Consider the following 288,358-nt stretch of genomic DNA (forward strand, 5'->3'; position numbering starts at 1 on the left):
CGTTATCAATGGACACCTCCAGGACTTATGTCACTCTTGGCTATTATTTGTTTCTAAACATATCATTGATGTAAAAAATTATATTAAAATATAGCATAGGGGCCCCTGGGTGGCTCAGTTGGCTGAGCGTCCAACTTCAGCTCAGGTCGTGATTTCACGGTTGGGTTTGTGAGTTCAAGCCCCGTGTGGGGCTCTGTGCTGACGGCTCAGAGCCCAGAGCTTGCTTCGGATTCTGTGTCTCCCTCTCTTTCTCTGCCCCTCCCCCACTCATGCTCTGTCTCTCTCACTCTCTCTCTCTCTCTCTCTCTCTCAAAAATAAACGTTAAAAAAAATTTTTTTTAAGTATTTCTAAAACATATAGCATAGGGATGCCTGGGTGGCTCAGTAGGTTAAGCGTCCAACTCAGTTTCAGCTTAGGTCATGAGCTTGCTGTTCATGAGTTCAGGCCTTGCATTGGGCTCTGCACTGAAAAAAATACCTGCTTGGGATTCTTTCTCCCCCACTTTCTCTCTCTCTGCCCCTCCACCGTTTGTGTTCTCTCTCTCTCTCAAAACAAATAAACTTAAAAAAAAGATATATATGTAAGTATACATACTATAATAAATAAGTAGGATAACTTTTTTTTTTTAATTTTTTTTTCAACGTTTATTTATTTTTGGGACAGAGAGAGACAGAGCATGAACGGGCGAGGGGCAGAGAGAGAGGGAGACACAGAATCGGAAACAGGCTCCAGGCTCTGAGCCATCAGCCCAGAGCCCGACGCGGGGCTCGAACTCACGGACCGCGAGATCGTGACCTGGCTGAAGTCGGAAGCTTAACCGACTGCGCCACCCAGGCGCCCCGGATAACTTTTTTTAATTTACCATTTTTACCATGTTATTTTATTTATTTTTTATTTAATTTTTTTAATGTTTATTTTTGAGAGAGAGAGAGAGAGAGAGAGAGAGAGGTAGAGCATGAGCACAGAGCCTGACATGGGGCTCGAACTCATGAACTGCAAGATCATGACCTGAGCCGAAGTCGGATGCTTAACCAACTGAGCCACCCAGGTACCGCTAGTTTTTATTTTATTTTTAAAAATGTTTATTTATTGGGGCACCTGGTTGGCTCAGTCAGTTAGGTGTCTGACTTTTGGTTTTGGCTCAGGTCATGATCTCACAGTTCTTGAGATCAAGCCCCACCATGCTGGGCTCTGCTGTGACAGTGCAGAGCCTGCTTGGGATTCCCTCTCTCTCCCTCTCTCTCTCTCTCTGCCTCTCCCCTGCTCATGCTCTCTCTCTCTCTCTCTCAAAATAAATAAATAAACATTAAAAAGAATTTAAGTAAATTAAAATGTTTATTTATTTATCTTGAGAGAGAAAGAGAGGGAGAGAGTGTTTTTCCATGAGTGGGGCAGACAGCGAGATAGAGAAAATCCCAAGCAGGCTCTGTGCTGTGAGTGCCGAGCCCAACGTGGAGCTTGAACTCATGAACGATGAGATCATGGCCTGAGCCAAAACCAAGAGTGGGATGTTTAACTGACTGAGCCACCCAGGCACCGCTGGATAATATGTTATATATTTCTGCAATGTGCTTTTTTTTCACCTTTTGCCCATTATGAATATATTTTCATTTATATACATACAGAATTACCTTATTTTTTAAAAATGTCTCCAAAAGATCTCATTATGTATGGGAATCATTTTTGGGGTAATAAAAATACTCTTTTTTTTTTAACTATAATTATTCTCATTTTATTTTATTATTTATTTAGAGAGAGAGGGTGTGAATGGGGAAGGGGCAGAGAGAGAGAGAGAGAGAGAGAGAATCTTAAGCAGGCTCCACACTCAGTCCTACACAGGGCTCGATCCCACAATCCTGGGAACATGACCTGAGCCAAAATCAAGAGTCCGATGCTTAACCTATTGATCCACCCAGGTGCCCCAAAAACGTTCTAAAGTTAGATTGTGGTGATAGTTGCACAGCTTTGTGGTTATACTAAAAACCCCCAAACTGTGCACTTTAAATTTTATGGTGTGTGTATCTCAGCAAAACTGTTTAAAAGAACAGGATGTCAAAAAACATACCATTGTAAGGAATGCCTATCATTTAAATAACTAGTTCCCAATCGATGGGCGCTTAAGTGTCTGCAGTTTTTCATGATTACAAGCAAAACTGCAGGGATGCCCTGTGCCTACCTTGGCACACTTGTAGATCGAGAGGGAAATTTCTAGGTCTATACGACACAGCTCTGGATGCAGGATTCTGATGCTAGCTGGTGTGGTAGAAGCCCCTTCAACTTTCTTCCAGGAAGATAAATGTTTTGACATTTGCTGGAGTAAGTTTTCTGTTGAGGATGGGCCTGTGTTCCCCAGTGATCGTACGTAGGGGAGGAGGGAGATGTGGTTTAGTCTTCTTACTACAATCTACCATAGCTAGGTATGGCCAGGCACCTTGGTTAGTACCCCAGATCTCCCTCTACCAGCTGCAGACTTAGATCCGTCTGTTCCCGAATGGTTTTTCCCTTTTCGAAACAGAACAACTCACAGTGTTACGTGGATGCAGGGAGCGGGTCCATCTGATGGACCGACCCCTGGCTAGCAAGAGCTCAGTACATGCTAGATCCTCCCCATGGGTTCTCGAGAGACTCTAGATGAGTGTGCAGCAAATTCAGAGGCAGGGCAGACCCTGGTGAATTCAGTCACATGATGCAGTTCCTGAGTGGTGACCCCCACAACTGGGAGGTCACCAGCTCAGTCGAGGCATGGACACCAAAGTCGCTTATTCCCAGCTGTGGACAGATGGAGGAAAGTCCAAGAAGAATCAGGAGAAGGAGGGCAAGGCCTGCATCTGGCCTTGTGAACTCCTCCTACCCACCCCAGAATCTTCAGCAGCACCTTCCGTGGGAGGGGTTAGGGGGTCAGTTGAAATCATTCTGGGACCCAGGGATGGGGCTGCCTTCTCAGCAGCAGCCCAGGCCATCCTGGATGCAGGAAAACTGGAAAACAGACACAATTACCAGAGCCCCTGCCAGACCCTGCCGCTGTGAAGAATCACAAAGCCTCCTTCTTGTAAGGACACCAGTACGACTGCATTTTGACTAACTACATCTGCAAAGACCTCACTTCTGAGGAAGCCCATATTCTAAGGTTCTGGACGGATATGAAGTCTGGGGAGCACTAGTCAATCGAATACAGAACCCTTGGGAACAAATAAGATACGAAACAAATAATGAATTGCAGCCCAGAACATCTGCTATAGGGCCCAGCCCAGAGTATCTTTTTACACTGTGCAAGAAAAGTACAAAATAAACAGTTTCTGCTCGTGCAATGAAAAACAGTTGGACTATCGTAACAAAAAACATGAATAGCCTTCAGAGGTTGTGAATAAATGGGGTTCAGCAGCTGTAATGTGAAAAGTTGAAAATACTAAATATATTTAATCGGAATGGTAATCATATGCTGGCAAAGCTCATTGCTCTAATAAATTCTACAATGTCAGTGAGCAAAATAATGAAAAGAATACCTTAAATCTGACAGGTGTGAGGTGGTATCTCATTGTGGGAATGCAAACTGGTGTAGCCGCTCTGGAAAACAGTATGGAGGTTCCTCAAAAAATTAAAACTAAGACTACCCTACAACCCAGCAATTGCACTATTAGGTATTTATCCAAAGGATACAAAAATGCTGATTTGAAGGGGCTCATGCACCTCCATGTTTAGAGCAGCACTATCAACAATAGTCAAATTATGGAAAGAGCCCAAATGTCCATCGACTGACAAATGGATAAAGAAGATACGGTACATATACACAATGGAATACTACTCAGAGATGAAAAAGAATGAAATCTTGCCATTTGCAACAACATGAATGGAACTAGAGGGTATTATGCTAAGTGAAATAAGTCATTCGGAGAAAGACATCATGTGATTTCACTCATATGTGGAATTTGAGAAACACAACAGATGAACATAGGGGAAGGGAAGGAAAAATATGATAAAAACAGAGAGGGAGGAGGCAAATCATAAGAGACTGTTAAATGCAGAGAACAAACTGAGGGTTCCTGGAGGGGTTTTGGGTGGGGGATGGGTTAAATGGGTGATGGGCATTAAGGAAGGAACTTTTTGGGATGAGCTCTGGGTGTCATATACAAGAGATGAATCACTGGGTTCTACTCCTGAAGCCAAGACTACACTGTATGCCAACTAACTTGAATTTGAATTAAAAAAAAAAAAAAAAGAATACCTTAAATCTACTTCACACAGATAAAAATTCTGGAAATTTTCAAATCTGAATTGTGTCTATACAGCAAGTGAGGATATTCCCAAAATGCTGTCAGAATTAACACAATTTAATATGTAGTTTTATCATTTTTTTTTTGCATTTTTTAAATGCTTTCATTTACATACAGTATATAGATAGCATGTTTGTTTGTTTTTTTTAAGACTTGTTTTATTTAGTCCAGAGTTAAATTTACAGAATAACTGAGCAGGTAGTACATAGAGTTCAATATACGCACCCTGCCTCCAACTCCATAGTCTCCCTTATTATTAACATCTTGCATTAGTGTAGTGCATTTGTTACAATTGATGAACCAATACCCATATATTATCATCAACTATAGTCCTTTATTTATGTTAAAGGTCACTCTTGGTGTTGGGCACTTCTGTGGGTTTTGACAAATGCTGTATGACATGTATCCAACATTACAGTTTCTTAGAGAATAGTTACACCAACCTAACAATCCCCTCAGAAATTAGATTCCATGAGGCCTTTTTCTCTCCATGGCACTTCATCTCCACCCGACAATATTCTAGAGTTGAGTTGTTATTATCATTATTATCATTATTATCATTAAAATCCAAGTTGGTTAACATATAGTGTAATAATGGTTTCAGGAGTAGAATTTAGTGATTCATCACTTACATATAACACCCAGTGCTCATCCCAATTAAGTGCTCCTTAATTCCCATCACCCATTTAACCCACCCCCCACCCAAAACCCCTCCAGAAACCCTCAGTTTGTTCTCTGCATTTAACAGTCTCTTATGATTTGCCTCCTCCCTCTCTGTTTTTATCGTATTTTTCCTTCCCTTCCCTTATGTTCATCTGTTGTGTTTCTCAAATTCCACATGAGTGAAATCATATGATATCTGTCTTTCTCTGACAGACTTATTTCACTTAGTATAATACCCTCTAATTCCATCCATGTTGTTACAAATGGCAAGATTTCATTCTTTTTCATCTCTGAGTAGTATTCCATTGTGTATATGTACCGTATCTTCTTTATCCATTTGTCAGTCGATGGACATTTGGGCTCTTTCCATAATTTGACTATTGTTGATAGTGCTGCTCTAAATATGGAGGTGCATGTGCCCCTTCAAATCAGCATTTTTGTACCCTTTGGATAAATACCTAATAGTGCAATTGCTGGGTCGTAGGGTAGTCCTAGTTTTAATTTTTAAAATTTTGTTTAATATTTACTTATTTTTGAGAGAGACAGAGAGAGACAGAGCACAAGTGGGGGAGGGGAAGAGTGAGATGGAGACACAGAATCCAAAGCAGGCTTCCAGCTCTGAGCTGACAGCATGGAGCTTGATGCAGGGCTCGAACTCTTGTGAGATCATGACCTGAGCCAAAGTTAGATGCTTAACAAACTAAGCCACCCAGGAGCCCTTATTTTTGATTTTTTGAGGAACCTCCACACTGTTTTCCAAAGTGGCTGAACCGGTTTGCATTCCCACCAGCAGTGCAAAAGTGTTCCCCTTTCGCTACATCCTCACCAACATCTGCTGTTTCCTGAGTTGTTCATATTAGCCATTCTGACAGGTGTGAGGTGGTATCTCATTGTGGTTTTGATTCGTATTTCCCTGAGAATGAATGATGTTGAACATCCTTTCATGTGTCTATTAGCCATCTGATGTCTTCTTTGGAAAAGTGTCTGTTCATGTCTTTTGCCCATTTCTTCTCTGTTTCTTTCTTTCTCTCTCTCAAAAATAAATAAACATTTAAAATAAATAAATAAATAAATAAATAAAAAGTTGTAATTATTATTGGTCATCAGGGGTTGAAGATTTAACATCATGAGTAATATCCTTGATGGGAAGAGGGATTCTCTATTGAGACTACACATTACTCCATGGCTACCTATTTAAAAGAATTCATTGGAAAAGTTCAAGGCACTTCCCCATATCAGATCATCCCCGACAGTGAGCCCTGTATCAAAAGACTGCACCAACCATTTCTAAACATCAACCAAATTTTGGACAATATGAGAATGATTTGATTAACAATTTACAGAAATATGTATATCACTTCTTAAGTAGCTTTGTATCATCACATGGCTTAGTTTAACTCAGAAATAAAGCAGGGGCGGTGGTGGAATGTGTTTTAAAATTTTTGATCTGTGCATTGAGTTAATAATTATTTACATTACTCCGTAGGTTAAATCTTTTGGAGGGGGGGTTGTGGGTTTCTTTTCTTTTTTTTTTTTTTTTTGGTTGTTAAATATTTGTAATACCTCCGCACACCTCACAGAGATTTTGTAAGGATTGAATGAGATTATCAGTGTAAAGTTCTCAGGTAAGAGGAATAGACTAACTTTACTGTTAGTAAGCATGACAAGTCCACGGATGGATTTTTCTCTTTCCATTTGAGACTTCCCTCTTGATATATCTGTGTAACCTTTGACAAATTACTTTCCTCTTACGGGGCCTCGCTAACGCACCCCTACCAATCAGTACTTACCAACAGCTGTTAGTAGCACTTCCTCTGCTCTCTAAGCGTCCAAGCTGCGGTCTGCAAGTTTCCTGACCCAGCTGAGTTTCATACAGGGAAAATGTTCTAGACACGTCAGCTCTTCTGAATGTACCCCTGCCCCTGCCCCCCAGTCCTCCTGGGCATGAAAGTCCTCAGGGACTGGCTCCGTCCACCACCCAGGCAAGGATGCACGAGATACTGGTGGGGAAAGTGTCAAACCGGCCATGCCTGCAAAACCTCCAATTTCCTTTGGCAACAGTTCTGACATGGAGAAGGATCATCCCACCAGAGATTAAACTTGTGAGGTTCCTTCCCTCCCTCTCTTCAGCAAGAGAAATTACCACCACTATCCCAGCATGAAAATCACCACTGGGGCGCCTGGGTGGTGCATCCGACTTCGGCTCAGGTCATGATCTCACAGTTTGGGAGTTGGAGCCCCGTGTTGGGCTCTGTGCTGACAGCTCGGAGCCTGGAGCCTGCTTCGGGTTCTGTGTCTCCCTCTCTCTCTGGCTCTCCCCTTCTCACGCTCTGTCTCTCCCTCTCTGTCTCTCTCTCAAAAAATAAATTAACATTAAAAAAAAAAAAAAGAAAATCACCATCAATCACTGTCGTGTTTTTTATAAGAGGTGCCCAAAAAGCAACTGAAATACAATTTTTTTTAATGGTTATTTACTTTTAAGAAAGAAAATGTGCCAGCAAGGGAGGGGCAGAGAGAAGGGGACAGAGGACCCAAAGCAGGCTCTGTGCTGGCAGCAGAGAGTCTGATGCGGGGCTCAAACTCACCAACTGCAAGATCATGACCTGAGCCAAAGTTGGACGCTTAACTGACTGATCCACCCAGGTGTCCCAAAAGCAACTTTTTAAAAAAGTTTACTTATTTTGAGAGAGACGGGGAGGGAAGGGGCAGAGAGAGAGAGAGGGAGAGAGAATCCTAAGCAAGCTCTGCACTGTCAGTGCAGAGCCCAACGTCAGACTCGAACTCGCGAACCATGAGATCATGACCTGAGCTGAAATCAAGAGTCGGGTGCTTAACCGGCTGAGCCACCCAAGTGCCCCCCAAAAGCAACTTTTACTATCAGAAGGGAACAAGGGCCTTCTATGCACTGAGAGTTAACTAATGATTTGCTTCCAGACAGTGGCCAGGTGGCAGACCCTGGCTTTGCTCAGTCCCCCAGGGGCGGCTAGGTGTGAGACCCAGAATGACTCACCACCACAGGATGGGACGTGGGGAGGCCAAGCAAAGAGCACCTGGACTGAATGCACACAGTAGGTTGGACGATGTCCCAGAAGGACATGTACCTGGGCAGGAAACTGACTTCCCCCAGAGAGAGCCCCTGTCCACAGAAAAGTGGGAGACCTATAGGGCAGGCCTTAGAGTGGCAAAAGAAATCACCACCAAAGGGGCCTGGCCAGATCACAGCTCCCTCCACTTGGGAAGCCCCTCACACGTGCTACTCCCCACTTCAGACTGGTGACACTGGAATATGTGGCTTTACTTCTTTTGTTTAAGTTTTTATTTATTTATTTTGAGAGAGCGAGCTTGAGCAGGGGAGGGGCAGAGAGAGAGGGAGAGAGAGAATCTCCAGCAGGCTCTATGTTCAGTGCGGAACCTGCCCTGGGCTGGATCCCATGACCCCGAGGTCACCACCTGAGCTGCTATCAAGAGTCAGATGCTTAATCGGGTGAACCGCCCAGGCGCCGCTATGTGACTCTACTTCTGCATACATTTCACAGAGCCAGGAGAATTCTAGATGGAGTAGAAGTGAATCACAAGCCTCTCTGGGTTGTAACATAGAGACTCAGAGACTGCTGGGGGCCCTTGTTACAATTCAGAGTCCCAGGTTTTATTCCTAGTAAGTCTGGAGTGGGGCCTAAGAACCAGCATTTAATATGATATTTAATACAAGACATTTCTTTTTTTTTTTAATTTTTTTTAATGTTTATTTTTGAGAGAGAGACAGAGTGTGAGTGGAGGATGGACAGAGAGAAGGGGAGACACAGAATTTGAAGCAGGCTCCCAGCTCTGAGCTGTCAGCACAGAGTCTGACATGGGGCTTGAACCCATGAACCACCAGTCTCTTCGTGCAAGAACTCATTGGGGGAACACAGGTCGGTCAAACCAACCAATCATATTTTGTTTCAAACTTGTCTAGGCACCTCCAATTTCTTTTACGTTGTCAAAAAAGAGGAAGTTCCCTAAATGACTCACCAGTATGGGGTCATCATGCCTCCTGTGTCCTCCTCCCTAATTTCTTCTGGAGCTGTTTCAAGAAACTGTTCTTTTAGGGCATTTTTTTCTTCTCTCGCATGTATGGCTCATTTGCCATTTTGAAGCTTGTGTCTCCAAACCAAAACGTGATGTGGAAAAAGAGTTTTCTCATGTTCCTTTTCTCTCTCTCAGTTCAAAGAGCTGCCCTGGATTGTGAATGGAGGAACAGTAAGTTTCATTTACTTCCTTCTCTCTTTTACCAAAACTCTTTTCACCGACATGTGGAGATGGTCAGCTTTCAGCACGACCATTCACGAATAAGTCTTTCTTTGCTTTTAGACGAACAACCAAAGTCAAGTCTTTTCTGTTACCTACAGTTTAAACGGAAATGATGGGAGGGAGGGAGTTGAAGGCTCTTTGCTGAGGTTCAGAGATTAAATGTTGAGATTGCTTTTACGCTGAAATGTTTCTTTCTTTCTCTGTTGTTATTGTTTTTTTTTTAATTTAGAAAATCAACACATAATCATTGTAAAATAATTCAAGCAACAAAGTAAAAATATATATTGGGAGGTGGTTTATCATCATGGAACTAGACCAGCCAGGCTTGTGGTCCTAACCCCGGTTTCTACCGTTTTCCAGCAGGCACGCTGGGTGTCTAATGTAACCACCTGACACTTAATCTCTTTCCTCTGTGATGTGAGGATAATAAAATCACCTACCTGGGAGGGTTCTTACGAGGACTCGGTGAGACAAGCCATGTCCCTTAGCACAGAACTTGGTATATGGTAAGCTGTCAGTAAATGCCAGCCCATGCTGCTGTGACTAGATGAAATATGAAAGTGCTGCTGTGCTCTCCAATTCTCCATTTCCAGAAGCAACCACTTATCAACAGTCATTCTCTATTCGGTACCATAGGAAACAAACTCTTCTGTGACGTGTCCTTTTTAATTTATTTTAAAGTTTATTTATTTACTTGAGAGAGAGAGAGAGAGAGAGAGAGCAGGGGAGAGGCAGAGAGAGAGGGAGAGAGAGAATCACAAAGCAGGCTCTCCACTGTCAGCGCGGAACCCCATGTGGGACTCAAACTCACGACCCTCAAGATCATGACCCGAGCTGAAATCGAGAGTCTTGATGCTTAACTGAACCACCCAGGGGCCCAGTCCTATTTTTAGATGACAATACATCACAGAAATCCTTGTAAGCAGTAGATGTAGACTCACCTCTCTTTTTTCAACGGCTGCTTGGCATTTCATAATGTGACTCAGCCATAGTTCATGTAACCACCCCCCTTACTGATTTATCCGTTTTTTTCTTTGTAATGTAAACAATGCTGCAAAGAAAATCCTCATACAAAACATCCTTTGTGGACACAGGAGAGGGGGAGAGCATCTCTGGAGGATAAAATCCTGGAGGTGAAATCGCGGGGTCAAAGGGCATGTACATTTGAATTGTTAAGTTGCCCTCTCAACACGCAGACCGGGTACCCAGTCACAGGGTGAGCGTGTCCCAGCCTTCTCCAACAGTGGACACAATCTGTTTTTAAATTTGTGCCAATCCGATGAGTAAAAAACAATATCTCAGTGCTGTTTTGACCTCATCACTTGTGAGCCAGAGCATCTTCTTCATGTTTATTGGTCATGAAAGCTCCAGAAGTTCTATGGAAAGGAAATTTAGGGACAGCCGTCTGGTTGGAAGGAGAGGAGAGGCTTTATCTTGAAGCTGAGCTTACAGAAGCTGAGAAAATGTCAGTTGTCCAGATCAAAAAGGGCAAGGGAGCTTGATGACATTTTTGAGGGGCCTAAACTCCTCCTTCACCCAAACTGTCCCGTGGCCCTAGCATTATTTAATGGCCTTTTGCCTTCATTCTTCTGGAAATTACCTATTCATATTATTTGTCCATTTATTTGTCTTTTTCTTATTCAGTTGCCATTGACATATCTATATATCTATCTCTATCTATCTATCTATATATATACATATATGAAAATATATAGACATGAAAAATCTTTGCTTTCATTTATATGTTAAGTATTTCCTTTTAGATTGTCACTTGTCTTAATTTTGCCATAGAAAAGCTTTAAGTTTTAGGGGAGTCAATTTTTCAGTCTTTTCTTTGTGGCTCCAATTTTTGTATCTTATTTGGAAGAGATTTTCTTCTCAGGTGATATAAAAACATTTTCTAATATTTCTTTAATTCTTTAATAATTTTATTCTTTTACATTAGATTTTCTGATGAGGGTTACTTTTTTCCTTGGCATTTTAAAATAATAAAATACAAATATACAAGCTATCAAAGACTACTAGCTAGTGTCAAAGGACTCATGAGGGGTTCCTGGCTGGTAGAGCATGTGACTCTTGATCTTGGGGTCATGAGTTTGAGCCCCGTGTTGAGCCCCATGTTGTGCCCCATATTGAATATAGAGCTTACTTAAAAACAAACAAACAAACAAACAAAAAACAAAACAAAAAAGGACTCAGGAGCTGGTATAGAGACGCTTCTCATGGCCAAAAAATGGGACAATAAAAATAATAATTGCAATGGATTGAAATACATCAAATATGTAAACTATGAATTCATAATGATTCTTTTTTTGAAAAAATTTTTAACATTTATTTATTATTGAGACACAGAGAGAGACAGAGCATGAGCATGGGAGGGACAGAGAGAGAGGGAGACACAGAATCCGAAGCAGGCTCCAGGCTCTGAGCTGTCAGCACAGAGCCCGACGCGGGGCTTGAACTCACAAACCATGAGATCATGGCCTGAGCCGAAGTTGGACGCTTAACTGACTGAGCCACCCAGGTGCCCCAAGTTCATAATGATTCTTAAACAAAAAAATAACAACAGTGAAAGAATAATATCCTGTTACAAGATGCTAGGAAACCAACTCATTATTTTCAGAACCAGTCAATAAAGGAAGAGAATCAAGCATTTATCCTGCTTTTTCAATGCAAACCGTATCTCCATATAACCATAGTTGATGGGGGCAAGTTTCTCTTTATAGAATTATTTCAGATAATAAATGGAAAAGGAATGATTTAGTATATCACCATTTTGCAACCTCTAATGAAATAATGCTTCCAAGTGATTATTGTCAAAGCCGACTAAGAAACAAAAAGAGAGATGACCAGACATTATGTGCCTCGTAATGGAAGTGCACACTACCCTCATGCATTCTTGCTAAATAAAAGCTAATCTGGGGGCACCTGGCTGGCTTAATAGGAAAAGCATGAGCCTCATGATCTTGAGGTCATGAGTTCAAGCCCACATTGGGTGTAAAGATTACTTAAATAAATAAAACTTAAAAGAAAAAAAAGCTAATCTGAATTTCATTAAATTCAGGGGACAAGGGACAGAGGACCAAGGTAAAGGATACCATGGGAATGTGATCAACAAAATCCAGACCATGGAAAACACTATCGAACAAAGAGCTTGCCATCTTCCACAAATAAGTTGCAGGGGAAAGAAAAAGATGGAAACATCTACAGATTTAAAAAGACATAAGAAATAGGGGCGCCTGGGTAGCTCAGTCGGTTAAGTGTCCAACTTCAGCTCAGGTCATGATCTCACAGTTTGTGGGTTTGAGCCCCGTGTCGGGCTCTGTGCTGACAGCTCAGAGCCTGGAACCTGTGTCAGAGTCTGTGTCTCCCCCTCACTCTCACTCTCACTCTCTCTCTCTCTCTCTCTCTCTCTCAAAAATAAATAGACATTAAAAAAAATTTTTTTTAATTAAAAAAAGGTGGGGAGGGACCTGGGTGGCTCAGTCTGTTAAGCGTCCAACTTCAGCTCAGGTCATGATCTCACAGTTTGTGAGTTTGAGCCCCTTGTCGGATTCTGTGCTGACGGCTCAGAGCCTGTGTCTCCCTCTCTCTCTCTGCCCCTCCCCTGCTCACTCTCCGTTTCTCTCTCTCGAAAATAAATAAACATTAAAAATTTTAAAATAAATAAATAAAAATAAGATGTAAGAAACATATCAACTAATTACAATGCACTGTTTTGGATCCTAAAAAAACAAAACACAAACACAAAAACAAAAACAAAAAAAAACCCACCAGGAGACAGGAAAATTTGAATACTAACTAGATGTTTGATACAACATTTCAAAAACAATGTTAATTTTTGGGTGTGATAATGGTATTTTTACAAAAAAGAATCTTTACCTTTTAGAGCTACAAACTATCACTGTCCTCCAGGCAAAGATCACCAAGGACACATGTGTAGTTGAACAAAGCTGGGTGTATTGACTCTTGGAAGTGACAGCAAGTGTGTCCCGTGGGAGCCACGGGATGTCTCAGCAAGAAGGTGTTAGAATCTTATGATAAGATTTGGACTTATGTTAGGTGATTTTGGAGGGAGATTCAAAGCAGCAGGCTTTCCTCTGGATTGGATGCTTTCAGGGAGTGAGGATAGTGATATGGTTGGCCATCTCAATAATTACGATCTAAAAGACAGGAAGAACGGAGCAAGGCAGAGTCAGGGCTGATGAAGATTCAGTAGTCACTCATATCAGCCAGTTCAGGGGGATGTTTGGCCATTTTTATGGTTTGGACGATGCTCACGTCTTTATCTGCGTTCGGAGATGATTGTGAAATTATCTTGTGTTTGTCTCAATCCAACATGGTCACAGGGTCTTTGTCTGGTATTGGCGTTCTTAGCGGTGGGTCACTTCCTAGCCAGGCCGGTTCTCACTTGTCAAGGGCTGTTTTTATTATTCTCAGTACTGAAATTTATGGAGGAAATAATATGTGGTCTTGGACTTGTTTTAAAATAATGGAAGGGGAGGTGCCTGGGTGGCTTGGTCGGTTAAGTGTCTGACTCTTGATTTCGGCTCAAGTCATGATCCTACGGTTGTGAGATCGAGCCCGGAGTTGGGCTCTGTGCTGGGCGTGGAGCCTGCTTATGATTCTCTCTCTGCCCTTCCCCCACTCACATGCCACTCCCCCCCCCGTCAAAAAACAAAACAATAAAAATAAAAATAAAAATAATAGAATGGGATGGGAGGCGGATGAAGCAGTTGTGACTACAAGTTGATACTTGTTGAAAATGGGTGGTAGGCCCCTGGGGGATCATTACATACTCTTCTCTACTGTTGTATTAAAATTTTTCTGAAATAATAATTCTTTTTTCCCGGGGCGCCTGGGTGGCTTACTTGGTTAAGCACCCGACTTTGGCTGAGGCCATGATCTCACAGTTCACGGGTTTGAGCCCCGCCTCGGGCTGTGTGCTGACAGCTCAGAGCCTGGAGCCTGCTTCAGTTTCTGTGTCTCCCTCTCTCTCTCTGCCCCTCCCCTGCTTTCCCTCTGTCTGTCTGTCTCTCTCTCTGTCTCACTCTCTCTGTGTCTCTCTCCCTCTCTCAAAAATGAATAAATATTTAAAAAAAATTTAAATAATTTTTTTTTTCAAAATAAGAAATTTAAAAGAAATAATGGTCCAAAAAGGTCACCAGACATAATGTTTGGTCAGAGAACCTAGAATTTTAATATTTATTTCAAAAAAAATTTTTTAATGTTTATTTATTTTTGAGAGAGAGAGAGTGAGAGTGAGAGAGAGAGAGAGAGAGAGAGAGACAGAGGGAGAGTGGAGGAGGGGCAGAGAGAGAGAGGGAGTCACAGAACCCCAAGCAGGGTCTGTGCTGTCAGCACAGGGGCTAGGTCTTACGAACCGTTAGATCATGACTTGAGCTGAAATCAAGAGTACAGACTCTTAACCGACTGAACCACCCAGGCGCCCCGGAATTTTAATATCTCTGAGTCAGCACAGCCAGTCTTAAGGGAGTGTCTTTTATCACACTGTATACCTGCAACTAATATCACACTGTGCATTAAGTAACTGGAATGAAATTTTTTTTAATTTATTTATTTCGAGAGAGGCAGAGATAGCGCGAGTGGGGGAGGGGCAGAGACAGAGAGGGAGACAGAGAACCCCAAGCAGGCTCCTCACTGTCAGCCTGGAGCCCAATGTGAGGCTCGAACTCACGAAACCGCGGGATCGTGACCTGAGCCGAAAACCAAGAGTCGGATGCTTAACCGACTGAGCCACCCAGGCGCCCCCTCACTAGGATTTAAATTTAAAAAAAGAAAGAAGGAAAAATTAGAGTGTCCACTTCAAGCTCTCACCAGCAGAAGAGCTAGCAAGCACGGAAGAGCTGGTCAAGGCCACCCATCCGTCACTGGAAGGAGCCTCTGTAGGTGCTGAGGTTTTCCTCACACACTGATCAGCCTGGCTGTGCCGACAAGAAAGTTCTCCAGGAACGAGCGTCTCTACCCCTTGACCCACAAAGTGTGGCCAGATTACCACTTAGTTATTAAGCGACATTAACAAAGACTTTTTTCTTGTGTTACTCTGTTTTCCAGAACTCCTTTCTCCAAGTTTGAACTCAAAAACAAATGCAGTCACGCGGGGTCAAAATGTGTCTTTAATTTGTTCCAGCCAGAACCCATCACTACAGATCACCTATCTTTTGTTTCGGCATGAGAAGCACCTGAGAACCCAGGAAGGCAAAGGTGAACCCATGATTTTTAACCTCAGCGTCTCAGAAGCCCATGATTTGGGTCCCTACAAATGCAAAGTCCAAGTTTCTAACTGTTCAGTTATCAAATACAGTCATGAGTTCAACTTCACCTTTGTTGGTAAGTAGAGACTCATCCCTGGGGGGGGCCCTGTGATTTGTGGGATTCTTTCCTGTCCTAGAATGGGCTCTCTGCTCTCCTGCGAATACTCACTCAAGGGCTTGGAAAGTATGTCACTGAGATCTTTATTCTTATTAATTCCATTTTGCTTGCTCTTCCGAAGACTTTTTTTTAATGATTAATAGACTTCTTTAAGCTATTATAATACATAGGGTCATCGTTGCCAGACTTAATATGAAATGTTAAATGGTCGATCCAATTTTCCTTCCTAGATAAGTTTTTTTTTCCTATTTCTGTCAGTTTTGAAAACATAATACCAGAATAAGGGGGACCCAATTCCTAACAGAGCTCCTAAGAGTGAGGTCTTGGGATTGGGATAGATATTTGCTGGTCTTGCATAGGGCCCAATGAATTAAGGCAGGATCTTTGGTGAGCCCTTTGTGGCTGAGATCATTGTACTGAAGCAAGTACTCCCATTTAGGTTGGGATTTTTTTTTTTTTTTTTTAACGTTTACTTATTTATTTTAAGAAGAGAAAGAGCGTGCATGCAAGGGTGCGAGTTGGGGAGGGACAAGGTGAGAGGGAGAGAATCCCAAGCAGGCTCCGCAATGTCAGCGCTGAGCCCAACGCAGGGCTCAATCTCCCAAACAGTGAGATCATGACCTGAGGTGAGATCAAGAGTCGGGAGCTTAGTGACTGAGCCACCCAGGCGCCCCAGGTTGGTGTCTTATGACCAACCGCTCAGTTTGCGCCTTCTGGGCTTCACAGATGTGCCTGTCGTATTCGGCTGGGTGGAAGATAGCAGGCAGGGTGGCCAACCGCCACGGCTGGTATTTGGGGAATGACATCGTGGCAATCCGGCATACCTCTTCCAAAAACTCATTGCTATTTCAAATAATGATAGCCTGATTGCCTTAGACAAAAAGCCTTATGTGAACAATTTGGGAAATTGTTGAGATCTTTTCTAGATGCTTTATTCTAGGATTCCCATCACGTAGGCAAAAACTACTTTTTCTCTGAAGGTGCAAGAAGACTTAGAATCAGTATTGGACCCTGCGGCAAAGGTCTTCAAAGCCCCAGGTCTTTTCCAATTTCTTCCCTTTGCAGTGACCACCCAGCAGGCATCCCACCAGCCAGCACTCTTCCTGCCCAACCACATCTTATTACTGCTATATTTTTCTCTCCCATATTCCCACCCAAGCCTCTCACAACCTAGCATTAATGGTCTCATTTATAAAGGTGACCTTGATAAAGGACTTCTGAGAGAGGGAGAGAGGGTTTCCAGGTAATATGTGGGCATGGAACCTGGAGGCTTCTAAACATAAGAGCTCTGACTCACTGATCGAATCTTTGAGTGATTCTCTAGGTCTGTGCTCTCTAGCATAGTAGCCACTAGCCACGTGTGGTTATTTACATTTACATCCAAATTAATTAAAACTAAATGAAGCAAAAAGCTCAATTCCTTAGTGTATTCAATAGCCACAGCCGGCCGGTGGCTGCCTTGTTAGTGCAGACAGAACGTTTCCATCATTACAGAAAGTTCTACTGAGCGCCATTGCTCTAGTGCAAGGGTTCTTAGCATTTTAGGTTATAGCTGTCTTAACGATCGAATGATAGTGATGGGTACTTTTCCTGAGACATATTCATGAGATTACAGATGCAAATCTCTGCATAAGGCTTTTAGGAGATCCAGGTTAAAACCAACCATTTTAGGAGTTTTGAACCCAAAATGAACAGAAGCCATACTGTAGAAGAAGAGTGAAGAAGGGGCAAATCCTTACAAACTTGGTCTTAGGATGTGGTACATGACGTGAGGGCAGGCCCTCCGCTGATAATAGTCCATCTAGGCCACCAGGCTGGACTGGGCCGCCTTGTACTGCAGAAAGAGCAACGGGGTGAGCGTCGGGGAACCTGTGCACCCCTGGCTTCCCGTGCAACTTTGCATATTCCCTTTAGATGCGCCTTTGCTATATCTCCAGCCCTCAATCATTAAAATGGGTTAAATGGTAAAATACCATTTAACATGGGTTTTAACTCTGGGTGGGAATCTCAGTCTTTTGTGGGCAGCATGGGGTGAGGAGAGTAGGCACTTACTTGGCAGAGAAAACATACGATTGTCCTTCAAATCACTGAGATTCAGTGTGAGAAAAGATGTCAAGACCCACTATTAGTGTGGGTTTCCTCCATTTGAATAATGGGGACCTACACTCCTGTAAGGAATAAGCCCAGTTTTAGATGGTTTATGAACTTGATGGCTGAAGCCTTAAATCAGCTGATTAAAAAAACCCCAAGTCTTCATTTCCTGAGCTTCTGTCCCACAGATATGTATAATTTCAGTTCCATTGGAAGAATGTCCTACCAGTGCTCTTCCCAAAGTTGCTCTCTGAGGCCACCATCACCAACCAGGTGCTGCCTTGTCAAGGATGTTGCTTCAGGGATTCTGCTCAAGGGAGGGGTGGAGCAAGGAGACTAAATCATTTTCCTTGATTTTACTTATACTTGGGTCCTTGTATTTCATTGTTTCTGTGCCAAACTGATATTGTTTAAAAAAAAAAAATCTGAGAGTTGGCCCTGGATCTGCTGGTTTACTAGCTGTGTGAGTTTCTTACCTCTCTGAATCACAGTTGGTTCATCTGCGGAATGGGCATGATATTATCCTCCTTGTAGTACTGTTGTTACAAAGTGAAATGAGGTAATGTGAATAGCAAGCCTGGTACATGATGGGTACTCAACAATTATCCTTCCTTTCCTATAATACTGCTTTATTACTGAATTATTAAATAAATAATATAGCTGGATTCTCCCACAAAATACCCACACCACAGGGTTTTCCCTGACAGTTAAGCAGACCCACACACTTCCTGTTGAAAAGTTCTCTTGAATCTATCAGAGTTACTTCCTGCTTGTGGGAGGAAGTAGAAGATAATCATTCAGCTGAATTCTATAAATAAAAATACAGTTAGAAAAGATTATATTTTTAGATTTCTTTGATAAAAAAAAAAAACAAGGTAGCCTCATAAAGACTGGGACTAAGAGCGCCTCTCAACTTCATACTTGGAACTAGATCTTTGACAGAATTACACTCGTTGTCAACAATAAACAGATGGAGAATTCTGCTGAAAGGCAAGTTTGTGCTTTGATTCCTCAAAGTAAGAGACACCCTCCACCCTCTGGTGTTCTCAGCACCCAGCTTGTGCCACATTGAGTGGAGCTAACCATATACCATCGGTCTTTCCCACTGGGCTGCAAGCTCCTTGGCTTCTCAAGAAGGGTGTCATTATCTTTGCGTCCACAGTCAGGAATAGAGGTTCAATCCATGCTGGTGGACTGAGTGGGTGAATCCATTCTGCTCATCCCTTTAACACATACTTTCATTTGCCTAGACCCAGTGATTACACCAGTGCTGAACGTTAACGTCATTAACATAGAAACAGACCGACATATAATACTGCATTGCATCTCACTCAACGGCTCTCTGCCCATCAATTATACTTTCTTTGAAAAAGATACTGCCATATCACCAGCCATTTCCAAGTACGTAAGGGAGCCCGCTGAATTCAACTTAACCAAGAAAAGCACTGGCGGAAGGGAAGAGTATAGGTGCAAAGCTGAAAACAAATTGCCTGACCATGCAAAATACAGTCAACCAGTCTTCATCAATCCCTCGACAGGTAAGGGCTACCTGAACTCTTTCGACAGGCTCTGGATTTGCTTCCACAAACTGCAGCCAGCCTCTCCCCTGCCCACGCACTTCCCACTTTGGCTGTATGCATCCAAAGGCCTTTCCTTTGGAAGGTTCCACACAAATTCTGGTGGGGTTTCTTTCTGCCATTCAAAAGAAGACGAAAAGCCTAGAAGCTAGGTCAGGAAGAAACCTTGCAGTGAGATTTCCTGACTTGACCCTGCTTCCTGCCTTGATCTCCCACTGCCCAGGTTCTAAGCTAGCACATTAGAATTTGCATCTTTCTTGGGCTTGGAGCCCAGCCCGGTCTTGATTTTCTTCTGCTTTTTCATTGACTTCTAATGCCTGTGCCCTCCCGTTTGGCTGTTTCTTGCCCACTACTAATGCTTGGTGAGTCTAGACTTCTGGGGGACCACCCTTGTGGTGAGAAGGGCCCCTGTCCCAGTCCTGTGTTTTGGAAGGCACTGCTTTGGTGCTTCTTGGCCATGTATCTTCCCACAGGCCGAGGGGCCCAGGGAAACATGAGAATGTGCCCACCTGGACCCTGTATCTCCACTTTCCTAAACCATATTCTGGGTACCTGCACCTGAATTCCCTACCCAGTCACATCAGAACCCTCCTTCCAGGGCCTACACAAGTCTTGTTCCCAGCTCATCCTCCCAAGATTGTACCAGGGTAAGGATGGGAGCATCCCTAGACTCAAGTGTAGGGGGCTTCTTGTGGGGGGTGTGGACAGCATTTGGACATGCAGGCTAGAGGATCCATGTGCAGGCGAGGCCCCTTGGGGTGCACATCAGAGCCCGAGTGGAAAGCTGGGCTGGGCCTGGGGCTAGGGCTGACTCTCTTCATGCCGCCATATTCTGGCACAGAAGTCTGAGGAGTCTGAGAATTCTAGATTCAAACCTGGCTTTCCAGGTCCTTATGAAGTGACACTTGTCAAGGTAGGAGGAGGGTAGAACAAAAATGAGGTTAGCTAAGGCAGTAGGCACACTTGGGCATTGAACACTTCACCTAGCCTCATCCGCAGAAGAACAGAGCCCACACCCTGCTCTTTGGTAAGTTCTAACAGATGAGGCAGCCTGTTGGACTCAGGCTCCAGAGTCCTGCTTTTGCCTACAAACCACAGCCCTTCCATTTACTAGCTGTGTGACTGTAGGAAAGTCCTCTATCCTCTCTGAGCCTTACTCATTTGTAAAATGGGAGTGATATCAATGAGATAAATAAGGCAATGTACGCAAAGTGCTTTAACACAGCATCTGGCGTGTAGTTAATAACGAATGGTAGCTGTTTAGGTGACATAAATCATGCCAACATGACTAAGGGCTTTGCCCAATAAGTGGCCAGGCTGTTCTGAGCCTTATGACTAACAGTGTTGCCAGGAATCTGGTTCAAGGCTGTGCTGTTTTTCTCTTCCTTTGTGCGACCCCTTGTGGAAGATGTATTTGGTTGTGACTTTAAGAACTTCACTGACTAACAAGTTACCTCTCGAGAGTTGCAGGTGTCCATAGTGGTCTGAGGCAATTAAATTAGTTAATTTAGGAGACGGTTGTAAACTGCCCTTTCCAGAACACTCTACAGTTCAATGTCATTGGAAAAGAAAGCTGTGCGGTAACCAATGAACCGCTATCGTCTTCCAGGTGGAGGCAGCTGTCCTTTCTGTCTGCAGCTACTGCTTCTGGGATTATTGCTGGTGCTAATGGTAATAATCCCAATTCTGACATTTTGGATACTACCAAAGTACAGAGCAGGTAAGTTCTTTGGCAGCTTTTCACGGTTTTCCGTGGGCGTTGGATACAGAGAACAGGAGAGAAGGTGAAGAGGAAGGGAAAGGAAAATTAAAAATGGGATACGACGAAGGGGGCGCCTGCGTGGCTCAGTGGGTTGAGCATCCAACTTCGGCTCAGGTCAGGATCTCGCAGCTGGTGAGTTCAAGCCCCGCACTGGGCTCGCTGCTGTCAGCTGAGAGCCCGTCTCTGATCCTCTGTCCCCCTCTCTCTGCCCCTCCCTCCCTCCCTCCCTCCCTCCCTCCCTCTCTCTCTCTCTCTCTCTCAAAAATGAATAAGCATTAGGGGCGCCTGGGTGGCGCAGTCGGTTAAGCGTCCGACTTCAGCCAGGTCACGATCTCGCGGTCCGGGAGTTCGAGCCCCGCGTCGGGCTCTGGGCTGACGGCTCAGAGCCTGGAGCCCGTTTCCGATTCTGTGTCTCCCTCTCTCTCTGCCCCTCCCCCGTTCATGCTCTGTCTCTCTCTGTCCCAAAAATAAATAAACGTTGAAAAAAAAAATTTAAAAAAAAAAATGAATAAGCATTAAAAAAAATAAAAGCAAATTGTAAAATACACATAAAAAACCAATAAACATTACCATCTTAACCACTGTTCAGTATACAGTTCAGTATAAGGACACTGCCACTGCTCCACAACCATCACCACCATCCGTGCACGAAACTTTTCTCATCTTGCAACACTGAAATCCTGTCCCCATTAAACCCTCCCCATTCAGCTCCCCCGACCCCAGCCCCTGACAACCAGCATTCTCCTTTCTTCCTCCATGAATTGACTACTCTGGGGACCTCATCTAAGGGAATCCTAGGGTATCTCTCCTTTGGTAACAGGCTTATTTCACTCAGCGTAATGTCCTCAAGATTCATCCATGTTGGGCATGTCAGAAATTTCCTTCATTTCTAAAGCTGAAGAATATTCCATCACAGATACATACGTAGATACAAATACATATATCCGCTAAATTTATCCATTCGTCTGTCAGTGGGGCCTTGGGTTGCTTCCGCCTTTGGGCTATTGTGAGTAATGCTGCTGTAAACATGGGCACACAAATCTTAATAATTTTTTAACAAAAGGCCCCGCATGTTCGCATTGCACTGGGCCCTGCAAATGAGGTGGTGGGTCCCGACCGCCAGCTCCGCAAAGGCAAGAGCTTTGCCTTGTAATTGTCCACCTCCTTGCTGGCCCTGCCCCTCGGAGGAAGCTCCGTAATTGAAGATGAACTCGAGCAACATGCCTCTGCCTCACCTCAGGTGCTGCATCAAGCCCCAGGCACTGCTTTTCGCCAGTCACCTCTCGGGACCACCTCTACTTAAGATTTTGAAATTTGGCCTTTTCACTTGGCCCACAAGTATGGAGGAATATCAAGATTTGCACAAAAAACCAGGATGTCTCTGTACCAGTGAGCCAAGGGGCGTTGGGCAGGCTCCTTCACTTGCTGGAGCCTCAGTGTTCTGACCTGTAGAGTGGGGAGATACTGTCACAGCTAGGGAGAGACCTAAGTGATGCATGTCAGCCACCTATGCCTCCCCCTGTGCCTCCTCTAGAGAGTTTTAAGTCAGAGAAGTCAGGGACTCAGTTGACACAAAACTTGAAACTAGATGTCAAAATGTATACATCTTATACCTTTTTACAACCTGTCTTCCCTTCTTACAAAAAGCCCAGGGTCTTGCAAAAGTGGAATTAGCATTCTTGATTACTGGCCAGGATTCAATAGAACTCGGCTGGGTTATTTACTGTCTCTTGCAGATATTACAAAGCTTTTTACAGACTGTTCTTTTTCAGCAAAGGAAAGAAAATGTGTCTCTGGCCAACCCAAATGCAATCTGCGTAATCTGATGGGCAAAGGATGTTCCTTGCAGACCCAGGGAAATAAATCAGAAGGGCTTCTGGCTTGGAGAAGCGGGTGATATGGATTCCTCGCTGAGCCCATGGTTTTCCTTCAATGGATGACAGTGTAGGCCATTGGAGCAGGGTCATTCTTTGTTTCGGAACTTTGGGGGATTCGGCTCCTTGGCAGAGGAAATGAGAAAAATGTGGCTGAATTGGTTTAATGTGTCTGTACCAATTTATGTAGGAAAAGCTATGAGAGATCAGGCACCCAGAGACTATGGAAATACACCCATGGAAATTGGAATATACGCAAATGTCTGTGAAACTCAAGCAGGTAAGAGAACTTTGTTGGGTATTTTGATTGGTTTGGTTGGTTGGTTTCAGGTTTCGTCTTTTAAAAATTTTTTTAAGGTTGTACAGACACACGGGTACAAAAAAAAAAAAAATGAAGAAAAGTTATAGAATACAAGGGCTCCCTCCGACCCATGACGTCCAGTTCCACCCTGCCGGTTTAACCATCGGTTTTTAAAATCCTTCCACAGATACTCTATGCATCTGGTAGCAGGTCATAGCCATGCCATCCTACGCCTTGATTTTTTTCACTTCACAACGTATCGTGGAGATATTTTAATGTCAATTCGGAATGATTCGCAGGGTGTTCCAGAGCCTCTTATGACCCCCTCTTAATGCAGGCATCATATGCTGCTTTACGGTAAATAGACCCAGGGCAGGGCCTTGGTAACGATGAGAATAAACCCGGCCAACTGACTGAGGGCCGGCCTTGTCCCCAGGCATGGCGCTAAGCAAATTACCTGCTCTGTACTATGCAAACACCACTGACTCCCAATTTATCTCGTTCCCATAGACTCTGTGCCAGGCTTGGAACCAAGGCAGTGTGTTCGCACAGCCCAAGATGGTGAGTGCTCTCTGGGAAAAGTCCAGAGGCTGCACACCATTTCGAGGGCAGCTGGCTAAACCCTGCCCTCGAAATGGTGATCAGAGATTCGGATGACAGGCCTAGTAACTCTGTTCCCTGTCTTTTGCCCAGGAACTGGACACTCCCAGGAGATACATTATGCTACCCCCATGTTCCAGGAGGTGGCACCCGGAGGTCGTGGTGAGCCACAGTTTGGGATAAGAGATGCTAACAAAATGAGACCGCGGTCCCTGTGAGGCCACCATACTCTGGGGCTTTAGAAGCCCAAGGACGGGGTAGATGGGGGCAACGTGCACACCCAGGGTACCAGTAGCAACCAATACCACAGGTCCTAACAAATGACATCGGGAGACGGGTGGGTAGGGAAGAGGGAAGGATGTGACATAGTGACGTATAAAAAACTCAGAGAGGAGGATACCGGGGTACTCCTAAACCATTTTAAAGAATAAATTGTTTGTATACAGTCCAAGAAAAAAACCCAGTTAATTCTTGGTTCTGTCAATCCACCCAGCTACTAAAATGAGATTTTTTTTTTTTTGAGGGGTGGTGGTGGTTGGTTTTGAGAGACTCTATGGATATATACATTAGTTTTACTGAATTATTTTCTCTTTTATATTTCAGAAGCCTGTAATGATTGTAAAACTGGGTCTATCTATTCTGAGCTCATCAGAAGATGACATTTAAAGCTCCAAGCTACGTCTCAGAGTAAGATGCTTTTTATGAAGCTGATTTACATGAAGAAAAAGCAAATTTGACTGATACTTAAAAATATCTCACTGGTTACCTAAAATAAATTACTATTTTTCATGATCAAACACTATTCCTTTGGCCTATTTGGGTACATCCAATCCTGTCATCAGATAATAGTTTTGTCAGGTGGGATCCTGACTGGTGACAGGTTTTAAATGCTTTTGCTATTTTTAGGCATGGACCATTCTCTCCCCATTGCCACATCGTTAAAAAAAGAGTACTTGCAGGGCGCCTTGGGTGGCTCAGTTGGTTAAGCATCGGACTCTTGATTTCAGCTCATGATCTCACGGTCGTGAGATCCGAGTCTCCCCCGGGGCTCCACTCGGCATGGAGCCTGATTAAGATTCTCTCTGTGTCCCTCCCATGCTTTCTCTCTCTCTAAAAAAAAAAAAAAAGAGTAATTGTCAGACCACTGCTTTTCGTGTCTAAATTCTAAAACAAAAATTGGTGCCTTTGAAAATGTGTCTGAAGAGAACAGTCCCTATAGTTACACACCAAGTACACATTTATTACCCATTGCTGTTTTAGTTTGCTCTCAGATTTTGGAAGGCTGCAAAAACATTTATATTGATTTTCAGGGACTTCCTCAGTCCTCAAGACTTAGCTAATATCAAAGGCGTGCCTTTATGTGCTGCATTTCCCAGCAGCATTCTGTAGAGAGAACAGTGTTGTGTGGGAGAAAGGAGAATGGATTACTTTGACTGTTTTAACAAATTACCACAAACTGGTGGCTTAAAACAACAGAAATTTATTTTCATAGTTCTGGAGACCAGAAATCCAAAATCAAGATGTCGGCAGGGCTGGGCTCCCTCTGAAGACCCTAAGGGAGAACCCTGCTCGTCTGCTTCACTTTCCCGTGGTTCCTGGTGTTCCCTGGCTTGTGGCAACATCTCTCTAGTCTCTGCCTCTGTCTTCACATGGCCTTCTCGTCCTTTGCCTTTCTTTTATAAGGACACTGGCCATTGGATCTCGGAACCCCCTGGATAATCTGGGATGGCCTCATCTCAAGATCCTCAATTATAGCTGCATAGACCCTTTTTTTCAAATTAGGTGACATTCACAGGTTTCAGGAGTTAGGACACGGACTTAATCTTTTTGGGGAGCCACCCATTCAGACCCCTACAGGGGACAAAATGGTTTCTAGTTTAAGCCTCTCATCCTAGGAGGTATTAGTAACATCCGATAAAAGCCAAAAGACATTTGTAGACAACCAAAACAACATGGCCAAAATTTTTCTGCTCTGCTCTTCTTCTGGGTGTTGCCTGAACCTCTGTCTTAATCGCTCCCAACAGTGGACCTCTGACTAGAAAAAGCACAGCTACCAGTTATTAGACACTAACTGTATAACATTCTGTAAGGCCGATATTATGAACTTGCTTTTACAGGTAAGGAAACTTAGACTCAGATGCGGTAAGTAATTTTACAAGGTCACCCACAGCTTAGTGGTGGTTGAATTGGGAGTTCAGTCCTAGCAAAGATCAGCAGAAGCACTGGCCATGGAAATGCCTCTTAGGGTGGGAAGGGATACTGTGCACACAGGTCCAGACTAGAGGATTGTGTTGTCATAAGGCAGCATTCATGAGCATAATTTCTGCCCTTTCTCTGTTGATATTTGTATTTGGGGGAAATCAGTATGTCACAGAGGCTAAGAGAGTAAGGAGTCAAACAGACTGAGCTGAATTCAGGCTCAGTCATGTTTTAACTGTGTGACTCTGGATAAGTTATGGGCTTCAGTTTTTTTTTCATCTGGGGGGTAAGAGCAAAGTGGGGAGCGGGGGAGACAAATAAATACCTGCATCGTGGAGCCAATGTGAGAATTAGCTCAGGTAATGAATGTAAAGGGCTTGGAACAGGGTCAGGCATATAATAAGAATTTTTAAAAGGCTACCTCTTTGTGGTATGATGCTTACTCTTGAGTCATACCAGTTGGCTGCTCCCCTTAGAAATCTTGAAGTCTTTGTGGTCATAAACTTGGCAACTCAGTCACCATTGGCCTCTTCTGTCTTGGGCTCCCTCCTAAAGCAGAGCCTGAGACAAGGACTTGGGTGCAGGTAGCCTATATGTCAGGTGACCCCAGGCGCTGGGAGTGAGAGAGCAGGTACAGTGAAACATTTCAGAGGAGGGAAAGTCAACTCAGGGCGGGGAGGGGCCAGCAAGCTGGAAACCTTACTGGGAATTGGATTTGATCCAATTAAGACCTTCTGAAGTTTTGAAGTCCAGAATGCCTCTGGGTTTCACAGCATGCCCTGAATCGACAGCCTCTCATTTTCTCCTTGCAAAGCTTTTAAAGCACTTAGTAGAAGCCAACCAAGTCCACAATCCATATAATTACGATTGCCCTGTGCCTTTCAAGTGCTAAAACCATGGAAGAGCCTAGTGCTTCACTTTCTACCTCCGTCCCCTTTCCCACTGCAGGGAAGGTCTTAGTAATTGTAAAGTAATTGGGAGGCTATGGCGTGCAAGTGTTATCACCACCCCCTTCCAACATCACATGTTGCCATCGATCCAAGGAGTAATTCCGCTTCCCAGCACTGCTTTCTAGGGCCTTCTGATACCCTGTCTTTTCCTGGGCTAGCCCTGAAAGCAGAGCCTGAGATAAAGCCTTCTGTGCAAATAATTTATCTGGGAGGTGACGCAAGCATCAGGTACTGGAGGAAAAGCCAGTACCAGGGTGTACTGTTGAGTTGGGCAACTGGGGCTTGATCTCACTGGAACCTTCTGAGCAATGAGAAGATGTTTCTTAGAACTGTCTGCCTAAGGACTGATAGTAAGAAGCGGTTACCCATTGACTTCCATCCCTGATTGGCTGAGGGTTGTCCCCGGAGGGGATGCCTCCCCGACTTCTAGGCTGTGCATGTGGACATTCCAAGTGGGTTTCCATGGGCGTCTCACGCAGGGCACTGCAAAGCACCAGGGCAGAAAATGAGTGATATGTGTTGCATGCTTGAAGTGAGAAGCTGTCAACACAAAGTGAACGAAGTCCCAGATGCAGCTGGAATCAGAGGTGAGGCCCCGAGGATGTGACACAAGATACAGAGGTGGTGGCTACGCCATCTCGCCAAAGTTCCTTTGTGAAAACAATAACTGCCATGTGTTGAGCATACCAGTGTCCAGCTGCTATTAAGTGCTTTGTGTGCTTATATGCTTCCATAGTCCTCCCGATTCCCTCCCCATCCAGCTGCGACTTCCTGTGGCTTCCCACTCCACCCCCCCCCCCCCCCCCCCCCCCGCTGCTCCCCACACACGTTCTGGCTTTCGGATTGAATTGTTCAGGAAGGGAAGAAGAGGAAAAGGAAAAGGAAAAGACCTACTGAGCTTTCATTTCAATAGCTACTTTGTTTTCAGGTCTATTCCAGCTTCACTTTGGTTCTTTTTCCATACTGTCTTTAGTTCTGCCTGTTTTTGCATTGAATACAAATGGAATCATGGAGCAGTTATTCTTGTGTCTGGTTTTTTTCTGCCCAACATCGTATTTGTGAGATTTGTGAGGTGCAGCATGCAGCTTTATTTTTTTTTAATTTTTTTTATTTTTTTTAAATTTTTTTTTAACGTTTATTTATTTTTGAGACAGAGAGAGACAGAGCATGAACGGGGGAGGGTCAGAGAGAGGGAGACACAGAATCTGAAACAGGCTCCAGGCCCTGAGCTGTCAGCACAGAGCCCGACGCGGGGCTCGAACTCGCAGACCGCGAGATCATGACCTGAGCTGAAGTCGGCTGCTCAACCGACTGAGCCACCCAGGCGCCCCCAGCATGCAGCTTTAATTGTGTATTTCACTACTAAATAGTATTCCATTATTTGAATATACTGTAACTTACCTATTCTGCAGCTGACAAACATTTGGGCTGTTGTCAACCTGGGGCTATTACAAATAATGAAGCTGTGACTGCTCTTAGGCAACAACATGTCTGCTGCTTCCATGTGCGTGCAACTATGTTGAATATGTATAGGAATACAATGACTGGGTCATGGGATTCATCCCCATGTTTATCCCCAATGTAAGGAGATGATGCCATTATATTTTCCAAAGTGGTTCCATCACCTTTCTATCACCTTTCCATTCCCTTGAATGGTAGACGATGTCATTTTATTTATTTATTTATTTAGAGAGCATGAGCAGGGGAGAGGGGCTGAGGGAGAGAGAGAACCTCTAGCAGGCATCATGCTCAGCACGAGTCCGATGTGGGTCGTTATTTATTTATTTATTTATTTTTTTTTTTTTTTTTAAATTTTTTTTTTTTCAACGTTTATTTATTTTTGGGACAGAGAGAGACAGAGCATGAACGGGCGAGGGGCAGAGAGAGAGGGGGACACAGAATCGGAAACAGGCTCCAGGCTCTGAGCCATCAGCCCAGAGCCCGACGCGGGGCTCGAACTCACGGACCGCGAGATCGTGACCTGGCTGAAGTCGGACGCTTAACCGACTGCGCCACCCAGGCGCCCCAGTTATTTATTTTTTTAATTAATGTACTTACTTATTTAGAGAGCATGAGTGGGAGAGAGGGGCAGAGGGAGAGGGAGAACCTCAAAGAGGCATCATGCTCAGCATGAGCCTGATGTGGGTCGATCCCATGACCCTGGGGTCATGACCTACACAGAAACCAAGAGTCAGATGCTCAGTTGACTGAGCCACCCAGGTGCCCCGCACGGTCATTTTAATTGAACCATTCTTGTGGCCATCTAGTAATATCTTTTTGTGATTTTAACTTGCGTTTCCCTGAGACTAATAAGGTTGAACGCACTTTCCCATATTTATAGGTCATTTGGATTTCTTTTTTTAATGAAATCCCTGTTTGAGGCCCTTACTTAGCCTGTTTTTCTGAAGGGTTTTGACTTTCATATTTTGGTCTACATCCACCCAGATGTGTGTGGTGTGGACATCATAGTTCATCCCTCCCGTGCACGAACATAGCCAACTCTAGCACCATCCACTGAAAAGCTGTCCTTTGCCCACCAAACTGCTGTATCATCTCTGTCACACAATCAAATGTCCATGTACAATGTGTTTCCTTCTGCGTTTCAGATCGTTTCATTGTTCTACTTATCTCTCCTGCGTTAGTACCATATACTCTTTTTTTAAGTTTATTTATTGTGAGAGAGAGAGATACTGAGTGATTGTGGGAGGGGCAGAGAGAGAGAGAATCCCAAGCAGGCTCTGCACTGACAGGGCAGAGCCCGATGCAGGGCTCGAAATCACGAACCATGAGATCGTGACCTGAGCTGAAACCGAGAGTCAGACGCTTAACCGACTGAGCCGCTCAGGTGCCCTGCCACCATACTCTTCTAAATAAGTTTTGATAACTGGAAAAGCAAATTTTCCCATCTTGTTCTTTTTAAGAATGTCTTAGCTATTCTTGACCTTTTGCATTTCCCATTAAATCTTAGAGTCAGCTTGTTATTTTCTTAAAGAAAACAAAAACAAAAACAAAAACAAACCCTGAACATTAGAGGGATTTTGATTGATACTGGATTGAATTTATAGATCCATTTGGGGAGCATTAACATTGTTATAATAATGAGTCTCGCACATTACAAGCATCTCACTGCTTTTGTCTTCTTGGATTCTCTTAACATTTTATCATTTCCTGCATACCCATCTTACACATCTTTTGTTCCAGATCTTATTTATTCCTAGGTACTTGATATGTTGATGCTATAAGTTGTATTTTATTTCATGCTGTTGATATACAGAACACAGTTTTTTTTTTTGTTTGATTTTGTATCCTTTAGCAACCCTGCTAAACTCTCTTCAACTTAAATAACTTAACTGTAGATGTTCTTACAATCTGGAGACCGGAGAGCTACTGCTGCCGTTACCCTGGTTGCCTCCTGCTACAACAGCCTCAGGCCCAGAAACTGGAGGCTCGACATGGGATGTGGAGTTCTGCCACCGCAGACATTTGCTTCTCAGCGACAACCACCACCTTCCCTTCTACTTTCCAGACCCCACGCACGCGTGTCTAAATGGAAGACATTCACAACCACACACACCCTGGCAGTAAGGGAATTGTAATTTTTTAGGTTTCTGATGCCACCAAATAGGAGGGTCATGATGACACTTAAGAGAGCCAAAGAATCTACCACATTAGCCAAAATATCAATCAAGACTGAGGGTACAATGAAGGCATTTTAAGACAAAGACTGAGAAGGAGGTTTTCCAATCATGTTCTCAGTGAAAGAAGTACGCCGTATACTTGAAGAAGAAACCTGAACACAGATAAAGGGTGTAAGATTCAAGAAGATTCATAGAGTAAACATAAATGACAGAGGGCAGGGGGGCAGAAAGAGAGGTGTGCATAAGGTTTGCAAACATTATAAGGCTACTAGATGGGGGGCTTAAAGTCACCAACCATGAGATCATGACCTGAGCCAAAATCAAGAGTTGGACGCTCAACTGACTAAGCCACCCAAGTGTCCCTAAGTGATGTGGGTCTTGACCACCTCTCTGACCTCTTCTACCCATCTCCCCTATGCTCATCTATTCCGGCTCCCCTGGCCTGTTTTCTGCTCCTTGATCATTCCACACCTTTTCCCTCCTAAGGGCCTTGGCTCTTGCTAGTCCCACCGCCCCAGATCTTCACACACCCGGCCCCTTTGTATCATTCAGCCTCAATTTGAAGGTCAGGTTCTCAGAGCTTCCCTGACAACCTATGCAAAACACACTACCCAGCCACGATTTGGCACATCATCCTGTTCTATTACCTACAACACTATCACTATCTGAAATTACCTGAAATTGTCCATGTGCCTCCTGCTTAGCATCTGTCCCCACCTGCCCACCCCTGGAAGGGACTTGTCTGTGTTGTTCACCACTACATCCTTAACACTTACAGTCCCTGGGACTCAGGTGCTCAGAAAGCCTTTTTGAATGAACAAGATGAATAAATAGAGAACACATACAATAACAGGCCGGTCTTCAGGAGAAGCACAATTATCTGAGAGAAATTTCTCCCATGCTTCCTTACAGGACGATGTGGTATAACAGCAAACAAATGCCTTCAAAAACACTCTTATGGCTAAATCAACAATGAGTTCACAGGACTATTTCTTAGTAACATCTTTCAATAGATATTGGTGTGATGTAATACGTGAGAAGGGTATTTGGTAAAAACAAATGTATTAAAAATAATTGGATTGGAGGGAAAATACATCAAAACAATACCATGCAGGTGTGCAGCTCTCGGACGGATTTAATGGGAACTGCTGCTGGAGTGAGCATCAGAAATCACCTGTAGGTTTTAAAAATATACTTGCGTGGGCCCAATGGTCAGAGATTGTTATCAGAAAGAATAGGGCTCAAATATATTCAGATTTTTAAAAGCTCCACAGGGGATTCTGATGTAGAACTCCAGCTGGACATCTGTGATCTGGAAAAACCTCCATAAATATTACTTACCTCACCTGCAGTGTAAACATTCTATGTTGCCAATTAGTGCAGATGCCTTAGCAGTCAAATCAGGAATACAATCGCCTGTGAAGGCTGAGGCCCCTAAAAGGAAAAGGTACCTAAATAAAGGGACCTGTCAGTACAATGGAGAGCTTTAGAAAAATGTTTTAAAACTTAAAAAATTCTTAGTTATATTAAAACTAAGTATTGAACCCCAAAATGCAAAAATGAAATTTAAACTTTTAAGTAGACGTACAGGGGTCATATTGGTATTGCAATTCTGAGACTGATGTAATTAAGGTAAAATAAAACAAATGAGCAGTTGTGAGATGTGGCTTTCTAATTTTATCATTACCCTCAATAGTCCTGAGAACTGGGATTTTGGAATGGGAATACAAATGTCTGATAAAAGAGATTAAGTAAAACCCCTGCAGTCCTAAAGGGCATGAGGGGACTTTTTTGGGGTGATGGAAATGTTCTATATTGTCACTCTGGTAGTAGTTACCCATTTATCTAAAACGCATAATTTGTACATTTAAAATAGGTAAATTTATTGAAGATAAATTATATCTCAATAAAGCTGATTAAAACATATACATACACACACACACGCTCGTTGTGAACACTGAAAAGGCCTAGACACAAAGTCCACTTTCTAACTATCAGTACCCCTAGTACCCGGAGTACAGCATCCAAATACTGTTTTCCATTAAAAGGAACCAGGGTTTCTTGGAGAAACTCTGAAATATACAATCTCTAGATCAGACATTAGATACCAAGGAAGCTATCAAACACTACTAAAGTTATGTCAAAAGGACTCCAGGCCAACTTGAAGAAGCTCCCACTGGCTAAAGATAGGACTTTGAACATCAAAAGGAACAACTTTAAAGGGGATGAATCAGCATTTATCCTACCTCTCTCATACCTCTAAGCAAGTAAGAGATGTTTTTCTTTACAGAAGTATTCTAACTAATGAATGAAGATGTAAGAAAATCAGAATATCACCATTTTGCCACCTCTAATGAACTGACTGACCTAAGCATTGATCAACGATTGATTGCTAGCATCCCCAAAAGAGAAACCACCAGACATTACTGCCTCCTGATGGGAGAACACAACATAGGAAAAATCGTGTCTCCCCGCCCCAGCCCCCAAATTAAACTTGAAACTGATCAAGCCTCTGGATTCAACTTCCACTCTACAGGAATTATACATAGAGAAGAACAGGTTAAACCCTCATGGGGATGCAATAAGCACGGTCCAAACAGTGACAAAGCCTGTAAGATAAGCAGCCCAATTTCTTAAAAAAGGAAAAACAGAGAGAGAGCTCAAATTTATGGGATAAGAGAGACTAAAAGACCTAACAAGCAACTTCAATTTTATGAAATTATGAGACAATTGAAAATCAAGTGGATATTTGATATTAAAGAATTGGTTTTGGGGTGCCTGGGTGGCTCAGGCAGTTAAGTATCCAACTTGGGCTCAGGTCATGGTCTCACAGTTCCTGAGTTCAAGCCCCGCATCGTATTCTGCACTGATAGCCCAGAGCCTGCTTTGGCTTCTCTGTCTCCCTCTCTCTCTGCTCCTCTCCTGCTCTCTCTCAAAGATAAATAAACATTAAAAAAAAAAAAAAAGAATTTGTTTTTAAAAACTTTTTATTATGAAAATTCTCAAACATATGCAAAAATAGAAAAGCATTACAATGAACCTCCATGTACCCATCACCCACCTCCAACAACTCAGAGATATTTTTTTTTATCTATATTCCACCACTTTTTTTTTAACTGGAGAATTTTAAGGCATGTTTCAGATATCGTATAATTTCACTCAAAAATATTTAAGTATGTGTCTCTTTCAGATAAGGATGTTTAAAAAAAAAAAAGCCATAATACCATCATCAGACTCCCAAGGAAATTGTCAATAATTCTTTCATATCATCTAGTATTAATGTTTTTAGGTGGGATAACGGTTAACAAAAGATACTTAACTGAAATCCTTACAGACGAAATGATACCCGTAATCTGCTTCAAACTGGAATGGAAAGGTGGTGTTAGGGGGAGGAAGAAAGATGTTCACAGGCTGATGGTTGCTGGTGCTGGGCCATAGTATTTGGAGTCAATTACACTATTGTCCATATATTTGGAATTTTTGCCAAGTGAGTAATGACAGCATAATGAACACAAACATAATCAGCACACAAAAGTCTAAAGATTTCTTTTATCTAGGAGAAGCAGACACAAAATACACTGTAACACTAGATTATGCCATCTAACATTTTATTTTGCGTTTTAAAAATAAATGTGCTAATTTTTTAAAGTTTAGTTTTATGTTAATCTTCAGTATTTGACAATATACATGTGGCAGATTCTAGAAAGACTCCTTCTTTCCTGATAGTAGAACCCATTTCAGAGAGAAGACGCTACTAAAGCCCCAAAGAATAAACTGTGTTTGACCCAAATTAATCATGATATTCTCATCCCCTCAGATAGTGATTGGCCTACGAGTGACCAGATGACCCAGTTCTGACCAATGAAATGTAAATAAGTCTTCTAATTGGGATGCCTGGAAAAGCTTTTACTTTCCCAATTAAAAAGGAAAGAGTTGGGGCACCTGGGTGGCTGTCGGTTGAGCGTCCGACCTTGGCTCAGGTCATGATCTCACGGTCTGTGAGTTCGAGCCCCGCATCGGGCTCTGTGCCGACAGCCTGGAGCCTGAAGCCTGCTTCCGATTCTGTGTCTCCCTCTCTGACCCTCCCCCGTTCATGCTGTCTCAAAAATAAATAAACATTAAAAAAATTTTTTGAAAAAAAAAGGAAAGAGTTTTGGCTGATTAGCTCTTGCTTCCTTGACTTTCTTCCTAACTAGAATGTGGACAAGAAGCCTAGACAGGAGTCACCTTATGAGCATGTAGCAGCAAGTACAAAAATAAAAACCCAAATACTAAAGATGGTAGAATAGAAAGATATCAAGAGCCTGGGTCCCTAACTACAGTTGAAATAATTATCCCAGCTCTGGACAGTCCACCCCCTGGACTTCTTGTTATGAGAAAAACAAACTACAATTTGCTTAATCCAATATGTTGGATTTTTTTTTTTAAGATTTTATTTTCAAGGAATCTCTACACCCATTGTAGGTCTTGAACTCACAATCCTGAGATTCGAGAGTCACATGCTCTTCCAGCTGAGCCAACTAGGGGCACCCCATATAGTGGGATTTTTGTTTCTTGTAGCTGCACATATTTCTGATAGAATGGAATACATCAAGATATATAAGGAATAAAAATGGAATTTTAAAAAAGCACAGAAAATGTCTACTTCATAAGTGTAAAGGTGCTAAAAACAAATCTAAGTTAACAGAAGACAATCAAATTAGGAAGGAAGAATATTTATTATATAAACATTAAAATCTATACATTCTTAGCTGATGATATATACTTGATTAAAAAGTCTTTTACTTTGGATATATGCATCATTTCCTTCATCGTGGTGTCTCTACTTCTCAGATGTATTAACCCATTCTCCAAAGTAGCTTCAGTAATCAAAACTGTGAAGAGAATACTCATTTCATCATATCTGAGGGAAAAAGTAGTCAAACAAAACACATGAGCACAAATTAAATTGTAAATTCACCATACTACCAGCTTTAATTACATTAGAATCCAGTCACTTTCCAGAGTCACAAAACTCAAAGGCAGGGCTTGAAAGGTAGACCAAAAAACTTTTTCAAAGTTTCCAAATTGTATTCAAAGTAAACTTTTCATAAAGTTTCTCTGAATTATTGTAATAGATGGAAAGTCATAAAAAACTAAAATTTGAGAAATAAACACTGGTACCTCAACGCATCATTTGGGGTGAAATTATGGCTGAACCTCAGAATAACTGTAGCCTTTTGGTACTTGGATACAATTCAAGAAAAATTACTTTAGACTAAATTCTCTTATAATACTACTATAACAAAGATCTTGGGTACAATACATTATACCCAAACCATGCTTGCTTAATACAGAACTTAGTATGCTAACTTATAGTTTCTAGTTCAGCAATAACTGAATATATTCGCACTGGCCTTCTTTCTGCTTACCCAGTTACACTACCTCATTGTTTTCTTTCTAGAATTCCATCAGCAATTATCCTATTTATCTATTTACTTGTTTACTCTCTACTTTGTCCCACTAGAATATAGGCTTCATAAGAACAGGAATCTTTTCTGTCTTGTTTATTGCTGTTATCAAAGTGCACAAAATATAGTAAGTGTGCTTAATAAATATTCCATTAAAAAGCTCTTGGGCTTTACCATTCAAAAACAACTGTAACTTGATAATATTCAATTATCCTTCAATGACACAAAGGATAAGATTTTAGAACTCACAGGACTGGCAGGTTCAAGCAGCACCTTTCAGTTTTACATACAATGAAACCATTACTTGCTTTATCTATAGAAACCTGTTTTTCCTCTGACATCATCTGAAAGGCGTATTTTAACAAGTTGCTAGAGAACTGAAGAGAAAAACATAAAGCTTCCCAACTTTTCACCCAAAAGATAGTCAACACAAAAAGTTATTAAGATAACAAAATAAACCCAAAGGAGGGAAGAATGGATTATTTGAAAAACAGAAGGTAATGAAATAGCAGGGGATAAGACTAGAGACAGAAGATCAATCAGGAGGGGCACCTGAGTTAAGGGTCCGACTTCAGCTCAGGTCATGATCTTGTGGTTTGTGAGTTCAAGCCCTGTGTCAGGCTCTGTGCCAATAGCTCAGAGCCTAGAGCCTGCTTTGGATTCTGTGTCTCCCTCTTTCTCTGCCCCTCCCCAACTCACGCTCTCTCTCTCTCAAAAAATAAACATAAAAAAATAAAAAAAAAAAAAAAAAAAAAAAAGATCAGGAGATTACTGCAAGAACCAGCCAGAAGAAAGACACTGTTGACTTTAACTTGGGCAGTGTACTAAGGATCGAGAGATGGGTCCAAGATACTATTCAGGAGGCAGGCTGGCATGTAGTGATGAACTGGAGGTGAAGAGTAAGGAAGAGGAAAGAGTTAAGGACGATACATCCAGGAATGTGTCTGGATCAATTGGGTGAACAGAGGTGCTGATCACTGAAACCAGTCCTCTGTCCTTTGTCTGGGATGGAATTATCTTCCACTCAGCCTCAGAATGAACCACAACACAAGCAAGGAAAAGGCACTCCACTCATGTTCCCTCAGTCCTAATTCAATAAATGTGTCTAATACACATAAATGCATCCTTGATAAAATGATAAACTCGGGTACACATAGTCCATGACATTAAGTCTTAAAGCTGCACATAGTATGTGCTCAGATATACCTGATGAATACTGTTCCTGCTATAGCAATTAACTAGGGGCACATGGTTCTGTAAATGGGAGAGTTAGGAATAATTTTGTGTAGATATAAATAGTTATTTAGAAGGATATTTAGAAGAGATTTCTGTTACTCATAAAGAAACATCACAGGATCAAAACCTCTGAACACAAACAATTCTTGGGGTGCATGGGTGGCTCAGTTGGTTAAGCGTGCAACTTTGGCTCTGGTCATGATCTAGCAGTTTATGAGTCTGAGCCCCATGTTGGCCTCTGTGCTGACAGCTCAGAGCCTGAAGCCTGCTTCAGATTCTGTGTTTCCCTCTCTCTCTGCCCCTCCCCTGCTCAAGCTCTGTTTCTCTCTCTCTTTCTCTCACTCTCTCAAAAATAAATAAATGTTGGAAAAAAAAAAAAAAGACAATTCTTACTTTGAATAAAGTTGTTCCAGTGAGGAGTGCACAGTTTCCAAATAACCAGGCCACACAGAAATTCCATTTTCTAGTAATTCACTAAATAGTCCTTGACAAACCTGAGAAAAAATACATAAAATTCAAATATGAAGGAAGTAAAAGTAGCTAGGATGATTACCCTGTTTTCATGAAACCACTCATCACCTTTTCCAGTGTTTAAAATGGGCATAAATTCTTTTAGTTATGTGATAATAGTGTTCACAATTCATATACTATATACTTATAAGCTGCATACTTCCTCTGGAAATGAAGAAATTAAGCACTGCAAAGCTGAATACTAAATGCAAATATTCTCTGAGAGAAAATTTTATACCAAATACAGGAATTTTTGTCATCATCGTTATCATTCAAAACACTAACAAAACCAAAGCAGATTCTGTTGGAGAAAAAACAGTCCAAAGCGCTGTGCTAACTGTGAACTCATCTGAGAGCAGGGCACTGAGCCCCAGGGTTGTACAACCATGTCAGGCAGAGAGGAAACAAGGGAGAAGTAGTCAGATGAGCATGATGAAAACGGGGACAACAGTGTTCCTGAAGCCAACTAAAGAAAACGTTTCCAGGACAGAATGACTGATTTTGGTGGACGCTGTGCACAAAAGCCTGACTGGAAATACAGAAGTAGTAAGCAGTAATATTACATAATTTACATATTAAACAGTTTTCTTAACAAGCAATGGTGAAGCAAAACAGAGCAAACACTTTAAACATCCTTAACAATCTGGAGAAGGGTTTCTCCCCCTCTGAATGCTGACGCAGGATACTTAGCAGCATCCCTGGCCTCCACGAGATACCTCTAGCACTCCTCTCCCCACAACTGACAACCAAAGCTGTCTCTAGACAACACCAAATGTCCCTGGTGGGGAGGCTGACCATCGCGGACTGGGGAGTGTGGAGGGAGTGCCTGAGCGACAGTACTGTTTCTCAAACTTCAGCTAACATTAGAATCCCCTGGAGGGTTTGTCAAACACATGTTGCATCACCAGAGTTTCTGATTCAGCGGCTCTGCGGCGAGGACCAAGAATCTGCCTTTCTCTTTTTAAAAATTTTTTTTTTTTCAACATTTATTTATTTTTGGGACAGAGAGAGACAGAGCATGAACGGGGGAGGGGCAGAGAGAGAGGGAGACACAGAATCGGAAACAGGCTCCAGGCTCTGAGCCATCAGCCCAGAGCCCGACGCGGGGCTCGAACTCACGGACCGCGAGATCGTGACCTGGCTGAAGTCGGACGCTTAACCGACTGCGCCACCCAGGCGCCCCAAGAATCTGCCTTTCTAACAAGTTCCGAGGGAAAGACCGTAACTAAGTAGGTGGGTGTTAAGGTACTTGATATTTTGGGGATAGGTGAGAATATAAATATTAATAAATCTAAGTAAGAAGTTAACAGAGAAAGGTAAACATAATTGTGGATTTTAACAGGTTAGTGGTTGACAGCAAACAATTTGCTCTTTTGGGGCACCTGGCTGGCTCATTAGGTTGGATGTTTGACTCTTGATTTCGGCTCGGGTCATGATCTCGTGGTTCGTGGCATCAGTCCCCACATCAGGCTCTGTGCTGACAGTGCAGAGCCTGCTTGGGATTCTCTCTCTGCCCCCCACCCCCCGCTATATATAAACTTAAAAAATTTTTGCTCTTTTGGAAGGTAGAAGAGAAATGGCTCTAAGCATGATTAGGTGCTGAAGACATGGGATAAGGACAATCCCCACACCATGAGTGAGAATACAAATACACCATGCAGCCAATATGGAGACAATCTCACTGGCATAGTGAAATTAAGGATTCATCTCCATTTTATCCAGTAATCCCATCTTCATGTATATAACCAGCAAAAAACCCTTGCATAGCCCAGAAACTTCTGTCATACTGCTGAGGGAAAAAAGTTAGAAACAGAGTAAGATATACAACATGCTCCCTTTTGGTAAATTAAAAACACCCACGGGACACAATACTATTATATTCTTACACGTAAACAAAACCAAAACAAAACAAGGCCTGCAATTACAATGACAAATATTTAAGGAGCAGAGTTCTTTTTTGTCCTTCAAGCAAAAAACCCCAAGGAACTTCTACCTACAAGGGTGCTGGAGAGTCCGCCATGACCCCAGGGGGAAAAGTGCAAGTTAAACCATTACCTTCCCTTCCTCTGTGTGCACTACCTGCCCCTCCCCACAAGACCTCTCCACAGGACCCTGAAGAAAAAAGCTGGGTGAATCTTGCTAGGGTCCTTACTCAGTTGCTAGATGGGTCTGAGTCACCCAGGACCCAGCATCACTGTGAAGGGGGGTCTCAAAAGAAACTAAAACCACCCTCCTGGCTTTTCTCAAGAGTATTTCATTAGGCTAGATAGATTAGAAAAACCAAAACAAGATTACAGATCTACAACTTGTGTTTATATCAACAGGTATCAAAAGTGTTACCTTAAAATTGTAAGTAGGCAAGAAATAACTCACTAGACGTCTGTATAAATATTCGGATTACCAAAACTATGCACACTCATTTAAAAAATGCAACTCTCACTAAGCATGACTTAACAGTAAAATCCGCTGAACTGTATGCAGCTTCTTTTATATACTATAGTTCCAATTATCTATAATTAACCATAGAATTTATCCATAGCCATTTAATTAAATTTTTTAAGAAGCTAATGAGGGGTGCCTGGGTGGCTCAGTCAGCTGAGTGTCCAATTCTGGATTTCAGTTTAGATCACGATCCCAGGGTCATGGTATCTATCCCCAGGGCTTGGAATTCTCTGTCTCCCACTGCCCCTCTACCCCACTTCCTCTCTCTCTCTCAAATAAAAAAATATTAATTTAAAAAATCAAACAAATCAAAAATTTTAAATGGCAAGCTATCCATTTGTTTGAAATAATGGTAATAATTAAAATCATGACATTAAAACTCATTTAACCCACCTGTCTTAATTCCACTGTTGGGCCTCTTCCCACATCCAAAGCAACCTTAACAGGGGCTAAACAAGGGTGAAGTTTAAGTACCTAAAGCAATTTAAAGAGGGGGGGGGGGGGAAAGGACAGCACACTTTGTTTAAACATAACACAAGCACTAACAAACATAGAGCTTCTTAAACAGTAAAATCTTGTATGAAAACGGAAGCTAGCTGAGGTCAGAAAAAAATCATGTAATGATGTACTTAGCTGGCTATATCCAGCTGCTCATTGACTTCTCCACTTAAATGTTCTGCAGAAATAAGCTCACTTGCTACTCTCCCATTTTCTGACAACTCCATTTTCCCTCAATCAAAATGCCCCTTCCTGGCATCACTGCCTTCCCTACCCAGCCAGAGCCATGTGGCTTATCATTTGGACTCTTCTTTTGCCAAAACTTACCACTTTTCTTATTCATCCATCCACTCAACAAATATTGAACAGCCACTTAGTGCCAGAAACAGTTCTACATGCTGGGAACAAAACTCCCTGCCCTTCATGGAGGGGATAAACGGATAATAAACAAGTAAATCATATAGTTGAAGGTGGTATGGGAGGAGACAGGAAGTGCTGGTGAGTGGTGGATTGGAGAGGCTGTTTGCAATTTTTTTTAGTTTAACTTTATTTTTTTTTTGTTTGAGAGGGTGCACGCACATGAGCGGAGAAGGGGCAGAGAGAGAGGGAGACAGAATCCCAAGCCGGCTCCACGTCATGAGCACAGAGCCCAACATGGGGCTCAAACTCACGAACTGTGTGACATGGGAGATCACGACCTGAGCCAAAATCAAAGGTCGGGTGCTTAACTGACTGAGCCACCCAGGCACCACTGCAATTTTAAATAAGGTGGTAAGAGAAGTTCTTCTCTCTGAGGTGACACTGGAGCAGACTTGAGAGGTGCAAGTGGGTCCTGGAGGAGGCGCATCCCAGCCAAATGGAAGCATGACCTGCATGTCCTAGGAACAGCAAGGAGGTCTGTGCTGCTGGAGCAGGAGTGTGAGGTCAAAAGGGAAGGGTTTTGTGAAACACTTGGGAGGCTTTGCCTTTTCATCTGAGTGAGCGGAGGAGTTTAGTGGAATATTCTGAACAGCCGGGCAAAGTAACACGTACCTTTTAAAAGGGACATTCAGTGCCAGAGGGAGGGGATGGTGGTGGCTTAGATCAGGGTGGAAGCAGTTGGTGGTAAGAAATGGTCAGACATTGGGGCGCCTGAGTGGCGCAGTCGGTTAAGCGTCCGACTTCAGCCAGGTCACGATCTCGCGGTCCGTGAGTTCGAGCCCCGCGTCAGGCTCTGGGCTGATGGCTCAGAGCCTGGAGCCTGTTTCCAATTCTGTGTCTCCCTCTCTCTCTGCCCCTCCCCCATTCATGCTCTGTCTCTCTCTGTCCCAAAAATAAATAAACGTTGAAAAAAAAAAAAAAAAAAAAGAAATGGTCAGACACAGGATATATTTTGAAGACAGAGTCCGATGGTTTTTGCTGACGGTTTGGATGTGGGATATGAGAGAAAGAACGGATCCCCCTTGTTTGCTATACATCCTATAAATCCCAGCCCCTGAACAATTCTATAATCCAACTTTAGGGGCCTATCAGGCTAAATGAACACTGCATAATAAATCACTTAGCTCTGCTGCATGGTAGGACAAATTCAGTTTCCAGTCCCAGTTGAGTACCCAACATGTCGAAATTGATTTGGGGCAGCTCCCTTTTGCATTCAAGGGGGATATGAATACTCTAAATTCTTCCCAATTAAACCGTACTCCTCCCCAGTTTAAGTTAATAATCCTGCCTTCTAATTCCCTAAGAAAATAGAGGGTATGAGGAAAACTTCCTTCAAAGGCTAACCAGCCCTGGTAGCCTATCTATACAATCATTTCTCTCCTCCCTGCTTTTTCAAATAACTCCTTTTCAAGACCAATCCCTCCCACTTGTGTTCTTGATCCTGCCTTGACTCCTCATGTTTCTTCCAAAATCTTGCTCCATTAGTCATTTATCTTCTTTCCTCCTCTCTCTTGATTTTGAGCCCTTAAAAATGTCCTTTATCCAGGTCCATAGCTAGCTCTTATGATCTACTCAATAGCCACTTGGGGTCCGACTAGAAGCAGTAAGGTTAATACCACAAGTCTTACTAGTGTGACATAATCCTACTTAACACTCTGATACAAATGGAAGCCACCGAGGGAAAGGCTCAGGAGCTAAGAATCAGAGATTTCTGTCTACCTGTCTGCCAGGATCAAATAGAAATGCCTCTGGGATTACCCAATAGGAATGCCTTGTTCTATTCTGTGAGAACCTGCTTACTATTCCTGTGGCCAGATTCTAAAAATCTGAAAAACAGTAAAATAACTTGCACTAAAAGAAATTTATTATTCACAGTTTGTGTTAGAAACCAAGTATACTAATAACATGAGTGAAAAAAACATATACTTCTAGTTTCCCAAGTTTATCTCTGAAATATTAAAAGCACCTTTCTATGAAGATTCTTCTTTCTTGTAAAGGAGCTCTCTGTTAGCTGGAAAGAATCGTAGAGATAAGCCAGCATGCCTCGGTCTAGATTTCCACTAACAGATAAAACATAAGGAACCACATTTTTTCGTCCATCTCGGCCCTTCATAGAAAAGTAGAACAAACATAAAGTATCATTTAGCAGAGCTATCTCTTAAAACTATAGACTTAGAGAATCAGAACACAAACTTACAAATTCATTTAAGAAAGTATCTACTCTGGGCCAGGCCTATACTAGTCACTGGACCCACAAAGATGGTTATGACACATTTCCTGCTTTCAGGGAGATTAGGATTTAGATTAGATCATTAAATCTCAATTGACTATGTATTAGAACTGTCTTGAATTAAAAAAAAATTTTTTTAATGTTTATTTATTTATTAAATTTTTTTTTTAACGTTTTATTTATTTTTGAGACAGGGAGAGACAGAGCATGAACAGGGGAGGGTCAGAGAGAGAGGGAGACACAGAATCTGAAACAGGATCCAGGTTCTGAGCAGTCAGCACAGGGCCCGATGCGGGGCTCGAACTCATGGACAGTGAGATCGTGACCTGAGCCCAAGTCAGACGCTTAACCGACTGAGCCACCCAGGCGCCCCTAATGTTTATTTATTTTTGAGAAACAGAGCACGAGCAGGACAGGGGCAGCAGGCAGGGGGGGACACACAGAATCTGAAGCAGGCTCCAGGCTCTAAGCTGTCAGCACAGAGCCCAATGTGGGGCTCGAAACTGAGCCATCCAGGGGCCCCATAAAACTGCCCTGAATTATAAAATGTAAAGGTTTGGGGGCACCTGGGTGACTCAGTTGGTTGAACATCTGACTTTGGCTGAGGTCATGATCTCACAGTTTGTGCGTTCTAGTCCCAAAGGGGCTTGCTGCTGGCAGCACAGAGCCTGCTTCAGCTCCTCTGTTCTGTTTTTCTCTCAAAAAAACAAAAACAAAAACAAAAAACAAACAAACAAAACCTGTTAAAAATAAATAAATGAATAAAATGTAAAGGTTTTGTGTTGGGCCCCACTCCCAGAGGTTCTCAACTACCTGGACAAGAGTGGGACCCCAACATCACTACTTTTCCAGTGCTCCCTACATGAGCGTTATAATACAGATTATAATATTACAATAAAGTTCAGAAAGGCCCTTAGAGAAAAAAACAATTGGTACACTTAGGGATAGGGGTTTGGAGTATAATCTATGTAAAGTTCTTATAAGAAGCAAACATCTTTTAAAAACCTGCATTGGAGTTATTACTTTTTTTTTTTTTTTTAATTTTTTTTTTTCAACGTTTATTTATTTTTGGGACAGAGAGAGACAGAGCATGAATGGGGGAGGGGCAGAGAGAGAGGGAGACACAGAATCGGAAACAGGCTCCAGGCTCTGAGCCATCAGCCCAGAGCCTGACGCAGGGCTCGAACTCCCGGACCGCGAGATCGTGACCTGGCTGAAGTCGGACGCTTAACCGACTGAGCCACCCAGGCGTCCCTGGAGTTATTACTTTAAGGCTACAATTAAGAATGTAAAATATACCATAATGTATGATATAAATCAGATACTGATAAGAGATCGATTATTTCCTTCCTTTTATTTAAAAAAACTTTTTTTTAATGTTTATTTGTTTTTGAGAGACAGAGAGACAGAGCATGAGCAGCGGAGGGGCAGAAAGAGAGGGAGACACAGAATCCAAAGCAGGCTCCAGGCTCTGAGCTGTCAGCACAGAGCCCAATGTGGACCTTGAACCAACGAACTGTGAGATCATGACCTGAGCTGAAGTCAGACGGTTAACCAACTGAGCCACCCAGGCACCCTTCTTTCCTTCCTTTTAAGCTGATAAACAACCATCTCAAAATTTTTAAAATGTCAATTCTAAAAATTAAAAAGGTTCTGCATATAAACAGTTCTACCTTCATTCTTTTTTTTACTGTTATCACTGTCATCTGAACATTCATGTAATTCTGATACTTAAAAAATTTGTCAATCCTCAACTTCTACTATCCATGATCAAGCATAGTTTTTACTAATACATATATGTACTGACATTTTAAACCCATCTTTATGGCATATGGTACCGTAAAGATTAATGTAAATTTGTTCTCAAAAGGCAGTAAACTTCCTGAAATCTGGGATTCTATTATAACTCTATTAATTGACATCTTGTACACATTTATAGATATGATACTTAATATAACTCTTGAGGCACTGCAAGCTTCTGTGGTGCCATTTGAATTAAAAAAAGACTAAATTGTGTTTAAGTATTAGGAAGGCTTTAATGTTTTCATTTTTTAACGAAGACTTTATTTTTATTGTTACTTTTTAAAGTTTATTTTTGAGAGAGGGTGAAAGACAGAGAGCAAGCCGGGGAGGAGCAGAGAAAGAGGGAAACACAGAATCCGAAGCAGGGTCCCGGCTCTGAGCTGTCAGCACAGAGCTCGACAGGGGGCTTGAACTCACAAACTGCCAGATCATGACCTGAGCTGAAGTCAGACGCTCAACCAACTGAGCCACCCAGATGCCCCAAAGATTTTAAGTAATCTCTATACCCAACGTGGGACTTAAACTCACAACCCCGAGATCAAGAGTCACATGCTCTACTGACTGAGCCAACCAGATGCAGCTAATGTTTTCTAATTCTTTGATAACTGGATATCCAAGGATGCCAAGGTATCCAATGGTAACTCTTCTTAGCTAGAATATCTGATTTCTTATACCATCCAGAATAAACTTCTTTCTATACTCACTTTGTTCTTCAGATGTTGCTGATCTACTTCACCATTCTCAAAAAAAATCCCTCCAAGAATGTATTTAGATGTTAACTGTAAAATTTACTAAAAACAAACACCAAATAGCCCAAGAAGCCTTTCAAAAAAACATACTAAATAGCAGAAATTCTACTTATTATTTTATAACATGTTCAACTAATGATGAGCAATTTTGAGAACCACGGAAATGGAAGAGCAACAATTTAACGGTGAGTATGGAGAATTTTTCATGGAGATAGTGAAAAAATGAACAAAAATTAAGAGACTAATAGCCATAACAAAGAGATTATCTTCAAATTTCTAGTGATAAGACAGGGGCCCTGGCTGGCTCAGTCAGAAGAGCATGCCACCCTTGATCTGAGTTCAAGCCCTGTACTAGGTGTAGCGATTACGTTAAAAAAAAAAAAAAAAAAAAAAAATTAAATTCCTAGTCACAAGACTGATTGGTTTTTAACTATGATAATGATTATTTAACTATGACTATGCTAACCAGGTTTCATAAGAGTGCTGAATATCCCCAAATGAAATGTGATGGTGTTGGTGCTATGGGAAAATATTCAACAACGAGAAGACTCTATTAGTCACCAAATAGCACATAAAAACTCCACCTGTCGCCAATCAGAAAATCTAAACATTCAAATCTGCAACAGTTCAAAAATGGGTCAGCATAGAGGCATTTGGGTGCCTCAGTCGGTTAAGCATCTGCCTCTTGGTTTCAGCTCAGGTCACGATCTCATGGTTTGTGGGTTCAAGCCCCACGTCAGGTTCTGTGCTGACAGTGCAGAGCCTGCTTGGGATTCTTTCTCGCTCCCTCTTTCTCTGCCCCTTCTCCACCCCCACCCCCCTCTCTTTCTCAAAATAAATAAACTTAAAGAAAGGATCAGCATGGGGTTGCCTGGCTGGCTCAGTCTGTTGAGCATCCCAGTCTTGATTTCTGCTCAGGTCATGATCTCATAGATCAAGCCCCATATCAGGCTCTGTGCTGACAATGCAGAGTCTGCTTGGGATTCTCTTTCTCTCTGCCCCTCCCCTCCTCAAAATAAATAAACTTTAAAAAAATTAAATGAAAGACTGGGTCAGCATATAAGAGGGCTCAGCCACAATTCTATCCATCCATGTGGCTTCTAAAACTTTGTATCCATGGGTACCTTGAAAAATATTATAGACATTTATAAAGAACCCTGTGTGATGGAAAGGCAAGGTTCCTTCTCTAAGAAAACTGTATCACCTGTTTAAATTTTGAAAACTTTGTTCCTTTTAGGATGTAAATAAAGCACCTTTCTTCTGTGGCCAGGGCTCAGTTTTGGTCAGCAGGCTAGTGTATCCAACTGGGAGAGATCCAGGGACCAACTTCTAGCCAGTGTGACTGGTAAAGAAGGGGACACTGAGGCCCAAAGCCAGGCTTTCTAACTAATCCTCCTTCTCTATATTCTCACCAGAGCACCTAGTGATGGGGGTTGTAAAGGGAGCGGGCAACAGCATATCTACAGTCAAGTTCTTTAGTCTTTCTTCCTTGTTCCTTCCCCTGCTTCAAACACTCACCTAGAGTGTCTGATGGGGTGGGAAGAGGGATGTATCAGGGCTGATCTTTGTATAACAATGGTAGGGACTTTGGTTACATACAAGAAATGAAAAATCAATAACTGAAGATACTGGGAGCCAGGTTTCTCACTGTCAGAGAAGAGAATTATAAAATTGGAAAGAGGTGAAGCTAGAATAAACCCTGTGACACTAGACTAGAACTTGAAGAACTGGTGTGCACTCCTAGTTTTTAACAGGTAAATACAGACACAAATATAGAGTTGAGTGTGTAAACATGTATGTACAGAATTGCCTACAAATATTTCTTAGCTGGGTCCACAGAAAGGGCCCAGAAACAATGATACCCACTTGCAAGGAGTACACCTTGTAGCAAAATCTCAGTTTTTAAATTTTTTTTTTTTCAACGTTTATTTATTTTTGGGACAGAGAGAGACAGAGCATGAACGGGGGAGGGGCAGAGAGAGAGGGAGACACAGAATCGGAAACAGGCTCCAGGCTCTGAGCCATCAGCCCAGAGCCTGACACGGGGCTCGAACTCACGGACCGCGAGATCGTGACCTGGCTGAAGTCGGACGCTTAACCGACTGCGCCACCCAGGCGCCCCAAAATCTCAGTTTTTAAATACATTTTCCTCTAATAAGAATTAAGGTTCCTTGGCCTGTTTCAGATTCTGTGTCTCCCTCTCTCTCTGCTCCTCCCCTGTTCATGCTCTGTCTCTCTCTGTCTCAAAAATAAATAAACGTTAAAGAATTAAGGTTCCTTGGAGAAATGGCTGACTCCACAGCTAGGCCAAGAAACAAGATGATCCTGGAACAACTTGTTGCTACAAAAAGTAAGGAAATGCTCAGAGAATGATAGAGGTATATCAAAAGGACCCTGGCCAAGTCTAGGACGATTTCAGCATCAAAATAAATAATGCTAGTAACAGATTATAACCCTCTGAGAGAAACTGGAATGGGTAAGTCCATATTTACAGAAAGGGGGAGAAAACTCTACCCCACAGTATACTGTTGAAAAACAAATCTAATAGAGCAATAATACAATTAATAATTATAATAAATGACACCATTTAGCAACCCTCATAGTAACCACTGATTTACACAAGAAACATCAACGCATGCTCCAACTGGTAGGTCAAAATGTGGTGAGAAACAGGTTATTGACATAGTCTTAAACTGTCTGCCCACAAAAGACATATTAATTGCTCATTAATTACAAAGTACAAAGTATTTGTCAACTTCATATTGGAGAAACCTGGTAGCACGATCGCAACCAAGAGATAAAAGTTAACATCCACAGTAAAAAATCTGATTATCATTTGCCTTGTGATATGATACACTGAGAGGGCAGCACCATTTCTGTGGTATTCCTAGCAAAAACACATAAATCATAAGGAAACATGAGAGAAATTCAAATTGAGGGACATTCTACAAAGTAACTACAAAGACATATACTCCTCAAAAATGTCAAAGTCATGGGGTGTCTGACTGGCTCGGTCAGTAGAGCATGCGACTCTTAATCTCTTGGCTGTAATTTCAAGCCCACATTGGGTGTAGCAATTATTTAAAAATAAAATCTTTAAAAATAATGTCAAGGTCATCAAAGATAAAAGGAACTGTTCATCTGAAGGAAACTAAAGAGACATGACAACTACATGAAATCCTAGATTGGATATTGGACCTATGAAGGACATCATTGGGACAACATTTGAAGGATTAAGTGGATTGGATGGTAATAATTAGATTATCATTACCTTCCAGATTTCGACAGCTGTGTTGTGGTTAAGTAGGTGAGTGTCCTTGCATTTCAGACATATATACTGTAGTATTAAGAGGTCATGGGGCCCCATGTCTACAATTTATTCTCAAATGGTTTCAGAAGCGATCAGTTAGGGGTGCCTAGGTGGCTCGTTGGTTAAGTTGGCTGACTCTTGATTTTGGCTCAGGTCATGATCTCATGGTTTGTTAGTTCCAGCCCCACATCGGGCTCTGTGCTGACAGCAGTGCGGAGCCTGCTTGGGATTCTCTCTCTTTCCCTCCCTCTCTGCCCCTTCCCTGCTTGCATTCTGTCTCTGTCTCAAAATAAATCAATAAACTTAAAAAAAAAAAAAAAGATCAGTTAGAGAACCTGGGTAAAAAATATATAGGAGCTTAATATAAAACATACGTGTAATTGAGACTCATTTCCAGGACAGATGTTTAAAAGTTCATGGTCTCCTAGATTCCACAGGGTCTCTATTGGCTCCTTTCCCCATGGAAAATTGTAGTAAAGTTTATTTCCTTTTCGTCCCTCTTCGTCCTGACAATCACTGCTGCTGAAGTTAGATGGACTCTTGGCAAACTAGAAAAGAAACTTGTTTTATTAACTTGTTAAAATAAATGTTAAAAAGTAAAGTTGAGGGGCGCCTGGGCGGCTCAATCAGTTAAGCGTCCAACTTCGGCTCAGGTCATCATCCCGCAGTTCATGAGTTCTAACCCTGTGTCCAGCTCTGTGCTGACAGCTCAGAGCCTGCAGCCTGCTTCATATTGTGTCCCTGCCCCTCTCCCACTCATGCTCTGTCTCTCAAAAAAAAAAAAAAATTAAAATAAGAAAAGTTGTGGGGCACCTGGGTGGCTCAGTCAGGTAAGTGTCAACTTTTGATTTCAGCTCCGGTCATGATCTCATGGTTCGTGTGGTTTTGAGCCCTGCACTGGGCTCTGCATTGAGAGAGCAGAGCCTGCTTGGGATTCTCTCACCCCCCTCTCTGCCCCTCCCCTGTGCTCTCACTCTCTCAAAATAAGTTAAAATAAACATTAAAAAAAAAAAAAAGGAAAGCTGCCTGAGACTTTCTATGCAGGAACTGAATGCAATTGGTCAGATTCCAAATAAAAATTATGAAGTTTAGTTAAATGAGTGAATATATTGCTAAAAATATTGTTTTTAGTTTGAAAGAACTACAGAGAAAAACTGTTGGAGCTATCTAACCTTTCTGAGGTCAGTTAGTAAGAGGGGAAGGTGACCATAAACTAAGTGGGGTAAAGAAGAAAGTGTATACTCACCATTCTTATCCTTTGTGGAGAGTTTGATTATTTGTAATTATTCCACTCAGTTTAGTGGGTGTTTGGGGATTTTAAGAATTGGAGAGAGATAAGACAATGGTGAGCCACACATGCTTACTTCAACTGTTTTCCCTTCAGCAGGTACTAAAACTTAATTATAAATTACAGAACCATTTTGACAAATACAGAGTTCATGGAGGCAGGGTACAAAAGTTGAAGCTGTAGGGTGTGCAAGGGTCAAACTCTACAGCAGCCAGGAATGCCAAGTGAGGGACTTGAACTCTATCTCGAATGCAAATGCTTACTCAACAAAAGCTTCTGAGCAAGAGAGACATCAACAGGTATCTTTACCAAAGAAACTTTTTATATGCAACAATGAAAATCATTACAAAGAGGTTTTTACTTGCATTTATCTATTCGTTATAGCTCTTACAAGCATAACGTAGCTACACCAAATAAAATTTTTTATTGTAGAGAAATATTATCTCTGACATACTAAGACACTCGACCTATTAACTATTAAATTAACGGTACCTTTCTCCACCACAGGAGTCGATGACGTAACCAGAAATCAAGCCACTGGCCTGCAGTTCTTGCTGAAGTAAACCAAACCAGTGAAGCCTCAGTCTTCTCACCGATTCTTTGGATATCAGAAATATCAGAGTTACTTACTTGGAAATTATATAATCTATCTGGATCAAAGGGAGAGTGACTGGTTCTTGACTACTTAAATACAAGGCCATGTTATTTGTTATTTTTCTGTACCTTTTAACACCATCAGGTGTCTGCTTAGTATCAGAAACAGGATGAAAACACACTCCAATCTGAGCAAGGCCATAAGGTAGCCTCCTGTTTACCAGATCCAGGCAATTAACATAGTGCTCCAAAGCACCTGTCAAAAGATAAATTCATCATCATATAAATCTATTCCATATACCCAAGTCATAAGGGTCAGTTTATAAACAAGTTAACAATATAATAATGCCAGCAAAGCGGTACAAGTAGCATGGAACTATTAAGGCAGATCTTAATTGATTACCACTTAGTTTTAGGTGGTTTCCCCACAACTTGATTTTCAAATCAATAAGAAAGTTGAAAGTATAGTACAATAAATATCTGTAAACTCTTCAGCTAGATACACCAACTGTCAACATTCTGCCACATGTTTTCTTGTTCACCCCAAAACATTTCAGCATGTGGCTCCTGAAATTATTCTTTATCATTACTGCACCATAAAATTAATTGTGATACCACAATTTCATCTAACACATGGTCAATATTTTATTTTCTCCAATTGTCACCCAAAATGTCATTTATTGCTGTGGTTCCTGCTCTGCATTTTTACCAGGTCTCTTTAATCTATTTTAATCTAGAACATGTCCCCTTGCTCCTCCCTCCTTCTCTAACTTTGCTTTTAATGACATTGACTTGACTGGAGTCCAGGACAGTCATACTCAAGATCTGGCTAATTGTTTCATTAATTGGGGTAAATCATTTTTAACAGAACTAAATACTACATAGTTGATATGTAGGTCTTCTTGCATTTTAACAGGAGGAACATAATTTCAAATTATCCCATATTAATGAAACCAAATTTGATTACCTGATCAGGTAGTAATATCCATTCCCCAACAACAGCCTGCTCAACAAACTTCCACCCAACATTTTAGAATCCATTCATGATCCTGCTTGAATCATTATACTGGGGATTGCAAAATCATTAGAAGGTGACTTTTCTGTCTTTCCTTCTACACGTATTTCATAGCTTCTGTAAAAACAATGTTTTTCCATCCCTTTCCCCTACTGGCAGTCTCAACTATTTATTTTTTGATTAACACTATAAATTTCTGGGGCGCCTGGGTGGCTCAGTCGGTTAAGCCTCCGACTTCAGCTCAGGTCACGATCTCACGGTCCGTGAGTTCGAGCCCCGCGTCGGGCTCTGGGCTGATGGCTCAGAGCCTGGAGCCTGCTTCCGATTCTGTGTCTCCCTCTCTCTCTCTGCCCCTCCCCCGTTCATGCTCTGTCTCTGTCTCAAAAATAAGTAAACGTTAAAAAAAAATTAAAAAAAAACTATAAATTTCTATTTTTAATGTGTTATAATCTATTACTATTACTAATTAATATTCAGCTGGATTCTCCTTCAAGCCATTATCTGTGTCCCTGTGATATAACTCTACTAGTCTTCAAGTAATTCTTTGCTTTCTAGCACCATAAAATGTCTCAAACTCACTTTGTACTTTCCCTGCCCCAGATCTGGGATTAGCCATTTCTCCAAGCACTGGTTCATTTTAAAAATCAAAGTCTGGGTACTAGTTGTGTTTATTGCTATTGTCATTACTTCTAGGTCCTTTCAAAATGAAGAAAGTTAAGAAATGTTTTTCAAAATTATGAGGTCATACTAATATTAATATAATATTGCTGATTCAAATTTAACATTACAAAGTTTATCCTTGCCTTCTTTTATATTTGTATCTTTTATATTATATTTGTATCTCTTTTTTCTTACAGCGAAAATCTTGGTTCCTAATAACCTTAACCTATCCATCTACTTGCTTTATCATCTAACATATATGAAACAGCTTCAGAATTATATTTCCAACATTTCTATTTGGAATAAATCTAAATTCAAGAGTTCTTTGTGGTTCTTTATGCACTGAGATGACATCCCACTAAATGACAGCATTGTGTTCAAATTACTTGAGATTTCCACTTCTGATAATAGCACACTAGCCTGCTGATAAGAAAAGCTGGTAAAGAAATTAAAAAAAAAAAAATCTGTTTAAAGACTATCAAGGCAGTAAGGACTTGTGGGTCCAAAACATGGAGACAAGGGTAGAGCAGAGAGGTGAACCCAACAGTTATTGTTGCTTTTCTAACGCTCAAGTAGCAGAGCTGAGAAGCTGAAATGCTGAGAACTTCCTGACAAGTTATGGGACTGGAAAGTACAAAAATTGTAGTTCCGGGCTCCTGAAGGAGGAGGTGCCAAGGTAAACACTCCAGCCTTTCATGAGGGACGTTCAAAGAGCTATAGTGTAGGAGTAAAGATGAAAACACTTAAGACCAGCCTCCAATAAACTCAATCTTGAATTGCATTAAGAAGATATGCTTCCACGATAGCTGCCTGCCAAAAGCAAAAGTAAATCCTCCCAGGAAGAAGAAAACACCACCAATATCTCAATTTATCTCTCCAACTTATACACAAATTACAGAGAATATCAGGAGAAAAGTCCAATGACCAAAAGCCGGAGATACAGACACTAGAAACAGATACATCTCGGTCATTAGACACAGACTTTAAAATGTGATTGTGTTCAAGAAAGCTGATGACAAGATGGGGGAAGAGGTTTAACACGTGTAATTTGTCACAGAAGGACAGAAGAAAGAGACAATTAACAATAACAATATCTGGAAACAAAAACATAAAAGACAATAACAATATCCAGAAACATAATGGCTGAGAATTTAAAAAAGCTATTCATAAGTAGAGGCTACCAAAGTTGTCCAGACCTGAAATAAAGCAAGGACCTTGGGAATAGAAAGTAGCAAACTGGGTAAGTCTGAGCTAAAAACACCAGTCAATTAAAGGATTCTGCAAATAAGTGGTTTTAAATTTGCTAAAGAAAAGGTCTGATACTGGGGCGCCTGGGTGGCGCAGTCGGTTAAGCGTCCGACTTCAGCCAGGTCACGATCTCGCGGTCTGGGAGTTCGAGCCCCGCGTCGGGCTCTGGGCTGATGGCTCAGAGCCTGGAGCCTGTTTCCGATTCTGTGTCTCCCTCTCTCTCTGCCCCTCCCCCGTTCATGCTCTGTCTCTCTCTGTCCCAAAAATAAATAAACGTTGAAAAAAAAATTAAAAAAAAAAAGAAAAGGTCTGATATATCAAAAGATGTTTTGATGAATGGGCATCTAAGCGAGCTAAGTTTCATTTTCTAATAGGGAAGAAAACATTGATTTGTTTTGGACATAGTAACAAGTGGTGATTTAACTCCCCCAGAAAAAAGACATGGAATAATTAAAGTAGCACAAATCAGAACTGTCACAAATACTCACCAGTTTGTTTTATTAGGGAAATCTTTAAAATATGGGTACTAATTTTCAGACAACCATGGACATTGGGTTATTTTAAGTTACTTTATAGTGCCACCGGTACTATATTTTAATTTAATTAATTAAAATAGCAAGGATAGCATTTTGCAAAGATTAGAAGCTGTGGCTGCAAGTCTGTCCTGTAAAGAACCGTTATTTTTTATTTTATTTTATTTTTACTTTTTTCAGAATCTCTGCTACCATGTTCTATTTGACTCCAAGGGCAAATTGTGACCTACAAATTTCTGTGTATTCACTCAAGAATTATTTATAAAGCTTGATTAGTACTATTATTTTTTTAACTGACTAAAAAATCACTTAAGGGGCACTTCAAACAACTGTAGACCAGTTTTCTGTAAGAAAAAATTGGGGGAGGGGGGATTTTCATTTTGCTCTAGAAAAATAAGCTTTTGATTAGTCTATTGCGTGTAAAATTAAAGATAACTAAGTATTTACAAACGTTTTGGTAACGTCGAACAAATGACTCACATCATTTAATTTAGGCCCGAATTCTGGAGCTGCTCAATTGAACTCTAGTGTTGTCCAGTCAAATGGACCAGTTTTCTCCATGGTAGGAAGTGAATATACCCAACTACATCAAAAAGATGAGAACCAGACAGATAATTTCCTTCCCACGTGAATACAGGGCCTGTTGCAATTCGCGAAATCTACCAAGACTGCCTTTCCACCCCATCTATTTTGAAGCATGAAATCGTGAAGCATACCGTGAAGAAGGTTCTCCCGTAGTTTCCCAGAAGTTTTTAGTAAGTTGTCAAGAAATGCTACTAGCTGTTCCTTACTCAGCTCTTTGTCTTGCAAGAGTTCGCGTAGAGTTGCTGCTGAAACTAACCTGAAGGTACTGTCCCCGGGCAGCAAAGGGCCTGGCTCATGGTGCAGGGCGTCTACCGGGAAGACCTGCTCCCTTAACACCACCACGGAGGACCACCATTCTGCCGCCAGGTTCTTCCGCAACTCTATGCCCAAGGGGCCAAAGCCGGGGTGGCACCCGCTCAGAAGAGAATGTCGGCTAAGCTGCCGCCTGCTGCCGCTGAAGAAATGCCTTCTCTGACAGATCTCTAGCAGCTCCTCGCTCCCCTCACCGGACTCGGGGACTTCGGTCGGCTCGCTCCCCCGGGGCAGCTCCGCTTGCGGCCGCAGGGGCACTCCGAAGGAGCTACTCCCTTCCGTCAAAGGCTCAGGCTGCCCCCCATCCACTCGACCTCCAAACCCAGACAATAGGCACCTGCAGACTTTCTGGCAGGCCCTGACTGCAGCACCAGAACGCATCGCCCACGAGAGTTAAACAGCAGTATCCTATTAGCTGGCTGGTCCCAGGAAACGGCCACAAACGTGAGCCCAGGAGCCAACTGCGCAGGCGCGACGGAAGTGCGCGGACGCCGGCTGGCCACGCCCACGGAAGCGCGTCCGTTTCGGTTGTAGCGGCTGCAGGCCTAGGCCAGTAGCTATGGCCGGCGCAGACCTGGTACCGTTTCTCGCCTCAACCAAGTTCGGCCCCTACTTTTTAGCCATCATTAGCACCGATAAAGATCATCCTCGTCTACTTTTCACTAGCGTGCTGTACCAAGTCCGCTTTGCTTCTCAAGTGTTTTGCAAATCACATCAACATACTTGTGTTCGCCAAATCGCCATTTAAATACACCTTTTCAATCTCAGGTGTTTGCGTAAATAACGGTTACCTCTTTTAAAGTCTTAGCCCTTTATAGATTAGACACAATCTTTAGTTGCAACTCCTTGTAAATGTTACCGCTACCCCCAAAGAGGTTCTCTGCTCTCTGGGGTTGGGGTTGTGTGACAGGGAAGGGTATGGACCTTTCACATTTTGGGAGTGGTTCTCAAAAGGGAGTCCTCGGCCAGCAGTGCCTGCACCCCCTGGGAACACTTTTGGAAAAGGAGCCCTGTGACCTTTTAAACAAATCCTCCAGGTGAATGTGGAGGCACACTGATAATCAGTGGTAGAGGCAAGTTTTCCCACTAGAGGATCCTTCCACAGGTCCATCAAAGCGTAATGCGTGAGAACCCGTCTCAAAACCAAACCAGGATTACCTAGCAGGCACTTAAGACTTCACTATTTTCATTTCCACACTTAGAGCCTTTAGAATTGCCCAAATGGTGGAAAGGTGCCTCAGCCCGAGGAAAATTGTTGCTTCCCAAAGCCCACAACTCCAATTTCTAAGCCTCCCTTACAGCAGTTAGGGTAACCTTGTAAGACTAATTTGGGTTAAGAGACACAAGCAACTGGATTTCACTATACTACACCAAACGGCAGTTTGTGAAAGGAGGGTACAATGGCTGAGGCAGTTGAATTAACCTAACAATAGTTAAAATTTATCAGGCTCAGAAACTCATTCCATACAAGCACACGTGCATTAGTTTGTAAAAAGCTTTAAGACCGTATTGCATATTGCTTGTAATTCTATTACAAGAACTGCAAAGCTGGGCTCTATCAGCGTGTTTTCCAATCAGGAAACACCAGGGAAGAGGCCTATACGCAAATAAATAAAAGCGAGAACGGGGAGAAAAATCACATTTATTAGTTCAGACAACCACAGGCTGGACACAACACACATGCTAAAAAGTGGACTGTCTTAAAACTTACTTCAAAGGTAAATAGGTAAATGTTTTCCACAGCCCCACAATCATTTCAATAAATGTTTACAAATTAAAAGGCCGTTAGACATTAAACAGTAAAATATGTAATAAATACTCCAACCTACCCCAAAAGCTTCTTAAGTTAAAAGTCATAATGAATTTGACTAACCATGCTATTGAAAACTGTTCAGTTACTAGACAGGCTGAATCAGTTTTCAATGTATTAGTCCTAAAAATACCAATCCCCATCCCCCACCCCAAGCAAATTCTAGTTAAGTTTTACATTTTAGAGATAAGGCATTGACACCAATTAAAGCCTCAGTTTAATAATCAAAATTTAAATGAAGTCTCATTAAGACCTCTCCTCTCCTGACAAAAAGGAACATAAATACCAGACTGTCTGGGAAGACATTCAGACCTATTTCTAGTCATAACTGAAATGTAGTATTAGAAAGGTTGGTGAGCCAAAATTATATCGAAAACCACCACCCCTCCCTTGACCTTTCTAGAAATAAAAACCCATGTTGACCCTAAGACGACTTGTACAATGGTCACTGTGCTTTTGGTTATGTTGCCTCCTCTTGGTTAACTATTAACTTCAACAAGATTTTTGTTTATGAATAGACCCTCCAGTCTGAAGTCTTTAGAATTCCCTGAATTATTGGAAAGATATTCATGATTTCCCATATAACTAGTTAAGAGCCCCAGCAAGCCTGAAGACTACAATCTACATAAACTGAAACTTAGCTCTTAGCCAAATGTCTTACAAGGTGTAAAGTTTTTAGCTTTAATCACCATTTCAGTTAATTCACAGCAGAGCCAAGAGCAAAAATATAATCTATTCTGAAACAGCAAGCTATTTGGAGCTTTTCAAATGATGACATTTTACAAAGGAATAAAGTCCTCCATGTCGCTCTCACATGAAGCACTTTGAGGGTGGGGCTACACAGTTGGTTATTTCCTACCTTAATCTCACTTTACCATTCTGCTACCAGGCTATTAAATGACTCACCTGATGAGGTACTTACAAAAAGCCTTGATGCAATTTTGCCTAAAATTATAAATTTAAACTCATTTTACTTCTTGCAATATAAATAGACCGTTTTAAGGAGGGCCTTCTGATCTCCCCACTTCCCAAACTTAAATTATAGAAAGGAGCAGTCTTTTTCGTTTTTATGGTTAAAAAAACAGACCATCTAAGCAAAGTTTTACATGACATTATATATGTAAAATAAAGTACAATTTCCACTTAATTCAGTCTTCAAATATTTTTTATTGGAAGGCCATGCGTTGCCTTCATTTATTGTATTTCAAATCACTGTACATTTACTTGTGAAAACACTGCCTGCATTTTCTAGTACAAAAAAAACCTAAAAATTGTTTCAGGAATGTAGAGAAATATCCAACTTAAATAGCGAAAAAGTGCACCATAATTACTGCTGCACTGCAGTCATTTCTGCATTTCCCATGTTTCTTAAATAACTATCTTGTCTGATAACACACAATATAAAGAGCAATTATGAAAAACAGACATTTACATATACTTCTAAAGTCTTATTGAGAATATCCTGTTGGCATTGGATAACCAATCATAGGTGCAGCTGCAGTAGCAGGATATGCATATGCCTGTTGGTTCATACCATTGTGCATATTTGGAACGTTACTTCCATATTGCTGAGTGCTATCATAACCGTTCTGGTAAGTCCCTGTTGGATTACCAGTCCTAAAACTGGTCTGTATACCAGCAGACACAAAATTACTTCCAAAGCTCCCATTGGTGTAATTTGCAGCACTGTAAACACCATTCTGAGTTTTTGCCCCAAAATCTCTCTTAAGCAGACTAGAATAACCTCGGTCATAATTTTCCCTGTCTCTAAAGGTATTAAATCCACCCCTTTTGCCCGCAGAGTATCTGTCCCGACGGTCATCCTTCATGCCTCCTCTACCCCTGGAACGACCTGTCAAGAAAAAAAAGATAATTGCGTGCTGATTATTTCCATGCCACAAATCACTACTGACACAAAAAGGAATTAGGTAGCAAGTAGCTCTATTCACTCTGTAAAGTGTTTCTCAGTTTCATGTTAAAGATTTTTACTCACCCGCCAATCCCATTTAAATGGATTTGCAGACCATCATGTGACCCCAAATCACCAACATTTCTTAGTGAAGGTTGGTCTTACCTGAACCTCTGTCTTCGACCAACTGAAGCAACTTGGGATTAATTGCTTGATTAGCTTCACGAAGCACAGAGATAAGGTCGCTCACTTGCTTTATGTTATTAGGTGTAAAGAAAGTGTATGCTGTGCCTGTTTTGGTACTGCGAGCAGTTCTTCCAATTCGATGAATATAATCCTCTGAGGAGTTAGGGTAGTCATAATTGATGACAAATTTCACATCTTCCACATCTGTAAGGTGTTGCAGTGTGGCAAAATAGCAATGTACGGAGTTTTGCACACCACAACAGCCAGACCAAAAATAAAAAGTTAGACAATTGTATTCCCAAGAAGGTACGGGCTGCAAAAAATACAGTTAAAATGGTTATCCATTCCCTGTAGGAATACCATTGAAATTGGAGAGGGGGAAAAAAAAAAAAAAGCACACACCATCTACCTGGATGTCTCATTACCCACCCAATGATAGACAGCCTGTCAGTAAGACGTGTATTCTCTAACATATTCCCAAACCAGCAAGTCCCCTTACAGATCGTCAAGTGACATCTGAATGCTTCTGCGCAGTAGGGCCACTTAAAGGTTCACAGCAACCTCTTCATGTGCTCATTTTGAGGACCTTTAAACAAAAATGTACATGGTCCTTTGCATTACACACTCATCAGAAGTTCAAAATTCTGGCCACACTGCTTGTCTTGCCAAGACCTTACAACCGCAGCTGCAAGAAAAACATACCTGTCCCCCAAAAGTTGTTTTTATGCACTGTGTCTCGTCTAGGCAAGCGCTTCCAAGAAGCCAGGATTCACTTGAGAATGTGTCTCTCTCTGGCAGGTCTCGACATGACGACTACTGTGTAGGTGAGGGAGGAACTTTCAAAGCACTGCTTTCTTTTCCCACTGACTAAGTGTGAGAAGTTGCTCCTGCTCTAGATCTCATGTGCCAGTACTCACCAATTTGTAAAAGGCTTAGTACCTTTTAAAGCTGCTCTCTCCTTTTCAAACTTGAACAAAAATTTCATTGAACATTGAAGTTTGGAAATAGTTCTTCAACATTTCAGCCAACTCACTGAAACTCAAAGACCCACAGATCACAGTAAACAGTTTGAAACAGTGCTGTACCATGGCAGTCATGCAAAGCATGGGACAGAAGAAATACCACGGCAGTGAACTGTGAGGATAACTTGCACTTTTTTCCCCCGGAGAGAACAGTTTACGGGGCAGAGGTGGTATGTTCTGCCTTTTGAAGATTACTGGCACACTTTCAGCTTTTCACCTCTCTAATCGACTGGAAGCAGCCAGCCGACCACTAGTCCTCCATCCCCCTCGAGTCCTCCGATTGTCATGCCTAGGCCTTGCCAAAGGCTGCACCTTTATATGAAAAAAACTTGGAAAAAATGCAGAGGTTAAAGAAAGCAATAAACTTTCTTTAAAAAAGTATATGGAGATCTTCTGGGAAACCGAGCCATGAATTCGAGTTTTTACTAACCTAGCCCTCTGGAGGCCACATCTGTAGCAATCAGAATAGGAGCTTTTCCATGTTTGAATTCTGTGAAAGAAAAACTATCATCAATAATGTAAGAATGACAGGTTTTAAGAAAAAAATTTTCGTTTTCATTTGACTTACCATTTAGAACCCAGTCACGTTCCTGTTGACTCTTGTCACCATGGATACCCATGGCGGGCCACCTACATTAAAGAAAAACTATCAGTAAGTTCACCTTTAAAACCTGATAGATTTTAGTCTGCTTAAAAAACTACTCACAATTTCCTTTAGTTTTACCTGATGTACAGTTTTTACACCAGATATAACTGCCATCCATGAAACTCAAATCTGTTACTTTCGATCTGTTTGCCTCTCCCTCTAAACTCAGCTCTCATACACCTGCTTCAATGGAAGAAGCCCACATACCCGTCTCTCCTCATTTTTCTAGTAAGCTCATCACATCTTCTTTTGGTTTCGACAAAAACAATGGTTTTATTCTCCTTCTCACTCATGATCTCTTCCATTAGACGAATAAGTCTTGGAAAAACAAATTGTGAATTTTAATAAAAGAAGTCCACAGTTACAGACACATATTTATGGTCAGTGAAATCACTAACTTCGATTTACACAACTCAAGTAAAAACACCTGCTTGAACACTTGTATCAAGCAATTCTATCCTTGGTCCTTAAATCATAAAAGAGTTCCTTTTCCTTCTTTGCTATATAGTGATAACCAATTGCGTGAGTGAAGGAAAGTATTTTAATAAGGATCGACAGACTAATTTTAAACAAACACACCCAACATTGCACCCAACTGAAAATCACTTTTAAGATAACCTATCAAACGGTTAACTCCTGAATTTGTACAGTGATGTTTTTAGAACAATACTTCTACAGAAAACTTACTTTTCATCCTTTTCTACATCATGACATACATCCACAATCTGAAGAATATTGTGGTTTGCACTCAGTTCTAGTGCACCAATGTTTATGTGAATGTAGTCTTTCAGGAAATCTTCAGCAAGCTGTCTTACTTCTTTTGGCCAAGTTGCACTCCACATTAGGGTTTGCCTATCAGGCTGAAGAATTTTGGGTTAAAAAAAGCATTGTATTCTGAGAATAAATCTTTGAGATAAGTTTGAAAAAGCAACATTTTTAAAGGCTAACTTACTCTTATCTGATCCACAATCTTCCTTATTTGGGGTTCAAAGCCCATATCAAGCATTCTGTCTGCTTCATCAAGGACAAGGTAGGTGGTTCTTCTCAGATTGGTTTTCCCACACTCCAAAAAGTCAATCAGTCTTCCAGGTGTTGCAATACAGATTTCCACACCTTCAATGAAACACATGATGTAACTACAACACGTAGTGTAGAAGTTCTAGAATCAACACTGACAAAATTATTGTTACGTGCCTCTCTCCAAATCACGAATTTGTGGTCCCTTTGGAGCACCACCATAGATGCAAGTGGACTTCAAGCGACATGCTCTACAGTATTCAGCAGCTACTTGCTGTACTTGTTGGGCCAGTTCCCGAGTTGGTGCCAGCACCAAGCACTAAAAGAAACACAAAGCAGAGCAGATTTTAACAGAGTCCCGGATCCTACTTTTAAACTTACTGGCATTATGCTGGCAGGTAATTGATGTTTGCTATAAAGACAGCTTTGTCTCCAACTAAGTTGAATAAGACAACTAACATCTCCATGTAAAAGCATGAGTTTTTTTTGCCACATACAAACATTTGCTACAAATCTCTCCATCATACTCCTAAACAAAAGCTAATAAAAATATGTCTACTTACAATAGGCCCATCACCTCTCTCTAGGAATGGCTGATGATTGATGTGGACGATAGCAGGCAGCAAATACTATGGGGGGGAGGCAAACAACAGGAATTAAGTTAAAATGTTTCCGGTTTCTTTATATTCTCAATTTGTTTTCTCTAGCACATCACCACCGAATAAAACTCAAGAGTTATCCCAAACTTACAGACAACGTTTTCCCGGATCCAGTCTGTGCTACTCCAACCATATCCAATCCACTCAGAGCAACGGGCCATCCCTGAGCTTGAATAGCAGTGGGCTCAGTAAAATTCTGTCTTGCAATGACATCCATTACGTTAGCTAAAATTAGCAACAATTCAATAAAAAATTAGCAAAACCAGAAGAAAAAGAATAAATGAAGTGGGGGGGGGGAGACCTCAAAACTAGGCACTTACCAGGGAAGTTTGCTTCATAAAAATTCAGAACTGGCTTTGGGCAGTTGTGACCTCTAACCGTAATTTCCTTACTCCTTCTGTATGTCTCCACCTCTTGCTAGAAAACAAATTTTAATGATCTACTAAGTACCATGACAACCTTCACTAATATGTAAGTCAGCAGGTCCCTAACTTTTTAAATGATTAACAAACCTTAAAGGGATTTTAAACCTGTATCCACATAACACCACACAGCACAAGATTCACCTATTATGGTTACAGTCAACTCTGAAGTAGAAAAATCCCAAGCCACCTGTTTTTATAAGTACCACCTCTTTCTTAGCTACCATAAAAGTGTGAATTTCCCTTAATTTGGTCATTTCCAAGACCTCTCTATTCAGACTTTGATTTAAGTCATTATTGAATTACAGCCTGATAAAACCATGTGAAATTACTCACTGCTGTGCGCCTAGCCAAATCAGGGTGCTCTTGATAAAAATTCTTCTCAAATTTGGGCAGCTCATCAAGATTCCACTTCTTTTTGACTAGTTTTTCCCCAGGGTTTCCAAACTTCTTTCCAGATAGGGGCCCTGCCCTACTTCCCCCAAATCGAGGTGCACCAAACCTGGAAAAACAAAAACAAAAACAAAAACCTCACATTTTCAAATGTCTACATAGTAATTTACATACAGACTTTTCATCCTTTGGCACACACTAAAGGTAAATGACTTTCACAGTTTGAAGACTTAGCACTGCCCTTGGTGATGGTCATGCTATCAAAAGCCACCATTAGCACCATCTCTCTCCCTTCCCGTTGTCCCAAGTACACACTACTAAAGCCAAGTCAACAGCCCGGGATATAGCAGGTCGGAAACTGGCTGCCCAAACGCCCGAAGTTCCGATTACAAGGATAGACAACAGCTTATGGTTACTAGCCTTTCCCGTGAGCTTAGGAATTAAATGTCTGGGAAAGAGACAATACAAGGGAGGAGCTTAACAGCGATATTATTTACCGACTGTTTTCAAGCAAAGAAGCTTTGATTTTAAGGAATAACGGGACGACACAAGCAATGAGAACAGAACAAGGACGGTGGTCTCAGGGACACTTACGCAAGCCAATCGAATTGGGGGTATCCCGCGGAAGGGCTCCTGATTCTGATAGCAAAATTATATAACGCAAAGAAAAAGAGGAGGAGGAGCTGGCAACTACCGGGGGAGGAGTCCCGGACCGGGCGGCGTTCCCGCTGGGGCGGCGCTTCCCCCTTTGTCTCGCATTTCTCTCTGCGCCACATTTTCTCGACGCTGCCATTTTGAGCTCCTCCGCCGGGCGGGGTAACAAAGGCGCCGCCGCCATGTCCGACGCCGGCATTTTGTACCCGCGACCCAACCACATGGCCGATTCCCGCGGCGCTGGCCACCCTGCTGCCCCTGTCACATCAACGGGTTCGGAGGCGAGCCCGGCGGCTCTCACAGAATTCCCGGGGCACCTAAACCACATCTCGAAGGGTTGCACCTAATAGCGACTTCACCCTCTTGGAAACGTCGCGCTTTCCTCCCCTCGAAATACCCTCCCCCGAATTCTCCCAACAGCTACTCAATCGCCGGGGAAACTTCGATGTCCTCCCCGCCAGCCCGCCAACAAAAGCCAACCTTAAAAACCGTTAACAGAAAAACAGCTTTCAATCAGTTTTTGACAAATACCAAAATGGCGCAAGCCTTCGGTCACAAAAGCCTAAGGATAGGCTGAGAAACCCAAGTTCCTGTCGCCCCCGCCCGCCACCTTCATCGGCCTCCCATCCCCCACTGCCAGGCCTGACAAGTCCGTTCCCACACTCACCCTCGATCCCGGCCGCGGTCTCGGTCACTCGAATAACCCGACATGGCGTCAATGGTTGCGGTTGGCGGGGAACGAAATGGAGAGAATCGGATGCGACGAGTCGCTGCGGGTGGCTTTGGCGACAGCAAAGCCTTGCGGGGGCGGCAGCGGCGGAGGAGCGGCGATGACTGAAGCCGGAGCTGCTCAACGAGAGACCGGTGGAAATGAATGAGGTGCCGGCCGCGTCCCGGCAGCCGGTTTTATAGTCTGGACCGCCTCCTCCGCCGCAAAGAATGCTGGGAGCCGCTCTATGACCTAATCACTCCGCCCCTGCGCAGAGGCCGCAACGCCCGCCGGCGTTCCGGGATCCGCCATGTTCTCGCCCCACCCCCCACCGCCCCTCCCTCGGAATCGCCGGTTTAGGGCCCCTCTCATGGCTGGACCCACCCACACTGAGATGTCTCAGCCTACACCCTATTCTTTACCTTTTTCTCGTTTTTCCACACCTCAGGGAGGCCACCCTGCCCTTTTCCAGGTTCAGCCTACCCAACAAAATGGCCAGCACAGGCCAACCCACTCAGCCCACTTGGAGATGTTTACGTCTCCAAAGAGCCCTCACGCCTCTAACCAAATGAGACGGGAAGGCGGAGCCAGACGTTGTCACGTGGCTGCTCCCGCCCATCGGGTAAGCGGACCGCACTACTTCTCCAGTTGGCGTCGGCGGAGGAATACGAAACTAAATAGCTCGCCGGAAGTTCCGTACTAATACCCCCGGGAGACCGACCTGGGCTGCTGGGTGTGACCCGATATGTCAAACCCACCCACCTGAGAATCCCTTAGCGGGATATTGCCCGCGGCGAAGGGTATCTAGAGCCCACAAACCGCCGCCTTGGCCCGTGCTGAGAAAGGAAGTCCTCCTGTGATGACCAATCAGCAGCGAGAAGCCGTTCTAAAGTCCCACCCTCTTTCTCCCCCAGCCCTTTCGTTTCGTTCCCCCACGTCGGCGGTGCGTCTGCGCTGTTCGGCCCTTCCAGGACGCCGTCCATCGCGCGCCCAGTTGGGAGTCTAGCGGCAACCTGCCTCCCGTGACATGGCCGGCTCAGAGGCTGGTGAGTCTCGGCCCGGAGCCCCGGTGTGTGTGGACTGAAACCGTTTAAGAACCCGAACGCCCCTATTCCTTTTATCTCGAGTCCTCCGGCTGGACTCACTGGTCTGGCCTGCCGACGGGGCTCGTCACTGACACCCCGTCGTGGTCGGCGGGTTTGGGTCTCTTAGCCCCGCTCTCGGTTCGCTTAGTGGCCATCGAGCGCGATTTTGGGGTGTGAAGAGGAGGGCCCGCAGCACGCCTGCAGCCTGGCTGCAAAGAGGGCAGTCAGAAAGCAGAAAGTGTCCTCCTGGCACCTGTATTCTCGGGAATCCAGCCCACTGTCAGCGCGCTCTCTGCTTCTTGAATTGTGGAGACTGAGGCCGTACCTACCTGTGCATTGAACTTTTGAGCAACGGCACTCTTACGGTGTTGTTGATGCCCTTGCCAAAGTAGAACGGTGGTGGATTTTTCTCTTCGGTGCTCTGTGTCGTTACCTGGCTTTTTCTAGCAACCGCTTTCGAGAAGCGAGTTGATTGGGTTGCCTGGGACGCCTTCATCCTTTTCTTCCAGACAGCGTTCAAACTTCAAACCCTTTGGTTTGGTCAGTTTGAGACCAAAGTGGTCCAACGGTGTCTGGGGGTGGGTTGCGGTGGCACAGGAAACTTCAGTGTTGATAATGTGCTAGCTCTGAATTTAGAGACATTTTTAGGTATTTTCTATGTTTTATTTCTTATACATTAAATATAATTAAAAACTAACAAATGTTGTAGTGTTAGTGTCATTACTTCACTTCTTAACAGCCTGCGTTAATCAGCCTATTGGGCACCAGAGAAATTCTGACTTGCACAAGATAATTGGGTAAAAACATGACTAACGCTATTGGGAATTTGAAACAGCATTCATTAATTAGTTTCTGGTAGCCTTAGACTATCATTAACAAAGTGTCTTGCTTATGACATAATATTTGCTTACTTATACCTATGTTTTAAATAAAAACAGTTTTGTGTGGCTTGTAAAATAAGAAAAGGGTACATAACTTAGGACTTTAGCTTATAATGGTAGAAATTAGATTTGCATCATAGTTTTTACTACATTGAAATTCTAGCACTCTAGCACTTCCAGAGTGCTAGAAATTAAATAATGTATTTTCAAAATTCATGCCTTGGAGGGCCTTTGAACGTATATAGTAACCAAATTTCTTATCTTGTGCTTCATTCAATGTCTGTCTTCGTGGGGTCGACTTTTGCTATTTAAGGCTTATCTTTTTCCTTTCCTAACAGAGTGGATAACCGTTGCCAATAACCTTCTTTTGAAATGTCACATACACCTGAGGATACGAGAACTGGAAGACTGTGATGCTAATGTTTTTATTGCGCTTTATCAATCCATTTTGGGAGAAAAGGTACCAGGTAAGGGTACTAAAAAGTGGGAGTAATAGTGACTATATGTTAGGCCAGGTGTTTTGAGTGCCTTAAGTTAGATCCTGTGGTGTTTATAAAATCCTGTATTTTCCCTTTGTTTACATTTTCTTTGTATGTAGCTGTTGCATTCGTTACTATAATAAAGACCCACATATAGTAACAGCCTTGTTCAAATCAGTTTGAGTGGTCTTGGTCATTGTGTCAATCATGGCTAATACCTTGTGAAAGTCACACCTTTTCTGTACATATATTTTCAAAAATTCTAAAATTGAGTAGAACTTGGAAACTTGTTGGGTCCTGTTGCTTAACCAGTATTATGGATATGAATTGATGATTGTACTGCATCCCTGGTTGAGTAGCTCAGAGTCTTTATCCATAGATCTCTACTGTCTCTGCTATAACCATTAGTATTAAAGCTCTGTGTAGTCTCTTTTCCTTTCCCACTGTTACCATGAGTTAGTGCCCTCATCACTTGGAATAATGGAGATGGCCTCTAGCTGGTATCTTTGATGCTAGTCTTAACCTTCATTTGAGCACAGAGGCCTATAGTTATTAGACCAGTCTTTTAAAATACTTTTTTCAGGGCACCTGGGTTGCTTAGTCGGTTGAGCATCTGACTCTTGGTTTTGGGTCCAGTCATGATCTCAAGGTTCGTGAGTTTGAGCCCCACATCGGGCTCTGTGCTGACAGCATGGAGCCAACTTGGGATTCTCTCTCTGCCCCTCTCTGTCTGTCCCCTCCCTGCTCACTTGCTCTCTGTCTCAAAATAAATAAAAGAAAAACTTAAAAAATAAAGTACTTTTTTCTTCCTTCCCCCGTTCATCTCCCTCAGTGCCAGAGGAGAAACTCCAAATATAAGTTCAGTGTTAAAATCTTTCCTCACTGTGGTCTTTACTGACCTTTTGGTTTTTTTTAAGTTTATTTTGATTTATTTTTAATTTTTTAAAGTTTATTTGCATTTCAAAGTAAGTTTTACTTTGTTTTATATTTTTATTTTTTAACTTACATCCAAGTTAGCATATAGTGCAACAATGATTTCGGGAGATTTCTTAATGCCCCTTCCCTATTTAGCCCATCCCCCCTCCCACAATCCCTCCAGCAACCTTCTGTTTGTTCTCTATATTTGTCTCTTATGTTTTGTTCCCCTCCCTGTTTTTATATTTTTGTTTCCCTTCCCTATATGCATCTGTTTTGTATCTTAAATTCCTCATATGAGTGAAGTCATACGATATTTGTGTTTCTCTAATTCTGCTTAGCATAATATTCTCGAGTTTCATCTACATAGGAGCAAATGGCAAGATTTCATTCTTTTTGATTGCTGAGTAATACCTGTTTGTATGTATACATAGATATATATATATGTACACATACACCATATGTATATATACACCACATTTTCTTTTTTTTTTTATAAATTTTTTTTTTTTTTTCAACGTTTATTTATTTTTGGGACAGAGAGAGACAGAGCATGAACGGGGGAGGGGCAGAGAGAGAGGGAGACACAGAATCGGAAACAGGCTCCAGGCTCTGAGCCATCAGCCCAGAGCCTGACGCGGGGCTCGAACTCACGGACCGCGAGATCGTGACCTGGCTGAAGTCGGACGCTCAACCGACTGCGCCACCCAGGCGCCCCACACCACATTTTCTTTATCCATCTGTTGATAGACATTTGGGCTGTTTCCACACTTTGGCCATTGTTGATAGTGGTGCTATAAACATTGGGGTACATGTGCCCCTTTGAAACACCACACCTGTATCCCTTGGATAAATACCTAGTAGCGCAATTGCTCGGTCATAAGGTAGTTCTATTTTTAATTTTTTGAGGCACCTCCATACTGTTTTCCGGAGTGGGCTCACCAGTTTGCATTCCCACCAGCAGTGCAGAAGAGATCCTCTTTGTCCACATCCTTGCCAACATCTGTTGTTGGTTGAGTTGTTAACATTAGCCATTCTGACAGGTGTGGGGTGGTATCTCATTGTGGCTTTGATTTGTATTTCCCTGATGATGAATGATGTTGAGCATTTTTTCATGTGTCAGTTGGCCATCTGGATGTCTTCTTTGGAGAAGTGTCTATTCATGTCTTTTGCCCATTTCTTCCCTGGATTATTTGTGTTTTGGGTGTTGAGTTTGATAAGTTCTTTATAGATTTTGGATACTAACCCTTTATCTGATGTGTCATTTGCAAATATCTTCTCCCATTCCGTTGGTTGCGTTTTAGTCTTGCAGATTGTTTCCTTCGCTGTGCAGAAGGCTTTTATTTTGATGAGGTCCCAATAGTTCATTTTTGCTTTTGTTTCCCTTGCCTCTGGAGACGTGTTGAGTAAGAAGTTGCTGTGGCCAAGATCAAGGAGGTTTTTGCCTGCTTTCTCCTCGAGGATTTTGATGGCTTCCTGCCTTACATTGAGGTCTTTCATCCATTTTGAGTTTATTTTTGTGTCTGGTGTAAGAAAGTGGTCCAGGTTCATTCTTCTGCATGTCGCTGTCCTGTTTTCCCAGCACCATTTGTTGAAGAGACTGTCCTTATGCCATTGGATATTCTTTTCCTGCTTTGTTGAAGATGAGTTGGCCATACGTTTGTGGGTCCATTCCTGGATTCTCTGTTCTGTTGAATTGATCTGAGTGTCTGTTTTTGTGCCAGTACCATACTGTCTTGATGATTTCAGCTTTGTAGTACAGCTTGAAGTCCGGGATTGTGATGCCTGTAGCTTTGGTTTTCTTTTTCAAGATTGCTTTGGCTCTCTGGGGTCTTTTCTGTTTCCATACAGATTGTAGGATTGTTTGTTCTAGCTCTGTGAAGAATGCTGGTGTTACTTTGATAGGGATTGCATTGAATATGTAAATTGCCTTGGGTAGTGTTGACATTTAACAATATTTGTTCTTCCTATCCGGAGTATGGAATAATTTTTCATTTTTTTGTGTCTTCTTCAATTTCTTTCATAAGCTTTCTGTAGTTTTCAGTGTATAGATTTTTCATGTCTTTGGTTAGATTTATTACTAGGTATTTTATGGTTTTTGGTGCAAGTTTATTTATTTGAGAGCATGCACGGGGAGGGGCAGAGAGAGGTAAAGAGAGAATCCCAAGCAGGCTCCATGCTGTCAGCATGGAGCCTGATTCAGGGCTCAATCCCAGAAACTGTGAGATCATGACCTGAGCCAGAATCAAGAGTTGGACACTTAACCATCTGAGCCACCCAGGGGTCTCTATTTTTATTTAGAGAGTGTGTGTATGAGTGGGGGGGGGACAGAGAGAGAACAAGGGAGAGAGAATCCTAAGCAGGCTCCATGCCATCTCAGAAGCCCTGAGATCATGACCTGAACCAAAATTAAGAGTCAGACGTTTAACCAACTAAGCCACCCAGACACCCTTATATACTGACCTTTTAAATCATTATGCCATTAATTCCTACTAGGTTACCTTCAGAAGGTTGTGGGGTTTTTTTCCTCTCATGGAAAGCAGCCCATGATTATGGGTTAAAGTCTCACTCCATTATTGTTTCCCTTACTAGAGTATTAGCACCTCCTTGAATTTAGGGACCTCTTTATCTTTCTGTAGCATGGTGCTTATTGTAGAGCATGTTCATATATATGTTGATTGACTAAATATTCAACCACTAAAGGTGCTGTGTGGAATTCAGGCTCTGTTAGCTTTATCTGAATTTTATAGCCTGTTGTGTTTGGGTAGAGCTTACTTTTGTAGCACTTAACCTGACTCAGAAGCCTGGTCAGAGACAGATGAAAACTTGGACCCTCAGATGAAAAATGTGTAGCTTTTTTTCCACAGACCTCATAGCTATTCCCAGGAGTCAAGAGGATGAAGCTCACAATGTACAAGCAGTAATTGATTCGCTGGCCTTGGATTACCTGCAAGTCAGCTTGTCTCACATAACAGGTCGGTGTATACTTAACCATCAGATAATTTTGCATTTGACTAAAATAATTTGTTGGATAGAATCCTAGACATTGTTTAGCTAACCAAATGAGTAAGCTTATGATATAAACCAAGTGGCAAGACTGAGCCAAGACAAATTGACTGGTAGAGTTAAGGCAGCCATTCTTGAGAGCTTTTTTAGGAGAGTCAAACATTGAATTTATGATGGACCTGAGTCTGAGATGTAAGAATTCTGGCTGGTAGTTAAAGGTATGTTTTTTGTTATTTTGTTATTTTAAAGCTAACGTGCTGCTTGTTTGTAGTAGCTAAGAATTAGCTACATCTAAATATCCATTAAATAGGGACAGGTTAAATAAGTTATGATAGCTCCATGCAGGGAATTACTCTGCTACTGTAAAAGATGATTGATGATGCTCATTATGTACAATGTTCCATATTAGTGGAACAGTCTCCAATATGTGTAATGTCAGAAAGATGTGCACTTAACAATGATAATGTGCAGAGTAGGGTGCTGCTTATAAAAACAAAGGTAAGGAGAGGAAATATGCAGTTGATTGCTTGCAGAAGGACTCTTTGAAAGCATGTGCAAGAAACCTGTAATGCCAATTGCTTCCAGTAAGAGGAACTTCAGGGCCGCAGGACGAGGGTGGGATGAGACTTCATTATATAACTTTTATATTTCTTGAATTTTATTTTGTTTTTTTAAAGCTTATTTATTTATTTTGAGAGAAAGAGTGCATGAATGGGGGACAGGCAGAGAGAGAGAGAGAGAGAGAGAATCCCAAAGAGACCACACTGTCAGCGCAGAGCCCGGCATGGTGCTCCATCCCACAAACTGTGAGATCATGACCTGAGCTGAAATCAAGAGTCGGATGCTCAACCAACTGAGCCACCCAGGCAGGCGCCCCTGAATTTTAAGCCTCATGAATATTTTCTCTATTCAAAATAAATAAAACTGTAAATTGTTTTTGAAACTTTTTCCAAAATAGAGTATATCATGCTTGTATTCTAAAGCCAAACATACCAAATATAAATATATTTGTAAATCCCTGTATTCTAGATAGAAAATGAGGATTATTCCAGTAAATTATTTCAAGCTAAGGAAAAGAGGGAATCTGTGCATATGAACCTACATTTGAATCACTTAGAGAAGGCTTACACCATTGGTTTGTTCTTGGGCAGTTAAATGTTAATCAGGATTGGTCACTCACGTCTCTCAATGTGATGTTGACGACAAGTTTTGCAAAAATACTGTCTTAAGTTTTGAGTGCAGTTCTAGGAGTAAAAATGGTAAATTAGTTTGAAGATAATTCATTTTGAGGGATAATCCCAGGGTTTTCCTGTTCTTTTGCAATTCGGAATTGCTTTATCACTTGAATAGGGTAATTTCTGGTATTTGTGCTTTTTAAACCTATAGCATAGTTGTATCTGCTTATGTAACTTTTTAATGCAGAGCTGCTCCTAACAACTCTCACCCACCCCATGAAAAGTTGCAGAACTGCTTATCTCCTCCAGTGTACTGCAGAGCAGCTTTTTACTCGTTGTGTTCTTGTTCAGTTTAAAATACTTTCTTCTGTACCATGAAGCACTGCATTTTGGTGGGCGGTCTTAGTTGCTGGGTTGGCAGAGGATGCTCCCCATCCTGGCAACTGAGAAGTTCTGAGTATGCCCTTGGGGTATACTTGTGTATCTCGTTAAGCCAGAAAAACAAGGCTTAAGAAGATTTGTTTGCTTTAAACCAAAAAAAAAAAAAAAAAAAAGTCAAATACTGTCTATCTGTACTGGTAATTTTGTAAAACATCATATTTCTGGTTTAGGTTTGTTTTGCATCAGGAGTGAAATTTTGAATGGCTGGGTTCTCTCAAATATCAAGTTTCCATTGTGTCTTCCCCTTACTGGTTTGAACTTAAGAGAATGCAGGCGTGACCTCCCAAAGGACAACCCAGCTGTCTCAAGAGTTACATTCCATCCATACCTGATGTTGATTAGAGTCCATTTTAGGTGATACTAAGCATGCTAAGTTTCCATGCTTTTACCAACCCATTTCTTGTCAACATATCAATTTAGCATGTATTAAAAATTTATTATGAGACAAGTGTTGTGCCAGGAATTGTTTAAAGAATAAGTCCTGGGTGTAAAGTGGATGTGGTGGGAGGTGAGGCTGGAGAAGTTGGGACTGAGGTGAGATTAAAAAGTTTTACGTGCATGGCCAGTGTTTTTAAGAAAATTTATTATTGAAGTTTAGTTGACATACAAAATTATATTAGTTTCAGATGTACAACATAGTGATTGGACAGTTCTATATATTACACAGTGCTCACTGTAATAAGTATAGTAACCAACCACTACCTTACAACGCTATTACAATGTTATTGATGTTATTCCCTATGCCTTATTTTTCATCTCTGATTTATTTTATAACTGGAAGTTATACAAACTGTATACAAAGCTGTATAAATTGGAAATTTGTATGAATGGACAAGTTTTTTAAATTAGTATTTTATTTATTTATTTTTTGAGAGAGAGCGAGAGAGAGAGAGAGAGAGAGAGTGAGAGCACCTGGGTCTGAGCAGGGGAGGGGCGTAAGGAGAGGGAGAGAGAATCTCAAGCAGGTTCCACTCCTGACATGGCCTGGTGGGGGGGGGGGAGGTGCTCGATCCCACGACCCTGGGATCATGACCTGAGCTGAAGTCAAGAGTCAGACACTTAACTAACTGAGCCACCCAGGCATCCCACATGGGCAGTTTTTAAATTAAGAAAAATGACATGACCTATATAAAATGAATAGGAGTTAACAAATAGAAAAAATGAGGAATTCCTGATGAAAGTATCCCAACAAGTTTTTTGTTTTTATGTTACTCTACTGCTGTTATCTTCAGAACAAACCACCATCTAGAAGTAGGATCCCACGATCTGAAACTGTGTTGCCTCCTGCCATTTTTTTTCACCAGCCTAAAAAAGTTCTGCTTAGATACTTTATATCTTGGTATAAATCTTACCAGAGGATGTTTTATTAAGTCTACTTATTTTGTTTCTTGGTAAAGGAAGGAATATGCTAGTTAATTACCAAACATTATATTCAAGACTGCTTCCTTTGTTTCTTCAAATATAATTAGGTATCAAGACATTCATGTTTTTAATATTTATAATATTATTCGTTTTCCTGAATTAGTTTGTAATTCTTTTATCTGAACAGTATTTACACAGTGGTATATTTGTTTTGAAACTTTGAGACTTTTAGTTTCTTCGTTAATATTTTTAATAGCTTTTTATCCTGTGTTTAGGAGAAAATATAGTGAAGGGAGATAAAGAATCTATTAAGAATCTGCTAGAAATCTTTGATGGGTTGCTGGAGTATCTTACAGAACACATCAGTGAGACATCTCACGAAAAAAGTAAGTTTTAAAATTGTAATTTGAATAACTAATGCATATACCTGGTAAATTAAATCTCACTTCTTAACTCTTCTAAGTGGTTGGAAAAAACTATCTTAGACTATCATCATGTCCTTTGTCAGTTTGGATGTGCTAATCTATAAAAAGTTCTGATTAAAGTTGCTTACTGTCCTATTATTGCATGAAATGACTTATTCCAAAATTTCCTGTCAGAACTGCCATTTTTGTTATAAATTTGGATATTGCTAAAGCATTAACAGGAGGAATTGGAGTGTTTTTGTCTTTAACCTATGTTTAGGTTTGTGACAGCCTGAAAGTTTTATTTTAGCCTTTGAGTAATCCAGTTCTCCAAAAAGTTATCCAACAAGTTTTCAGCAGCAATAACAAACAACATAAATTCTGATATGAATGAAGACAAAAAAATGTGGGTAGGCTCATCGTTCCTACTTCTCACGTGGTTGTGATAACATCTGAGCTTAAACTCTTTAGTGATAGTTCTCTACCTTTTATCATTGTTGCTGAAAAGGTTTAAAGGCATATATAGGTCTGGCCTGGAGGGAAAAACTGCCACAGGGGATATTTCTTATTTCAAACACTTGAGTGTTCTGAGTGTGGAGTGTTTTGAGTGTTTAATATCTGTTAAATATGTACCAGCCTCTGTACGCTGGGAGGATTCATAATTGCATGCCATGTTCTATTGCTCTCAAAGAAACCTAAGTTTCTGACTTAAGTCAGGAAGACAGCCATAACTGCATACAGTAGTCCCCCTAGATGCAGTTTTGCTTTCCACTCGCGGTCCCCCTTGGTCCAGAAGCAGATGATCCTCCTGAGGTATTGTCAGAAGGTCGGTCATTAATAGCCTAATGCTACATCACAATGCCTGTGTCATTCAGCTCACTTTGTCTCATCACGTAGGCATCTTATCATCCCACATCATCACAAGAAGCAGGTGAGTACAGTACAATAAGATATTTTGACAGACCACATTTCTATAACTTTTGTTATAGTATGTTATAATTGTTCTATTTTATTATCAGCTATTGCTTATCTTAATGTGCCTAATCTAGAAGTTAAACTTTATCATACGTATGTATAGGAAAAAACATAGTATATATAGGTTCAATCTTATCTGTGGTTTCAGGCATCCTCTGGGGGTCTTGGAACGTATCCCTCGGGGGTGGGGGGGGGGGACTGTTAATAAAAACCATTATAGGAGAATTGGGGGAGAGTGAAAGACATGTGAAATTTACCTAATTCAAGGCTACTTAGTAGGTATTTTGAGGCTTGGTGGCTTTAACCATTTTAGCAACAAGATTAAGAGATAGAAAACTACCTTTGGTGGAAATTGATTAATTTGAAGTTTTACACTAACAGCAGCAGTTTTTACAATGTACTGCTTGACTGCAGGTAGAAGAGGAATGGTAGTGGCTTTACCATGAGTAGGGCAGTGGGGATGGCGAGAGGAGGGCAGAACTGAGAGATACTTAAATGTGAGTCTGGTAATAGTGAGACGTGGAGGCAGGGCATGCGGGAGGGAGATTTCCAGGGGAGGTCAGTAGAATGTGGTGAGCTTAGTGCTGCTAGGAGGGGGTTGCAGAGGTGGGACCTCCCAGTGCAGTAGTACTGTGGTTGGATGGTGTTTTCTGAAGTGTGATTCTCACCTTTGCAGGTCCGAGTTGATATGGCAGTATTACCTAGAGCTAATCAGATTCTTCAAAATGCCAGTTAATAATGGGAAGTCAATCTTTATTATCATGAGTCACATCATGTACAGAGCAGCTTTTTCCTGGTACCTGAGCTAGCATTATCATTAACTTACCACTGAAGAACAGGGATTTGAAAGCAGACTTTGCGTCAATGCTAAGTTCTGCCTCTCATTGTTTGAAGCTCTCTAAGCCTCAGTGTTTTCATTTGAAATTCTTCCATGGCTGTAGTGATGGTTGAGTAAGTAGATTTATAAATAGTTTAGTTCCAAGCCTAGCTCCGAGTCACTGCGCAGTGAATGTTAACTAATGTTATTACAGTGTTGGTTATTTTGAATACAGAAATAGAAAAAAATGAAGGTAGATGCTCAAATAGAGAAATCTCTAGAAATGGGGATGGGAATATTCAGAGGCGTCAATCTGAATCATAGGAAGTTTCACCCACGTACCTCCTGAAATCAGTTCCCTAGTGTGTTGCTGTGGCGAAAGTGTATTCCTCAGAAATGTTGAGTTGAAAAAGGAGTGATAGTCTGAAAGAGAACTTCAGCCAAGCTTTGATGTACTCTGACTCTTAGCCTGGGAGGGATAGTCTTGGAGCTTGAGGCTCACAGTTGTGTTCTGAAGCCACAGCCTAGTCCTCTTGCTTCAGACATCCCTTACTGAACAGGGAGGTTATAAACAATAAAAAATAAACCTACCACCTATCTTAAAAAATAAAACATTGCTAGTACAACTGTAGACCTTGCTTTTAAAGCAGCATTTATCTTGCTTCTGTTACCCAAGTAATACATGGTCTTCACAGGTGATAATTTGGTTCTTTCTAATTTCATGTTCACAAAAGCCCAGTTTACCAGGAGAAGATGAGGGTGCTTAACTGTTCTCACCTCTACCCACCCCCATATAAAAATAGCATTATTAATTGAGAGGTTTTTTGGTGTTGTTTTTATCTATTCTAAACAGGTGAAACTGGACAGAGTTTTAAAGAATTCCATCAAGGAGAACCTTTAGAAGAGCCAGAAAGTACTAAGGAATCCAAATCATCATGGAAAAAGGTTTCTTTTGGGAGGTAGCACTCAATGTCTATGAATTTAATCAAAACAAGTTATGCTTTTTCCTTCTAAGAATTGGCACACAATATACCACAATGGCAGCAAAAAACAAAACAAACTGATGGGAAAATCTCAGTACCTTCTCATATTTTAAATCTCCCTGACGGAATTTTAAGAACCTTGAGCTATATGTAATGCTTAAGTCTCAGTATTAAACACCTGTGTATTTTCTTCTTCCTAGTTAGTTCTTTTATTCCAAAATACATCTTTTTAAAAAAAAAAATTTTTTTTTTAAACATTTATTTATTGTTGAGAGAAAAGGGAGCGTGAGTGGGAGAGGGCCAGAGAAAGGAAGATGCAGAATTGGAAGCAGGCTCCAGGCTCTGAGCTGTCAGCACAGAGCCCAACGCAGGGCTCAAACTCATGAGCAGTGAGGTCATGACCTTAGCTGGAGTCAGATGCTTAACTGACTGAGCCACCCAGGTGCCCCTTTCCAAAATACGTCTTTAGTGGGGCACCTGGGTGGCTTAGTTGGTTAAGTGCACCTGCATATTTTTTTTTATTTTTCCCTTGGTCATCAAAATAGTTTATGTTCCCTGTAGAAATCCTGGAAAGTACGAAGAAATAAAAAACAAGTGAAAAAAAAAAAAAAAGATGAGCTCTACCATTCAGAACTAAACAAAGGCTTGTTAATGTTTTGTTATACTTGAGTCTTTTTTATAATGTTTTGGTTTTTTTTTTTATTTAGTCATATTGTTTACATAGTTTTGTTTGCCGCATTTAAAAATTTTACATATCAAGTCTTTTTCCGAGTTGTTAAATTCTTTGTAGTAATTTTTAATCCCTGTATAACAGACCATATAGGTGCTTCACAATGGGCTAAACCACTCCTCTAAAGTGGAGGTGGATGTTTCTGGGTTTTTTTATAGTTTTTGAAAATGTGATACATGCTTTTGTTTGCTCTTTAAGCTACATCCAAAGAGTATGAATGTTATAAGCCTATTAAAAGTTGCCAGACTGCTTCCAAAAAGGCCATGACAGTTTATACACTCACCGGCAGTATAAAATTGCTCGTTACTGTATCCTCATGAATCAGTAACATTAACTCATTAACAAATATCAGAGTTTTAAATACCAGATTCCACCCCCACACCCGTAGAGTATCCAATGTTTATTGTTCTCTGTGTGTATTCTCCTATGCATTTAATCCTTGACACTTTCTACACGGCTATTTCTACCATACGTGTATGAGTTAAAACAGATAAACACCAAAAAGTGATAAGCAACAGAAGGGAGTGTCTTGCCCTTTTTCTGCACGTAGCAATGAGCAGTCTGAATACTCAGGCAGGCTGTTTAAAGCAGCTTTCGTCAGGAGGGGCCCTCTGGTTAGGCTGGGCCCAAGTAAGGGAATTCTTTCAGGTGCTCCTTGTCATCTGAGGCTTTGGGCCCCTCTTGGGATGGAGATGAAACAGAATCCACTGGTGAAGTAATTAGACTCGGAGACACAGCACACACCTTTTCTCTAAGAAGTAATGGTAAGTAAACTTCAGATACCTGTTATTCAGCATACAACTATGAAAATAAAAATAGTTATTCTTAGGAATGTTTACAGTTGAGAAGAATAGAGAGAGTTGTAACTCGACCTTAGAATTGAATTTCCAGAGTATACCATGATTAACCTAAATATGAACAGTTACCTGAAATCAAACAAGTAGGAGTTATAGGCACATGAGCAAGTTTGTCATATAATATGTGGGACCTGATACCCTGAGAAGAGAATTCTGAATGCAACTTAATAGTCTACTCACATTCAGATTACCCCCTAAGTATAGTTTTCCTAAACTGGATGACTCACTCTTTTCATGGTTTCAAACACAAGTCAGTATATCCAGTGGCAGTTCTTCTTCCAGGGATCAGGCTACATTTCCAAGAGTCTGCTGCTCATACACAGTAAGCCTGAATATCTTTGAGGCCCATTTTGAGCCTCGTACCTTGCTGTCCTTCATCCCACTTCCTGTCCTGCCTACCTCAGTTGTCATGCTCTTTTCTGCCTTCATGTTGTTTCTTCTGCTGGGGTGCTCTTTCTTCATCTCTATTCCTGGCAAATTCACCCTACAAAGCCCAGCCTCCCCCACATGCCTAGATTCTGAGGCTCTATTTCTACACTGTGGCCTTCTCATCTTATTTTGGTAATACTATTCTCACATTGTGTAGTGATTTTGAGTATGTTTGTTTTATAAACTGTGAGTTCCAGGGACAGTAGCCACACCAGACTCATTCAGCAAATATTTAGTGCTTTCCCTGTGCCAAGCAGTGGTGTTATAGTGGTTAACAAAATAGACACCAATCCCTTCCCTCATGGAGCTTGTATTCTGCTTGGGGAGGCAGCCAATAAGTAAGACAAGTAAGTGAAATACATAGTAAAATTATTCATATTCATCTTAATATTTTAGAGCTTCTCAGAACACCAAGCCCAAAATAAGTTGTGGTTTGTATTTTTTTAATGGAAGAACAGGAATGCTGGATAGGCATTAAGTATATTAAATTGGGAATCCAGTGGCCAAATTCTCATCCAGACTCTGCTACTGGCTATGTGACTTTGGACAAGGCCCTTATCTTTCCTGAGCCCGTTTCTTAACATGTGAAATTGGAGAATTCAGCAAAACCATCTGAGAAATCCCTTTGAGCATTAGTACTTTGGTTCCAAAGAATAGACATTGAAATCCAAGGAATTAATGTCCAAAGAACCTCAATATGGAAGGTTAGACAGTAGACTAAAGGCATGTACTTGCCACTGGGATGAGCGAAGTAACAGAATGACCAGAGTCAATTGAAAGTAACAAAAGAATGCTTCTTGGGGCGCCTGGGTGGCGCAGTCGGTTAAGCCTCCGACTTCAGCCAGGTCACGATCTCGCGGTCCGTGAGTTCGAGCCCCGCGTCAGGCTCTGGGCTGATGGCTCGGAGCCTGGAGCCTGTTTCCGATTCTGTGTCTCCCTCTCTCTCTGCCCCTCGCCCGTTCATGCTCTGTCTCTCTCTGTCCCAAAAATAAATAAACGTTGAAAAAAAAAATTTAAAAAAAATAAAAGAATGCTTCTTGAAGGAAGAGAGTCAGGTGGATTGACAGAAGATGGAAGGGACTATGATTTTAGAAATGGTGTTCTGTGATAGCAACTACCGTGTAGAAAGGTTGCATCTGTAAGAAGTGAGTTGTTTTCAGATTTTAACTATTTGGGTTATAATGCAATTAAGGCAAAAGAGAAAAGGTTGAGAGAAAAGCCAGACTGAGGTGTTTTGGTTTGGTGTCATTAAGGGCTATGGTAACTTCCTTTTATATTTGGATTTAAGTCATCAGATAACTGTCACCGTATACATTCATAGGCATCTAACTTAGGCTTCAATTTCTGGGCTATGAATCTTATTTTTTTAATTGAGATATAATGAACATGTAACATTATGTTAGTTTCAGATATACAATCTATGGATTTTATGTTTACATGTGTTGTGAAATGACTGTCCCAATAAAAGTCTAGTTAATATTTGTCACCATAGATAGTGATGACAACTGTTAAGATCTATTCTCTTAGCAACTTATAGTATTAACTATAGTCATGCTGTGTATTTTATTCCCATTACTTAACTGGAAATTTGTACCTTTTGACCATCTTCACCCATTTTTTCCTACCCAGGGTTCCCCCTTATTTATGAAATGTCATATATGTTTATTATACTTATTAATGCTTGCAGTAGACAAGTCCAGAGACTTTTCAGTAATAAAACAGTATATCCTAAAACAGTCTAAAAATTATAAGGAAATTTGAGTGTGTCACTTTCAGTCTGACAAATTAAAAGTGCCAAATGTTAACTAAGCATGAAATTTTGGAGAAATTTTATCAAAAAGAAACAGCATATGAGTTTCTTTGTCATCCAAGAAACTGAAGAAAAAAATGGACTCAGGTAAAAATGAATTAGCCTGGAGTCAAGTTGATGACAAATTTAGTTTAGGTAGTAGAGAAATTGTGGACCACGTTATGAATTTTGAGTATTAGATCTTAGATGCTCTTCGTGTAAAATATGAAGTTATGGAGTGAGATTCACATATTTTAAACATGTTGATGTGAAAATGGCCCTGTTGCTCTGGGTTGTGGAAAAGGAGAGCATAAAAAGATGTGTTTGCTGGATTTTAAGAGACATCAAATGAACATCAGACATTTTAAAATATGCAGTGTCAGGGGCGCCTGGGTGGCGCAGTCGGTTAAGCGTCCGACTTCAGCCAGGTCACGATCTCGCGGTCCGTGAGTTCGAGCCCCGCGTCAGGCTCTGGGCTGATGGCTGAGCCTGGAGCCTGTTTCCGATTCTGTGTCTCCCTCTCTCTCTGCCCCTCCCCTGTTCATGCTCTGTCTCTCTCTGTCCCAAAAATAAATAAATGTTGAAAAAAAAATTAAAAAAAAATAAAATATGCAGTGTCTTGAAATACGTTGCATGGAGTTTGTGCAAGGTGAATTTTCCATTTTTAGTGTGATTATGTCAGTTAACCACTTTAGTAACTGAGTTTTCAGGATACATTCTCATACCTTCAAAGTGAGGAGTAAGTTTATGGTGAAGTCTTTCATTAAATTGAAGAAGGGATAAATAGTCATTTGTAGAGGAGGAGTCATAAGTCTGTTTTGTTTGTGGGAAGTTTATGTATTGTAGATTTCTAAGGGAGCAAAGTGGATATTCCCTCAATTTCAGAACTATTTTAGTACAGCTCTCTAATAACATTATAAAGCTGATGAAATATTAAGCATTCAAAAGTTAGACAAAACAATTTGACCTATAAATTTTTTATTATGGTATCAACCAGGATTCGTAGCTCAGAGATATACCCACAGAACAGCATTTCTACAATTCTCGCACCTATTTGTATGAGTATATTCCAGTAAAACACAAGCTAGGCACACCTGGCTAGCTTAGTCGGTACAGCATGCAACTCTTGATCTCAGAGTCGTGAGTTTGAGCCCCATGATGAATGTAGAGATTGCTTAAAAATAAAATCTTAAAACACACACACACACACACACACACACACACACATTTTATTTACAAAAACAGTTGGTGAGTCAGATTTGGACCTTGGGCCATAGTTTGCCAACCTCTGACCTAGAGAAAATCACCATTAACATTTTGATTTCTTTACTTACGGATATGCAAATGTGCATCGCATATGTTCTTTATTTGTTTTTAAAGTTTATTTATTTTTGAGAGAAAGTGACCGTGTGTGAGCGGGAGAGGGGCAGGCAGAGACAGAGGGAGACACAGAATCAGAGAAAGGCTCCAGGCTCTGAGCTGTCAGCACAGAGCCCGACATAAGGCTCGAACCCACGAGCAGTGAGATCGTGACCTGAGCTGAAGTCAGATGCCCAACTGACTGAGCCACCCAGGCGCCCCTCACATATGTTCTTTTAAAATACAGTCATACAGTGGGGCACCTGGGTGGCTCAGTCGGTTAAGTGTCTGACTTCCATTTGGGTCATGATCTCACCATTTGTGGGTTCGAGCCCCCCATCGGTCTCTGTGCTGACAGCACAGAGCCTGGAGCCTGATTCAGATTCTGTGTGTGTCTCTCTCTCTCTCTCTCCCTCTCCCCCAGTCACGGTCTCTGTCTCTCTCTCTCTCTCAAAAATAAATAAACATTAAGAAAAAAAATTTTTAATGTTTATTCATTTTTGAAAGAGACAGCACAAGCAGGGGTGGGGTGGAGGGGCGGGGCACAGAATCTGAAGCAGGCAAGGCATATGAGTAATTTTATTTTCTTTTTTTTTTTTTTTTTTTTTTGCAGGGCGATCTATGTGGTTTTCTTTTTTTTAATTTAAAAAAAATTTTTAAATTTACATCCAAATTATTTAGCATATAGTGCAACAGTTATTTCAGGAGTAGATTCCTTAATGCCCCTTACCCATTTAGCCTATCATCCTCCCACAGCCCCTCTAGTAACCCTCTGTTTGTTCTCTATATTTAAGAGTCTCTTATGTTTTGGCCCCCTCCCTGTTTCTATATTATTTTTGCTTCCCTTCCCTTATGTTCATCTGTTCTGTGTCTTAAAGCCCTCATATGAGTGAAGTCATATGAGATTTGTCTCTGACTAATTTTGCTTAGCATAATACCCTCTAGTTCTGTCCACATAGTTGCAAACAGCAAGATTTCATTCTTTTTGACTGCCAAGTAATACTCCATTGTATATATATACACCACATCTTCTGTATCCATTTATCCATCAGTGGACATGTGGGCTCTTTCCATACTTTGGCTATTGTCAATAGCGCTGCTATAAACATTGGGGTGCATGTGCCCCTTTGAAACAGCATCCCTGTATCCCCTTGGATAAATACCTAGTAGTGCAATTGCTGGGTCTAGGGTAGTTCCATTTTCAATTTTTGAGGAACCTCCATACTGTTTTCCAGAGTGGGCTCACCAGTTTGCATTCCCACCAGCAGTGCAGAAGAGATCCTCTTTGTCCACATCCTTGCCAACATCTGTTGTTGCCTGAGTTGTTAATGTTAGCCATTCTGACAGGTGTGGGGTGGTATCTCATTGTGATTTTGATTTGTATTTCCCTGATAATGAGTGATGTTGAGCATTTTTTCATGTGTCAGTTGGCCATCTGGATGTCTTCTTTGGAGAAGTGTCTATTCATGTCTTTTGCCCATTTCTTCCCTGGATTATTTGTGTTTTGGGTGTTGAGTTTGATAAGTTCTTTATAGATTTTGGATACTAACCCTTTATCTGATGTGTCATTTGCAAATATCTTCTCCCATTGCGTCGGTTGCCTTTTAGTCTTGCAGATTGTTTCCTTCACTGTGCAGAAGGCTTTTATTTTGATGAGGTCCCAATAGTTCATTTTTGCTTTTGTTTCCCTTGCCTCTGGAGACGTGTTGAGTAAGAAGTTGCTGTGGCCAAGATCAAGGAGGTTTTTGCCTGCTTTCTCCTCGAGGATTTTGATGGCTTCCTGCCTTACATTGAGGTCTTTCATCCATTTTGAGTTTATTTTTGTGTCTGGTGTAAGAAAGTGGTCCAGGTTCATTCTTCTGCATGTCGCTGTCCTGTTTTCCCAGCACCATTTGTTGAAGAGACTGTCCTTATGCCATTGGATATTCTTTTCCTGCTTTGTCGAAGATGAGTTGGCCATACGTTTGTGGGTCCATTCCTGGATTCTCTGTTCTGTTGAATTGATCTGAGTGTCTGTTTTTGTGCCAGTACCATACTGTCTTGATGATTTCAGCTTTGTAGTACAGCTTGAAGTCCGGGATTGTGATGCCTGTAGCTTTGGTTTTCTTTTTCAAGATTGCTTTGGCTCTCTGGGGTCTTTTCTGTTTCCATACAGATTGTAGGATTGTTTGTTCTAGCTCTGTGAAGAATGCTGGTGTTACTTTGATAGGGATTGCATTGAATATGTAAATTGCCTTGGGTAGTATTGACATTTTAACAATATTTGTTTTTCCTATCCAGGAGCATGGAATATTTTTCCATTTTTTTTTTTGTTATTTTGATTTTTTTTTAATTGAAGTATAGTTGACACAATATTACATTAGTTTCAGGTGTACAACGTAGTGATTTGACAACTATATATGTTACGCTATGCTCACCCCAAGTATAGTTACCATTTGTCACCATACATTATTATTAATTCTGTTGACTATATTCCCTATGAGGTTCCTTTCATCCCTGGGACTTTTCAGTCCATAACTGGAAGCCTGTGTGCCTCCCACTCCTCTTTACCCATTTTGCCCATCCCCCTACTACTTCCTGTATAGAAACCATCAGTTCTCTGTATTTATGCATCTTTTTCTTCTTTTTCTGTTTGTTCTTTTGCTTTGTTTTTTGGATTCCATATGTAAGTGAAATCGTATGGTATTTGTCTTTCTCTGACTTATTTCACTTAGTGTGATACTCTCTAAGTCTACCCATGTTGTAAATAGCAAGCTCTCCTTTTTTTTTATTTTATTTTTTTAATTTACATCCAAATTAGTTAGCGTATAGTGCAACAATGATTTCAGGAGTATATTCCTTAATGCCCCTTACCCATTTAGCCCATCCCTCCTTCTACACCCCCTCCAGTAATCCTCTGTTTGTTCTCCACATTTATGAGTCTCTTATGCTTTGTCCCCCTCCCTGTTTTTATATTATTTTTGCTTCCCTTCCCTTATGTTTATCTGTTCGTCTCTTAAAGTCCTCATATGAGTGAAGTCATATGATATTTGTCTTTCTCTGATTAATTTTGCTTAGCATAATATCCTCTAGTTCCATCCACGTAGTTGCAAATGGCAAGATTTCATTCTTTTTGATTGCCGAGTAATACTCCATTGTGTATGTACACCTCATCTTCTTTATTCATCCATCGATGGACATTTGGGCTCTTTCTATACTTTGGCTATTGTTAACAGTGCTGCTATAAACCTGGGGGTGCATGTGTCCCTTTGAAAAAGTACACCTGTATCCCGTGGATCAATGCTTAGTAGTGCAATTGCTGGGTCGTAGGGTAGTTCTATTTTTAGTTTTTTGAGGAACCTCCATACTGTTTTCCGGAGTGGCTGCACCAGCTTGCATTCCCAGGCAAGATCTCATTTTTTATGACTAATACTCCTCTGTGTGTGTGTGTGTGTGTGTGTGTGTGTGTGTATGTGTGTGTGTGCGCGTGCGCGTGTGTACGCGCGCCACATCTTTATTCCTTCATTTATCAATGGACAGTGGGTTTATTTCCATATTTGGCTATTGTAAATACTGCAGTAAATATGGGTGCATATATCTTTTCAAGTTAGTGTTATTGTTTTCTTGGGGGTAAATATGCAGTAGTGGAATTACTGGAACATAAGGGATTTCTGTTTTTATTTATTTATTTTTTGAGGAACGCTCATACTATTTTCCATAGTGGCTGTACCAATTTACATTTCCACCAACAGTGCACAAGAGGTCCTTTTTCTCCACATCTTTGCCAACACTTATTTTTTGTCTTTTTGATTCAAGCCTCTCTAACAGGTATAAAGTGATAGCTCATTGTAATTTTGATATGTATTTCCCTTGATGATTAGTGATGTTGAGCACCTTTTCTTGTGTCTGTTGGCCATCTGTATGTTTTCTTTGGAAAAGCATCTATTCAGGTCCTATGCCTATTTTTTAATTGGATTTTTTTTGGATTTTGATGTTGAGTTATAAAGTTCTTTGTATATTGTGGATATTAATCTTTTATAAGATATATCATTTGCAGATATCTTCTCCTGTTCAGTAGTTTGTCTTTTTATTTTGTTGATGGTTTCCTTTGCTGTGCAGAAAGTTTTTATTTTAGTGTAATCCCAATAGTTTATTTTTTGCTTTTGTTTCCCTTGCCTGGGGAGACCTATCAGAAGACTGTTGCTAAGGCTGATGTCAAAGAGATTACTGCATATGTTTTCTTCTGGGAATTTTGTGGTTTCATGTCTCACACTTAGTTGTTTAATCCATTTTGAGGTAATTTTTGTGTATGGTGTTTCATTCTTTTGCATATAGCTGTCCAGTTTTCCTACCATCGTTTATTGAAGAGACTATCCTTTCCCCATTGTATATTCTTACCTCCTTTGTTGTAGATTAATTGACCATATAAGCATGGGGTTTATTTCTGGGCTCTCTTTTCTGTTCTTTTGATCTTTGTGTCTGTTTTTGTGGCACCTATTTTTCTAAAGCAAAGCAATGTGATGTGAAGCTTTGTTTTTAATTTGTATAAATGGTTCTGGGCTATAGAACTAGATCTTACTCTCTGGTGGTTATTAAAAGTAATGGGCAGTTTGAACAATCAGACCAACATAGTTCTAGGATTACGTCATTCCTGAGATTTATATCCTCTGGATACAAAATTCTTGGTTTTTAGTGTATCATTCGGCAGTAAAAAAATTCTTTTTAATATTTTCTTTTCTAGGTGCCGAAGGCCCTAACCAAATGCAGTCCGAAGAAGCCCCAACTCTATTACATGAAGAAGTGCTACACCCTCCCTCATCTAGTTTTTTGTCCAAGAGTAGGACATCCTTTGTTGAAGACAGTGAGTAGTAACGTGTTATTAGTGAGACTACTGCTATGAGTTAGAGCCAAAAGTTATTTCCTGGGATACTTTCGGATGCTATTAGTCTTTTCACTTTTGTTGCTTTACGCTTTATGTGATTCTTTTTGGTTTTACATGATTATATTTGTAAACATTTCCTATTATGAGTTCTGATTTCTTAAGATGGTTTTTGGTCACATGTTGTGCATCTACTATTTTCTAACTCTTCTCTCAAAGACTTTAGGACAATACAAGTTTCTCATATGTTAGCACATCAGTTTACGGTCTTCCAGTTATTAAGGAATGACAAAACATAGCAGTTTGAAAAATATTCTCATTTCTTACTGTTATGTCTGGGATTTTTATTAGTTAGTATTACATAAAGTCATTGTTAATGGCGAACTAGCTGTATAACCTGTGGATGAACCATAATTTCTGTAGCTGTTATTCCAGCCATTTAGGTTTTTAGTACCTATAGGCATGTATATATATCAAATGATGTGTTTCTTACAGTTTCATCTTAATGTCCACTTTATTTTTGCTACTTAGTGGAAATTCCTTCTGTGGATGTGATTCCAACTGCTAGGAAACTAGGGGAGCCTATTCAATCAGCTATTCCTTTACATCCACCCTACCACCCTTCAGAGCCTCGAGCACCCTGTCCCATAGGAAAAGAATACTTGCGCTCAAGTCACATCTCCCCTGCTGTGAATTCTACTGGAGAGGGCACTGCATTTTCTGTGGTAAGTGGAAAAGCTTACTTTCAATGAGATGGATGTCTATCAATTTAAAGACGTCTCTGCTAGAATGGTAATTATAGATACTGCACTAACCCAAGCACTGTACTTCTTAAATTTTGCCTCTGGGTATACTTACATGTTCTTACTCTAGAACAGTGGGGATGAATGTATAGAAAGGAAAATAGTAAGAGCTAATGACACATTGTTTATTTTGTGTCATGCACAGTTCTAGGTACTTTACTGGTATTGAGTAATTTACTCCTCAACAGCTGTGGAGTAGGTATTTTTTTTTTTTTTTTTTTAATTTCCCAAGGGGAAGCTGATATAAAGAGATTAAGTATCTAGTCTGAGGTCACACAACAACTGTAGAGTCGGGATTTGAACTCCGTATTCTAGGGGCACCTGGGTGGCTCAGTTGGTTGAGCGTCCGGCTTTGGCTCAGGTCATGATCTCACGGCTCATGAATTCGAGCCCCTTGTTGGGTTCTGTGCTGACAGCTCAGAGCCTGGAGCCTGCTTCCGATTCTGTCTCTGTCTCTCTCTGCCCCTCTCTTGCTCAGGCATGCTCACGCACACGCTCTCTCTTTCTCACTTTCTCTCTTTCTCAAATATAAATAAACATTAAAAAAAAAAAAAAACACCTTTTTTTTTTTAATTCAATATTCTAGTTTCAGAACCCGTATTCTATGTCCCTAGTTAAATCACTGAAAATTTAATAAAGTATGAAAAACAACCTTTCATCCGTATTCCTATTATCCAGTGTGAACTGCTAGTAATATCTTGGTCTTTTTGCTTCTACTGTACTTTAGGAAGAAAAAAATCCATTTTTATAATTATCCTGTCCCTATCCTCCTAGAAACGAACATGTAGGGATATGCAGGTGGTGAATTTATAAACAATGATACATTTTCATTATTAAAAAATTCAGAGTACATAGAAGTACGAAGATGAAATGAGCATCATTAGCATTAGGTGGCCATCATTCTAAACATTCTGTGCATCTATGCAGGTAGGAAAGTGGATAAGTTAGAAAAAAGGGATCCTAGGATTATGATTACATTTGGGGGACTTTTAGAGAGGGGTGGTAGAAGGGCTTCTGAGTTGCTGGTAATACTCTATTTCCTGACCTGAGTGGCATTTAAATGGGAATACTCCTTTTGAAATAATTCTTGAGCAGGACACTTAAACTTCAATAATAAGTTTTTTAAAATGTGATTGTTTTTATAGTTGTTATTTACTAAAAAGTGTTAAATTTAATTTCACTTACACAAGAAACACATAAGTGAAGTTGAAGAGATTCTTTTTTTTTTTTTTTAAACTTTTTAAAATGTTTTATTTATTTTTGAGAGAGAGAGACAGAGCACAAGTAGGGGAGGGGCAGAGAGAGAGGGAGACACAGAATCCAATGCAGGCTCCAGGCTCTGAGCTCTTAGTTAGCACAGAGCCCGACGTGGGGCTCAAACCCACAAACCATGAGATCATGACCCGAGCTGAAGTCGGACACTTAAACGACTGAGCTACCCAGGCACCCTAAATTGAAGAGATTCTTAAACATCAAATGTCTCTTCATAAGATTTCCTCTGAAGTTAAGAAATAAATTGTTAAAAATGTTAAGCATTTATATTCATAACGTTTGATTTTTAACTGTTTCAATTTTAGACAGTTTCTGTTGACTTCTTGATACCAAAGAGAATTATTTTAGTACTTACCACTTGTGATTTGATCACTTTTTCATTGTCCGGGTTTAGCCATAACCCTTGAATTTTCTTGTTGGAGAACACCTCACCTGCCTTTATATTTGAATGGCATCCTGACCCACACTTTTTATCTGAGTACATGTTTATAGACATTTGTTCCTTTGGTATTGAGGATCAAGAGAGTATTTTGACAAATATGTTTAAAAAAGTAAAACGTGGAGAATAAAGGTACCTAGTTGTGTGCCATAGGACTTCCCTTTTCCTCCCCCACCGAAAATGTTTTTATGTGCCATCTTTGTATCCTTTTCAAATCAACTCTTTGTTTTTAACAGGAATCAGATAATAGAGTTCTCTTAACTTCTAAGTTGCCTAAAGATAGCAAACAGGAAATGGTTTCAGCTCAGATCCAAAGCCCTAGGACAAGGAAACTTCCCACAGGAAAAAGGTAATATTACTGCACTCTGTTTTTAGTCTGTTTGCAAGGGGATTTGAAGAAAGGTGTGTACTCTCTGACCTTAGCTGTGAAGACCAGTATGAATCTGTTAAAGCATGCATTACAGTTATTTTGTCTAAGTAATGTTACTTGGCTACTTAAATGTCACATGGTCATTTTATTACAGATATGAAGGTAGACCTACAGTCTCATCCTGGGATTCACCCTTCTCCCAGAGGGCAAGGAAGAGGTTAACAGAACAAGAAATACACGCAGTTTCCGAGAAACTCTCTCAACGGCTCTCTGAACTAGATTGGGCAAGTCTTGTTTTTTATCTATATTGCAATTGCCATAGTTGGTGAGTATTTAAGTGGTATTCCAGTCGAAGATGGAAGCTAATTAGTTGTGTCTTAATTACTGTAAAAATGTTCCATTAATCAGGCAGATAGGACATAGGATGAGAAGTCATCTCCACCTAGCCTTTCATGATATAACCAAATTTGGTATGGATTTAACCAGATTTTTGTTGAATTCTGATGAAAGTTATTCATTTAATTATTTACTTTTTTTAAAGATTTTATTTGTAAGTAATCTCTGTACCCACCATGGGGCTCAAGTTTACCAACCCCAAGGTCAGGCGTCGCATGCTCTACCAACTGAGCCAGCCACGCACCCCGAAAACTACATTAAAGCCTTTATTTTAGACACATCTAAGATTTGGTATAAAATTAGATCTCTGCTTCTCACAAAATCCAGTATTACAGTTTAGGGGTATCATTGAATAAATGGATTAAATCCTTGTGTGACTTACTCTAAAGTTGATTGAAACTGAATAGTCCATAGCACTGGTTAATATACACACTTGATAAACTAAATATGCATAAGTATCTAAAAGTTATTAATACCTAATTATGAGAAGCTTTTTTTATTTTTATAAATTTTTTTTTAACGTTTTTATTTATTTTTGAGACAGAGACAGAGCATGAATGGGGGAGGGGCAGAGAGAGAGGGAGACACAGAATCGGAAGCAGGCTCCAGGCTCTGAGCCATCAGCCCAGAGCCCGATGCAGGGCTCGAACTCATGGACCGTGAGATCGTTACCTGAGCTGAAGTCAGATGCTTAACCGACTGGGCCACCCAGGCGCCCCGAGAAGAAGCTTTTTAAAGATTCTGTCTACTCTTTCTTACTTGCATTCTGCTGAAATCAATGAAAGATGTTAAAAAGTATTTTCTCAATAGATGTTAAAAAGTGCCCTGGGTGATCGAATTAAAGAAAAGACTGGCTACGAAGAAGATGATATTGGAAATGAAGAGATGGAGACTGGAAATGATGAGACACTGTCTCAACACAGTGACAGCATCATGGAGTATGGGCCGAAGAAGCGAAGGCCAGGTACTTCTTCTCCCAGAGAAGCCAGGATGAGGTCCTAGGGAACCATGCAGGCACATCCATTGGTCTATAATGACTGGCTTTTTCATTTTAAATATTTTAGAAATACGTAAAAGGATAAAAAATAATAGCTCTATCTTCACCATCTAAAAGTAGCAGATGCTAACAATTATATATGTGCTTTACACCTTTTGTGTTTAAAAATAAGAGTTAAAATCCCCTCTGTCCTCCCTGCAGTCCATTTTTTTCCTCCTTCAAAGAAACAATTCTCTCAAAGTTGATATCTTCTTATCCCAGTTTTTATTGTTTATTGATTTTTTTGTTTGAGATAAAATCGACATATAACATTTTATTTTTTTAAGGTGTATAGGTGCTTGCTTCAGCACACGTAATAAAATCATTTAAGGTGTACAGTGTAATGATTTGACATGTTTATATATGTGTGTGTGGGTGTGTGTATACACACCCACACACACATATATATGCATGTATTTTTTTTTACGTTTATTTTTTTTGAGAGAGAGTGACCAAGAGTGGGAGAGGGGCAGAGAGAGAATCCCAAGCAGGCTCTGTACTGTCAGTGCAGAGCCTGATGCAGGGCTGGAACTCATGAACCATGGCATCATGACCTGAACCAAAATCCAGAGTCAGACACCTAACCAAATGATCCACCTAGGCGCCCCTTGATATATTTATATATTGCAAAATGATAACCACAGTAAGTTTAGTTAATATCACTTGACATAGTTGCAAATTTTTTGTTAATAACTTTTAAGGTTGATTTTTTTTGCAACTTTCAAATATGCAATATAGTATTGTTAACTATAGTTTCCATGCCGTACATTATATCCCCAGAACTTATTTATCTTATAATTGGAAGTTTGTACCTTTTGAGCACCTTCACGCCCACCTTTGGCAACCACTATTCTATTCTCTGTGTCTGTGAGTCTGGTGTTTTAGATTCCACATATAAGTGAGATCATACATTATTTGTCTTTCTTTGACTTACTTCACTTAGCACAATGCCCTCAAAGCCATCCATGCTGTTATAGATGGCAGGATTTCCTTTTTTTTCTATGGATGAATAATATCTGTTTATATATGTTTTTTTCTTTATCCATTTATCTGTGGATGGGCACTTAGGTTGTTTCTGTATCTTGGCTATTTTAAATAATGCTGCAGTGAACATGAGGGTGCATGTATCTTTTTGAGGTAGTGATTTCTTTTCACTTCTGGGTCATTTGGTGTTCTTAAGTTTTTAAGGAACCTCCATACTGTTTTATTTATTTTGAATACTGTTTTACTTAGTGGCTACACCAATTTACATTCCCCCTAACAATGCACAAGGGTTCCCTTTTCTCTCCATCCTCTCCAACACTTGGTATCTCTTGTCTTTTTGATAATAGCCATTATTCTGGGGCGCATGGGTGACCCAGTGGGTTAAGTGTCCAACTCTTGATTCCGGCTCAGGTCATGATCTCACGGTTCATAAGATCAAGCCCCACTTCAAGCCTGCTTGGGATTCTCTCTCCCTCTCTTTGCCCCTCCCCCACTCGCACGCATGCTCACTTGCTCTCTCAAAATAAACTTAAAAAAAAAAAAGGTAATAGTCATTATTCTAATCAGCGTAAGATGACATCTCATGGTGATTTGGATTTGCATTTCTCTGATAGTGATGTTGAACACCTTTTCGCATACCTCTTGGCTCTTTGTGTGTTGTCTTTAGCAAAATATCTATTCAGTTCCTCTGTCCATTTTTTTAATTGGATAGTTTTTTTTTACTATTAAGTTGTATGAGTTCCTTATATATTTTGGATATTAATCCTGTATCGGATATCTGATTTGCAGATATTTTCTCCTGTTTGGTAGATTGCCTTTTCATTTTGTTGATAGTTTCCTTGGCAGTGCAGAAGCTTGGTATGGTACCTCTTGGCTGATTTTTGCTTTTGTTGCTTTTGCTTTTGGTGTCAAATCCAAAAAAATGATTGCTGAGACCAATGGCAAGGAGCTTACCCCCTGTTTTCTTCTAGGAGTTTATGATTTCGGGTCTTACACCCAAATCTTTAGTTCATTTTGAGTTGATATTTGCATATGGCGTAAGATAGGTTACAGTTTCATCCTTGTGAAATGTGGCTGTCCAGTTTTTCTAGCACCATTTATTGAAGAAACTCTCCTTTCCCTATTGAATATTCTTGGGTCACTTGTTGTAAATTAATTGACAATATATATAGGGGTTTATTTCTTGGCTCTCTGTTCTGTTCCATTGATCTGTGTGTCTTTTACATCAGTACCATATTGTTTTGATACTATAGCTTTGTAATACAGTTTGAAATCAGGAAGTGTGATGTCTCCAGCTTTGTTCTCCTTTTTAAGGATCACTTTGGTTATTTGGGGTGTTTTGTGGTTCCATACAAATTTTGTGACTATTCTGTTTGTGTGAAAATACCATTGGGATTTTGATAGGGATTACATTGAGTCTGTAGATCACTTGGGTGGTAATGGTATTAATGCTTTCAATCCTTGAGCATGGAATATCTTCCCATTTATTTGTGTCTTTCTTTCATCCGTGTCCTGTAGCTTTCAGTGTACAGGTTTTTCACTTTCTTGGTTAAGTTTATTGCTAGGTATTTTATTCTTTTCTGAATTATCATTCAAGTATAATTAATATACAATGTTACTTTCAGGTGTATAGCGATTCAATAATTCTATAAATTTCTCAGTACTTATCAAGATCAGTATATTCTTAATCTGCTTTATCTATTTCACCCATCTCCCTCCTATTCCCCTCTGGCAACCACCAGTTCTCTGTATTTAAGAGTCTGTTTTTTGTTGTTGTTGTCTTTTTTTTTTTTTTTTTTTAATTCACATACAGGTGAAATCATATGGTATTTGTCTTTCTCTGATTTAACTTAACATTCTGTTCTCTAGATCACCCATGTTGCAAATTGCAAGATTTCATTCTTTTATGGCTGCCTTTTTGAAGCATTGTAAATGGGATTGTTGTCTTAATTTCTCTTTCTTACAGTTATTAGCATATAAAAGGTAACTGATTTTTGTATACTGATTTTGTATCTTGCAGCTTTTTTAATTTATTTTTTTAATGTTTATTTTTGAGAGAAAGAGTGTGAGCTGGAGAGGGGCAGAGAGAGGGAGACAGAGGATCTGAAGCAGGCTCCAAGCTATCAGTGCAAAGCCCATTGTGGGGCTCTAGCTCATGAACCATGAGATCGTGACCTGCGCTGAAGTCTGACGCTTAACCAACTGAACCACCCAGGTGCCCCTAAAGATTTTAAAGTAATCTCTGCACGCAACCTAAACTCACAACCCTGAGGTCAAGAGTCACATACTCCACTGACTGAGCCAGCCAAGTGCCCCTGAATGCTTTCTTTCTTACCTAATTGGTCTGGCTAGGACTTCCACTACTATATTGTATACGTGTATATATACAACATATGTATATGTATAAAGGTAGTGAGAGTAGGTATTGTCTTGTTACTGAAATGAGAAGAAACACTTTAGCTTTTCACCCTTAACTATAATGTTAGCTGTGGGCTTATCAAATATGGCCTTTATTATATTGAGTACATTCCCTTTATACACAGTTTGTTGAGAGTTTTTATCATGAATGGGTGTTGAATTTTATTAAATGCTTTCTTTGCGTCTGTTGAGATGATCGTATTTTTATCCTACATTTTGTTAATGTGAATCACATTGATTGGTGGATGTTGAACCATCTTTGCACTCCTGGAATAAATCCCACTTCATTATGGTGTGTGATCCTTTTAATATAGTGTTGAACTCATTTGCTAATTATTTTGTTAAGGATTTTCGTTCACATCAGTGTTCATCCGTATTCATTTTGCATTGATGTTCATCATTATGCTGGCCTTCTAGAATGAGTTTGGAAGTGTTCTTCCTCTTCTGTTTTTTGGAAGAGTTTGAGAAGGACTGCTATTCTTCTTTAAATGTTTGGTAGAATTTACCAGTGAAGCTGTCTGGTACTGGACTTTTTGTTGGATGGTTTTTGAGTACTGATGTAATCTTACTTGTAATTAGTTTTTCCGGTTTTCTATTTCTTCATGACTAAATCCTGGTACATTTGATGTTTTTAGGAATTTATCCGTTTCTTGTAGGTTCAATTTGTTGGCATAAAATTGTTCATAGTAGTTTCTTAGGATCCTTTGTATTTCTGTGGTATTTATTAGTTGTAATGTCTCCTTTTTCATTTCCAATTTTATTTGAGTCTTTCCTCTTTTTCCCTTGGGTAAGTCTGGCTAAAGGTTTATCTCTATTTTATGTGGCACCTGGGTGGCTCAGTTGGTTTAGCATCCAACTCATGGTTTCCGCTCAAGTTATGGTCTCATGGTTCATGAGTTCGAGCCCCACATCAGGCTCTGTGCTGACAGTGTGGAGCCTGCTTGGGATTCTGTCTCCCTCTTTCTGCTGCTCCCCTGCTTGCTCGCTCTCTCTCCCAAAATAAATACATAAATTTAAAAAAATTTAAATAAATGTTTATCCTTATTTTTTCAAAGAAACACAGCTCTTAGTTTCATTGACCTTTCTTTTGTTGTTGTTGTCTGTTTCACTTATTTCTGTTCCGATCATTGTTATTCCCTTCCTTCCAACTTTGGGCTTTGTTCTTTTTTCCCTGGGTCCTTACAGTGTAAATTTAGGTTGTTTGAGATGTTGTTTCTTTTTTTCTCCCAATTTTTTTGAGATCTAGTTGATAAATAGCACTGTGTATGTATATGGTGCAATGACTGGATTTACCTATCATATGAAATGATTACAATAAGTTAATATCCATTGTCTCCTATAGATATAAGAAAAAAAAGTTTTCCCTTGTGTTGAGAACTCTTAGGATCTACCATAACTTTCAAATATACCTATGGCAGAATTAACTATAGTCATGTTTTACATTATATTCCCAGTACTAATTTATCTTATAACTAAAAGCTTGTACCTTTTGACCACTTTCATCAAATTCCTCCACCCACCCCCTGCGTCTGATAACCAGAAATCTGGTCTCTTTTTGTATGAGTTTAGCTTTTTTTTTTTTTTTTTGTAGATTCCACATCTAAGTGTTTGGTTTCTTTTTCTTTTAGATCCTACAAGTGCGATCATACAATAATCCTCCGAGGGTCCACCCATGTTGTCACAAATGATAGGATTTTCTTTTTTATGACTGAATAATTCATCCATCATTGTACACTTATGTTTCCGTGTCTTGGCTATTATAAATAATGCTGCTGTGAACATGGGGTAGCAGATAATCTTTTCAACAGTGTTTTTGTTTTCCTTGGATGTATTTCAAAAGATGAAATTGCTGCATCATATGGTAATGCATCTATTTTTAATTTTTTGAGGAACTGCCATCTGGCTGTACCAGTTTACATTCCCACCAACAGTGCACAAGGGTTCCCTTTATTCCATATCCTTGCCAACACTTTTTATGTCTTGTCTTTTGTTGGTAGCCATTCTAATAGGCATGAAGTGATACTTCATTGTAGTTTTAATTTGCATTTCTGTAATGATTAGTGCTGCTGAGCACTTGATGTACCTGTTGGCCGTCTGTAGATCTTCTTTGGAAAATGTCTATTCTGTTCCTTTGCCCATTTTTAAATTTGGTTTTTGCTATTGAGTTGTATGCATTTGTTTTTTGGTTTCAGTTTGTGAGAGAGAGCACACACGTGAGCAGGGGAGGGGCAGAGAGAGAGGCAGAGAATCCCAAGCAGGCTCCCCAGATGTAGGGCTCAATCTCACAGTGAGATCATGACCTGAGCCAAAATCAAGAGCTGGAGGTTTAACCAACTGAGCCACACAGGCATCCCAAGTTGTATGAGTTCTTTATGTTATTTTGGATATTAACCCCTCATCAGATCTCTAATTTGCAAATTTTTTTCCCATTCCAGAAGACTTTTAGTTTGATGTAGTTCCACTTGTTTTTTATTTTGCTGCTTATACTACTTTAGGTGTCCTATCTTTCCTGTTTTCTAACGTATGCATTTATTGCTATGAACTTCCGTCTTAGAACTTCTTTTTGCTACATCCTATAATTTTGATATGTTGTATTTCCTTTTCCATCTGAAGATTTTTAAACAGTTCTCCTTTGATTTCTTCTTTGACCTTTTAGTTGTTCAGTGGCATGTTGTTTAATCTCCAGATGTTTGTGAACTGATGGTCCGTTTTCTTCTTGTAATTGCTTTCTAAATTTCATACCATTGTGGTCAGAAAAGATGCCTGATAGGATTCAGTTTTCTAACTTAAGACTTGTTTGGTGCCCTAACATGTGATTGGTCCTGGAGTATGTTCTTGTATGCTTAAGAAGATATATTCTGTTGCTTTGGGATAGAATATTCTGTAAATGTCTGTTATCTAGTCAAAAGTGTGGAATTTAAGCATCTTTATATGCTCCTATGGTGGATACATAAATACTTAGAAGTGTTCATAAACAGTATATAACATTTCCATCATTATATAACAGTCGCCTTTGTCTCGTTACTGTCTTTGTCTTAAAAGTTTGTTTTGTTTGATAAAAGTATAGCTACCACAGCTTTCTTTTGGTTTCCATTTGTGTGAAATGCCTTTTTCTATCCCTTCACTTTTATTCTGCGTGGACAGTGTCCTTAAACCTAAAGTGAGTCTCTATTTAGAGTCAGTGTGTAGTTGTGTTTTCTTTTTAATCCATTCAGCCACTCTGTGTCTTTTGATTGGAAAATTTACTCCATTTATATTTAAAGTAATTATTAATAGGTGTCAACTTAGTGTTGCCATTTGGTTAGTTTTCTGGCTGTTTTGTAATACCTCTGTTCCTTCTCTTGCTTTCTTTGTGATTTGATGATTTTCTTTAAGGGTGTGCTTACACTTCTTTATTTTTTGTGTATTGTAGGTTTCTCTTCCTGATCCTATACTTTGTTTTTGATACCATAATTTACATCTTTTCATCTTGTGTATCCAGTGACAAATTATTGTAGTTGTTTTTGCTACTTCTTTTAACCTTTATGCCAGATTTACACGTGCTTTACCCACCACTGTCACAATGTTGGACTTTCCTGAATTATATATTTACTCTTACCAGTGAGATTTTACTTTTATATGCTTTCCTGTTACTAAATAGCACCCTTTTATTTCTTTTTGAAGAAGTGCTTTTAAAGTTTCTTTTAAGGCTGTTCTGGTGTTGGTGAACTGCTTCAGCTTTTGCTTATTTGAAAACTATTTCTCCAGTTCCAAAGGACAGTTTTGCCGAGTAAAATAGTTTTCCTTGGCCATTTTTTTCTTTCAGCATTTTGAATATATTGTGCCATTCCCTTCTGGCCTGCAAACCTTCTCCTGAAAAATCTAAGGATAGTCATATGGGGGTTCCCTGGTAAATAACAAGTTGTTTTTCTCTTGCTGATTTTAAGATTCTCTCAAATTAAATTTGACAGTTTAGTTATAATGTGTCTTAGAGTGGGATCTTTGGATTCATCTTATTTGAAAGTTTCTGGGCTCCCTGAATCTGGGTGTCTGTTTCCTTTACCCAGGTTAGGGGAGTTTTCAGCCATTATTTCTTCGAATTAGCTTTCTGCCTTTTTCTCTCTCTCCTCCTTCTGGGACCTCTATAGTGTGAATATTGCTCCACTTGATGGTGTCCCACAAATCCCTTAAGCTGTCTTCACTCTTTTTCATTCTTTTTCTTTTTGCTCATCTGTTTGGATAAGTTCCACTGTCCTGTCTTTGAGTTTGGTAATTATTTTTTCTGCTTCCTCTAGTTTGCTGTTGAACCCCTGTATGGAATTTTTCAGTTTAGTTACTGTATTTTTCAATAATGTGACTTTGGTTTATCTATCTCTGTTGAAATTCTCACTTCCACTTGTGAAATTATTCTCCTGACCTTGTGGAGGCTCTTTATGCCCATTATTTTTAAGTTTCATCAGGTAAATCCCTATTTTTGTTTCATTAAGGTCTGAGTTTTGTCTTATTCTTTTGTTTACAACATACTCTTTTTGTTCATTTTCCTGTGTCGGTCTCTGTGCACTAGGTAACACCCACCTCTCCCAGGCTTTAAGGAGTCATCTTGTGTAGGAGAGCACTCATCATTCAGCCCGTCCCTAGTTCTTGATTGTGCCAAACTTTTGTGATTGTCAGACTGCCGTCTTCGTTCTTAATGGCTCCCAGAAGATGAGGTTGGGTTTTTTTTTCTCATTCACTTGAGGTGGAGAAGTCATTCAGCTAGTTTCTGGATTCCTTTCAGAGGGAATTGTTCCATCTGTGTAGCTGTAAATTCAGTGCATCCTGGGGAGGTGGTGAATTTAGGAGCCTCTAAATTGCCATCTTAAACTGGAACCTTCTCATCCCTTTTTTTATACTTGTAACGGCTCATATTTTTAAATGCTATTGTTTTTAAATTTATATAGATACCGTATTATTCTGTAACTTTTTTCTCTTGTTTTGGAAATCTGTGTTGATACAGATACATAGTTAAAATGAATGAACTGTAAGTTCATATGATATACTCCGTTTGTATGAATATATATAGATCACCCTTTTCCTCTATTTCAGCACATGTAGATTGTTTCTACTTTTCCTAACTACAGTTTTGCAATGAACAACCTATAATGTGCAAAGTTTCTCTAGGATCTCCAGGCCAGGTTGTAAAGCATGGAACTCTTGATCTCAGTGTCATGAGTTCGAGCCCTATGTAGAGGGTAGAGTTTACTTTTTTAAAGAAAGTTTCTCTGGGATCTACATCTAGTAGAATTTCTTTTTACCCCAAAATTACTTTCTTCCCTTGGTTATTTCATGTCCCCCCCCCCCAAACTTTCTCAAGTAATCTTTAGATAAGCCTCACCTAGTAAGCTACATGTTTCGCTTGCTATACACATACACATCTATCCTATTTTGAAAACTCATAGTAAGTTACAATGCTATTTTAATTGGATCTTCAGTTTCTAAAGAATACATTGTGGACATAGTAAGATGTCATGAAAGCATCATTTAAAGTAAATTGTGGGGGTGTCTGGGTGGCTCAGTTGGTTGAGCATCTGACTTCAGCTCAGGTCATGATCTCATGGCTCAGCTCATGAGTTTGAGCCTTGCATCAGGCTCTGTGGTGACGGCTCAGAGCCTGTAGCCTGATTCAAATTCTTTCTTTGTCTCTGTCTCTCTCTGCACCTCCCCTGCTCACTCACTCTCTCAAAATATAAACAAACATTAAAAAAAAATTAAAAAGTAAATTGTGCAAGTCAGTTTTTCTTAATATCTTTTTTTTTTTTTAAATTACGAATATCAGTGCCTGACATGGGGCTTGAACTCACGACCCTGAGATCAAGAGTCATGTGCCCCACTGACTGAGGCAGCCAGGCACGCCCTTAATACCTTACATTCAAAGTGAATTTAAAAGATTTGAATTAAAAGACTGAAAAAAATAAAAGCTTAGGGAAATTTTAGTTCTCTTGGAAGGTTTATTTAGCAAGATACCACACTAGTTTCCTTGATCTTAGAATTACTCACTTTTCTGAAAAGGCATGGAGTCCCCCCCCTACACAACTACCAGATGCCCTAGCACAACTATACACAGCGGAGCATTAAAAACATTTGTGAAGAAAAGTGATTTGTTAGATGTCTTAGGCAGTGTGCAATTGTTAGGAGGGCTAAATTACTTAGTAGGGAAAAATTGGGACTTACTTACAAAATGCTGACCTACATTAACTTTGTCTTCTAAGCATGCTGCTTCGTCGGAATGAGATGTATATATACTTACGTCCTGCCTCCTCAGGACCGAGATAGGTATAAAGGGATAGCAGACATGCAGCTTGGATGGTGTAACATTTTCTTCCTCCACCACCACTTCCTTCCACTTCTTTTAGGCTGTATACATTTATGTGCCTTTATCTGTTTACTTGGTATGACTAAACATATAAATAAATACGAATTCGTTACAGGAGAGAGTATGTTTAGCACATTCACAGTCATTCTTTTTTGGATTTGGTAAAAGTCAACTTAGGTTTCCACCTTAATATTTCTGGCTATCAGGAACTAATGGTGCATGTCTCTTCCGTGTTATAGGAGTTCCTATGCATAGAAGGCCACCCTACAGATCTCATTCGCTCTCTCCATCTCCAGTTAACAAAAACACACAGTTCCATATGGAGAGAAAACGGCAGCGAAAGCCTAAAGAGGCAGATATCCACCAATTCCAAGCAAAGGTACATCCCATCTCTTGATTCCTATTGAGTAGCAGGCAATACCATTTACCCTCAACCAAGGGCTACAGTGAACATGCTTCAATTGCATTTAATATTCTTGAACTAAGTGAATGATAGGAAATGATGTGGCAAAACTTTTATGTCTCCCATTAGGCACCATAAAACTTGTGATACTCTAAGAAAACTAACCTTGTCACATATAATCCAGCACTCCAGTGGATTCAGAAAGAGTAGATCAATGTGGGTTGATATTTGCAGAGTGCTTCAGAGAGGATGAGAATTTGAGGTGGGTTAAAAGTGATAGGCCTGCTGAGTTACAGATAGGATTTAAGTGCTCAAGACAGGAATGAGAGGAGGTGGTTAGAATTCAATATGGAGAATGCATGAGTACCAAGGAAGACTTCTGCTGTGGAACAGAGAGTTTGAAATGCAGCATAAATTTAGAACACTTATTGTTTGCTATAGTATATTTTATAATTAGTGAAAAACTAAAATGCATTCATATGTCTTATAATGACATGTAACTTCAACTCAGCATGTAACTTCCACTCAAGGGACTATCAAAATAATTACAAAACCTGAGAACAAAAAAGTGTATTGTGTAAAACTTTATGTCCCAATTACATGTCTGTTAAATAATGTACATTTAGGATAGTGGAGTCTGCAAGGAACTTAGGCGAATTTTGTTCCTAATATTTTCATTTGTATATGTTTTTAATAATTATAATATATGGTTTTTTCTCCTCTAGGCAATAACGGAAGCATTTGAAAGGGAGCTAAGAAGAAATAAAGTTCAAGAGAATATTGGATCTCTAGGAATAAATAATGATGAGGAAACAGTGGGTAAAAGTCTCTGCTGTAATAAATGCAATTTGATCAGATCAGTGCCAAGTACAGAGATGATCTTTTTAATTTTTTTTTTTTTTCAACGTTTATTTATTTTTGGGACAGAGAGAGACAGAGCATGAACTGGGGAGGGGCAGAGAGAGAGGGAGACACAGAATCGGAAACAGGCTCCAGGCTCCGAGCCATCAGCCCAGAGCCCGACGCGGGGCTCGAACTCACAGACCGCGAGATCGTGACCTGGCTGAAGTCGGACGCTTAACCGACTGCACCACCCAGGCGCCCCCAGAGATGATCTTTTTAAAAGGAAAAAAGAACAGGGCCTTACTCATTAGCTCCTTGGAAAAAGGATTTCATGAAGCAGGATTTTCTCTTATTTATAGGGTAGCCAACTTGCTAAAATGTGGCGAGACATGGTATCAGAGAATACTAGCATTTTTCCTTCCTGCCCCAAACTGCCATCAGTTCTTATGTGGTTCTGTTGTTTAGCAGTTGACCAGTAGTTTAAAAGCTAGTTGAGGCTGACAGGTTAAAGGGGAGTTAGATAATCTCAGTTGTTCTATGCCTGATGAGAAGAAACCCAAAGCATAAATTTTCATTGCCTTTCAAAAGGATGGTTACAGAAACTAAGTGAAAACAGGAAAAATGCTTATGCTGAAATGTTCGTGAACAAAACAGGATATAAAATACATTATGATTGCAACTAAATGTTATTTAAGCACTTTTTTAATCTACATGGAAAAAGTTGTCAAGCAAGTACATCGAAGTATTACTGGTGGTTGTATTTAGGGTGTGGGACTCTGGTGACTATGAAACTCAAAAAAGATTCAGCGCTTTTTCAAATTCCAAGAGGTGCCAGAAACCAAAAGATGCTTTTAACTTAGAGTAGACAAACACTAACCAGATTTTAGAAATGTAGAGTACGACAGTTTGGTTGGGGATTGGTTAGCTATTTTTATCAATGTAATACTTAAGATAATATATGAAAGTTATTAGACTTCTATCTTATTTCTATCCTGTTTTATGTCTGCTTCCAAGGAAAAAATATACAGAGAAGCTGTTCATAAAGGAACTCCAACAAAACGTAGTCAGCCCTGGAAGACTTACTCTAGAAAGACCACAACTCCAAGTCCAAGAGGTGGCTTGCCAAAGCCAAATAAAGCAGTTCCAAGTAAGAACCACAAAATTGTGCTTCACGGAAAACTGGCATCCTTTGAAAGTGTGTGCTACATTCCAAGGGACACAGCACTGAAAACTTCACATCTGCCAGTTAGCTGGAGAAAGTGCCCTCTTTTATCACTGCCATATGCTTGATTTCTGTAGAGAGAGATAAAACTCTTAAGGCATTTATTTAAAACTCTTAATACCTTAGGGAGGCCTATATATTGGTGCCAGAGACAGGGTAGGCCTACTACCTGTTGCTGCAGCTTCAGCCTCACTCTGCTCACTCACACTTTAATTGCCTTATCTTTGTTTCTGGCAAGTCGGTAGAACCAAAGAGAAGGTCCAAAGCAAGCAGATGGCCCATCCAGCTCCTGTTACATCGACAGTTGGTGCCAGTGAGCATTAGAGTCCTGTTAAAAGGAAAACAAAGTCATGTGAAATGCCAGGGTTCAGTTTCAAACACTGCTGGCCTTCTGACTACATCCCATCAGACACAGACTTTGCCGCCCAGTAGGGCCGGGAAGCATGTGCGTGACCACACACACAGCGTCCGCCCCAGTCGCTGAGTCAGCCGAGCAGTCAGGACGGACTTCATGAGAACCGTGTGTCATCAGTCAGATCTCTTGGGCTTATTTTCATCCTTTCTGGTAGTTGGTGTGCTGGGATCAGAGAAGGAGGGCAAAAGTTAATGACGTACTTCTGGAAGTATTCTTTTCGGGATCTGAACTGCATCACTTAGATAAGCTTTGCTCTACCAGGAAGGTAGAATGAGAGTTATTGTTAAAAGCTGTCAGCAAATCTCTCAGGTGAAGGGGGGTTTGGGTTTTTTTTTGTTTTGTTTTTTACCTTGCAGTGAAAGTGAATGAACACAGCCTCTTGCCCCTCATGCTGGAGCAGTTTCCATTTCTCTATGTTTCTGGTGAAACACTAAGCAAAATGTGGAAACAGCAAATTACACAGGTTGAACAGCTCAGAAAAGATGCATATAGAGAAAATCGATCAAAGAAGAAACTCCAGGATGAAGTAAGTTACCTGTCAATTTCAGGCATAGGACTAGAAAGGAGAAAGGGGAAGAGCTAATCTTTTAGAATCTAGTGAATAGCATTATAACCTCCTTCCTTCCTTTCCCCCTAAAGATAGAAGAAGCCTTAAAAAAGCATGACCTCCTTACTGTACTTGTCAAGAAAGAATATGAACATAACAAGAGACTGGTATGTTAAGAGCAAGTTGAATATTATAATTTTGACTTTATAAGTTATATTAATTACTTGGATTTGTACAGCTGGGTGATAGTCCCACAGACTTACCTTTAACACTTGCCTGTGGAAACATCTAGGGCTGTAACCAAAACTGATGAGGGGGGAAGGTGCTAGTATAGACAGTTTCATTTGGTCTTTATAGTAACATAATGCAGATGTTTTCTTCGAGATGCTTACACTTGGTCCCACTGTGATCCACGGCGCACCATCCTCTGTTGAGTATAATGGAGTGGACAGAGGTCAAAGACAGTATGCCAGAGGAGGAGATTTTAAAACTCTTTGTTGAGATAAGCAGTGACAACTGTAATCCTAAACAGTTCCAGGGAAAGAAAGGGAAGCCATCTGAAAACAAGTATGAGTCTGAACACTGAGTTGAGGGCTTTATGTAGATGACCTTATTTCATCCTCTCTGCTTTGCAAGATATAGTCTAATTTCCTTAGTTTCGATGTAAATAATCTTGGTAACAAGTTTTGCTCGAAAGTCAGAATGCCTCTTTTCTACTGTTTTTAACCTGGCATCTGAGTGGGGCTTAGGTGACCCCCTGGTGGACATGGGGAGATGCGATCCTCAGTTCCACCTGGATCACCTGCGGCAGTGGGGGCTCGTTGGGGTGGCCCTTCAGACTGGTGATGAACCTACCAAAGGCTGGAAGGCTTCTGGGGGCCAATAGTTTTTCAGAACCTATGCCCAGGTGATAGGCCCCTGGCTCCGCAGGCCTGGCTTACAAGGACCTCCTGGTGCAGAACAGGGCAGTTAAGAATGCCAGAGTCTGTCTTCCTCTTGTCCTTAAACCTCTTTTTCCCTTTCCCTTTCCTAGCAAGACTTTAAGGACCGCATTCATAGGCAGAGGTTGACACAGTCGAAGATAAAGGAAAATCGGCAGCAGATTGTCCGTGCCCGAAAATACTACGATGAGTACAGAGTTCAGTTGCGTGCAAAAATGATGAGAATGAGGACCCGGGAAGAAATGGTAAATATGGCTTTTTATCCAACCCCTGTCAAAAGGATGAATTTTACCTGTTACCTTTCAGGATGACCTTCTTTGTGACTCCTGTCCCAATTTGAATCCATAACCCAAATGCAAATCCTCAAGTGCTGGCTACGAAAGTTTCTTATTACCTGTGTGGTGCCTCCCAGTCTGTTCTGTCTCCACTGCCCTCGTCTGAATGTGAGCCCTTCATTCCCTCTGTTCTGCACTTATCCTCCAGGACAATTGCTGTAAGGGGTTTGTGAACGTGTTAGAAGGAACAGGAATCAAAGGTGTGACTAGATGAGCTGGATTCCACATAAAATCAGAAAAGGAGTGTAGGTTGTTGTCTTAAGCTGAAATGCTTAATATGTTGAGAGTACAAACTGGTAGTAAATTTCATCTCTAGAGTAAAACATTGAGGTAATTATAGTTGACTGGGCTGCTACTATTAGCATTACTAAATGATGCTGCTAAGGCTTTGAGAGGTTAAGTACGTTGACTGACACCGCTGACTGATGAATGCATGGCCATAACGAAAGTGGGCATATCCAAATCCTTTGAATAATGTTTTCCTCTGGCTCAGATAACCACCTCACCCTCAGTTGTGCGCATCTGTAAATGCGCCATTTGTTCCTTCTCTGGCTGGGGTTCTTCCCCTATATACATGACTCCTTGAGAATTGTTTTCTGAGAGCAGTAAAGAATTCTGGGGATACAGGAAAGGATGCTGAACACCGCTGGTTATTAAGGAAGTACAAATCAAAACCACCATGGGAAACCTCTCACTAAAATGGCTAAAATAAAAAAGGTGTTGGCAAGGTTAAGGAGAAGTTACAGCCCTCACGCAGGGCTGGCAGAATGGTGCGACCACCTTAGATAACAGTCTGGCAGTTCCTCAGGAGGTTGAACACAGAGCTACTGTAGGACTCCGCAGTTTCACTCCTAGATACATATTCACGCAAATAACCTATAGCACCTTATTTATAATACCTGAAAAGAAGAAAGAAACTCCAGAGGCCCGTCGGCTGACGAATGGATAAACAAAATGTGATATACCATAGAATAGGATGTTACGTGGCAATAAAAAGGAATGAGTTATTGATACCTGCTACAATATAGATGAACCTTGAAAACATGCTAATAAGCGAAAGAAGCCACATACAAAAGGCCACATATTTTAGGATTCCACTTATATGAAATCTCCAGGGTATATAGACCTGGAAAGTACGTTAGTGGTTGCAGGGAGTCGGGGGGTGATGGAGGAGTGGCTGCTAATCGGTGTACGGTTTCTTTTTGGAATGATAAAAATGTCCTGAAGTTAGTGACGATGGTCGCACAAGTCTGAATATACAAAAACTTTCTGAATTGTACCTCTTCAAAGGGTGAATTTTATGGTATGTGGATTGTATCTCAACAAAGCTGTTACTTAAAAAGACTTTGTGAAATACAATCAGTGTAGCTGGACCAGCTGGACAAAATGTTTCTATTCCTCCATGAAAAGTTCAGCATTAACTTTATTTTTCTAACAGATATTTAAGAAGTTGTTTGAAGAAGGTTTACAAATTCAGAAGCAAAGATTACGAGACCTAAGAAACTATGCGAAAGAAAAGCGAGCTGAACAAAAGAGACAGCACCAGAATGAACTGGACTCCATGGAGAACTACTATAAAGACCAGGTGGGCTCGCTGTCGCTTATTCACATCCTAATGTGCTTAATCCTGACCACGTTGTGTCAAAGATCAGCTTTGTATGTTTAATAAAAAGCCTCCATGTATCCATTCAGAACCTGTCCATACAGGTTGCACTGGTGATTCACAGTAAGCTAGTCCTTGACCACGGTACAGAATCTGCATTGCCCTGGTTCTGTTAAAGATTTTAAGGGGCACCTGGGTGGCTCAGTCGGTTAAGCATCTGACTTTGGCTCGGGTCTTGATCTCCCAGTTCGTGAGTTCAAACCTGCATTAGGCTCTCTGTACTGACAGCTCAGAGCCCACTTTGGATCCTCTGTCTCCCTCTCTGCTCTCCCCAGCTTGCACTCTCACTCCCTGTCTCTTCAGAAATAAACTTAAAATCTTTTTTTTCTTTTTTTTTTTTTTTTTTAAGTCTATGAACTTTCAATGTAAGGATTGTTATATTTGGGCTATAGGTAAAACATTTGGTTTTTGTCCTCTCTATGAACAGTTTTCATTGCTGGCAGAAGCCATATCACAAGAACGCCAGGAACTCAAAGCCAGAGAGAGATCCCAGGCACAGGTAATAATTAATAGAAATCATTGATTTATAGTTTTCAGAACTAGAAAACAACTATAGTACACGTTTTAAGGGAAATGGAGAAGATCCATCTACGATCCAAAACATTTATCCTATGGTTAATCCGATAAATAGGATTTATCACGTGTTCCTTTTCCCTGTGAAGTCTCTGTAAGAGCTGCTGCTAAATTCCTGCAGTTGCAGGGGCTGGAGGAGCTAGAAAGTGGCGAGGCTGTAACAAGAGTGGGGCCCGGACAAACGTGAACAGCAGGTGACGTGAGTTCTCTTGCAGACACTATATAAGGCGAAGAGGGAGCTGAGGTCGAAGATGGAGAAGGAGATTCAACAACTTCAGTGCATGATCACCCAGGATGACGACGATGCTTTCTTCCGGGAACTGGAAGCTGAGCGCTTCAGATCGCGCCTTCATCTGGCTTCTTTTCAGTACAGTAAAAGTCCCTTCCCGTGAGACCAGATTTTGTAAGTGAAGTTTCTGGAGGACGTTACCAGGACAGAGCTAGAACTGAGCCAGTAGACACTCGAAACCAGGAGACTCCTTTTCAAATGCTTTACTTATACATTCATTCCAGTACTTTTTATGACATGATTTTTTTAAATAAAAATTTTCTTGAAGTACACTGCTGTGAATTTGTAAGTTAAAAGGCGGGGGGAGGGCAGGGAACAAAGGCACACACTCTTCATTAGTCGACTGTATTTGCACCAAAGCAGTTAGTTAATAGGCCTTGATTGAGCAGCAAGCTCCTGAAACCTATTGCTGTAGTTCGGTAAAAACAATACAAATCTCTAATTCAGAAAAGTGCTGTGAGCGTGGGCTCGTCATCAGCAGTGGGAGCTGGGGTTAAACCTTTAAAAGAGCATGTGTGTGTAGGTTTTTCACCTGGTGGCTGGAAGGTGAGAATTTGTGGCTGTGGCTTCTGTTCGTTGTCAGGGGACGGCGTGAGAAGAGGCGGAGCGTGGAAAGCCAGAAGGCGTGTGCCTCGAAGGAGCCCTCGTGCCTGCAGGTAGGGAGGAGGCGCAGTGGACTGGAAGTAGGCAAGTGCACACCAAGCCTATTTCTGGTGTGGAGGAGGAGAAAACCCCACACCCAGCAGGAAGGCACCACACCTTCCGTGGGGAGGAAGGCTCCAGAGCAGTTGAAGACAGGGGGACTTTGCTGATCAGAGCCAGAGAATGGCACGGGACCCCAGGAAAGGACCGAAGGGGAGAAGAGAGGCTCCGGTTAGGGAACGTAGAGAGTAGCAATGGCGATGAACCACAACAGAGGCCCCGGGAGCATGATCCGTGGGATCCCTAAAAATGGTTATGAAGAGAAAAAATGAAAGTAGATCTGTTATCCACGATATATTTGAGTAAAATGAGCAAATGAAACTATACACCGTGATACTATTTTACCTTAAAAGCTGTGGTATGGGTGGATCTCCCGTATAATGGAGTATGTAGTTGACCTTTGGACAACGTGGAGATCACAGGTGCCAAGGCCCCGTGCAGTCAAAAATCCATGTATAACTTCTGACTCCCCAGAAACTTTACTACTAATAGCCTGCTGACCAGAAGCGTTACTGACAAAAATTAAGACATTTTGTATATGTATTATATACTGTATTCTTATAATAAACCTAGAGAAAAAAATATTAAAATACTATAGTATTTTATAGTACTATACAAAAAAATTCATGTATAAATGGACCCAGGTAGTTCAAGGGTCAACAACTATAACCAATAGAGACATCTGGAAGAATAGGCCCCAAACATTAATAGGTGTCACTCTGAGTGATTATACAAACTTTCATTCTGTGCTTAATGTACTTTAATACTATTTGAATTTGCTAAAACAAGTATAATGATACTTTTATTTTTAAATATTACATGTTTTAGGAGTACTCTTAAGTTGCTAGTTCTGCCAGCTCTTTACCAAGCTAAGAAATAACTAGGAATAACCAAAAAGAATGGGTGAGGGAATTTAGCAGGAAAAGGATAGGACTGCTAAGCAAAGGTCAAAGAATAGGAGAGGAGGACACATTCAAAGATGCCAACTTCTTTTCAAAAAACAGAAAGCAAATGAAGTGGTAACTCAGCAAGTAGAAGATGTTTCCATCCAAGTGCCTGTGGAGAGGGAAGAACGCAGGAAACGCTCCTGATCATGCAGGCATTTGAAAATGTACTTAGAACCGCGATATGACGTAGGAGTGGGGAGGGAAAGAGGCGGATTGGTGGAAGTTTATAAATCCTTAACTACCATAAAAGGAAACTAACCAGACGGTTTAAAATTAATGAGTAATATTAACATGTCACTTAGAAACATGGAAGAAACATCAGAGCTGACCGAATATTTGGGATTAATGCCATCTGGAAAGCAAGACTGGGGCCAGGGGGAGGGGCGATGAAGGTTGTTTTTCTTTTTTCTTTAAGGTTCTTAAGTGTATATGACAAACTTTGTATGTTTAGCTGTGTATATGCATTACTGTATGGTGGGGCGCTGGAGAATTAGCTGCCTCCTCTGAAAAACATGGGAAGGAAAAGGAAGAACCCGCGTTGAGGTCAGCCAAGAGAACGGAGCGTTAGTGAGGGGGCTGAGGATACAGGGAAAACTTATTTGCAATGGCAAGAAGCACCACAATAAAAAAATGAATAGAGAATGAGAAGGGCACAGCAGATAGAAGAGTGTCATTAAGAGAAATGACATAAACTACCGGAAGAATCCAAAATTGGGGCTAGAGCTGCAACTTAAAAGATCTGTTAAAATCACAAATCTAGACATGCTGAAAACCTGTTTTATCTGGCATTCTCAGCCATTCAAACCTTACCCAGCTAATTGGATTGATAGGACCAATTTCTTCTTGTCTTAAAAAAACATGAAACTCATCTGCCTTTAAAACTTTGCCCTCTGAACAAACCTGGAAGCATCATGCTCCCTGATTTCAAACTATATTACAAAGCTGTTAAAACAGTATGGTGTTGGCATAAAAACAGACACACAGATCAGTGGAACAGAATGAAGAGCCCAGAAATAAACCCACACATACGTGGTCAGTTCATTTACAACAAGTGAGCCAAGAATATATAGTGGGGAAAGGACCGTCGCTTCGACAAATGGTGTTGGGAAAACTGGACAGCTCCGTGCAAAACAATACATACGCAAAAATTAACTCCAAATGGAGTAAAGACCTGAACGTAAGACCTGGAACCATAAAGCTCCTAGAGGAAACATGGGTAGTAAGCCCCTCGACATTGGTCTTGATTTTTTTTTTTGGCTTTGACACCAAAAGCAGAAATCAATTAAGCGGGACTACATCAAACTAAAAAGCTTCTTCTGCACAACAAAGGAAACCAACAAAAAGGCAACCTACTGAATGGGGGGAAGTATTTGCAAATGAGATAAATCTGATAAGGGGTTAATATCCAAAATAGAGAAATTCATACAACTCAGTAGCAAAAAAACTATCCAAATAAAAAAAGGACAGAGGGACTGAAAAGACATTTTGCCAAAGATGACAAAGGGCCAACAGGTACACGAAAAGGTGTTCAACTCTAATCAGGGAAATGCAAGTCAAAACCACCTCACACCTGTTAGGATGACTGTTACCAAAAAGAAGTGTGGGTGAGGATGTGGATTGAGAGGAAACCGTTGTGCACCGTTGGTGGCAATGTAAAATGGCGCCGTCACTACAGAAAATAAGGAAGTTCCCCCCAAAATTAAAAATAGAATTACTGCATGGCCCAGCAATTCCCCTTCCAGGTATTCATCTGAAGAAATGAAAACACTACCTGGAAAAGATACACGCACCGCCTTGTTCCTTGCAGCTTTAACGATAGCCAAAATATGGAAACTTAAGTGTCAGTAAGAGAAAACAGTGTTTATTTAAACAGAATGCAATATTATTCAGCCATTAAAAAAAAAGGAAATCTTACTATCTGCAACATGATGGGCCTCAAGGGTGTTCTGCTAAGTGAAATAGGTCAGAAATACAAATACCTAAAAACCAACGAAACGGAGCTCATAGAACCAGAAAAAAGGTTGGTGGTTGCCAGAGGTGGGGGGCAAAATGGGTGAAAGGAATCAAAAAGTACAAACTTCCAGTTATAAAATGAATTAAGCCGGGCGCCTGAGTGGCTCAGTCGGTTAAGTGTCCGACTTCAGCTCAGGTCACGATCTCGCGGTTCACAGGTTCCAGCCCTGCATCGGGCTCTGCTGACGGCTCGGAGCCTGGAGCCTGCTTCGAATTCTGTGTCCCCCTCTCTCTGCCCCTCCCCCACTCGTGCTCTGTCCCTCGCTTTCAAAAATAAAACATTTAGAAATTTTTTAAAAATGAATAAGCCACAGGGATTAATGTACAGCATGGCGACTATAGTTAATATTGTATTGCATATTTGAAAGTTGCTACTGGGTCTTAAAAGTTCTCACCACAAAAAAATTTGTATGTGGTGACGGATGTTATACTAGACGTTACCGTGGTGATCATTCCGTATCTATACACGCACCAAATCAGAAAGCTGTACAGCTGAACCTAACATTACGGGTCAGTTATACCTCAATTAAAGATAAAAAATACTTTGCCCGTCTCGTCTCGCTCCTGCACCTGGCCGCACCGGCATCGTCTCTGGGAGAAGTGAGCGTCTGAAAGGTGGAGTCTGATGTGCGTCTTCACTCCCAGTTCCTGTGTTGAAAGTCAGAACACTTCGAGAACACCTGGCGGGGGGGTGGGGGTGGGGTGCGGGCAGGAGAAACACCCTGGAAGGGTCCCTCACCCACCCGGTGGGGTTTACAGCTCATATTATAGACTAATGTGAATCTAGATAAACCGTAGCCCAAATACCCACAAAAGTATGCGATGGGCAACCGTTGAGCACATTACCCTGGAAACGTAGCCAACTGTATAATGAGCACAAACACAAGGAAGAAGCCATATCCCCCGCAGCTGGCACAGAGCCTGACGCGTAGTAGGAGCACAGTAGGTATCTGCTGAATGAACAGAAATAAGTCCGTGCAAATACCTAATAAAATGTAATTGTAAAATCTGGCTTGTCCGGTTTGCTAGGAGTGTTAACATAGGAATGTAACCTTTTTCGGTATAATTACCTCGATCCTGTTAGGAGGCTCTTGTTCTGTTTTACATATCCTAACTAAGCGTTTGGGATATAAAATACAAACAAATGCAGTGGGTACCAAGGTTACACTTCGTTATAACGAAGAGACAAAGCTTCTAGGTCGCCCCACAGCAGAAGAACGGAACACACACCAAATCAAACTTCTGGGTAATTTACAGATTATAAAAATACTAAAATGCTGGGGCACCTGGGTGGCTCAGTCAGTTGAGCGTCTGACTTCAGCTCATGATCTCATGGTTCATGAGTTCGAGCCCCATGTTGGGCTCTGTGCTGACAGCTCGGAGCCTGGAACCTGCTTCTGATTCTGTGTCTCCTCTCTCTCAAAAATAAATATTAAAAAAAATACTAAAATCCTTACTATACTAACACTACAAATTGTAGATAATAACCAGTAAACATGGCAATGTGAGACAAAGCAAAAAAAAAATTTTCAAAATGATGCAAAAAACGGACACTATGCCATCCTGTGAACTGTAATAAACCACTAGCACTCACACTGCATCTCCCGACCTTCCTCTCTGTGTGGCCTGTGCTACGGAGAGACCCACACAGGCTACACGCTGCATGGAAAACATCGCACCCGTTCCTTTTTCCACCCATATATTTAGTGGACTTTCATCCACTATCATAGAGTTGTGGATCACGATCCCTAAGGTCTTGGTTTCTCGGAAAAATGTAATTGGTTTCTCCTTTTCATTTCGAGGATTTGACCGCTCAATGCCACGGGAGCAAGTGAGGCCCCCCAGGGGCCCGGACAGGCACGGTCACGGGATGGCCCGCTCCCCAGCGAGCCCAGGGCAGCCCCAGACACCCAGCTTCCACACGGCCTCCCAACGGCTCCTGCCAGCCCACCGACGTGCCGCGGCAGGAGCACACCAGCCCCTTCCCCGCTCTACCTGGAGACACGGGGGTCCCGGGCGCTCCGGAGCGCTGCAGCGCGACATGGGCCACAACTAAGGCAGGCACGTGAGTCCCCTTAAACTCCTCACTTGATGCCTCATACGCTGTCACTCTTTGCAAAGCCAGTCGTGAAGCTTTTTTGTCCAAAGCAATTCATTATATAAACTCCGTATTCTTTAAAAACTTCGATGCTGTGACAGTGCAAACAGCATTCATTTTATTGCTCAACTTCGGCATGGGCACATACATAGTTAATTTTTAGAAACCATTTATACAGATGTTATTGATAAAGCTCATGTAACAACGGAGTGAAAATACAAAGAATATCAAAGCTAAAACACTCTGTAATAAATACAAGTACAATGAAAACGATAAAACTTTGTTTTTAAAGTCAGTTTGAGAGAAGGAAAAATATTACATTAAGTGGACTAATTACATCTAGAAACAAAACAACTCAGCGCTTGGTACAATCGTCACCCTCACGTAAGAACGTTCGATACCACAAATGGCACCTGTCGGCCGTGTGCTGCAGCTGAACAAAACAGGCAGAAAAGAGCTGCTCTATCAAACCGTAACGATGACCGGAACAATCTCTAACTCCCAACAGTGCAACCAGTTCAATGCACTGGAAGGTCAAAGCAGACTTAGTGTTGTAAAAGAAAGCAAATTACCTTGGATTTAAAACAAAAGAAAATCTGTGCTCTGAACTGTAGGGGGGTAAAAAAAAAAAAAAAAAAAAAAAGACGATAAAAATAAAACCCAATCAGGGCAACAAACTATGTGCAAAACAAAATGTACACTATACACAGCACTATTTAAAAAAATCAAGAAGACCCTTTGCAACAAAACTCACCTCTGTACTGCACATGAGCGCTCAAAAGTTCATACTTAGGCATTCATGATGGAAAGGCAGGGTTACGGAAAGGTGACCTCCCATACCGGAAATAGCACGGCCAGAGGAAGAGATTGGGAAAAAGCCCAGCTAAGAGGGATATGTGGAAATAAATATTCACATTAAACACGAGGTGCAAGTCCAAGATTCAATGACACATTGGGGGGTTTGGTTTGCTTAGCACCTATTTGGAAGAAATCAGGTAACCTCATTTTGAAAATGAAATCTAAGTCGTGTCTTTATAAATTATGTTGGTGATACCATAGACCGTTAGGGTAGATTTCTTTTAAAGCTCTATTAAGTCATTATTATAAAGTTAAAAAGGCACTCAAAAGCGATGGTATGAGCCTGCTTTATTGTCCATTATGACAGTAGCATTTATCACTGCATCCGTCAGTCAAGATTTCTCTAAAGCGTTCGTCGCGTACTTACTTTTTAGAAGATTAGAAGAGTGGGCACAATCATGCTGCACTAGCGCTTTAATATGAGACAGACAGACCTGCAACCAGTAAGGTACTATTGTGAGAGCTGAACACTGACCATCCAATAGCTCAGAAACCTTTTCTGTACATTTCAAGATGTTCTCAGGTACTACGAACAATGCAGCAGGGAGACACCAAGTGTCTGGGAAGGAAAAGGTCCGCGTAAGCACGTTACCCCCGCACAGTTATGACTATGACTAACCTGCACGCAGCAGTCCGATCTGGCTGAATGAAATGGATTCAAATACTTAGAAACCACACAAGTAGTTCTCAGCTTTTTTTGTTTTAAACGGCAAAATTTCCGCTTCCTTTATCCCCTCCCCAGCCTCCCACCCCATGAAAGCTTACTTGGAATCCCAATACACAAAAGAGACAAAGTGGGGGCTGCTCTGGGGAAAGGGGGTAGGGGTGGGGAGCAAGCGGCTCCTGCCCAAAGACCAACGAGGCCTTCCTCGCCCTCTCTGTCCCTCCTGTCTTAAGCCAGTACTTCTGATGCACCTCGCGGGAACCCCTTGGCTCCTGGACACAGACTGAAAACCAATCCATCAAACGAAAGAACGCAAAGGACCTATCACTTGATCATTAAGCTGCAAAATTTAAACAGAGCTCTCTTGTTAAAATTTGCCCTTGATTCACATCAATGTAAGAAATGTATATATATAGTGCAGATTTCTGATAGCTGAATTTAAAAATTCATCCATGACTTCAGATTTTTTCAATCCCTCACTCCAGAACTTTGGCTGCCTTCTGGGTCGCACACCTTGAAAGCTGAATCTGGAGATTTCAAAATCAGATGCTGATCAACACCCAGGGAACTGGGATTCCCTCACCTCCCAAGTGAACTCTCCGGTTCTAAAGTAATTTGTACCAGAGATCCAGAATCACTATTGCTTCAGTAATCCTACCCCCTGCCCCATCCCATGCCCACTTTATTAGGTAAAAACAGGATTTTCTAAGCTTGCTATATAAAATTTTTCCTTTTTCGTAATTTTAGCTGATTAAAACATCATGAGCAGCTAAACAAAGATTCTGGATGGTTTACTTGATAGAAACTCAGACCGTAATTCAAATATAATATAAATTAGGTGCACTGGTTATAGGAGACTTTGGTTTACAGAAACAGCATCTGTATTAAAGATAAGCTGACCCAGCAAAAGAATGAAAATCCCATCCCATCTACATGATCTGAGGAGCAATAAAAATGCAGTATTTCCATTTAAGATGAAAAGTAAATCCAAAATACCTGATCATATTGATTCAAGATAAAAAAATTAGGGTTTTTTTAAAGTCTCTTAAAAACAAGGAGCCCTGAATGCATCTTACTATATCAAATAAGCTAGTAAGTTTAGACTAAAGGGTTGCATTAGGAATCTGACAACCAAAATTATGTAGCTGTATTCCAGGAAATTCGTGCTTGAAAAAAATACAAAAGACTCGCTTAGGCTAGGTTGAAACATATAATGCTTTTAAAATATAATGCTTTGCTATAGAAAAATGTAATTAAACGTGTAAATGGCTTTTTTTTTTAAGATAATGATTCCTTTAGCCAATTGTTTACAAAGGTAGAATCGTTCAAAATAATTTTATTTCTTTTTACAAAGAGCAAGTACAGGAACTGTTCAAAATCATGTATTTGATCCAAATGAAATGTGATGTGTACCGACTGCTGGAGTTGTCTTGATGTTTGAGAGACTTGAAATCTGTGGAGCGATCTGAATAGATTACCTTTTTATAAAAATAGTAGTAGTCTTTAAGTGTAGAATACTGCCTAACTCTGGAAATGTAGGAAAAGTCAGCATTCTTTAGGTTCAAGATATTAATTTTAAATAGCAGCTGAGTGTGGCCTCATGGCAAAGCATAAAGACCTCTTTTTTCCTTGAAAAGGAATTTCAAAATTGTCCTTTCCCCTCACAGTGTCCTAAACTTTTTTTTTTTTTTTTTTTAGGGGGGGTGGGGCATTTTCCTGTATTTCAGCATTCCGGGCAACTTTGCTGAAAGGAGGCTGTCGGTCAGGGTATAAATAGAGTCCGGGGTAAATCCGTGAAGTTCATCATTCCACAGCAAACCCACATGTCTCTTCGATGGCCGTTAGCAGCTTTTCGTATAACTTTTCATAGCTTTCATAGGGCGGAATGTCTATTCGATTGAAGCTGGAAATAAGCACATCAGATATAATGCAGTTTATTCAAAGTCGGCAAACTGGCCTCCTAAGTGTGTACTAATACGGTCATATCACTTTTTGTGACACGCAGAAAATTACAAAAAAAGGCTGTATTTCTCTAAAGTAGAAACTGCCACTTTTGGGTTTTCCTACCAATTTCTGAATAATCTTAAATTACTTAAAAACTGCTTATCATTCCTTTTAGAGGTCCTTTTAGTAATAAGAACAGAAAATGAAACATCGGTTTAAAACTAACACGCACATACGAGGAAGGATGGGAAAGCTTCAAAAATAGCTTACCACGTGTGGGCCTTTGGCAGGTTGTTGGTGCAGGCATCGATCTGGTGTATGGTGAAGAGTCGTGGGCCAGCAGCACCTGCAAAACAAGTAAATGTGGGTCACGTCACCGCACCTGCCTGCACTGGTCTCCAAAATCTGGGAAGAAAACTGGTACATAAACCACAGGGCCTATGGATGGGGATACTGGTGACTCCACATAAGCTGCCAAGGGCAGCAGGCAAAGAACCTGGGTTTTGAAAGCTGGAAATGACCTTGGAAAACACTGGATTCCTTAATATGCTAGCATTTCATTTGACAAACAGTCCAGGATGGAAATCCTTCACCAACTTCTATCTTCTAAAAAAAAATCAATGTGCCAAAAGCGTGAGAAGAAAAGTAAATGGACAAATCCAAGATCAAATACACACACACACACACACACACACACACAAACTCAAAAAGATGACAACCTAAATACAAATTCAGGTTTCATGCCTCAAACTTGGCCGAGAACAAAAGATTAGCAGCCTATGGAATAAATCTCAGTTAACGTAAGACACCCCATCAACGGGTATGCAGAAATACAGCTTCACTTTACACATCTGGGTAGTCGGCTAATGAGAGCTCTCCAAATGGGGAATGTGAGCACAACTCCAAGTGCGCTTTCCCCATGGACTTCTGACAGGTGTACTGAGGCCAACACTGCTGAATTATGCATCAGTCTTGCTGTGTGCGTCCTCAGTCACCGCCAGCAGCTTCGGAGGTAAAGGAAGCAGCCGCCCCTGCGTGAAGCTCCACTGTCATTAGCAACATTACCAACTCTCCCCCAAACGAAACCGCTATTCCATGGAAAACAATTCTTACAGGTGGAATAGGTTTGTAAATGAATGGTCTGATGCCATGCAATAGTGGAAGTGCTCTGGCCAAACAGCTTCCACAACTCACGCTGCCTCTTTCTATTAAAAGAAGAAAAAAGTAGAGGGAAGAGGCATCCCAAGTGGGTGTAGGTTTTGCAGGGTTGAGGTGTGAAGGTGGAAGGGGACGGGCTTTCCCTACAGGAATGTGCAATATTCGGCAGGGTGACCCGAAAAGAAAAGGCAAGCATCGTCACATATGGTCTCTAGCATGCGGCACTCACTACAACCACAGAGAACCCCGGCAGCAGAGGCTCTTGGGAGGGAACAAAGGAAAGGAAGGAGAAGGTATCAAGACACGAGAGCTATAGCTACAAGGCAGAATGAAGAGATCTGTTTATAAGCCCATGGCTTGTAAACTACGGGACCCAAATATCGACGCCCTCCCCCAATCCTCGGACACCATATCGCGTGTTTCTTCTGGCTTTTCTACCTTGTAAAGCCTTGAAGCCCTGCAGAGGCACTCTAGATGATCCTGTCACAAACTGAAGTAACCGTGCTCTTCGCTCTTCATCAAAGAACTCCACAGCTTTCCAGAACCACTTGACGACATTGCTGTCTGGCGTGCAGTGTTTTAACCGGGTGTTTACCTTCCAGTCATTAACATCTATCTTTCCAAGTCCACAAATAATGAGCTGTTAAAATATTGCACAAATAATGAGCCAATGGAAATCCAAGTCAAGCCAAAAATTCCTCAAAACAGAACTTTCGATCTGTAGTGCTGGCTCTCATATGGCGGTTCTTTATCATCAAGGGTACACATCATAATCGTCTGGAAAGCTTTTCAACATACACACACCATCAGGTCCTACGTTCAGAGGTTCAGATTCTGGGAGCCTGGGGCGACAGGAGGGATCTGGACTTAAAAAGCTCCCTGGGTCCCTACTTACTGCAAGTCCGTCCCCAGGGTCTGAGAACCACCACGCTCACAAACATGACAAGATCAAAGTTCCGAATTCCCACAGAATTCTAAATTCTGTTTAATGGACAGAAACTAGACTCAAAGAGTAAATACGGTCTGCATGTGCCTTCCTTAATACCTGCATCAGACTACTATGGGTTTTAACACTTATTCGCTTGGGGATTTGGACAATTCGGTTCACCTCCCTCGGCCAGCGGTTTCCTCTGCTCCGCTACATCCTGTGAAAGAACCATACTGCTCGCTCGGGAACTCAAGAAATGGGTGTTGAATAAGCAGTCCTGATCATCTTCAAGTTGTATCAAAGTACGAAATACATGACTGCACTGACAGCTCTGCCTGACATCCTGATGTAGGGTCAGCACAGATGAGCCGTATCAAAATCACTCTGATACTATCAATACTCACATATCCTTAGAACCCAAGACTAACTCACCTCAACAATGTGTTTAGAAAAGTGAAAGATGATAGGGTACAATGTAAAGCATAATGTGAGCTGCACATCCTATATTTTATAATTAGTTCTAATCCCATATCACATACATGCATATATACATATATATACACATACATACACACGCTTTAATAAAAAATTTTTAATTTCATTAGCAGTAGAAAGTATGTAATAAACCTTAGGCCTACTGAATAAAACCTCCACCAAAGCTTTCATAGGGTTCTAGAAAGATTACTGAATCATAGCCACACTCAACAGGGAGGTGGTGATCCAAATAGGATTACAGAAGTTATTTATATCACAGAAAATATGTCCTAAATTCTTTTCTTCAGAGGAATGGTAATTATAAGGCCAAACTCCTCATCTGTTGTATGAACAGATAAAAATGGACTGTATTTCAACTTTGCTGCCATTCCTGCTATGTTTTCTTCCTCTTCCTGACCACTTCCTACTGGCCATTTCCCTAAGGAATAGCTCAATCATGAAAGGAATGGGGATGATACTGAATCAAACCAATTTTTTGAGATTTGCTAACAGGTCTGTTAAAAGATTTATAGTTTAGAAAGCACACTGAAGTTAATGAATAAAATCAGGTTTTACATTTATTTGTAGATTTCAAATATTTATGCTATCCCTAGCCACTAATTAAAATATGCCCCTGGAAGAATAAAACCTCATTGTTTTCTCAAAGTAGTTCAGTGGAAATTCAGATGTATTTGGTTAAAGGTCTTAATTATAAAACCAGACTACAGGTGCTTTAAGGGCCAGCTTTAAAGAAAACAAAAACAAAAACAAATCAGTTAACTGTTTATTACTGCTATTGTTAGTAATGAATATTTCCAAAGAGAGGAAAGATGTTTAGATGCAGTTTATCCTCAGTGTTTTAACTACTGCCTCTATGGTCTCGACTATCAAATGCTTTCTCGCAAAAGTTAGTGTAAACCAATTGAGACTTGGCTTCTAATTCAAATAAACTGCAATATGGTAGAGACGAAGTAATGAAGTTTTATTTAATTAAATCAACAGCCACTTAATTAGGGAAGAGAAAACAACATTAGAAGAATGTACACCTAAGACATGAAATCGGTTGAAAATGAGAAAGGATAATATGGCCAAATAAGTTAAGAATGTTCACAGTGTAAGAGAGATGGCTTATTTGTAGCAATTCCAAAGCAGGAAAGACTTTTCCCGTGAATACCAATTCTCATAGCAGCGCACCGTGAAGCTTCAAAAGCACCAGCAATACGACTTTCCTCTAAAACTAAGTTAACAGAAAATCCCTAACCTTTCCTTGTTACACTAAATGATGTCATGACATTAATACACTGACCTCTAACTCCTTCTCATCAAATGTCTTCAGCAGATGCTGTGGAATTACTTCATTAAATCCTTTCTGCAGAGCCAGGAACTGTGCCTCAATGCCTCGTAAAAATCTCCAGTTCACGTAGAGCCTGTAAACATTGGGCGGGGGTTTCACATGATCCATATATTCAGATTGAGTAACTATTACGAATCTCTCCTTCAGCAATCTTGCACATCACAAGCACCTGGCATTAAGAATTTAGTCCAGAGTCTAAAGGAATTTCAGATTCCCAAGCGTGCTGGAGGCCGCGCTGTGAGGCAGTTCACTGTAAGTTAAAAGTTGGAAACCTTCTGCTAACAAAGCAACTCTGCAGATCACAGAGAGGGCAGGTCAATGGCAAGGCGGCTAGAGATTCGATGGGTCTGGAGTTAAAATCTTGACAAAACTTCTCTCTGAATTCTAGCATGCATGCCACCAACCAGAAAAAAAAAAACAGCCCGTGCAACCAAAACTGATTATTTTTCTAGTTTCACTTGAAAATGTCATCTGCGTGTGCTGGGTGTTTTGCTTCTATTTTGGGGGTGTTGGCTCGGGGACAGGAGGTAAAGAGACTCCTCCTATCGATACAAAATGACAACAGTAAAAGCCAACAGTGTGCACTTTCTGATTACGCACTCCTTGTTCCCTGGAGGCTTTATAAAAACTGGAAGATGTAACTAAATTAAATAAGTACATAAATAAAAAGTACAATAAATAAAATTTTAAAAGTACACCAAACTATACCTAATGTATAGTTTCACTTATATTTTTTACTTGGACTTATAACTGAATTGCCTTTTTTAAAAAAAAAAATCTGTCTACCCAGGAAAACTTCTCCATCTCAAAAATCTCAGAACTATTCCCCTGCCAAATATGTCAACATTTCCTCCTGGCTTGGAGAAACGATTCTCTACTTTCAGTAATAAGTTACTTCACATGAGACCCTTTGGCGGATCTCCTTTTTGTCTGTTTAAGAGGACGGCAAAATGACACCTCCATAAAAAGCCTTTCTCTGTAACTTTTTTTTTCTCCCAAAACTGTATCTGGTAAGAGATAGGACAGCGTGCTGAAAGCATGACAGAGTCTTGACAAATGGGGTCTAGGACCCTAAAGTGACACATTACTGAAATTCAGGAAATTCCCATCCATTCTTTTCTTTTCCAATTTTGAAACGTAATACATGCTTATTTTCTATGTAAGGAAAAATCAAACATTAAATGTGAACAAAGAGTCAACACTGAAAGCCCGTTCTATTACCCTCTCCTCTCTCTCTACTTCCAGGCCTGGCACCTGCACCCCCTTACCCCAGGCAAACATTTGACCTGGTATTCAGTCTTCCTGGACATCTTCCGAATAATTATAAAACAACACAGACTTTTCCCCCCATAGAATTCTTATAAAACTTGCTTAAAAAAAAAAAAAGTGTTTTGTTGTTGTTGTTGTTTCAGTAATCTCTACACCCATTGTGGGGCTTGAATTCATGACCCCAAGATCAAGAATCACATTCTCTTCCCAATGAGCCAGCCAGGCGCCCCTAAAACTTGCTTTTTATTTATTTTTTTTTTTTAAATTTTTTTTTTTTCAATGTTTATTTTATTTTTGGGACAGAGAGACACAGAGCATGAATGGGGGAGGGGCAGAGAGAGAGGGAGACACAGAATCGGAAGCAGGCTCCAGGCTCTGAGCCATCAGCCCAGAGCCCGACGCGGGGCTCGAACTCACGGACCGGACCGCGAGATCGTGACCTGGCTGAAGTCGGACGCCCAACCGACTGCGCCACCCAGGCGCCCCTAAAACTTGCTTTTTAAATCTGACATCTTCTACAGTCTATTTATTTGTATTTATTTTGAGAGAAAGATTAGAGAGCAAGAGGGGGAGGGGCAAAGAGCAAGGGAGACAGAAACCCAAGCAGGCTCCGTGCTGTCAGCGTAGAGCCCGATGCCCTGCTTGAACTCCTGAACCGTGAGACCATGACCTGAGCCAAAATCAAGAGCTGGACGCCAGTCAGTTAAGTCTCCTTCTTCTAAATATCAGTCTCTTTCTTCTACATATCCATATAGTATTCTGTTGAATGTATGTATTTAATCATTCTCACCTAAAAACATTCCACCAGTTTTCAGTTGTTTTCACAAGTAATATTTAATTGAACATCCTTAAATTTATTTCTTTAACGTGTTTCCATAGACTAGATTCCTAAAAACAGGGCTGCTGGTTGAAAGGCAGATGCATTTTCATTTTGACAAGCAAGGTTACTCACCACCATACTAACAAGGATGCATTTTCACTTTGGTAGCTGTTATCAAATCGCTTTCCAAAAAAAAGCTATTCCAACAGACTGTTGGGCCTCATGTGTCAACCAGGAAAATTTAAGCCAATGAGACTTAGAGACATTTCTTGTGTACATGTGGTAAAACAGAGTTCAAACTCCCATATTTGATTACCACGGGTTTATGTTTAGAAGAACTTTAGTTACCACAGGCCAAATGATCTAACCCAACTTCTAAATTCCTAAATCATCCAGTGATTATGTAAAATTTGAAGAGTATTTTCTCATACCCATCCCTTAAACTCACAATGTGCTTACTTCTAAACAGGACAAGAGCTGGTGTCACAGCCCAGAAGTACTGTCAGCCGGCTGCGGCAGCTACATGACAACTAGCAGCATGCACCGTCTCTCTTGGTGTTCCTGCCTCTACACCGCCCCTCTTCCACACGAGCCTGCACTGGCCTGTGACTCGCTTTAACAGAAAGAACACAGCAGAGGTGATCTGGCCAGTTCCAGGCTTAGGCCTTAAAGAGATCTGACAACTTCTGCTCTTGTGCTCCGGGAAACCAGCCACCCCGTAAGAAGTCTGGTTATCTCGCTGGGAAGAGAGAAGCCATGGGGAGCATTAAGAAGCCACCTGGGTGGCTGAGTTGGTTGAGCACCTGACTCTTGATTTCGACTCAGGTCATGAGATCGGGCCTTGCATAGAGAGCCACACCGAGCATGGAGCCTGCCTGGCACTCTCTCTCTTTGCCCCGCCCCTGCTCACGCTCTCGCTGTTAAAAAAATAAACATTTTTTTTAAAAGATGGGGGCGGGGGGGTGGTTCTCAGGCACCACTTGGAGATAACCAGGGAGGCCCAGCCTACAGTGAGAAGTAGACCCCAGAGGGTGACCCAGTGGCCATTCCAGCCAGTCCCCAGCCATTTGAGCCATCCTAGCCGAGGCATCAGAGATGTGAAAAAAGAGGCCATCTTGATGTGAGCCCCAGCTGACACCACAGGGAGGAGCAAAATGCTGTCGCTGTTGTTCTCTATCCTTATTACTGACCCACTGAATTGTGAGAAAAAATAAATGGTGGTTGTTTTGAAGACACTAAATTCTGCAGAGGCCTATTTTGTAGCAGTAAGTAACGCTACCTAAATACTTCAGTGTTTCTCCGTACAGCCGTTCAAGAGCATTAAAACAATTCTTAGGCTTGAAAATATAAAAGCGTTTACCTGACATATTCTTTTTTATTTTCTTCAGTAACAGGGATACTCTTGCCATTTGGTTTAAGTTCATGCTGAATAATTTCACCATATGCATTATGTTCGACACAGAAGGTATGGTCCAAAACACCTGTAATATCATTCTCACTAGAAAGGAAAAAGAGAAGAAGATATTTAACTGGAAAATCTAAAATACAGATCCTTCCGATCTCTTAATTGGGGAGACAGATAAAATGAGACTGTTTTAGAACATAACAAGTACAAGATCAGATTCCTTTTGCTAGTACTTATGCTACCATACCTCCCAGTTCTTGCGCACAGAAGTCAAAGAGCTTTAACCTTCATCAACACAGGAAATGTTTTACTTCCTGAGTAAGGACAAAGAGCCCTGCCCAAAGCTGGACTTTACAAACAGGGAAAACTTAGGTTATGTTTAGCTTTTAGGTAAGAAGCCTTATTTGAATCCGGGTATTCCCGAGCAACCAAATGCCTGAGTATCCCAAGAGAAAGCTACTCATGTATTTGGTAAAAGTAAGTATGGCCCATGTATATTCATAAATAAATATTCTGACAAAACAGAACTCATTCTTACAGATCCCTTTTTTAAAGTATGGCTTCAACAATCACTACTTCAGCAGGAATTTACTCTTCTCACACGTGCGGGACTGGAACAGAACTTGTATCATGTCAAGAAAATCATTACATGTGGTAATTTTTAAAACAGAATATACTACCTTTTTTTTTTCCTTTTTAAAGTAGTAACATTAACTTTTAGGGATTTGAAACACACAGGAAAGCAACAGAAAGAGGGAAAGTCTTACGTGGTCCTAAGACTCAGATAATCTCTCTCAATATTTTCTGTGCATCATTTAAAAAAATTTTTTTTTAAGTACATCCATTTTGATGGGGCGCCTGGGTGGCTCAGTCGGTTAAGCGCCTGACTTCGGCTCAGATCATGATCTCACAGCTTGTGGGTTCGAGCCCCACGTCTGGCTCCGTGCTGACAGCTCAGAGGCTGGAGCCTGTTTCGGATTCTGTGTCTCCCTCGCTCTCTGCCCCTCCCCCACTTGCACTCGATCTCTCTCAAAAATAAACGTTAAAAATTTTTTTAAAAAACAGTACATCCATTTTGAAACAGTTATCTGTAAGGCTCACATTCTATCTATAAGGAGCGGACACAAGACTCAATACATACAGAATCCACACCAAACTGTTGTGAAGATCTGGATCAACTAACTCCATGTCATCCAAAGTAATGGACTTCCCGAGCAACTGTTTATAAAAAGGCAATGTGAAGCCACCATCAATGTAATGTCCATGAAACACGGCCATTCCCATTATTCGTCCAACAAAGTGGAAATAGGATAAATGTTCCTGAAATTGAGAGAAGTTTACATATAAATATTCAAGTTAGACACTACACAGGGAATTTTTAATAAAAATTAAATACACAACATTCATCTTTTTTATAAGTAACAGTTTATACATTCTACAACTTATTTATATGGAGTAGGCTATCATATCAAAGGTTAATAATCATCAGGGAGAGTTTCTATAGCACACATTCAAGATCCTCTCCATTGCTAAAATATTACACCAGGGACGATGCTTCTCCCAGAGAGTACAGTCACTTTGTAAAAATTACCTTTAGAAATGAAGTCCAAACTACACTCCCACTGTCGCTTCATGAAACCACTCAACAGATGCATCGTCTTGCTCTCCTATCTTACCTGCTGAGCCCTTTACAATCCTGGCTCTGCCCTAACACATGGTAAACACCTCACAAACACGCACTCTAATGGGCTCCACAGGCACAACCTTCACCTAAAATCTTCCCAACTTTATAAGGGGTTCCCTGCAATGAATCTAGCATGTTTGGATGTATTTGTCTATCATGATAAACTGTTAGTTGGATATTTGCATTTTCAACTCTTTTTACTTCTCCAGCTAGTAAGTAATCTTTAAGCTCTTTAAAAAAAATTTTTTTTTGAGAGCAAGTGAGCAAGTGAGTGCAAGCAGGAGAGGGGCAGAGGGAGAGGGAAGTAGAGAATCTTAAGCAGCCTCCACGCCCACCATGGAGCCTGACACGGGGCTCAATCTCACGACTGTGAGATCATGACCTGAGCTGAAATCAGGAGTCACCCAGGTGCCCCTTAAGCTCCTCTTTAAACCTCCCTTTTAGCTTAAAAATAGCATTTGTTTCTCTTTAAAAGAAAACATTTAGAAAATACTGACAAGCAAAAACAAAAAATCACCCATAATCTCATACCCAGAAATAACCTCCATCAGTATGATATTACAGAGCTTTTCAACGTTCATACACCCACATATCTACCAAAATTGTATCATACTGTTCTGTAACCTTCTTTTCACTTAGTATATCATGAATACCATCTTTATAGGTCATTAACTATTGTCCCATAGTGTCATTTTAGTGGCTATTTAATATGCCATTCTATGGAACGATAACAAATTAATAAGAGCTACGAACTATTGTTGAGTGCTCAGCAGTATGTAACAGGGTTAACAACGTACAGCGCTATGCTCAATACCTAATGTGCAGGGTCCCGTTTAATTGTCACAACCCTTCTCTGAACTTCAAGCTAAGATTATTATTATTAGCAATGATAAAATGGAGCCTTAATCACAAAGCTAGTATAGGACCAGGATACAATCTCACATCTTTCTATTTCCAGAACCGTTCCTCTTAAACCATTACCGTAATTCTGCGTCATGTGATCATCTACCCAACCCCTCTCTTACGGACAATGACGCTGCTTCCAGTTAGCACTACTATAAACAACGACGCAGCAAACATCCCGAAGCACAAATTACTGCACACACCCGTGATCATTTACTTGAGAAAATCTTCTAGAACAGAACTTGCTAAGGCCAAGCTTGCGACTAGGACAAGGACAGTGACCCTTCATCATAAACCACACTGACATTTCAACATCAAAAGCACTGCAGGTCACAGGTTAATTCACATCGTCATAACCATCAATCTTACCGGATTGACTGCAGAATCAGGATTGATCTGCAATGTATAGATATCATCTCTTGAATACTGGAAGAGGCCATAGTAAGGATTCAACATTTCATGTGACAACAGATATAACCACTCCCTAGAAAGCAAGATGGAACACAGGAAACTTTTTGTTAATGAATGTTTTTATTAAGATATGCTATGAATTCATCATTTTAGCAAGGAAATTTTTAAATAAAAGCACATAAAACACTAACTATATAAAATGACCCTGGAAAAATCTATCATGCCCCAAAAAGCAAATGAAGACTCTTGTTTTGTTACACTGAAATCACTTCTCACTCAATTTTGGGCAATTTTATGACATTTCAGTATGTCACAGAGGGCAAGTATTATTCAGAAGTGCCAATTACTCATTAGACGCTGCAGCCTAGTGGTCTGTTAACTTTTAATTACTAAATACATTTCTAATCCAGGATAAATACAAAACGAAGAGAAGAATATGGTTTTGTTTCAAAACATCCATGTGATCTATACTATCCTGGTCCATTCCTATCATGGCAGATTTATACTGGTTTATACTGATACATAACAAAGCATTAATTTACTCTCTTTTGGACAAGGGTGTGTTTTGTTGTTGGTATTGTTTAGTAAGGAAACGATCCCATTTCATCATCTTTTTTGTGTGAACTTTAAAATATACCACAATAAAAGTATAAGTGGTCAGAGACTGCAAGGCATTTGGTACAGGTAGGAACACAAGGCAAGCCTGCATCTGGGGGGCTGGGGAGGGTGGGGGGGTGGGCTCCACACTACTCATTTGTTTCAAGTGTACATTGGTGTTTTAAAAGGCATGTAATAGACAAGTACTATCACCTTAAACTTATTAAATTCTTTATTTTTTCAAAGTATGAAAGATAACTTGTTATTCATCTTGGAGAAACAAAATCACTAGTCTAGGACTTGAAAAGATGTAGTTGTAGTCTCAATTCCTGTCATTCTTCCACTAGGAAAGGTATTTAAATATGTTCCGATATCATGGATTAAACAGACTGAGTAATATGTTTTTAGGAAATGTAGTGAAACACGATTTGCAAGTAAAGAAAAAGGTCTCAAAGTTCTGTAAGTGATGGAGTCTAAATCAAATCACCACCATTTATGTAATACTCAAAAAATTCTAAAGATAAAAAAAAAAAGCGGTCTCTATATAAGCAAGCTTACCCCCACACCTAACACTTACCTGAAATGTCTTCTATGTTTTTTTATGGATTAACCCAAATTTTTGTTTTACCAAGTATTTAGAACACACATATAAGCAGATTCCAGCTACTCTGGGGTTCTACTATGCAATAAAGATCAGAATGAAGCAGTTCACTGTCACATCCCATGCAGTCTGCCCAAACCCTGACAGTAGTGAGGTTAAGAAATGAACAACAAAAAACCAACTATTTATTTGACTTTACACAGAATTACAGCATTTAGAGTCTATCAACAGATAATTAACAAGCTGTCTCGACAAGCATTCAAATCTAGTGATGAGTAACTCCTAAGAATTCCACAGAAACTAGCAAGTCCTAAGTATGATGTACACGTGATCAACTCTACAAATCTAAACTAAACAAACTATCCCATTTATAGGTAAAAAGGCCACAGAACAAAACTACAGGTAAAAACAAGTAATGCTAAGTAACAATTATGGGACTTGGTGGAAACGCAAATTTAATTTAGGCTACATTTAGATTGGGGGAAGCAAATTATCATGATGGTCCCTAGGATGTTTCAGTACAGAAGTTATGATGTTTCTGCCACATTTACATAAAGTGAATTTTCACACCTGTAAAAAAAATGTATGTATGAATGTATCATAAATATTAGCCTCTATATGGAAACATTAAAAAAAATTTTTTTAATGTTTGTTTATTTTTGAGAGAGAGAGAGAGACAAGAGTGCGAGCAGTGGAGGGACAGAGAGAGAGGGAGACACAGAATCTGAAGTAGGCTCCAGGCTCAGAGCTGTCAGCACAGGGCCCAATGAGGGGCTTGAACTCACAAACCGTGAGATCATGACCTGAGCCAAAGTCAGATGCTCAACTGATTGAGTCACCCAGGCGCCCCTGTATGGAAACATTTTAAAGACCACTTACAATATACACGTATGTTCACACATTTTTACATGTACTTACATGCACACGCAAATATTACTTTAACAAGGTCAAAAAGCATGGCAATGGAAGCCAAGGAAAACAGCATTCAGTTCAGAATATATGTCATTAAAATCTCAACATGGCTCCTAACAATGGAAAGCAGAGGGAATAACATGTACTGAAGGAGAGAGAGAAAATACAGAGCCCGCAGGTCCTAACATGGCCCATGTACAGCTGCAGCCAGTTTTCAGAGAAAGTCTCACTGGGCTATACGAGCCATTAGGGAGTTCTCAGTTACCCTTGTGGCGGCTCTACTATCCCAACCTCAGCATGAATACATCTATTAGGATATTGTCTGTACTGCAAACATTTGGGAATGTTACACCAGAAAATAAATTATCAGTGAGAAGGTTCACCAGAGGAAGTATCTTAAACTTATAAATGTAACTATATGTCATTTGCTCAGGAGCAAGTCTTTACCTGGCAACCCCTCCATAGTCAAGGCCTTCTTCTCCACGAAATTTTATCATTAATCGCTTCCACAGATCTTTTGGTCTCATTTTCATGACCTGCCGATATGATTCCTGAAAAAATTTTAATAAACTATCGTTACTAGGTGCTTTTAACTTGTTAAACTCTCCCTCGCATTCTACCTACAAAATGTACATTTATTAAAATAAGATGAAATGTGTTCAATAATCCAATAGATAAGCTCTAAGTGTTTGAAATCTCATGGAACTCCTAAAAACAAGATGGATATAGCTTAATACTATTGAAATTAATTCATTTGACAAATATATTAAAACCCTAAGGGCAAAACTCCATACTTAAGTTCTACGAACCACAGCAATCACTACACTTATGTTATTTTCTTTTTGCGTTTCATTCTGACAATCAGTTTCTTTTATTTATTTTTTTTCAATATATGAAATTTATTGCCAAATTGGTTTCCATACAACACCCAGTGCTCATAACAAAAGATGCCCTCTTCAATAGCCATCACCCACCCTCTCCTCCCTCCCACCCCCCATCAACCCTCAGTTTGTTCTCAGTTTTTAAGAGTCTCTTATGTTTTGGCTCTCTCCCAATCTAACCTCTTTTTTTTTTTTTTCCTTCCCCTCCCCCCTGGGTTTCTGTTAAGTTTCTCAGGATCCACATAAGAGTGAAAACATATGGTATCTGTCTTTCTCTGTATGGCTTATTTCACTTAGCATTACACTCTCCAGTTCCATCCACGTTGCTACAAAAGGCCATATTTCATCCTTTCTCATTGCCACATAGTATTCCATTTTGTATATAAACCACAATTTCTTTATCCATTCATCAGTTGATGGACATTTAGGCTCTTTCCATAATTTGGCTATTGTTGAGAGTGCTGCTATAAACATTGGGGTACAAGTGCCCCTAGGCATCAGTACTCCTGTATCCCTTGGGTAAATTCCTAGCAGTGCTACTGCTGGGTCACAGGGTAGGTCTATTTTTAATTATTTGAGGAACCTCCACACTGTTTTCCAGAGCGGCTGCACCAATTTGCATTCCCACCAACAGTGCAAGAGGGTTCCTGTTTCTCCACATCTTCGCCAGCATCTATAGTCTCCTGATTTGTTCATTTTTGCCACTCTGACTGGCATGAGGTGATATCTGAGTGTGGTTTACTACACTCACATTAAAAACAGAATTTGATTGGGGCGCCTGGGTGGCTCAGTTGGTTGTGTGTCCAACTTCAGCTCAGATCATGATCTCGTGTCTCGTGAATCTGAGCCCCACATCAGGCTCTGTGCTGACAACCTGGAGCCTGCTTCGGATTCTGTGTCTCCCTCTCTCTGTCCCTCCCCCACTCATGCTCTCTCTCTCTCTCTCTCTCTCTCTCTCTCTCTCTCTCAAAAATAAACATTAAAAAAAATTTTTCATAAAAGTACCAACTTTTTAAAAATTGGTTGACCTAATTTTAGGTCATAGGTACCAACAGAAAGTAAAGATGAGAAAAAGAAAGCTCAAAAGAACAAGACGAGTCATTAATGTGACCTTCATTAAGCCAGCATCTTCATATTATTTTAAAATACAAATGACTGACTTGCAAATAAGGTCAGAACTGTTCCAATAGAAAAAAGTTCAGGGGCACCTGGGTGGCTCAGTCAGTTAAGTGTCCAACTTCAGCTCAGGTCACTGACCTCACTGTTTGTGAGTTCAAACATCGTCGGGCTCTGTGCTAACAGCTCAGAGCCTGGAACCTGCTTCAGATTCTGTGTCTCCTTCTCTCTCTGCCCCTCCCCCACACATGCTCAGTCTCAAATACAATAAAAATGTCAAAAAGAAAAATTAAAAAAAAAAAAGTCAAAAGAAAAAAGTTCATCCTTTAGGAAGAGGGTTATCAAATCCCCAAACATCTTTTGCTCCCAAATCCTGAGTGGGAAACCTCTGCCCTGGACCTCTAGGGCTATCAAGTCCAAAGATAAAAGAATATACTAGAAAGAAAGATTTTCAATAAATTAAGGAAGTAGTCCAAAAATAATTAAAATGATTTTTTTGACTTAAGAGTCCCTCATCTTTTGGAAGAATTAGAAGGTAAGGGATGGATACCATTTGCGGTCTTTTAAAGTCCATCAACAGGGCAAGGGCACCTGGCTGGCTCAGTTGGTATGAGCATGCGACTCTTGATCTCGGGGTTGTGAGTTTGCCCCTACTGGGTGTAGAGCTTACTTTAAAAATACATATACTAAAATTTATTAACAAGTATTTGCAACGCAGAGACTAAGCTGAACCAACTGGAATATTTCACCCTCTTCATCCCATTTAAATGTTTATCTTATATACTAAATCTCTGATATTATTGTCTTTATTCCCTACAATGAAAACAGAAATTAGTAAAAACTCTCCCATTCTTGAGAGATAGGAGTTCCAGAAAGCATTCTTAGAAAACAGAGTGAAACACTGTAATTTTTTTCTGTTTTACAATAAGACTTATCCATTTACCTCAAAAATCTCTTCCCTGGAAACCTCAATGCGGCAATGACCAGCCTGAGGCTGTTGTTGGGAAAGTTCTTGCCGCAAAATTTTTAACTTCTGAACCAGGTCTCGCTTGTACCGTGGGACTGTCAGACACTCTGCATCATCGGGACATAACGATACCACCTGCTGTTGCTGTTGGTCTTTCAACTGGTTCTGCCGACTAAAAGGAAACAGAAATGTGACTATTTGAAATGAAAGAGATTGCGGTTATACATTTAAAAGAACATCATCCTATAAATCAAGTCTGCCTGTACGATTTTCAGTCCTTACGCTATTCTTTGCTTGACATTTGTGATGACAATACACGAGCTCCGAAGTTTGTGTCTCGGAATCCACACACACTTATGGCATTGGATAATGGAGTTTTACCCATCCAGCTTTGTACAGCTGCTAAGAACAAATTTCTCAAATGCCATCTCCATTTTTTTCTGCATACTTTACCATCAGCCATTTTAAAATTCAGGCGTATGCCAAACGCTGTGCCTGTTATCTCGAGTCTGTCTCTCTGAGAGAGACAAACAGTTGGAGCTGGCAGTTTGGCAGGAGTCCCCTTTCCTATACGTGCTAAGTCTAGACCACAAGAATGTGGAAAGTCACGTGTAAGTTACTGGCACAGAGAAATGAGCACATTACAAGCAAGTCTAAACGCTTTACAAAGTGACTACTCTTTCTTTTTATTGTGGTAAAATAATCAACACATAAAATTTACTGTATTAACCTCTTTTTAATATAGTCAGTGGCATTAAGTACATTCACACTGTTGTACTAAAGTGACTTCTAAGTGTGCACATACATGGTTTACTACAAATACAAGAAAATAATCTCCCAAGTAGAGCAGAAATAGAATACTTTCAAAAAAGGCACACATTACCTAGAGATATTTTTATTCTCCCGGCAAAAGTATTCTAAGTTACACCTAAGAACTTTTTTTTAAAGAACCTTATGATATAATGAACTACTTTATTCCAATAAGCTGTCAGGAAATAAAAAGTCTGATAATTCACTATGGATATCCATGCAGGCACTGAATCATCTTGGAGTTTAACTTTACACACAACAGATAGGAGCATCATCTCCTAACTTAAAGGTAAAGGGCAATGGTAGTCATAATAAAACAAACAAAATTAACTTTAAGGTTTCTAATAAATTACCCGAAACGATTTTTGTTTTTTTTTTTTACAAACAGTGGTTCTTATGTACCAGGCCAAATTGTATTCCTAAAACATGTATCTACCCAAAGAAAATGCAGCTTTGATGAAAATCACAAATCACTATTTACTACTCTCATAAACATGAAAGGTGTTTTTTACACACACATATAAACAAAAGCAAAACAGAGTATTAAAGATACTCCCTAAATAACTGTATTAATCCTAGGCCAAAAACAAAACAAAACAAAAAAAACCCACAAACTTGGGTATACCTCATACCACATACAAAAATTAAATTCAAAATCAATCAGACCTCCATGTAAAACTGAAAGCCATAAAACTTTTGAAACACAGAAGAAAATTTTCATGACCTATGTTAGGCTAAGATTTCTTAGATATGACAACAGAAGTACAATCCATAAAAGAACAAATGGATAAACTGAACTTCATCAAAATTTCAAAAGGGTGCCAACTCAGTTAAGTCGGACGACTTTGGCTCAGGTCATGACCTCATGGGTTCGAGCCCCGCAATGGGCTCTCTGCTGTCAGCACAGAGACAGCTTCGGATCCTCTATCCCCTCTCTCTGCCCCTCCCCAAATCACATTCTTGCTCTCCCTCTCTCAAAAATAACTATTAAAAAAAATTTTTTTTTAATTTCAAAAGATACTGTTCAGATAATGAAAAGACAAGTCATGGACTAGAAGAAAATCTTTCCAAAGCACTTATCTGGTATTTTGGCACTCTAAAGTATCTAAAGAACACAAAACACTCAAAAAATTAATGAACTACTCAATTTTTTTAAAGAGGAGGCAAACTATTTCACCAAATAAGATACAAAGACGGCAAATAAGCACGAGAAGATGCACATTAGTTACTAGAGAAATGCAAATTACAACCACGAGGGGGCGCCACCACACATCTACAAGTGGTAAGGTGAACCACACCAAATGTTAGCAAGGACACAGAGCCTCACCCGCTGCAGGAGGGAATGGCAAATGGTACAATAGCTCTGAAAAACAACCTGCCATTTCTTTTAAGTTAAACGTAAACCGTATGATGTAGCCGTTCTACTCCTAGGCGCTCATTTATCTTAGAGAAGAGCATATGTCCATACAAAGACTTACACATAAATGTCCATAATAGTTTTGTCATAACCAAAAAGAGGGAATAATCCAAATATCAATAGGAAAGAGGTAAATAAATTGTGGTATATCCATACAATGGAATACCATCTAGCAATGAAAATAAATTATACGCACATCAGAGATGAATCTCAAATAATTATGCTGGGTAAAAGAAACAAAACAGACTACATACTGCAGGAATCCATTTATCTAACACTCTAGAAAATTCATACTAATATACAGTGACAGAAAGTAGACCAGAGATTAGGTGAAGATGGGGTGTGTTGTGGACTGAACTGTGTCCAAAAAGATGTGTTGAAGTCCAACCCTTGATGCCTGTGAATGTGACCTTATCTAGATATAGAGTCTCTGCAGATGTACTAAGAGGAGGTCATACTGCATCAGGGTGGCCCTAAATGCAATCAAGTGGTATCCTTACAAAAAGAGAGAAATTTGGATCCAGACACACAAAAAGGTGTGGAATAAGAAATGTACTTTGGCATTCCTGGTTCCTGACATGCAACTCCTAAAATCCTTTCAGTTTCCGGTGTGGCAGAGATGACAGGAGTGTCCTTTGTTCTAATATTTGGTCTTTGCCTCCAGTTTGACACACAGCTCCTAAATCCCTTACAATTTCCTGGGTAATTTTGGTTTGTTGTTTTGTTTTTAATGTTTATTCATTTTTGAGAGAGCGAGTGAGCAAGAGAGAGCAAGCGAGCACAAGCAGGGAAGGGGCAGAGAGAAAGAGAGAGAGACACAGAATCTGAAGCAGGCTCCAGGCTCGAACCCACAAACTGCGAGATCATGACCTGAGCTGAAGTCGGATGCTTACCTGAGCCACTCAGGCGCCCCAGGGGCATTTTTTGTTTTAATGAGGTGACTCTTATAGTGGGGCCCTAGATATCTTCAGAATGGGTGCTGGTCACTAGAAAAATCAAAGCTTGATTAGAAGCCTGGAATTTTCAGCCTCATCCTCCCAACCTCTGAGGAGAGGAGAGAGCTGGAGACTGAGTTAATAACTGATCACACATAGGTGATGACATGTCCATAAAACCCCCTAAATGACAGTGTGCAGAGAGCTCCCAGGTTGGTGAATGCACTGGGCACTGGGAGGACGAAGCACCCAGAGAAGGCCTGGAAGCTCTTGGCTCCCCCAGCACCACACCTTGCCCTATGCACCCCTTCCATTCGGTGGTTCCGAGTTGTATCCTTTATAATAAACTGGTAATGGTACATAAAGTATCTCCAGGAGTTCTGCCAACCATTCTAGCAAATTACTGAACCCCAGAATGAAGTCATGAGAACTCCCCGATTTACAGCGGGTCAATAAGAACCAGAGAAGTCCTTGGACTTGGGATTGGCGTCTTAAGCGGGAACGGTCTTGTGAGACTGAGCCCTTAACCTGTGGGGTCTGACGCCAACCACAGGTAGTGTCAGAACTGAATTCACTCATCGTATACCCAGCTGGTGTCCAGAGAGCTGGAGAACTGATAGGTTTGAGGGAAAAACCCGTTTGGAGTCAGAGGTTTTGTGTGTGGAAACAGATCACAAGAGGCCACGTGAAGACGAAGACAAAGATGGAGATGATGTGTCTACAAGCCGAGGAACAGCAAGTTTTTCCAGCAACCACCAGAAGCTAGGAGAGAGTCACTGAACAGATTCTTCTTCAGAGCCTCCACAGGGGACCAGCCCTGAGGAGAACTTGATCCTACACTTCTGGCCTCCAGACTGTGGGAGAACCCATTTCTGTTGTTTTAAACCACCCAGTGTGCGATATTTTGTTATGGCAGCCGTACAGGAGGACTTAAGAAGCAAGAGGGAATTTTGGGGGGTGATAGATATGTTCACAATCTACATTGTGGTGATGGTTTCGTAGGCGTATAATATGTCAAAACTTAAATGGAACACTTTAAATACACAGTTTATTGTATGTCGATTACATTTCAATAAGGGTGATTAAAAAAAATACCTGGGATGGGGGCGCCTGGGTGGCTCAGCAGGTTAAGCAGCTGACTCTTGACTTCAGCTCAGGTTGTGATCTGAGGGTTTGTGGGTTCAAGCCCCATGTCAGGCTCCACATTGACAGTGCAGAGCCTGCTTGGGATTCTCTCTCTCTCCCTCTCTCTACCCCTTCCCTGCTCGTGGCATGCTCTCTTTCTCTTAAAATAAATAAATAAGCTTTTAAAAAATTTTTAACAAAAAAACATAAAAAACCTCTGGGATGGATCCAGCTATCCTGGAGCTACGTCTGATGTACTCAGGGGAAAGATAAAAAACATCACCCCTAGAAAGCATCCTGTCTCTTCAAGTGTGCTATAAGCACCTTTGATACACACCCTTTCCTTAATGCTTCCGAACAGGTTCCTACTTAAGTGCAGTGGGCTACTTAGGTACAGTGGGCTTAAAATGTTTCTGTATCAGAGTAGAACTTGTCATAGTCTCAAAATTTTGTCCAACAAAAGTAACTTACAACCGGAGAGAGCAATATTCTATCACATTACAAAAAGCATTTTCAGTCTTCTCTTGTTCAGGCTTGCATTTTAACATGTATTGTTTCAAAAACTTACTTTAAAACTAAATGCAAGTTAGCAGAGAGCCGAGGATCTGTAAATTGTGTTGTTCTGTTGTTATGGTCAACGAAATAAACTCTGCCTGTTGCAGTATTACGGATCTCCCATCCAGGAGGCAATGGACCAAGCTCTTCACAATTGATGTTGCTAAGATCCCTGCAAAAACAAATATAAAATAAAAAATACCTCATTGCTGGGCCTACTGAGCCAAGCAAGTGTAAATGACACAGAACAATTCCATGAAGTCTGAGAAAACGTATTGTTCCAGAAACCTGAGATGTCCAGCTAGAACCTTTAATTCCCAATGGTTTAACAAACTTGCATATTCAAAACCCAATTCATAAATGGCTCAGGAACTTATCACATAGCCTCCATTTTTAGTAAGTTCATTCCTGGGCCTTAATGTAATACAGATTTCAAATTAATATAAAAGCAATCACAACATTTGCCAACATAAACTGTACTTCAATACTTGTCTGACAAAATATTGTTTTACAAATGTCAGTGACATAAGGAATGAAATGTTCTCTAAACTCTCCCTTCAATTATTTTTCTTTATTGCACCATCAAATTTGTATAAATAAATGTTTATTCCATATTAATTTCTAACAAAGCAAAACTGGAAATGTTATTTAATTTACAGATCCTGAAAATAATCACAGTGTATATTTTAAGGGAAAACTGCTCCACTGGGAATTTTGAAAGCTATAAAGCTAGTGAATGAAGAACCTGTTTAAGACACCCAGGGAAGAATGCTCTAATGCTTACTGATACAGTAAGAAAAAGCAGAAAGGCTTTTAATGAATCAAAGACCATTGTTACTGTACCGCACATTCTTAAAATACTACTGTATGTAAACAAAGATTCACAGGACCTTAAAGAGTAAGATAAAAACGTGTCTAATGTAAACTTAAACTGTAACAGATAATTATACTGATAAATCTCATCAAAATCGTGTTTTAAAAGTTAAACTAGAAAAAGATTTTTCCTGAAATAACCTCTTCTTGGTCATGGTGAAACATAATGGCAGACACACATAAGCACCCATAGATTTGTGGCAACAGTGATCTGACTTGTGCTTACAGGTGCTCCAAGAGACTCTTCTGCTACAAACTGAAGCTTAGAAAAAAACAACGCCAGTCTCCAAAGAGGAGGAAAAGTTTCAAGGATCCTCCTCAAATTAAAAAAAAAAAAAAAAAGTGCCGAGCTGGAGCTGGTGCCATCAGCTGGGGGCGGAGCTGTCAGAGAGTAGTTAACTGGGAAATTCAGCCCCAGGCCAGCAGCAAGTTTGGAAAAGGAAATCTGGAACTTCCCTACTACACTGAGAACTCAAAAGGAAGATGAAATGAGTCCAGGAAAACTTCCTCATTTCCCACTTTAGGTCCACAGACCTCCAACCACTTAAGATCAAACAAACTCACCAAGAGCACCACATACTCCTGAAAGAAGACATGATGATTAAGAGTGAGTGGGAACGATAAACCACAAAATTACATCAAACAGAATGGCTAGGCTATGCAACGTTTAGTAATAATTTTATAAAATTGGGTGGGGCGGCTCGGCGGCTGTCAGTTAAGCATCCGACTAGATTCCCACTCAGGTCATAATCTCACATTCGTGAGATTGAGCCCCGTGTCGGGCTCCATGCTAACCACACAGGGCCTGCTTAGGATTCTCTCTCTCTCTCTGCCCCTCTCCCACACTCTCTCTCTCTCTCTCTCAAAAAAAATAAACTTAAAAAAGGAACAATTAAACACATGGATTTTTTTTAACAGAATTTTTAGAAATGAAAAGTGATTACTAAAATCAAAGAATGAATAATTCTTTTGATATAATGCAGAATTTGGTTTATAAAACCAAATGACATAAAGTGAAAATTATCATTTTATTCAGAATTTTATAAATTCATAGTCATACGTGGAAGAGCTCTAAAGAATGGATTAAAAGAAAAGGAGGCTAACTGGGAGCAATCTTTATGTCCAATTGGGAGATGATTAAAGAAAAATGGAATGTTATGCAGCCATAAAAATACCGATCTGGACTGCAAGACTACATCGTGTGCAGAGTAATGAACAACAAGGCATTCGTCACTGTGTTAAAGGGAAACGCCAAAGATGATGAAATGGGACTTCTCAGATAAATATAAGTTTACTGGGTACCTTTAAATAAAAGTGTCTGAGTTATACTACTTTATAAATGTCTTTGAACAGGTTTTTTAATATAACCTAAATAAACGACCTAAATAATAATAATCTGCTTTGATACAAGATTCTCCACACAAAAGGCATATTTACTTAAAGGATCCTCCAAAAGACATGATACACATTTTTAGGGTTAACAATTTAGAACACAGAAACTAAAGAAAAATAACCCAGAGCACTATTTTATAAAGTCATTATTCAATACTCAAAATATTCTCAAACCTTTATAGAAACCCTTTACTCGTTAATGAAAAACTGACGTTTCCTTAGGAATAAGAAACATTACCAACACTGGTAACAAAATCTCTCTCAACTTCTGATGCCAGCTTCCACACTTTTCTTTCAACAGATAACTCAAAAGATCAACTTTCTCACTATAAATAATTTAGTTAAAAAAAACACAATCATTTTTCTTCTATACATTTCCTGCCAATGATTTTAAATAACTTTATAGAAAAGCTCATTATTGACCTACAATTGTATACACACACTCCAAAACACTTCTTTTCATAAGTTACATAACAAAACTCTTGTTTCTCAAAGTTAGGCCCTTGGATTTCTTTTCAGTGAGCTTATTAACAAAACAAAAATTTCTTCCCCACTATTTTTTTAAACAGTTTTTATCATCAAGACACAGAAATGACAACCTTGATAGAATAATTAATGATAAAACACATTCCTTGGTTGCCACCTTGAAAGATTCTAATTAAGCTGTATCACAAAGTAAAACATTTACATTAGAATAGCTTCATTTATAAATACCAGTTAACCGTTGAATAATACAGGTTTACAGTGTGCAGCTCCACTCATATGCAGATTTTTTACAGTACAGTACTTACTATAAAGTGTTTTCCCTTCCCTATGATTTCCTTAACATTTTTTCTGTAGCTTACTTTAAATAGCACACAAAATATGTGTTAATCTATCGTTAAGGCTTATAGTCAACAGTGGGCTATTAGCAAAGTTTTGGGAGAGTCAGAAGTCACACACAGATTTTCAACTGTGCGGGTGGTCGGTGCCCCTAACCCCTGCATTGTTCAAGGGTCAACTGTAAATACAGAGTATCAAAGCAATCCAACATCAGCTTGTCACATCTGTTTTTGATTCAAATACATGACTGCTTGACAAGTAGAGCTCTGAGTACAAGCTTTAGGCAGAAAAAGATCTCCTGACCCCTTCATAGGTCTTTTGGGAGAAGGGGAATGCTGCACTTAAAATATAAAATATCTTCATCTCACAAAAGTGTATGCGCAGCTTATCAAGCTGATTTAGAATTTAGAACTCAACTTTTCTGCAGTTTCAGCTGAACTACCTGACACTTTGCATCTGTTCATTAGAAAATAATAGCTCCTTTGAGAGCTAAATAGTGTTTGAAAACTTATTATTTGATACTAAGATATACCAAAAGTTATGTTAAATTACTAAATCGATTTGTGTGTCATTCCATCTTCTTAGTTAAAAGATAGCTCACATTTTGGTTAGTAAATGCATTCAACAATGCCTACAGTTTAAATGTCCAAGTTCTGGTATTTAAAAGAAATTTAATTCATGAGACACCATGACCAAGTGAGGTTTATTTCAAGGGTGCAAGAATGGTTCAATATTTGAAAACTTATCCATGTAATCGGTCATATTAACAGATTAAAAAAGAAAAATCACGATAGTACCAATTGATACCAAAAAAAAAAAAAAAAGAAAAAAAAAAGGACAAAAGTTTTAAGTAAATAAATAAATAAGGGGCGCCTGGGTGGTTCAGTCAGTTAAGCATCCAATTTTGGCTCAGGTCATGATCTCATGGTTCATGAGTCCCAGTCCTGCATCAGGCTTTGTGCTGACAGTTCAGAGCCTGGAGATTGCTTTGGATTCTGTTTCTCTCTCTCTCTGCCCCTCCCCAATTCGCACTCTGCCTCTCTCTCAAAAATAAACATTAAAAAAATTTTTTTAATATAATTTAGGTTATTTCCTTTATACATTAAAACAAAAGTTGATTAAGGAATACATAAGAGAACACTGAATATTCTCATATTAGGTTAAATTAAATAAACCTTTTTTAAAAAAGCCTAACCAGGGTCACATGGGTGGCTCAGCAGGTTAAGCATCTGACTTCGGCTCAGGTCGTGATCTCTCAGTTCATGAGTTTGAGCCCCACATAAGGCTCTGTGCTGACAGCTCAGAGCCTGCCTGCTTTGGATTCTGTGTCTCTCTCTCCCTCTCTGCCCCTCCCCCACTCGTGCTGTGTCTCTCTCTCAAACATAAACATGTTAAAAAAATAAAAAATAAATTTAAAAAGCATAACCAGAAATAAAAATATCAATATGCTACCCTTTAAAAAAAAAAGGAGGGGGGTGTATAATTTTAAGGTTTATGTTATTCTCCAGGTCAATTTTCAAACTCACAAAGACCCATGTTTTCAACCTGATTTTTTTTCAGGGTGAGAGGGTAGAAGGACTGGGGGCTGGTTAGGGGCAGGGCACTGGGGTGGGACTCCAGAGAAACAGGAAAGGCTTTCCACTAAATGTTACCTGAAACGACTGTCACAAACAGCCTTTTACATAAACCATTTTAAATTGAAAATTAAATAATCAAAGAAATCCCAGGTAAAACAGGGATCCAGTGGTGTGAAGAGTGTTTGGATATATTCTTACCTAGGCACTCTTGGATCATGCCACGTGCTCACACCGGTCTGAGTATGTAAGAAATACACCTGACCTTGCTGTGTTGTCCTCTGCTCTGTAAAATTAAGAAACACTAATAATAAAAACATATTCAGAAAGTCCAAATCAAAGACAGCTATAGATACTAGAATGATATTAATAAATTCTCCAAATTACCAATTTACTGTATTACCAAAAAAAAAAGTGCTTTATAAATCATTTTTTTTCTCAACTCAATACATCTTCTCCTGGAAAACAACCTTATAAATGGTGATGAGAGCCAGAGGCCAGCTAACTAAAAGCCAACAAATTTACAACGTGGCTCAAATACTAAACATGTTGCTATGGAAAACAGAAAACAAGATTGTCACAGTACCAATATTTAAACAAAACAAACATGAGAAATGATCTTTTATTTTTCTTAAAGTGGAGCCTGAGGGGAACAAAAGAAAGCTCAGAGGAAGAGCCTAACCAACTGTGGGAGATGCTGACAGGACTTGCAAAAGCTTTCAAAGGGTTTGCAGGCTGGGAATAGTTGTTTATTATTCCTAATTTTATACCAAAACTTATGTATTTTCTTTTCTTGAGAGAGGTATATTCTCAAGATTCTATTTAGACTCAAACAAAGGCAAAAAGATGGAATACTCCACTAGGAGAGACACTCTATAGTCAAAAACAGACAAAGATACAAAAATAAGCAAGCTGGAAAAAGAAGGACTAAAAGAACAGGCATGCATTCTGGGGAGAAAAAGGTCAAAGGCGAAATGAACTCCGAGCTCTCGGGAAGAGAATAAGGAAGTCAGGCAAAGAGGAGGTATCTGCTGAAGAGTTTCTTCAACAGTGGTTTTTAGTCTATTTGTGTTTTTAAGCAACAGAACCACTTGTCTTTAAACAAAATCTAATGAAAAATTCTAACATATGAAATGGTGAAACTACTAATATTTATCAGTATGCCTTTGTTTATAAGCCTACAATAAAGTCAATCAATTTAAAGTTTATGCTTCTTAAAATTATAAACATAAAAATGTCTAAAATTGGTGATAGATGACAGCTGCAAAAACTTCAGCCCTGGCGCCCACTTTACTCCTAGGTTTCAGGTGTACAAAATTTGTTTTTAATTCAAATCACACAAGTAAAATAAAAATATAACCACCCCACTCCCAACAGCTTGCCTTATAATCTCAATTACAGAGAAATGACAGAAGATACTTTATTCTAGGGTCTGAACATTAATAACAGCCAGAGTTTACTAAGTGCTTTCTATGCTGGACCTTGTGTCAGGCACTTCACATGAAATCACCCCTCCTCTCTTGCAACGAACCTACATGGTTGGGACTATCAATTTCCCCATTCTGTGGAAGATAAATTGAGGCTCAGAGAAATTAATGTGCCCAGTGTCACACAACTAACATGTGGCAAAGCCAGGATATAAACCCAGGTCTGTCTCCCAAGTCCATGCTCTCATCACTGTGCTACCTGGGTCATTAAACTGTGCAGCACAGCACAATTAATGGACAAATTGGGTTTTTTTAACTAAAGAGTTAAAATATATTTAAAAAATAAAGCTAGAATTCTGCATTTGCAGAACAGTTTACAACATACTGTAGAGGAAAAAGAAAATACAAGTTAGATCAGGCGATTCCCAATGTTGGTCATTAGGTGTCACCATCAGCCCAGAATGGTTTATCTGCAGGCAGTTGAGAGGGCGAGGATGTAATTCCTTTGGTTAACTTTGAGCAAGAAAGGAAAAGACAAGTTCATAGTATCTACAAGAGCATTCACAAGTTGTGACTAATTTAGAAAGTTCTGTACTCAACTAGAAGATTCAAGTCATCTTCCATGTGAAATTCTACAATTTAGGAAATTATATAAGATTATAATAATTTTATACAAACATAGAAGTGACTAAGTCATTTACAACACGAAGCCAAATCATTCAGATGATCCAAAATTATAGACAACACAAATATACAGATACTGTCAGAAATACGCTTTTGAAGTCACTTCTAAATATGCAGGTCTAGAAAATTACACTGTGGGTCTGCCTTCAGATTATCATCATCGATAACTCTACCATTTTACCTTTACATCGTGCCTATTGGCAAAGTAATCTCACATTGTTCCGTGTACTCTTAGCAATAGCTTTGTGACCAGGAGAGGTGTCACTCACCTCATGTCTTTATAAAATAAGTGCCAAAGGGTTGAGGTTAAATGACTAGCCCAAGTCAAACCGCTGGGCGGGCCGACCGCTACCACTTCAAAGACTTTTCAGATTGGGAGGTTTTACACATTTATTTTCATGCTGAATCCCTAAACCCAGATTAATAACTTCTTTACGGCTGATTTTCTGGCTTTCTTAGCAAGCTGAAATCAGTAAATCACACTTTATTTTTTCCTCTGCTAGTCATACCATAGCCTTCTGGTAGGTCTGGAGGAGTATGTAAATGTGTCCTGCTCATGTAATTTCTATGTCGTTGTGACCGGACTCTCCTCTCGGCCAGTCTGGGATCCGAAGACTGTCCACATGTTGCACCATTTGTTCCACTAATTGGAGTGTTCTCATCAACAAAGCAGCTAAGAGGTCTGCCGGGACTAGAATATTCAGATGCTGGTCTATTGAAAAGTAACAGGGGAAAAAAAAGTTACTCAAGTGCGATATCGAAAGTAGAGTTCTCTAGACGATGTATGTATTGCAGGGACAATCACAAGGAAATGGAGTGATCAATGCAAATAGAATGATTTCAAGAACTCTGAATCAAAGTAAACCTGACACCTCTAAGTACAAACTCATATGATAAAGCAGACGGTCAGTTATTTATTGAAATCATTTTATATTGATTTTAATTACATTGTATACAAAATCCACATATATTCACAGATGTGAGTACTAGTTTACAAAGCATTACCTGACTTAGCCTCGGCCTGCCTCTCAGATCTGACTTCCCACCTTTCTCTCACTCCACTTCTGCACATTCCTCCTGTTCCCTGAACTTGCCAAGATCAGTTTACCTTTAGTACTGGAAAGGAGCTCTTCCTCCCACCTCAAAAGCTTTTTTCTCTTATTCTCCCTAGGCCAGACAGGCTCCTCCTTGTCATTCAAATCATAGCTTAAGCTTAAATGTCTGAGAGGTCTTTCCTGACCTTCAATCCTAAAGTAGTCACCCAGGCATTTGGTAAGTACATCACCCTAGTTTCTCAGCATAGCAATTATTTGACACTTTTTTTTTTTAATCTGTACCCTTGTTTTCCCTTACTAGAATATTTACTGAGAGAAGAAAGTCTGCCTGGTTCATTTCCCACTATATATACCCTCTGTACCTGGAACAGTGCTTGGCATACACACACACACACACACACACACACACACACACTGAATAAAGATGATGATGTGACTCTTCAAAGAACTTCCAGTATACTGGTAGGTAATCCAAAATGTAAGAGGATAATCAAGAGTTAATTTTTTTTTCAATGTTTATTTATTTTTGATAGAGAGCATGAGCAGGGGAGGGGCAGAGAGGGAGGGAGACACAGAACCTGAAACAGGCTCCAGGCTCTGAGCTGTCAGCACAGACCCTGACACAGGGTTCGAACCCACAAACCGTGAGATCATGACCTGAGCCAAAGGCAGACACTTAACCAACTAAGCCAGCCAGGTGCCCCAAGAGTTAATTTTTAAACTAACATTTACAACCACAATCAACTTTATACTGGTGGAAATTAAAGTGAATTTCATCAGTTAAAGGAGTTAGAACGAAATGGACTTCACTAAAGCACTGACACAGGTACACATTCATTTACACTCAGATACAATAAAAAGGTTCTTGGACTTCAGTAAAATCCTTGGCAGTTTAATACTAGAAATACAACTCTCAAGTATCTTTTAAAATGCCAACGTGAGCTAAGCTTTTACCTGAGAATCATAATATAATAGGGAAAACTGTGATTTAATGAGTTCGGCAATTAATCCCCAATAAATAAAAGTGGGTATAACTTAGAGAACCATTTGATGATCTATGTCTGGTGCCAGACCTGCTTAGGAAAAGGGGGTGGAGGGCTAAACAAACACTGACTAGAAGTGGCAAATAAACTCTGTTCTGACTTTTAAAGCAAAAAAGGAAATTCAGCCACTTATCCTATTCATTATCAGTTACTTTAAAAAGTACTTTCTTGGAATTTCCAAAAATTCTCTTACTTCCTCATGTCTCTACACATTAAGCTCCATGAAGGCTGTTCGGCCTCGTTCCCTGTTAACAGAGCAAATGATGAGCACAGTGCCTGGCATAGAACCATTTGGTGAACTGAGTGATCACGGTTACCACCATTCTGAACACTCTTCACCGCCTTCCCCTCACCTGGTAAAATTCGAACATTCTTCAGGATTTAGTTCAGAAATTCCCCTCCTTCAGAGTTTTCCTTTGCAATTTCTACCATCCCCTTGCTCCCCGCTCTAAGTTAAGGGGCCCTCCATATGGTCTCAGAGCATCTGCATTCTTATCTTGATCACAGACCTTACTAGATGTAATATAATGATATAATCGTACCCCTACATGACTGAACAAATGAAGATCCGGTATATATATTCTCTTATAGCCATTCAATAACAGACTCAAAAAAAATTTTAACAGTCCCAGAAATGAGATGGCTTCTCAATTTATTCGGTTAACTTATTTAATCAATACTTACTAATTACCTTCACAGGCCCTAGAGCTGCAATAACAGGATGACTTGCTAAACAACCTTCATCAAAAATTACTTTTTGGGGGCGCCTGGGTGGCGCAGTCGGTTAAGCGTCCGACTTCAGCCAGGTCACGATCTCGCGGTCCGTGAGTTCGAGCCCCGCGTCAGGCTCTGGGCTGATGGCTCAGAGCCTGGAGCCTGTTTCCGATTCTGTGTCTCCCTCTCTCTCTGCCCCTCCCCCGTTCATGCTCTGTCTCTCTCTGTCCCAAAAATAAATAAACGTTGAAAAAAAAATTAAAAAAAAAAAAAATTACTTTTTGAAAATAATAATGGCACTTGCTAGGGGTGCCCAGGTGGCTCAGTCGGTGAAGCGTCTGACTTCAGCTCAGGTCATGATCTCACAGTTTGTGGGTTCAAGCCCCACGTCGGGCTCTGTGCTGACAGCTCAGAGCCTGGAGCGTGCTTCAGATTCTGCGTCTCCCTCTCTCTCTGCCCCTCCCCTGCTCACACTCTGTCTCTCTCTTAAAAATAAATAAACGTTAAAAAATTAAAAAAAAAAATAATAATGGCACTCGCTGTAAGATCTACTGATCTTGAGCAGTATAAACCAAGAAAGGAAATCTGGTAAGACTGACAGATAAACAGAAAGTGACAACTTCAGGAAGGCAAACAGCACAACCAGGGAAAGATATTTGTATGTTCTTACCGTGTTGGGCGTTCCCACTGTGTAGTTCTTGTTATGTGGTTTAGATACTGGATTCTTCCAGAGGCAGTTCGCCTTTCTTCCCAGCTTAAATAAAAATTGAGAGATAAGGCATTAATAAGAAGGTGGATACAGAATGTTTTTAAGGCAATAACCGAGCCAGGAAGACATCTGCTGTTATAAATCAGGAATGACAAACTGAAAATCATTACACAGAATACAGGAATGTTTTTCAACTTATTTTTAAAATGTACACTGTATCTTCTGGAATTCTGAAACTTCTACAATATTTACACTGAGGTGTGCCTAACATTCTCCATCAGCCAAACTCAGAATTTTTCAATAATGTCATTAAGGCTCAACTAAATTACACTATTTCTTCAGAATTTAGTGGCAAAAAAAAAAAAAAAAAAAAATGCCATACTAAAAAATCACATCTAATTTTTAAAATTAAATCTAACATTAAAGCATATAAAAGCTTTTTAAAACATTTAGCCTACCCAAATTAGTTTTTTAAAAAGATTGGTACTTCCTCCTCAATAACTTTTTAATGCATGTAACAACAATAAAAAAAAAAGGGCAAATGACCACAGAAATGTAATAATATTAATACTTCCACCGAAACCCAAGCAGAGGTTTAGAGGCCATAAAAACCAGGAAATAAAGAAATGCTAAGAGGTCTTTTCCTGTGATTACAATCAGAATACAGTACTGGAGTATTATTTATCAATTAATTTGTAAATTATACGTATGTACGACTGTATTATAAAATGTACACCAAGTTTTTAAAGGATACATCATAAAAACAAATGGGAAAAAAAGTACGATAAAGAACCAAAAGCTTAGAAAAATAAGCCTTGCATTGTTGTAATCTCTTAACACTGTTTAGTTATTTCGTCCCAAACTTGCCCTTCAAAATTACCAAAATCTACATCCCATCCACAAAAGTTAACATATAGATCAAGGAGCTAAAGTGAGGTATAAATAGAATTAAATTATGGCAATTTTTAAGAATTTAAACAAAGTGAGCAAATACCCTGACTTGGATGTAAAATTCCATATCAAAAATAATTGAAGTCAAAACTCAACCAATTATATACTTGAAATAATTCACTGTACGTAAACTACACCTCATTCAAGTTAAAAATGAAGTCAGACAGTGTCAGCACTAGTATCAAACAGAGAAAGCAGTGATCAAAAGCATGAGATGTGGAATCAAGGCTTAATTAAGTCTGTGTTCCAGTCTACCATCCACTATGTGGCCTTTAAGGCAAGTTTACTTAACTTCTCTGACCCAGTGTTTTTAATCTGTGGAATGAATGAGGGTAACAACAGTAGTGGCAGGAGTAATAACAGTAGCTGATCATTTATATATATTATCTTAATATTATATATATTTATAATATAAAATATATTACTATATATTAAGCACTTACTATATGCAAACATTGTGCTAAGTGCTTTATACGAATGATCTCATTTAATCCTCACAATTTATGGCATATACACTATTATCACCATCCTCTTCTAGAAGTAAATATAAACCAATGCTCACAGAAGTTAAATGAACTGATTAAATCCATAAAGCTTGTAAACAGAAGAGGAAGGACTGGAATCCGGATGGTCTAATTCCAGAATCACATGCATGTGAGTTAAATGATCTAATGTCTGACATAAAATGCTTACAACAGTATCTGACACACACATACTCAACAAATGTTCCTATGTTTTTGTCATTTTTACTCCACAAATCTCTATTCCATCCCTCTAAATGGAGTTATGTCTCAGATTCAGCATTTATATGCCCTGTTTTGAATAATTTAATCATGCAAAAAAGTTGTTCTTTTAAATACATAGTATTTACAAGACAGAGATATCTGTCAAGAAATTTGATGGTCTCCTAGTCAAAACTCTTAAAAAATAAATGTAACACATTTAATTCATGGTTTATTTTATAAATTTGACTTGACAAGTTTCCTTGCTAATTTTCCAAGTACAAGGAAAATCTAGATTCTGGAACTGATCAGCAAATTTCTAAAGTATACAATAAATGTCAACTTATTTGTCATTATTTGAAGGACATTATCAACACATTTCTCTAATGATTTCAGCTTACCCATCTGGTAAATCATTATCAAATAAACGACTGCAGTCCACAACTTGTCCTCCTGTGCCTATCCGGTCTCTGGACTGAAGGCTTACTATAACACAACAAAAAAATTACTAAGAATAATTACTAGAAAGATTTTCTACAACTTAAAATATGTATCTTTAAAGACATTTGGCTTATCTTAATACTTTAGAATGGATTCTTTAGCTTCTAATAAATTCTATATTTTCTTTTTCCATGAGATGTTTCCCTTTAGGAGTGATATTAGAATTTTATGATTTTCTATGCTTTATCATGTTCATGGAGGGGAGTCTAAATCCTTTCTGCCCATTATAATGGGGCAATGCAAGCCTCCTACTATACTTAGGAGAGGCATTAAAGGTATATTCACATACAGAAGAACTGGAAAAGTTCGTATCAATTTGGGTTTAATTCTTGACCCATCTTTAAAATACTTAACAAAACACACCAGATTCTGGCAACAGGGCAACACTTAGATTCCATAAGTCAAAACCCTACATCAGTATCTAGTGTGGTGTAAAACTACCACTATAAATTTGGAAGCAAGAGACGTAAACTCTAGACCAGGCTCTAATACCTAGTTTAGCACTGTGACCTTGAACAAAACACTTAAAATCCTAAAAGTTTACATAATCCCAATCTAAATAATGAGGAAGCTAGGCTAACTGATAAGCCTGAAGTCCTTCCTTGCTGCTTTAATATTCTTTAATTCTACTTTTGGTAATTCTCCTCAAAGATAGAAAGGAACAGGCAAATTTGACTATAACCAAACTTTTTTTTTTTTTAACGTCTATTTCTTTTGAGAGAGAGAAAAAGAAAGAGCACTCATACAAGGGGGTGGGAGGGGCAGAGAGAGAGAGAGAAAGAGGGGCGGGGGGAAGGGCGAGGGGAGGGAATCCCAAGCAGGCTCTGCACCATCAGCGCAGAGCCCAATGTGGGGCTCGAACTCATGAACTGTGAGATCATGACCTGAGCCGAAGTCAGATGCTTAACTGACTGAGCCACCCGGTACCCCAACTATAACCTAACTTCCTAAATAGTTACTACATAAAGTATGATATTTTAAGACCCTTCATTCTAGGAAGGATCTCAAAATTCTAAAATCATCCAGTTCTGTAAAACTTTTGAAAAATCAGAAAGTTCAACACATCACTCCTTTATATGAGTATCATTTATAGGTGACAACATGGTAATACACCTCTCTTCAGTGAATATAAGCAAAATGTTATATGAAAGTTGTACTAGAAAACATTAACCAGTTTTTATACAGAAAAGCTAACTGAAATGCTTACCAATATATAATCACTGTAAAAACTATGTATTTTCTCATTAGCATTGTTTAGAATAATATTAAGGCTCAAAATTAAGGATTTCATGAGCTTCAGCTCCAGAATGCTATATTACAAGACACCTAAGCAATTTCTAGGTTTGTGTTTTTAAATGGTCTAATTCTAGCGATATAAGGAGTCATAGAAGTACTATGTTTATAAGAGCGCTGTTCATTAGCACTAAAACATCAGAAACAATCTAAATAAACAGCAATAATTGACTGGCTACATTAATTATTTGCCCACCATGGACTACTATACAACACTAAAAATGCTATAGAAATGGGGGACCTAGGTGGCTCAGTCAGTTAAGTGTCTGGCTCTTGATTTTTGCTCAGGTCATGATCTCATTGTTCGCGGAATCAAGCCCCGCATCAGGCTCTAAGCTGACAGTGCAGAGCCTGCTTGGGATTCTGTCTCTTCTCTCTACCCCCCACCCTCCAGCTTGCACTCTCTCTCAAAATAAAAAAATATATAAATTTTAAAAACATTAAAAAAACCCACTCTTTCAAAAATGCTTTAGAAATAAATCTATGAACAACAACAGCAACAACAAAAGATGTTTAGGACAGATTAAAACAGGTTATTTAAAATTCTGCACAGTATAATCTCATTTAAAAAAAACAGAAAAGGTATATACATCAAGCTAATAACAAGGATGGCATATTATGGGTGTTCCTTATCTTCTCTATTTTTATATTATAACAAAAAAAGAAAAACTTCACAAGACATGGGAAGAACGGAGTAACAGTTTTATTTTATTTTTTTTATTTTATTTTTTTTATTTTTTTTTTTCAACGTTTATTTATTTTTGGGACAGAGAGAGACAGAGCATGAACGGGGGAGGGGCAGAGAGAGAGGGAGACACAGAATCGGAAACAGGCTCCAGGCTCTGAGCCATCAGCCCAGAGCCCGACGCGGGGCTCGAACTCACGGACCGCGAGATCGTGACCTGGCTGAAGTCGGACGCTTAACCGACTGCGCCACCCAGGCGCCCCACGGAGTAACAGTTTTAAACGTAACAGGGAAAAGATTTATAAACTTGAATCAGTCATCTCAATTTGGTAGATTTTTTTTTAACATTTTATTTTTTGAAACACAGATAATGAACAGGAGAGGGGCAGAGAGGGAAACACAGACTCCAAAGCAGGCTCCAGGCTCTCAGCTGTCAGCACAGAGCCCGATGCGGGACCCGAACTCACTAGCTGTGAGATCATGACCTGAGCCAAAGTCGGACGCTCAACAGAGTGAGCCACCCAGGCACCTCTGGGATATCTTTTCCTAAGGTAATACTCCAAGAAAAGGATAAAGCTAAGTGTCCAAAAATGCTTACAACTTTCAATGTTATAATAGCAAAAAAATGACTTAACCGTCCAATAATCAAGTTTTGATATATTGATATAATTCACCCCTTGAATACTAATAATGGTTACAGTAAGTGAAGGAAAACAAAAATTTTACATTCACTGAACCAAAACCATAAAAAATATACACACATAAAAGTATATAAAATTACTAGAAAGGGATATATATTTTTTAAAATTAGTATTCTAGCATACTTTTCTTCATTTCTCAAAAAGTGTTATGAATATAATTATTTTTTTAATGTTTATTTTGAGAGGGGGAGAGAGAGAGCATGAGCAGGGGAGGGGCTGAAAGAGAGGGAGAGAGAGAATCCCAAGCAGACTGTACTGTCAGCACAGAGCCCAACACAGGGCTTAAACTCACAAACCATGAGATCATGACCTGAGCCAAAATCAAGAGTTGGATACTTAACAGACGAGCCACCCAGGTACCCCTATAATTATTTGCAAAGGTCTAATTCAGCAAGAACTGGAACTCGTTCTGTTTTTAAATGGCAGGATCATGAAGCATAATGTGTGAGTCCAACTCATCTCTACTATGAAAACTAAATTCATACAAAAGCTTCAAATTTAACTATACATGCACACATTTTAAAGTGAAACATTCCTTTTTTATACAGTATACCCCATAGATATATTTCTAATTGCTGACAAAGGAAAGCTGATTGTTTTTATAAATGCCAATTTACACCTAGTAAAACTATTTTGTTACTACTGGACATTAGTTGGCAAATATTATATGACATGCGAAATCAAATTAAATGTGATTGTTCTTACTTTAAAGTTTTATATGCCAGCATTTATTTTTGAGGTTTTTTTTTACTCCCTTCTCAATCTAAGAATGACAGGAATTCTCAATAAGGCTGCAGTGTAGATACTTCCCTGTGGTAACTACAACAGGGCTTTGTTAGGTCGCTACTCTGGCAATTCACTAACTATGAACCCAATTCATTTCCTGGGAAAATGAAGCCCTTCAAAAGTAACTTCAGTAACTGAAACCTCTGACAGGTTCATAATGCAATCAACTTACCCTAAATTCTGCTCTGTAGTGAAGTGGTGGGATCCCACTTGCATTTTATTGTTTTTAAGAAGCCTCAAAGGAGTCCATCTCAGTGTCCTACCACATGATGTATCTTTTTTTTTTTTAATGTTTATTTTTGAAAGAGAAAGAACACAAGCGGGGGTGGGGGTGGGGGGGGGGAGAGGGAGACAGAATCCTAAGCAGGCTCCAAGCTCTGAGAGCCTGAGGCAGGGCTCGAACCCAAGAGCCGTGAGATCTGACCTGAGCCAAAGTTGGACGCTTAACTGACTGAGCTACTCAGGCACCCCTACCACACTATGTATCTTGATCAAAGCTCAATCCATCAATTCTTAGGTCTCAGAAAGTTTTACCTTTAAGCCCTTCCTCTGAATCAATTCAAGACAGACCTTATGAGTAAAGTAATAGCTTCTCCCCTTTTTCAATCAGTGCTATACTATCCTTCATTTTTTTTTCCAATTAGCACAATTATTATAAAACTGTAAAGCATTAAACAAAGTTCAATAGAATATTCTTATCAAAAACCAGTTTAAGGATTATTTTTAGAAAACTTTCAGATCATCTGTAAAAGTTTATCTTAGTGTGCTACCATATATTCGCATACTTTAAATGAATGCCTAAGGGATCAATAGTTCTTTACATTAGGAGCCTCTATTTTTTTTTTTTTTATATTATTCATAGTTTGAAGAGGTTTTTTTAAATAATTTTTTAAATTAAGGTAGCCAGGAACCTGGATCCACTGTTGGAAATATTTTATGTGACTCATTTAATTTAAGCCAATACAATGAAGCTATAGTTAGTGTACTTGGATTTAAAAGATACACAGAGGGGCGCCTGGGTGGCGCAGTCGGTTAAGCGTCCGACTTCAGCCAGGTCACGATCTCGCGGTCCGTGAGTTCGAGCCCCGCGTCGGGCTCTGGGCTGATGGCTCGGAGCCTGGAGCCTGTTTCCGATTCTGTGTCTCCCTCTCTCTCTGCCCCTCCCCCGTTCATGCTCTGTCCCTCTCTGTCCCAAACAATAAAATAAATAAACGTTGAAAAAAATAAAAAAATAAAAATAAAAAAAAAATAAAAGATACACAGAGTTTAGGTCAGTCTGAATGATGCCAAAATTTCACATAACTTTAAATTTCCACACTTACCTACTATCTGTCCTCTAACTGTATCGTTGTCATTTGGCCCAAGCTTGCATAGATCCAACCTCTGATCTATTTGAAATCAACAAAAAAAGCAATTAAAAAATAAGCTGATATCAGAGCTTCTAACATCTATAGAGTGATGGTAAATTTCCATAATCCAATGGCAACCAGGCCTATAATTTAAATAATAACATTTTAAAGATGAAACAAACATTTAAAATCTCTAACTGTATATATAATTGGTACAAATGTCTTAACAACAGTTTTGATAAATTTGGATTTCAAAATCTCTAAGTCACTGGTGTATATACATTGCCAACATGCAATTACTTTTTCTCCAAAGATTTCAGACACTTGTCTTGAGTCTTGGCTTGTCACTTAATAGCTGTTGTTCTTAAGCAATTTATCCCTGAGTCTTGATTTTCTCACGTAGTACCTACACCTCATATTTTTGAAGGATCAAATCAGGTAATTATGTAAAACTCTTAGGTACTTGGCATGTAAGTGTTCAATAAATGTGAGTTATTATCACTGTTATTTTTTATCTAACCATTTCAAATGACCTCCATACACATAAAGTAAATATTAATAAGAAGCCAAGTATAAACTGTAAGATAAGGGTTTGAGTCAGTTCTACTAACTCATTTAGGAGCAACTCATTTATTCTCTCATGCCTCATCAATAGAACAGACTTAACACTGACCTGGCCAGTTACAGGAAGGAACAGTGTCACCCACAGCACGCTGCTTTTACTTTGATTATAGCACTTAAAACTGAATTCTTTTACAACTATATATATATATATATATATATATATGCATGCCATCTATTCAAAGAAGTCATGAATTGATAAAAAGGAGGAGACCATACATTAATCTTTGAATTCTCTGCTCCTAACTGGCAGAACGCTGTACAGTGTGCTCAATAAACGTTTGATAAATTAAGTATTATTGCACATCAAAAAGGTCAAGGAAATAAATGCAATGAAACATCCACAGGCAGCACAAAGAAAAATCTGTGTCCCACCAGATTTATCCAGCCAAAAAGAGACATTTTTTCCCCTTGCAAAATAAACGGACGCTACCAAATCAACTGTACAGTAGACTTCTGCAAGGCAATTCCTCTTCTCTTGTTCAGTCTTTCCGGTGTGTCCTGCTCCCTCTGCCAGCAGAGGCCAGCAGGCCTTTGCCCTGGTTTCTCAGAGGACAGGATCCATGCCCTTTTTCACCTTTACATCCACCATGGATTTGAACAGTACCTGGCACATTAAAGGTTTGATAAATGCTGGCTAAACTGAACCAAAGATAAGGTCATCCATGTGGCCTGTAAGTCTTCAGTTTGCCTGCTGGGTTGGGTAATAAAACAGTTCATTTTTATATACTAGACCTCTTCCCATCCCAGCGTCCTCTATTTCCTTTTGGGTCAGCCACCTTGTCAACTCAGAAATACAAGAAATTCTCAAGTGCCTTTAAATTCCCCTGACTCAGAGCTTCTGGCGCAATTTTCTCCCTTTTTCTTCTTAACAGATCAATACTTATATATCTGGACTGTGGTATCATATTACAGTAAAAGGGATTGTCTCTTAATGTATCTAATACTCCAAGAAAAATTTACTCTTTTTTTTATTAATTTCTTTAGCTAGATTCCATGTGAATTTCTGTTTAGCAGAGGTATCTGGACTAAAATCCCATGACAATGAATGACTAGCAATATTTTTTACATTATATGAAAAAGAATTCTGTAAAAACAACAAAAAATTTTGTCAAAAAAGTTATCTTCAGCTATGTCCCAAAAGAAAGACCTTCCAAAAAGATGTTTTGTCACCTGGTTACTGCCAATCCAATACTAAAATCATTTCCAATGTCTTAACCTTGGTCTGATCTTCTAAATGCCCAGGCTAGTGTAAAACTAAGCTATAATTAAGCAGTTAACACAGCTGTCTTACATTCAACGTCTTACCTTTCTAGAACTTTTAACTTTTTTTAGTTTTATATATCATTCTTATTCACTAATAATTCTCCTTTAATTGCCACCTTAAACACTCCAGTCACCTAAATAAAACTCATTTTATCTCATTAATCCACCAAAACCAGAGAAGGGTGCTAAAAAATTTTAAAAAGGCATATACACTTTGACACCCTTCTTTTTACTCTTGGATATCAAACATTTCCTAACACTTATAAATTCACTGTACACTAAGTATCAGCTCTGATTCAGTTCAAGTCTCACTATTTTAAATGTTTCATTCTTTTTATAAAGTCCATAAAATAAATTTAAACAAGAATTTTTACCAATGTTTCGAACATACATAGGAAGTTAAATTTTTGGATCCCTGCCCACCCCCTGCAAAAACAAACATACACATACATATTTTTTTTTTGAGGGGGGACACAAGTGAGTGAGGGGCAGAGAGAGAATCTCACAAGGGGCAGAGAGAGGGAGGGAGGGAGAAAGGGAGAGAGAGAGAGGTGGGGCTCACCAAAAGCAGGGCTCATGTTTTTTTACCTGAAGCAGGGCTCATGCTCACACCAAGTGGGGTTCAAGCTACCTGATACGGAAATTGAACTCACGAACAATGAGATCATGACCTGAGCCATGTAAGTGTCCTATATTTTTAAAAAAAATTTTTTTTAATGTTTATTTATTTTTGAGTGAGACAAACAGAGCACGAGCAGGGGAGGGGCAGAGAGAGAGGGAGACACAGAATCTGAAGCAGGCTCCAGGCTCTGAGCTGTCAGCACAGAGCCTAATGTGTGTGCCCTATATTTTTATATTTTAAAAAACACTCGTATCTACTCACAACCAGTGTCTTTGAGGCGGTTGATGGCATTGGAAAGAAGTCGAACACAACCAAGAAATCCAGCACCTTGTTTTTTATGGATCTTCTTGTGATTCCATACACTGATCGTAACTGAATCAGACTTTCCAATATACCTAAAAAACAACATAACTGAATGAGTAACTTGGCAACTACAAGTAGTGAATGTAAAATTTTTTCTTTTGCTTTTGTAGTCTAAAGTCACAAATGTTTCAGAGTATGGTTAGATAATGCAAAATATGTTTTGAGTTCAATCAATCCCACAAGATTGACTTTAAATTTTTTTTAAATCTTGTAAGTAAAAATCTATAAAGAATTTTTAATATATCCTTCATCACATCTGCCACTCTCAGACTGGCTAACAACGTGGTAGTAAAAAAACTATTTTAGTAGCTAGTGTCAAATAACACTACAGGTTTCTGAAATTTCTTTCCAAGAACAAAAATCTTACAAGAGCTTTTATCACAGTCACATTTAAAAACATTTCAATGACATGGCCTATCATTTCGAAGAGTACTCAGTTTTCAAGGGGCATTGTCAAGGCTGACAGACCAAAAATCTGACATACCTGGTGGGTTTTAAAATGCTGTAGAACAAAAGCTGATTGTAACGCTTTTCCCCTGCTTCTTTCCTGTATGCAGGCCTTGAGCGAGCAGGACTCTTGCAGATTTCACTTCACTGCCTGCAGACAAGCAGAGCAGGGGAAAGCGTTACTACACTTGTCTGTGCGTATACCTGCACGTACGTTAAGAGCTCTACCACAGCCAATTGTTCACATGGTGCCATCCCATGCAAAAATATAATAAAATAACATAATTATATCAGTAGAATCCTAACTATATTTCATTGCCTCTAAGTGGTCAAATTTTTGGTCCAGCAACCTTGATCTTCAAGTGTCATTCAGTAAAGCAGTAATATCAGAAAAATTCACCTAGTACGTAAAAAAGCCAAAACCACTGAAGTGAGAACTAAAACTTTTCAATGAGAAACAGGGAAACCACACTTAGATCCAGCTGTGCATAAAGCATGCCTATCCCTACTGGACTTTTAATTATGCAAGCTAATCCATTCCCTTTTTAAAAATTAAGCCAATTTGAATTTCATTTCTGTTGCTTACAAATGGGAAAACTCTGGTTGAAAACATCCAACATGCATGCACCAATTTTCAAAGAGACCTAACAGGCCTAACCTGGCAAGTATCTACTGCATGGTATATCAAAATTCTACAACCAGAATCAATTATTAAACAGCTACAGCACCCCAGATCAAGCATTAAAACAAAATCACATTAAATCGGTTCCCCAAGCCTGATTCCCCAGCATGATAAAGTATTGATCCCCGTGCCTTAGAATAGCCCACCACTGGCATAAGCACCCTTATGCTGTCAAGGCCCAGAGAGACCTTGAGAACGTACACTGAAAACAGAGGAACGTCTGTCAATTGTGTCCTGGAATGACTGTGAGACAGTGAAATCACCTCCCTGCCAAATGAACTTTTATACAAAATACATTGCTCTTGTATGAAGACACTGACAATTTGGGTTTGCCTATTCCATCAGTTAGCCTGCTCTAACCAATCAGGCACAAATCATAAAGGGCCTTGTCAGCCATGGTGTGAACTCTGGTCTTCTCTCCAAGTAAGGCAGGAAGCCAATGGGAGACGTGCAGCAAAGGAGTAACAAGATTTGAAATAACGTTTTAACAACATCACTCTAGCTGCTGTGTTGAGGACTGTAGAAGCAAGGCGTGTAAGGCAGGGGTCAGCAAACACAGCCTGTGACCCAAACCCAGCAGAGCACAAAATATAGTGTGATTTCAGTGTATATAGTGTGACATAATTTTTTTTTTTAGTTTTAAGGCCATAATCAAATATTTAGAATGTCTACATTCACATTACCACTTTTCTAACATGAGGTCATCATTTCTATTTGCTGGACCCAACAATTCCACATACTAATGATGGTCCAACAAGAATTCCAGCCCATACCATCAGAGAGTCCCCTCCCCCTAAATCCCATGGACCTGGCCACCAGGGAATCTCGCTGATCAGCACGTTAATGTGGTACCATGCTCTGGTCTATAACTGCACAGAACCCCTGACGGACTGACAGGTTTAGGTAGGGACACCCCTCCCCTAGGTCTAGCATGAAGCAGATACTGAAGATGAGCCCTCCGCCCAAATGCCAAAGATTTGTGATTGTCGACCTGTCAGGGGGGAAAACAGGGGCCCCTTTTAGTCAACAAGCTTGAGCAATGGAAACCTGAGTAAGGTAAGAGGGGCCGGCCACAGTGACCACCCAGCTGCATGCAAAGGCTCATGAAGAGACCCACCTCAAAATATCCACAGACCCCAGCCGACCAATGGGCTAGGGTCAGGTACAGGTACCAAAAAAGGAAAACTCCATACGTTCCTATACTCCCACACTCCCTCCCCCTAATTAGAGCCCCCCACCACTGCTTCCTGGCAGACAGTATTTCCTTTGCTATCCTGCCCCCTGCTCCCCTGCAGCGTATCCAGTGGATTCACTACCTCCTTTGTTTTGCCTATATCCATGCTTTCCCCACCCGATCAGGTCGCCCCACACTCCACAGTGTAGGAACTAGTCTCCTTGCCATCTTTGTCTCCCTCGAAGCCCTTCTCCACGGTTACTGCCTCAGTGTCTGCTCTTGGATATAAACCTGATGATAGCATTTCCCCACTTAAAACCTTTTTTCATTGCTCTCCGCTGCTTTAAGGAGAGCATTCAAACTTATTAGTAGGCTTTCAAGGACCTTCATGAGCTGGTTCCTACTTGCCTCTCTTTGCTTGTCCTATGCCGAACTCCCCTTACCTGACGTGAACTCCCCAATGCTGCCCCTCCAACTGTTTTCAGAGTCATGTTCTCTTTCACCTCTGGGTCTTCACACAGACTACTTTTGCTTAGAGCCATCCCCCGTTTCCTTTTTCAAATTAACTCCCACATAAGGTCTAAGCCTAAATGCCACTTTTCTAGGAGGCTGTCCTTAACTCCTAAATTCATATAAAAAAGTTCTGTGTATTTCCAGGGCACCTATACTTCCCCATATTCTTATCATACTGTTTATAATTTCCTATTCACTTGTGTCTATACACCACTTAGCTGAAAGCTTGTGAGACTACGTCTTATGCACTGTTATACCTGGGTCTCTGGCTGAATTTAAATGTGACTGAAGCTTAAAGAGACGGCTTAAAACAATCTGATTAAGAACTCAAAAGCTGAGTCAGTTACACAGACAGTAGCTTATTACAGTTGGGATTTCAAAATCACCACAGGTCAAATCAAGTAATAAAAAAGGTGCGACCTAACATATTTACTAAAAGCGTCTGACATTTGAGGATTACCTGTGAGGTACTAGTCTAAGCACTTTGCAGGGGTTATCTCACTGCATCTTCCTATCAGTCGTCTAAAGTAGGCATTATTGTTGCTGTCACCAATGGAAACTGACACACGAGGGGTTAAACACTGAGCTAATGATCAAACAAATAAGTGGGGGGCTGGGTGGTGGGAAGCCAGGTAGTCTCACTTCTCTCTATTGCCTACTTTTTTAGTTCCTATTTATTTGCCTACTAACTTGGAGTCACTGAGCCATAGCACTGAGGGGCACACAAAAAAGCCTTATTCTGAACTGCCTCTCAGTATCTCAATGTTTTAGGAGAAACATGTTTGTTCACATGTGGTTTAGAAGGTCAAATTTAAATAACTGTCCAGAGTCTAGGCTGAGCTGGGTACTCTGCTAGGGGGGTGGGTTAGAACTCATTGTCTAGAAGTAAGTATGTGAGGTGTCAGGCATAAACGTTTGATGGGAGATGTAAAATTCATTTTTGTAGGTAAGGCAAGTGGAACATTTTGAAGAAAAACTGAAATTGATGAAGAGTGAAGTAGAAAGCTCAAAAAGCTTAAAAGACCAAAGACTTAAAGGTCAGGATATCAGGGCAGTTAACATGTTTATAACATGAGATATGCTGACAAAATGGTAGAGGTATAGAAAACATATAGTAACAGAATTAGCAACCTGGAGAAAACTGACACCTACACCTGCAGGGAGCAACAGATAAGAAACAAGACTATTACTGCCACCCCATCCCTGAAATATTTCCAACTTATTAGCCCAAGATACTCTAACAGCGACGGTGGGGCTAAAACAGAACGACTGGTGAAATTACTGAAAAGGAATGGAAAGCCCTCCTGAATCCCCTCCTTGACCCAGGTCATCCTCAACCCCAGCAGGAGATGTACGCTTTACTCTCTGAAAAGTTCTCTACTCAGGGACACCAGGCACAGCTGAGGGAGAAGGTAAAAGTCCATTATAAAAGCATGGATACTAAGAAGAGGTTAGTACAGTCAATAGAGGGACCTCCTAGCATTCTTACACTCTTCAGCTCCAAGAACACTAGCATCCAAGAATATATAGCCCCGGGCAGGAAACAGCAGAATTCTGTGCAATGAATATGTCACAGCCACACCTGATTACCCTAGCAAGCGGACTACCCCTACCCATGGGCACAGAATTTCCAATCAACATGGAAGTGCCTCCCCTTAAATATAAAAAAACAGAAACCCAAATCAAACTAACAGGAAAAAAAAAAGGAACCTTGACAAAAGAGAGGCAATACAAGCAACAAAACTCACTTCTCTTGCATCCAAGAAATAAGACGAAATTACGAAAAACGGATAGTCAGTAAGCAAAGTGATCTTGCAAGCTAAAAATATGAGAGCAGAAATCACAATAAAAGGAATGTTGGAAAACTAAGTAGGGGAAACAGCCCAGATAGTTCATCATAGTTTTTAATTTTTTACTGAAACAAAAATATTTTCTTCCACTGGAGATACAATATGAGAGAAAAGAGATAGGACAACTAAATGATAATCAATTCAGAAGGGGTAACATCCAAGTAACAGGAGTTCCAGGAAAGGAAATAGAAAATGGAGAAGAAATCACCTATAATAAATAAAGACAGGGGCACCTGGCTAGCTCAGTCAGTGCAGCATGCGACTCTTGATCTTGGGGTTGTGAATTTGAGCCCCACGATGGGTGCAGAGATTAAAAATAAAATCTTCAAAAAAACAAATAAAAAAGACAAAATTTCCTCATAACTAAAGAGTTTCAGCATCCAGAAGAGGCACAGGCAGTTATTTCTCTGACATCAGCCATAACAACATCTTTCTAGACATGTCTCCTGTGACAAGGGAAACAAAAGAAAAATAAACTACTGGGACTACATCAAAATAAAAAGCTTCTGCACAGAAAAGGAAACAACAGACAAAAATAAAAGACAATCTACTGAATGGGAGAAGATACTTGCACATGACATACCCAGTAAAGGGTTAGTATCTAAAATATAAAGAACTTACACAACTCAACATCAAAAAAAACCACAAACAATCCAATTTAAAAATGCACAGAAGAGGTATGCCTGGGTGGCTCAGTCGGTTAAGCATTCGACTTCAGCTCAGGTTATGATCTCATGGTTTTTGATTTCTGCTGTCAGCACGAAGCCCACTTTGGATCCTCTGTCCCCCTCTATTTCTGCCCTTCCCTCACTCGCAAATGCTTGCTCTCTCTCACTCTCTCAAAAATAAATAAATATTTTTTAAAAATAATTAAAAAATAAAAATGCACAGAAGATATGAACAGACATTTCTCCAAAGATATATAAATGGCCAAGAGACACATGAAAACTCACTCATCGTCAAGTAAATGTGTATCAAAACCACAATGAGATATTACCTAACACCTATCAGAATGTCTAAAATCAAAAATTCAAGAAATAGTAAGTGTTGGCGAGGATATGGTGAAAAAAGAACCCTCATGCACTGTTGGTGGGAGTGCAAAGTGGTGCAGCCACTGTGGAAGACAATATGAAGGTTCTTCAAAAAGTTACAAATAGAACTACCCTACAATCCAGTAATCACACTACTGGGTATTTACCCCAAGAATATGAAAACATCCAAGGGATGTATGCACCCCCATGTCTATTGCAGCAGTATTTGCAAAAGCCAAATTATGGAAACAGCCCGTGTCCATAAAGATATGAATGGATAAAGAATGGAATATTATTCAGCCATAAGAAAGAATGAAATCTTGCCATTTGCAACAACATGGATGGCTCTAGAGAGTATAATGTTACAAAATAAGACAGAGAAAGACAAATACCAAATGATTTTACTCATATGTGGAATTTAAGAAATAAAACAAAGGAAAAAAAAAAAAAGAAGAGAGAGAGAGAGAGAGAGAGAGAGACAAACCAAAAAACAAACTCTTAACTATAGAGAACACACAAATGATTACCAGAGGGGAAGTGGATGGGGGGACAGGTGAAAAAAGTGAAGGGGATTAAAAGTACATTTATTTTTTATTTATTATTATTTTTTTAGAGAGAGCATGAGCAGGAAGAGGGGCACAGGGGAGACAGCAAGGGAGAATCCCAAGCAGGCTCCACGCTCAGTGTGGAGCCCAACGCAGGGCTCAATTCCATGACCCTGGGGATCATTACCCAAGCTGAAATCAAGTCAGTTGCTCAACCAACTTAGCCACCAAGGAGCCCCAAGAGTACATTTATCTTGATGAACACTGAGTAATAAATGGAAGCTGAATCACTGTACTGTATACCTGAAACTAATAGAACACTGTATGTTAACTATACTGGAATTAGGGGCGCCTGGGTAGCTCAGTTCGTTAAGCAACCAACTTCAGCCCAGGTCATGATCTCACGGTTCGTGGGTTCGAGCCCCACGTAGGGCCCTGTGCTGACAGCTCAGATCCTGAAGGCTGCTTCAGATTCTGTGTCTCCCTCTCTCTCTGCCCCTCCCCCACTTGTTCTCTCTCTTAAAAATAAATAAACATTAAAAATATTTTTTTTAATTTAAAAATAAAAAAACTATCCTGGAATTAAAAATTTTAATTTTTTTAAAGAGTTTATCCATATTAAAAGGTCCCAATAAGTACCAAGCACTATGTAACATATATACCAAGTCCATCATCAAAAAATTTATTATGCGGCATAAAGAGAATACCCTGAAATCTTCCAGTGGAAAACAATAATCAAGTAAGACCAAAATCAGGATGCCATTAATGATACTCTGAAACTGCACTATTCAAAAGGGCAGTCACCAGTCACATGGAACTATTGAGTACTTAAGGCTAGTCCAAATTGAGGCACTCTGTAAGTGCAAACAAACCCCTAAGATCTCAGACTTAGCTGAGAAATGTTTATTTTTTTAACCTATGCATTTATTTATAAGAAAAAAAGACCATAATTATTTTATCTTGATTACATGTTGAAATGAGAATATTTCAGATATACTAAATTAAATATGTTTATTAGGCTTAATCTTTTTTATTAACTTTTATTTATTTTGAGAGAGAGAGACAGAGACAGTGGGGGACGGGCAGAGAGAGGGAGAGAGACAGAGAATCCCAAGCAGGCTCCGCACTGTCAGCACAAAGCCTGATGTGGGGCTCGAACTCGTGAACTGTGAGATCATGACCTGAGCCAAAATCAAGAGTTGAACACAACCAACTGGGCCACCCAGGTGTCCCTATTAACTTTTTTAAATGTGGCTATTACAAAATTTAAAATTACAGACAAGCTTCCATTTGTGGCTCACATTATATTTCTGTTCAAGTGCTGGTCTAGACCTAGACAACAATGGAGCATATATTCACAATTTGGAGAGAAATGCGTGTCTTACCTAGAAGGTTATAATCAAACTATCCATTGAGAAAGACAAAGTACATTTTCAGACAAGATCTCAAAGAAATTTTCCCTATCTTTGTACTCTTTCTCAAGATGACCATGAAAGACCGACTTCATCGAAACAGGGAATAACAAAAAATGGGAAATCACTGAACCCAGAAAAGACAAAGGAAATTCCCAACATAATGATAAAGGAGGTTCCTGGACAGTTGTGCAGCAGGTCCTAGACCAGCTTAGACCACCAGACCAGCGTGGAGGAAGAGGCCAAAGGTTTCAGGAGGGAGATCTCCAACAAGGAAACAAAGCCAACAGAATAGCTCATGCGGTTGAATATATGCAGAAATGTCCACTCCTGTAGGAGAGTCTAGGAATTAATTAATGCGACAGATAGAAAACTAAACAAATGGCAAAATAAGATAGTTAATTCCAGAAAAACAAAATTTATCAAGAGAGGAAATGTAATCACTGCACACCATGCGACTCAGTTATGAATAGTTACATGATCATAATGTAAATACAGAACAATGATTTAACCAAAAAGGTTCAAATGGAGGGCTCGGAGAAAGGAAGGGCCACGCGGGTGCTGTAGGAACAGGGATGAGAGAGATCAGTTGTAAAAGCCAAATCTTCTTCTATGGTAAGAAATGTAAAAATAACACCTAAAAGTATGCATACACTAAATCTCTGCATCTCCACCCCCCCTCCACCCCATATACAGACAGATGTATAAAGTAAGCATGAGATCTAGAAAGAGAAGAAAATACCAGACTAAACAATCAAAGTAACTCTAGTTACCTTGAGAATGGGAATCAGGAATAAGGATGGGGCGGCAAACTGCAGTTTCCCATTACAAGCCTTACAACATTGGGGCACCCCAGTGGCTTAGTCGGTTAAGCGTCTGACTTGGGCTCACCTCATGATCCCACTGTTTGTGGGTTCGAGCCCCACATTGTACTGTGCACTGACAGCTCAGAGCCTGGAGCCTGCTTCGGATTCTGGGTCTCCCTCTCTCTCTACCCCTCCCCTGTTTTTACCCTCTGTCTCTCTCAAAAATAAAAATAAATATTTTTTTTAAAAAAAGCCTTACAGTATTATGCACTTTTTAGAATGGTGCATATAGCACTGTGATTAAAATTTGAAAAAAAGAAACCATCCCTATAAAAGCACAAAGAATGTCTATGAGTGCACTCCAATTACGATTTCTGGTTTTATACTCATAACTGACCTAAAGTAAATTAATACCTTTATTTAACCGAAAGAAGATGGGACGGGGTTGCTCTATACTGCATATACGTTTTATTCTCCATAGGCTTACTAAGAGCATTTCATCTTCCAAAACCAGCTATCAATAAGTCACAGTACCTTCCCACTAGGTTTTGTGCCCCTCTGTGAAGACCAAATTATACCACAGATCAAACTCTGATCATTTTCAGTGATTCTTTTCAAATACTATATCAAATAATATTGACTCTATGTTTCATTTCAAATGAATCATTTAAACCTACAGGTCATAATGCTGATTCCACTTTGGATCAAGTGTATTCTTCACAGTATCTGTAGAATGGCATTGCCCAGATCCATCAACCACCACCTTAGCAAATGGATCAGGAAGTCCTGTGGAAAAAGGGGAAGAATTTTTTTTTAATTAAAGAATAATGTGACATGGAAAATAGAAGATTAATTATATAAAACTTACTATTTGCTACAAAAGATTATCCCATTCTTTATAAAAAGTGTAACATTTAGCTATAAATGAAAGTGGTCCATTTTGAACGAAGATTAAAGTTAATTCTACATTAAATACCAAAAGCTACGTTTTTCTTGTTGCTATCTCAAAACATTCTCAGTTTAAACTACCAAAGCCGAAAAAAATAAAAAAATAAAAAATAAATAAACTACCAAAGCCTAGAGGTTACCTCATAATAGGGAAGTGTTTATACATCTTTACCAGCCCTTTGACCCCAGGAAGTTTTAAACAGTTCTGGTTCTCTTAGGGCCTTCCCAAGGTCCTCCTTAGTAGCATTTTTAAAGAAAGAGCTTCTTACAGGTTTTCACACAAGAATATGGGCTACAGAGAAATCAAATTAGCCAAAAAGTTTTCCTGAATAACTACCATGAGTGATGAAAAACTGAATCAAAAAATTAAATACCCTGCCTTAAAACGTTAAGAATGCCTTGGGGGAGAGGGAAACCAGAGAATAAACAAATGTTTGTATAGATTCTAAAGAAAATACTTTTAACACTATGTCAGGCACTATTCTAAATGCTTTACATATATTAAATCTCTTATTCCTCACAATAATCCAATGGGGTAAATGCTACTATAGTCTCTACCCTACTGATGAGGAAACTGAGGCACAAAGGGGTCAATTAACTAATCCAAGGACAAACAATAGTATGTGAGAGAGCCAGGGTCTAAAGTTTAGATTTTAAACCCATGCACATAAAATCTGGTTCTCAATTTCATGCTCTCAACTACTATACTATAGTATACCTCTCACGTACCATGCAGTTCAATAGTGAGTACAAGTAAGAGTTCAGAAAAACAGAACTGTTGGGGAGTTTGAACAGTAAATCAAGCGCTTTTTTTTTTTTTTTTTTTTTTGAGGGGATGGGACTCATTGGGCTTTAAAGGATAAACAGGAAGATCACCAAGAAAGGTACGACCGCATCTGAAGGGCTGTGAGGAATCTAACCAAATCATTTGTGCTACGATGTTAAAAGTAAATGCTGTGGGTAAGAGAGGCTTAGAAATCAGAAAGTGACTGAGGTAGATAATAGGGTGTCATATTTTTCTATTAGCAGTATTCAGGGTGGACTGGGAGAAGGGAAGACTGGTACAGAGACTATCTAGGAAGCGGTCATAAGTTTCACACAGTAGGATAAACGAACAGTAAGATGAGCAGACTCTGAACTAGGAAAAGGGAAAGGACAGTGAAGTAATAAACTACTCTGAAAGATCTAATACAAGTTTATAAGAAACTAGGGTCAAAGATGACACTATAGTTTTCAGGCCTAAGTAACAATGAAAACAGTGGTTCTTTTGGAGAAAAAAAAAGTTAGAATGCAGAACTAAATAAAGTTTTAACGAGACAAAAATGACATTTTGGGATAGCACAGATCTCCTATGGACAGTTGAAAATACTAGAACGGGGCGCCTGGGTGGCTCAATCAGTTAAGCGCCCAACTTCAGTTCAGGTCACGATCTCGCGGTTTGTGAGTTCGAGCCCCGTGTCAGACTCTGTGCTGACAGCTCAGAGCCTGGAGCCTGCTTAAGATTCTGTGTCTCTCCCTCTCTCCGCCCCTCCCATGCTCATGCTCTGTTTCTCTGTCTCTCAATAATAAATAAACATTAGAAAAAAAATTTTTTTAAAACAAAGAAAATACTAGAACAAAATGTTGGTATGGGTTGATAATTGGAGAAATTCTGCACCTTGATATCTATGCTAATTTTTTTTTTTTTTTAAGTCAGGATACCAATGTGCCAAGATTCGAGGTCAGGCATAAATCACATCGTCAGTTCCCCAATCCTGTGATTCTGTGATCTGTCAACTTCAAATAAGAGAGGACCAAATTTTAAGAGTGTTAAGTATTTAAGAAGATACTTGGAAGTTAGGGTATTGATGTATTTAACTATATTCTTGAAGTTTACTGCTATTCATATTATTTCAGTAATACCTACCATTTTTAAATGTGTTTAATGGAAGAATATTTTTCCCACTACCTTCAATAACATTAAGTATTTTCAAGAATCTATTCTTTTTCTTTTGATTCTACTATCTCAGCAAACATACAAATGTATGTTTGTAAGCAAAAACAAAAATCACATTTCAAGCTTTCCTTTTAGATGTTGTTTAAAGAATTAAGGACTAAGGGGAACAACTTTTCCACACAAACACACTAGGCATGGTTTCCAAGTCCTTAATTAACTATGAAATTCTGAGTCCCAACCTCCTATATTTCTTTTCTGTTAAATAATACAAAACACAAGCTCTATGCCCTAACAAAAAAAAGTACCTATATTTCAACTTACCTGTTTCTATTAGTCCACAAAAATTTACCTTGAGAGCCAAGTTACTGTGATGTGATCAAAAGCTATCAAGTTTTCTGAAGTTAGTGAGGCTTCTAGTGGTAAATATCAAGTGGCTAAGGTATTTTCTGTATTTTTAAAAATTTCTCAATCATCCCCATCATTTCTGAGTCATACAAAAATAGCTAAAGCTGAAGACTTCCTCGCTATACAAATGCACTTGAGCTGCAAATAACAATGAAACAAAAATTTCAACTTAAAAGTGTGTTACTTTCTGGAGAAAATAAAACTTTATTTTTGATTGGGGGAAGAAAAAGAACATTCACCAATCACCGTGGTTCTGAGTGACTTCAATGTGGCCCCTAAATATAGTGACTCAACACAGTATCTTACACATAAATCTTTTATTTAAATGTTACATAAAAGAGGGGCACCTGGGCGGCTCAGTCAGTTAAGCATCTGACTTCGGCTCAGGTCATGATTGCACAGTTCGTGAGTCTGAGCCCCACCTCAGACTCTGTGCCACCCGCTTCGGATCCTCTGTCCCCCACCCCTTCTTTGCCCTTCCCAACTTGTTCTCTTTCTCACTCTTTTTCAAAATAAATAAACTTAAATAAACAAACAAATGTTGCATAAAAGAGAAAAAAATTATACTAATGAAAACATTCTTTAAGAAACAGATAATGGATAAAGACAGATACAGGATCATGTTAATGGTAGAATCTAGATGGTGGATATTCACTATAAAACTTTTCCATGTTCTTATACGTTTAGAAAGTTTTCCTTCTAAAATTTTGGGGAGAGGGGGAAATAATTTATTTTTTAAAGCCAATAAGCTTGAAAACAATTCCAAAAAGTGAGTTAGCAAATTTTTTCTCAGCAAGGGTAGATACCAGAATAAAGAGTATTATCTCTAATACACAAATTACAAGACAGCACTTGGCAGTGTATTTTTTCCTATAATTAAATATATACACACACATATGTTTCATCAGCCTATAGTCATGCTTGATATTAAAGTTTACTTTTCTCATTCAACATGATTTAAACTGCATTACAAGCAAACACTACATTTTGATATCAATGATAACTGCATTCTGACAATAAACACACTGTCACTCAAATTTCATGAAGAGATTTAGGAAGTACTACAATTTTTTCTCTGGAATTAATGTGGGCAACCTTCAACTTATAAACAGATCAATGACAAACTTAAGTTTGTCAGCAGAGGCCATTCCCACTGTGAACCCAGGTGACAGCCCATCCCTGGCTAGTGCCTTCTGAAGGCCTCAAGATTGGCTTTCCAATTTCCCTTTCCAGAGCCATCAAATGGTTCTTCCATTCTAGGTTTTCAAGATAATCATATAGTTTCCCCTAATTTCCTTATCCCTAGGAGCAAACTCACAACTCTTAAGAAAACTTTTATCAATTTTTACTGCCTACGCTAACGAAAGAGAGAAACAGTCCTTTCTTTCTTTTTTTCCCACCTACAACTTAAGGGCAGATAAAGATCGTATAACTGATATTAACTGGCTCTCCAAGGTTTACCAAAAATCAAAGTAAGATTCTTCTAGATTTCCTAGGAAAACTCAGACAAGTAGATCTGGATATTATACTGGAGAAACTGTGTCTTAGGACTCTGGAGGAAAGAAAAGAACTTGGGAAGGAAGGCTGGGAGACAAATGTTAGATTTTATCTGTAAAACCAAAGCAGACATCTTGGAGGATGCAGAAGGAGCTATAAAAGAGTGCATGCCTCACTTGTCTCCCTTTTCTCCTTGTCACCTACCTATCCAATCCTATTTGCCACTTCACAGTCCTACTAATCCTACCTCAAATCAACCTTAAGAATGGTGTAAAAAAAAAAAAAAAAAAAAGAGTATACACTGGTTATTAGTGACAGGGATGAAGTAGGTAGTTCAGAAAAAGCCTGTGAAGACAGAATTTGGTGGCAGCATGGAGAGAGGCCACTGGCCTCTCCTGCTGTGATACGCAGTATGGTAGACAGCACCTGGTACATATATTGGAGACTGCTTAAAACTTTCTTAACTATGTCCCACAGCATCCTATTTAACTGCTTTCCCATATAAGCACAGAAACCAGAAAAATTTCTAATTATACAGTTTTATGTTATTTTATAAGCTTTAATTCTGGTTCTACTCTAGATATCTTAGAAGAAAATTTCAAGTGAGATGAATGAAGTATGATTTTAAAATGCATCAAGAGCTTACTATTTCTTTTAATGAAACCCCTGAAAATTAAGTAATATCATATTAAATTAGCACTCATACCTAGTTTCTGGGGGCTGGTAGAACTTGAATTTTAAAATCTAATGAATCTTCTTGGGGCACCTGGGTGGCTCATTCGGTTAAGTGTCCGACACTTGATTTTGGCTCAGGTCATGATCTCAGGGTCATGGGATCACTCCACACTGAGTGTGGAGCCTGCTTAAGATTCTCTCTCTCTCTCTTTCTGCCCCTCTCTCCTGCTTGTGAGTGTGCACATGCTCTCTCTAAAATAAAAATTTTAAATAAAATAAAAAATGAAAATCTAATGCATCTTCTCAATTTATAACTTCAAATATATTACATATAAAACTTTGTTGGCTTCGAGTTCTTTACTAAAAATTATATCATTTTGACTCAATTACTTATTTATATATATTTATTTTATTTTTTTTACTCCATACCTTAAAGCTATTGTGAAGTATGATATTACAGGGTAAAGATTTTAAACACACGTGAGGGGTTCTTCCCAATCCTCCTTCACAAAACTTAATCCTAAATAAAGCCACAAAAAAATTTGACAACTTATTGGCAAAGAGACTGCAAATAGGGGAACCAAATGTCTGCTTTAGAGGCCGAGACATAAGAGCATCTATGATTGAATGTGGCAGAGATTTCTTTCCTACACTCTGGAAATTCTAAGCAGGCTGAGTAACTCCTCTACTTTCCAAGGTATGGTGAATGCCTGAATAAAATTTCCTATAAAATGTTAGAAAAGAAAAAGTGTTTACAAAATAATCTCCACCCTTTCTAGAAACCTAGTAGTATGCACACCCTCGATATTCTTTACACGTCTCATATACACACCTATACACATACACATTTCACAGAAATATGTGAGAGGGGTGGATAAAAGGAAAGGAACAAAGGCTAAAAAGGCACAAAGTCCTCTTAAAAAAAAAAAAAAAAAAAAGTATTGCCAAAAGGGTCCAAACCAAAGCATTCATAAAATAGTATGAAGTACATTTCTGAATAGAGAAATCACTAAAGCCAGACAATTCTGAAAAAGTTATCCAAAAAGTCTACACACAACATACAAGATTTAAAGTTAATTTACTTACGGAAAAAATCCTTTTTCACCAAGTTTTTTGCACAGAGTACTGTAAAGGAAACAAAAAATACATGGAAAGAATTAAAATGGTAAGACTGCACTGTCAAAACGTTCATTTTAAAACACTGAAAGTACCAGTGAATGATAAACATTATAGCAAGGTTTGAAATATGATCACAAGCTTTTATTAAAGACTAGCAAAAGACAGCTGAACCAGTGGTTCCAACTTTAGCAATGATCACACATAACAGCTGACAGCCAGAAAATTTATAAATCTGGTATTCTAATAAAGACCAACTTCCAATCAATCTTCCATCAAGATTTATCTCAGAGCAGCTCGGTGAAAAGGGGAAAATAGTTCCAAGAAAAAAATAAGCAAACTCAGGTTGACATATACATTTTTTAATGAAATAATTTTATACTGAAGATCATAAATAAAATAAAGCTTTCTTGATATAGATGAGATTTTTTTAAAAATAACATTGTTATTTAGTCTCCACCTAACTCCACAGAAATTTTATAGGAGAGATAAATTACCTTCTTCTAAACTCAATGACAAGACAGATTACTGTATCTACCAAAAATTAAAAGTTAATACACTGAGTAGATATCCCAAAGCCACATTCTCTGGATTACCCTGCATGAAATTATTACTCGTAAGGTGATGGATGCACAACGTTACGAATATATTAAAACCACTGAATTGGAGGTGCCTGGGTGGCTCCGGTTCAGGTGATCTCGTGGTCCATGGGTTCGAGCCCTGCGTCTGGCCCTGTGCTGACAGCTCAGAGCCTGGAGCCTGCTTCGGATTCTCTGTCTCTCTCTCTCTCTCTGCCCCTCCCCTGCTCGCACTCTGTGTTTCTCTGTCTCTCTCAAGATAATAAATAAACATTAAAAAAAAATTTAAAAACCATTGAACTGCACATTCTAAAGGGGTGAATTTTATAGTTTGTGGTTACATGTCACTTTAAAAAATTATTGCTTATATAGAGTTATAAACTTAACTTGTTTAATTCAAACTTGTTAAAAGTGAAGGGAAAACATCGATTTCTGTATGGTTTATAACTTATAAAATATCTATACATGTACTATTTGGTTAATTTCTACCCACTTCTACTCGGTTGAAATGGTCTGGAAGTTTAGTGTTATTTAACATAACAAACCTTGGGAATAAGTCTATATATAACTAATCACTCTAAAAGTTCAAATAAAGGGGAGCCTGGGTGGCTCAGTTCGTTAAGCCTCCAACTCTTTTTTTTTTTTTTTTTTTTAATTTTTTTTTTTCAACGTTTATTTATTTTTGGGACAGAGAGAGACAGAGCATGAACGGGGGAGGGGCAGAGAGAGAGGGAGACACAGAATCGGAAACAGCCTCCAGGCTCTGAGCCATCAGCCCAGAGCCCGACGCGGGGCTCGAACTCCCGGACCGCAAGATCGTGACCTGGCTGAAGTCGGACGCTTAACCGACTTCGCCACCCAGGCGCCCCAAGCCTCCAACTCTTGATCTCGGCTCAGGTTATGATCTCATGGTTCATGGGCTCTGTGCTGACAGCACGGAGTCAGCTCGGGATTCTTTCTCCCTCGCTCTCTGCCCCTCCCCTGCTTGCATGTGCTCTCGTTCTCTCTCTCTCTCTCAAAATAAATAAACTTTTTAAAAAAGTTAAATAAAAATTATTTTAAAGACAGATGCCGGGCACCTGGGTGGTTTAGTGGTTGGTTTAAGCATCCGACTTTTGATTCCAGCTCAGGTCATGATCTCATGGTTCATGAGTTCAAGCTCTGCATCTGGCTCTGCACTGTCAAGCAGAGCCTGCTTGAGATTCTCTCTCTCTGCCCCTCCCAATTGTCTCTCTCTCCATCTCTCTCTCAAAATAAGTAACTTAAAAAAAAAAAGAGAGAGATGCCATTGGTAAATGAGTAAAATTATTAAGTACAAGATAGTGATTTAGTAGTCAGTCATTTAGGCCCTGTCTTAGAAACAGTTTTATTTTTAAAAACATAAAAACTCAAATATGAAAACTAAGAGCCGTAACTGAGAGTACCAAATCACTAATTGGATTTAGAAGAACTTCTCTCTAACTTTCATTATCACCACATAAACCGTACAGAATACTCAGGATCAATACATTTACAACACATATATGAATCCAAATTCTAATCTTCAGTACTGCTGAGGTAATGACTTTTTTTAAAACCACCGTCCTATGATTCCAGAAGTGAACTGATTTCACATCCTACTTTAGAGAAACCAAAAATATATGCGAATTCTCCAACTTCTTATTGCTAACCCTACAAAGTTATGTTTTGATACTCATTCGTTTTGTCTTCCTTCTGCTTATAATATCCACCCTCCTGTCTCACACTGTCCTTCCCCCTGTGTTCTAGATCTTATATCCGAATCACCATTTTCTCAGGGACCTGTTCTCCCATCTCCTCTACTTATGGCCTCATCAACATTTAAACATACTCTCCAGACACCATCCTTCTTCTCCTTCAATGTAACTACGTAAGGGGCGCCCGGGTGGCTCAGTCAATTAAGCATCCAACTTTCACTCAGGTCATGATTTCGCAGGTTCATGAGTTCAAGCCCAGAATCAGGCTCTCTGCTGTCAGCACAGAGCCCACTTTGGATCTTCTGTCTCCCTCTTTCTCTGCCCCTCCCCTGCTCACACGCATTCCCTGCCTCCTCAAAAGTAAATAAACGGTAAAACAAAATTATAAAAACGCAACAGATTTCTGTATATTGATTTTGTATCCTACAACTTCACTGCATTCATTTATTAGTTCTACTAGTTTTTTGGTGGAGTCTCTAGGGTTTTATATATATAGCTATCATGGTATCTACAAATAGTCAAAGTCAAGGTTTTACTTTTTCCTTACCAATTTGGATGCCTTTTATTTCTTTTTCTTGTCTGATTGCAGCAGCTAGGACTTCCAGTACTATTTTGAGTAGAAGTGGTAAAAGTGGACCACTGATCTTAGAGGAAAAGCTCTTAACTTCTCCCACCCCCGCCTCAGGACCAGACGGACCTAACAAATATACACAGAACATTCCATCCAAAAACAACAAAATACACATTCTTTTCAAGTGCACATGGAACTTTCTCCAGGATAGACCAGAGGTTAGGCCACAAAACAAGTCTCAATAAATTCAAAATGACTGAAATCATACACATTTTTCCTACCACAGCAATAGACATCAATCACAAGAAATAATCTGGAAAGAACACAAACATAGGGAGGCTAAGTAACATGCTACTAAACGATGAATGGGTCAATCCAGAAATCAAAGAGGAAATAAAAAAATATATGGAGACAAATAAAAGTGAAAACGCAATGGTCCAAAATCTTTGAGATGCAGCAAAAGCTGTTCTAAGAGGGAAGTTTATAGCAAACCAGGCTTATCTCAAGAAACAAGAAAAGTAAACAACCTAACTTTATATGTAAAGGAGCTACAAAAAGAAGAACAAAGCCCAAAGTCTGTAAAAAGGAAATAATAAAGTTTAAAGCAGAAATCAATGAAAAAGAGACTGAAAAAAACAACAGAAAAGATCAATGAAACTGGTAGCTGTTTCTTTGAAAAACAAAAACAAACAGTATTTTATTTTATCTGGATAAAACTTTAACCAGATTCATCAAGAAAGAGAGAGGACTCGGGGCACCTGGGTGGCTCAGTTGGTTAAGTGTCCGACTTCCGCTCAGGTCATGATCTTAACGGTCCATGGGTTCGAGCCCCACATCGGACTCTGTGCTGACAGCTCGGAGCCTGGAGCCTGCTTCAGATTCTGTGTCTCCCTCGCTCTCTGCCCCTCCCCCATTCATGCTCTGTTTCTCTGTCTCAAAAATATATAAACATTAAAAAAAAAAAGAGAGGACTCAAATAAATAGAATCAGAAATGATGGAGGAGAAATAGCAATGAATGCCACAGAAATACAAAGGATTCCAAGAGAATATTATGGAAAAATTTTATGCCAACAAATTGGACAATCTAGAAGAAATAAATTCCTAGAAACAAAGAAACTCCAAATCTGACTCAGGAAGAAATAGATATCTCAACAGATGAAGTACTAACAAAATTGAATCAATAATCAAAAAGTTCCCAACAAACAGACGTCCAGGTTTCACTGTGAATTCCAGACATTTAAAGAAGAGTTAATACCTATTCTTTTCAAACTACTCTAAAAAACAGAAGAAGAAAAGCTTCCAAATTCATTCTATTAGGCTGGCATTATCGTAAAACCAAAACCAGATAAAGACACTATAAAAGTTAAAAATTAAAAAAAAAAGGAAGAACAACACTAAAGGGCAGTATCTCTGATGAATATAGATGCAAAACTCCTCAACAAAATATTCAAACCCAACCCAACAATACATTAAAAAAAAATCATTCACCATAATCAGGTGGGATTTATTCCAGGGATGCAAGGGGCAGTTCAATATTCACAAATCAGTCAATGTGATCAAACACATTAACAAGAGAAAGGATTAAAACCATACGATCATCTCAATAGATGCAGAAAAAGCATTTGACAAAGTACAACACCCATTCATGATAAAAACTCTCTACAAAGTAAATTTAGACTGACTCAACTTCTTCACTTCCCACTAATGCCTCAATTCATTAACAATCTGGCTTCCTCTGTCACCATTGCCACTACGTGGCTTCTCCAAAGCCCAGGGGACATTAATTACTAAATCCATCCAATGGACATCTTTCATTCTTTATCCCACTTGACACCTGAGGAGATTTGCCATCACTCCCTCTTCTGGAACCCCGCTTTTCTTTTGGTTTCTGTTTAATACCACATTTTACCTGGTTTTATACTAGGCATAAAATACATTCTAAATCCTCTTTGCCAGATTGTTTTCCTATATTCCATCCACGGAAGTTGAGGTTCTTCAGGATTTTTGCCCTGGATCCTCTTCTACTCTATAACCTGAGAAGCACAGATGCCCATCTCTGCAAACCTTGGAATATATGTAAACTGTTATATGTATGTGTATTTTTCTGGGGGAAGAACCCACATTTTTCCTAGTAGAAAATTCGTAGCTTAACAGACTAACAAAGCTCTTTCTCCTCTCTAAAAAATAAATTTGAAGGGGCACCTGTGCGGTTCAGTTGGTTGGACGTCCAACTTAGCTCAGGTCACGATCTCATGGTCCATGAGTTCGAGCCCTGTGTCGGGCTCTGAGCCTGGAGCCTGCTTTGGATTCTGTCTCCCTCCCTGCCTGCCCCTCCCCCACTCATGCTCTCTCAAAAATAAACATTAAAAAAATTTTAATAAAAAATAAAAAGAAATAAATTTGAAGAGCCACATTTCACGCATTCTCCCTGACCTTTACCATTTTAGTGACACCTAAATATTAAGACCCAAACTTAACTCTCTCCTGAACTTCAGGTCCACACAAATTAAATATGCCCCCAAAATAAAATCACCATCTCTCCCTCCCCAAAAACTGCTCTTCCAGTTTACTTTCTTTCAATAAACATCCTTGCTTTTAACTCCACTGCTCCAGTCAGAAACCTCCATAGCAACCTTCACTACTCCTCCCTCTCCCCATCTCCTGGCAGATACCAATTCTAATCAATTCCGCCTCTGAAATATCCTTCATCTGTCCACTTCTATTACCAGTGCCACCACCCTTGTCCAGGCCACCATCAACTAGTCTAGGCCACTAAAACCAGCCTCCCAATCAGTCCCCTGCCTCAAGCCTCCACCAGTTCTTTGCAATGGACCCAAAATTTAAAAATACAATTAAGGCCTTTCATACATGTCCCATCCTCCTAATAACACTCCAAAATACCCTTCAAAAATTCCTCAAAACTATCCTTCCATCTGTGCTCTGGATATCACACCCAACCTACCACTCTGGAGGTAGTTGACCTCCATCTTCAAAACAGTCCCAAGGTTCTTGGGCCCAAACTTTATATTGGTTTACAATGCCCTTCAGGCCCTGGCTCCTGCTTACCTCTCTGATCTTATCTTCATTACCACCCATCCTCTCTAACCTAAGTCCAAGATCCAACCACACTAAACTTTCACTTTCTCAAACAAACTCCATCCCTCACCCAGAGAGTCATATGCCATTCCCTCTGTCTGAAACATTTTTCCCAGGCTTCTTCACCTAATCATCTCAAAAGGGAAAGGAAACCTTTTAGAACATATTTCTCTCAACCCTCCACCCATCTGTATTTTCACAGAATCCCCCACTTATAACATGCACTCATCACACTTCATTATAAATGCTTAAGTTTAGAATACCACTTGTAACTATGGGGGTGGTAAACACCATACAGCATAAATCAGGTCTGCCTCAATGGTGCACAAGCACACATTGCACCAGTTATTTGATGGGTGCTCAATAAATTTACTGGATGAATGAAACAGACTCCAAAATAATCTAAAATTTCATTGAAAGGAGGACTTTTTATGTGACAGATAAATTAATCCTCAAGTAATCATAATTTTAACTTATGAAATTTTATTTTTATCGTTTCCTTTTATTTAAAACAAAGTAGTCAGATCATATTTGACAAATTTTCTTTTAAAAATCATTAAGATTGGGGCGCCTGGGTGGCTCAGTCGGTTGAGCGTCCGACTTCGGCTCAGGTCACGATCTCACGGTCCGTGAGTTCGAGCCCCGCGTCGGGCTCTGGGCTGATGGCTCGGAGCCTGGAGCCTGTTTCCGATTCTGTGTCTCCCTCTCTCTCTGCCCCTCCCCCATTCATGCTCTGTCTCTGTCTCAAAAATAAAAAATAAAAACGTTAAAAAAAAAATAAAAAAAAAATAAAAAAAATAAAAAAAATAAAAAAATAATCATTAAGATATTGTTTTTAAAAAAAATTTTTTTTTCAACGTTTATTTATTTTTTTTGGGACAGAGAGAGACAGAGCATGAATGGGGGAGGGGCAGAGAGAGAGGGAGACACAGAATCGGAAACAGGCTCCAGGCTCTGAGCCATCAGCCCAGAGCCTGACTCGGGGCTCGAACTCACGGACCGTGAGATCGTGACCTGGCTGAAGTCGGACGCTTAACCGACTGTGCCACCCAGGCACCCCTAAGATATTGTTAATACAAGTTTCAAAGGTCAACCGAAAAATAAAAAATATAATTTTTTTTGTTTAACTTTTTTTTTTTTTTTTTGGCACAGGGCCCACCTGGGTGGCTCAGTCGGTTCAGCAACCAACTTCGTCTGAGGTCATGATCTCACAGTGCGTGAGTTCAAGCTCCGCATCAGGCTCTGTGCTGACAGCTCGCAGCCTGGAACCTGCTTTGGATTCTGTGTCTCCCTCTCTCTCTCTCTGCCCTTCCCCGCTCACGCTCTGTCTCTCCTTCAAAAATAAACAAACATTAGGGGCACCTGGGTGGCTCAGCTGGTTAGGTGACTGACTTTGGCTCAGGTCATGATCTCACAGATCCTGAGTTCAAGCCCAGCGTCGGGCTCCGTGCTGATAGCTCAGAGCCTGGAGCCTACTTCAGATTCTGTGTCTCCCCCTCTCTCTACCCCTTCCCTGCTCATTCTCTGTGTCTGTCTCTCAATGATAAATAAATGTTAAAAAAAAATTTTTTTAATAAACATTCAAAAAATAAAAAATAAAACCCTTTTTTTTTTTTTTTTAAAGTTTACTTATTTGAGAAAGAGTGAGAGTGCACGAGGGAGAGAAGCAAAGGGAGAGAGAGAATCCCAAGCAGGTCTCCCGCTGTCAGCACAGAGTCAGACACGGGGCTCGATTTCACAGCCAGTGACATCATGACCTAAGAGGAAACCAAGAATCGGATGCTTAACTGACTAAGCCACCCAGGCAACCCCACGAAAGAATAACTTTAAAATCAGATTCAAAGTTTATAAAGATAAATTGAATTTTAGTAATCCAGAGACTAGGAAGCCAGTACCAGGGTTCCAGAAGAAACAAGATTAACTTAAAACATAAATATCAAGATTGGTCAGATTGCTAACTTTAACACTAGACCTCAAAAGCATCAGCCAGTTTTTGCTTCAACTGTTTTTATACTCTAAAAGCAAAAACTCTCATTTGCAAGTTTTAAAAGAGAGACTGTTAAACATGATTTGAGATTTGGTAATTTTAGCTATTTGCATAAATAAATAAGTTTCACAGCTAGAAGCCTTTTCTGTACTGTTCTTTTTCTTGGGAATGTATTCTGGGTACTAGAACCACAGCCTATTGCTCTTTCCATCTTCAGTACCAATTATGAGAGCTCAGTAAATGCTCAATGACTTGGTGAATTTCAACAAGACAGACTCCTCTCTGTCACCATAACAAAATCTCAACCAAGGAGGTATGTATCAGAATCTCCTGGGAAATGTACATACAATATTAAAATGTAATTTTATGTTTGTAACATAATTTCATAATTATATTGATATGAATTTGTATTTGTAAACCTATCCTATTGTGAAGCATAAACTATAGAAAGTTGAGCCAAGACTGGGAATCCTGCAGCTAGGGAGGGAGGGGTACCACTACGAAGGAAATCTTATTTTTGTTTTCTAAACAATCATTACAGGAAGAGAGATAAAAATAATGTTGAGAAATGCTAGACTAAGTTACAGGAAGGGACTGGCAAGAGAGACAACTTATAAGCTGGGAAAGCCTGGAACAAAGGCTAAGGAGTACAGACTTTCTCCTAGACAGTTATCAATATTTCAGTATCTCTCAATGTTTAGTAAGCTTTCCATTGAAGTAATACATATAGGAAAGTGAAGAAATCTTGACTACATAGTTCAATGAATTTTCACTGATTTCTGTACTAAAAACATTATACTGGACTCCAGATATTTAGCAGTCATGTATTAATTTTGATTAATGCTAACTACAAATGTGGCATTATATAAGCATAGTACCGTTACTCCAGAATCCACTGGGGACCATGTCTCACTCAACCTGTAGATTTGCACTAGATTAATTTCACTAGACTACTTTGATCACGTTATTACCCTTCTCAAATTCCTTCACAGCATTTCTCATTCTTAAGACTACACACCTAAAACCTAGCCTGTTCTATTCTGCTCACCTCTTCTGCAGATAAATGGTTTTAAATCAGTAGAGGAGGTGTTCAAAATAAACTAAGATGAGCCTTGTTGGTGTCCTGGTCCTATTTCACAGGGAAGCAGATGTGATCATCTTGAGATGCTTAATAAGAAGGTAGCACTTCCTATATCATTCACTCTTTCAATATTTCCTAAGCACCTACTTTGTGCCAAGTGCTATGATAGATTCTGCAGATACAAAGATAAATAAGACCTGGGGCGCCTGGGTGGCGCAGTCGGTTAAGCGTCCGACTTCAGCCAGGTCACGATCTCGCGGTCCGTGAGTTCGAGCCCCGCGTCAGGCTCTGGGCTGATGGCTCAGAGGCTGGAGCCTGTTTCCGATTCTGTGTCTCCCTCTCTCTCTGCCCCTCCCCCATTCATGCTCTGTCTCTCTCTGTCCCAAAAAAATAAATAAACGTTGAAAAAAAAAATTCAAAGATAAATAAGACCTAGTACTCTGCTCTCAGAGCTTGCAGGTCAGACATAATTCCAATATCATGCCACCAATGCCCGCCCCCCTCCTTTAATTTTAACATTTACTTATTTTTAATGTTTATTTATTTTTGACAGAGAGAGAGAGAGACAGAGCATGAGCATAGGAAGGGCAGAGAGAGAGGGAGACACAGAATCCGAAGCAGGCTCCAGGCTCTGAGTTGTCAGCACAGAGCCCGACGCGGGGCTCGAACTCACAGATCGCGAGATCATGACCTGAGCCGAAGTCGGACGCTCAACCGACTGAGCCACCCAGACACCCCATCATTTACTCATTTTTGAAAGACAGAGCCTGAGCGGGGGAGGAGCAGAGAGAGAGGGGGACACAGAACCCAAAGCAGGCTCCAGGCCCTGAACTGTCAGCACAGAGCCTGACATGGGGATCGAACCCACAAACCATGAGATCATGACCTGAGCCGAAGTCGGACGCTTAACCGACTAAGCCACCCAAGTTCCCCATCAATGCCCTTTTTTTTGTTGTTTTCTCAAGAAATGACTTTAAATTTTGAAAAATCTCCTTTAGTATATTTGATTTGAGGCAGTGACTGGAGAAAACCATTTGCAGAAGTGCAGATGCAGTAAATATTACTGTTTAAATCAATATTTTTTTATGGTTGGATAGGAGTTATCGATATGCAACACACCATGTAGTAATATCAGAGTAAATCCCAGCTGTAGAAACAGAATGCTATTGCTGTTCTTACTGAGTTGTACTCATAATGAATGGCTGTCTATGCTTAATCTGAGTAAAACTCCCAACTGTTCAGTATCTTCTTGCCAAAAATTCCCCTTCCTCCTCCAGATTAGAGTTGCATTCCAATTACACTGCCGACTGGAATGAAACTGCTTGAGAGAAAGAAAAAACCACTCAGACATCCCGTCTTCTGTCGCCCCACGAAAACAGATTTTATAATACTGTTTCTGCAACTCAAAAGTTGTACTATTTTTGAACAGAGTAGATTTCTCTGTTTTTTTTCCTTGAACTTATATTATCATTGTAAATTAAAACTGAAGTTCAGGATAACAATCCTATACATATACCAACAAGATGGCCTAGTACTGTAAAAATGTCTACTAATACGCACCCTTCCTGATGGCTAGCACATGACAGCAATTTAGATTTTCCTGCTCCAAGAAACAACCTCTACCCCAACTCCTACACATGGAATGAAAAGGAAATTTAAGCTCTTTAGAAAACTCATAAACAAATTTTTCCATGTACGTATTCTACTTATTGCTTTAAACAGGAGCACTAACAAAGATTCACATTCAAGAGCATTATTACAAAATGCTGCAATGAGCAAAAATGTCAGCTGCAACCCTATGCACATAACAAAAATGAAACAATTAAAGATGACAAACAGCATGCTGAAATATTATTACACATCCATTAAAATTATGTAAATATATTTATTGACAAGAAAATATTTCTTGAAAACACTAAAAGTCAATTTACAAATACATTTAATAAAATACAATTTTAGCAAGGAATATAAGAAGATTAGCTAACACTTACTGAATATTACTGAATATTTACTGTGCGAGTATATGCCAACTATTCTGTGAAGAAAGTGGTATTATTACCTACATTTTAGAAATGAAGAAATGGAGATTCAGGCATAAAGACTTGCCAGAGATTACAGTGTAAGTACTAGAGTTGAGATTCCAACTCAAACAGACTAATTACAGAATCCAGTCTCTTAACCATCATATATAAAATGAAACAGTCTCCCAGGTTACTTCTTCCTTTATAAGGGAACTTAACGCTGGTTAAAGCAATTACTGGTGTGATCCAAGTTCACAAAATGGTCAACAGAAACTTAGGATGCAAAAGGGCCTTCTCCAAAAAAATGAGCAATTTCCTTCTTTCAACAGATATATAACAGTTTACCTATACAGTCATATTAGATCTGCTTTTAACTAAATATCTTGCCACAGTGCCATTTAATCCAGGAATTTTAGGCAGTTTGTTTTATGCATGTTACAAAACAAACTGGGCCACTAAGTTTACCGTAATATACTTAGTACCTGGCAGTAGTTCATTAAACTAGTGTATTAGATTTATTAAAAGATAAAGGTTCTACTATAACAAGGTAAATATTCTTGCTTAAAAAAACCAAACTGTCAGCATTTAAATATTTCACCAAAGGCAAAATGGGTTCTCAAGTTAACCAATTAAAGGCAACCTTTCCAGCTCACTCATACCAAACGACTTTATTTATTTTCTTTATTTTTGAGATGGGGGAAGGGCAGAGAGAGAAACAGAGAGAGAATCCCAGGCAGGCTTCACACCGTCAGCCCAGAGCCGGACGTGGGGCTCGAACTCACAAACCATGAGATTATGGCCTGAGTCGAAACCAAGGGTTGGGCACTTAGCTGACTGAGCCACCCAGGCGGCTCAAACAACTAAAACAGTTTTTCTTGTAATTTCAAACATATGAAGATTTTGGTCAAAAGAATTTTCCAAAGAAGTGTATTTTAACCGAATAAAACTGAAACAAGATTAGGGTGTACAAATAAACTTTTTAAAATTTAAGTGCAAGTGGGGTCCCTGGGTGGCTCAGTCGGTTGAGCATCGGACTTCGGCTCAGGTCATGATCTCACAGCTCCTGAGTTCAAGCCCCGCGTCGGGCTCTGTGCTAAGAGCTCAGAGCCTAGAGCCTGCTTCCGATTCTGTGTCTCCCTCTCTCTCTGCTCCTAACCCACTCGCATTCTGTCTCTGTCTCTCTCAAAAATAAATAAACATTAAAAAATTTTTTCTCAGTTCAGGTTGCTATAACAAATCCCATACACTGGGTGGCTTAAAAAAACATCTATTTTGTACAATTCCACAGGCCAGGAAGTCCAAAATCAAGGTGCCAACAGATGTGATGTCTGGTGAGAGCCATCTTCCTGTTCTGCAGACAGGAAGACACCTTCTTGCTTTATCATCAGATGGCCAAGAGAGGTATCTTCTCTGTTGAGTCTCTTCTTATAAGGGCACTAATCCCAATCATGAGGGCTCTACTCTCATGACTTAATTACCTCCCAAAGACCCCACCTTCAAATACCATCAAATTGGGAATTAGGCCTTCAACATATAAAATTTGGGAGGACACATTCAGTCTATAACAAAGTTTCTGTACTTAAGCTTTCAGTATGTATCGATAAGTGAGTCTCAAGGTATATGTCTAGCCTCACTCTTCTCCCAAGCTCCAAACCCACATTTCAATTGCCTACCCCACATACCCACTTGAATATCTCACCAGCCCTGAAAATTGTATTTATTCAAAATTGAATCAAACAGCTTTCCTACTGAACCAGCTCTTCTTCTTTTTGACCTTCCTAGTTCTGTGAACTGTACCACATGCTTCCAATAATCCAGAAAGCAAATGTCTCTTTTATCTCTCCCTCTCCCTGACCACTGCACATCTAAAGCAGTTGCCAGATTATATCTGGTATCATATACAGATCACTCTGCCTATTTCCATTTTCAATGTTCACATTTAAGTAATATATCTAGAGTATTTTTTAATTCTTTTTTTAATTGTTTTTTAACGTTCATTTATTTTTGAGAGAGAGAAAGAGAAAGAGAGAGGAGAGAGAGACCAAGCGAGCAGGGGAGGGGCAGAGAGCGAGGGAGACACAGAATCTGAAGCAGGCCCCAGGCTCCGAACTGTCAGCACGAAGCTGGATGCAGGGCTCAAACCCCCGGATTGCGAGACCATGACCTGAGCCAAAGTCAGACGCTCAACCAACTAAGCCACCCCAGGTGCCCCTTTCTAGAATATGTTATAATGTGCTCCCCAAAACTTCCACAGAGTCTCTTGCTTGATCCTTGCAAGTTTGTGAGTTATGTTCTAATATCCACAGAAAAGTAAACTACAACTAAGAGCTACGGCTTGCCCTACCTGTCATCTAGTAAATGAGCTTATTAAGCATTTTGAATCCAGGCTCTACCTGGATTCTATAGATTTTTTTTCTTTTCCTATACACTCCTCATCTAGAAGGCTGTCAATTATCCCAGCCTTCTCTCTCATTAACCCCTAGACTGAAAATACCAACCTCTTTGTCCCCTAAAATAAACCCAGGACTTTTCTGCCTTTGCTTTTATTCAAAACATTCCTCCTACTTCAAGTGTTATTATTCTAACCATAGACCCTCAAAATCTTATCCATTCAAATCTCAACTTCATGTGAAACTTTTTCTGATCTCCTCCTTTCTCACAATCTGATTTTCTCTCTCCCCTCCTATGAATTTCCAACAACACTTTGACTCTACTTGTTTCGTATGTCCCTTCTCACTATACTTGTATTAAAGTTATTCACGTGGGGCACCTGGGTGTCTCAGTCAGTTGGGTATCCAACCCTTGATTTCAGCTCGGGTCATGATCTCGCAGTCGTGGGATCCAGCCCCCCATTAGGCTCTGTGCTGAGCATGGAGTCTGCTTGAGATTCTTTCCCTCCCTCTGCCCCTCTCTCCCGCTCATACTCTAAAAATTAAATAAAAAATTAAATTATTCACGTGATATCCTCTCCATCCCTCTATGTTCCCACTAAAATATACATTTCTTTTTTTTTTTAATGTTTTATTTATTTTTGAGAGAGAGGGAGACAGGGTGCAAACAGGGGAGGGGCAGAAAGAGAGGGAGAAAGAATCCACGAAGCAGGCTCCAGGCTCTGAGCTGTCAGCACAGAGCCTGACGCGGGGCACAAACCCATGAACCACAAGATCATGACCTGAGCTGATCCCATAGAATCCAGGTAGAGCCTGGATTCAAAATGCCTAATAAGCTCGTTTACTAGATGACAGGTGCCCCAGCTATACATTTCTTAAAGACAAAGCCATGATTTATTTTTATTTCTCCTACAGTTACACATATAGTATCATAAACATGATATGCACTCAAATAGTTATTGAAATCCATGAAAATCCTCAGAAAACCACTGACAAGGTATAAGGATGAGCAAACTAAAAGGTAAAGAATAAAATTCACTCTTTACTTCTCTGAACCTAGCAAGTCTTTTTGTTGAAATCAGGGTGGCTTTCTCAATTGTTTGTAACCACTGCTTATTTTAGGGCCCTTTCCTAAAAACAGATCTCATTGAGGGGTGCATGGCTGGCTCAGTCAGTTGAATGTGTGACTCTTGATCTCAGGGTTGTGAATTCGAGCCCCATGTTGGGTGTAGAGATCACTTAAAACAAACAAACCACAGATTTCATATACAATAAAACGGTATATTACCACCTTTTATTACCACCAATTATATTAACCTTATTTCTACAACAATAAGAATGAGCTCTCAGGTATTCTGCATCCTTCTAGCTTCTAAAAACGGTAGTCACTCAAATACCTGATGATCTACTCTAATAGAGCAAAGTGCCAAAGATATTTAGTTTCCCAAACAGACCCCATTTGTAAATACAAGCTACTAATACAAATAGGAAAGAAGACTGCAACTATAAAAAAAAAAAAAAAGCACTGTGATTTATAATAATACTTCTCTATAGGGGTGCCAGAGTGGCTCAGTCAGTTAAGCCTCCGACTCTTGATATCAGCTCAGGTCATGATCTCACAGTTCATGGGATCAGGCCCCGCATTGGGCTCTGTGTGGATAGTGTGAAGCCTGCTTGGGATTCTCCCTTTCTCTCTGCCCCTTTCCCTCTGTCTCTTTCTCTCTGTCTCAAAATAAATAAACATTAAAAAACTAAAAAAAAAAAAAAAAAACAACTTCTCTATAATTTCAAACTTTTGAAGTATTTCCTGGGTTGATAGGTAATTACTAATTTTAATAAACTTATTTTAGGATAATTTTAGACTTACAGAAAAGTTACAAGGATAGTACAGTGTTCCCATATACCTCACACCCATTATCCCATTACTCATAACATCTTACATTAGTATGGTACATGGATCACAATTTAATGAATCAATATACATTATTATTAACTACAGTTCATATTTTATTCAGATTTCCTTAGTTTTCACATACTGTCTTATCTGTGCCAAGATCCCATTGAGGAAGTCATATTACATTTAGTCATCATGTCTCCTTAGGCTCCTGTGGCTACAGCAGTTTCTCAGACTTTGTTATTATTTCTCAGGCTTATTATTCATGACCTTGACAGTTTAGAGGACTATTCATCAGGTATTTTGTAGAAAGAATCTGTCTGATTTCTCATGATTATTCTGGGTTATGGGTCATTGGGAAGAAGACCACAATGGTAAAGGTGCATTCTCATAATATCATGTCAAGGGCATATACTATCAATGTGACTTACCACTGTTGATACCAACCTTGACCTGACTGAAGCAGTGTTTGTAGCGTTTCTCTACTCTAAAGGTACTCTTTTAACCTCCTTTCCATACTGTGCTCTTTGGAAGGAAGTCACTATGTGTTATCCCCCTGATTTAAGAACCAGGCAGTTATTGGGGCACCTGGGTGGCTCAGTCGGTTAAGCTTCCAACTTCAGCTCAGGTCATGATCTTGCAGTTCATGGGTTCGAGCCCCACATCGGGCTCTGTGCTGACAGCTTGGAGCCTGGAGCCTGCTTTGGATCCTGTATCTCCCTCTCTCTCTGCCCCCCCCTCCCCCCAGCTCACGCATTGTTTTGGTCTCTCTAAAATGAATAAACATTAAAAATTTTTTTTTTTTTTTTAAAGAGCCAGGGAGTTATTTTCCCACTCCTTAACAGTGGACTGTCCACATAAATTATTTGGAATTCTGCATGGGAGATTTGTCCATCCTTCTCCATTTATCTATTTATTCAACCATTTATTTATACCAGTACGGACTCATAAATATTTATTTTATACTCTGGGTTATAATCCAGTATTACTTCAGTTTGTTGCTCAAACTGTCCCAGCTTTGGCCACTGGGAGTTCTTGCAGTTGGTTCCTGTGTTCCTTTGACAAACGTGCATCACTGTGGGAGGAGCGCGCACACTTGCATACTTTCTGACACTAGAAAATGCTCCAGGTTCATCTTGTGTGTTCTCCACCCCTGCCTTAGAATCAGTCACTTCTCCAGGATCCCCTGGGAATTACCACTTTTAAATATCCATAAAGATTCACATTTTCCAAACGTGAACAGTTCGATTAACCCTTCAGTTCCTAAAGTCTTTCCCCACTAGAACATTACACTCCATGAGGTTTGATCTCCACTGCATCCCCAGAGCCTAGAAAATTGTGCTGAGTATGCCTTCAATAACCTCTACAAATACTGAGGTCTTACAAATTCTGAAGCCCTACAGGGGGCTCAGGATCGAGTCACAACATAACTTGCCATCCGATGAAATTTGCCTAGATGCGTCATGTTTAGACTCTTATTCTAACATCACTATGGCTAATTCACTGCATTGTTTTACAATAAACAAAAGGCTTCCTTTTTCCACTTCTCCTCCCTCTCACTGCACTGCAAGCCAAAAGTTTAAGTATTTCCCAGTAAAATTTTCAGCGCAAATGACTAATCCATCACATTTCCTAGATTCTTTCTATAATGGCATACTGCCATTTACATCACCCTCTCCAAGTTCTATTCAAATGATCATTTTTGACTAAGTAGAGTTTAAATGAAAGGCATAATGCTAAATCCTTACCAACACTGGCAGAAGAAAAATTACTGACAGTGAAAGTGCCAAAAATCTACTGTTACTTGTTTATATACAATGCCCCCTCAAACACTCTGTATGTATATAAAATAAAGCATCTGAAACCTACCAATATCTTTTTGTAAAATTTTAAAAATTTTTTTAATGTTTACTTTTGAGAGAGAGAGAGAGAGAGACAGAGCATGGGGAGGTGGGGGTGGGGCAGAGAGAGAGGGAGAAACAGAATCTGAATCAGGCTCCAGGCTTTGAGCTGTCAGCACAGAGCCCACTGCAGGGCTCAAACCCACAAACCACAAAATCATGACCTGAGCTGAAGTCAGATGCTTAACCGACTGAGCCACCCAGGCAGCCCTATAAATCTTTTTAAGTAATATACAAATTTTTATACATTTATAAACAAATGTAGTATGTAGAAAGGAAAAAGCATAAGCATATACTGTCTCATGTTTACATGATTTGATTATAAGGTGAAGACATGTTCTCATAGCCTATTCAAACACATGCAAAAATAAGCCAAGATTACAATGGGATGATGATTCTACAAAGCAACTTTATATCTATTACATAACTACAATATGCACTAATTTGTGATGGCTTGTTTAAGTTTATTTTGAGAGGAAAAGAGAGAGAGAGAGCTGGGACAGGGGAGGGGCAGAGAGAGGAGGAGAGAGAGAGACAGTCCCAAGCAGGCTCAGTGCTGTCAGCACAAAGCCCAATGTGGAGCTTGATCCCACGAACCCCAGGAGCACAACCTGAGCCCAAACCAAGACTTGGAAACTCAACGACTGAGCCACTCAGGCACCCCAAGAAAACTCATTCTCTGAAAGCTCTCTGGGCCACTGGAAAAATTCAGATGCATATCACTTTTACATAATGATCTAAATATCATTATGGATAGACAGGATAAATCCTGCAAGGGCAGAATATTTAGGCTTTTTGTTTCAAAAGGTTATTAGGTCTTTGTCTCCTCAAGAGTATCTATCATAGCAACTAAAATGTGACAGGCCCTATAATAAAATCTGTAAAAAATGAAGAGCTATACTGTTTCATTATTTGTAGTTCATAAACCTCTATTTCCACATTTAGAAAATCTCAAATAATGTTGTTTTATTTTTAGTAAAGTTTTCTTTTATGGAAATCAGAGTACATAATTTTGATATAGTTGAAAAATAAGTATGCTATAGACTGAAAGTTTGTCTCCTTCCAAAATTGGTATGTTGAAACCTATTCCCCAACGTATCATATTTGGAAGTCATTTGGTTCTCTGAGTACTCACCGTGGAACTGACCAAGGCCACATAAAGAGGCCACTTGTAGGAACTTCAGCTGAGAGTCCCAGCTAAGGCCCCAGCTGACAGCCCGCTGAACTGCCAGTGAATATTAGTGAATCTTAAGATAACATTAGGTCCCAGCCTTTAAGCCGCCCAGCTGATGCTGAGTGGGAGACAAACTGAGCCTGCCACCCCTTGTACAAACTGCAGTTTCTCAAGTAAAATAAATGTCACTGTTTTAAGCCACTAAGTTTTGGAGTGGTTTACTGAACATCAACAGATAATAAGAACACTACTAGAGGAGTTAAGAACAGATTAAGACCCATGAAAGCTGGTATTTTTCTGTACTAGACCACACTGCAAAGTATACAGCTATAGAACCACACCCAGACCTCTCTCCTAATACCCACCCCCTCATGTCCAAAAAACTACTAAAGTCTTGATAAACCCTGTCCTAGCCACCTAGCCTGATACCAGTGATGCAGATGGGTGACATATTCCTAACTCACACATATGAAGTACAAAACAGAGGCAGCTAGACAAAATTCTGTACCACACATATGCTACAGACAATCTCCAGCCAGTCAGCGTTTACCAACCAACAAATCCAGATGTCACCTGCAATCAACAACACTCAAAGATTTGGCTCTTTTTAGCCTAAATGTCCATCAACTGATGAATGGATAAAGAAATTGTGGTTTATATACACAATGGAGTACTACATGGCAATGAGAAAGAACGAAATATGGCCCTTTGTAGCAACGTGGATGGAACTGGAGAGTGTGATGCTAAGTGAAATAAGCCATACAGAGAAAGACAGATACCGTATGTTTTCACTCTTATGTGGATCCTGAGAAACTTAACAGAAACCCATGGAGGAGGGGAAGGAAAAAAAAAAAAAAAAAAAGAGGTTAGAGTGGGAGAGAGCCAAAGCATAAGAGACTCTTAAAAACTGAGAACAAACTGAGGGTTGATGGGGGGTGGGAGGGAGAGGAGAGTGGGTGATGGGTATTGAGGAGGGCACCTTTTGGGATGAGCACTGGGTGTTGTCTGGAAACCAATTTGACAGTAAATTTCATATATTGAAAAAAAAAAAGATTTGGCTCTTTTTATTTTATTTCTTTTTTTTTTTTTAATTTTTTTTTCAACGTTTATTTATTTTTGGGACAGAGAGAGACAGAGCATGAACGGGCGAGGGGCAGAGAGAGAGGGAGACACAGAATTGGAAACAGGCTCCAGGCTCTGAGCCATCAGCCCAGAGCCCGACGCGGGGCTCGAACTCACAGACCGCGAGATCGTGACCTGGCTGAAGTCGGATGCTTAACCGACTGTGCCACCCAGGCGCCCCTATTTTATTTCTTTTTAAGTAGGCTTTACACCCAGCGTGGAGCCCAACTCAGGACTTGAACTCACAGCTCTGAGATCAAGACCTGAGCTGAGATCAAGAGTCAGATGCTTAACCAACTGAGCCACCCAGGTGCCCCACAGATTTGACTTTTCTAGTATGAAAGATAACTCATGATCTTTTGGATTTAAATTTGGCTACCCCATTTCTCCTGCCTTGAACCTCATCCTTCAGAGACTGCTTTAACCCTGGGCTGGATTAGGTTCCATGCTTGGCAATAAAGCTTTTTCATATAGTGCTCGGTCTTTGGTCTCTAAGAGTCGCTATGCTTTAACAGTTTGAAGGTCCCACAGAGATATGATTGAGCTACCGAGTGAAGCTGACAGACCACTGACACTTAAGAACCTATTGAGCCCTGGAATTAGCAAGTTTCTGACACCTTCTGAGAGTGATTCAGCTGATTTCAGTTCTGAATTTGTTCTATTCTGTCCCACAAGTTTCTGTTTATTCTGGCTCAGAGCCATCTGGTTTCTCATGGATACAGATGGAGAGGAAATATGGTCTCTTTCTTGAGTGACACAAAGAGAGGGGATGTGTCCTGTATATGTTCTATTGTCAGTCCACCTGTGTCTCATCTAAGATTCTTCAGAAAACTCATGGTTTGGGCCAGATTCAAGGACTGCAGGTACTAGAATACTGGCTCCCTCCCAAGTGCCTAAACACTCTGTATATACTCTCGTGTACCAAATGGTAAAGGAATCTCCTTTTTCGTATTTGTTGTAGGGACTGTCAGCTCAAAGAATCAAGTACATGTATACTCACTATAGTCTAAGTTCATGTGCGTTTCTAATAATATGGCATAATTACACCATGGATAGTTTATAATGGCAGCAGCCACTTTGGGGAACTTATGATTTCAATAAAGACTCACACTTCTGCAAATGCCTTAGAACCAAAGGAGGTAAAACCCCCAAGACAATAGGTCTACCTTTTTAAACTGGTACACCAAGACATCTTACTGTTTCAATAGCTCATAACTAACTTCCCTGAAGGATTGCCTGGAAAAAGCAAAGGAAAAAGCAGCTTACTCTCTGTGCCTAACTTCCTGCCTGTAAAGCTCGGCCTTTATTCCATCTTCTAAAACGTTAATGTTCTGATTCTTCAGATGAAAACCTCATACTTTTCTCCATTTATCACCATGGGTTTCCCTAATATCTTCCTCCCTTAAACATGATGGTCCTGCCTCCTCCCTTGTTGCTGAGCACTCATATAGTGAGGCATAGACAATGTGCAATTTCCATTAAGGACTTATCACTCTTCAAAAGAAGGTCATGCTATTATTTCTGAACTTTAGTCCCTGAGGGAATCCCCAAACCCACTGAGAACCAAAGGTTTTCTCAGGAATTTAGAATACTTTTAGACACTTATGTTCCCTAGCCTTCCAGAACTTCACAAGCTTATACAGACTACTAATTTCCCCCAACAGAATGTCAGAAATAATTCAAAAAAACAAGGTAGGATCCTAATGCAGATCAGATATCCCAAGTCAGAAGAACATTTAAAGAAAGTTAAAGACACAGAAAAGTACTTCTGGCCATCCCAGAAGCCTTTTTTACCAAAGTAGATTGGACCAAAATCTAAAATTGCAAGCAAAATCATCATAAACAGAAGGTTTTAGGAATTTTAGGAAATATTTTGATATAGACCACCAGACCACCACAAGGTCTTTTCAGCTCTTTAACAGATTAAAACTAAAAATAACCAGATTGGCAAACAGATTTAATAATCTGTAAATAATTACAACAAATTATTATCAAAGAACTACAAAATAATGAAAAGGGTAAGGGAAGCCAACACGTCCCTTCAGTGTAAACAACTTACTTAAAGTCCAATACTCCCTCCTATGGCAGATTAAGAACTGTCCCAAGGGAGATGCTGAATCTATAAAGAGTTCAGGTACTAGACAACTGAGTGTCCCTTAAAAGCCAAGAAAGGAGTCCAACAATCCAAGTTAGACATACAGTACAAACATGCCTCTGAGAATCTCAATAATACTCTATTACATTCTCTGCTGTTACCAGACAAGATGAAAACCATTTTCTGTCCAAGAACAGACCTACAAATTCCTAGTAGGTATAGGGTCTTCTGTTTCTACCTTAAATTCATTTCTACTCTTCCTCACTGTACTAAAAGAATAATAGTAATAATAATAATAGTTATCACCAATAACTCTCTTATCTTCTGAGTCTCCATCAGTGTGACCTCTACTCTGTATAATTTGCTAGGGTGAGGCATGTTCTTATCAAATTAAATGCTCTACAGAAGGCATATGTTTAGAGATCCCAGATGACAAGTGCACGAAACCAAATCATAGCAGCCCCAGACACCCTTGTTGTCTTGTGCCTAGTGGCCTCTCCTAACCCACTGTTAGATACCTGTACTCTTTGGGCTAAAAATTTTTACTGACACAGGTAGAATACATGGTGCTGACTCCAGTAAGAGTGCAAACTGATCTTTACAAAACTCTGCCCCAGTTACTCCAAAATTTTTTTAATTTTTTTTTAAAGTTTATTCATTTTTGAGAGAGCACAGACAGACACAGAGTGAGTGGGGAAGGGGCAGAGAGAGAGGGAGACAAAGACTCAGAAGCAGGCTCCAGGCTCCGAGCTGTCAGCACAGAGCCCGATGTGGGGCTCAAACTCACGAACAGATCATAACTTAAGCCAATGTCGTATGCTTAACCAAATTAGCCACCCAGGGGTCCGTCCCTCGGTTACTCCCAATATTTAAACCTGAAGTGATTATCAAGAATAAATCTCATATTGAGCCTTTATTAGAGCAAAGATGTATTGCCTTTCGTAATACTCCCCTATTGCTCCTTCAAAAAACTAATGGAAAAGACTAAAGATTTGTTCAAGATTTCAGGGCATCAATGGAACCGTGATCCTTAGAATCCCCAGTAACTCTTAAAACACCTCACTTTCCTCAATTCCTTCCATAAGTAATCTAACAGCACTGTTCATGCCAGAAGCCTATTGCTTATCTTGCTAAGACATACCATCCCTGTTTGCATTTGGTAGCACTTTCTCTACTCATTCGATGGGTCCCAAGAGCTACTTAAAACTTTTTGTTGTTGTTGTTAAGCTTATTTGTTTTGAGAAAGTGAGTTCACACGTGTGAGGGAGGGGCAGACAGAGAGGCAGAGGGAAAATCCCAAGCAGGCTCCATACTGTCAGCACAGAACCTGACATGGGGCTCGATCCCACAAACCGTGAGATCATGACCTGAGGTGAAATCAGGAGTCAGACACTTAACTGACTGAGCCACCCAGGCACCCCTCTTGTTACTTCTGAGCAAGAGTCAACATTTCCATCAACCACCTTACCTCTTATGAAATCCTTTCTTGTTCACTTTGTGTAACACTTTTCAACTCTGTTCAAAACCTACTCTTACAGTATCAATTCCTCCTCAAATAAAGGGGAACTACATGATTGCTTAGCATTAACTTTAAAATTAATTATGCCCACCTCTGAACCTATAGATACCCCTTTTGTCAATTCTGATTTAATACTGTTTGTGGAACAACTTACCTTAAAAATGACAAAGGCATTCCCCATGCAAGATACTCTGTTACCACTGAACATGTAGGCACTGAAGCAGGTTCACTGTTTAATGAAATGCAGGGAATCCCTACCTTCCTATCAAATGATCAAGGAATTCATTTCACTAAAGGAGTTAAACAGAAACTCTAATATATTTCTCTTAACTTAGAAACTCCACTGTTCATATGATCCCGCAAGTTTCAGAAACCCTTCACTCTTCCTAAAGTTTTGCCACTAGCACTAATTACCCACATAGACTTTCTCCCCTATGAAATCATTACAATATGCCCAACACCACTGGACCCCAAATCCACTAAAAACTTATTCTATACCCTTATACGCAAATATAGCTAAAAACTGTGTGAAACTAGTTTTGAGGAGGGTAACCTGAGTTACTCAGTCTTATCCCCAAGAAATAGAAGTTCCCTTTCCTCTGTAAAGGACCTCACCTAAAAGGTCCATTTCAAGTCCTCCTGTCAACAGCAACTACAGTCAAGCTTCAAGGTGCTGATGTGTATGTTTATGTGTCATAGTGAAAACAAGCTACCAGTCCAAACCAGTGGATTTACTAAAATAATTTCAGAAGCAGACGACTCCAAGCAACACACAACTTGCCCCAGAACCACAGATCAAGCTGATGGCTGCACATACAACAACTTCTAAACAAGATACTGGAACAAAACATAGAATGATTGGTTCTTTTTAAAAAACGATTGTTCTAATATTTTTCTGGTGATTTACATCAAATACCAAGTGGTCATTGTGTTCTCTTAGCATAGTGAGACTGAGTTTAACTAGATTTAGTTCCTTGTATGGTCAAAACATGTTTGCAGGTTAGCCTATGCATTGGCCGCTGGCTATACACCATAATCTCAAGATGGGCACATCCATAAATACTCAAGACACATACACAGACCCCTTCTGGCCAGTCTATGGCTTCTCTGACCAGCAAAGCCATGTCACCAGCCTATCAACAGCATTTTGCTTTCCTAGTATGAAACAGAGATACCTCATAGTCTTTCACTTTAAAAGATCTCCATTTCTCGCTCCTCAAATGCTGTCTTCCAGAGCCCCCCTAGACTCTGTGCTAGATCAGGTTCCCTGTTTAGCAATAAAAGTTCTTAATTCAGTGCTCAATTTTTGATCTCTAATAGTCTTTATTTTTGTCTTTAGTAATGATGTCTAGGGTTCTCCCCACTATCAAATTTTATCTTTCCCTCTCCTCCTCAAGTTTAACAGCATCAACCAATCCACACAGTCATCAAGGAAGCTTGGAAATTAGCCTTTACCCATCATCCATACACCTTCCATAGCAAAACTTCTAAAATAACTCAGACTGTAACATTCACTTGCTTAAAATCCTTCAATGACTTGCCAAAACACCTTAGCACACATGGTACTTTATAATTTGACTCCTGAACACCATCTTCTCAAGCCTAATCTCACTATACTCCTTCACTACTACCCAGCTTATATACCTAGCTAAATCCTAATAATCCTTAAAAATTGAGCACAATCATCATTTCCCAGCAGAAAGTGATCCTTAACACCTACTGAGTTTCTAGCCCAGTTTGATTTTCCTTTCTCAGTCTCCTCATGGTACTGTGTTTATCTCTATCATAGCATTTACCAAAATATACTGAAATACACACAGTAAGCTACCTTAGAAACAAAGACGTTAAACCTCTTCTCCTACCACAGTGTCTGACACAGATCAAACACCCAATAAATATTTTTTTACTGAATGAATGGTGCTCTCAGGATGTTGGATTTCACTACTTTAATGGTCTAAGAGGTCCATTTCTTCCCCTGCCCCAGCTTTATTAATATACAGTTGACCCATAACATTGTGTAAGTTTGAGGTACACAACTGATGATTTGGTACATATACATATTGCAAAATGATTACCACAATAAGGTTAGACAACTGAGGTCCACTCCTTAAGGGGAAAAAAAAAAAAACTTTTTATATAGATACTATCTTCTAGGTATCATCTTTTATAAGAGCTGTCCTTTTTAGTCCTACAACAATCTTAGGAGGTGGATATAATTCTATTGGTGAGGAAAAAAAGACTTACAGCTTCAAAAATACCAACCGGAAAAGGAAGACTTAAAATCCAAAATTTTCTTACTTCAAGATCCATACCCTTTCTACCACATTTTGCTGTTTACTTATGGATAAAATCTAAAGAGAAAATAGTTCCCCTCCTCTTCTGTGGCAACTTTATCCTTCCGCAAAACATGATTATAAACGGTAAAGAGTATTTAAGAATCCTTAAGACAAGTTAGAGCAATTTCATTGCACCAGAATTAAAGAGACAACCAGATCAGTGTTAAGCCACAAGTTTCTAAAAAGACAAAATTTCCAGAGGAACCAAGTGATGTCCTGAGAAAGAATCTTGGGAGACTGGGACTGATGTCCTAAGTCAGAATCTTAAAGAAGACTTTTTAGTAATACAGCAGAAGAAAGGCTAGAGAGAACGACAAATTTTAAGAATATGAGGCTAAGAAGAACAGCAACATTAACAGAATTTTAAAAACAACATAGCAATAGGAGACAGAAAGCAAACAGAAAAACAGAAGTAAGAGAACAGAGGCCAGGAAAAACAATCATGATAATAAACAGGTAAACTATTCAGAACCAAAGAAAGCCTAGTCAGAAACCTCATACAGGAAGAGCCTAGAACACCCACCAAACAAGGCTGCCTTGAGACGACAGTTTTGACCTACAGTCTACAGGAAATTAATCTGGTGACCTGACTGCAAGAAAAATACTTATCCAAAAACATAGGCTCCTGGTGGAGAAAGTAAAGGCTTAGACCCAGAAGACGTCGATAAAACCTATAAAGACAATAACCCTAAGTGTTCGTTCGGTTTAGAAGAATGACCTGAGAAATCACAAAAGATTCCTGGAAGGAGCTATTTAATATTTTAAACAAGCTTCAAGCTGAGAGACATGAAACTAGTTGCATTTCAACTATATGTAGTTTGAACCCAGAAATGCTCTCATATGTATGAAGATTAGCTATAAATCTGAACTCAGTGAACAGGGTGGTTTTACGAAACGAGATAAAGAATGACAGGAAAGACTAACCACTTGAGGTGACTGGAGGAAATAATCATCTGCTTTTTCTGCCCCTAGGTTGTGAAATATAAAGTTAATGTAGATTAAGTGGTTACCCAAGATCCTAGAAGATTTTGGTTTTTTTACAAGAGGCTTCCAAAGTCATGCCTGCATCAAGCAGAAAACCATTTCACTTACGAGATTATCAGTCAATTGGGAATTTCTAAAATTATATGATCCTACTCAAATTAGATGCCACAAAAGAAAGGGAACTTGCAGGTCCGCAAGCAGGAGAGCTAACCTGCCAAAACACAAGTAGTTCCCACCACCACACCCAAACTGGTACAACAGGTTGGTGTAAGCAGTAAGGCAGGAGAACTGTGTGCTAATACTATCAGACCTAAAAATTTCTATTTAAAGGCTCTAGGACAACCACAATGGGAGAGAAAACAAATGACAGCCCAACCAGAATAGAACACAAACAAATGTACCCCAAATAGGTTTTTTAAACTGTCCTCAGAAAACCAGAGGAATTGCCCAGAGTTTGCCTCTCAGTAGCTGAACCGATGAAGAACAAACTGCTTTTACAAACTTCTTGAAAGCTCCAGCTAAGAGCTTTCCTTGTACATGACAAAAGAGAACTTCAACATCCCCGAGGCCCTATTTTCACCAGCTCTAGGGTATTCCTAAAATCAACTACTAGTCAAATGAATTTGTGAGGTCAAGAAAGCTAAAACAGAAGTCCATTTGTTTTTGTTTTTGTCAATGAGGTCACCAGTATCCTCACCAAGAGCAGCTTTGGAAGAGTGCTGAGCAAAGACTGGACTAGCGCGTAATGAAAGGTGATACGTGGATAGAAAGAGTAGACTGCTCTTCTCTAAAGTCAAACTTGAAAAGAAGAAACAGAAATTAAAAGAAATGGGCTAAAGAAAGGCATTTTTTTTTCAATATATGAAGTTTATTGTCAAATTGGTTTCCATACAACACCCAGTGCTCATCCCAAAAGGTGCCCTCCTCAATATCCAGCAAGAAAGGCATTTTTAATATGACAGGCATATGTGGATATTTAAACTCTAAAATAATTGTAAGAGGGTACTTGATAGGGCCAAGTTTCAGAATCCAAAAGGAAAATTAACCAGCCTTGACAAATGAGCAACAAACTTCTTGATGGCTCTCCTTCAAACACCAGCTCCTTGACCTACTCTTTCATGAGACAAAAGGCATTTAACCAATGCCCACCCCCACCCCCAAATAAAAAAATAAAAACAAAATAAACAGTGAAATATGACAAGATCCTAAATTCTACTTTGGAATTCATTTTCATATACTCTATCAAGTATAGAAAGTACTCACATAATAACTAATATTCACTGAGTGCTTACTATCTTCTCAGGCACTGTGCTAAGCACTTCATAGGAACTAGCTCAAAAATTCTCTGGATTAATAATACTATTCCCATTCTACAGAAGAAAATGAAAGTTTAGAGAAGATCAACATATGGTCACCCTGTGCTTCACTATCAGATACTGCCTCTCAGATCATCTATTAGCCACCCATCACTCCACTGTTCTTTGAAGACTTTCTTTTTAAAAAGGGGAAAAGGGAAATTTCAATCTCCAGAAGTTTTGACTTAACTTTTGACATATTAATCACAAATTCCTCCATTAGTTCCTCAGTCTAAAGGTAAAATGGCCAAAGTGTCCTGTGTAAGCCACACCACATGGTTAACAACTCACGGTGTCCCAACACACTCGTAACATCAACCCTCCCAGGGAATAGTTCACCAATTAAACAAAATGAATCTCCAACTGATTACGCCAGCTGTAGAAAGAGACATGGGCAGGGAAAAAACAAAACAAAAAAATGAAAACTTCTCTTAATTCAAAACGCTCAGTCTATTTGACCTAAAACCTGGTTCTAAATGAACTTACAAACATGGCTGTGTCCACCCCCACCCCCCTTTTTTTTGGCTGGAGGGACAAGTGAGACAAAAAACTGCCTAGGGAAGGGGAAAAAAAACTACTCAAAGACCTCCAGACCTGCCAAGAGATCTAAACGATTTAGGAAGACCATATAAAACAAACCTTAAAGAGAGCAAAACACATCTGCATTCAAATTCTATCCCCCCCACATTTACTAGCTTTGAGCCCTTATACAAATGACTTAATCATCATCAGTGTTTTCTGATGATGATATACTGATAATATTTGTATCTACCTACTTCATAGGATTACTTTGAGAATTAGACGAGAGAATTTAGGTAAAGAATTTAATACAAGTTTCCTCCACTATCTGAAAGTTTGCTTTACCCACTAAACTTTTAGAACAGAACTATATCACTATCTGTTTTCACTAACCAAGAGAAATCTGAGGATTTTTGATTTTACAAAATGGTAACTGTTTCTTTGTTTTAATCCAATATTTCAGCTTATAAAAGGTTTCATACAAAAACGCTCTACTTTTGGATAAGAAGGGGAAACCTGTACTTGGCCACAGAGATACATGGTATTTATTATTACAATAAAAGGTAGAATCCCTAAAAAGAGACTCCTCACTCCTCTATAACCAATGTTGGGAGTTCATCAGAATCCCTTAAAATCAGAGAGAACAACTTTAAAGAGTAAGTGCAGTATGAAAACAGAAGCAGAGGCAAGAAACATCTTTTCACTGACACCCCCCCCAACACACAGTATCATTTGATCCCAGTGAAATGTCTGCATTAGCTGGGTAAAAATAGTAAGTACATTCATTTACATAAACCCCTTAGCATACATTTACCAGGCAACAGAAGAATACCCATTAAATGTGTCAGTCACTGTACTGCAAGCCTAAATTCCAGGACTCAACCACCTTCATTGATTTGCTGTTCACATGCCATGAATGATTTCAAACTTCAATTATTTAGTGGCATCAGGGGTGTCAGTAAAATTCTCATCTCTACAATTCTGAGGCTTCAATAGTATGCTTAAAACACTCACTGCACACAACTCTCAATACTATACTTTATTTAGAGGTAACTTAAGAACATACACAACTACCAAGAAATTAGCCCAAAAAAAAGCTATGAAGAATTTTATATTCTCCATACATACTATAAAAACAGAAAATGCAAATAAAACACTTCAGAAAACTGTGCCCCCCCCCCAAAAAAAACCAAACACAATGAAAAAAAAAAACTATAACAAAACACTTCAAGTTGAATTAAATATGCTCAAGAGTTTGGAGATGTACAAAAACAAAGAACAGAAAAAGAAAGAAAAGAGAGGATGAAAACAGTAAGAAAGAGGAGGAAGAGGAAAAGGGCAACAGTAATTGACCAAACTCAGGAAAGAAACTGAAAAATGAGAAGACCACTGCAGAAATGGAGGGGGGCGGGGATAACACAGCGTCCATGGGAGAACAAAATCAAATGAAAAGCTAGTAAGGGTCACTGAAGAAAGGGAGGAAGACAGTCAAGAGAACAAAAATGAGATAAAAGGAGGCAGGCAGAAATAAAGAGACTGAAATGGAAAGGAGACAAAGAAGGTCAATACCTACACATATAATTAGAAATCTAAGGAGGGAAAACAAAATAAAAGATTTTTAGAGCTAGTATTTAAAGTCACAGTACAAAACAACTTTCTAGAAATGAGAGAAAGCAAATCTATCTATGTTTTCTACATATTGAAAACAGCCCATGGTATATCTGGGAAAACTGACTCAAACAATAAACTCTGACACATTATCCTAGTAAAACTAGACTTTAAAGACAAAGAAATCCCCAGAGATACCAGGCATGATCAAATTAGTACTCCTAAGAAAACAGGTTGATATCCAACTTCTCAAGAACAACCCATAGCAAGGCAACTGTGGAGAAGCATTTTCAAGAAATCCAGGGAAGAAAGTGCAAGCCAAGGGTTTCACATCAAGCAAAACAATCTTTCAAGTATCAAGACTTAAAAAAGAGTTCTTTCCAAATGTACAAGAACTCAAGAAATATTCTATCCATGGACCCTTCCTGAGGAGTCTAACTACAGGATGAGCTTCATCCAAGAAATAAGTAACTAAAGCAACTTAAGTAAAAAAAAAAAAAAAAAAAGTGCTGAGCATTTTATTGTATTTAAAGAATCCAGGGGCGCCTGGGTGGCTCAGTCGGTTAAGCAGCCGACTTCAGCTCAGGTCACGATCTCGCGGTCTGTGAGTTCGAGCCCCGCGTCAGGCTCTGGGCTGATGGCTCAGAGCCTGGAGCCTGCTTCCGACTCTGTGTCTCCCTCTCTCTCTGCCCCTCCCCCGTTCATGCTCTGTCTCTCTCTGTCTCAAAAATAAATAAAAAACGTTAATAAAAAAATAAAAAATTGGGGCGCCTGGGTGGCGCAGTCGGTTAAGCGTCCGACTTCAGCCAGGTCACGATCTCGTGGTCCGTGAGTTCGAGCCCCGCGTCAGGCTCTGGGCTGATGGCTCGGAGCCTGGAGCCTGTTTCCGATTCTGTGTCTCCCTCTCTCTCTGCCCCTCCCCCGTTCATGCTCTGTCTCTCTCTGTCCCAAAAATAAATAAACGTTGAAAAAAAAAAAAAATTAAAAAAAAAAATAAATAAATAAAAAAATAAAAAATAAAAAATAAAGAATTCCAAAGAAGACAAGGGCAGGAACATAGGTAAAAGCACAGTATACAAATATTGTATGTTCTGACAGACTTTACATATAATACTCTGAAAACAGGTAATATTAAGCACACATACACACAAAACCATCACAGAAACTGATCATGTATTAGGACCACCCTCCCGCAAAAAATCAGACATTTATAAAGTAGAAACATTACAAACATCTCTGAAAAACAATTAAATGTAATCAATGAAATGAAATCCCTTATTATTGATTAGAATGTTTCACTCATCATCATTGAAATACCGCCCCTAGTTAATTTATGAATTTAATGAAATCCCAATAAAAATACTGGCAATTTTCTTCTGGAACTGGAAAAATGGATACCTAAGTACACGTGAAAAATACCACAGGAGCACCTGGGTGGCTCAGTCGATTGGGCATCCGACTTCAGCTTGGGCCGTGATCTCACAGTCCGTGAGTTCGAGCCCCACGTCGGGCTCTGTGCTGACAGCTCAGAGCCTGGAGCCTGCTTCAGATTCTGTGTCTCCCTCTCTCTCTGCCCCTCCCCTGCTCATGCTCTTTCTCTGTCTCAAAAACAAAAACCTTAAAAAAAATTTTTTTTAAAAAGAAAAATACCGCAAAACAGCTAGGAAAACATGGAAAAGGAAAAGCTATAGGAGGAAAGGAGAGTAGTCCTACCAGATACTGAAACAAACTACAAAGCCTCTATAATTGAAACCACTAACAGATAAACAGACATCAGTATTGGTGCATTAATAGACAGACTGACGGAACAGAATAAAAAGTCCAAAAACAGACCCAATTACTTCACTGTTTTCCCATGATATATTTGATATATATCCCTCATATAAAAATAGCACATATACCAAATGAATCATTTGGGACATGAACAAATGAAACATCTGTTTACATAATTTTTGTCACTAAAGCTATAACTGATCTCCAGAAGGGAGAGATTGCCTCGTTCATCTTTCCACACATCCATATAGCAGCAATACCACATTCAGGGCCTTATTTTGACAAAGCAGGCAACAGAATGAATGAATGAATGAATGAATGAATGAATGGTGACAAGCAATGAGGATAATTTACCTCAGAATCAACTGAGAACTACAAATTCACCAATTACTGTGAATACCACTAGGTAAAGCTTTTTTGCCAAGGAAGTGTAATGACATCCTGAAGTAATCTCAGAAATCATTTGCGTCTTGCTCTGTTTAACACTTAAAAATGACATCCTAGACACAAAAAGACTTCTTGGTGCTTTACTCCCAAAATGAGGCAAACGCTGAAGATTAAAAGTAAATGAAAAACTTCAAACTATCAAATACAGTAGCAGGAATATGTTTATCACATTTAAATTTACAAATCAGTTCAGTGCAACTCTTGTTGGGTCCTTTATTCTACCCTCAAATACGGTGGTCATTATCCCACAGTATTGTCTTTAGCCTTAGGTGTTTATGCCATTTGTGATTTTAGGTCTTCCTTTCTAATTCCTGTATTTGTTCTTGCCTTGTAAGTACTGTCGATTACTTCCAGTACAATGATGAATAAAAGCAGTAATACTGGACTTTCTGAACTCACCCCTTATCCTAATTCTACCATTTGATCATTCAGTGTGATTTTTCCTTTAAGATTTTGGTAGATAATAATCCATTATCAAGTTAAGAAAATTTCATCTAGGCTTAGTTTTCTAAGCATCTTTTAACATAAGTGGGTGTTAAAATCTGTTCCTGGATCAATTATGATGAAAATATGCTTTTCCTATTTTATTCTGTTAATGTAATGATCACTTAACATGTCTGCTATAGTTAAATTAACCCTCCATTTTTGGAAAAAACCTACTTGGTCAAGATAAATCTTTTGTCATTTTCTAGCTTTGATTATTTCATATTTTTGAAAGGAGTTAAACATTACTAGAATCAGTTTACTAATCATTTATTTAGGACAGAATTTCCTTCAGAGTACCCACACAAAAAATATGCTCAAATTTGTTGAAGAGACCACAAATTCTCTTTATATATGCTTAGAATCAATCTCTTGTTCAAGTAGCATATTTACATGCTTATCACAACATGAAAAAAGAGGCTTCAGTCCAAAGAGATCAAAAATTCCACATTTTTTCCACAGGAAACAAATTTTCTACTCTTTTACCTCTCAGAAAAATGTATCAATTCTAAATGAAATCATCCATGTGGGAAAAAAAAGTTTAAAAAAAAGCTATCCAGAAACTACTGCCTTTAAAAGTCATTTTAGTATCACTGGACATAATCCAACCATTTAAATTGCTATCCTCATTATTTAAAATTAGGAACAAAAGGAGACCTGAATGCAACTTTATACTTAGAAGTATGATTTTTAAGTGTCCGTGTTATATAACGCAAGAAAATAAAATGAAGCAATGATCAGTTTTTATTAAACTTTTCTTAAGAAGTCAAAATCTGGCATAGTAATTATGTCAATTTTATAATGCCAGACTAGATCTTTATGCAATATTAAATGTGAATCTCATCACAACAATTGTTTTTAAACGGTTAATTTATGGTTCTGTACAGCAAAAGTCACAATAAAATTTTATTTTTTTATTATTTTTTTATTTTTTTAACGTTTATTTATTTTTGAGACAGAGAGAGACAGAGCGTGAACAGGGGAGGGGCAGAGAGAGAGGGAGACACAGAATCTGAAACAGGCTCCAGGCTCTGAGCAGTCAACATAGAGCCCGACGTGGAGCTTGAACTCACGGACCGTGAGATCATGACCTGAGCCGAAGTCAGACGCCCAACCAACCGAGCCACCCAGGCACCCCTACAATAAAATTTTAAAAGAAATGACAGAAAAAAAATAGAGTATAACAAAAACAAAATAGAGTATAACAAAGGATTAATATCCAAAACCTACAAAGAGCTTCTATCAATCAATCAGGGGCACCTGGGTAGTTCAGTTGGTTAAGCATCTAACTCTTGGTTTTGGCTCAGGTCATAATCTCATATTTTGTGGGTTCAAGCCCTGCATCAGGCTCTGCACTGGCAGTGTGGAGCCTGCTTGGGATTCTCTGTCTCTCTCTGCCCCTCCTGTATTCTAAATAAATAAATAAATAAATAAGGGAGGGAGGGAGGGAGGGAGGGAGGGAGGGAGGGAGGCAAATTCAGAATAGGGGCAGGTGCCTGGGTGGCTCAGTTGGTTGAGTGTACGACTCTTGATTTTGGTTCATGATCCCAGGAACCTGGAATCGAGCCCCACATTGGGTTCCATGCTCAGCACGGATTCTCTTAGATTCTCTCTCCCTTTATCCCTCTCCCCTGCTCATGCTCTCTCTCGCTCTCTAAAATTAAAAAAAAAAAAAAAATTCAGAATAGAAAAATTGTTAAAACAACATAAACACAGAATTTGCCGAAGTGGAAAAGGCAGATAAAAATATGAAAATATGGGGGCGCCTGCGTGGCTCACTCAGATAAGCGTCCAACTTCAGCTCAGGTAGGGGTGCCTGGGTGGCTCAGTTGGTTGGGCGTCCGACTTCAGCCCAGGTCATGATAGCGCGGTCCGTGGGTTCGAGCCCCGCATCAGGCTCTGTGCTGACAGCTGGGAGCCCGGAACCTGTTTCAGATTCTGTGTCTCCCTCTCTCTCTGACCCTCCCCTGTTCATGCTCTGTCCCTCTCTGTCTCAAAAATAAATAAACATTAAAAAAAAATTTTTTTTTTAATTTTTTTTTTCAACGTTTATTTATTTTTGGGACAGAGAGAGACAGAACATGAACGGGGGAGGGGCAGAGAGAGAGGGAGACACAGAATCGGAAACAGGCTCCAGGCTCTGAGCCGTCAGCCCAGAGCCTGATGCGGGGCTCGAACTCATGGACCGCGAGATCATGACCTGGCTGAAGTCGGACGCTTAACCGACTGCGCCACCCAGGCGCCCCCAAAAAAAAATTTTTTAAACAACTTCAGCTCAGGTCACGATCTCTCAGTTCATGGGTTGAGCCCCACATGGGGCTCTGTGCTGACAGCTCAGAGCCTGGAGCCTGCTTTGGATTCGGTGTCTCCCACTCCTTCTGCCCCTCCACCACTCATGCTCTCTCTCAAACATGAATAAACATGGGGAAAAAATGAAAATATGATTACCACATTAAGAATCAAAGAAATTAAACTTAAATATCATAGTAACATTTTAACCCATCAAATTGGCAATAATTATAAAGATCTGTTAAAACTCAATGTTTTTCAGAGTTATAAAGAAACAGATTATTTTTAAATACGCATAGCCATGAATGTAAATTAATATTTGGAGGGAAATTTTGCACTATCTCACAATATTCAAAATTCAGTTACCCTTCTCAGGAATTCTATAAATATATTCTGTAAACATACTGAAACATGAACCAAAAGATGCACACACAAAAATGTTCACTGGGCCACTATTTATTACAGCTGAAGAGAGACAACCTAAATATTCAGCAAAGAAGACAAGAGTCCTCTATTTTTAATCACTGAATTGTATTTTACACTATTTGTAGTATGGTTAAAATAACTTCAAGACAAAGTAAATGAAAAAGTCATAGAACACCTGTACAGTATGATTCCATTTCCATGTTTTATTAAGAAAAAAACCGTGAGCGGGGCGCCTGGGTGGCGCAGTCGGTTAAGCGTCCGACTTCAGCCAGGTCACGATCTCGCGGTCCGTGAGTTTGAGCCCCGCGTCAGGCTCTGGGCTGATGGCTCAGAGCCTGGAGCCTGTTTCCGATTCTGTGTCTCCCTCTCTCTCTGCCCCTCCCCCGTTCATGCTCTGTCTCTCTCTGTCTTAAAAATAAATAAACGTTGGAAAAAAAAAAAATTAAAAAAAAAAAAAAAAAGAAAAAAACCATGAGTGTGTGCAAGTCAAATGCATAGAACAAATCTAGAAAAATACAATGAGCTATGAACAGTGGTTACCTCTAGGGAAGAGAGATTCAAAGACCTCTATACACCTTTATATTGTTTGAAATTTTTAGTGACCATGTATACATGTATAATTAAACAATGAAAATTAAAATATTGAACATTTCCTACTTTCTGGGTTTTTTAATAATTTAGATTTCAAAATTTTGCATTATAGAGACTATATTTGCAGTTTTTAAAACAATGGGTCAAGATTATTTTTTAATCTAAACTTTTTAATTTTTTTTTTTTAGTGTTTATTTACTTTTGAGAGACAGAGAGAGAGAGAGAGAGAGAGAGAGAGAGAGAAAGAGAAAGAGAAAAAGAGAAAAAGAGCATGAGAGGGGGGATTGGTAGAGAGAGGGAGACACAGGATCCGAAGCAGGTTCCAGGCTCCAAGCTGTCAGCACAGAGGCTGATGTGGGGCTCTAACTTACGAACTTCGAGATCATGACCTGAACCAAAGTCGCATGCTTAACTGACTGAGCCACCCAGACACCCCTATCTAAACTTTTTTTTTATTAGGGTGTAGTTGACATATAATATTAGTTTTCTAAATAATTATATATGTACCAAATTGTTTCTCCTTTTGTTCTCTGAATAGTTTTAAAGCTTTTGAAAATTGAACACAAACTTCTCAATTCCACTTCAAAAGCAGACTATGTTTGCAATTTTATTTCATACTAACACTTGTCTGTTACAAAACCAGACAGCCGGCCACACAATCCAAGAACCTTGTCAAACGTTCATATGTATTTATGTTGTTTTTTAATTTATTTATGTTCTAACTCCAAGATGACTGGCCTAATAGTCATGAATCAGTACCTACATGAAAGGTACTGATTTTTCTGTGGTTTTAAGAAAAAGAATCACTAGGCAAAAACAAAGACCTAAGAATACACATTATTCAACTCATTAGTATATAAATTCTCATATACACATACCTCCTCAAAGATAAAAAAAAAAAGATAATATATTTACTAAGTAGCAATACAGGATACATTATGACAAACTGTCAACAACAAAAAAAATAAAAGTAGTCATAAAACCAACCATCCCATCAAATTCAAATTCAAAACACAGAAAAAAAAAGATACTCTTGTCACAGATTAACTCCTATACAAGTACATAAGTTTTTGATTATTTGCACAAACATAAATTATAGAAAACTATAGATTATATTTACAAAATATACATAGAAAAGGGCACCACACTGTGTATGTGTGTATGTGTAGCCACAAAAGAATACGTGAACCTGTTTCCTTAAAATATAACCTAACCTGGAGCGCCTGGGTGGCGCAGTCGGATAAGCGTCCGACTTCAGCCAGGTCACGATCTCACGGTCCGTGAGTTTGAGCCCCGAGTCAGGCTCTGGGCTGATGGCTCAGAGCCTGGAGCCTCTTTCCGATTCTGTGTCTCCCTCTCTCTCTGCCCCTCCCCCGTTCATGCTCTGTTTCTCTCTGTCCCAAAAATAAATTAAAAAAACGTTGAAAAAAAAATTAAAAAAAAAAATATAACCTAACCTAATGCCACAGACATTCCATATTTGTGTTTATTTGTCACACAAATATATTTTTTAAATGTGTTTTGAGAAACCAGTCTTAAAATTTTTTCAGTTAAAAAAACTCTAAGTCCCATAATCAGTTGCCAAATATTTCATGCCAGGCAGAAGCATCTCAGCCCTATTTTTAAAAGACAAAGAACATTATGCATACGCTACAAAAGGATTCTGGAAGTACAGATTAGACATATTTCCTGCCCTTAAGAATTTTATATTCTAGTTGGGAACCCATGACTAAACATCTATCAAACTAGATAGATGTGCTAATTGTGTTTAGTGCTAAACAATTAGTGTTAAACTGAACTACCAAAACACATCAGCACAAAAGTCAGTCCAAAATAGGAAAATCCAATTAACAAAACAAGTATTTATCAAGCACCCAAGTATATGAAGGCACCGTGTGTGGAAAATAAACACCATAAAGTTCTAGCATCCAGCAAGGCAAACAAGCACAGTTAAGACAAACAAGCACAATAGAAAGCATTAAACAAGTGCCTTAAGCACAAGCAAAGAATTCTGAGATTTCAGAGAAAAGAACTCAAACTAGCTTCTAAGTTATCTGAAGAAGCTGTGCAAAAGAGGTATAATTTTAACTCTAAGGATGGGTATGATTTTTAATAAGTAAAGATGAGACTAGAGAAGAGATAAGCCAGGGGAAAGAAACAAAGACAAAATTTTTAAATGGAGGGGGCAAGATATATGAGAGGGTAAAAAGAAACATTGCAAGTTCTCTAAAACCTAGGTTAAATGAAGGGAAAAAGAGAAGGCTTTAAAAAGGGTAGACCGGGTTATTTTTTGGAATGGCCTGAATGGCAGACGAAGTCTGGATCTCACCCTGTCAACAACAGGGAGATATTAAAAGTTTCTTTCTGAGGAGAAAGACATGATCAAAGTGAAGCTCTCGGTAAGATTAATCTGAGAGTGATGTCCAGAATGGACTGCAAGGATTCAAAGCAGAAAAACCATTTGTTAACTACAGCAACAATCTCAGTCTGATGTAATAAAGACTGACTTATGGTAGTGGAATGAGCAAGAATGGAAAAGGAAGGGATGGGTCAAGAGAAATTTCAAAGCAGAAAAGGCAGGGCTTGCCAGAAAAGGCAGGGCTTGACAGTTAGGGTTGGGAGGAATGGGGAATTAATTATAAACCCAAAATTTCTCCCTTGTTTGGAAATGTTTATTAACTTCTGACCACCTACTGGATAAAAAATCCAGTCTCCTTAGCCTATCATTTAACTCACTGTACAATCTGACCCCGGGTGTTTCTTTTCTTCCCCTCCCTACCCTACTCCATACATTTAACTTGGCATTTTATATCCTTTGCTTTAGCTAGCTCATGCTTCTCTACCTGAAGATTAGAACAGCTTGAGTCTAGTAGCAGGCTTAAAACACTGGAATGACTTGGATTGAGAATGGGACAGAAGAGGCTATCAAAAGAAATAGAACAGGTTAACAAGAAAAGGGGACAAAACCCGCAAGCATCCTCTACTTCAGCAGTAGTCAATAAAACTGGTAACTGATTACATCTGGAGGAGACACATTAAGAAACTAGGCAGCAGAAGGAAATTAATAATTTCACTGTGTAATCTTCGTACAAGCTAAATTTGCCATGCATATACATTTAGCTCATTCATTTTTTAAATTTTTTATAATTACGTACAAAATATACAAAATCCAGGTAACAACTCACCTCAAATCAATCACAAGAGCAGAACAAGCAGCAAGACTTCATAGTTCAAGCTAAATTACTACCCCAAGGGAACTCTGATCTTTTCCCATCTCACTATATAGCAAAAGTAAAAACTGTTAAATAGAGAAAAAGGCAAAGAATGTCTTTGCCTATCAATATAAATCTATTTTTAAAGTAATTTCCCTGTTAAAGCACACTTATGGGCCACAGATGATTAACAAAAGAAAATGTTTCAATATAATTCCAAAATATAGGGTAATCCCTGGGTAATGTCTTCTTTTTCAAGTACTTTACAGTAATTTTCAAAACTTCTAAAATATATCTCTATTATTTTTTAATCAATTTTTCTTAAATATTATAAAACGGACAATTTCAGCCTTTAAAATACATCCTAATGGACTTAAACTCAGGTTTTATTATTTAATAAACAAGCTTTGAACTCTCCTTACATGTTTGATACAAATTACTTAAAGTAAGTTCTTTACCAAGTATGTTTCCGCCTAGATACAACACTAAACTCAGTAGTTGCTCAAGGGGTATGTCACAGAAAGGTACACTAGCCCTTAAACTCTATCTCCAAAATTAACCAAAAGCTTAGGAATATGTAATGTGTGTCCAACCCAATTTCCTAGATTACTTAAGGCTTCAATGCTAAAATGCATTCAGACTGATTATGCAAACTAAAGAATGCAAGATCCTGAAACAGTCATTAAGATATTACTAACTAGGGCAAAAAAGGAGATTTACATTTTTACAAAAAAGTTCCAATACAGTAGACAAAGAACCCAGGTTGTCCCTAAATACTCATTCTTCAGCAATTCCAAAATATACGTATTTATAAAATGTGTGTGAGACGCAGACTTTAACCCTATAAGACTGTTTCCAGAATTTTTCTGCAAAACAGAAGTGTAAAAATTTTTATTTTCCATAATGCCCAGGACTATTTGAAATGTCTATTTTAGGTTGTCACATTTTTTTTTTTTAATCTTTCAGATGTTTTAACATAATGTATCACTGAAGAGAAACCCACATCAGTTCTTAGGTTCATCTTAATCATTAAACACACTGTTGAAGAAATTTAAAATCAATCATATAATAAAAACTACACTAATTCAGGACTCTGCAGACAGCATGATGTAACAGGAATGCACACCAGAACAGGAGTGAGGAGACCATAGCTTTGTAAGTCACTTAACCTCCCTGAACTACTTTTTCGGTAATATGAAACTGGACCTGATACCAGGAAGAAAAAAAAAAGTGTTCGCATATACAATTTTACATACAACTCAACGGATTCACAGTACTAACCTGGAACCAATCCACAGACTTCTTAAATACCTACATACCAGGTTAATGTAATTACTTGGTTGTCGGCCAGCTTTAAAACTTGAGTGTTTCTACTAGCAAGTATTTTAGCAATAGAGCCATAAGGTAATTGACCAAAGCAGAGAAAAAGGAAAAAGTTCTGACAGTAAAAGTGATTAACCTGCCTAATAAAAAAAGACTTTCAAACTCAAAAATTTTTAGGCATACCATCTCTCTCACCTACAGAATTGCTAAATCCTAAAAAAAATGATAATGTTGGGAACGCCTGAGTAGTAGACCAGTTGGTTAGTGTCTGACTTCGGCTCAGGTCATGATCTCACAGCTACCAGCCCCGCGTTAGGCTCTGTGCTAACAGCTCGGAGCCTGGAACCTGCTTTAGATTCTGTGTCTCCATCTCCCTGTCTCCCTCCCTCCCTCCCTCCATCTCTCTCTCTCTCTGCCCTTCCCTGCTTGTGCTCTCTGTCTCTCCCTCTCAAAAATAAATAAAACATTAAAAAAAATTTTTTAAGTGATAATGTTCATAGTTGGCCAAAATATTTTCACAAGTTTGGTTTTCGGTCATTTATAAACAAGAGTCCCAATATATACCCTCTCTCAAGAAAAAATACACAAGATGTTGCATGAAATTTCAAGGTACAGTCTCCTACCCTGGACTGTTAAGGTTTATTGTCCTAGGACTTTGCCTCCTTCTGTCTTTCCCTTTGTGTACAAGGGTACAATCACCCATGTATTCCTCTTTCATAGTATGCTTCCTCATTTTGGTAGACATATCTTTCAGTACTTTGCTAAGAAGGGATAAGTGGACACGATTTTTTTGAGATCTGGCATGCAAAATACCTTTACTCTGCCTTCATACTTGATGGAACAAATGGTTGGGTTCTAGGCTACAAATCAGTTTCCCTCAGAATACCGAAGGCAGTGCTCAACTCTTTTCTCAGTTCTGATGCTGCTGTTGAGGAGTCAGTGCTTTTTTTTTTTTTTTTTTTTTTTTTAATTTTTTTTTTCAACGTTTATTTATTTTTGGGACAGAGAGAGACAGAGCATGAACAGGGGAGGGGCAGAGAGAGAGGGAGACACAGAATCGGAAACAGGCTCCAGGCTCTGAGCCATCAGCCCAGAGCCTGACGCGGGGCTCGAACGCACGGACCGCGAGATCGTGACCTGGCTGAAGTCGGACGCTTAACCGACTGCGCCACCCAGGCGCCCCCTTTTTTTTTTTTTTGAGAGAGGAAGCAAGAAGGAAAGGGGGCAGTGGGGGGAGGAGAGGGAGAGAGAGAATCTTAAGCAGGCTCCATGCCCAGAGCTGAGCTGGACACAGGGCTCAATTTCACTACGGTGACATCATGACCTGAGCCAAAATCAAGAGTCAGACACTTGGGGTGCCTGCGTGGCTCAGTCGGTTCAGGGTTCGACTTTGATTTCAGCTCAGGTCATGATCTCGTGGTTTGTGAGTTTGAGCCCCACATGGGGCTCCACGCTGACCCTGCTTGGGATTCTGTCTCTCTCCCTTTCTGCTCCTCCCCTACTTATTCTCCCTCCCTCTCTCAAAATAAATAAACTTAAAAATAAAGAGTCAGACACAACCAACTGAACCACCCAGGCTCCCCATGAGAAGTCAGTGCCATTTTTAATTCTTTACGTGAAACTGAAAGTTTAAGGACTCAGTGGTGAGGCTCCCCCCACCCCACCCCCACCACTGGCAACTGAGAACTTTCACTGTAGGGTGCCTGGCAGGGTGACCTAACTATTTCAATAAGAGGCTTAGTAGAGTATTTGTGTTTTCTCTGGAGCTGTCCAATATTTTCTAAAACAGCCAGTTTGGTTAACTTTCTCCACAAAGTAAGACTAACTTTTTATGAGGGCTGAGGAAGAACAGTCACCTGGCTGCCTGGGATGAAGTACATTGAGAACCTTCTACAAACTAAACCATTTCCCATTTTCAGCCTTACATCTCACCTGCAGCCTCAGAGATAGAGTGCCTCCAATTCCTGAGCCTCTTCTAGAGATCTAGATATGAACTAGTTGGAATACTGCAAGAAATTTGGTATATCCAACTACAGATACTTTATATATATTCTACTTTCTCAGCTAAATTACCTACTCCAACCACCTTCCATTTTCCTGAATTTTTTTCACATCATGTATTTGCTTTTTTCTCTTCTGTTCTTTTTGCTCTTATAAGTGTACGTTGTTTTCATCCCCTTACTCTCATGGAATGGGGTTTTGGGAGAGAACAGAAATCAACGTTTGTTCAATCCCCCATGCGTAAAAAGACAAAAGCTCTTAAATGATTTTTATTTGATGCTAATATATATCCTAGGGTGCATCCAGGTTTTGTGAAGGCTGCAGTTTATAGTTTGAGGGGCCCAACTTGAAGAATAAGAATATAGAATTTGCTTTCACACCTAACAGTCAATTCAAAATGGGAAAATCATAATTTTAACAACCTGACAAATACCACATCATAAAAACAGAAAACAACAGTATTTTTGTTAATTACACAGCCCTATAATACTTTTCCTAGTTTTCCAGCCCCATACTCTTTATTTCTTCCCATATGACAGATTGTTTGCATTTTGTTTTATTAAGATAAAACTCACATCACATGAAATATGCCATTTTAAATTGTGCAGTTCAATTTGTTTTAGTATATTTCCAATGCTATACAACCACCACCATTATCTAACTCCAGAACATTCCCATCACCACAAAAAGAAACTCCATACCTAGCAACCCCACTAATAATCCACCTCATGTCTCTACAGATTTGCCAACTGGAATCATAGAAGAGGTGACCCTTTGTGTCTGGCTTCTTTCACACAGGATGTTTTTGAGATTCACTGATGCTGTAGCATGCATTACTACTTCATTCCCTTTTATGGATGAATAATATTCCATTATATAGATACACTACATTTTGTGTATTCATCAGTTAATGGACATTTGGGTTGCTTCCACTGAACTATTTTGGCTATTATGAATAATGTTGGTATGAAATTTTTGTGTGAACCTAGGTTTTCAATTATCTTAGTTATATACCTAGGAATGGAACTGCTGTGTCAAATGTTAATTCTATGTTTAACTTTTGGAGGAACAGCCAAACTTTTGGCCACAGTGGCTGAACCATTTTCAATTGCCACCAACAATGTATGAGAATCCTTGCCAATGGGGCACAAATGTTTTAACTTTAATGAGATCCAATTTGTTGGGTTTTTGTCTAGTTTGGTTACCTGTGCTTTATGGTGTCATTTAAGAAATCATTTCCTACCCAAGGTATTATATTTCCATCTAAGAGTTTTCATGGTTTTAGCTGTTACACTAGGACATTAACCCATTTTGAGTTAATTTTTACACCTGGCGTGAGGTGGCAGTTCAACTTCATTCTTTTCCATGTGCACATCCAGTTGTTTCCAACATCATTTGTTGAAAAGACTAACCTTTCCCCACTGAACGGTCTCGGCAACCTTGTCAAAAATCAACTGACCACAAGTATACGAGTTTACTTCTGGACTCCCGATTCTATTGCATTGACCTGTCAATGTTTGTGCCAGTATCACACTTTCTCAAGAGTTTTATACTGCCACTTCTACAGAGATAACAAAAAAGTAATTCAGTCCTTCCTCTAGTGTACTTGGACCTATTTTTCTTGTTGTTCACAGCTTAGAAAAATTTCTTCTAGCACAGGGCCATTATTGGTAATGTTATGTAAACTTTTAGGATGGTGGTCAAACTTGGGAAAACTCTTAAGTCTTTTTCATATGAAGCTTTAAGATTTGGAAGAATATTCACCAATTGGCTTTTGGCACCAAACCTTGCTCTTCCTCCACTAACCCACATACTTCAGGTGCCAGATACCATGGGACACATTCATGTTACTGTACCATTCCTAAGTCTGCACATTTATGTCACAATGCCAGGTGAGTTAACATAACATAGAGTACTCCTAGAAACTATCCCTATACTGGGATGGCTAACAATACCTTGACAATACATGAACAGACTATGAACCAAATAAATAAATCCTGCTGATACCCAATTAAATGTATCCCCAATGTCAGATTCCCCCACACCAGATGTCCTAAATGCCTACAGCCATTCCAATGCCACCAACATGAGGACAAGTATGATAGAGGGGAAGTCGGTGAAAAAAGAGACAGCAATCTTAATTGATTGTGCTCAGGATAGCTTACATTTGCAAATTCTTCATAACTATGTGATAATGTACAGAAGTTCTGTTTCTTGATCCGGGAGCTGGTAATATAGGTGTGTTAAGTTTGTAGGAAGTCTTAAGCTGCACTTATGATCTTTACATTTGTCCATGTATATAATATATCCCAATAAAAGATTTTTTTAGTGTTTATTTTGAGAGAAGGAAAGAACAAGCAGGGGAGGGACAGAGAGAGAGGGAGAGAGAGAATCCCAAGCAGGCTCTACGCTGACAGCGCAGAGTCTGACACAGGGATTGATCTCACTAACTGTGAGATCACGACCTAAGCCAAAATCAAGAATTGGACGCTTAACCGACTAAGCCACCCGGGCACCCCAGCAATTAAAGATTTTTTAAAGTGACCATGTGAACTCATTGCTAGGGTCCCTCCCAGGCCCTCTGATAGAATCTTGAAAGTTAAGCTTCATTAGTCTTACGACTTTCGCTAGTTTCATGAGATTCATAGTAAACTCACCTCTATATATAGCAGATTAGATATCACAAGCCACCCTGCCAACTAGCCATGGAACTTAGAGAAGACACACATGATGTCCCTAAGCAAGTTACTCACCTATGGGAAAGAGATTAGACTATAACTCTAAGACATCTTTCTAGCGGTCATTCTTTCAAGAAATATTTACAGAGTACCTCCCAAGTGTTTATTTAGTATTATACTAGGTGAATGAAACACACACAGTCCCTGCCTGCAGGAGCTCCCAATCTAGTAAAGACAAAGGACAGTGACCAACATTAGGAAAAAATAAGAAAATTTAAGTATGATTTTAGTAAATAATAATGTATCATTATTGGTTGTGATAAATGAACCATACTAATGTAAGATTAGTTAATAACAGGGGAAACTGGGTATGGAATATACAGGAACACTGTCATATCTTTGTAGTTTTAAAACTAGTCTAAAATTAAAGGTATTTTTACCTTTAAAAGACAATAATCATGTAAAGAAATTAATATAAAAGTGAATTTATTAAATCCTCTGAAGTTAATAGGATATAGCAATAGACAATGAGGGTAGAAGCTATTTTAGACAGAATACTTAGGAATTCTTTAGGATGACACAGAAAAATAATAATAAGCAACAAGATAAAGAGGTGTGCCTGGGTGGCTCAGTCAGTTGAGCGTCCGACTTCGGCTCAGGTCATGATCTCGCAGTCTGAGTTCAAGCCCCGCGTCGGGCTCTGTGCTGACAGCTCAGAGCCTGGAGCCTGTTTCAGATTCTGTGTCTCCCTCTCTCTCTGCCCCTCCCCCGCTCATGCTCTGTCAAAAATAAATAAACATTAAAAAAAAAAAGATCCCTCCTTCCCCCCACAAAAGAAAATACATATAAAGTCCTTGAGATGGGAAAGAGACTGACCTTTTCAAGAAATTAAAACAAAATCAATGTGATTATAACATAATGAGCAAAGGAAAGACCAGTCAACAGAGGCCAGATTGTACAGGATCTTATGCAAATAATTATCTACTTCATTTAAAGCATAATGGAAAGCCACTGGAGGATTTGAAGGGAGGAAAATTATCCAATTCACTTTTTTTTTTTAAACATATGAAGCTACTCTGTGGAGAATGGATTAAAAAAGGTTAAAGTAAAATAACATGGATCTGATGGGAGAATACTAAAATTATTTAACTTTTAGCCCTGAACTATAAAATTTTTTCAATATAAAAATCATTCCAGAGAATTAAAGAATTGGTATATTTGCATAATTTTTTTTCAAACAGTATCTGCCTTCTTTCTTTTTACCAGTCTGCTTTTGTTTCCATTATTTTTTTTATGCTTTACCAAAATTTATGGATATACATACATATATACACGCATATATATACACACACATATATATATATACACAGATATAGATACATACATATACATACAGATACATATACATATAGATACACATAGATACACATACATATATATGTACATATATACATACATATATATACATACACATATACACATACATACACATATATGTGTATGTATATAGATACATACACACACATATACATACACACACACATATTTTTTTTTTTTGGTAATCTCTACCCCCAACATGGGACCCTGAGATTATGAGTCATATGCTCTACCAAGTGAGCCAGTCAGGCACCCCAATATACTTTAATAACAAACTATCATAACTCTTCTAGAAGCTGTTGAGTATGCCACTTGTTAAGTGTTCTCTAATAAAATTCCTGGAAACTTCAAAGGCAGAACATAAAATAAATTATAAAAGCTGAAAAATGCTATCTAGTAGATTAGGATACCAAAGAGTATGCAGTCCAACCCACAAAACAAAAAGAAATAGCCAACAGCTGCCTCCTATGACAATTTTTTATGGCTGCAAATTCTTGGACCCTTTTTCCATCAAGAGATGAGGTCTATGTTCTTTCCCCTTGAATCTAGAGGAGCTTGTAATGAACCAACTTGCTTATAACCAATAAAATGCAGCAAGGACTTCCTAGACTACTTCAGAAAAGAAGATGCAGCTTTACCTTATTTTCAGGACTACTGCTGGTGCCCTAAGCCTGTCATGCCAGCAGTGTGATTGCCCTAGAGCTGCCATAAACTAGCCTATGCAGAGAGGCCTAATGGAAAGGCTCTCCAATGACCTGAAGAGAGACAAATGCCCAGCCTACCCCCAGCTATTCCAGCTTCAGACACCATCTGAATAAAACACATGACAGACTCTGAGCCAAAACCACCCTTCCCAAACCCCTGACCTCCAGAAACCATGAGATAATAAAATTATTATTTGTGTTTTAGGCCTCTAAGTTTTGTAGCAATTTTTTAATTTTTTTTTTTAATTTTTTTTTTTTTCTTTCAACGTTTATTTATTTTGGGACAGAGAGAGACAGAGCATGAACGGGGGAGGGGCAGAGAGAGAGGGAGACACAGAATCGGAAACAGGCTCCAGCCTCTGAGCCATCAGCCCAGAGCCCGACGTGGGGCTCGAACTCACGGACCGCGAGATCGTGACCTGGCTGAAGTCGGACGTTTAACCGACTGCGCCACCCAGGCGCCCTGTAGCAATTTTTTTAAATGTTTATTTATCCTTGAGAGAGAGAGAGAGAGAAAAGAGAGAGAAAACAGAGATTGGAGGAGGGAGACACAGAATCTGAACCAGGCTCCATGCTCTGAACTGTCAGCACAGAGCCCGATGGGGGCTCAAACTCAAGAACTGCGAGATCATGACCTGAGCCAAAGTCGGATGCTTAGCCAACTGAGCCACCCAGGTGCCCTTGCGGTAATTTTTTATGCAGCAATTCTAACAAGCCTTTATAGCAAATATGATAATTACTTCAACTAATTAGGGGGAGGGAAAAATTTGTTTGGTGAGCAATGAGGGAGGATTTTCCTGATAGAGCCCGGCTCTATTTGCAAAAGCTATGTCATAACCCATAGAAAGTCTAGTAAGGCACATTCTTCCTAAAGTCAACATAACTAGCCTTACAGCCTCTACATCGTGATTCTCCTATAGCAAAAGAAAAGTGCATAAATATACTTACCACGCCACCAAGCAGCCAACTCAGGGTTTTGCATTATAATCCTTCTAAATTTAGCTACTTATTAACAGACCAAATCAATCCCTGGCCTCTCTTCAACTAAAATGAGTGAGCCAATTACTGCAGAAGCATCAAAACTGCCAAATGATGCAAAAATTATTAGGCTTACTCTCTTTTAAAGAATCATCACACATTACCACTAAGAGAGACAGACCTTTTAATTTATGTATCTCATCCAGCTCTTTTTAAACTTTTATTCATTTAATTAACAAATATCTAATGAGCACTGTAGGTATGCAAATGAGAATAAGAAATAGTTCATAGCTACAAAGCAGCTCACAGTGCTATGAGGAAAACATAAACACAACCAAGGAATTTTAAGTCAGTATGATACATGGCACAATGAAGTGTGCTAAAGTGTTGTAGGAGTATAAATAAGGGTGTACTGGATGTTCTCTATTTGTTCCTCCAGATCGTTCTCCACCCTTCACCTAGGACTTAGTGTCCCAAGAGGCTGACTTTTATGGACTACACAAACTAGGCTCCCTTGTCCCCTGGCTTCAAACTGGGTTCAGTGAATAAGAAGCAAGAGTGAGGGTCTCTCTGGGTTCCTGTAACTACTCTCTTCCTTTGCCCTTGCTAGCCCAAAGATGGTGCTAGTCCCTAGGTGCTGCCTACACCTTGTCGTATTCCTGTAACCCTGTCCATTTCTTGTCAGTGGTCCCTTCATGACGTTCACTTTCACCTATAGTGAGAATGTTACCTATTTTCTATCAGGACTCTAACTGATAGAGGGGCACCTAACTCTGCCTGAGGAAGTCTGGGAAGACTTCTCAGAGGAGATAATGCTTCAGCTGTGTCTTAACAGGTGAGTAGATTAGACAGGAAGACTAGTAAGAAAGGAAAGTAAGGAAACAACACTGCCAAAAATATGGGAGACAGGAGAAAATGTGAAAAGCATAAGAAAGGGTGAGGAGTTCAGGGTGGGGGGAGGGGCTGAGGGGGTTACAGTGTAAAAGAGACTTGAGACATACCAACCGAACAATACATAGACCTCTCCTGCATCCTGATTAGAACCAATTAGTCCAAAAAAAAAAAAAAAAAAAAAAAAGGGAGGAAAGGAGGAGGAAAAGAGGCAGAAATACATCTCTTCATGAGATGGATGGGGTTTTCTTTTTTTTTTTTTTTTTTAATTTTTTTTTTTCTTCAACTTTTTTTTTTTATTTATTTTTGGGACAGAGAGAGACAGAGCATGAACAGGGGAGGGGCAGAGAGAGAGGGAGACACAGAATCGGAAACAGGCTCCAGGCTCTGAGCCATCAGCCCAGAGCCCGACGCGGGGCTCGAACTCACGGACTGCGAGATCGTGACCTGGCTGAAGTCGGACGCTTTAACCGACTGCGCCACCCAGGCGCCCCATGGGGTTTTCTTATTTTCAATTGGTTCACATATCTATGAGTGAATATTTATTGTAAATATTCTATTCCTATTTTTTCATTTTTATAACTATCAGTGCTAAGAAAACTTATTCACATAATAAGTAGATGAGAATGAAAGGAGTTTTATTAGAGCCATGCTGTCAAATCATTTTAATTCTTTGAGTTACAGGACAAAAAAAAAAAAATCACAATAATCATGACTTTTTTAACTTTCTGGAAAATAATGGCATTTACTTGACATTTCTATATTTTATGAAAACTATTTTTAATGATTAGCTAATAACTTGATCAAGTCCTTCGATTTTGTTTAAAATTAAGGACTAGAGTACCTGACTTGGGAAAAGATGTTAATCAGTCACTGGAGTCACTGCCTTCTCAACAACCCAACCAGTACTCTGATTTGTCTCTTTGATGCCCTGGAATGCTTCTCACCACAGGACAATGTACTATTTGGGGTGGCCAAGAGATGTACCTTTCTTCTGTAAAGTAGAAGAAAATTTTAAAGACTGATCAACTTTAGAATCTGAAAATTGAGCTCCCTTAAAATTATCCATAGGCCTTCATTCTTGTATTTCACCCTCACTGTGTGTACCACTAACTCTAGCACTAACTGGTTACTTCATCCATCAAGGCTTGTCTCTGTTTATAATGCAAGTTCCCCAAAAGCAAGATCAAGGTCCAAATCTCTTCTTGAAATCCCAGTACCTACACCTCAATGTTAGGTACATGTAAAACTCTCAACAGATGTTCCCTGAATGAATATGTAAATATTTTTGTCAACATTCCACATCCTCTTTCTAGTTAGAGAAAACACACTTAAGAGTTAACCAAACTGGAAATCAGAAAAAATTTGAAATATCATCACCAATCCCATTTTAAAGTACTAAAAAGGTTAGTTTCCTACCTAAGCTTTTTTATCTACCTCAAATAAAAAAAGAAAAATTCAAAACTAGAAAATAGAAAACTAAAATATAGAAAGTAACAAAACTAAAATGTATTTCTTTTTTTCTTTCTAAGTAAGCTCTACACCCAATCTGGGGCTCGAACTCATGACCCTAAGGATCAAGAGTCACATGTTCCACTGCCTGAGCCAGCCAGGCACCTCTAAAAGGATTTATATTTCATTCCAAAGGACTTTTGGTTCAACTAACTTCATTTATACAGAACTGGAATAGTTGTACCAATTGTTTCCTCAAAAATCTATTACTATTCATGAGATTTAAGAAAAAATTTTCAAAATAAAAAATTTCGTCAGATAAAGGTTCTCATTTCACTTTCATTGTTTCAGAATACTTATAAAGTTGGGATGTGAATAGTACTTAGATCATAAATGAGAACACTTTAAAACAATAGAGCTCTGAAAAAATATCATCTCCCTAACATTGACAGACGTGTTATATACATGAATTTTCTTAGGTGATGCTACAAAATCAGATCTCTTTGCAGTGAATATCAGACTGATATTTGTTAAGAAGTAAATTTTGGGGTGCCTGGCTGGCTCAGTTGGCAGAGCATGTGACTCCTGTTCTCGGGGTTATTAAGTTCCACCCCCACACTGGGTGTAGGGATTACCTAAAATCTTAAAAAAAAAAAAAAAAAAGTAAATTTTGCAGAGTATGATGAAAGAGTTCTATTCATGAAGTCAAATATTAACTTGCAGAAATACTTCAGTCCTCTTGTCCTTCGTAACTTTTGTCAAAACTACTAAGGTATAAATGTCAGTTAATTCAATGACATCACAAAAAGAGATCCGATTGTTTCAAATGAGGTCCTACAGACCATGTAAGCTTTTTTCAATTTCCTCAATCATTCTTTAATTCACAAATATTTACTAAAGATATACTATGTATCAAGTACTACTTTAGACATGGTATTTTGAATGTATCACATGTATTAAATGCCATTTTACTTTTCTTAAATTAAAAAAAAAAAATCTCATACTTCTTCCTTTACAAAATTCCCAAAATTCAATTTTTAAAAAATTTAACCTTATAGTATTAAATTCGTATGACTCTGAATAATCGGACCAATCAATAAGTTTTCTTTGTTCACTAGGGAAATAGTTATATTTAAAGCCTGATGACATAAGATCACACACAAAAAATGAAAACCGAATTAACTACTGTTTGCAATTCTAACATAACAAAAAGAATTTTTCTATCTGTTCCTACAACACATGTAGCATACAGTTTATATAAGAAAGTTTACCCTTGGGGTACCTGGGTGGCTTAGTCAGTTAAGTGTCCAACTCTTGATTTCCACTCAGGTGACGATCTCAGGGTTAGTGACATCGAGCCCCCAGTACAGCTTGACTGACAGCATGGAGCTTGGGATTCTCTCTCTCTTCTCTCTGCCCCATCCTCCCATCCCCTTTGTGTGCATGCTCTCTCTCAGAATACTTTAAAAAATAATGGGGCGCCTGGGTGGCGCAGTTGGTTAAGCATCCAACTTCAGCCAGGTCACGATCTCGCGGTCCGGGAGTTCGAGCCCCGCGTCGGGCTCTGGGCTGATGGCTCAGAGCCTGGAGCCTGTTTCCGATTCTGTGTCTCCCTCTCTCTCTGCCCCTCCCCCGTTCATGCTCTGTCTCTCTCTGTCCCAAAAATAAATAAAACGTTGAAAAAAAAATTAAAAAAAAAATAAAATAAAATAAAATAAAGTTTATCCTAAAATATGCCAGTGTCACTTATGATAGATTCTAATTCTCCATCTCCATTTATTTCAAGTACATTCATTTGGACTTTAGGTTTCAGTTTTATAGGTCTTAACTCAGCCTGACATCTACCTGTGCCGAAATATCCCCACCTACTGACAAGAGGTGAAACTACAAGCCATTCTTGAAAGTACCAGCAAACTACAGGGAAATGTATTAAGTCATTAAAGGCTGGATTTGGATCCACACAGTTCCGCCACCTCCAAAAACCCTGAACTATTCAAACTATTCTCCAAAGCTCTTCTACTTTTCACCATAGGTACAGGGGAGGGAAGAGAACACAGTTAATTGCCTAAATGTTCACAATATGAGTTAATGATAAAAGTTATAACACAGTGGCTAATCTAACTACATGACTTCTTTGATATACTGGGCACCCCCAAGGTATACAAGACATCTGTGCCCATAAGACATGATATCAATTGAATAGAAACCTATATTAATCCTTATTAATGTTGTACTTGCTCCTACAGATAACAGCGTATAATTGGTTATGACTAATTTATTTTTATTTTTAACTTTAATGTTTATTTACTTTTTAAGAGAGAGGGAGACATAGCATGAGCAGAGGAGGGTCAGAGAGACAGGGAGACACAGAATCCGAAGCAGGCTCCAGACTCTGAGCTATCAGCACAGAGCACAACAGCGGGGCCCAAACTCAGGAACCGTGAGATCATGACCTAAGCCCAAGTCGGACACCCAATCAACTGAGCCACCCAGGAACCCGATGACTAACTTATTTTTAAAAGTCTTTGGTCAAAAATGACAAAATTCATTAATACTTTACAACTTGAACAGTATTTTTCACATACTTCTCATCCAGGAGAATCTTAAAATAAGTAATATTATCATTTTAAGCATGCCCTTAAAACTAAAAGCACAGGCACCAAAAAAGTAGGTGATAAAAGGCATAAAGCTTATCAGTGGCCTAACTAGGAGCTAAACCTAAATTTTCTGCCTGCAAGTTCTATAGTCTTTCTATAACATTCCAACTGCCTCCCAAAAATTACCAAGTATATCTTACAGAGTAAATAAGATCTACATTATGGATGTCTGTTTTGTGACAGTTCCTAAGAATGTATTATGGTCAAACAAAAAAGTCGGCTTAGATTTTAATAAAATTAACTTTCTTGGTCTTGCAGAAAATACTTGCTCATAATATAATGCAACCCGAAAAATACCCAGAACTCAACCCACTTGTAACAATATGTCATTTCCTTTCTATTGCTCCATTCTTTATGTTTATTCTTTTTATCCCACTTTTCCCCAAAAATGATCTGAAGGGGCTGATAACTCATAAATAGGCATCCCTTGTTAATTCACACTTGTTGCAATTCACTTCAATCAGTAAGAAATAAAACAGTTATAAATTAGGGGCACCTTGGTGGCTCAGTCAGTTGAATATCCAACTCTTGATTTCGGCTGAGGTCATGATGCCAGGGTCATGGGATTGAGCCCTGTGTCAAGCTCTGCACTGAACATGGAGCCTGCTTAAGATTCTCTCTCTCCCTCTGTTCCTCTTTGCCACTCAAGCTCTAAAATAATAAATTTTTTAAAGGTCCATAACAGAAATTTTCAGGAGAAAAATACAGACCCTAATCTAAGTTTATTCTGATTTCTTACATCTCCATTTATGGTACTATGTAATAAAAATAATCAATGCCGGGGCGCCTGGGTGGCGCAGTCGGTTAAGCGTCCGACTTCAGCCAGGTCACGATCTCGCGGTCCGTGAGTTCGAGCCCCGCGTCGGGCTCTGGGCTGATGGCTCAGAGCCTGGAGCCTGTTTCCGATTCTGTGTCTCCCTCTCTCTCTGCCCCTCCCCCATTCATGCTCTGTCTCTCTCTGTCCCAAAAATAAATAAAAAAAAAAATAAATAAAAAAACAAAAACAAAAAAAAAAAACGTTGAAAAAATAATCAATGCCTACAAATGTCAAGAAATTGATAAATATTTGTTGGTTGAGTAAATGAAATAATGGCTCCAACGCATCATAAAATTCTAAATTAAGGACTCAATTATGCTTACTAAACTGTTATCAAAATGTCTATGAAAAACTTTTTAATCATTGTTTGAAATCAGAAGACTTATTTTAAAGCTATAGTTATCAAGAAAGTGTGGCTCATAAATGGTAAACTTAGAAAGGATAAAATTACAGCAAAAAGTGGGACGCTTGGGTGGCTCAGTCGGTTGAGCGCTGCACTCTTGATTTCGACTCAGATCATCATCCCAGGGTTGTGGGATCAAGCCCCACACTGGGCTCTGTGCTGAGCGTGGAGCCTGCTTGGAATTCTCTCTTTCCCTCTTCCCCTCCCTCACCTCCCCCTCTCAAATTAAAAACAAAAACAAAAAACAAAAGAATTGTAGCTAAAAGAAACAGAACAGAGTCCAGAAATAGATCTACATATATATCGTCAACTGATTTTCAGCCAAGGTGCCAGGACAATGCAATGGAAGAAACAAAGGTATGTGAACATATAGTGCCACCAGGAAAATCAGATACCCATATGGGGGGAAAAAAAACCTTGACCATTACCTTTCACATCATATTAAAAAATTAACTTTAGAAAAGCCACAGATGTAAATGTAAAAGCTAAAATTATAATACAGAAGAAAACATAGGAGAAAACTTTTAGGACTGTGGATTAAGAAAAGATTTCTTATGAGGTGCCTGGGTGGCTCAGTCGGTTAAATGTCCGACTCTTTGATTTCAGCTCAGGTCATGATCTGGCAGTTCATGGGTTCGAGATCTGCGTCAGGCCCTGTGCTGATGGCTCAGAGCCTGGAGCCTGCTTCGGATTCCGTGTCTCCCCCTCTCTCTGCCCCTCCGCCACTCATGCTCTGTGTCTCTGTCTCTCTCTCAAAAATAAACATTAAAAAAATTTTTTTTAATTTCTTAGGACATAAAAAGCATGAATCATAAATGAGAACTTGATGAACTGGGCTCAATCAAAATTCAAAACTTCTGCTTTTTGAAACACTATTGGGGGAGGGGCGCCTGGGTGGCGCAGTCGGTTAAGCCTCCGACTTCAGCCAGGTCACGATCTCGCGGTCCGTGATTTCGAGCCCCGCGTCAGGCTCCGGGCTGATGGCTCGGAGCCTGGAGCCTGTTTCCGATTCTGTGTCTCCCTCTCACTCTGCCCCTCCGCCGTTCATGCTCTGTCTCCCTCTGTCCCAAAAATAAATAAACATTGAAAAAAAAATTTTTTTAAAGAAACACTATTGGGGGAAAGCCCCAAATTAGAAGAAAATATTCACAAAACACATATCTGATAAAGGACTTGTATCCAGAATACAAAAAGAAATCTCACAACTTAATGAAAAAAAATTTTTAATTATGAGCAAAATATTTGAACAGATATTCACCAAAGATAAACAGATGGCAAGTAAGTCCATGAAAAGATGCTGAACCCTGCAGGTCAATAAGGGAATTAAAATTATAGCTACAGTGAAATCTCTCTACACATCAATTAGAATGGCTAAAACCAAAGGTGACAATAGTACGTGTTCAAGTGTTAGCTAGGATTGGGAGCGACTGGAACTCTTACGCATTGCTGCTGGAAATGGCACAACTTTGAAAATCACGTTAGCAGATTTTTTTTAAAGTTAAACACATATTTACCATATGACCCAACGACCCTAATCATTTACTGGAGAGAAATTAAAACATGTTCACGCAAAGAGAATGGTCACAGCAGCTTTATTTGTAATGGCCAAAAACTGGAAAGAACAAATATCTGTGGATATTTGTGAATGGACAAACAAAATCAGCCATACGTGCACAATGCAACATTCCTCAGGAATAAGAAGAAACAAACAACTGATACACAAGATGGATGGATCTCAAAAGCACTATGGTAAGTGAAAGCGGTCTGGGCCAGAAGACTACATACTGTAGGATTCCACTGACATAAAATTCTAGAAAAGGCAAAACCCTAGTGACTGAAAGTAAAGTGGTTGTTGTCAAGGACTGGGGATAGGAGGAGACTGGCTGTGAAGGGGCATAAGGAAACTTTCTGGGAAAAATAACCTTTGTGCAATCTATGTAGTTAAATCCTACCTAACACTTTAGGTACTATTAGATTCATTATCATCAAGACTTATTTTATTTATTGTTTTGTTTTAATGTTTATTTATTTTGAGAAAGAGAGAGTGCAAGCAAGGGAGGGGCAGAGAGAAAGGGAGAGAGAATCCCAAGCAGGCTCCACACTGTCAGTACAGAGCCTGACTGGGGGCTCAATCCCACCAACTGGGAGATCACGTCCTGAGCCAAATCGAGAGTCCAACCAACCAACCCTTGAGTTGAGTCCAAATGAGCCAACCAGGAGCCCCAAGATTTATTTTAAAACTTGAGTTTTATGTCTGCTGTCAATTTTTAGTAAGAAATCAAACTGTGAAACTTAAGACACACATCAATACTTCTTAGTGTATCAAATGTGGTTTTTAAAAAAAGTAGGCCAGGACTGCCTGGGTGGCTCAGTCGGTTAAACATCCAACTTTTGGTATCAACTGAAGTCTTGGTCTCAGAGTTGGGAGTTCCAGCCCTGCACCCAGCCTGGAACCTACTTTAAAAAAAGTAGTTCAAGCCTTCAGAAGCTATTCTAAAACAAACATAAAATTCCTCTTTTTGTTCAATTAATTATACATTAGTGGAAAAGTTCAAAAGAAATGTTTTAAATGTAAAGATTTTGCTGTAAAAAATGCCAAGTACTCATACCCAGAAAACTAGCATTCAGTGAAATACTAACAGGATTAGCTTGCAACAAAATTGCTCTAATCAAGCAAAATACCTATTGCTGTGTTCCTAAATATAATAACTAAAATTAGAAAATACAATGAAAATGTCACAAATACAAATTAGCTGGAATTACAGTCAAACATAGAAAATACCTGAACTGTCCTGAGCAATACAGACAAAAGCTTAAATAAATGTAAAATAATAGCGTCCTCCTAGGAAGGAAATTAAGTACACTTAAATGCCTCTTTTTCCCTCCAAAGCAAGGCAATTCTAATTACAACACCAAGGAAATTTCTTCTTAAACCTGACAAGTTTAATATTCATGTGGAAGAGCAAATAAGTAAAAATAGCAAAAAAAAAAAAAAAAAAAAAATTCCATCACAATGAGCGTATTAAACTAAATTATAAAGCTATAATAATGAAAAGAGTATGGCAGTGAACAAGAGATAACCTGACTCTATTATAACTAATTTAACATAACTAAAAAGATAGCACATCACTGTGAAGAGGAAGAATTAGTTAATAAATAATGATGAGGGGCGCCTGGGTGGCGCAGTCAGTTAAGCATCCGACTTCAGCCAGGTCACGATCTCGCAGTCCGGGAGTTCCAGCCCCGTGTCGGGCTCTGGGCTGATGGCTCGGAGCCTGGAGCCTGTTTCCGATTCTGTGTCTCCCTCTCTCTCTGCCCCTCCCCCGTTCATGCTCTGTCTCTCTCTGTCCCAAAAATAAATAAAAGTTGAAAAAAAAATTAAAAAAAAAAAAATTAAAAAAAAAAAAATAATGATGAGATGACTAAACAGAAACTGGGGGCGGGGGTGGGGGGAAGGAATATTTTCCTAAACCATTTTTTAGAAACACTAAAATAAAATGTACTTAAATACTTACTAAACTTCTTAACGGAAAAGGCCTTCCAAATAATAGAATAAGAAAAACAAAAGAAAAGTTGAACAGATTTGACTTCTAACTAAAACAACAAATTTGTGCATGTCCAAAAATGGCCAGAATTAAAAGTCAAATAACAGACTGGGGAAAATGTTTGTAGCAAATATAACAACAAATTAACATCTTGTTAATTCTCAAGCAAATCATTAAGAAAAACACAAAGGCCCTAACAGACAAGTAGGACAAGGCCAAACAAGTCAACAAAAATAAATATAATAAACAGGAAAATATTCAACTTCACAAGTTAATGTTTAAATACTGTATTCCATGAAATTAGCAAAAAATTTTAAAAACAAGAGCCAATGCTTGCAACAGTATTATAAAAATGTATGTTTATTTATTCATTGCTTCCCTAAACAGGCACAATTCTTACAGGAAGCAGCATGAGGAAAAATTTATCAAGAACTTACAAAAGATTCACACTCTTTAACGCAAAGCACTCTTTCTATGGAAATATCCTAGAAAAATAATCCTTAAAAAAAAAGTTATCTACACCAAGATGTTTAGGGCAATAATCTGTAATAAAAATTTAGAAACAGGGGCGCCTGGGTGGCTCAGTTGGTTAAGCGGCCGACTTCGGCTCAGGTCATGATCTCGCGGTCTGTGAGTTCGAGCCCCGCGTCGGACTCTGTGCTGACAGCTCAGAGCCTGGAGCCTGTTTCAGATTCTGTGTCTCCCTCTCTCTGACCCTCCCCCGTTCATGCTCTGTCTCTCTCTATCTCAAAAAAATAAATAAACGTTAAAAAAAAAATTTAGAAACAAAAATTAGAACGAGAAAAAAATAAGAACCAGTTTTGTAGCATCCTCTTAACTGGTTATCCCAAAAGCAGTCTTCAGAGTTCCCATCCCAGCCCATCATCCCATTGCCTCAAGATTGATGTTTCTAAAGTTTATTATTTTGAGATAGAGAGAGATAGTGCAAGTGGGGGAGGGGCAGAGAGAGAAGGACAGAGAGCATCCCAAGCAGGCTCTGCACTGTCAGCACGAGCCCAATGCAGGGCTCAAACTCACAAACCATGAGATCATGACCTGAGCCACCCAAGCACCACCCAAGAATAATGTTTCTAAACATCAAAGATATGAAAGCTTACAATCCTTCCTCCTTAAAAAAAAAAAAAAAAAACAAAAAACAAAAAACTTCTTGGCAAAATATAACAAGTTCCTAAATGGGTTGGTCCCTGTCTATAGCCTCAACTCTTGCCACTCATACCTAGTGCATTAGCCACAAAGAACACATATAGGGGGGCGCCTGGGTGGCTCAGTCGGTTAAGCGTCCGACTTCAGCTCAGGTCACGATCTCACGGTCCGTGAGTTCAAGCCCCGCGTCGGGCTCTGGGCTGATGATGGCCCAGAGCCTGGAGCCTGCTTCCGATTCTGTGTCTCCCTCTCTCTCTGACCCTCCCCCGTTCATGCTCTGCCTCTCTCTGTCTCAAAAATAAATAAACGTTAAAAAAAAATAAAAAAAAAAAAAGAACACATATAGAACGACAGAGAAATATTTCTACGCCTCCAGTGTTCATTCAATAAAATGCCAAAAACCCTTAATCCAAGCCGAAACAAAGACTCTGGCTTCCCAGAGCTGACAGCATAGAAACAACAAATGCCCTTCAGTGAGCTGGGTCTGACACTAGAGGAAGAGCCTCTTAGTCACAGAGGAAAGGCCAATTCAGGTCAAGGAAAGTTCTAGGGATAAGGGTAAGCTTTGAGTTGAACCTTAAAAGATGAGCCAGAATCTCAAGGGCAAGGGTAATTCCAAATAAATGGAATGTATATTTTATTTTTCCACACAAAATCTTAGACGTTTGTAACAGGATCTCTAGACAGACAACTTGGGATTCTGACATGTACTTAACCTCTCCAAGTTTTTTCCTACCTCTTAGAGCTACCTCTTGGAGAATTAAAAGTGATAAAAGATATAAACTTGATACAATGTCTGGCACTTAATAAGCATTTAATATATGTCAGTCATACAGAAACACACAATGCTGATTACAACAGTGTATTTCAAGGGTCTAGCCTTCTTAGAACAGAGAAAGTAACAGTAAACAAAAAACGAGAGCAAAAAGGGAAAAAGTAGTAAGAATGGGGTTAAACAACATACTGCCATGTAGCCAGGGTCAAACAGTTCTCTGTATACACCATGATGATATCCTCATACTACACATTATAATACCATAATTTATATTCATAATGATACCAAATCATAAATAAAACATTAAGTTATGTTAAATATGGTCTACATGAAAAAAGTAGGACATATTACAACTTTTGAAAACCTTCAAAATCTTTAAAAGACATCAAAAATGGCCACAATAGAAATCTTGTGTGCCTAAAGTGTGGCCCTTCATTTACCTTGAAAATTGAGTTACATGCTAAATGATAAATAAGCTAAATAAAAGACATGCTAGTATATATTATGATAGTTACAGTTCCACCAACAGGAAAAAAGTAGAATCCATGATTAAAACACATACACACCCTTTACTCACCAATGCAAACCAAACTACATGAGGCACCTACACAGGTTCAACTGCATGTCTGAGTGTTAGACTAGAAGAGGTAACTTAAGAGAAAAGTCAGGAGCTTAAGCTACCTTAGAAACCAAGAAAATAAAATGGGGACATTCAAATTACAAGCACCCTTAATTAGAAACCCGTGAGACACAATTCAAGTTGTAATTTTTAAGGCCTTGAATCAATAAAATATACAATAAAACAATACTAAGATACCAGCATATCTAAACTGAGACTTTTAATGTTGATTTTCCTCAAGCTACACACAGGGTTAACCTCATTACTTCCAAGGGTTTTATAAATTAATAACATGAGGAACTGCATATAAAAACATTTAAATTACAAAAAGGTTTGCAATATATGTTCTGGAGAAGTAAGTCAGTTATTTCTCCATATCTAAGACACATAAATATTAGAAATTATACTAAACTGCTTTTTTGAGTCTTTGGTTCTCAAAAACATCAATGATATAAAAAAAATTGCCCCAAATTTTTTATAGTAACTAAATACAAATAATATTTTCTATCCAAAGCATTGTAAGAAAAGCCTGTATCAGATATTCATAAGTATCATGTATACAAATTTTACAATTTCTAACCAATTTTCTATAGAAATAGTTGAAATTGGTAGCTTTACCATACAGCCCATTTTAATGATTAAGTGTTAATGTGTCATAAGAACCGAAGTAACTTGATGAACCAAATCAGATTTTAACCACCAATGGCCTGAGGAATCTCAAATGTGGGATTCAATTAACCCTACCTTCTTAGCACCAAAAATACCAAACAGTTCACTAGGTGATTGTGGGCTAAGGACTAATACATGGGGAAAGTATAATATCTGTCATGGGCAGAGATCTCGTGATTCAAATATTTCTTCTTCTTCAGTGTGTGTGTGTGTGTGTGTGTGTGTGTGTGTGAGAGAGAGAGAGAGAGAGAGAGAGAGAGAGAGAGAGAGAGAATGTGTATGCGTGCGTGCGCATGCACGTCATCAGGCAAAAATTGTTTACACCTTTCAGGAAAGAGACAGCTCTATGTTAAAGATATAATTGAGTAAGTACAGTTCATAAAGCACCTTGAAATCAAAGGCACTCTATAAATTTAAAATACTAGTATGGTACTGACTTAAAGCAAAGAACAATAATTTTAAAGCATCTTACAGCCCAAGTGTATTATAAACCAAATAAAAATCCACTCTGGGATGTGCCTTTTTTATTTTTTTTAGTGATCTTCCTCTATTAGGGAACCCGGATCTAAACAAACTATTAAACACTTAGTCTAAAGGTATGCCAAACATTTCTTAAGGTCTTAACAAAGAATCAACTTTTTTTTTAAACAAAACGAGGCCTAGGTTAAATATTTTATTTGGCTTCTCAAGATGGACTGAAAAGTTGGGCACCAGCTCCAGACCAATTCCTGGACGCACATCAAACACAGCCCTGTCATTTATCCAGTCAGTCAAAACAATCTTTTCCATCTAACCCTTTAATGTTTATGTCCTAAAAAGCTGCTAATTGAATCCAGCTCTTGAAATCTATTTGTTAAAATCTATACCATCTAATTTATAAATGGACTAAAATGAAAAAAATAGAAGTTAACTTTCCTGGCAAAACAGAAGAGAATCCACCAAATGTAACCAAAAAGGAGAGGGCAATGTTTTTATTATTTGAACAGTTTTTTCTTGAAATATGACAGAGACAAATTCCCAATGGTTTTAAAAAATTGAGAGTACCTCCAACTGTTTTTACAATCAAGGGGACACAGTGTATTTAATATTCCTCAGAAAAATCTAAAAATAAAAAAATCACTCTACAAATTTAGTCCAATGTGTCCTCTCCCCCGCAAAAAAGAAGTGTCATCTTTTCTCCTAAGTGAACTCACGAATTCTTATAATGTAGCATAGGCTGTAAGGAAACCACAGATAAACACTTTAAGATCTATTGAGTCACAGTAAAAACCTCAAACTCATTTTAAAAAATTAAAATACCTGTTTTCTCCCTCATTTTCTCATTATGCATATAGCCTGCAAGGAAGTAAATGGCCAACAGCCTATTTCCGATGCTTTCTGCAAACCTGGAATCACAGGTTCTTCCCATGATCACTGACACAGCACTGAGTCTACAGAGAAACAGCTGTAGATAAACTCTAAAGCAACAAAGATCCCTAATAAAGGTTTCATAAGAAAACAAGGAAACTGAATGGGGGAAATGGAGGGGGGGTGGGGAATCCCCAATCCAGGTTTTCCATTAAGAACCATTCACTGAAGGGACGCCTGGGTGGCACAGTTGGTTAACTGTCTGACTTAGGCTCAGGTCATGATCTCACGGTTTATGAGTTCGAGCCCTGCGTCGGGGTCTGCACTGACAGCTCAGAGCCTGGAGCCTGCTTCGGATTCGGTGTCTCCCTCTCTCTGCCCACCCTCTGTCTCTGTCTCTCAAATATAAACATTAAAAAAAAATTTTTTTTAAAGAGCAACTCAGTTAATGATTCTTTGCAATTTTCCCTAGGAAAAGTAACACTGGCATAAAAGTAATATATTTTTTAAGTTGCAGCCAATTTACAGTCAGGCTAAATTCTCAAAAACCAAGTTCACTGCAAGTTTTTATCTGTAAAGTTCAGCCAGTGGACTGGGATGTGACACACAAGCATTCAATTACAAAATTAGTCCATATAAATCTCTACGTCCACTGTAGGCAAACATAATTACAGTTTATTCTTACACAAAGACACACACACACACTCAGACCTTTAAGAGAAACCATCTTTCTCACCACACATTCGAACATCGACGTGGATAATTTAGTGAATGGTAAACACTGATTTCAATTCCACTTTTCAAATCAAAAATAATTTTGTCCTTAAAATGGGGGGACACGACCATGTAAGAATACCAAAAACGGCACTGTGTAAGCAAAGTGTACCTGTAATGTCAAAGATTTAATGCACTTGGAATCATAAACACTTTGTAAGAGAGAAGCCTCCTACCTAGCAACCCCTCCAGACATTCTTTTCCATTTAGAAAAGGGAAGGGGAGGAGGTGGGGAGGGAGAAAACTTCGCTTGCAAGTCTGTATGAGCACATACTTAGAAATGTCCACCAAAAAAAAAAAAGTGTGTTTTCAAAGCAGGTCTGGAGTTAGAAGTGAGACACAAGTTCTGCGGCCTACAAGGAACAACCCAAAACATGCTACCCTACAATCAAACACTTCCAAAACACAGAGTGTACAATGAGCCGGAGTCGTCCGATCAGGCGGACGCACCGGAAAATCATCCACCTCGGTCTCCACCCTTCCCAGAGTCGTGCATTTCAGGTGTGTGGCACCAGCTGCTGTGGCTGGCGGCAGAGAATGAAGGTTTTGCACGCGGGCATAAGTGGGCGAACAAGTTAACAAGCAGGGAACACACACACACACACCCTCCCGTTAAGCGCTCCATCTTTAAGGAGTGTTTACGGCGCGCAGTCAGCGACCGGATTCAATAAGCCCCGCCACAGGAGCTCCTCATCCCCCCGACGACCCCACCTGGGCAGCAACCCAGGGGTTGCTCCCCGAGGCCCGGGAGAGAGTCGTGCTCCTCGGCCAAGGCTTTCCGACCTCCACTCCGCCTGCGATTCCAACCGGAGCAGCCCTCCCTCAACAAAAGACCCCCGAGACACCGTCGGTTTTTTCAAGAATTTCCCCACAAGGGCGAGTGGTTTTGCCATTACTCCCCCTGAACTAGGCCTTCCCACGTCCCCGACCCCCAACTCACCATTGATCACGACCCTGGCCCTTCCCAAGGCCACAGGCACCCCCCGCCGGTTCGCCCACCCCACGGCTGCCCCGGCCCGGCTCCCGCCGCCCCCCTCACCTGTCAGGCGCAGCTTGACGGGCCCGTTCCTCCGGCCCCCAGGGTTAGACATGTCCCCGGCGGCGGGGGCGGCGGCGGCGGCGGCGGGGCTGCGGCCGCGGCGCGGGGCCCGGGGCCGGCGGGCGGGGCGGGGGCGACGGCGAGGCGCGGCGGAGTCACCACAGCGGCCGGGGCTGGGGCCCGAGCAGCCGGCGCCGCGGCCGCCACGGCCGGAGGGTCCCGGATGTGCCGAGCGTCGTCGCCATGAGCCGCGGAGGGAGCGGGACGCCGAGCTCCCCCCTCCTCCCACTTCTCCTTCCTCGGCCCGGGCCGCACAACAAAGCGGCAGCCGCGGCCGGCCGCGCCGCCTCCGCCCGCGCCCCCGCCGCCCGCACGCAGCCGCCTCCGCCTTTCCCTCGGCTCGGCGAGGCCCAGGAGCCGACGGCGCTGCTCGGCCGAGGCGGGCGGTGCTCGGCGGCGCCGGAGCAAGACTCGGGGATCGGCCGCTTCCTCCTCCACCCGCCCTCTTGTCTGAGGGAGCCGGGTCCTGGGGCCGCCGCCGCCACTCGTCGGTTCCGAGGGGCGGGGAGGAGACGGGAGGCGGGGCCGGAGGGGCGGGGCCTGGGCGGGCGCGCGCAGGGTGCCCGGGGCGCGGGGGCGCGGAGCCCGGGCGGGCCTGGGCTCTCTGGCGGTGGGGGGCGGTGCTCGCTGCAGCCGAGGGTCCCACACAGAACTTGGGGGAGAGAGAGGGCAAAAGAACAAAGTGGCGGCGCGGAGCTCTGTGGCACCGGGAGGGGCTTAGTGTCCTGCCCACTTAAGGCAGAGCTTTTGTCCGTGCAGCGCAGATTGCATTTATTAGATGCCTACTGCGTGCAGGACGCTCAGAGAGACTGAGGCGAGCAAGGTTGGAACCGAGTCCGCTGCCCTCGGGAATTTAGCGTCGCTGGGGTGAGGAAAAAGACACTGTTCTCCTACCGAGGGCTAATGCAAATCTCCTGGGATGTTTTGCTCCTGGTACGGTAGTTGCCACCTCCATCCAGGACTCACTTGGTGAACGGGATCAGGTTACCTGCTTGCTCTGGCTCTTTTTTCAGCTGTAGTGCAAGGATAGGAGATTGATAATAATGCTTGAAAGGAGTATCAACATGATAAACCTTGGAGAGCAATGTATGAAAAGCTTTTCATACAGTACTGTATTTCGTTATCTCAGGAGGAAAAATAGAAAATGAAATGAGTGTACCTTACCCTTTGACCCTGTAATTGCACTCTTGGGAATTTATTCTTGATATATAATAATACAGAAGATGTTCTTTGCAAAGTTCAGTTAATAACAAAAGGGGAATGAATGAGCAGCCTCCTGATGAATGATATTACATCATCCGCATCGATTTTTAAGCAGCCATTTAAATGGTAATTATGAAAATCATATAGCTTGAAATGAACAGTTTACAAATAAAGTTTAAAAGCAGAACAAAAGGTTGTATGCATGCAAAAGTATCTAGGACAATGAAAACTAAGAATAGCTGGGGGAGACGGGAGATTTTTATATGCGCTTTGTTAGTTTTGCTTAAGGTTGTTATTAATGCAATTTAAAATTTAGTAAAGTTAATATATTTTAATGCTAACTCAGTGTCAGGTCATTACTTTTTTTTTTAATGTTTTATTTATTTTTAAGACAGAGAGAGACAGAGCATGAGTGGGGATGGGGCAGAGAGAGAGAGACACAGAATCTGAAGCAGGCTCCAGGCTCTGACCTGTCAGCACAGAGCCCGACGTGGGGCTCGAACTCAGGAACTGTGAGATCACGACCTGAGCCGAAGTCAGACGCTCAACCGACGGAGCCATCCAGGCGCCCCAGGTCGTTACTTTTAATTTATTAGTAATGTCTCTTCATTCTCCAGATGAAGTACCTCCAAGAGCATCACATCAGTCTGGCTACAGCCCTACAATTAAAGTATCCAAAAAATTATATAAAGTTCTACAAGTTAGACTAGAAATTCAAAGGAGGTGAGATACCACTTCATACCTGTCAGAATGGCTAACATGAACAACTCAGGCAACAACAGATGCTGGCGAGGATGTGGAGAAAGAGGATCTCTTTTGCACTGTTGGTGGGAATGCGAACTGGTGCAGCCACTCTGGAAAACAGTATGGAGGTTCCTCAAAAATTGAAAATGGAACAACCCTAGACCCAGCAATTACACTACTAGGTATCTATCCAAGGGGTACAGGTATGCTCTTTCAAAGGGACATGCATCCCAATGTTTGTAGCAGCACTATCGACAATAGCCAAAGTATGGAAAGAGCACAATGTCCATCGACAGATGGATGGATAAAGAAGATGTGTGATATATATAAAATGGAGTATTACCCGGCAATCAAAAAGAAAGAAATCTTGCCATTAGCAACTATGTGGATGGAACTAGAGGGCATTATGCTAAGCAAAATTAGAGAAACACAAATATCATATGAGTTCACTCATATGAGGACTTTCAGATACAAAACAGATGAACATTAAGAGACTCTTAAATATAGAGAACAAACAGAGGGTCGCTGGAGGAGTTTTGGGAGGGGGGATGGACTAAATGGGTAAGGGGCATTAAGGAATCTACTCCTGAAAATATTGTTGTACTATATGCCAAGTAACTTGGATGTAAATTAAAAAATAAATAAATGATTAAAAAATAAAATAAATTCAAAGGAGGGTACTAGAAATTCATTCAAATTCAAATACTAAGTGCCTACTATGTGCAAAGCAGTGAACAAGTTCGAGAAATGCTTCTTCGCACTACAGAAGCTCTGAAGTTACACTAATGAATTTGAACAATGGCTGCTATCACAATGTGAAAGACTGGATGGACAATGGCAATAAAATTAGCAAACTGACAGGTAAATACACATTTGCCTTACTCTTATGGCACACGCTACGTTCCCAACCACCCACTAACATCATTTGTAGCTTTGTATTATTAGGCAATAGTGAGGATTTCAGAAAATGATGGGGGAGCTGGGGAAGCTACCTTTTGTGAAGTTTAAAGCAGTATGTTCAGATATGTAAGTGACAGTGCAGAAAAGTGTATACATGCTTAATGCGCAGAGGAGGACTCTGTTTAGGCTTGCCGGTGTATAAGTTTAAATCTCATCGTGTAAAACAAAAGAGTCAGATGAGAATAACACTATAAAACCGTACTGTTCAGCTAAACTTTCATTAGATTAAATTTCAGCATTCAGCATTAGGAGCATGCTTTGCTTCCTCATGGCAACACTTTTAGATAATAAGTTTGAGAAAAAAGGGAGGAAAAGTAATTCTTAGGGAATTCACCCTTTTCTTTCTTCCTAAAATAGAAATCCACTTCCGACATAAGTTGTACCTAGACATGTCTGTAATGGGAATGAGGATTGCAGAAAATCTTTTCAGAGCGATCTTACTCCCTTATGACTTCTAATTTGCTCTTGGTAGAATTGTGCACCTTTTATCAAATCATTATTCTAGGCATCTGTCTCAAGTTTACTAACTCCACCTATTTCCTACTAATAAAATAAGTCTTTTTTCCATAAATGCCACTTACTAGAAACTTGCAGTGAAAATACTCTAACAACAACTCATTAAATAGCATTTTGGCGCAAAATTTTTAAGCTCTTTTATTTACATATTTTAATCACTTAAAGTTGCACTCTTTATGATGGAATCCTAGACCAGAGGTGAAAATCTACACATGGTCATAAGAATATTTAAAACCTTTTGTTTGGAACATGTTTCTGTTTTCCAAGGCTAATGTTAAATTTGATGTGACTTTGCAAGAAAATGCTTACCATCTGTAGTTGGTATTTTTCTTCTGCTCCCGCCATTAATATATTTTTTACGTAGAAGAGTTGTCTCCAGTAATAAAAAATCTGTCTGAGGTAAGGTTATGTTAATAATGGTACCCCTGTGAAGCCATTTTTTTGAAGCTATTTTTGTAGCGTAAATTTTTAATTTAATACAGTTTATGCACCATGGAAAAAGCAAACGTCAAGCACTCAGCAGTTTCAACCACTGCTTAAAATTCAACTTTTTTTTAATGGTTAAAATATCATGAATTTAATTTAATCTAATGTAGTATCTAGTTCTCGCTTTAACTAACGAAGCAGCTAAGTAGAACTCCCATGTACTTATAGCTGTTAACCTGACTCTCCCTCTCCCATCCCCACTCTTTTCCTCTCTGCCTTTGCCTGTCCTGGGTATTGAGAATTAGGTTTACTAAAAACCCTTGTGGGCAGTCCTGTCTTGACATGGTTTAGAATTAGGTTACGTTCCAAGCTGTTCTTTATGACCCCTTCCCTGATCCCCTCCCAGTAGACCTGGTTCCCAGTGATGGAAACTGAGGTCACACCTGGGACCTGTGTTTCTCCAGGTCTGGATTCCCCCCAGGCCACTGACTTTGCTCTTGCCTTTGATGGTAGTCCCTACCCACATCCCTTCCTGAAGGAATCTGCCCTCACCTACTATTCTAACATAGTGTTCTATGCTCATCCCCAAAGATGCTAATTCAACGAATTAGGGTGGGGCCCATGAATTTGCATTTCTAATGCTGCTGGTGGGGAGAACCCACTTTGAGAACCACTGCCTGATATCATGAATGAGCCTGGGTGGCCCTCTTTATACTAGGTGAGCTTGGCTTCCTGGCTATGAGATGACTGATCAAGAGGCCAGTCCGATTTTATCGCCTTGGAACTTGAAATGGGGACAGTGGGAGACTTAGTGGTGTGGAGCTGGGTTGACAGGTTGTAGGGCTGGCACCTGAGAAAGACATTTTAAGGTTCAAGTAGATGAATACATGAGGAAATCAGTGAGTAGAAAGAGACTAACAAAGCAGACAAACCAAAATGGGGATGAGGTTTCATAACCCCAAAGAGGGAGACAAAGAGAGTGATTATTTGACCAGCATTCCCTCTGGACTCCTGGTCCACGAGTGACTTCTTACAATTCATTTCCAAGGAATCTCACCAGGCAGAACAACCATCCCACCCCTACTTAAGCAGGTTTAAATGGGTCTCTGTCCCTTGCATTGCACTCTGTCTTCACTTGGAACACTTTTTCCTCTTCAGGCCTGTCCTGTGCATTTCTCCAAACACCCTTGATTGTCTGCCTTGCTCCCGCCAATGTTCTTCCCCAGAAATGAGTCTCACCTACAACCCAGCCTGTGGCTTAGGATCCTACCACTCGGTAGTAGTGCTTTTAGAATCTACAGCACTCTGATACATATGGCTATCAGGCTCCTGAAATACGGCTAGTGATGTGCTGCAGACATAAAATGCCCACTGGGTTTGGAAGACTTAGCCTGGGGAAAAAAGAAGGCAAGATGTCTTAATATTTTTATATCCATGGCATTGAAAATAATATTTTGGACATATTGGGCAAAACAAAATATAGTATTAATTTGCCTATGTCTTCTTACTTTTTATTTATTTTTTAAGATTTATTTATTTATTTTGAGAGAGAAAGAGAGACAGAGAGAAACAGAGAGCACCAGCAGGGAAGGGGCAGAGAGAGAATCACCAAGCAGGCTCCGTGCTGTCAGTGCAGAGCCTGGCACTGGGCTCAAACTCATGAACCACAAGATCATGACCTGAGCCGAAGAGTCGGACACTCAACCGACTGAGCCACCCAGGCACCCGGTCTTTTTACTTTTTAAACCATGACTAGTGGAAAATCTGAAACCACCAATGTGACTCTCTCTGTACTTCTACTGACCAGTGGTGAATCTAGAGGGTGATGACGATCCCACTCATCTACCTCCAGAATATTCACCACCATCTGGACTCCCCACCACCCTGCCCGGCATCTGACTTTCCCTGCTATGCTTTTTAGAGTTTATCTTACCCACCCAAGTCTCCAATCAATTTCTATAGCTAGGTCAGTTCAATAGCAACTACCTCACCCTAGTGAGAATGGGAAGATCTGGTACCAGGATCCTCTCCCTGCCCTTACCCCACCTATCTGGTTTTGATTTAAATCAACTATCATGCACTGTACCTAAGTCTTAAGATGGGACAGATCTTGTTTGCCAGCTTCATATGTTCAGTAGAGAAGTAGACTAGATGATCCATGTTATTGATTGGATTATTCTCCCCAAAAGATAGGTCGAAGCCCTAAACTCCATCCCCTGTATCGGTGAATATAACATTATTTGGAAATAGGGTATTTGAAGATGTAATCAAGATGAGGCCATGCGGGCGGGTCCTAATTCAATATGACTATTATCCTTACAAGACAAGGCAAATGCCATGTGAAGCCAGAGACACACGGAAAGACGGTCATGTGACAACGAAGGCAGAGATTGGAGTGTGTAGCTGCAAGTGAACGAATACCAAGGATTGCTGGTCACCACCAGAAGCTAGGAAAAGGTGGGGCACCTGGGTGGCTCAGTTGGTTAAGCATCCCACTTCGGCTCAGGTCATGATCTCCCGCCCATGGGTTTGAGCCCCACATTGGGCTCTGACAGCTCAGGGCCTGGAGCCTGATTCAGATTCTGTGTCTCCCTCCCTCTGCCCCTCCCCTGCTCACACTCTGTGTCTCTCTCTCTCTCTCTCTCTCTCTCTCTGTCTCTGTCTCTCTCTCTCTCTCTCTCTCCAAAATAAATAAACATTAGGAAAAACATTTTTTTAAGAAGCTAGGAAAAGGCAAGCAAGGACTCTACCCAGAGTCTCAGAGAGAGCATAGCTTTGCTAACACCTTAATTTTGGAACTGTGAGAGAATGAATTTCTGTTGTTTTCAGCCGCTAAGCTTGTGCTACTTAGTTATAGGAGCCGTAGAAAATAAATATAACTTCTAAGTTCCCTATACACCCAATTATATTAAGTGCCATACAGGTAAAAAGGCAGATTGCACAGCTGATTTTCATTATTTATTGCAGTCACAATACAGTGTTCAAAAAATAGAAAATCCTGTAAATCAAGGCCATTTTTATGCACCCATTTTCAAATGCCTTAAGTATACAGACTGCCCTGTTATATTGTAAATTCTGAGTTAAAAGAGAATGTCATTTGAAGAGATTGCATATTTTCCAAAGCCAATTTGGTGATTTAAGCATGGAAGTATTACAATTAAATGTTTGAAAAGTTATCTGTGCATGGTTTGCTGTAAGCTGATCTCATGAAGCAATACATCTTTTGGGGATGAGGTAGCAGCCCCAACCCCGGGGGAAAGGGAGCGGGCGCATCACTTGACTGCAACTACTTTGGACAACTGGGCAACATGAGCAGGCTCAAAAAAAAAGTCAGATCCAATCATCTTCAAAATAAGAACTGTAGTAGCTACAACACAATCCTCTAAGGGCGGGATGGGAGGAGGAGATGTGGAAATATTTGTATGATGCAGTCTTTATGGGTAATGCAGAGAATATGGGCCAGAATGAGATCAACATGGCTCATAAGCCAATGGGTCAATGTCAACCATTGCTTGAAAACCTTCAATGACTGCTTGTTGCCTCTCAACTCCAACCCAAACAGCTTTACTAACATAAAGGAATGCTCATGGTGTGTGTGTATGTGTGTGTGTGTGTGTGTGTACTTTTAAAAAGCAGAAAACAAAAATATGGGTGAGAAACGATCCCCAATCCCAACTTTTAAATAAATACGCTTATATATTCATTCATTCAAAATTATATTGACTAAGCACATACCAGGTGCTGAGCACTGTTCTTAGAGCTTGTAATCTAGTGAGAGAAGACAACCGACATATAAAATGCTAAGTGTACAAAGGGATTATCTGTTGCTTTCTAGAGAGCATTTTCAATACTTAGGTCAAATCAATCACTGTGATTCTCCAAAGTTTTGCTGAAAATGTTGAGACAGACTTTACCTCTTTCCCACTAGACGTGAACTAGAAAGGATAGGCACTACTGGGCCATATTGTGGCCCTCAATGGCAGACACTGAGACTGGAGTCAACATAGAGGAAGAAGGGCCAAGAGATGGAGAGAATGGAATCTGATCCTGATGATCCCATTTGAACCCTGTATCCTGAAGCCATCAGGTCGCTTGGGTCAGGTTTTCAGTCGCTTGCCCGTAAGAGTCCTAACTGATCCATCCAGTGAAGCCCCGTCTCTGGGGTAAAAGCTGCAATCTGCATTATTAACTAGGCCCCCGTGTGAATAATCATTGAAGAATTGACTCCAGAACACAGGCCCGCTTAAGGTACAAAAGCGGGCAGTGGGCTAGACTTGGCTCACTGACCATGGTGCCAACCCCCGCTCTAGATCTGGAGCCGTAAGTAAAGAGAACAAACAGTACCGTGCCCGAGAGGGTCAGTAGAATTCAGTAAAGTGTTTGTCCAAGATCTGTAAAATCTGAAACCATTTAACAGTTGAGGGAAAGAAGCCAGTACAATCACAAGAAGAGCTAATATTTATGGAGGGCTTACTACGGGCAAGATGCTGTGCTAAGGGTTATCTCACTTAGGACGCTTTGGTTAGCCAGGAACAGAAAACCCTCCTCAAAGAAACTTAAATGATACGAAGGATTTGTATTTCATATAACAAGTATTTCTGAGATTGGGGTGATTCCATGGTTGAAGTTTCAGTGGTTTAGTGATATGTTCAAGGACCCAGGTTCTTCCTATCTTATGCCTCTGCCTCCCTCAGGGTTTCGGCTTTGCTTTTAAATAACTCCCTCGATGACCACAAGATGGCTACTACAGTCCCAGGCCTCCTATCCAGACCAAATCATCTTTAGGAGAAGAAACAGATCATTTCTTCCTCCGCCTGCTTCTTACAAGTGAAGAAATAAGGATGCCTGGCTGGCTCAGTCGGAAGAGAATGTGTCTCTTGATCTCTGGGTTGTGAGTTCAAGCTCCCAGTTGGGTGTAGGGATTTAAGTAAATAAATAAACTTAAGGAGAGAAAAAAGTGAAGAACTATTTCCCAAAAGTCCCTCCACACTAGTATCTTCCTTCTCATTTCTCATTGGTCAGAATTTGCTTAGATGCTCACTTTTAAAGTAAGCATTGGCAAGAGGAATGGAAGTTCCCAGATTAGGTAAGACTAATTAGGAATCACCTCCTCATTTAAGCTATGTAGAGAATGCCGAAAACAATACAGAGGATGCATAAATACCTGCATGCAATCAGGGTTCTGCTAGGAAGGAAGTACAGGGTGGGGGTGGGGCTGGGGGCAGGAATGGATACTGGATAAGCAACCACATGTGATATTATTAGGTGATATTCTTTTCCATGCTTTACACACTGTGAGAAAATAAAGTTCAGAGAGAGGAAAGTGACTTGCCCAAGGTCATACAGCAAATGAGTGGGAGAGACTGATTTCAAACCCAGGTCTGCAAATACATGCCCAAGACCTCGGCCACCACACTAAAGTGCTGTGGCAGAGCTGAGGATGTCAGGGAAGAGCAGGATAGCTCCAGAGTTTGCTCCAAAATCAAGAAAAATTGAGCCAGTTATTCAACCCGTGACCAGGCCTCTAGTAGTATGTACCACTTGCCTTTTGCTGTGTAAGAAGCAACCTCGTAATTCAGTGCGTAAAACCGTAGTAACTTATTTCGCTCCACATTATAGGGGTCGGCAATTTGGCTAAGCCCTGACTTTGGCTTAGGTCATGATCTCGCAGTTCATGAGTTTGAGCCCTGCGTCAGGCTCTGTGCTGACAGCTCAGAGCCTGGAGCCCACGTCAGATTCTGTGTCTCCCTCTCTGCCCCTCCTCCGTGCTCTCTCTCTCTCTCTCTCTCTCAAAAATAAATTAAACATTAAAAAATTAATATGTGTGCGTGCGTGTGTGTGTGTGTGTGTATCCTTTAGAATGACTTATGTTATCTTTAGAAGGACCAAGAGGGTTTCCCCTCAAGGTCAGAACTTCCCTATTTGCAAAATTATTAAAACGTGTGGTCTAACCCATCTGAAATCACTGATGTCTTTTTTTCTGTCATTAGCAGCTTCAGTCTATAACTGTAGGCATTTAAAACATTCTGGAATTAATTTCTCAGGAAAGGAGTGAGCACAAGTAAGTTCTATTTCATCTTATGAACCCATTCAGAAATTACAGTCTTTAGATATGAACTTACACAGCATGAAGTTTGGCCCACAGCATTTCTGAAAGTGGAATTTGGCTCATGTGAATTCTCATAGCAAAAGAGAGATTGCCAAAGCAAGCAACTTTCTCTAAATACAGGTGAAATAATATTCTTACAGAGTAAATCCTCACAATGTGAAAACATACAAAGTAAGTTCACTGAACGTTCTCTAAAATAGTTTGCCATAGAACTGAAACCCGGAAAAGTGATTTAGGTGTCAAGACTAAAGGAAATTCCTTCTCTGCCTCATAATGTGGGAGACACAAGAGAGAACACGGAGTAAACTGAGGTGCCCACCCCACGGCTGAGTGGACTGAATGGAGAAGATCTGTTGGCTTGAGGGATCTCAACTTTAACAAGCTTGAGAAAAAGCACGGATATAGAAAATGGTCGGGGCACCTGAGTGGTTCAGTCAGTTAAGTGACTGACTTCAGCTCAGGTCATGATCTCAAGGTTCATGAGTTCGAGCCCCGCATCAGGCTCTTTGCTGATAGCCCAGAGACTGCTTAGGTTCTCTCTCTCTCTCTCTCTCTCTCTCTCTCTCTCTCTGTGCCCCTCCCCTGCTTGCACTTTCACTCTCTCAAAAATAAATAAACTTAAAAAAAAAGAAAATAGTAGAAAATGCTCATGGATATTAATACAGAAAATATACAGATACAAATATAGAAAATGAAAACTAAAGCTATCTACTATACTGCATAATGTTCGTTGTTAATTTTCTCGTTGAAAATAGCAGTTTCTAACATGCCGTTTGTGATTATATTATAGCTAAGCAATCTATAATATATTCAATTAATAGAACGCCATAAGGGTCGGTAAAGACACCAAGTAGGTAAACTATATTAATGCATTTAAATGTGTATTTGTAATAAAGTTAAGTTTAAAAACTGTTTAAAAACTTGAGGTAGACATCATCAAGAAGTTCATATTAACAGAGAGGTTAAGAACACCTGATCTAATGCAGTGATCCTATTTAGAATAAAAAGTTTTGGGGCACCTGGGTGGTTCAGTCAGTTGAGCGTCCGACTTCAGCTCGGGTCATGGTTTTGCGGTCTGTGAGTTCGAGCCCCGTGTCCGGCTCTGTGCTGACAGCTCGGGGCCTGGAGCCTGCTTCGGATTTTGTGTCTCCCTCTCTCTCTGCCCCTAACCCGCTCGCACTCTGTGTGTGTGTCTCTCTCTCTCTCAAAAATAAATAAACATTAAAAAAAACTAGAATAAAAAGTTTGTATTCCAGCAAGAAAATTTTAACTCTCACTATCTAACCATAGAGGAGATGTTAAATAAATTATACATCCATTAAAAACTACACTGTAGATATATATTCATTATACATAAGATATATAAGATAAGATATACATAAGATATACATAAGATATATAGGGGCACCTGGGTGGCGCAGTCGGTTAAGCGTCCGACTTCAGCCAGGTCACGATCTCACGGTCCGTGAGTTCGAGCCCCGCGTCAGGCTCTGGGCTGATGGCTCAGAGCCTGGAGCCTGTTTCCGATTCTGTGTCTCCCTCTCTCTCTGCCCCTCCCCCGTTCATGCTCTGTCTCTCTCTGTCCCAAAAATAAATAAACGTTGAAAAAAAAATTTTTAAAAAAAGATATATATATAAGACATACATAAGATATATAAGATAAGATATACATAAGATATATATATAAAATTACATCTATTAAAACTATATTGTAGATATATATTCATTATACATAAGATATATAGCATATGTAATATGTAAATATCAAGTATTGATAATATGTATATTTTTGACATAGAAAATGCTTCTAATATATGAAGTGGAAAAAATTTATAATACACTATTAATGTGTAACTTCATTTCTTAACAAAAAATGTAATTTATATGCAGATTTAAAGATCTTAAAAGAAACATATCAAAATGTAACTTGAGGTTATTTCTAGATAATGGGAATTTCTATTTCTTCTTCTTTTACACATTTGTATTTTCCACTTTTTTTCTACAATGAACATCTATTCCTCAGTAATAAAACAGTTAAAATATTGGGTTTTAGGGGCACCTGACTAGCTCAGTCAGTAAAGATGCAACTCTTGATCTCGGGGATGTAAGTTTGAGCCCACGTTGGGTGTAGAGATTACTTAAAAATTAAAAAAAAAATCTTTAAAAAAATAAAATAAAATACTGGATTTTAGCAAGATAAAAATATGCAAATAAAAAAGAATGGAGGAGGGGCTCCTGAGTGGCTCAGTTGGTTAAGCATCTGCTCTTGATCTCGGCTCAGGTCTTGATCTCAGGGATGTGAATTTAAGCCCTGCCTTGGGCTCCATGCTAGGCACGGAGCCTACTTAAAAAGAAAAAAAAAAAAAAAGAATGAAAGAAATGTCAACAACGGATGCCAGTAGATGATGCCATCAAATGGGACTTTCATATTCTTCTTTAACTTTAATGTTTTCTAAATTTTCCACAAAAAAAGCAGCATTTATTAAAATCATGACATATATCATTAGTATTGCATCATACTAGCGCATATTATATCACTCCCTATTGGATGTGAAAGGGGAAAGGAAATGGTTACACAGGAGAAAGTTCACTTCAATAAACTAAAAATAAAAATTTCTGGGGTGCCTGGGTGGCTCAGTCAGTTGAGCATCTGACTTCAGCTCAGGTCATGATCTCACGGTTCTTGAGTTCAAGCCCTGCATCAGGCTCTGTGCTGACAGCTCAGAGTCTGAACCTGCTTCATGTTCTGTGTCTCCCTCTCTCTCTGCCCCTTCCTCACTCATGCTATCTCTCTCTCTCAAAAATAAACAAACATTAAAAAAAATTCTGCATGATCATTAACTGTTATATAAGTAAATAAAAGTATAGATTCTTTCTTCAGAAATGTCTGATTGTCAATAACGAGATTCCAAAATAAAGCTGAAAAAGGTGTAATTTGCAAATATCAGTGACACCTTTATATTGGTCCAAATGGTGGTGGGATCCCTGACTCAACACCGCCCCCTTCCTGTGGTCGTAGCATCTTTCTCTGAGATAAGGACAGCTCTATGCCGAATTCAGGCAAGAAAATCCAAGCTTAATAAGAGTCCCTTGGGTTACTTCGGTTCAAAGAGTCCATTGCTCAAGTCAAAGTTGATGAAGATGTGAACCAACAGCAGTCCATGTGGAAATGACTTCAGGCTCTTAGCTGACAATGGGCTCAGCATGAGTCATTCCAGTAACATGGGCTCTTAGCTGAATTCCTAACAGAATTCTACTGGAGATGAAGGTCATGATGGTACCCTTCTACCTGCAGCCCATCAGCCTAGACGATAAGCAATACTTTCATTTCTGGGAGCCGCACTGTAAAAGGGACAAGGGAGACAGAAATCAAGCTGCTGAGGGACTTTATGTCATAGCCCATGTGGAATATTTGGAAAAGCAGAGAAAGAAAACTCAGAGGAACTCATCAGTTGCCTTAAAATAACTGAAAAACCTTCATGTTCAGGTAAATTAATCTTGTTCTCTGTGGTTTTGCAGGGTGTAGCTGGGACTAGAATTCCATTGAGACAGAACTTGAGACAGGAGGAAAGCTTTTTGAAACTTGAATTGGCAAATGATATGCTGGCCATGGAAGTGCTTCTCAAAGCACAGACTTCAAGGGAGCCCATTAGAAAAGTGCCAGATCTCGGGGCCAACCCAGACCTACTAAATCAGAACCTGACATTCAAAAAGATGCCCAGGCAACTCACATGCACATTCATGTCGTAGGTCACACTGGTCCAGACTGCCCATCTGGAGAGGGAATAAATGCTCTGTTCCCCTGGAGAGAAATCCAAGGCTGGGCTGCCCTCATTCAGCAGACTGTAGAGAATTCAAAAACTGCGAGATTGTCTGAGAAAGACTGTTGGGTAAGAGTGTTTATTGAAGTACAGTTTTAATTAGGAAAAAAAATTTTAATCTAAATCTGGTAAAAAAAAAAAACTGTAATAAAATATTATGCAGCCAATGTGCCTGGGTCCAACTCAGCTCAGGTCCTGATCTCATGGTTTGCAGGTTCAAGCCCTCCATCGGGCTCTGGGCTGAGAGTGCAGAGCCTGCTTAGGATTCTCTCTCTCTCTGCCCCTCCCCAACTTGCAAGTGTGTGTGTGTGTGTATTTCTCTCCTCAATAAATAAATAAACCTTAAAAAATATGCTGGGGCACCTGGGTGGCTCAGTCGGTTAAGTGTCTGGCTCTTGACTTGGGCTCGGGTCATGATCTCACGGTTGGTGAGTTTGAACTCTACATCAGGCTCTGTACTGGCAGTGGAGAGCCTGCTTGGGATTCTCTCTCTCACTCTCTCTCCCTCTCTCTCTGCCCCTCCCAGCTCACATGCTCTGTCTTTCAAAATAAATAAACTTAAATATACAACATATTATGGAGCCATTAAAAAATGATATTTTAGATTAATGTTTAAGGACGTTAAAGATGTTCATAATACAGGGACCCTGGGTGGCTCAGTCAGTTAAGTGTCTGACTCTTGATCTTAGCTCAGGTCTTGATCTCAGGGTCATGAGTTCAAACCCCATATTGAGCTCTGTGCTGACAGCTCAGAGCCTGAAGCCTGCTCTGTGCTGGGTGTGAAGTCTACTTTAAAAAATGTCCAGGGGCACCTGGGTGGCTCAGCCAGTTAAGCATCTGACTTCAGTTCAGGTCATGATCTCATGGTTCATGGGTTCAAGCCCCATATAGAACTCTGTGCTGACAGCTCAGAGCCTGAAGCCTGCTTTGTATTCTGTGTCTCCTTCTCTCTCTGCCCCTCCCTCACTTGCACTCTCTCTCTCTCTCTCTCAAAAATAAATAAACATTAAGAAAAAAAATTTTTAATGTTCGTAATATACTAGGGGAAGCTAAATTACAAAATATAATATGCATATATTTACCGTGTATATTTAGCATCCACTTAAAAATAATTATGAAAAACTTAAAATATATAATAAAAATGTTATCAAGTTATCAAGCCTATGGAGACTGTTTTTTTTTTTTAATTTTTTTTTTTAACCTTTATTTATTTTTGAGACAGAGAGAGACAGAGCATGAATGGGGGAGGGTCAGAGAGAGAGGGAGACACAGAATCTGAAACAGGCTCCAGGCTCTGAGCCATCAGCACAGAGCCTGACGCGGGGCTTGAACTCACGAACCGCGAGATCATGACCCAAGCCGAAGTCGGACGCTTAACCGACTGAGCCAACCAGGCGCCCCGGGAGAGACTGTTTTTTAAAATGCTTATAATAAAAGTAATCATTGCTCGTTATGCAATATGGAAAATGGTCGACATTACAAAGGAGAAACTAAAATAATTTATTATCTACCACCCAAAGATAACCATTGTTATTATTTTTGTATATTTCCTTTTATTCCTTATTCTATACAAATTTATGCCTTTTAAATAACACTTTTTTGATTATAAAAGTAATACATGTTTAATATAGAGAATTTTGAAAATAAGAAAAGTCCAACAGAAAATTTTAAATCTTTTTTTTTTAAGTTTATTTATTTTGAGAGAGAGAGAGAGCACGAACAAGCACAGGAAGGACAGAAAGAGAGGGAGAGAGAGAATCTCAAGTAGGCTCCACACTGTCAGCACAGAGCCGGATGCAGGGCTCGATTCCACCAACCATGAGATCATGACCAAAGCCGAAATCAAGAGTTGGAGGCTTAACTGACTGAGTCACTCAGGCGCCCCAAACAGAGAAAATTTTAAATATTCAGATATAATGACTACCGACATTTCTATCCAACTTGTGTTTTTATGCATCAATGTAAGAGATTGTTTTAAACAAGTTGGGATTATATTGTAAAATCAATTTTATATCTAGATTTTTCACTTATTATGAGACTGTTTCCATATCATTAAATGTTGTTTGAACACAAACCGGGTGACTAGAAAGTATTTTGTGCTGTAAATATCCTTGATTTATTGCCCATTTTCTTTTTTTTTTTAATGTTTATTTATTTTTGAGAGAGACAGAGACAGAATGAGAGTGGGTTGGGGCAGAGAAGGAGGGAGACACAGAACATGAAGCAGGCTCCAGGCTCTGAGCTGTCAGCACAGAGCCTGACGTGGGGCTCAAACTCACAAGCCGTGAGATCATGACCTGAGCCGAAGTCGGACGCTCAACCGACTGAGCCACCCAGGCACCCCTATTGTCCATTTTCGTAGTAAGGAATATTTTTGTTTCCAGTTTTTCACTATTTAGAGCTATAAAAGTACTCTTGCTCATAAATCCCTGTTTACTTGATTAGAATGAGAGGCAGAATTGGGATTATCTTGAAGTCAAAGGCCATGAACTCTTTTGGGGTACCATCTTGTTTTGGAATCCTGAAAAGATCTCACCACATGCCCACAAGTCTTGCTTTTCCTAAAAGCTAACAGGATAGACTGGCAATTGTCCGGACTCAGAAATTTTCTTGGAAGCGACATTTTTCCCCAAAGACATACACAATCAATTTCTTCCATACCTGTTTGCTTATTCTGATACACTCCTTTGTTTTTTTTCTTAAGTAGGCTTCACACCCGCACACAGCCCAAAGTTGGGCTTGAACTCACGACTCTGAGATCAAGACCTGAGCTAAGAGTCAATCATTTAACTGACTGAACCACCCAGGGGCCCCTGATACATTATTTTTTCATGGATCAATTTTGGCAATTCATATTTCTTAGAAAAAATGTTCACTTCATCAAGAATTGGAGATTTACTAGAATCGAATTGAACATGATATATTTTAATTTTTAAGGGGTTTATTCCCATCTGATATTATATTCTCGTTCTCATTTCTAACTCTGGTTATTATGGGGGGGGTTGGTGTTTGTTTGTTTGTTTGTTTGTTTGTTTTTTCTTAATTAGACAACCAGATTAGTTTGGTGTTTCAAAGAATCAGCCCTTTAATTAAAAAAAAATTTTTTTTTTTTATTTTGAGAGAGACAGGGATAGAAAGCAAACAGGGAAGGGGCAGACAGAGAGGGAGAGAGAGAATCCCAAGCAGGCTCCACACTCTCATCATGGAGCGCCATTTGGGGCTCAAACCCACAAACCGTGAGATCATGACCTGAGCTGAAATCAAGAGTCAGACACTTAACCGACTGAGCCACCCAGGCGCCCCAGCCCTTTAATTTTTTGCCAATTCAACTTTATTTCTGACTATTATTTTTTTTCTTATTTCCTTCAGAGAATAACTTCCCAGTAACAAAACAATAAAAGTAATTACAAAAGGAAAAAATTATGCATTGGACCTTAAAAAATTATTTTTTTCAGTTATGCATTCCCATGAAAAAATAACATAGGAGTAAAAGAAACAGACTGTACTCTGTTCCCAAATGTGATTAGGAAATTTTAATATTTTTTATTATGCACATAACTTAAATTCACAAGAAAAAACCCCAATCACCCGAAAGGTTAATGGGCAAACTATTTGCACATACAGCTCACAAAGACATATTTTTATTTCCAAAAAAGTTTTAATTATTCAAATATTAAAATATTTCTCATATATAAAGCAGAAAAATATAACAACAAAGAAACAACCTCATATTAGGGTTTCAGAGAACTCATTGCCTTTTTTGAAATAATAGTCCTTATTTTAAAAAATAATAATAATAGCCCTTGTTGAGGTATAATTCACATACAATTCATCCTTTTCTAGTGGGCAATTCGGCGGGTTCTAGCATATTCAGCGTTGTACAACCATATCATTATCTAATTTCAGAACATGTTCACCACCTCAGAAAGAAACACTGCACTCATTGGCAGGCACGTCCTACCCTTTTCTCCCCCAGCCAGGGACAGCCACCAATCTGCTTTCTGCCTCTATAGATTTGCTTTTTGCGCACATTTCAAATAAATGGATGTACAATACGCGGTCTTCCGTGACTGGCTTCTTCCACTTAACATGATGTTTCCAAAGTCCATCCGTGTTGCAGCACGTGTCAGGGCTTCAGTCCTTTTCATTGTTGAATAGTATTCCACCTTAGGGACGTAACACATTTTGGTCTATCCATTCATCATCTGGTGGGCATTTGGAATGTTTCCACTCTTCCCTGGTGACGAACGTTCATGTGGAAGTTTTCATGTGGAATAACTCATTGTCTTTTACATAGCTGGAAATCTGTAAACTGGATGTAACCCTTTGACAAAGTCATACGTAAAATGTCCGTACCTTTTAACTGCATAACCCTGCTTCTCAGAATCTGATTTAAGCAAATAAATTAGGTCTAATATAAATAAACAATATGCAAGGTGGGAAAGCCCCAAGTAGGAAGTTGCCGATCATGATATGATTTAAACGTAGCCAATTTGTCGTGTTTCTCCAGCATCAGGTACAAAAATAAGAACTTATCTTCTTTAAAATTGACATGACCGAAGACACGTGGCTGTCTTTTCTCCCAAGAGTCTTTTCCCAAGAGAAAATCGATCGGTCGCCAAAGGGTCCCATCTCCGCCACGGTTGCCGGGGTGGCTCTCCCGCAGGGTCACTGTTGGAAGGGGGCTGTTGGACACTTGGCACAGGCGGGCCACCCTTGCTCATTTTCACAAGAGGTCTGGGTACCAGCCTCCCTGCACCTCTGTGGCCCACCCTGGCGAGTTTGTCCTCCAGCCCCCCATGTCCTTCAAATGAACTCAGTGAAGAGCAGCTCAGCGAGATTCTAATCCCGCTAAGCCTCATTAAGGACAGATTTGCCCACCCCTCCCCAACAACTTATGAGCTGTACCTTCTAAGGATTTTTGGTGGAGTTGCCTCACATTCCACATTCTGGAATCCTCCCGAGTATGGGGTGCCCTTTGCCTTATATCTACCTAACCACAAGGAGACACTCCTAAAGGCCTTCCTAAAGATCAGCCCCACTGCTGACAGCTTCTGTTTTAATTTTTAAACAGTAAATGGTATTTGGGGTCCTTGGGTGGCTCAGTCGGTGAAGCGTCCAACTTTGACTCAGGTCATGATCTCACGGTTCGTGGGTTTGAGCCCTGTGTCGAACTCTGTGCTGACAGCTCACAGCCTGGAGCCTTCTTGGGATTCTATCTCTTTCTCTCTTTCTCTCTCTGCCCCTCCCCCACTAGCGCTCTGTCTCTCTGCCTCTCAAAGGTGAATAAATGTTAAAGACAATTTTTTTTAAGTAAGTGGTATTTATTTTTCTGTGAAGAGGAAATAAGATCCACGCAAAAATCTAAAAATACAGGGGCTCCAGGGTGGCTTAGTTGGTTAAGCCTCCGGCGTTAGCTCAGGTCATGATCACATGGTTCGTGGGTTTGAGCCCCGCGTGGGGCTCTGTGCTGACAGCTCAGAGCCTGGAGCCAGCTTCACGTTCTGTGTCTCCCTCTCTCTCTGCCCCTCCCCTGTTCGTGCTCTGTTTCTGTCTCTCAAAAAAAAAAAAAAACATTAAAATTTTTTTTAAATTAAAGAAATCAACAAATACAAAGGGGTACACCATGAAAAGGCATTCTCCATTCCTGTCCCCGCTTAGGGACGGTATTAGAGACAAGCCAGCATTACATTATGGAAATTGATAATATGTAATCTTTTTTCACACCTTGTTTTGATTACCATCTGTATCAGTGCACAATTTGGATATATCATAACTGATTTAACCAATCCCTTATTAGGTTGTTTTCAATCTTTTGCTAATCAATCAACCATGCAGCAAAAATACCCTTAGAAGGGTAAACTGGTTCTGTACCCAAATTCCAATGTGTAGAGGAGGGTTTTCCCCCCACAGTACCAAGCAATGCTTGGATACCAGCTGAATGAATACCCTACAATTCAGTTCAATTCTGACACTATCTACCTGGAGATAGCATGAGAGTCCACAGGGTCAGGGCTCGGTCCCACGAGACTACTTCCCACTTTCACAGGCCATCCAAGTCCACATTGACACCTGTGTTTCTGACCCACTGGCTATAGATCAGAGGTCCCAATGACCCCATCCTTCTTCGGTTCCATTCATTTGCTAGAGTGGCTCACAGAGATCAGAGAAATATTTTACTTACTAGATCACCAGTTTCCATGAGATCATGACCTGAGCCGAAGTTGAATGCTCAACCGACTGAGCCACCCAGGTGCCCCGATCACCAGTTAATTTTAAAAGAATATAATTCAGGAACAGTCAGATGGCAGAGATGCGTGGGGCAGGGGGATAGGGAAAGTGGGCAGAGCTTTCATGCCCTCTCCGGGTGTACCACTCTCCCTAATCTCCAAGTGTTCACCAACCCAGAAGCTCTCCAGACCCTCTCCTTTTGGGTTCCTATGGCAGATTCGTTACAAAGGCACGACTAATTAAATCATTGGCCGTTGGTACTTTGAACTCAGTCTCCAGCTCTGCTGCAGGAGGTCCCCTGCAGTGGGACTGTGTTCTAACCCTCTAATCACACAGTGGGGTCTCTGGGCAGCCAGCCCCCATTCTTAGGTGCGGTCCAAAAAGTCACCCTGTTAACATAACAAAAGATACCTTTCCCTCTCTCACCACTTAGGAAATTCCAAGGGTTTAGGGAGCTCTGTGCCTGAACTAAGATCAAATGTATATTTCTTACTGTAAATCACAATATCACAAAGGGGCATCATTGCTCAGGATAAATTAATGAATTAAAGGGTAAACATACTTTAAATTTTAGTAGATATCACCAATCCACTCTCAGTAGAAATTTAATAACCCATCTAATAACAGTACACCTGACACTCAAGCCCAGGTTCCCTAAGTCCAAATTCAGGCTCTTGGTCACTGAGCTGAACTGCCCTTTCAGTCTCTCCCAAACTGAAAAATCAAGACTGTTATTATCCGGGTAGTTTTTCTATGAATCGGTCATTCAATGGAAGAAAGTGAACATTTTTTTTCATATATTTAAGAATGATTTGTGTTTCCTTTCTGTGAATTGTCTGCACATAGTCTTTGCCCATTTTTCCACTAGATTATTGGCTGGTTTCCTTACCAGTTTGTGGGAACTCTTAATATATTAGGGAAATTAATCCTTTCTATATGTGGAATTAAAAATATATTTCCCAGTTCGTCATTTGTCTTTTGACTCCATGTATAATGGTCTCTGCCTTGAAGAAATTCAAGTTTTATATAATCATATTTATCCATGTTTTATTTTATGGATTCCAGACTTCATTTCATTCTTGGACAAAATTTCCACTTAGGAAATAATAAAAAATTCTCCAATGGATTTTTCAAGTACTTTTATAGTTTTTTTCTTTTCTTTTCTCTCTTTCCTTTCTTTCTTTCTTTCTTTCTTTCTTTCTTTCTTTCTTTCTTTCTTTCTTGACATCTAAATATTTGGTGCATTTGGAATTTATCCTAGTTAAAGAAATGGATCCAAGTTTTCCCCTTCCCCCACCTCACATGGCCACTCAGTTATCCCCAACACTATTTTGAAAGATTATCTATATTTTCCCATTAATTTATACACTCTTATGATAAATTTCACTGACAACATTCAAAGAATAGCTTTTTCTGGTTAAAAAAAAAACTACTAGGTGTAGATACCCCACTTTTTTGCCCCTCCTCACTACATGTGTGAATCAATACCAGAAACATCTTAAATATTTGGCAACAGGGACCGACAATAGTACTCTGCTTAAAGTGTATTCTTGTAAATCTCCCTGATGGACTTGTGTACAACCTTTAAAGAAATGATTATAAAGATTATGTCAAAATGCAGGGGAAATGCTTTTGATGCAAAAGTTAAGTGAAAAAGGAAGGATATAAACTTTATGCAAACCAAGAACATGACCACAGTCTGAAAACATGCATAGCAAGGAATCACATGAGCAGCACACCAGAATCATAACATGGTTTTGTTGGCATGAGAGACGAGAGAGTTCCCCCACCTTTTTTACCTCCGGATTTTCTGCGACGTGGTGCTATCGGTATAATGTTCCAATTTACTTTTTAATAATGGCAGATTGTCCCTCTGGGTTTTTCTCCTGTGCCTCAGGAGACCTCACTAAAATGATAGCAAAGATTACGAACCTACAAAGACAAAAAAAAAAAAAAAAAAAAGGAGGTGGGGAGAAAAAGATCTCACGGTTGAAAAATTCCGACACGTTTTTGGGAGAGAGTCTGTGGATTGAGGAGTGGTAACAGACACCACAGGACTGTGAAGGAAGCGACCAGAAGGCGCTGGGTGGGGTGGTGATTAAAGTAAAACAGGTCACTTGTGGACAGGACTCCAGACTCCCCTCCTGGGAGACACTGCTGACTCACCGTGTGTGCCCTCCAGCCAAGACACTTAGAAGTGCTCTGGCCTCTGCTCCCAACGAAACAAGGAACACTGTGTTTAACATCCCCAGCTTCCACTTGGGGCTGTGGGGAGGTTAATTACTGTTTGAAAAGGTATGTGAACCGGTGGGATAAAAGACCCGACAGGCAGAAGGAGGGTTATTACCAGTCCTGTAGCCCTGTAAATCCTGTGATTCTCTCGTCCACCCAAGAGACCAGCACCCCAGGTTCAGAGCTGGGCAGCTACAGGTGCAGCCTAATATGCAGGCTTTGGCCAAACGCTCACATCACTTGAAGAACAGGGCAGAGATGGCCACTGGTAAAGGGATGAATGGTGCGAAACTCCCAGCTAGGACACCAGCCCAGGCCTCGCCTTGGGCGGCTTCTTTCCTTCTTTTTCTCTTTCTCTCTTTCAATTAAAACAAATTTTTTTTAATTTTTTAAAATAATTTTTAATTGTCTCAAAGAGAGAGAGAGAGAGCATGAGCAGGGGAAGGGGGCAGAGGGAGAGAGAGAGGTAGAGAGAATCTTAAGCAGGCGCAAGCTCAATGCAGAGCCCGATGTGGGGCTCCATCCCACAACTCTGGGATCATGACCTGAGCCAAAATCAAGAGTCGTTCAACCGACTGAGCCATCCAGGTGCCCCGCAGCTACTTTTTTTTTTTTTAATGTTTATTTTTTTTATTTTGAGAGAGACAAAGCAACATCGGGGGAGGGGGAGGAGCGGAGAGGGAGGGAGAATCCCAAGCGGGCTCCACACAGTCTGCACAGAGCCCGACATGGAACTTGGACTCACAAAATTGTGAGATCATGACCTGAGTCAAAATCAAGGGTCATGGGGCGCCTGGGTGGCTCAGTCGGTTAAGCGTCCTACTTCGGCTCAGGTCATGATCTCGCGGTCCGTGAGTTCGAGCCCCACGTCGGGCTCTGTGCTGACAGCTCAGAGCCTGGAGCCTGCTTCGGATTCTGTGTCTCCCTCTCTCTCTGACCCTCCCCCGTTCATGCTCTGTCTCTGTCTCAAAAATAAATAAACATTAAAAAAAATTAAAAAAAAAAAAATCAAGGGTCGAAGCTCAAGTGACTGAGCCACCCAGGCGCCCACTGCCGCTACTTTCTGTAGAACGAATGACATGTCCTCCTTGGTCCCCTGTTTAGGCGCCTTGCCTTTGGCTCTCATCTAGAGCCCCTTGTTGCCCTGCCTTGCTCCTACTCATCAAAGCAAATCCCGTCTCCACACACCAGGAGCTCTGATGCCCTAGACTTACTGCTCAGAATCCGATGGTCTTGTCAAGATGTGGAAATGTGGTACAATTTAGTGAGCTCTCATCAAGTGATGGTGTTGGCAGTTACATCCACACACACACACACACACACACACACTCACCTGATTTCAAGAACTTGCTGGTAGGTTTGGATCCAGTTTCTTTTCTATGGTTTGGAAATCGATGGGGCTAAAAATATTCATTCATTCATTCATTCATTCATTCATTCAATTAATTGTCTTCATTCTTTCTTTGAGAGGGTAAATTTCTAAGCTCAGAAATGTAGCTTTAAAGACCGCAATAACCACTTGCGGAAAATTTACTCTATAGGTCAGTCCCTGTCCTACACCCTATAAAAGTACAAAGAAACACAACTCCTACCTCAGAGCTAGCTAGACTCTTTATGCTCCTTTTAAAGATCTAAGCCACTCTTTCCTCCATGAGAACAGGAATAATGTCTGTCTTATTTACTGCTGCCTATTGCATTCATCCCTCCAGTAAATATTTACTGAGCACCTACTATGCGCCAGGCCCCAATTCACGCACTGAAGATACGACGGTAAACCAAGTACCGATTCTCTTGGAGCTTAGATTCTAGTAATAGAGACAGACAACAAATCAATGAGCAAACAAACACATAATATGCAAAGCAGTGGTTACATATTTGCACAAGATTAAAAAGAGCAAGGGGACAAGAGTGGTGGAGGATGTTATTTCACATAGGTTTATCAGGCGAGATTTCTCTGATAAGAGGAAGTTCCAGCAGAGACTTGAATTAGGTGAGGGAGTAAGCTATGTGGATATCTGGGAACAGATGGATCTGTAAGTACAAAATCCTCAAGGAAGGAAAGACCAACAATGGTGTATCAGTGAACCATGAGAGAAGGGTCACAAGAGTGGGGTGAGCAAAGTTGGGGTGCAGCCACAAATAGGGGTGGGGCAGAGGGAGTGCCATTATCACGTAGGGCCTTTTCGCTGAGGACTGTGTATAAGATTTTTATGGAACTACAACACACGTAGAGAAATGTACACGAGTCATAAATGTACAACTCCGTGAATTTTCACCGCCTGGACCCACCCATTTAAACCACCAACCTGCCTGAGCTGTAGAACATTGCCAGCAACCCTAAAGCCTCTCTCATGCCTCTTTTGTCATTATCCCCCAAAGGATAAAACCATTATTTCAACTTCTGTTATTGTGGATTCGTTTTGCCTGGTTTCAAACTTCATGCAAATGGAATCATAGAGTATTAACCTTTGATGTCTGGCTTTATTTGCTGAATGTTATGTTTGGGCATTTGTCCATGTAGCTATGGATGGTCATGGTTCATTTTCTTCATTAGTGGGTAGTATTGACCATATACATATACCACAATGTGTCTTTCTATTCTACCAGTGATCAACATTTGGACTGTTTCCAATTGGGGGCTATTTCAAATAATACTGCTATGAGGATTTTTTTTTTTTTTGTATCTTTCAGAACACATGAGTATGCATTTCAGTTAAGTAAATATTGAGGGGTGGGATTACCGGGCATAGCTTTTGCTTTGATGAATACCCAAACTGTCTTCAAACTTTGCTTTTTAATCTGAATGAAAAGGGAAATCATTTGAAGGTTTAAAGTAGAGAAATCATATAATCTGACCTATATCTTTAAAGAAATTTGTAATAGAAATTTTTAAAGATTATATATCTTTAAGTTTATATAGATTTTTGAGAGAGAGAGAGAGCGGGGCGGGGGGGAGGGGGACAGAGAGAGAGAGAGAGGGAGAAGGAGAGAATCCTAAGCAGAGTCCACACTATCAGTAAGGACAGTGACTGACAGAGCTACCCAAGCACCCCAAAGATAACATTTTTTAAATGTTCACCATATGAAATAAAACCAAAGCTGACCAGTGCCAGCATTAAAAGCATGAGCCCAGGGGCACCTGTGTGGCTCAGCTGATTGAGTATCCAACTCTTGATTTCAGCTCAGGTCATGATCTCACTGTCGTGGGACCAAGCCCCATGTCAGGCTCCACGCTGAGCATGGAGCCTGCTTAAGATTGTCTCTCTCCCTCTCTCTCTCTGCCCCTCCCCTCCCCTCCCTCGAAGAAGAAAAAGAAGAAGAAGAAGAAGAAGAAGAAGAAGAAGAAGAAGAAGAAGAAGAGGAGGAGGAGGAGGAGGAGGAGGGGACGAAGAGGAGGAGGGGGAAGAAAAAGCGTGAGTCCAAATCTGTATCTCGAGACAGAACCTCTACTCTGAACCACAGACTCATGTCTCCAAAGCCTACTTGACAACACATGGATGTCTAATGGGCATCTCAAACTCTCTATGGCCAAAACCCAGCTCCTGACCTGCCCTGGGCCAGCCCCTCCTATAGGTTTCCCTTTCTTAATTAATAGCAGCTCCATTGTTCCATTCACTTGGGCTGAAAACCCTATTGGTGTCGTCTTTTTTTTTTCCTTGTATTTTTTCACACCCCATATCCTGTGTATCAGCACATCCTGTGACCTCTATCTTCAGAATATTCTGGAATCACTGGTCACCGCACCCCTGGCCACTACCTGTCTAGGCCACCATTATCTCTCCCCTAGACTATTGCGGTCCCCTCCTCAGTGGTCTCCCACCTTCCACATCCTGCCCTTACCTTCTTTAGGCTACTCTCCATGCGGCTTCCTAAGAGAATCCTGTTGGGACATAAATGAGATCCCGTCATTCGCTATTAAAACTCTCCTATATCACAGGGTGAATACCAAAGTCCATGCTACCACTCACAGCGTGGCATGTCTCCTTTTAGCCTGACTCTCACTCCTGTGCCTCTCCTCTTCTCACTCTGCTCCAGCCACACTGGCTTTTCTCCTGTTCCCCAAGAAGTCCAGGCACACTCCTACCTCAGGGTCTTTGCACTTGCTGTCCCCTCTGCCTACAATGCTTTTGCCCCTACTGCTGGCTTCCTTGCCTCCTTCAAGTCTTATTTTCAGGATTTCCTTTCCCAGCAAGGACTTCTCCAGCCACCTTGCTGAACGTTTCACACTTCCCTCCATACCCCGCATTGCGTATTTGCTTTCCCAGCTTTGTGTTCTCTGCGTAGCATTTATCATTATCTTACACGCCATAATTTTTTATCTTGTTTATCAGCTGTCCCTCCCAGTGGAACGTAACTGCTAGGAGGACATTGATTTTTATGTTTTGTTTACCTCCGTAGCCCAGCATCTAGAATGGCGCTTGGCACACAGTAGGTACTCCATAAATATTTATTGCATGAACGAGTGAATGGATGGATGGATCCTTGCCCTAGATCCTTTCCCGATTACCTGTGCCTGAGAAGCTGGTGGCGAATCAACAGTGGTCTCTAAGCACCTCTTGTAAGTTGGGGTTGCCAATAGAAACACGCTCTTCTGTATGCTCCCTTCCTGGCGTGCAGGGACCTGGGAAAAGCGGAGATGCTGATTGATATCTCTGACTGGGAAGGAAGATGGGATTAGGTACTAGAAATTAGAGGAAGGATGTCTCCGCCCGTCTGCTCCCAGCAGCAGAGGCTGTGATCTGCCTGGCAAGTCGCCTGCTCCCAGAAACAGGATGTGTCCAGAGAGGAAGTGACTGCAGACATAGTTCGGGGGGGAAAATGCCCTGTGCCTGAGACAGAACACTTGAGGCTAGTCATTCTGGAGCCTTCCAAGGGTCCATTCCTGGGGGATGAGTAAATTCCGCTCCACGGTCTCGCAGTGACTCACTCTGTATCTCGGGGAATTCACGGCCCATCCCTAAGACAGGGCCAACAGGTGTTTCCTCCTCTGGGGTTCCCAGCTTGGGCCACTGGGGGCTGAAGGAGAGGCAAGGCCCGTGCCAAGCCCACAGCCAGCTCGGGTGGGCTACAAGATTAACCTGCTTCCGTGCCGGCGTCTTCCTGGGAATGATGTGGATGAGGAGGTAGCATTGGCAAGGCAGCAGGGTCCTGGTGCTGTGACTGCCGCTGCTGGGAGGAACAACTCCGTGCCGGAGACCGAAAAGAGCACGCGAGTTTCGGGCTCTGCAGAAACTGTCAGAGGGAGCAGCTTTTTAGCAAAACATTTCACCAGTCTTGTTGTCTTCCTTGATTCGAGATCGGAGTTTTGATGGTGCAAAAGGTCATCACCCGGGGTCTCTAGGAAACCTGCTCTCTCCCCCTTCCCCAGGAGTGGGCAAGAAAGCAAGCTGAGCCTGACCGAGCCCTGGGACCTCACGCTCGGGCGCCCAGCAGAGGGATCTCCCTGCTTTAATAAGGCGGTCCCGCTTCCAGACCACGGAGGCTGCGGCCTGAAGTCTTATTCTGCAGCCAGAAGAGAGAGAAATAGTTCCTACAGACGCTCCACGGTAGCTCTGCCTTGGTGGGCTCAAAAATGTGGCCTCTGCATTTTGGCCAAAGGGCATTAATGTCATACCGCCCACTCCGGGAAACTTTTGATGGAAAGCAACTTGGCTATTTAAGAAAAGAACCACAAACACGGTGTTCAGCATGGAAACGGGCAGACGCATCAATTCAAGTTCCCAGAAGAATAGAGCAAGAAAAGTCTCCCAACACCCTGCGACACCGCAGCAATCTCCAGACGAGCTCTGGGCCTCCTGTTTCTGGAGAAATGCAGGGAGCAACTCAAAGCTTGTGTGAGCATTGTGATTATTACAATAAAAGCGGACACGTTTTCTTCTTCCTCTCGGAAAACCAAAACAAGCATCTTTAAGCTTGTCTTTGGTAAGAGGTTAAAGAGAGCTGGAGGTGTCCTCCTGGCAGGCTGCTTCTAACTTATTCATTCACAGACAAGAGCTCATATGGTACAAAGCATTCTGCAACCTGCTTTTTTTTTTTTTTTTTTGGCTTAAGTAATTGCCCATGAGCATCTTTTCATGTCAGTATGTATATATCTACATCCTTTTTCTTTTTAAGTGTATTCATTTATTTTGAGAGAGAGAGAGAGTGCAAGCAGGGGAGGGGCAGAGAGAGAGGGAGGGAGAGAGAGAGAATCCCAAGCAGGCTCCGCACTGTCAGCACAGAGCCCAACGTGGGGCTCGATCTCACAAATGGTGAGATCATGGCCTGAGCTGAAATCTAGAGACAGACACTTAACCCACTGAGCCACCCAGGCGCCCCTGTATCTACATCCTTCTATGTACTTCCTGTAAACTAAGAAACTAAGGGGTCTTCCCCGATGGAGGAGACGGAGTCACCCTGGGGATGGCCTGAAGGCGAGCCCCAAGCAGACATCCACGCCGCTCAGTGCTTTCTGCCGGATACTCCCCCACGAGGAGCCACCTCCTGGCTGTCTTTGAGCTCCTCCCCACTGCAATTTCCCCTCACCCTGCTCCAAACTCACTTTTTCCTTTCCAGAGGCTAGAAATGAAAAGCAAAGGAACCATTGTCCCTGGTGGAGTGAACAGCCCTCCTGATTTGCCTGAGAGTGAGGGTTTTCCCAGGACATAGGACTTTGAGTTGTTTTTTTTTTTTTAATTTTTTTTTCAACGTTTATTTATTTTTGGGACAGAGAGAGACAGAGCATGAACGGGCGAGGGGCAGAGAGAGAGGGAGACACAGAATCGGAAACAGGCTCCGGGCTCTGAGCCATCAGCCCAGAGCCCGACGCGGGGCTCGAACCCACGGACCGCGAGATCGTGACCTGGCTGAAGTCGGACGCTTAACCGACTGCACCACCCAGGCGCCCCAAGGACTTTGAGTTTTAAAATGAGGACAGTCCCATGAAAACCAGGAGGGCTGGTCGTCCTATTCCCAGAATCATGGCGTTGGCAGGAGGGAAGGGAGCTCAATCCTGACCGAGTTTCTGGAGATCCCCTTCTCACAGTTCCACCCAGGTCAAGCTAGAAGTTTCTGGAAGGCACACTTACAGAGATTCTCATTGACTGGGCCTGCTTAGGTCCCATGCCCACCCTGGAAACAATCACCAGGACAGGGAATGGAAGCCTGAGAGGCTTAGAACTATCCACCAGGAGGGGCGCCTGAGCGGCTCAGTCGTTGAGCATCCGACTTCAGCTCAGGTCATGACCTCCTAGTTCATGAGTTTGAGCCCCGCATCTGGGCTCGCTGCTGTCAGCACAGAGTCCATTTCTGATCCTCTGTCCCCCAATCTCTCTCTCATTCATTCTCCCCCATTCATTCTCTTTCTCTCTCTCTCAAAAATGAAGAAACATGAAAAAAGATAAAGATAAAAAAGAGCTACCCACCAGGAAAGGGATCCAAGTGAAGACACTGACTGCTTCCCACTCAGCAAAGCTGTCACTTCTCTAAAGCCAGCCACAGCCTCTCCCTAGATTATCTCATTTTTCATCAAACGAGGTGGCTGCCAGGCCCTTCCCCACCGCAGTCTGTGGGACGTGAGTCCTGGTATCCTCGAAGGAGCAGAGCTGGGAGCAAGATGGCCCCCTAAGAGGCGGGAGACGCTCACAGGCAGGACGGACTTGGCCACCACGGCAGGACTCATCACTTCGTGGCCAGCAAGGTCAGGAGACCAGGCTAAACTTAGGTGGAAGCCGTATGTCAGGAACACTTTCAAATAACAGGCTCCGTTTGCTGGCAGTGAGCTTTCCAACATCTTTCAGGCAAAGGCCTCTCTCTACATTTAAACCAATGAATCTAATTACTATTTGGAGAATACCCAGTAAGTACACAACTTTCCCTGTGTTTCCAGAACTTCTGGACATTCTGTGGTACATTTATTGTACTTTCTCTCTCTCTCTTTTTTTTTTTTTTTCAGCTTAACAGACCCAATAATTTCAATTTCAAGTACTTTATCTGAAAACATAATGAGGTTATTATTTGAAAATGTAAGTACTTTTAAATTTTTTTGATGTTTATTTATTTTTGAGAGAGAGACACACACAGAGCACAAGCAGGGAAGGAGCAGAAAGAGAGAGAGAGAGAGAGAGAGAGAGAGAGAGAGAGTCCGAAGCAGGCTCCAGGCTCTGAGCTGTCAGCACAGAGCCCGATGCGGAGCTCGAACCCACGAACCGTGAGATCATGACCTGAGCCAAACTTGGCACTTAACCCACTGACCCACCCAGGTGCCCCAAAAATGTAAGAACTTTGATAAAAATAAATAATTGAATAAATAAATGAATGGAGGACGAAATACAAATCTCCCATGCAGAAAAATTCCAAATAATTTGTGTATATACTCTGCCCTCAAGGCTCCCTGGTCCCTGGTCCTTAAGCACGGGTTGTGCATAGTGACTTCCTTCCAAGAAACAGCCGGAAAATGGGAGAAAAGAGGAACTTTATAGTGGAGAAACCTAACATGACCTCAGCCAGGTGATTTTATTTTAAAATAAATAAAGGTGTATTTATTTATTCTGAAAAAGAGGGAGTGCTCGAGCAGGAGAGGGGCAGAGAGAGAGAGAGAGAGAGAGAGAGAGAGAAAGAATCCCAAGCAGGCTTCATGCTGACAGCACGGACATGGGGCTCAAACCCATGAAATGTGAGATCACGACCTGAGCCAAAAACCAAGAGCTAGATGCTCAACCGACTGAGACACTCAGGTGCCCCCCCACCCAGCCAGGTGATTTTTTTTTTTTTAAATGTTTATTTATTTTTGAGAGAGAGAGAGAGAGAGAGAGAGTGCAGGAGGGGCAGAGAGAGAGGGGGACAGAGGATCCAAAGCAGGCTCCGTGCTGACAGCAGAGAGCCCCATGCGGGGCTCGAATCCGCGAACTGTGAGATCATGACCTGAGCGGAAGTCCGATGTTAACCAACTGAGCCACCCAGACGCCCCATCCCAGCCAGGTGATTTTAAATTTTTTTTTTCAACGTTTATTTGTTTTTGGGACAGAGAGAGACAGAGCACGAACGGGGGAGGGGCAGAGAGAGAGGGAGACACAGAATCGGAAACAGGCTCCAGGCTCTGAGCCATCAGCCCAGAGCCCGACGCCCAGAGCCCAGACCGCGAGATCGTGACCTGGCTGAAGTCGGACGCTTAACCGACTGCGCCACCCAGGCGCCCCAGCCAGGTGATTTTAAAAGAGTTTGTCCCATGTTTCCCGACTTTGCCAACACTTACACAGCTGTGGGGAGGCAGTCTGCTTCAGCAGAGGGTCAACCACACTGTCACCACCCCCTGAGACAGGCGGTTCCCCTCATCCTCCCAGATCCCCCCGGCCATTCACTCCTTCTCTGCTAAAGGCAGCAAGGTCAAGGACCTTTCAGACCCTCTGGGTCGGTTTGGTTAGAGGTGGTTTGCACAAAGCGTTGCTGGGACCCCGAGGGCACACTTTATAGGACATGCTGTTCACGCCAGCATCTGAGACCACAAAGCCCAAGAGTCTGAGTGTGGAGACACCCAGGAAGTCTGAAGGGCCCTCTCACCTTCAGAGGCCCAGCTCAGCTCACAGGAATGCCATGCATCAAAAGGCAAGAAGGCCTTACAAGTCCATCCCATCAAGCCACCAGACGCTGGTCACCTTTATGTGGTTGCACAAAAGGTCAACTTCTCCAGGAGGGGTGCGGGGATCTGTGACCTTTGGAGCCAGGGTGGAACCCATGCCTGAGACGCCAGGCTACCACAGGAAGCGGGGACCCCCCCCCCCACCCCAGCAAGAGAGGGACTCAGAGCTGGGCCTTCTATTCCCTCAGGGAATAAGTGGTATTTTGGTTCTTGGTTCCTTTTCTCTCTTCTTTTCGACCTCCACACATTCTCCAAGGAAGTATTAAACACGTTCTGCAAAACCCAGGAACAAGCCCCCAGAGAAACACGGAGAAGAGTGGGTGCCCTTCCTTCAAGATCTGATATATCCAGGTGGCTCAGTCGGTTAAGTATGCAACTTCAGCTCAGGTCATGATCTCATGTCTCATGGGTTTGAGTCCTGCGTGGGGCTCTCAGCTGTCAGATCTTCTGTCCCCCTCCCAACTCTCTGCCCCTCCTTTCCTCCGCCCACCTCAAAAATAAATTTAAAACATTAAAAAAAATCTGACATATCCAAGGCCCAGCTGGGGCCTTGGATAATCCAATCTCACCACCGGCTGGGTGGAGGGCCCGGGGCACAGCTCCCTGGGGACAGCTCCCTGTCCTGGCCTTCCCTGGGGGAGACAGAGAAGGTAGAGGCAGGTCATCAAGTTGGGCTTAGTCACAATTGCCCTTGGGGAGTTCTGTGCAGGCGATCGCCTTGTGAGGAGAGAAAGAATCTCTTAGTGGGTTGAAGCAGCATCTCTGTAGAAGGAGGGAGAAGAAACAACAGGTTAGCTTCCTGAGGGAAAGAGAGGACAGGAGAGCAACACAGGAGGGGGGACAAGAAGGCAGAGAGGGAGACGCAGGGCAGCCCTAGGGACAGAGGGCAACGCCTGCTTGTTACAGGCTCAGGGCCACGGGATGTTGCTTTAGAAGACTGAGTAATCATGGCGGGTTGCCTCCTCATAGCATTTTACAGATAAGAAAACTGAAGCCCATGAGGTAAAAACCCTTCACCCTGGGACCACAGGCAGTGGTTAGCTGAATCAGATTTGAACCTAGGAGTGTCAGACTCCAGCGTCCGGGCTTTTACACGACTCTGTGCTCGGTCAGTAACTGCCTCAGAGTAGCAGGCTGCCTGCCTCGGGTCCACGCTTGACCCGTGCCTGATTTTGTGATTTTAAAAATCACCATCATGCAAAAAAACAAAAAACAAAAAAAAAAAAACCTTTTAAATAATAAAGTTAAGTTGAGAGCCAAAGTAACCGTGGCTGGAACAAACGATGTTTCCGTCTGTTAGCTGTCCTCAGTTGTCAGGGATTCTGGCTCCTTCTCTCTTGTTGCTGCCCCTTCCCAAGGGTATGGTGCAAGGGGGCTCCAGCCCCCTGTGTTCATATTCCAAGCAGCAGAAAGGGAATAAAGAGGAGGGGGAGGCACACTTTTCCTGCAAGGGCACTGCCTGGGAGTGGAACACATCATTTCTCCTCAAATTTTATAGACTAGACTATAGTCGTAAAAGCCACAACTAAGGGCAAATGGATGACAGGTGAGTCTAAAACATCCTTGGGCAGCCGGGGAGGCCTGGTGTGATGGGAGCCTCCTGCCTCAAGTAGCCTGTTTCATTACCCCAGCATTCTATGCAAAAGTATGACTTTCTGGGGGTGCCCGGCCAGCTCTGTCAATGGAACATGCAATTCTTGACTCTGAGGTTGTGAGTTTGAGTCCCATGTTTGGCATAGAGATTACTTTTAAAAGAATCAAAAGTGGGGGGGGGGGGGCCCTGGGTGGCTCAGTCGGTTAAGTACCCAACTTCAGCTCGGGTCAGGATCTCACAGTTTGTGAGTTCGAGCCCTGCATCGGGCTCTGCACTGACAGTGCACAGCCTGTTTGGGATTCTCTCTCACCCCCTCCCACTCGCTCTTTCTCTCTCCGTCTCAAAATAAACTTAAAAGAATAAAGATTTATATTTTTTAAAACATCAAAAGTATGACTCTCTATATGTATTGTCATGTGCGAAAGTTAGGTTCCACTGACTTACAAGGCTGTGACCGAGTGGCACAGGGGTCTGGAAAAAAGTAGGAAAACATTCTCATGGAACTGTATGGGGGGGGAGGGTAAAGGGATACCAAGGACAAGAACATTAGGGCAAACTCCATCACCTCTCAAAGGATCATCAGCACAGGATATGTCTTCCAAAACTAATTGCAATTGGGGAAACCCTTCCTTTAGTTGGCTAGAAAATAACAACAGATTTAAACATCTTAACAGTATACTTGCCAAATGAACTCATCAGGGAACAAAAACAAAATTAAAGGGGCGCCTGGGTGTCTCAGCTGGCTAAGCGTCTGACTTCAGCTCAGGTCATGATTTCGCAGTTTGTGGGTTCGAATCCTGAGTTCAGGCTCTGTGCTGACAGCTCAGAGCCTAGAGCCTGCCTCGGACTCTGTGCGTGTGTCTCTCTCTGCCCCTGCCCCACTCTCACGCGTGCGCGTGTGCTCTCTCTCTCTCTCAAAAATAAATAAACGTTTAAAAAAATGAAATTGAGATGACCAAGTAAGACTCATCTCTGGAATTCAAGTATTGTTAAACATCAAAATGATAATTATAGCCTTGCTGGACATCTGCCCCTTCAAAGCCACTCTTCAACCTTTCCCCATCCTGCTCTATGTCCCTGAAGGTTGTCCTCTAAGGACCACATCACTGGGCCTTCTGGCCCCGGCTTCGTTTTTTTTGTTTTTTTTTGTTTTTTTTTTGAGAGAGAGAGAGAGAGCACAAGTCGGGGAGAGGCAGAGAGAAAGGGAGACAGAAGATCCAAAACAGGCACTGTGCTGACAGCAGCGAGCCCAGGGTAAGGCTCGAACTCACGAGCCGTGGGATCATGACCTGAGTCAAAGTTGGACACTCAACCCACTGAACCACCCAGCTGCCCCTCGCCCTGGCTTCTGATAGGCTCAGCCAGTGAGGGCGCCAAGAGAAGACAGGAGGAAGGGAGGAGCGAACTGTCGATTCCTCCAGGTCTTGCCACTGGGCAATCCTTGCCTGAAGGCCACAGCTCCTCTCGGACCTCTCCATCCCCCGATTTCAGTAACCACGCCCATGCTTTCCCTTTCAGGCCCACGCATGGCAAAGCATTCCACCATTACCAGCTTTGGGGTTCTATGCCTTGCTGTTTTCCTCACCTGCCTCTCATTAAATCTCCTCAAATGACCCAGTTGGAGGGTGCCACCTGTGTCCCTGCTGGTAAATGGTACCAGGGGTGGCCCAGTACCCAGGGCAGCCCCTCGAGATGGAATCCCCAGATTAGATTGCTCACATATTTAAGGAGAGCAGCCAGGACCTCCTTGAAGGCAGTGGTGGGCATGGGATGGGTCATGTGAAATCAGTGGCATCATAACCGCTCAACTTATCAGTGGTGGCATGGGATGAAGGACACGTGGGGGATAAGGCACCAGGACCTGGGGTGACTTGGGCCCTAAGTTACTACAGCAGTTCTGATTGTTTCAAAGATTGTGGTCGCTTGGCTTCTGGAAGCACTGGAGAGGACACGCAGGGAAAAGGAAAACTTGAAAACTGTGGATGTCAAACGGAGAATGCAGCGGCCAAGTGAGAAAGGCTTGGTGGCAGCTTTGAAGAAACCCTCATCTCCTGTCCTTGCAGAGTAAATGTGGCCGAAGACTGAGCCCAGGGCCTCACTGTACATGTAGCAGAGAACCTTGAACTCTCAAATCCCCTGAACCTCCCTTGTCAGCTCAGTTGGTCCCTTCCCTGTCTGGGGGAACCAACTTTGCCCTGCCTACGAGCCTCAGTGACTGTACCCAGGACAGCTGCTTCACAAAGGAGATGGCTAATATCCTCCTCAATCTCCCAGGCTCGAAAGGAGAGTTAGATCCCAAACCAACCCAGATGGGGAAATACCAACCCTGTGCCAGAAGGAGATGGCCTATATACAGAAAGAGATACAGGACCTTGCCAATTCAAATCAAGAGTCTTGGGAGCATGTATGGAATGGATTCTAAGCATTACAGCCCAAGGAGCGTAAGTACAATGCTTCACTGGGCTGAATTCGCTGACGTGAATATACACACCCGGGTTTGGGCTTTGGAGTTTGGCAAGAATAATCTCCTACAATGGTTAATTCAGACTAGATTTAATAGCGACCTAAAGTTAATGAGGCTGAGATGCCAAAAAATCCCTGGCATGTTGAGTGTAGAGGAAGTAGTCTGAAAGCCCAAAGAAATAGGAATGCTCAGTGAATGGATTATGTGTGATCTCTCAGCCACTGCCAGCCATGTCTCCCTTCCTTCACCCCAAGGCCCGGACGACATTCTCCTTAGCAGGATGTTAACAAATGCATTGTGACGGGGGCGCCATTATCTTTCAGGAGCTCTGTAGTGACCATCACTGTGGGCTGGAGTTGAGGTCGGGGATGCTACAAAGAAGTTAGAGTCCTTGATCTCGATGAGAATAGCCAAATTCCAGAAGGGTAGTGGTCAGATGGGTATTTGTCAGAGACCATGTGGCATAATTTCTTCATAAACAGCAGAGAGGAATGGTAATTAGACTGTACTGACTAGTGATGGCCAACTGATCACAGGGTTCCTGGGGATCAGGTAGATGAACAACTTGGTAAGATGCTTCTTGACACATAAGGAGGAAAAATTCCAGGTCTGGGAGGCAGAACTCTAATTTGCACAGCCTATGATAGGGATTCATGGCCTCCTATGCAGTTCCCAGACCTACCAGTTCACAGACCCAAGTCCCATTGACTGAGGGAGAGGCTTTTTTTTTTTTTTTAATGTTTATTTATTTTTGAGAAAGTGCAAGTGGGAGAGGGGCAGAGAGAGGGGGACAGAAGATCTAAACCAGGCTCTGCACTGACGGGCTGTCAGCAACCCCAATGTGGGGCTCGAACTCACCAACCATGAGATCCTGACCTGAGCTGAAGTCAGACGCTCAACCAACTAAGCCACCCAGGTGCCCCAAGGCTGAGACCTTTTGAGGAAAGGTCTGCAATGCAGTCACATGTATATACTGTGAATCTTTCCCCAAAACCTCCCTAGCAGATCCAAGGGCCATTTACCAGAGTGGCGGTGGGCGGAGGAAAAGGAAACACCCAGACTTTCTAGGGGATTTTAGATGTTGGTTCTATATTAATGTCTCTGGAGACCAAAAATACCACGGTAGTCTACAGGTCAGAAGAAGAGTTCATAGAGACCAGACGCAAATGGAATCTTGGCCCAAGTCTAGTGTCTGGTGGTGATTTCCCTAGTCCTTGAATGTATACAAGGAACACATACACTTAGTGTGGTAGGTGGAATAAAAGTCCCCACAAAGATATCTATGGTCTAGGGATGCCGGGGGGGCTCAGTCGGTTGAGCATCCAACTCTTGATTTCAGCTCAGGTCATGATCTCACGGTTCATGGTATTGAGTCCCGTGTCGGGTTCCACGCTGACAGCACAGAACGTGCTTGGGATTCATTCTCTCTCTCTCTCTCTCTCTCTCTCTCTCTCTCTCTCTCCCTCCCCTGCTCCTGCTTACGTGCTCTCTCTCTCAAAATAAATAAATAAACTTAAAGAGAAAAAAGATGTCTACAGTCTAATCCCCACAACCTGGGAATATGTTACAGTTCATGGAAAAGGAGAATTAAGGTAGCAGATGGAATTAAGCTCACTGATCAGGTTACCTTAAAATAGAGAGATTATCTTAGGGTGCCTAGGTGGCTCAGTGGGTTAAACCACGGTCTCTTGGTTTCCGCTCAAGTCATGATCTTATGGTTTGTGAGTTCAAGCCCCACATTGGGCTTGGTAAACAGTGTGGAGTCTGCTTGGGATTCTCTCTCTCTCCCTCTCTCTGCCCCTCCCCTGCTCCTGCTTACTTGTTTCCTTTCTCTCTCTCTCTCTCAATAAATAAATAAGTAAATAGATAAATAGGGAGAGTATCTTGGATAATGTGGTCCCAGTGTTATCTCAAGGGTCCTCAAACGTGGAAGAGAGAGGCAGAAGAGTCAATGTCAGAGTGACAGGACATGAGAAAGACTTGCCCAACCATTTCTGACTTTAAAGATGAAGAGGCCACAAGCCAAAGAAGGCGCACGGCCTCCAGAAGCTAGAAAAGACAAGGAATGGATTTCTCCTAGAGCCTCCAGAAAGAAATGTAGTCCTGTTAACACCTTGATTTTAGCGCAGTGAGACCCATCGCACACTTTGGACCTCTAAAACCATAAGATAACAAACGTGTTGTTTGAAACGTCACAATCGGTCGCCATTTGTTACAACAGCCATACACTATTATGCTTAGTAAAGGGCAGCATCCCCACATTGGTGCTCGGACCCGTGCCGTGAGGCTATTAGGATAAGGAGAAACTGTGGAACTTCCCCCATTCCCAATGCCCAAGATACCAAACCAAGACCAGCTCTCAACCCCTAAAGAAAACACAGTCATTAGTGCCACCATCAAAGACCTGAAAGATGCAGGGCAACCCTTCCCACCCCACGCCCACGCGGCACGCCTGTTTGAATGGCACAAGCCCCATGTGGTTATGGAGAATGTCAGAAGATGCCTCAAGCAGGTGCCAGTTGTGACTGGCATAGCCACAACACTATAATATACAGCAACTCACCAGAAAAACACGTTTTAGAAAACCCATAGTATAGTTGCCATGTAATATCATGTTAATTTCGGATGTACAACACAGTGGTTCAACAGTTCTATACAGTGTTTGATGCTTGCCACCACACCATGGTCACCATCTGCCACCAGACAACATCGTGACATTATTGGCTATATTCCCCACGCTGTACTTTTTATCTCTGTGATGTACTTATTTCGTAGCTGGAAGTTTATACTTCTTTTTTTTTTTTAATTTTTTTTCTTTAATGTTTATTTATTTTTGAGAGAGATAGAGACCGAGTGCAAGCGAGGGAGGGGCAGAGAGAGAGGGAGACACGGCATCCGAAGCAGGCTCCAGGCTCCGAGCTGTCAGCACAGAGCCCGACGCGGGGCTTGAACTCACGGACCATGAGATCATGACCTGAGCCAAAGTCAGACGCTCAACCGACAGAGCCACCCAGGCACCCCTATACTTCTTAATCCCCTTCACCTATTTCACCACTCCCCCATGTCCCCTGTTCTCTGCCAACCACCACTCTGTTCTCTATGAGTCTGTTTCTGTTTGTTTTTTTGTTTGTTTGCTTGCTTGCAGAAAAACCTCTTTTCCCACACCCATCAATAAAAAACCTCAGAAGCAGGGGTCAATATAGATGATCTTTACTGTTTTGCCTTAAGGCTCCATCAACGCCTTTCTCCCATCTTAATCTCATCCAGGAGGCTTTAATCATCTTGATAACCTGCCGAGTATCAGGCCGGTCTATTACATGAATGAGCTATATATAGTAATCACCCTAGATATCTCAGTCAGCCCCATGCATCTAACAGAGCGGGAGAGAAACCCCACCCACAGACTCTCAAAGCCTGCCATATTGAGAAGTTTTTTGGATCCAAACGTTTGGGGCACATCAGAATATCTCTTCCAAGGTAAGAGACAAGTTGTCATGCTTTGCTTTGCCCACCCTGGAGGATTGGATCTCTGAGTTTTGGAGACAGATATCACATGTGAGCATACTACTCTGGGCGACCTGCGAAGCTGCCAGTGTTGATGGGGCCCGCAGTAAGAAAGGGCCTGTAGCGGTCCGGGCTCCCATTCAGGCTGCCCTGCCTTTGGGCGTTTTGACCTAGCACACCTAATGGAACCAGAAGAGTCTCAGGCCAATGGAGATACTCTAAGGAGCGCTGACAAGGCCCAACAGAAGCACGATAAATTGCAGAAAGTCATGCCCTCTTCTACCAATAATTATTCTCCCTTTGAAAAGCAGGTTCTGGTTTGTTCCTGGGCCCAAGTACAGTGTGAACACCTGACATGACTGGGCCCATGTCACTGTGAACCAAGTGACATGCACAACGGTGTTCCAGCATTCTGTGATAAAATGCAGTGGGTGCATCTGGATCCACGCCTGAGAAGATCCAGGAGGCACAAGTCAACTGTACAAGCAGGTAACAAAGAGTTCCTCCGGCTCTGTCGTCTCTCCCTCTACCCATGCCTACAGATTTATGGCAATTTCCTTATGTTAACAGAGGAGGGCCTGGTTTCTGGCTGAGTCAGTACAACGTGCTGACATCAGCAGGAAACAGATGACTCCTGCATTGCCTCCCACTCGAGCGTGGCCCTGAAGACAGTGGTGAAGGAAAATCTTCCCAGTGGGCAGAACTTCAGATCAAACATGTGATTGTCCACTTTGTGTGGAATGGAAGATGGCCTGTGGTCTGAATCCACACTGATTCATCGGCAGCGGCTAATGGATTGGCTGACTGGTCAGGGGCGTGGAAAGAACAAGACTGGAAAGCTGGTGACAAGGGGATTCTGGAGGGGAGGGAGATGTGGGTGGACCCGTGGGAATGGACCTACAGTGTGAAGGTATTCGTGTCCCACGTGTGTGCTCAATAATGACCACATATATGCCCCCAAAGGAGGTGGACAAGATGACTTATCTGGTGGATGTCATTTGGGCTCTTTCCCCGGGCATCCCAGTACTCCTTCAATAGCCCGTGGCCAAAGTGGCCATGGCAGCTGGGCTGGAGTCCATGCATGGACTCAACAACATAGACTTCCCCTTACCCGAGCTGAATTAGCTACTGTCACAGCTCAGGGCCCCGTCTGCAAACAGAGGTCAACACTGACCTTCTAACAGGGCATCATCCCCAGGAGGGAGGGACCAGCCAGCTCCCTGGTAACATGTTAAAATTACACAGGACTCATGGACAGGGCTGTGCTGTGTCCTCAAAGAAACATGCATATTCCAGGTTCTGATTACCTTCCCTGTTAGTAGCGCTTCTGCCAGTCCCATCATTTGTGGATTTACAAAATAGCTTATCCATCACTATCCATTTCACACAATGGCGTCTCCAACCAAGGAACCCTTTTAAAGCAAAAGAAGCATAACGGGGGGCTCAGATCCACGCAATTCACTGGTCTTTTTTTTTTCAAGTTTATTTATTATTATTATTATTATTATTATTATTATTATTTTAGAGAGAGGGCGCAAGTGAGCAAGAGGCAGAGAGAGATTGAGCGAGCAAGAGATGCAAGGCTCACCCAAGGTGAGATTCACGTTCACCCGAAGCGGGGCTCGAACTCATGAACCACAAGATCATGACCTGAGCTGAAGTCAGATGCTGAACCGACTGAGCCACCCAGGCGCCCCCTGGTCTTAACATATGTCCCAACGTCCAGAAGCAGCTGTTTTGGAGAGGCTGGAATGGCCTGCTGAAGGCTCAGTAACAGGGTCAGCTGGGAGACCACACCTGCAATGTTAGAGTGCCTACTGGATACAATTTATGTCTTTAAAAAGCTACCAGGTGAGGGACACCTGGGTGGCTCAGTCTGTTTTCAGCGTGTGAATCTTGATTTCGGCTCAGGTCACCATCTCATGGTTTGTGAGATCGAGCCCCATGTCAGGCTCTGCACTGACAGCATGGAGCCTGCTTGGGATTCTCTCTCTCCCTCTCTCAATGTTCCTCCTCCCTCCTCAAAATAAATAAAAGTAAACATTTTTTTAAAAAAAGGTCTCATAGAACTACCCTACAACCCAGGAATCACACTACTAGGTATGTATCCAGAGGATAAAGGACTGCTGTTTCGAGGGGGAACATACACCCCAATGTTTATAGCAGCGCTATTGACAATAGCCAAAGTATGGAAAGAGCCCAAATGTCCATCGAATGATGAATGGATAAAGAAGAAATAAATAAATATATAAATATAAATATATATATATATATATATATATATATATAAAATTTATATGTGGGATATAACTCAGTGGTTAAAAAGAATGAAATCTTGCCATTTGCAACAACGTGGTTGGAACTAGAGTGTATTATGCTAAACGAAATAAGTCAGAGAGGGACAAATATCATATGACTTCACTCATTGTGTGGAATTTAAGATACAAAACAGATGAACATAAAGGAAGGGAAGTAAAAATAATATAAAAACAGGGAGGGAGACAAACCATAAGAGACTCTTAAATACAGAGAACAAACTGAGAGTTGTTGAAGGGGTTGTAGGTGGGGGGATGGGCCAAATGGGCAAGGGGCATTAAGGAGGACACTTGTTGGGATGAGCACTGGGTGTTATATGTAAGTGATGAATTACTAAATTCTATTCCTGAAATCATTATTACACTATATGTTAACTAATTTGGATATGAATTTTAAAAATAACAAGGATAATTTTTTTTTTTAAGGATAATTTTTTAAAAAGATCTCATTTTGGATGAGATCCAAAGAGTGCTCATCACCAGAAAAAAAATGTTTTTGCCTTTTTTTTTCCTCGTATCTTTATGAGATGGTGAATGTTAGTACACTTGTGGTAATGGTTCACAATGCATAAGTCAAGTCATTATGCTCTACACCTTAAATATATACAGCACAACACCAGCTCTAAGACACTTAAGAATAAACCTAACAAAATACGTTCAAAACTTCTGGAGAGAAAATCTCCAACCGTTATTAAAGGACAGAAGAAGACCTATATGCAGAAATGGAGAAATACAACCTGTTCCGACCTAAGAAGACTCAATATTGTAAAGATGCCATTTTCCCCCAAATTAATTTATAATCGATAATGCCTAACTTATCATCTATAATGCAACTTCACTAAAAATCCCAATAGGTTTTCTTATAGAATTTGACCTTATAGAACAAGGTCTAAGAAATATCTAAGGAAGGGCAGTATAGTAGCATTTGCCCTTTCAAATGCTTTCAGACTGTTATAATTAAGACAGTGTGGTATTTCTGTAGGGAGAAACAGAGATCAATCGAACAGAATAGAGAGGCCAAAACTGCCCGGGCCATGTGAAAACAATCTACAGCAGAGGGGACATTACAAATCAGTGAAAAGAAGATGGCTGGACTATTCAAAAGTCGTGCTGGCAGAATTAGTTAAGGAGAAAATAGATCCTTACTTCATAGTATACACAAAAAGGAAGTCTAGATGGATTGGAGGCCTAAATGTGGAAGCAAAACTTTAAAACTTTTACAAAGAAAACAGAGAGGATTATTTTTATAGCATTGGGTAGAAGATTTCTCAAACAAGACACAAATAGGATAAACTATACATTTTTTAAAAAAATCTGTACCAAAAGAAAGAAAATTAAAAAACCGTAATCACAGAGAAAATAAAGCCACAGGCTTTAGGACTCATTTTCAGAAGGTATAAAGAACTCCCATAAACACAAGAAGAAATGACAAACAACCCAAGTGGAAAATGGGCAAAGGATTTTAACAGGAAACCCAGAGAATGGTCAAAAGCATGTGGAAAGAGTCCCCGAACTCATTAACAAGGAAATGCAGATTGAAACAACCCTGAGAGACCACTTTACATCCTTGAGGTTGGCAAGAATTTAAAAGACCGGCGATGTCAGGCGTTGGCAAAGACGTGCAGAAATGGGAACTCACATACACTGCTGGCAAGAGTGCAAATCGGTACAACCACTTTGAAGAACAGAGGTAGTAAAATCAACGGGGAACAAATCCTTCAGTCCCCCGGTTCTACTTCCGGCTACACACCTCGAGCAAGCTGTCACACACGTGCCCAAAGAGGGATCAACAAGAATGCCCACTGCCACTCTGCCTGTAATAGCAAAAAGCTGCTGGCAACCTAAATATCCATCAATACAAGACTGGATAAATAAATTGCAGCAGAATTGTGCTTAAAAAAAAAAAAAGAAAAGAATTAGAGCTACATATATCACCAGGGGAAAAAATTCAAAAACATAACTTTGAAAGCATGTTGAAACATAATATATACATGTTGTAATTTAAACAGAGTTAAGGGGCGCTTGGGTGGCTCAGTCGACTTCAGCTTGAATCATAACCTCATGGTTCGTGAGTTCGAGCCCCGCGTCGGACTCTGCACTGACAGTGTGCAGTCTCTCTCTGCCCCTCCCCAACTCACACACTTTCTCTCTGTCTCTCAAAATAAATAAATAAATAAACTTACAAAAATATTTAAAATAATAGTTAGTAAATAACCCAAACGACAACTCTAGATATTATGTGTGGATGCCATATATGTTGTAAAATTATGAAGATATCCTAGATATTCAGGAGAGTAGTTACCTCTAGAGGAGGGAGCAAGATTGGTGAAGCTTACCCAGCAGGAGTAGTGATGGTGAGCTCTATCTGTAATGCCTCATTTCTTTAAAAATAAGCAAAAACTCAGAAGCATATATGGCAAAATATTAAAAGTTGCTCAAATAGATGACGGGTGCAGAGGACGTTATATTAAACTCTGAACTTTTGCTTGAAATATTTTACAACTAATAAAATGGAACGCTCTTTTGTAGTAATTGACAAGCTGGTCCTAAGATTCATATAAAAAGGGAAGGGACTCAGAATAGCTGAAACAATCTTTTTTTGCTTTTTTTAAAGGAAAAAATTGGAGGATTCACACTTCCCAATTTCCAAACATAAAAGTGGACCTATAGATCAATGGAACAGAATTGGGAGTCCAGAAATAAACCCTGGATGTTTGTGGTCAACTGATTTTTTTTAAATTTTTTTTTAACGTTTTATTTATTTTTGAGACAGGGGGAGACAGAGCATGAACAGGGGAGGGTCAGAGAGAGGGAGATGCAGAATCTGAAACAGGCTCCATGCTCTGAGCTGTCAGTACAGAGCCCGACACGGGGCTCGAACTCACGGACCGCAGGATCATGACCTGAGCCGAAGTTGGCCGCTTAACCAACTGAGCCACCCAGGTGCCCCTGTGGTCAACTGATTTTTTTTGACAGGGATGCCAAGACAATGGAATGATTGGGGAAAGATTCATCTTTTCAATAAATATTGTTGGGAAAACTGGATATCCACATGCAAAAGAATGAGAGTGGAGTGCCTACCTTCTTTCATATACAAAAATTAAGTCAAAATGGATCAAAGACCTAAATGTAAGAGTTGAAACTATAAAACTCATAGGAGAAAACAAAGGTATAAATCTTTGTGACTTTGGTTCTTTTTAAATTTTTTTTTAGTGTTCATTTATTATCGAGAAGACAGAGCGTGAGTGGGGGAGGGGCAGAGGGGGAGGGAGACACAGAATCTGATGCAGGCTCCAGGCTGTCAGCACAGAGCCCGACGCGGGGCTCGATCTCACGAACTGTGAAATCATGACCTGAGCCAAAGTCAGTCACTTAACCAAGTGAGCCACCCAGGCACTCCACATCTTTGTGACTTTGGATAGACAACAATTTGGCACCAAAACCACAAGCAATGAAGAAAATAGATAACTTGAACTTCATCATCATTTAAAACTTTCGTGCTACAAAGGACATTTATAAGAGAGTAAAACAACGGCCCACACAATGGAAGAAAATATTTACAAGTCATATATCTAATAAGGGCCTAGTATCCACAGTATCTAAAGAACTCGTACAACTCAACTATAAAATGACAAATAATCCAATTAGAAAATGGGCAACGGATCTGAATAGACATTTCTCCAAAGAAGATATACCAGTGGCAAATAAACACATGAAAATATATTCAACATCACTAGTCATTCGGGATAAGGCAAATCAAAACCACAATGAGATATCACTTCCCACCCACTCAATGGTGATAATCTAAAGGATGGATATTCACAAATACGGGTGAGGATGTGGAAACATTGGAACCCAAGTGGGAATGTGAAATAGTGCAGCCACTTTGGAAAACATCTGACAGTTCCTCAAAATCTTAAACATAGAGTTGCCCTATGACCCAGAATTTCTGCTTCTACCTATATACCTAAGAGAATTGAGAACATAGGTCTACATAAAAACTTGTACCCAAACATTCATAACAGCATTATCCGTAATAGTCAAAAAAGCAGAAATAGCCCAAGTGTCCATCAACTGATGAATGGACAAACAAAATAGGGTACATTCATATAATATCATTTGGCAATGAAAACGCATCAAGTACTGATACGTGCTACAGCCTGGATGAATCTAGAATGCATCCTGCTAAGTGAAAGAAGCCAGACACAAAAGTCCACATTCTTATGATCCCATTTGTATGAAGCAAACAGAAAAGGCAAATCCACAGACACAGAAAGCAGATGGGTGGCTGTCTGTGGCTGGCGGGGAGGGGAGAAAGGGAAATGGGGAGTGACCGCTGGTGGATACAGTGTTTCTTTTGGGGGGGGTGATGAAAATGTCTTGGGATCGCATAGAGGTGATGGTTGCAAAACTCTGAATAGGGGTGCCTGGGTGGCTCAGTTGGTTGAGCGTCCGACTTCAGCTCAGGGCATGATCTCATGGTCTGTGAGTTCGAGCCCTGCGTCAGGATCTGTGCTGACAGCTCAGATTTCAGATTCAGTTTCAGATTCTGTGTCTCCCTCTCTCTCTGCCCCTCCCCCACTCATGCTCTGTCTCTCTCTCTATCAAAAATAAATAAACATAAAAAAAATTTTTTTAAATAAAAAAAAAATTAAAAAAACTCTGAATATACTAAAAAGACTGAATCATCCACTTTAAAGGGGTCAATTTTGCGGCACAGGAGTTGTATTGCAACGTAAACACACACACACACACACACACACACGTTGAAGATCCTCCACTGGAGGTTGTGGCCTGCTCTGTCCCTCCCCCACTCTCCCCCAGGAGGAGGTTCAAGAGGGTTTATGGGAGCGTGACTTGGAGGTGGCTCAGATGCCTGTCCTCCCACAATGACCGTGAGGAAATAAAGCTGGAGGCCTGTGTCAGAAATCCGGTTTTGCAGGCTGCCGTGTGGCACCAAGAGTGTTTGCCGCTTTATCCTATAGCCAAGCAAAACACATGCTCGGCCGCAGGAAGCAAACTGCAGTCTGAGTGACTGTGATGCTTTTGCAAGTTAGTCCCTATTTTAGACCTGCACAACTGCCTCGGGTTTGCTTACGAAACCGCCACGGTCGGGTCACAATCATCGGGGCTAGTCCTTTGATGTGCAATCATTTCCACTCCTTTTGCAAACAGATAGGAACACGGTTGTATTTCAAATAACTGAAAGATTTGTAAATAGAAATAGGTGTATTTTATTTTTGAGGGAGAGACAGAGAGAGAGAGATTGTGAGCAGGGGAGGGGCAGAGAGAGTCGGAGACACAGAATCCAAAGTAGGCTCCAGGCTCTGAGCTGTCAACACAGAGCCCGATGCGGGGCTTGAACTCAAGAACTGTGAGATCATGACCTGAGCCCAAGTCAGATGCTTAACCAACTGAACCACCCAGGCACCCCAAAATAGGTGTACTTGATACATGTGCATATTTGTTCATTTATTCATCCATCCAACAAACACACACACCTATCAAATGAACACCTACTACTTGCGAGGCACTGTTCTAGGCACTAGGGAGACAAGAAGAACAAAATAGAAAAAGCCCCTGCTCTATTAGACATTATATTCCAGTAAGGGAGACCAAAAATGAACATACAGCATGCAAGGTAGACGGGGATAAATGCTGTATTGACGAAGAGAGCAGGTTGAGGGATCACGTATCTAGATAGCAGACAGAACATCCGTGATAGGCTTCTCTGATGAAGGTGACACTGAGGCACAGGTCCAAATGAGGAAAGAGGGAACCTATAACGAGCTCTGCATACACCAAACAAACACAAACACCCAGAGGTAGGAGCAAGCTTGGTGGGTTTGAACCACCGCAAAGAGGTAGTGTGGCTACACCCGAGTGAGTGAAGAAGAGATGGGTAGAAGATGCAGTTGGGGAAGATGCTAGGTGCCAGCCATGCCCAGATACCAATGTTGGCATAAATACAAAGTGAGATGGGAGGTCCATGGAGGGTTCTGGGCAGGGAAACCATATGTTCTGCTTTGCATTAAGAGGCCCCCTGTGATGCTGCATGGGGACTGGGGAATGCGGAAGCAGGAATGGAGAAGTCAGACACAGCCTTCCATGTACAAGCGCAGACAAAACCGGATGGGTCACTCTCAGTGCGGTTCCCTCCAAAGAACATCTAACTTTCCATTCTTCCTTACAGCTTGGATTTGTTATGATGGGAATACGTCAATTTGGAACTTAGAATAAAGAGATGTTGTAAAAGATAGCCACTCTTTGAAATCCTTGGGTACTTCTAGTGGGAATCTAAAATGGTGCTGTTGCTGTAGAAAACAGTATGGCGGTTCCTCAGAAAGTTAAGCATGGAATCACCATTCGCTCTAGCAATCCCACTGCTAGGTGTATACTCCAAAGAACTGAAAAATAGAGACTCAAACAGATACACCAAGGTTCACAGTAGCATTGTTCACACTAGCCCAAAGGTGGAAACAACCCAAATGTCTATCAAAAGATGAGCGGGTGAAAAAAGAAATTGAGTAGATAAGCAAAATGTGGTACATACATACAATAGAATGCTACTCAGCCTTAAAAAGGAAGGAAATTCTAATACACGCTACAACACGAATAAAGCTAGAAAGCACTAGAAGTCCACATGAAATCCACTCTGCGAAGTGGAATGAAACAGACACCATAGGACAAATATGACTCTACTTGTATGAGGTATCTAGAACAGGCGAACTCATAGAAACAACAAATATGATAGAGATTACCATGGGCCGGGGCAGGAGAACGAGGAGTTGTGTTTAATAGGTACAGAGTTTCTGTCTGGGATGATGAAAAAGTTTTGGAAATGCTGGTGATGATTGTACAATATTGTGAACGCACTTAATGCCAATGAATTGTACATTTAAAAATAGTTTAAATGGTAAATATTATGTGGTGTGTATTAACTACAATAAAAAAAATTCCAGGGGCGCCTGGGTGGCGCAGTCGGTTAAGCGTCCGACTTCAGCCAGGTCACGATCTCACGGTCTGTGAGTTCGAGCCCCGCGTTGGGCTCTGGGCTGATGGCTCAGAGCCTGGAGCCTGTTTCCGATTCTGTGTCTCCCTCTCTCTCTGCCCCTCGCCCGTTCATGCTCTGTCTCTCTCTGTCCCAAAAATAAATAAACGTTGAAAAAAAAAATTTTTTTTTTAAATAAAAAAAAAAAAATTCCAGGGGCATCTGGCTGGCTCTGTCAGTGGAGCATGTGACTCTTGATCATAGGGTCATGAGTTCAAGCCCCATAATGGGTGTAGAGATTACTTAAAAGTAAAATCTTTAAAAAAATTCTAAAAATAAGAAGAAGGAGAGGAGAAGGAGGAGGGGGAGGAAGAGGAGGGAGAGGAGGAAGAGGAGGAGGTAGCGGGAGGGGAGGAGAAGGAGGAGGCAGAGGAGGAGAAGAAGAAGAGGAGGAGGAGGGGAAGGAGGAGGAGGAAGAGGAGGGAAAGGAGGAGGAGGAGAAGGAAAGCACTCAGGAACAGTCAGGAGACAAGCTCCCTTTCCCCAAATTTATCAGGGAAGGGTGACATTTAAAAATGGTAGGGAGGGGCGCCTAGGTGGCTCAGTCTGTTAAGTGGCCAACTCTTGATTTCTGCTCAGGTCATGATCTCAAGGGTCATGAGTTTGAGCCCTGTGTCAGGTTCTACACTGACAGTGCGGAGCCTGCTTGGTATTCTCTCTCTCCCTCTCTCTCTGCCCCTACCCTGCCCATGCTCTCTCTCTCTCTCTCTCTGTCTCTCTCTCTCTCTCTCTCTGTCTCTCTCAAAGATAAATAAACATTTTCAAAAATTTACAAAAAAATAAAGGTGGTAGGGAGGGGCGCTTGGGTGGCTCAGTCAGTTAAGTGTCCCACTCTTGATTTTGGCTCAGGTCATGATCTCACGGTTCACGGGATCGAGCCCCAAGTCGTGCTCTTTGCAGAGTGTGGAGACTGCTTGAGACTCTCTCTCTCCCCCTTTCTCTCTGCCCCTCAGAACAAACAGGTAAAAAAAAGAAAAAAAAGATGGCAAGAAGAAACCCACAAGAATGCCATCTAGAAGGCAGACACTTAGGAATGGGTATGCTTTTATGAGAAAATGAAATCATATGTTTAAAACTCTCCTCTATTAAAAAAATGCCTGTGGTGGGATCTACAGCAACACTGTCCAGGAGTAACACAATGTGAGGCACGTGCAATTCACGTTGCTGGTAGTCACGTTAAAAAAAAAAAAATGAGGGGATTCATTTGTGTAAAAACTTTTTAACCCAACATATCCAAAATATCATCTGGGCTTGTAAAAAATATGAAAAATCATAGGGGCGCCTGGGTGGCTCAGTGGGTTAAGTGTCCGACTTCGGCTCAGGTCATGATCTCACGGTCCATGAGTTCGAGCCCCACGTAGGGCTCTGTGCTGACAGCTCAGAGCCCAGAGCCTGCTTCGGATTCAGTGTCTCCCTCTCTCTCTGCCCCTCCCCTACTCACATACAGTCGCTCTCCTTTCCTCAAAAATAAACACTAAAAAATTTAAATATATATCTATATAATCATTAATGAGATATTCTCCGTTCATTATTTTTTTATGCTAAGTCATCAAAAGCCAATGTGTATTTTCCACTAGCAGCATATCTCAACTTGGGCTCCAGGCTCCGTGGCCACACGTGGCTCATGCTTTTTGTACTGGATGGCGGT

At 40.5% G+C, this 288,358-nt stretch overlaps 5 protein-coding genes across 11 annotated transcripts; 2 read left to right on the forward strand and 3 right to left on the reverse strand.

The window, feature by feature from the left end:
- The first annotated feature begins 8,946 nt into the window (after positions 1–8,946).
- Positions 8,947–32,270, forward strand: MILR1 (mast cell immunoglobulin like receptor 1). 6 transcript variants are annotated; one of them, XM_030296231.1, is made up of 9 exons: positions 8,947–9,174; positions 15,301–15,576; positions 18,960–19,247; positions 20,896–21,006; positions 23,113–23,202; positions 23,734–23,784; positions 23,917–23,985; positions 24,427–24,510; positions 30,329–32,270. In XM_030296231.1, the coding sequence occupies exons 1-8, from the start codon at positions 9,045–9,047 to the stop codon at positions 24,480–24,482; spliced, it is 1,071 nt and encodes a 356-aa protein (XP_030152091.1). In that variant the 5' UTR covers positions 8,947–9,044; the 3' UTR covers positions 24,483–24,510; positions 30,329–32,270. The 6 variants fall into 6 exon arrangements, with proteins under 6 accessions (XP_030152091.1, XP_030152093.1, XP_030152092.1 ...); XM_030296233.1 differs by lacking the exon at positions 30,329–32,270 and adding an exon at positions 27,452–28,126; XM_030296232.1 differs by lacking the exon at positions 30,329–32,270 and adding an exon at positions 25,316–27,441.
- A 3,039-nt stretch (positions 32,271–35,309) lies between these two features.
- On the reverse strand, positions 35,310–57,042 carry POLG2 (DNA polymerase gamma 2, accessory subunit). Its single transcript, XM_030296225.1, has 8 exons — positions 55,313–57,042; positions 51,270–51,396; positions 51,039–51,144; positions 49,633–49,806; positions 43,133–43,273; positions 40,642–40,722; positions 37,690–37,790; positions 35,310–35,513 (listed from the first exon to the last, which is right to left on the reverse strand). The coding sequence occupies exons 1-8, from the start codon at positions 55,872–55,874 to the stop codon at positions 35,348–35,350; spliced, it is 1,458 nt and encodes a 485-aa protein (XP_030152085.1). The 5' UTR covers positions 55,875–57,042; the 3' UTR covers positions 35,310–35,347.
- Positions 57,043–58,450: 1,408 nt separating this feature from the next.
- DDX5 (DEAD-box helicase 5) lies at positions 58,451–65,490 on the reverse strand. Of its 2 annotated transcripts, XM_030296223.2 has the most exons (14): positions 65,343–65,490; positions 64,879–65,057; positions 63,501–63,666; positions 63,063–63,159; positions 62,834–62,967; positions 62,647–62,712; positions 62,261–62,402; positions 62,019–62,179; positions 61,754–61,926; positions 61,274–61,384; positions 60,989–61,050; positions 60,851–60,910; positions 59,378–59,602; positions 58,451–59,155 (listed from the first exon to the last, which is right to left on the reverse strand). In XM_030296223.2, the coding sequence occupies exons 2-14, from the start codon at positions 64,920–64,922 to the stop codon at positions 58,752–58,754; spliced, it is 1,845 nt and encodes a 614-aa protein (XP_030152083.1). In that variant the 5' UTR covers positions 64,923–65,057; positions 65,343–65,490; the 3' UTR covers positions 58,451–58,751. The 2 variants fall into 2 exon arrangements, with proteins under 2 accessions (XP_030152083.1, XP_030152084.1); XM_030296224.2 differs by lacking the exon at positions 65,343–65,490 and having other exon boundaries at positions 64,879–65,087.
- A 166-nt stretch (positions 65,491–65,656) lies between these two features.
- On the forward strand, positions 65,657–109,017 carry CEP95 (centrosomal protein 95). The gene is made up of 20 exons (XM_030296216.2): positions 65,657–65,966; positions 67,225–67,353; positions 71,148–71,255; positions 74,540–74,650; positions 77,314–77,419; positions 78,822–78,937; positions 87,328–87,447; positions 87,997–88,190; positions 90,216–90,328; positions 90,504–90,633; positions 91,556–91,709; positions 101,754–101,893; positions 102,643–102,732; positions 103,775–103,907; positions 104,754–104,923; positions 105,037–105,111; positions 105,978–106,130; positions 107,659–107,805; positions 108,311–108,382; positions 108,672–109,017. The coding sequence occupies exons 1-20, from the start codon at positions 65,948–65,950 to the stop codon at positions 108,846–108,848; spliced, it is 2,457 nt and encodes an 818-aa protein (XP_030152076.1). The 5' UTR covers positions 65,657–65,947; the 3' UTR covers positions 108,849–109,017.
- Positions 109,018–117,338: 8,321 nt separating this feature from the next.
- On the reverse strand, positions 117,339–237,934 carry SMURF2 (SMAD specific E3 ubiquitin protein ligase 2). The gene is made up of 19 exons (XM_030296222.1): positions 237,865–237,934; positions 173,454–173,492; positions 167,584–167,692; positions 158,345–158,478; positions 155,548–155,613; positions 150,661–150,745; positions 148,548–148,631; positions 145,575–145,777; positions 143,156–143,240; positions 138,307–138,465; positions 133,428–133,623; positions 130,935–131,038; positions 128,336–128,450; positions 126,521–126,699; positions 125,335–125,472; positions 121,838–121,958; positions 119,568–119,769; positions 118,242–118,317; positions 117,339–117,930 (listed from the first exon to the last, which is right to left on the reverse strand). Exons 1-19 carry the CDS (start codon positions 237,914–237,916, stop codon positions 117,831–117,833), a joined length of 2,247 nt encoding a protein of 748 aa, XP_030152082.1. The 5' UTR covers positions 237,917–237,934; the 3' UTR covers positions 117,339–117,830.
- Positions 237,935–288,358: the final 50,424 nt, after the last annotated feature.

This window comes from Lynx canadensis, chromosome E1 (assembly GCF_007474595.2).
Source record: "Lynx canadensis isolate LIC74 chromosome E1, mLynCan4.pri.v2, whole genome shotgun sequence".
In the NCBI taxonomy this organism is placed as follows: Eukaryota; Metazoa; Chordata; class Mammalia; order Carnivora; family Felidae; genus Lynx; species Lynx canadensis.

Excerpts from the sequence above, each read along its gene's own strand:
- MILR1 (XM_030296231.1), top strand. The coding sequence starts at position 9,045 with ATGTATGGCTCATTTGCCATTTTGAAGCTTGTGTCTCCAAACCAAAAC. Across the intron at positions 9,175-15,300 it reads GGATTGTGAATGGAGGAACA|AACTCCTTTCTCCAAGTTTG; the intron begins GTAAGTTTCATT and ends TCTGTTTTCCAG. Across the intron at positions 15,577-18,959 it reads GTTCAACTTCACCTTTGTTG|ACCCAGTGATTACACCAGTG; the intron begins GTAAGTAGAGAC and ends TCATTTGCCTAG.
- POLG2 (XM_030296225.1), bottom strand. The coding sequence starts at position 55,874 with ATGCGTTCTGGTGCTGCAGTCAGGGCCTGCCAGAAAGTCTGCAGGTGC. Across the intron at positions 51,397-55,312 it reads ACGGGAGAACCTTCTTCACG|GTGCTTTGGAGCACTATGTT; the intron begins GTATGCTTCACG and ends ATCTTTTGACAG. Across the intron at positions 37,791-40,641 it reads CAACAGTGGAATTAAGACAG|GTTTGTCAAGGACTATTTAG; the intron begins GTGGGTTAAATG and ends ATTTTTTCTCAG.
- DDX5 (XM_030296223.2), bottom strand. The coding sequence starts at position 64,922 with ATGTCGGGTTATTCGAGTGACCGAGACCGCGGCCGGGATCGAGG. Across the intron at positions 61,385-61,753 it reads GATGTAGAAAAGGATGAAAA|ACTTATTCGTCTAATGGAAG; the intron begins GTAAGTTTTCTG and ends TGTTTTTCCAAG. Across the intron at positions 59,156-59,377 it reads GGTCGAAGACAGAGGTTCAG|GTCGTTCCAGGGGTAGAGGA; the intron begins GTAAGACCAACC and ends TTTTCTTGACAG.
- CEP95 (XM_030296216.2), top strand. Across the intron at positions 91,710-101,753 it reads GCCGAAGAAGCGAAGGCCAG|GAGTTCCTATGCATAGAAGG; the intron begins GTACTTCTTCTC and ends TCCGTGTTATAG. Across the intron at positions 102,733-103,774 it reads TAAATAATGATGAGGAAACA|GAAAAAATATACAGAGAAGC; the intron begins GTGGGTAAAAGT and ends TCTGCTTCCAAG.
- SMURF2 (XM_030296222.1), bottom strand. The coding sequence starts at position 237,916 with ATGTCTAACCCTGGGGGCCGGAGGAACGGGCCCGTCAAGCTGCGCCTG. Across the intron at positions 155,614-158,344 it reads CCGCCTCAAAGACACTGGTT|ATCAGAGGTTGGATCTATGC; the intron begins GTGAGTAGATAC and ends GATTTCAAATAG. Across the intron at positions 150,746-155,547 it reads AGTTAGAGGACAGATAGTAG|TAAGCCTTCAGTCCAGAGAC; the intron begins GTAAGTGTGGAA and ends GTTGTGTTATAG.